We start from the raw sequence: 288358 nt of genomic DNA on the forward strand, positions 1-288358 counted from the left end.
ACTGGATAGCCACTCTTCCTCCTTAATTTGCTTGCTTTTCATAACACACTTAAAACACTCTTTCTCCTTCTGTTAACTCACTTTTTCTGCTTCTCTTTGGAAGGACAGCCTGTATCATCTTCCCATGGGAATGATGGAATTACCAATGGGATAATAAACAATGGAGAATATTTGAAAGAGGCTTCTTTCTAGAAAACAAAACGTTATATGGAGAAAGGACAGATCTACAGGCCCTGCTGCAAGTTTTCTGTTTGGATTCTACCAGTGAGTATGGATGATCAAGGCTATTGATTTTTGTACAAGTTTTAACGTGAGTAGATATGCTCTACAATGTGATGAGGTGACTATTACTTGTAGATCAGTTCTACTTTTCTTTTCATAATTGTAATGCATCCAGATTATGTAACATTTGGAAGATTTGGTAAGGTATACAGATGGAAATTTAAATCCTACATAACCCTACATCCTGGAATAACTTCAGTTAACATTTCTTCTATACCCTACCAGCTTTTCCTTTCTATACTTACAGACATGTATGCACAGAGAGTGAATGAGTGGTGGTATATGCAGTTTTGAATCTTACACTAGGCTTTCTAATAGTGTACAAGTTCTTGATATACAAACTATGGAAACACATGATACCTTATATTTTTTAATACAACTCACTCATTTTATGAATGCAACAATAAAAAAAGTTGAAAACAAGTGGCTTTCCAGGGTGCCCCAGCTGAGAAGTGAGGCTATCACCTCCCTCCAAGTCCAATGCTTTCCCAACTGTGTGAATGTTTGGGCCAAGTGTCTCATGTGTCAAATTTAAACTCAGAGATATGACTCATTGTTAAAAAGCATCAAGCTGCTTAAGGGTTCTGTAAGCAGACCCATGGCTTAAGGCACCCTGCACCTAGTTAGCCACTTCATAATACAGACCTGCAAGTTAAAAAAATAAGGACAAGGGCAAAATGATTTGATGCAAAGAATGAGTGTTCCTCCTCTCAGTTATTTCTCTGGGGAGATCTATTTGATAGGTGGAGAAATAATGTTCAACTTCAAGGTAGGAGTTTCAGCAGCCATACCTGAACTGTGTTTGCTGGAAAACAGTGGTATATGGCATCCAGACCACTAGGTGTCATCTATCTCAGAAGTCTTAGAGATTGGCAAAGGGAGAGATTAAGCTGCTTTGAATATATAAAATGCTCTTATTAGAGTTCCAAGGTAAATGTTTTCATGGTTTTTTTTTCCTTTCTTGTTTCTTCCATCCACACCTCCCTTGCATTCCTTCTTGGGTTAGGGATGACATCTAGGTCCTTGTGCATGCTAAGCATGCAGCCCACCATTGAGATGTAGCCCCAGCCACTTCCCTTTTTAAGAGTTATAACTTATCTCCTTGAATGTCCCCCTCTTTTGTAATTCCATTGTGTATTTAACACAGACACCCTATCATATGTGTGACCAGGTAAGAGTTCCTGTCAGTGCATCATGAGAGGAAATAAGACACTGCTCCAGTTATCAATTTATTATTTCTCAGTTCTGAATTCATCTTTAATTGCCTGTTTCATGAAAATAGATCTGGGCCCTATAAACATATTTTCTTTGCCAATGGCAGTAAGTTTTGTCAGGAGAGACAAAGGAAATTGGCCTGTGCAGGCAGGTCCCTGCAGCATGACTGGTTTCTCTAGTTCCCAGTTCCTGTAGCATGGCAATGTCTTTAGTGCCCAGCTCTTTGCAATGGACATGGCTTCTCCATCTCCAGACTCATTCAGCACAAATGGTTTTCCTCAGTTTTTGACTTCTGCTGTGTAGTTGGCTCCCTTACTTCTTATACCCTATAGTTCATTGCAATCAGTAGCACCTAGTGACAAGCAGTCCCCCCCATCACCTTCCTTGGGTGGTTTTCTAGTGGAGTGACTTCCCAGTGAAACATCTCCATTTCCCCAGCAGCTTGGATGGCAGATGTCTGGTGAATTCCATGGGTGCAGCACCACAGGGCCCCCTCTCTGTCATCCACTGAGCTACAGTGATGACCTCTCCAACAATGTCTGGAACTCAACCCTGGGAGTCTTTTCCTTCAGGATCTGTCTCCTTATATTTGCTCCTTTTACCTACAATTCCTCTAGTTCTTTTCTCTCTTTACATCTTACTAGAAGGTACTGCTTTACTCCAATCTCCTATTACAGTTAGCCATTCTCTATTAAATGTTCATGTGCTGTACAGTTTCTCTCTCCTGATCTGACCCTGATAGATACAGGCATAAAGTTGTTAAAGTTCTGTGATTGCAAGCAAGAAACTGTCAATCCTAAGTAACTAAGAACAGAAAAGAGATTATCAGAGGAATTTGGTCTTTTACAGAATGAAGGGGAAAGCCAGGCTTCCAAAGGAGAGACAATTGGCAGATGGAGGGTTCCAGGTATTAAAGATGACAAGTGATCTCTACCTGGTACCAAACTCCCTAAAAGTAGGCCTGAGAAAGGGGGTCTCAGGAGAGTCAAGAGCAGAAAAGTAGGATGAGGGATATAGGGTGGGAGCAAGAATGTGACCCTAGCTCGAGGTAATCTGGGTGTTCTAAAGGTACATGAGACCATAGAATTCTCCATCTACGGCAAAGTGGCAGCCTTTTGCCCACTTACCAGCCCAACCCTGACTGTCGACCACCCTGGGAGGGTAGTACTAAACCTCTCAGGTCTGTTGGCTTCATGTTCTCTGGAGAGGGGCAGCAGTGAGCTCTTTGCAGACAACACAGCTGCAGCTTCCTATAAAATACACTACAAGAGTAATGAGATGGATCCAGGTATGGTGGTGCATACCTGTAATCCCAACTGCAAGGGAGGCTGATGCAGGAAGATGGAGAGTTCAAAGCCAGCCTCAGCAAAAGGAAGACGCTAAGCAACTCAGTGAGACCCTGTCTCTAAATAAAACACAAAATAGGCCTGCGGATGTGGCTTGGTGGTCAGGTTCCTCTGAGTTTAATCACTGGTATGCTCCCCACAAAAAAAAAAAAAAGAGTAACAGAATGGAAATAAGGTGCCTCAATGGGACACAGAGGATGGAAGGCATAACCCTGCCATCGTCAGCTATAAAGTGAACACAGACATGACTTTGAAACAAATGCTCATGGTTGAAATCCTTCTTACCCTTCTTGGTTGGTTTTATCTGGTTGAATCAAGGTCTCTTTGACTTTAGGGGGCACTGAGTCTTTAATAAGCCTTGGATCCTCTCATTGGGTGGACTATACAGCAGTGCTCCTTTGGCAGGAAAGATGGAGTTACAGGAGGAAGATTACTGAGGTTGTATTATGTTCTGATGTGTTTATGTTATTTAAAAGTCCAGACATATTTAATTCATGTATCTATCAACGTTTTCCTTATTTGTGGCGAGAAAGAAACTAGCATTCAAATGAGTCCTCAGGTTCCTTGAAGTCAGTTTCATGTTGAAGTTATCTGTGTGTTTGTTACTGGTTTTGGATTTTGTCTAGCTCACCCTTGACATGCTAGGTGTCAACCTTTCAACAAATACCATGATTATACCTGTGTGATATTTTAAATAAATATAAATGTATTCACTCCTAGAACTTGAACTGGAGAATTTGGCAGAATAAAATCAGGAAAGGAATGATTCTTGAAATATGCAAATTAAGGTGATGCCCTTTGGGGAGATAAAATGGAGTGGGTATCCAGGAAAAGTGACTCATGTGTGGCGCCTGGATTCTGATTGGGCCCACGCCTCTCTTCCAGCTAACACTGCCTCTCCTCTGATGTTGTTTTCCTTATATCTTGTTTTCCTTATATCTTTGTGATCCTGGAATGTAGATCATAATAAGTTGGCCCTCAAAGACCTGTATTTGCTGCTGTTCATGCCCTGGGTGACACCCATCCCATGGGTATGACTGAAATTCCTCATCTCTACTAAATGCACTATAGCAAAAGCATTGGTGTGTAATTTCTGCAATTAAGTTACAAAGCATACATTGGCTTATATCTTTTTGCCTTCCTTTTTTTTCTGCCTGCTGAGGGAAGCCAGCAATTGTATTATGGGTATAGGTATGATTCCATGGAAAATAATTTCCCCAGACAACAGTCAGTAAATATATGTTAACAACCATTATGAATGCATTTGTGAACTAATAGTCCAGATGAAAATCAAAATGTCTGTAGCCAGATGTAATGCCTTGATCTCAGCCTATCGGGGGTTCCTGAGAGAGAAGCACCCTTAGAAATGATATAATAAGAAATAGTTATTGTTATAGTGAATAAATTTTATAATAATTTGTTATGTTGCCCCAGATAACCATTACCACTAAAATCCTTTTAAAATACTTTCTGTGTGCTTTTCTGCAGATGATAGGAAACTGTATAAGGCAGAGAAGTTAAAGCAACAGTTCAGTAGGTACCTGGAACAGTGTCACATTAATGCAAACTGTATTTGAATTGTGTGAAACAAACATCTTCAAATTTATATGTAATGGAGGATAGTGAATTAAACTGGAATTAGAGTAGAATGTGACAGAACTAAATGAAATAAAATGCAAGAAAATAAAATAATAGATAATAGTACAAACTATCTACTTGTTTTTGCAATTATTAGCTGTGTGTGTATGTGTGGGAGTGTGTGTGTGTGTTGTGTGAGGGTGTGTCCTAAGAGCATGTACATACTCAGTGATCTGCTTAGTACCTGCCATAGTTGTACTCACAGCTGTAACCTATTAATGCAATAAGCTGAGTTTCAAGGGACCCAGGAAGAAACATCTTATGTTCTGCTCCAACCTTTCCCTAATACTTATACACACATGGGCACACAGTGTCCTCCACCTGCAACCTACACTATGTGTGCAATTGTTGTACCCAGGAAAGCCTACTTGAGACTCACAGTCCAAGGTTATATTGGGGGTTGGTCATATAAGAGTAACAAGTAGCTACACTTTTGAAATTCCATATTTTAAGAAGTAGAGCAGGTATTCAGCATTCAGGTTAGGAGAAAAGACATGTTCCATGATACCAGCTAAGGGCCAGTTCCAAATGGGTTATTTTGAAAATAGAAACATGAGGCTGCTGTGTTAACTCTTTGGTATAGAATGTGTATTATTTGTGTGATGCAAAATGGAAGATTTTCTCTTCAGGTAAAGCCTGAAAGACCTTATAATATATTTCAATCTTTCAGGAACAATACATATAATTTCTGAACTTTTTCATAATTTCTTCTTCTAAACTTGTATAGGATAGTACTTGAGCCTTGCAACTAGTGCAATCATGAAGACATTTTGTTGATAAAGATACATTCATCTGCCACAATAACCTAGTCCTCTGGGAGAATAGGCATTATACATTGTCATATCTTCCTAATGACCCTTGAAAATGCACAAGTAATCATATTTTCTTTCCCTGCTGAGTAGTTATTAACAAACTGTGATTTGTGGACTAAATTGAAAATATGGAATACTTTTGAAATGAAGTATACATAAAACACAAACACAAATATTTGTTTATGTAGCACCCAAAACTGTTTTCACAAGACAATCACATGGAGTTAAATAGTTACAGAAGAGATTTCATAGCACACACAGCCAAAAATATTTACCATCTGGTCTTTTATAGAAAAAAATGGCTAACATTCTGTATTATTAAAAAAATGGAATTCTTTTCACAAATGTTGAGTAAATTATTCAATACCTTCAGAAAATAAAATATAGTTGACTATATATATATATATATATATATATATATATATATGTAAATCTCATGCATTTTTCTCAATTAAAATTTTTTATATATGCATAACATATATTAAGCAATTATTTTATTATAAGACTCTTGTTTTGCTCAAAGCTACCTCAGAAATATTAATGACTGATTTTCATGGTATGGTTTAAGCCTTCTCCAAATATAATATCCTGTTATCAACAAAATGTATACTCTTATCAAGAGAAAATAAGTAATAATATATTGAGAATATTTTCTCTGAGATTCTGTTAATCAAAAATTTTAGAAAAATATTTCTTCATTTGACCAGAAATGGTAGAAAATAGTCGACTTTACAGAGTGAATTTCAATAGTAGTGGTCTAGATGAGAATCAAGAATGTGCATAGCCTGTCATCAACATCTCCTATAAATACAAAATTCAAAAGATGAATTGAACTCCTTTGAATTATGACAACCACGGACTGACTCTTGAGAATTAAATGATTTTCCAAAGAGATAGAAAATAAATTTAAGAAGAATGAGCCATCCTGAAGCAATAATGAGAAACTCCTCCATCAAGTGTTCTTACAGTGGGTAAACATGAGAAGGATAAAAGGAGCAGAATCAGTGTGCCTGTCTGGGCATATGTGTGTGAAAGGGATGCGAAAGTGAGAAGGGGCATGGAAACCCATGTATTTTATTTGTCATTGGAAGTGCAGAAAAGACAAATATCAAAATTAATTTCTATTGTACAACAATAGGAAATTTTTCTAATACGTCAGTTTTTCACATAATGTACACTAATCTTTATTTACTTAAACCACTTTAAAATTTACTTTAAGGAAAACTTTTAGAACTAACTTTAGAACAATACTGTGAATATAAACTGAATATGTTTTAACATATAAAAAAAGTCGTACTTCCAATAAACACATTGGAATTTTATTTTAAATTTTAAATTGGTCATTGCTGCCTGCCAAGATTCTGAAACTGAAAATGTGCTTTTTGGTATAGCACCAACATGTCTGTAGTCTCATGTTTATTGCAGAACTATTCACAATAGCCAAGTGTCCGTCAATATATGAACAGAAAAAAAAATGTGACTATGTACGCAACAGAATTTTAAGCAGTCATAAAACAAATAGAATCACATAATTTTTGGAAACATCAATGAGCCTTAAATACATTATATTAAGTGAAAAAGCCAAAAATAAGCACATAAAGATTACTACCAAATGTTCTCATCCATTTGTGAAAGCTAAATAAATTGATCTTCTACAAGTACAAAGCACTCAGTAGAATAGTGATTACCAGAGAGGTGGAAGGGTGTTAGGAAAAGGGAGATAAAAGTTGTTGAATGAATACACAAGTACACTTTAATACAGAACAATAGAGTGACTATAGTTATATTGATGAGTGTGACTATATCCACATATGTGTATATAATGTTTCTGTATATGAAGTTTTTTTTTGGGGGGGTGGGTGGGTATTAGGATCAAAGCCAGATCATTCTCTCTCTCTGACCTATACCCCTAACTCATTTATTTTTCCATATAGGGTCTGCCTAAGTTGTCCAGGTGGCCCTCTAATTTATGTTCCTCCTCCCTCAGCTTCCTGAGCAGCTGTGATTACAGGCATGTGCCATAATGCCTGGCAAGAATATTTTATCATATATTCTGAAATAAATTGAAAAAATTAATTTTCAATGTTCCCAAACATATTATTAATGTTTGCCTTAAATTTATCATTAAATATTTTATGTACCTCTATTAAAATGTCATACTGTATTCCAAAAATATGTACATATACTGTCAACCAAAATAATTGTAAATAAAACAAATGGTAAGTTGAATATATTTAGATGAGTGGAACTAAATGAAAATATAACTTTAGTAAATATAAAATATGTTTTTATTCATTTTTAATTGCATAGTGAATTTACTGTATTCAACACCCTAGTGCAGAAATACAATACAATTACCAAAACAACTTTATGTTCGTGCTCCATCTCCAGTCACTATACCTTTCCCAAATATGACCACAACTTTCCTCATGATACTATGCATTAGTTGTTATACTTTTTAAAACTTATATAAATTGCATTATAAAGTATACAATAGTTTGTCTCTTGATGCAAATATCTTAAGAAAAATAATCAGGGATTCTTTATAAAAATACACAATAGGAGGAACCCTTACAGTAAGAGACACTTAAGTACATAATGCTTACATTAAAATCTTTGAAAGCAAATTATCACTAAAGAACCTGTCTCATTCTGCTGGGCAAATGTTAAGTAAAGAGTGCGAACACAGTAGATGATTTAGGTCTCATTGTAGGCTCATATCTTCCTTATTCAAATGATACTTGAGACCCAACTCATTGTCTAGTCATGGTATGAAAGAAGTCACTTGCTTCACATTCTTTCATAAATTGTCTGAAAATGTCTTTCATTTGGATTAGCGCTGTTTACCATGGATGCTTATTTCCTTTGTTTTATTTATTTTAGCTTATCTTTCCTTTATTAATTGTGCACATTTGTATAAATTTCTAACCTTAAATTAATAATAATGAAAGTAACAACAAGTTCACATTGCATGTTTTCCAAGATAATTTCTAGAATGAAATCATCTACCTTTACTCATTAGAGGTATGAGTTGATAGTTTTACAACGATAGAAATGTTATACTGATATTATGAATTTTTGCTCATTTACCTGAGAAAACCCATTTTCTGTGAATCATAGAATTTTACTGAATTTAGATAGTCAGCAAAATTCTTTTTTTAAAGTATTTTCCTAGTTGTTGATAGATTCTTTATTTTATTTATTTATATGTGGTGCTAAGAATCGAACCCATTGTTTCACACATGCCAGACAAGTGCTCTACCACTACCCCAGCCCTCAGCAAAGTTCTGATGTGCTGAATTAATTTCCATTAATCTCTATTTATGCACAGCTTTGCCTCAATTTTTGAATAGAATTCACTTAGATAATGCCCCATGTATTTATAAATAGAATAGAAATTATATATATATAATTTCTATTATATATATATAAATATACATATACATATATATATATATATATATATATATATATATATATAATTTAAGAAGTTCAAAATATGTCTAATTTTGAACTTAGAATCTTAAAAAACTAGCCCCTAGCCATTTTTTCTATGACATTGAAATTACCAATATTTAATTTAATTTTTGGACTATATTACACATTAGCCAAATGTGTGTGTATGTGTATATATATTTCTGAGGCACAATAAAATGGTATTTATATCTACAGCAATTTGTTTTTCTTTCATTTCTGAAAATTGAAATGATTTACTTACATTTTCTTATTAAGATAAGTTAATATTGGAGATAAACACACAGAATTAGTGACTAGAAGCTAGTACTCAATTTTTTGAACTATTATTCCAAAATTGACTTTTTTACTTCACTGTGAAAACTTAAAATGTGACCTCTAATATTTAATTGACACACAATGCTCCATCAAATCCTATTTATGATTTTCACATTTATGTAATTGAGTATAGGGTACAAAGAGACAAGCAAGGACAATTCCTAAATTTTTAATTTTATTGGAGGCTGTTATCCAGTAATATTCAAAATTTATGTCCTCAGTGAATAAGTCAACTAGATCATGTATAAGAATGTCAAGTTACAAAAACCCCAACATTTTTAAAATACAATCTTTTAAAGAAGCCATCCTCATTTCCCCCAATGTCTGCTCTTCAAGACTATTGATAGAAGCCAGACACTCTTGCCTCACCAGTCTTCCCCAGAAAATGCATTCTGGCCTAAGAAGTGGGAAAATTAATAGGTTCAATTACTCTGGCCTAAAGAGTGCAGAGTCTATTAATGGGCAATTGCAGTCACTTATTTCCAAAGGAAAACTGCCCATTGCTGCTGAGAATAATAGCTAACAAAGCTTTCCAATTATGGGTTGGAGTTTAAAATGAAGGAAAATAGGTCAGTACAAGGGATGAAATGAGAAAGGGAGAGTCCAGTGGTAGTAGGAAACTTGGGGAGTGTCGAGTTGGTAACAGCAGAGCCAAAGAGGGAAAGAGAGACCAGAAAGAGAAAGAAGATGCATTGAAAAACCTCATTATATAAATTACACTAACTCTGTGCCTTACTCATTTTCCAGCCTCAATTCCTGCTGCTGAAACAGAAAATTTGTATTGATTCCAGGCCATGTAAATATAGTTAATCTTTAGAATGATTAATGAGATTGAAACCCACCATGCTTCCGATTACAGTTCTAAGCAACAAAGATTTGCTAAGAAAAATCAAGATTTTCATGTTCTCTTTTTCTTTTCTTTTTTTTTGAGAAATACTTTGTATAATATTATTCAGAATTGGAATACATACTTTATATTATAGAGACCCCAAAATAAAATTTTAAAATGTAATAAATCATGGATTTGAAAAATCAGCTGACTGATCCTGATCATGCATAGTTTATACAAATACTCATTCTTTTCATATTTTGTTACATTTATAGTGAAGAAAGACGATTTTGGGGAATAAAGAAATTTACACTGTTTGCTTTTGCCCACAAAGTCCTATTGTGTCAATAGTGATTGTGTTTAAGTTCCCAGTAAGCTATTCCCATTACTGTTCTAATTATGACTTACAAATTATGAAAACAAATATTCCTACCAAAATTATACAGGATGTCTTTTTATAAAAATTATAAGCATGCATTTCTCCACAGATCACACATTGTAAAAGCTAAAAAACAGTATTATCAATAAGAAGATTGGCTCATTTAATAAATTTGAAAAACAGAGAGCAACAACTGTTGATAACATGTCACACAGCAGATGAATTTTCAGTATTTAAGTATAATAATTTATTGAAAATGTATTAATTATTTACTAGCAACAAGGACCCAAATTCTGTATGAATCATGGAAGTTATAAAGATGAAAAGATTGCCATCTTCAATTATAGGATTAATAATTACATTAAGTTTTAATAATGTTTTTTAATGTTTAATTTATTTGTCTTATCAAATGGGTGACTCAGAATTTTTAAAATTATTATTTTGCATGTTTTCTCTTAGTTTATGCAACAAGATACACATGAGTTAAATTTCCACTTAAGTACTTGTCAAACATAAGAAATATTCCTTGTGAAAAGTACTTGTTTATAGTGAAAATATTTTCTCCCATATGTCTGAAACATATTTAAATATAAATAGTTAGGAGACAGCCATTTCTGAATTTCTACTTAGTGTTTCTGAAGTATAAGTCTTTGAAAAACATCAAAGTGGTGTTCCAGAAAGAGCAACTACATTTAGATCCCAAGGTAGAGAGAAATTTAATTGGATAAACTTCCTTGAGGATTGAAGCAAACAGAAATCATTGAAAAACATAAATCCACTGAATGTGGTGACACATGCCTATAATCCCAGCAAATAAGGAGACTGATGCAGGAGGATTGTAAATTCAAGGCCAGCCACAAAAATTAGCAAGACTATTACAAAATGGAAAAAAAAATCTCTGGGAATGGCTATCAATGGTAAAACTCCTGGGGTTCAATTTCCAGTACAAAAAAAAAAAAAAGGAAAAATCAGAAACAACAAGACAAAACTCAAAATTCCATAACAGGGTTTTAGCATCCACACAATAAGTTTTCTATATTATTTTAATGATGGAAAAGCTGCTATGGCATCCTGACTCAGTTTATAAACACATTCTTGTTTCACAATATATTGTTGGTTCTAATAAAAATTGTATTTTAATGACCACTCTTAACATTTGAAAGATATATTATTAATTAAGAAAATTTTATAAAAAATAGAACAGTATAAAGGTATCTTCTGAAGTACTTTATTTTTACACTTTAATTTTCTTGGGAAGATGACATCCAACTAAATTATTTGAATTCAACAAAATCTGATGAAATGTAAGGTCTCTAGAGAATGATTAAAATCACTTAATCTTTGAAATTGAATTAGTGGTAGAGATTGTTGTTTACATGCTGATTAAAAGTAGCCTAACTTCACCAATAAAAATAGAAATAGAGACATTTGAAGGAGATAAATATTGCCTCTTAGAAATATATTTCCCTTGATCAGTGATAAACACATTATGTTTATATAATTTAATTCACTTATTGCTCCCATAATCTGTTAAATTGTTTGAGAAGGTATGCTGGTCAACTATTTCATGGAGCTGAAATAATTCAAAGGTAAAGTAGAATGACTTGAGAAGCGAGAGGACTGAGGAGTGACAGCTCTTTTTTCATTTCCTTTTAGAGATGCATGTACTTATAATGACTGCAAATTCTCTCTTCCTTACTGGAAGGGCAGGTTCCCGTGGGAAAGGCCTCCATAGTATGGAATCTAACTCTATATTACTGTAAAAATGTTGAGGTAACAGCAAGCTTGAAAATGTTGCAAGCCCTAAGCAACATTAATAATCATAGCCAACAAAATCAAAAACAGAAAACTAAATAAAATGCACATTTGTCTTTAAATGTTGGAGTTGTGACTTGTTTTCTAAATATGTAATGAGACTCATAAAAGAACATAGTTAATATATCATTGCAAATCAACATAAACACGGGGAAAACAACTAGTTGAGAAAATATCTGTGAAGCTCATAAAAATAATGGTTTTTTTAAATTCAAGAATTTCTTCAAAATTGAGAAAGAAAAACACCTTTCTTTCTTGAATTTCTAGTACTGGGGAAAGGGCAAAAATCAAATAAACAGGCATTTCACAGAAAAAAAACTCATACATAGACACTCACAGAGAGACAACAAATAAATGTTCTATCATAGTCATTGGAAAATTAAAATAAGTCATTCAAATAATATAAATAAAGTTAAGCTCAACTAACTCTCATATCTAACTCTTCATTACAATTTACTTGTCCCTCAAATCCTGATCCTAAATGAGAAGTACCAAAATAAAATAACATCTCAACAATTCTAATGAGAAAAATGACAATCAAAAAAATCTAAACTGGTGCCACAGAAAATAGGTTAAGTGAACAACAGTTTATAAATAAACATATATTATATATTGGTATAACACAAGGGAGGTGTTACATCTTTTCTCCTTCTCTTAAGGAGGAAAATGTCTGGGCAGTAGTTGGTAAGAGAGAGTGGAGGAGAATCATTCTTCGGAAGATTTTTGCTCTTTTGCACTATTTCTTCACCATTCTTTTCTTCTTCTTCTTCTTTTTTTTTTTTTTTTTTTTTGGATAATGGGATGTACCAAGTCTAATGAGTTGAGCACTGAGAATTCCCCTAAATGAAAACTGCACTAAACTCCTTTGAAACTAGTAAACTTGGAAATGTGGAAATCAAGTATTGACATGGTTGACTAAGTACAGTAGAAGCTGCCACCTCTTCAGTCTCCTCTCTTGGTGAACACACTCACAGTAAAGTATTTAGGATTATTTGAACAGAGTGGTACATAATTCACGTTTTTATGTGACATTTTTAACTTGAAACTCTTAATTTGTAGCTATACCTTTTTCTGAACCCATGGTGTTCAAATATCACTATTTCTTATTTGGTGTATTTTGCGTACAAATATTGGAAATAAGAAAAAAAAAACATTCTTGCAGAAACATATAAACTCTAAGTTTATTATATATATATATATATATATATATATATATATATATATATACACACACACACACACACACACTTATATATATTTACATATATATACACACACAGAATGGGCACAAATTACTTACCTAATTTTAAATCTGCTTGTCTTTTTCACAGCTCTAAAATTCTCAAAACTCCCATGGAATTCCTACTTTTTTCCTAGAAAAATTCTGTTAATCCAACCAAATTTAGAATGTACTCTCTGAACATCCTTCCTCATCTCTGAAGGAGGTTAGAATTGATTCCCATATTTTCCTAGAAAAACTCCTGCTCCTCTAAGTAAATTTAGAATAGATTTCTCTCCGAAAATCCTTTCCATCTAAGAATGTGGCTAGATAAATTTCCTTCTGTCCCTACAGAGTTATATATCTGAAATTATTTTAGACATTAACATATTGTAGTCTTATTGTCCAGCCCTAGCCTTCCTCAATCCACACATGCATGCATGCATGCCTGTGCACAAAGTCTCTGAGCTCCTTGAGGGATGGATATGGCATATTTATGTACTACTGTGCGGCTTATAGGTTCTAAAGCAGAAGATGCTAAGGATTGATTAGTCTGAAGCAATTATCAAATGATAAAAAGGTATAATAATGGAAGTGGTAGAGCAGCCAGAGGTTTGTCATCATCATCATCATTATTATTACTATATATATTCTTTTGTGGTGTGTGTACTGATTTATTGGTTAGTTTTGTTGTTGTTTTTATATAGTCCAACATCTCAATAAATTTTCCAGCTCTTCCATGTACTTGCTGAATACCCATTAACTTACTAAGCCTATCTAATGATAATAAACACTCAGGTAATTAGAATAATTTAAATATAAAAGAAAGTATATATATAGAATAAATAAATATTTATACTTATTTGTATGTTTACAAATATATAAAGAAATATATATGTATACATATGTGTAGATAGATATATAGTATATGTAAAATATTCTACTTACATCTTATTTCACCCTCACTTTCTTTTTCACATTTACCAAATCTCATGAAGTTATCTTACACCATGTGTTTTAATCCACCAAAAAGAAAACATTTCAGTATATACTACAGTATAAATATTCTCCGGTTTCTAATGCACAATTAAATTTTCCTTATTATATAATTACTCCTCTAAATCTTTTGATATTCTGAATCTCCAAAGAAAAGCAAAATTAAAATATTTACTGAAGTAGGTAAAAGACACTTTTCAACTTGAGTCAGTGGCACAACATATTTCATTCTATGAATAAGAATTTTAAGTATGGCACTGTGAATCACCTTGACCCAAGGTAATGTTATGGACTATGATTTTTGGGTCAATGATACATTGATTTCAGAAATGACACAAGTCTAGTTTGATTACAACATCTTTTAACCTGTACCTTGTATGCAACAATGACACATTTTAAGTTTAAGGTGTACCTCCTGCTGTCAAGACTGATCTTTCCAACAATAGCAAGTGAGGATTTCTCTTACCTTGGGGGGAAAAATGTGCTTTTTCAATTCAATGTATTGAAGAAAAATTTTTTCCCATGGATTTTCTCTCAATGTAGGTATACACACAGACACACACATACATACATATATTCATATAATAGAGACATGTGTGTTCAGATGTTATATATTTATGGATGGAATACATGATTGAAATAATATAATTAGTCATAATTAGTTTTAAGCATTTTTATTATCTACAGATTTTTAAGACTAAGTTTCTATTTTGATTTCAAAACAGCATTTTAAATGTAATTAGGATTTTTGGAGTACCAGCATTTTCAGTTTCCATCACACATCATTCTTCATACCACATGAGGTATTTTCAGATTTAGCTAGGCAGTATGTCTGAATAAAAAAAAATGTGTAGATAACACTGTCTGCAGACTCTGTGCATTAATCAGGCATGGTTTCTTCCCACCTTACACAGTACCTTTTGTCACATACTTTTCCCTCTCAGTAAAGCTAAAATTCAGGTTAAATGGAAATATTTGCAATTTGTTCAAGACCTAGAACTTTGAGACACAAGCATAAATCCCTTTCATTTTTCCTCTTCAGCCATCTTGAATGTTGATTCTTGTACTCTTGAGTTCACCTCTCCACTTCTGTGGTTATCTGTTTAACTGGTTGATCGATCATTGAGAAAAGGATAAGTATCAGAGTTTCCAGCTCTTGTTCCTTTCACAGAACTGTGTAACAAGAACTGACATCTAATTTTACCTTCTGCATGGATAATTGCCAACAGCCACATACTTAAGATGGGGTATGTTATTATAAAGCCCTTGGCTGCTTTCCTCTCTGAACCTATTTTCTCAATTTTATGTAGTATCTTTTTGTTAATTCACAGTGGCCCTTTGCCATTCCTCAATATACCTTACAAGGGACTTTCTAGTTTTATTTCTCTAACCTGAAAATGCTTTCTCCAAACCTCCTATGAATCTCACCATCAAATACATTCACAAGATGCTAATTAAAAACAAACAAAAATCAACTATAAACATCAGAAAGATAACAAGAGTAGAGGGAAGGAACAGGGGAGGGAGAAGGAAAGGAAAGCAGACTACTGGGGACTAAATTAGAGCAAATCATATTCTATGCTTTTTACAATTATGTCAAAATAAATTCTAACATTATGCATGACTAAAATAAACCAAGTAAAATGAATAAAAAAACTTTCCATGACTAACTCCATTATGTATTTCAGATCTTTACAAAAACAGCACATCTTCAAGTTGATTTTTTCTAATTGTCCTCTTCTTGTAGCACTCCTTCCATAACATAGAATACAACCCCTAAACCAGAAGGTGGGATATGTAGGGAAGATTTAATGCTGCAGATTGAATCTAAAGGTCATTAAAAAAGAGACTAATCTTTGGTAAGTTCATAAATACATTGTGTAAGGGACAATTCTATTCTGAGAAATTAAAAAAATTATAAGTTAAAATTTTTCATGAAAAATTTATTTTACTATCATTAAATTGAAGTTTTTTCAGTCATAATCACTGATATTATGTTACATTTGTTGTGACATCAGAATTTTTATTACAATAAGTAGAATTATAATTAAGAGAAAATACTTTATATTCCAATTTTAATATTAATAATATCTGTACAACAATCAAGTCATTTATCCCTCTCCTTTATCAGTTGTCTCATCTATTAATTGATTAGGTTAACTAGATTATTTAACATATTTCTTGAAGATCTAACATTAATGAGCTCTTTTATAAGCATAAAATTCTCTCTTAAATTTGCTTTCCTTTTTCTATAAAATGTGAATATGAATTGTTGTCAATGTTCATCAGCCAAAGACCACCAGAAATACATTTAGCACAGTTAGACTTATTACTTCTTATAAGACTGCAATCTCAGGAAACCTTCAGTTTCTTCAAAAATAGGAACTTTTAGGGTACACTATTTATATGGTCAAAGCAAAGAACTGTATTAACAGAATAAATATGGAGAATTGAAAGAGTAATTTATCATTAAATCTAATGGGTTCATTTGGTATTACTTTTAGATTCTTGTCTAAAAGTAAGTGAAATCATGAATTAAATTATGCTATCAGTTTGTGTGTTATGTAAAGAGTAAGATACTCTTGGATATAATTCTATCAGTAGGATATGTTCTTTGTGCCTTACAGCTATAATGCAGATCTATTTGAAAAGTTTCCCTTTATAAAATCTCTACCATAAAAGACGCTTATTAATTTGTTTTTGTAAAACTTTATCTAGATTTGTATGAAATACTTAATGATAAAATATGAGTTTGACATATGGTCCAAATACAGCATTTGACTCATGGTGGCTACATCATAAATATCCATAAGAAACATAGGTATTAATAATTATGTAAAACATTGTCATAGAAACAAAATAGGATCACAGAGATAAACTGGATTGTGATACTAAAATAGAATGGAAGATGTATTCTAAAACATAAAAAACTACTGGTACAGTATTATGAATTACAAAACTCTTATGTATGTTTTAGAGGTCCTTTTTCCATCTTTAAATGAAAACATATAGTAAATGTGGAGAGACATTCCTGAAATTCCAGGGACTTGGAAAGCTGAAGCGGAAGAATCACAAGTTTGAGCCCAGCCTGGAAAAGTTAATGAGATACTCTCTCAAAATAGAAAGAAAAGAAAAGAAAGAAAGAAAAGAAAAGAAAGAAAGAAAAAAAGAAGAAAACAAGGAAAAGAAAGAAAGAAAGAAAGGAAGGAAGGAGGGAGGGAGGGAGGGAGGGAGGAAGGAAGACTGAGAATGTAGCGTTTTATGTATCTACTATAGAACATGAGAGGGTTTAAAACCCAGTACTGGAAAAAGAGAAAAAAATGAATAAATAACAACATGTAATTTGAAGAAACAAACATGATTTTTATTATTTAATTTTGTATAATGATATATTAGAATTAACATCATCAATATTGTATACCAATGTATATATTACTCTGCTTTATTCATTGATTTGAGTATGTATATGATTGCAAAGGACAAAAAATCAGTTTTAACCAGCACTAACCTAAAATAAATATATAGAGCCCAAATATGCAAAATCTGCTGGTTCCTGAGGGAATCAAAGGAAAGTTTAATAAAATGGGGGATCTGAGAGTTCAGGAGTCTTCTTTCTTAATATGCCAACTCTGTTTTTGTTCCTATTTACCCATAGGCATTTACCCTATATGCCTATGAGAAAAAGATGTTTTAGGATTGATTTCTCTTGATAGTTTGTCGCTATGATGGCAGGACTCTTTGAGGATCGGCCTGTGATAGACATACTGAAACTATTTCTCATTTCCCCATTACAAATATATTTAGCTATCTTTGAATTGGACATCTCTGTCTTCCTTTTACAAGATTATTTGCTAATTATAAACATAATACAAATTTATTGTATTGAAAAATTCATGAAATAATTCACATTTAAATTATTATCCCTAAAATTATGGATAATAATTTAAATGTTATTAGAATATTTGCCTATATTATTTATTTTTATGTAAATAAAGATATGTTTATAAAAATAAACTGTCTTCTCTCTTTCACATTACTGAAATGTTGGTGTTTACATTTCAACCAACTTTCAATTCACATACAATAAAACTTCTCTTACTCTAGAAATAAGATAATCAATTAATAACTACCTTATGGAAAATATTATAGAATTCATATCCATTTACATTACAAATGCTTTAAGGATGTTTTCATCATTTCAAAATTGGGTCCCTGTATCTTGCCTCCATTCCTGGAATATGAGAAAAGCTTGATCACTGAATGCTTTTTAATGCATTATTTTAATTCAAAGTTATATTTATTTTTGAATACATCATAATACATATTCAACTACCATATGATAGAAATATATAACTTTATTTTGTTCAGAATCAAATTCCTTACTTTTTGTGGTCTTGACTAAAGATTATTTTTGAAAAATAAACCTTGTGAATCTTGTAGTTTATGAGAACAACAGGCAAATATTAAGCAGTAATAATGAGTATAAAACAAGTTTATTTATTTTCTAGAAATACTAAGCATAGTTTGATAGTAATTCCAAATACTACAATCAATTTCATTGACTTTATAACTACAATACCTGATAATGATGTTAAATTATATGTGATCATCCTATAAAAATAATTTCCTCTTTTTAATCATAGACCATAGCCAAAATGCTCATTATATATGAAGATGAAAATGTGAGATCACAGATAAATTCTTTCTCAAAAATTACAATGTTCTTTAGCCCCCAAGTAAAACATCATTTTTACATAAAACTTAATATAAGGCAAAATATGATTTTGTTTAACTACAGTAAATTATAACTCTACATCCTTCAAAAATATATTTTTAAAGTGCATGTATAATTTTATTTAATGATACATTTGCAGGTGTTTCATATAATTAGGGTTATTAATTTTGGTTAACAGCTCCTTGCAATAAACAGGATAGTTACATTAAAAATCCATAAATAAATATTCTACAGTGGCTCTAATCCCCATTTATGGAGGTGATTATAACATAATAAGATGTTCCTTCTTTAAAAATACCTAATATTAATTGAATGAATTGGTTTAAATCTATGGTAACGCTCAATAAATTTAACAATCTCTTGACAATTGAATCTTGTTTGAATTAATTTTATTAAATTTACTTGAAATTTCAGTTTAGATCTGCAGTAGAGATTACTTAAGGGTCCAAATTAATAAGGTCTTCATAATCTGTATACACATAACTTCAGTGTTATTGATGGCCTATAGTTTTAATTGTTAAAGATATTATTAATTTCATCTATTATGTAAATGGTTTCCAAGGAAATGCTATTAGTTCAAAAATAATATATCTGTATTGAAATATTCAAGAATGATGCATACTTGAAGGCCATAAAATATATTATGTTTAACTAATTTTAAAAGGTTTGAAAATTTACTTTTATATAGTAGGTGTTTCTACATTGAAGTTTATATGTTTTCTCTGATAGGTGGAAGCTAACCCACAATTAGGGGGTAGTAAAGGAAGAATAGGAGTGCAGTAGATTTGACAATGGGGAATTTTGTTATGGGAAGGGGAATAAGAGAAGTAAAGACATTGGAATTAATCTGACATAGGTTTCCACGTACATATATGAAAACAACACAGTGAATTTCACCACCAAATACCTAATAATGGAACTCTAATTAGACTATGATATACTCCATGCTTGTATAATTGTATCAAAATGGATTCTGCTGTCATATACAAGTAAAAAGAAACAATAAAAAATAAACCATAAAATTGGGAAGTTCTTTACTTACCATTTTATTAAAGAGGGTAACTTAAAAACATTTTCACTTATACCCTGTGCCAACTGTGTCTCCTAGAATGGTGGGATTGAAGTAAGTATGCCTACCATCTAACACAGTTTGATATGTATCTTGGGTCTATGACTTGATATCAGAATTTCACAAGTGTTTTAAACAATCCTGTAATACGATCCCAACCTTTATCAGTCTGACCTTTTCTCCCCATACTCCAGTATAAATCCAGACCTAAGTCAGCCCAACTTCCCAGAAGTCAGCTTTTTGCTCCTGTCCAAACTTTGGATTCATTCTCTTTATCTTGCACTTTTTCTCCAGCAATCCACTACCATCAAGGTATAATTAATCCTTTATCTCTTTTGTGAAATATCATTTAAATGCATTGCTCTCTTCTGCCTCTACATTCCTTATCTGGGTATTTTCTAGATCATTCATTGTGCCACTTTTGTGCATGTGTCCATTATTTTCCCTCTTTTAGAATGTCAGAAGTTTAAGAAAAAAATGCATTACCTATGATTGATTTACATGATGATACTAAGTAGATGTTGAAATTAACTGAATTTTTTCATTGTTATGCACAAGCAGATAAGTACATGATATTTGAAGTATTTTCTAATATTACTGTTTTACTCTCCCTTATGTTTTCATACCCTATTCATGATCTTAAAGTCTACTCATAAGTTTAATAAAATATCTAATAATAGAGTGTTCCATGAAAAATAAAGAAATGGAACTGTCTTGAAAATTTTTAAAAATTGAAGTCACTGGTAAGTATTCACATATCAGGAGGCTGAGCAATGACCCTCTCATAGTAATCAGAGTTCCTTACTAGTGGTTACCACACTCTGGCATGCCACACTACATTGACAGGGCAGGGGCCAAGGGTAATGGGCAGGTATGACACCTCACCAAACTTCCTTGAGGAATGAGTACTCAGTGTCAAACTGCTGCAGTGACAAGATCACAAGTTTCAGGGCCAAGCCCTTCACTTCTACCCATAGGGCCTAGCAGTCATGGCTCATCAGCAGTCTGGAGAAGGCCAGCCCAGGAGGTGTCTTTTAAAGAGAACCAACTATGATCCATGCCCCCACATGGCTGCGCAGCTTTCACCTATGACACTAAGGACATCTGAACATGGGCATGCAACATGGGAACACAAGTCATCAGCTGAAATTCAAGTAAGGGCACAGAGCACCAGGTCAGAACCAAGGGCCAGTGGGCACTCAGACAGGAAGAAGCCCAACCCAGAGCAGTTTTTATATACAAGGAGTGACTGAGGCAAGCAGGACCTCCAGGGCCAATAGATGGCAGAAAGAAGACTTGCCCTAAATAAAAGAAGCCTTTATCTCCTTCTGAGATTCCAATGTCTCTCTTCCAGCTTTGGACCCTACCTGAGAGCCTTCTGACCCTTTAGGGCCCAGAGCAATGCCATTACATCTTGTAATCTGACTTCATGCTATCAAATGGAGTTAGCCACTGGCAACTCTCCTTCCCCTCAGTAGTTTTTCATTCTCTGCCATGGACCATATCCCATGGTGAAAACCCAGACATTCCCAGGCACATAGGACCTCAGCTATCCAGACCCCATTTTTTTTGGTACCAGGTAACAATGCAGGGGTTAAACCACTGAGCAATAACCCAGCCCTTCCTTTTAATTTTTATTTTGAGACAGGGTCTTGCTAAGTTACTTAGGGCCTCCATAAGTTGTGAGGATGGATTTGAACTCTCAATCCTCTTGCATCAACCTCTCAATCCACTGGGATTACAGGTATGTGCCACTCTGCCTGGCTCCAGACCCCTTCTCTGGACCTGGCCTTACTGACAAGCTTCCCATTCCTACATCCAACCACACAGCAGACATCCAAACCTATCCAAAACAGATGTTACCACTGTCTCCCAAACACATTGCTCCTTCTTGGGGTCTCCATGATGATTGCACAAAGCTGCAATGAGCTCAGGAAGGCTGTCCTCCACCTCCTGCCACCCCTCCATGGAATTGATGATTAGCCCAGCCACACTGCCTTCTAACCATTTGCAGTTTGCACCATGCCAGAAGCTTCCTGACAGATCCCTCCTCTCAATGTCACTCTCTTACGCCACTGTCTTTTCATCACCAGCCATTAGGGCATGTCTACATACACTTTCCTTCATAGCTCCTCTCTGTGCAGTCAAGATCAAGCTCAAGGCTGTCCACAAGCCCCTCCACATGTCTCTCCACCTGTCCCATCTCCACAACCCAGCACTCACAGCCTGAATTTCAAGCTCTGTCAGCGGCCCCTTCCTAGACTCCTGCACAGATGCAGATTCAGACTCAACACCTGTGCATCAAGGAGGCCTCTGCCTCTGACATCTACCCAGCCAGCCCTCATGGCAAGCCCAGGAGATGTCTTTTAAGGAGAACCGACTATGATGTATTCCCCCACCTGGCTACACAGCTTTCACCTATGAGACTAAGGGCATCTGAATGGGAGGCATACTCATCCTTTACTCTTAGGCTGTCCAAGGATGAGAAGCAGGCCAATCACTTATATCCCAGGTGGGCCCAGTATTCTGGGAACTGAACGTTGTGCTCTGTGCTGCTCTCAGAATAGAGCTCTGCTCACAAACATGTGAGAGAGGCCAAAATGGACTTATCCTCATTGTGCCTAACATGGAAGGACATATGGGTTTCCCAAACTGAACAGTGCCTTAAACAGAGTTGAGACCTTCTGGCACTGGAGATAGAGGGCTCATGGGTGAAAGAGAAAAAGAAAAGGCTGTAGGGTAGTCACCTCTGTGAAGATGGCATGGTGCTCCAGGTCCACATTGTGAAGATGGGCCTGGAGGAAATCTGCAAAAGAGTGGTGCTGCTGCTTGTTTCAGTATTTGTGTGACAGTGCCTGCACCACAAATGAGCCCAGAGTGGAGGTGCTAAGCTGCACCACAGCATCTGGTGTGGCACAGTAAAGTAGAATCAGCTTGGTCTCCTCAGACACCCTGTGGTACATCTCCTCCATCAGGTCCCCATGGCCCTGCCTCTTCACAGCCTGCAGTACCATGGAGGCATAGGCATCGGAATGGAAGCTGATAAAGACATCAGCAGGGCTGTACTTGTGCCCAGCAAGGAATTGATGGGCCTTCACATCAGCAAAGTGCTCTGCCTACTGCATGAGCTCCTGCATGATGTTCTTTTGCCACCCCTGCAGCACTGAGCTGAGGTCCAGGTAGTGCCGGTTCATGAGGGGCATGGGGAACTGATCGTACACCATATTTTTCTCCTCAATGACAAGCAGGTGGAAGTCAGGGTGGACCTGACACTTGACATGATGGGTGGCAAGCCCAAGGTCCACATACTTCTGATCCCCGAGGTAGATGTAGTACTGGTTGAGCGCATCGTACAGGCTCTCATAGAGGTGCTGCAGGTTCAGCAGCACCACCATCTTTCCTGTCTTCATGCAGATCTTCACCTGGTTGATGTTTCTTCAGATCTGGGTGTACTCCTGATCCCAGGGAAAACTGGAACCAAAGATGATCTCAGGCTACTGGTCCTCACTGAAGAATGACATCTGCAGGATCTGCAGGGCCATGTAGTTTTTGGTCAGTATGAGCAAGTAGCGGGATTCAGCTTCTTCCAGTTCCCCAACTCTGTTTGATGAGTTCCAGGGTGCTGACTGACCTCTCCAACGCACCCGGCCGCAGGTAAATTGGCCATGAAGATGTCCAAAGCAGGGATGTCACCTTTGCCCCTGAAGTTCTGAAGGACTGCCTGTGCTATATCCTGTGGATAAGGCTTCTTGTTAGATGCTCTGGCAGTGGAAAAGACCATCTTGATGAGGCTATAATAGTTGTGAAGCCCAAAGAATTCCTTGTTATGCCTGCTGCACACTGTTTCATAGGCTTTGGCAAAAGGAGCAAAGTACTCTTGGACCCTGTCCTGCACCAAGCTGTCTGAAGAGCAGATCCCTCTGGCACTCTCTATGAGCTCCTTCTCACTGGGGCTGCCGTGGGACACAAACTACCCTGGTTCATCTTGGCAGGGTCAAGGGCCCAGTTGGAAATACCTATGAAGCCAACTTTTTGGTGGGGGTTAGGGTCACCTTCAATGCACCCATCTTCCAGCAGTGGGTGCACAGCCTTCAGGGGAATTTTTGGGGAATCTTCTGCCAAGCCAACCTCATCCAACACCACCACAGACACATACTGCTGCAGGTCCTTCCCCTGCTGAAAGTGAGCACACTGCTTGAAGGTGTTCATGATGCCCTGTGGGGTGCAGTGGGGGCTACACTGGAATGACACCAGGTGGACCTGCTTCAGGCTGTGGAATAGAGTGGAGTGTGAGGCCTGGCCCTGTATGGTATCTGCCATGATGGTCTTGGCAAGAGATTTGGAGCTGCCAGGCGTTCCCACCAGGAAGAGGGGTATCTTTAGCTCAGTGCAGATGATCATCATGAAGAAGTTCTCCTTCAGAACCAGGTTCCTGGCTATGGTTTTTCACAGAGGCATCTCACTCAGGAAAAGATCCTGTGCATGCCTGATCTCATCCAGGATGACCCTTCTGTCATCATATGGTTGTGGAAAATACCTGCAAATGGCTCTGCAGTAGGATTCCTTCTCCTTTATGGATTCATGGAAACAGACCCCCACATCCAGCACCAGAGACCAGAAGATGGGGTCTCTCCTGAAGTTGTTTTTGCTGTCACTGATCTCACAGATAAAGGTGTTCAGCTTCACCAATAGCATTTCGCTGCAGCCATGAAACCAAGTGAACACCTTCACACAGCACTCCACATCCCAGAGGCTGACAAAACTGCACTTACTTTCAGTGTTGCTCATGAACCTCTGAGAGGCAGAGAGCATTTCTGTGATCACATGAGTCTCATCCTCACTGATCCTGATGTAGTCCAACAGTCTCTGCACCATCTGCTGGATGTAGAGCTTTTCAGCAGTGTTATTTAGCTGCCCGAAATTTCACACTAGAGGAATCATCCTCAGGGGCAGGGCGTGGACATGGTACACCAGCTGTCTGAGGGGAATAGAGCACAGCCTGTCTGCTGTCTTCTCTGAACTGACCCTGTATCCCAAACCACCTGACTCCAAATGGCAGATGGTCTACTGGGAATGCTTCCTGTAAGAATTGCAGGCAGCTATGATGTATGTGCAAGCCTGAGTCCTCCTCCAGGGACTGGCCATCCACAGTCTAGTCACACAAGACTTCCTTAATACAGCTTATGGCTTCTGTTGTGTTGGCTTTGTCAATAAACAAGATGGAGTCTAACTGCTGTTGGTTCTTTTTGGATAAGGAAGTTTTCTCAGCCTCTAAGTCTTTGGAGTGAATCAAAGCTGCAGTTGTTCCTCCATGGACCTTGACCCGTTTTATGGTCTTAGCCCAGGCATCAGCATGCTGCAGATCATTAAGGAGTTTAATGAGCCTGGTTTTCCCACAGCCGGTTTCTCCCATGATGATAACTGGGATCCCACACCAGAACCGCATTAAAGTGGCCAGAATCTTGAGCCTGTTGTCCATTGTAAGATCATATGCTTCATCAGGGATAAGGGTCTGAGGAATTCCTAGTAGCTGGCAGGAGTCTCAAGAGTTTCTCATGTCTGAGTAGGTTATCAAAGTCAACATTGAAGGAAACCCCCTGAAGTAACAACCCCCTGTACAGTTCTTCTGTCATGGCATCTTTCCTGATTATCTCCCCATTGAGATGGTTGATGGCATCAATGTTGCCATTCTCATTGGGCCAGAGATGGTACCTATGAATGTCATGGTCTCATGGTCACCATTGAAGAACACATACGGGTGAGGCTCTGACTCCCACCTCCTCCAGAGAGTGAATGGGGCAAGTTCTTCTTCATCAACCCCATCCATGGTGATTGTGTGCTTCCCTTGGCTTTGGTCAGAAGTATGAAGTGTTGGTGTAGCAAAGTCTCTTGCCATGACAATCATAAAGGGAACCACAAAGTTCTTGAAGCCCTGTAGTATATCTCCAGTAAAGTCTGCATTGCAGAACACAGAGGCCTCACAGTCCTTGAGCTGAGAGTTGAGGAACCAAACAAAGTTCTGGAGCTCAGACCAGGAGGGGTTTATGACCCCACAATATATTAGAAGGTGCTGGAGGCACTCCGCTGAGTCTTCTTGATATTGAAATGTGTCTAGGTTTTGTTTTGATGGAATCTTTTTAAATATTGGAAAGGTCTTTGGGAAGTAGCACTGCAGAACTTTCTCTCATCTATTCCAGGCTCTATGAAGCTCCTTTCCAGGCTCAGCTCCATAGCTGTCACTTCTTTGGAGGTTTGCAGGTAACTCTGGGGAAGATGTCAAAAAAACTGAACTGAGGGACATGTGGATTCTGCAAAGAAGAGACATAAATAGAAGTTACAATTTGTTTTCCTGAAAGACGCCCATATGTGTTAACCCTCCATGTGGTCTCCTGTGGATAGGCCTTTATGAAAACAGTCACTTGAATACATGTGGCTTTCTGCAGCCTCTTGTTCACAGAGGCTGGCATCTGCATGTTAGAGCATTACAGAAGCTCAACTATGGCAGCTGCATTATGAACCAGAAAGCTATTTCCCATCCTGTGGCTTCATCTCTCCACCATGCATGAACACATGTGCAACAAAAGGCACATTTTCACAGTTGAACTATATTTTTCAAGTTTTCATGCAGTCTCAGCTAACAGATTTCCATAAATGAAGTCTCAATGCCATCTTCACTAGCAGTAAGAGAGACAGTGGCCATCAACAGAGGAATTTCCCACACTCAGAATGCCTGGGATTCAACCCAGACATAGGACCAATCTGACAAATCCAGACAAATCCAAGATGCTATCAATCAACACGAGAGTATCATCATTATAGATATCATTAAGATTTAAGTCCAAGCATGCATTTTCCCTTACATGTACTCATAGCTCCCCTAAGGTGAAAGTGGAAAACAATCAAGATGTGTCAACCCAGGCTACAGGCCACAGAATCAAATGCCTTGTGTAAATACCAGCTTTGTAGACCTTTTTGGCAGTACTGAGTTTCCTTCTGGAATTTCAATGATATATAAATGGAATGGGTTCTGAAGCCACATTTTTTCACTTATATCCATTAGGTATTGCAAAATGAGGATTTTGAAAAGCAAGACCCAAGTTCCAGTCTGTTCCTAAAGACATAGAAGCATGGGTTTGAAAATACACAATTGCCAACCATTCTTCCCAAACCCCAGCACCCTCCTGTCTTCTTCCTTGAGAGAAGGGTACTGACTACAGGCAAGTGAAGAAGGAAGGGACACTTCATACAAGGAGAAGCAGATGGGGCCTTGGGAATGTGAGACTTCTGATGTAGCCATTCAGTTGCAATGTGGGCACTTACCAAAGAAGTCACATCAAAGTGGAATATCATGGGTGTTTTCCAATACTGAGCATCCCAGAAAGAAAGCAGGGAGACCAGGACCTGGCCCTCATCCACCTGAGAGTCAGTCAACTGAACAATCTTTAAAGGCACCTTTTCACTGATGAATTTCTTTTTCAGTTTTTCATGCAGTCTCTTCACATAGAGAGATTTCCATGTAATGTTAAAACAAGGAAATTAGATCCTAAGCCTCTGGATCCAAGAAGAATAGATTCAGATATATTAGAACTTACTTCTCTGCCAAGAGCAGTGGCACATGCGTATAATCCCAGGAGCTTGGGATGCCAAGATAGGATCATTATAAGTTCAAGGCCAGCCTCAGTAACCTAGTAAGGCCGCAAACAACTTAGTGAGACCATATCTCAAAATATAAAATAAAAAAGGCTGGGGTAGAGCACCTCTGGGGTTAATCCCCAGTTAAAAATTTTTTAAAAAGTTACTTCTCTGTATAAAATTTAAAACTGATGCAACAGAACATCATATTAGAGAACAACTCCACCATGAAGCCAGAGTCCCGAGCTGTCACCCACCCAGCATCCTCACATTCTCCATGATGACAGTGATGGAAGTGTAATAAAGTAAAAGCATAGGCATGTTCCTTGGGGGACGAGAGATCAGGTTGTGTATGGAAAGGGCACAGTGATGCTCACAGGTTGAAGTCAACAGAACGGAAGTCACCATGTCTTTCCAAGGAAACATAACAGTGACTAAAGGGAAGGTACAAAGGCACTCTTCTCCTGGAGCCAGAGCAGCTGTGCCTCTTCTGCTCACACCAACACTGTTATGCTCGAATTTAGGACCCCCCAAAAACCACCAGAGACCAAGATCGATATAAACAGCAAAGAGGTGTTTATTGCGAGCTAGCTCGGTCCTCTGCATGTACACAGCAACTGGTGACACTGAAAGGCCCAAGCCCAGGGTTTGCAGCAGTTTTATACATTCTTTGGAGAAGGCAGGGACCCCCACATACATCATAGCATCTCTTAGCAAATCATCACACACCGTGGGAAAATCAAATAACAACTCTAAAACATGATTAGCACATTCACTGGCAGAAACAAGTTGGGTAGGGGTGATTGGTAACTACAAAAGGGGGATTCATTTGAACTGATTGGTTTAAGCCAAGAGGGGTGTTCATGCTGAATTTCATGGTTTCTCAACACCATAAACTACTGGGAGGGTCATCTGGCACCCCAGGTATTTCCCTGTTTCATGCTGATTGGTGGCTGCTAGGAGGTTACTATGGGTCTCCACCTGGAGGTTACTATGGGTCTCAGCCTGACTGAGTCAGGGAAACCTGGCACAGCAGATCTCTCCTGTTATTTGTAGATAAACCACTTAGCAGGGTGGGAATGTGCCTAGGAGCGCTCTGTGGGTCTTTCCAAGGACAAAGGTCATGTCCCTTCCTTGGACAGGCTTTGCTCTGAGATAGAGGCTGGTTTTTCAACACAACCTGGAAAAGGTCAAAGGAGGTTATGCAGAGAAAAAGTGTAGAGAAGTCCACACAAGGAGAGGAGCAGGGCACCCAGGAATTGCAACCTGGGTGGAGAAAAAATCTAGTTGATGCACTGATTGCAGGGAGTCAGACCCTCCTGAGACTTACTTTCCCACCTGCAGAGGGGTGTCATCTGAGGTGCCCACTGCTACAGAAGCAGGGGTCACTTGGAAGCCCTGAGAAACTGCCTGCCCACCCCAGGGCTCTCATTATTCCTGCTCTCTCCAAGGCCACAATCCCCACACACATCTGGTCTCTGAACACAGCTGCCACTAACAAGGTCTGTACTGGGACCTGGTAGTGATGTGCCAAGTAGGCCTGGATGGCACAGAAGGGTGCTTGGGGGATGAGGTGGACTTTGTGCTGGCTGAAAGCTGAGGGCAGGGAACAGCACTCCTGTGATGTCACATACCATCACCAGCTGGTAGTCCTCCCAGGGACACTGTGTGCACAGGCTATGGAATAGGGCCTTTGCCTGGCAGGCCATTTTGTAGCCCAACTAGTCTGTGAATAACAGGCTACAGATCTTTTGCCCTCAGGAAACTGGAGCCAGGCCATGGTGCAAGAGCAGGGCCACCTCCTCAAACATGGTCCCTGGGGTACAGAGTAGCACCTCATTGAAGGTGGGACAGGTGATGGACTGGGGCCTGCATGTAGATGGCCAGGGCAGCCAACAGCACCTCAGAGGGGCCACACATGACAAGGTTGGGCTGGCCAGCCTGAAGGCCCTCAGGGAGAGACCGCTCCATGGGAGGCCCACCCATCCTGGCCAGGTGAGCCAGACAATAGCCCAGGGCCTCCAGGTCCAGGTAGCCAGGCAGAAAGACTCTCATGCTTTCCAGGAACTGTTCCATGATAGCCCTCAGCTTGGTCACCAGGCTGATCTTAGAGGATTGCAATGGTGGTAATTCTTCCATCACTGTCCTCACACAGTGTCTGGTGGCCTCCTTGAACCCCTCAATGTTCCTTATGATGTCAGCTGGGGTGCAGTTGTCTTTGATGAAGGACAGAATCATGAGGGCAGCTTTGCTGGGACTCTGCTTCCTGAGCTCCGTGCTCAGGTGGACCAGCCGCTCAGCCATGTAGAAGTTGAGGTAGAAGTGCTCCCTGTAATTCCTGCTCACTAGCTCCTTCCAGTCATCCAGGAAGTGCTCCATCTGCCTACAGAGGGCTTCCAGCAGCTGGGTGACATCCCCACTCTCTGTCAGCTGGCTTACCAATTCCAAGTGGAAGTCCATGCAGATGGAGATGCCATTCCTGGGGCAGCAGTAGACCTCGGCAGTCCAGGTTTGGAACAGCAAGTTTCTCAGAGAATATAGGTTCAGGAAGGCTTGCACAAGCCACTGCACATGGCAGAATAACTGGGGGGAACAGAGGCATAAGGCAGATGTCACAGTGAGCTACTGCAGGGGGACATACCAATCTAGACACACAGGAGTTCTACTTCAAGCGGCTTGGGTTCACTCCTCCCATAGGGTCACTGGGAAACATGATGAGCCTAGGGAGAGGGCAGCCACCTTCAGGAAGAGATCAGGTAGCAGATAAGAATGTAGTCTGTGGGCTGGGCTATGCTCAGTGTTAGAGCACTTGCTTAGTATGTGCTAGGCCCTGGCTTTCTATCCAGCACTGGGGAAAAAATGTCAATTGTAAAGTGCAAATAAACTGTAAGAAAAGAACCATTACATGAGATAGAGACTATTATATAAATCAATAACCTGTGTCAACATTTACTTCAGTTTTTTAGTACTGGAGATTGAATCCAGGGTAGTCTACCACTGAGCTATGTTTCCAGCCCTTTTTATTTTGAGACAAGATCTCACTAAGTTGCTGAGGCTGGCCTTTAACTTGCAATCCTCCTGTGTCAACCTCCTGAGTTGCTGGAGTTACAGGAATGTGCCATGACACCTGGCTTGGTTACTTTAGTTTTGATGAAGAGTGCCCATTAGAATCTTGAGATGTTTGATTTTACAAATTTACAGAGTAAATGAAGCCATTCATACTTTTTCTTAAGGAGTATCTACCTGATCACCTCCTGTTAAATGCAGTGGATTGACCAACAGTAGTGAGATCTTTCTGATGCTGTTAAGGAGGAGCTGATGCCTCCAAGGTCTGTCCCACCTCAGATATGGCTCCAGGCAAGGTGCACCCTGCAGACCCATGAGCTACACTCTCTGGAGCCACCCTGTCCACCAGAGGCCAACCCCTGCCTGTTTCCTTTTGCAGGCAGTGGGGCAGTGAGCATGCCCAGCCTGAGGCAACAGGGGCACCTGCTCACCTCAGAAAACCTCTTCACTTCCATTCCCTTGTGGTCTTTCTTTCCAGACATCAGCATCAGCTTATTTAAAAAATCCTTCAGGTCTTCCAATGTATAGGAGCGATCTGGCTCCAGGCCACTGTGACCCCGAGGGAGGATCAGGTGCAGGATGGCATCTGGGGAGATCTAGGATGCAGAACATGTTTAGAAGCAATTTTCTGGTGGCTGAAACCCTGACTCTGCAACAGGCCAGTGCGCGCCACCAACACCATACCTAGAATCTGGGAGGGCTCACCTTCTGGTTGCCTGTGGATGCCCTGATCTCATTGATGCCTCTTCTGTTGATTGCTGTGGCCAGGGACAGGGAAGAGAGCTTGATGGACCCATGGCTTTCCTTCACTGTCTTCAGCCAATCCAAGTTTCTGGCAGAATCTCACTCTTGGGACAAAAGCAGAGAACATGGACCAAAGTTTGAATGACTGTCTTCCTTCCTGTCCTCCTCATGCCTCTGCTGGGCAAACTCCAGCCACCCTCTTCCAGGACTCTAGGCATAACTTCTTGCCCATTTCCTGAGGTTGCCTCAGGTACCCCTTTCTGGTACCCCAGGACACTGACCACTCATTGTGACTGAAATGGTGCCAGGTTCCTAGCTGACACTGGAGTGCACATGGCCTGTACTTATGGATGATTGGTTAGATGACTACAGGCTATGCCCTCTGGTGGCAGGCCACCATCCTCCTGGGTTCCCAGAACAAAAACCCTCTGAGGAGAAATGCCTGACTGAACAGGATCCCTAAGTTCTTAATGTCCTGCCATGGTCCCTGAGTATGACCAAAAAACTTAGAAAAATTTTAAGAGAATATGAGCTTCTAGCAGGCAAACTGCAAACTGCTCTCTCTGTCCATCTCCCTACCCTTCAACCACATGCAGGACCAGCTGTCTCAAGGCCAGTGCAGGTCTCTGGACATCTTTGCTCATTGGGTGAGTTACGGAGTGAAGGTTAACTCAGACTCTGGTATAGACAATTTATTTAAATGTTCATATTTTTCTGATAAAAAATTAGTCAATATCAATTGTTAAAAATACCCAAAAGTAATAAAATAAAAGACAATTACTACCATTCAGAGAACCACTGTAACCCTCTTTTAAACTTCCTATTGTGCTGTTTTCACACTTGTATTGTAGGGTGGAGACTGCTCTTGATATGCAGTTCCATAGCTCTCTTCCAACCCAAGACAAAGAAAGCATTTCCATTCATGAAGAAAAGCTGGTTTTCAACATCAGTTTAAATGGCTGCCTGTGTGGCCTCAAAGCACAGAAGTTCCCCAGGGTTGCAAGATCACCATGTATTGGAACAAGGAACAAGACTCACCAGCTTACTGGGAAGGTGAGGATCATTTTGCAGAGCCTTCCAGAGTTCTTTCAGCAGTTCCATGAACTCGCCGAAGCTTGCCTTCTTGTCCAGCTTATACAGCAGGAACGTATAGCCCTTCACAGCATCATGGAAGCAGACCACCCAGTCCACATCAATGTCATTTTCTTCAGCCAAGATGAAGGCAAGGTCCACAAACACCTGGAGCTCAATGATGCCTGGGACAGAAAGGGGACTTGCAGAGGACCACTCCAGGATGTTGCACAACTCATACCTGGGGCATGATCTTTAGTGAGGCAAGGCCATCAATAGACACTAAGTAAACATCTAGGGCCTACTCCCACTTCCTTCCTTCAGTTAGGACTCCAGGATACCTTGTCTTTTGCAGGATATGATGACACCACTGATCAACATCTAACCTCTACCAAATAATTCCCAGGCACTGTACTAGGCTTGTGTGCACCTTATTTTCTTTAATTCACAAACATCATCACTTAAACAAAAACAGGTTCAGTTGGTAAATAATATGTGTATAATTAGTTATTTTTTTAGAAATTGAGATAATTCTTCTGAGTTAATTACCAAAGATTATACATCAAAGCAGACTCAGGAGTACAAGCAGCACAGATCTGGATGAGAGCTGGAGCCAGCACAGCCTCAGTGCTAGCAGAAGGTATCCTGCCAGGCCTCTGTGGTGCATCAGTGCTGCTCCTGCTCCATCTGTTTGGCCTTTCTTACCTCCCCTCCACCACCCTCTATCTAATCTATACAACCACATAGGCTGTCCAGCCCTGGACTGGGAGAGAAATGCACAGATTCTGCAAGCTTGCTGCAGCAACATTCCCCTGTGTGCAAGAGCTTGCCTTGTCCTCTAGAAGAATGAGTTGTAAAGCAGAAAAGGAGTCAAGATACTGAAGAAAATGATGCCAGCATCAAAAGATGGAGAGAGCAGTAAAGAAAAGAGTTTTAATGAGAACTCTGAAAAGCTGTCCTGATGCAAACTACTGGAAGCAGACACTGCCCTCCAACTAACACACTCATGTGTTTGAGGGGAGATGTCCTCAAGTTCAGGAACAAAACTTGGCAAACACCTGAAGATTAGCTACCCCTGTACCTCCCAGAATCTCATGCAGCCAGCTGACCAGCTCCTTCTGCAGGGCCAGCTTCTCCAGACACTGGCAGTGGGGCTCACCGATGTCTTGTAGCAGCTTCTTGGCCTAGATGAGCTGCAAGCTGATCTGATCCAGTCTCTCATGGCAGGTGGCCTCAAAGACATCAGTCTGCAAGATGAAGCTCTGCTGAGGGCTATTGCAGAGATCACCCATGCCTGCCTTCCCACAAGCCTGGACAAGAAGATGCTAGAGCAAGAGTGTGACACACTCTTGCACCAAAAATAGTATGACCTCCATGGCCCTCTTTGCTATGCTATGGAAGCTACTGTCCACAGTACCTAAGTGCCATGATGAAGCCTTCAAGGACTTTGAAACCTGTTCTGCACAGCAGCCCTGCCAGATCCAGGTTTCTCTGTTTATGAGAGTTACAGACTTGCTGAAAGTTTCAAGATTAGGTATGGACTATTCCACACTCTGCTAAATTTTAAACACTATCGTGCCTGTCTCTACTAAACATAGGCCACACACACCTTAAAAATGTGAGGCTAAGAAACAGGAGGGAGAAACTCAGGCCTGACCTATGAAGGGAGCAGTGTACCATTTGGTACTTCCTGTTGGAACTAGGAAAGGTACCTGGACAATTGACAACATATTTTCTTCTGTGCTTTTATAACCTAATGAAATAAGATTCCTCTGGAAAGAGGATGGTTTCTCTCTCCTGAATTTTTGGTTCTCATATCGACCCAAGAAAACTCACTAGTTAAGGAACAGTCACACTATCTCAAACAAAGGTAAAAATGCAGGCCATGGAATGTTCTAGCCTCAGTGCAGCCCAAACAGAGCCTTTCAAGGGGTTGCCACACTGCCGATCCCAGAATCCCTGGGGCTTCCAAGGAGTCTGAGGTTGGCCCCCACCTCAGAGGAGTCCCCAGCAAATAACTAAAAAAGCTTATTAAAGTGTAAAGAACACTGAAGTCACCAGTCAAACCAAAATCCTTTTTGACCTTGCAGATAACCTTGGCTGAGCTGATTGCCTGGTGAATGCTATGGTACTCCTTGATCTGCTCAACATGCTCTGATATCCAGCCCCTTGGGGCCTGAGGTTGTACTTCACACATGATCTGGCGATCCAAAGTCAGGTCATTATATTTATCTACAAAGTCTTTGAAGATGACATCAATTTCTGCCAAGGTGACATCTCTTAACTTCAGATCCTAATATAGTTTCATGAACCTTTGATAACAAGGTGAGTATAAATACTCATAGGCCTCTGTAAGTGCAAGAGGTCACCTTTCACATTCCCTTTTGGGATCATTCAATAACTCTGCAGCTTCTTCCCAGAAGATCTGGAAGATGTTGCTGTCTGTCAGTGAGTCTATCCTTTCAGCCATTTCCTGGACCTCAGGGCCTAGGTTGTAGTGTGTCATCTGTTTACAGGATGAGGACTCCAGCTGGCTCACACTCATGGTTTCATTCAGTCTTTTGCAATTCAGGTCTTCTAGGTGTCTTGCTTCAATCTCTCCAAAATCCACTTTGGAAACCACAAGGAAGCACGGAAGTTAAACTGCTAGTCATGATAGCTTCTTATTTTACTTTATGAGTACTTCTAATCACTGCCTTAAGAAAACTAAGTGAACACCATTGCTGGGATTTTTGTCACAGGAAGAATTCATTCTTTCTTCCCTCTACCCTGCTGTGGGCTCATTCATCAGTTTTCATGATAAATAACAGACTGTAAGCTCTTTTGTGAAAAGGACAGTTGGAAACACATATCCATCTCCTTTCCTCCCAAACCCAACTCCAGTGACAGACTAGAAATTGCTTTTTAAAAGATCATAACCAGCAGAAATGAGGAGAGTAGAAAAGGAGCCCAATAGGAACACACACTGGGAAGTAGAAAGATGACCACGCCAGTGGCAAGTGATACTCCAGGGGCCTAAAAACACAGACCCTGAGGCCACAGTACACATAAGCTCAGCCAGGCCAAGCACAAGCACCTGGTAATAAAGGACACTAGTTTCTAAGGTCACCCTAGACTGAGGGAGGCAGAAAGTGAACAGGAAGTGTGTTCAAAGTCTGTTAAAGAAGCAGTTGGTGAGAGTTCACTCCACCATGGAGGCTGCCCTCTGTCTGTCAAGGGACAGGAAGGACCACCTGAAGGGCTCTCAAGCCTGGAGGCCACTTCTAGACATATACCTGTCTTGGGTAGTTACAAAGGACAGGGTGTATTCAATTTAAGGATGAAGAGGACCACACAGCCACCAGGGCAAGAAACTGGAGTAGAGGAGCTCACCCTCCTACTCTCCCTCTTAGATCCAGAAACCTGGCAGCAGGCAGGGGGCTGCAAAAGTGACCAGCCTTAAAGAGAAGCCCTCGAGAGCCAGATCAATTCAAGGGTAGCCACAGAGCCTCAGGGGCCAGGGACCAGAAGCCCTTAGCCTATCAATCCATTTGTGGTGACTGTCTTTATAGACACAAACAAAAATCTCCCACCAGAATAGAAAAAGCTTTAGCATAGGGAACATACCAAAAACCCAAAATAGGGCTTATGTAGCTCAGTGGTAGAATGTTTGCCTACCATGTGTGAGTCATGGGGTTTGATGCTCAGTGCATCATAAAAAAGAAAAAGCCTAGATTTCATCCTCAGTGTGCAGTAAAGAAAAGAAAGGAGGAAAAGCCAATGGAAAGAAGCAAATTGGATGAAGTGGAAAACTATGCAAGGAAAAGAAAAATCTTTAAAAATACCAATAATCCTCAAAATATAAGCTACTTCACACATGATCCATGACAACAACATAGTATATAAATGGATCTTTAAAGCAAAAAGGGAGGGGATGCAGTTGTGGCTCAATGGTAGAAAGCTCACCTAGAAAGTGAGGCACTTGATTTGAAGCTCAGAAATACATAAAGATAAATAAATAAAGGTATTGTGTTCATTTAAAACTAAAAAAAAAATAGAAAAAAGGTGCTGGTGTGGTGGCATATGCCTGTAATTACAGTAGTTTGAGAGGCTGAGGCAGGAGAATCACAAGTATAAACTCAGCTTCAACAAAAGTGAGATGCTAAGCAACTCAGTGAGATTCTGTCTCTAAATAAAATACAAGGAGCAGATGACAGTGACTTCAGCCTTCCTGCCACACAGAAGGAGGTGGAGCAGACAACAGCGATTCCAGCCCACTCCACGGTAGGAGGAGAGTGACCATGCTATGGCCCCATCTACTGATGCATGGGGTGGCTTTCCCCTGGCTTCCATTTAGTGACAACAGGCAGGACCAACAAGACCATCTTCCAGGTTCCTACAGGCAAGGTATTGGTAATATGCAGAGTCACTACATGATTATAAGTTGGAAACAATAATACCTCAAATCCACACTGCCAGAGAGGAAGACACATGGATGACATGAAGAAACAAGGGAGGAAAGTGCTTGAAACACACCAAGCTGATACAATAATAGATTCCATTGACATTCCATTCCAAACGTACATAATTAAAATGATCTGCAGATCAAAGAATAAATTAAAAGAGCAAATACAGGCAACAATTGACTGTTCCACCAAAGAGATATGAGAGGAAATACAGGTAACAAAAGGTTACTTCAAGAAAAACATAGAGACTGTGGAAAAAAAAAAAGAAATCCTTGAAATTAAGGAAACAATAAACCAAATACAGAAATTAATAGGGAATCACCAACAGTAGACTAGATACTTGGAAAACAGAACCTTAGGCAATGAAGACAAAATATATAATCTTGAAAATAAAGTTGACCACACAATGAAGATGGTGAGAAACTATAAACAGAACCTTCACGAATTATGGGAAAACATGAAAAGACCAAATATAAGAATTACTGGGATAGGGGAACACACTGAGATACAAACCAAATGAATGCACAATCTCTTCAATGAAGTAATAATAGGAAATCTCCCAAGCATGAAGAATGAATTGGAAAATTAAAAACAAAAGGCTTTTAGGAAAGCAAATATACAAAATTACAACAAATCCACAACAAAGCACATTATAATGAAAATGCCTAGCATATAGAAAAAGGATAGAATTTTAAAAACCACAAGATTAAATTTTCAGATTACATGTAGGGATAGACCATTTTGGATCTTAGTAGATTTCTCAGCTGAGACCTTCAAAGCTAAGAGATCCTGGAACAACATATATCAAGCTCTGAAAGAAAATGGATGCCAACCAAGAATCTTGTACGCATCAAAATTAAGCCTCAGATTTGATGACAGAATAAAAATCTTCCATGATAAAAATTAAAAGAATTTACAATGAAAAAAATCTGCACCACAGAATATTCTTGACAAAATGTTACATGAGGAGGAAATAAAAAAATAACAATGAAAATCAGTAAAAGGAGGAACTACACTAAAAGAAAATCCACTCAAAGGAGAAACCAAGTCAAGTTAAAAACCAAAAATAAACCAAAATGACTGGGAATACAAACAATGTCTCAATAATAATCCTGAGTGTGAATGGTCTAAACTCATTATTCAAAAGATATAGATTTACAGATTGGATTTTTAAAAAATCCCAAAATATGCTGCTTTCAAGAGACTCATCTCATAGCAAAAGACATTCACATACTGAAGGTGAAAGTGAAAGGATGGAGGAACAAACATACCACTCACATAGGCCATGTAAACAAGCAGGAGTTTCAATCTACTAATGGATAAAATGGACATCAAACCAAAGTTAGTAAGAAGAGGTAAAGAAGGACATTTGATACAACTTAAGGGAACCATACATCAACAAAACATAACAATCATAAATATGTATGCTCCAAACATTGGAGGTTCTATGAATATCAAAAAAAAACCCTTCTCAATTTCAAGAAGAAATTGATCATAACACAATCATACTGCATGACTTTAACACACCTGTCTCACCAACAAAAACTAAACAAAGAAACTACAGAACTCATTAATATAATTAATGATTTATATGTAAGACATATATCGAGTATTTCACCTATCATCGAGTAAATACATCTTCTTCTCAGGAATAGATGGATCCTTCTCTAAAATAGACCATATATTAGGCCACAAAGCAACTATCAGCAAATTCAAAAATAGAGATACTACCCTGTATTCTATCATAGCATAAGGAAATGAAAGTAGAAATCAATGATAAAATAAAAAATAAAAGCTTCTCCAATACCTGGAGACTAAATAATATGATATTAAAAGAGAAATGAGTAGCAGAAGACATCAAGGAGCATTTAAAAGAATTCTTAGAGGTAAATGAGAATATCAACACATCATATCAAAATCTCTGGGACACTATAAAGGCAGTGCTAAGAGGAAAGTTGATTGCAGTAAGCTCATTCGTTAAAAGAATAAAAAGTCAAATAAATGACCTCACATTACATCACAAGCCATTAAAAAGAAGAACAAATCAAGACCAAAAGTAGTAGAAGACATGAAATAATTAAAATCAGATCAGAAAACAATAAAATTAAAACAAAAGAGACAATTCAGAAAGTTGACAAAATAAAATGTTGTTTTTTTGAAAATATAAATAAAATTAATAAACCATTAGCCAGGCTAAGAAAGAGAAGGAGTGAGAAAATTCAAATTACTAAAATTCATGATGAAAAAGGAAATATCATGATGGATATTACTAAAATACAGAAGATTATTAGAAACTGTTTTGAAATTTATACTCCAATAAAATAGAAGATCTCGATGACATCAACAAATTTCTAGAAACATATGATCTATTCTATCTGAATCAGGAGGAGTTACACAATTTAAATCAATTTCAATCAAGGAAATAGAAGACATCATCAACAGCCTACCAACAAAGAAAAGCCCAGGACCAGATAAATTTTCAGTTGAGTTCTACAATACTTTCTAAGAAGAACTAATACTAGTACTCTTCAAATTATTCAGAAAGGGAGGAATCCCTTCCAAACTCATTCTAGGAGGCTATCATCACCCTAATACCAAAACCAGACAAAGACACATTAAGGAAAGAAATCTTCAGACCAATATCTCTAATGAACAGACACAAAAATTCTCAATAAAATCCTGGCCAATCACATACAAAAACATATTAAAAAGAGTACACCACGATCAAATAGGGTTCACCCCAGGGATGTAAGGTTGTTTCAACATTATGGAATCAGTAAATGTAATACATCACATCAATAGACTTAAAGACAAGATTTATATGGTCATCTCAATAGATGCAGAAAAAGCATTTGACAAAATACAGCACACCTTCATGTTCAAAACACTAGAAAAACTGGGAATATTAGTATCAGACCTCAACATTGTAAAAGCTATGTATGTTAATCTCAAGGCCAGCATCATTTTAAATGAAAAAAAAAATTCAAAGCATTACCTCTAAAAACTGGAACAGGACAGGGATGCCCTCTTTTACCACATCTATTAAACATAGTCCTCAAAATTCTAGCCAGAACAATCAGAAAAACAGGAAATTAAAGGGATATGCACAAGAAAAGAAGAACGTAAACTATCACAATTTGCTGACAACATGATATATATAGAAGATCCAAAAATTCCACCAGAAAACTTCTAGAGCTAATAAATTAATTCAGCAAAGTTTCAGAATATAAAATCAATACCCATACATCAAATGCATTTCTATACATAAGTGATTAATCCATTTAAAGAGAAATTAGAAAAACTACCTCATTCAAAATAGCCTCAAAAATATAAAATACTTGGGAATTGACCTAACAAAAGAGGTGAAAGACCTGAAAACTACAGAACACTAAAGAAGGAAATTGTAAAAGACCTTAGAAGATGGATAGATCTCCCATGCTCTTGGATAGGCAGAGTTAATATAATCAAAAGGGCATACTACTCAAATTGATACACAGTTTTAGTGAACTTTCTATTAAAATCCCAATAAAATTCTTCATAGAACTAAAAAAAAAAAAATCATAAAATTCATTTGAAAAAATAAGAGACCCAGAATAGCCAAAGCAATCCTTAGCAAGAAAAGTGAAACAGGGGGCAACACTATACCAGACCTTAAACTATACTGCAGAACAATAATAACAAAACAGTTTAGTATTGGCACCAAAATAGATATGTAGACCAATGGTACAGAATAGAAGATACAGAGACCAACCCACACAAATACAGGTTTTTCATACTAGACAAAGGTGCCAAACACATACACTGGAGAAAGGATAGCCTCTTCAACAAATGGTGCTGGGAATGCTGGAAATCCTCTGTAGCAAATGAAATTAAACTTCTATTTCTTACCATGCACAAAACTCAACTCATAGTGGATAAAGGACCTAGAAATTATACCAGAGACACTGTACCTAACAGAATAAAAAGTAGATCCAAATCTTCATCAGGTCAGACTAGGCCCCGAATTTCTTAACAAGACCCTTAAGGTATGAGAAATGAAATAAAGAATCGATGAATGAAATGGATTCAAACTCAAAAGCTTGTTCTCAGCAAAAGAAACAATCAGTGAGGTATGGGAGCAAAATTTTCCCACACATGTCAGATAGAGTGCTAATTTTCAGGATATAGAAAGAATTAAAAAACCTCAACACCAAAAAAAGAAAAAAAAAACAAAACTAAACAACCCAGTCAATAAATGGGATAAGGAACTGAACAGACACTTCTCAGAAGAAGATATACAATAAATCAACAAATATATATATATATATATATATATATATATATATATATATATATATATATATATATATACTGTTCAACATCTTTAGTAATTAGAAAAATGCAAATCAAAACTACTCTAAGATTTCATCTTACCACAATCAGAATGACAGTTATCAAGAATACAAGCAATAATGAGTATTGGTGAGGAGGTGGGGAAAAAGGTACACTCATACATTGCTGGTGGGACTGCAAATTGGTGTGTCAACTTTGGAAAGCAGTAAGGAGATTTCTTTGAAAATTTGGAATGTAACCACCATTTGACCCAGCTATTCTATTCCTCAATCTATACCAAAGGACTTAGAATCAGCATAGTATAGTGACATAGGCACACAGATGTTTACAGCAGCTGAAGTCACAATAGCTAAACTGTGGAACCAACCTAGAGGTCCATCAAAAGATGAGTGAAAAAAGAAGCTGTGGTATACATATATACACAAACACACACACACAAACGCACACATACACACACACACAATGGAATATTACTCAGCATTAAAAGAGAGTAAAATTGTAACATTTGTAGGTAAATGGATGGAGTTTAAGAATATAATGCTAAGCAAAGTAAGCCAATCCCCAAAAACTAAAGGTGGAATGTTTTCTCCCTTAAGGGGATTCTGATCTATGATGGGGGGAGGATGGGAAGAATGAAAGATCTTTGGATTGGGCAAAGGGGAGGTTGGGTAGGGGTTATGAGGGTAGAAAACATGGTGGAATGAGATGGACATCATTACCCTAGGTACATATATGATTGCACAAATGATGCGTCTCTACACAATGTACAACCAGAGAATTGAAATGTTGTGTTCTAGTTGTGTATGATAAATTGAAATAAATTCTGCTATCATGTACAACTAAGTAGAATAAATAAAAAATAAATATAATAATAAAAAAGAAATTACTCAGTCCACCAAAAAAAGATATAATCCATGCTTATACAATTACATCAAAGTGAATTCTACTGCCATTTGTAACTAAAAAGAACCAACAAAATGCAATCCCCAAAAATTCAGCATACTACAGTGATTCAACCACATCAATGTTTATAGCAGCTCAATTCACAATAGATAAGCAATGGAGCCAACCTCAGTGCCCTTGGACAAAGGAATAAAGAAAATGTGGTAATTGTACAGAATGGACTGTTACAATTACTTTGTTATTATGAAAAATTATTTTATGTTTTTTTTTTGGTTAATGGATGGAAATGGAGATTATCATAAGTTAAATAAGCCACAGCCCAAAAGTTAAAGGTTGAATATTATGTCTGACATGTGGATACTACTTCAAAATAAGGGGGGGCATTAAAAATAATCAAAGTAAGATCAGAAGAGTAGATGAAAGTGAATGAATATGGGGGGGGGAGGAGAGGGATAGGAAAAGTCAGTGTAATGAATGCAACTTAACTTTCCTATATACCTGTGTGAATATACCATGAATGTACACACTGAATCTCACCATCCTGTATATCCACATGATACTAATTTTAAAAGACGCTTATGTAAATAGCAAAATGATCAGTAGAGGGAAAGAAACAGGGAGTGGAAGGAAATTAAGGTAAAGAAAAATACTGGGGACTGAATTAGAACAAATTATTTTCCATGCTTTTATAATTATGCCAGCATATTCTATTTCTATGTATAACTAAAAAGAAACAATAAAAAAGAAATATTTTATTACTTTTATTTTTTTATTTCTTTATTTCTAAATAAATAAAATATAAAATAGGGCTGGGGATGTGGCTCGGTGTTTAAGTGCACTTGAGTTCAGAGTTCAGAGGGTTTTGGTATCAATACCTGTTACAAAAAAGAAGGAGAAGGAGAAGGAAAAGGAAAAAAAAAGAAAAAAGGAGCACCTTCAAATTAAATATATGTGAGAGCTGATATGAAGAGTTCAATGCCCAGGCTGCACAAGAAATTTGAGGAGAAGGCTCAGAAAGCATAGCCTAAACAGGAGAGATGTTATGAGAATCAGACAACCATTTCAGGAGGTCCAGCAGCTGCTGATGTGAACCCAGCAAGAAGAAAACCACAATAAACCAATTCATGAGAACTCCCTAGAGCTCAAAGACTAGATCTCCAGCTGACAGAGATCTGCCATGCCCAGTCCTGGAGATGGAAAACAGATCAACAGCCAAGTACAGTTGAGAAGAATGGGCCCATGAGCAGAGACCTTCCAGAGAACCCTGAGCCAGGGTGCCATGCAAACTCCTGGCACCTTCTCCTCAGGGATATGGCCTGAAGGCCAGCCAGTCCTCTTCCCTTGGCAACTCTGTGCAGACAGCCACTTTCTCTACTCCTCTCCTCCACCACCACACAAACAAACCACCCCCTTTGGGGGCTCAAGGCCTCTGACCCTCCCTCAGCCCCTCTTTGTACTCCAGAGGTATATGCCAGTGACCATATGTAACACTAGTTCAGGCCCCTCTTTAGAGAGGCCTCTCCTGAGCCCCTGAGGGCTGCACAACTTGTTCTTTCACAGAACCCACAAAACCTGGGTCTGTCAATTCCTGCCCCCCTTGAGGCTCAAAGAACCACCCTGGGGCCTCCATATGGGCAAACTGATGAGGTGACCAAGCAGATGCCATTTCTGCAGTAAGGAACCAACCAGAGTGGAAGACCCATTCAGACAGCAGGAAGAGCATGGTCATCAGCCACAGTAAGCATCAAGATGGAGAAACACAAGGAGCTGGGGAGACATACCAACAACAAGGCTCCAGGCAGGGTAACTAGAACACAGGTCACAGGGGAGAGCAGGGCAGGAGAGCACTGAGGGGTCTCAAGAGAAACTGAAACAAAGGCCCTTGCACAATTTCATTGAACAGCACAGCACCTTTCAGGACAATCTGGATGCCTCAGCAGGGCATGCATTTCCCTTGTGCTAGGCCTCAGGCATTCCACCAACTCCAAAAGTGGCCCTAGTCCCATACTGACCCATCCTGGTGTCATCCAGGGCTGTACAGAGGTGGTCAATAAATGAACTGCAGGAACAACCCTGAGGCTGAACAAGCAGCAGAGCCCTGAACTGTGCTCTGATCCTCATGGCAGCTGCCCAGATGACCACCTGACCTGACAAGAGGCTCGCACATGCCCTAGCATGTTTCTGTTTTGGTCAATTTTAGTACTGCAAATTTTGTTTTTATAGCCCAAGGAGAGCATTTGAGACCACAGATCTGGGACCCAAAAAAAACAAATGAGGATATTTCCTTCTGCAGAAAAGTAAATCCTAAATAATTGACAAACTTCCAAAGCACCATCTATTGGAAACTGGCACCAACCTGGGATGGATAAAATAGTACCACCTGGAGAAAGCAGACACCTTATCAACAATCATTCTTGGTGCCTATAATCCCAGTCACTCAGAAGGCCAAGGCAGGAGGATCGTAAGTTCAAAGCCAGCCTCAGAAACTTAGTATGGCTCTAAGCAACTCAGTAAGACCTTGTCTCTAAATCAAATAAAAAAAATGGCTGGGAATGTGGCCGGTGGTTAAGCACCCCAGGGTTCAACCCTGGCATAAAAAAATAGAGTTAATGGGTGGTATTTTAAAGAATAAAGGCTGAAAGGAATAAGGTGAAAACATAGACTTAACCATCTCCATTCCTATGTCACAGTTCTGAAGTGTAAAAAGTTTAAAAAGAGAGTCACCCCAAGATGTCACTCTGCATCACTCACAGCAGAAACTCAGTACCCACAGTGGAGAAGCTCCAGAGCAACATGGAGCTCTCCACTCAGCAGCAGGAATGCTGCCCTAGACACAGCTGAGAGAAATGAGTGTGAAGGCCAAGGGCAATGCATCTTCAGAGGCATAAATCAAGTCAGGTTCCCTCTGGGGCACGAGGGCGAGGATGACTGCAGGCTGAGGGGCACAGGGACCTGAGCAGTGCGGCAGGACTCGGGCTCCGCTGCCATGTTGTGTTGCGACATGAAGAGAAAGGTTCTGGTGGGGAAGATGAGGCATAGACATGTGCTTTTTTAGGGGGAAACAGGCCCTAGTTTTCTGTGAACAATAGAATTAAGGACAAGGAATGGGTCATGTTTTTCATGAGGCTAAGAGTGAAGTGTGTAGTCTGCACAAAACAGAACCCAGCATCTAGGAGGTGCCAAATAAATACATGACAGCTGACTTGACCACTCTGTCTCATCCAGGCTTCCCCAAATACCCCAAGTTCCCTTCCAAATCAGGCTGCGTGGAATCTCAGACCTCTCCTGGGTATAACATTTGGTCCATAAATCCCACTCACCACTGGAGGTCTAAGTCCAACAATTCTGCAAATGAACTCAGAAGATGAGGCAGGGATCTCATAAAACCTCAGGTGTTTGGTGATCCTGCAGACAGCCTTCCACAGTCAAGAGGATTCTCATGAGGTCTTCTGAAGAATACTACCACCACCAGGAGTCCAGAGAGATCATTGAAGTCATTGGGAAATGAGAAAACAATACCAATTATCAATTACCAGTCCCTTCTCCTTTTTGAGATGTACAAGTATACCTGTACTCACAGCTCCTCAGGAGGCTGAGGCAGGAGAATGGCCCAATTCAAGGTTAGCCTCAGCAAATTAGCAAGACCTTATCTCAAAATAAGAAACAAAAAGGGCTGGAGTGTGGCTCAGTGGTGAGAGCCTCTGGGTTCAATCCCCAGTACTGCAAATAAATTAATTATTTAAAATAAAATAAATGACCACAAGTAAGGCATTTACTTGATCTCCTCCAGGCTACCATTACAATGAGCCTTAAAGCTGTGACTGTGATAATAAGGGAACACAGTCCTTTTGACTTAACTTAGCAGTTGGAACTCTATAAAAACCAAGTTAAAATATTTTCAAATACATTCCCTTCTTCGAAAAAATAGCAAAGAGTGACTCTTTCTAATAATTTAAACATAACTTAAGAAAAAAATCAGAGAGATATAGGAGGGAGGGAGGGAGGGTGCTAGAAGAAGAGTGTGCACTGTGTATGGAATTTTTTCCACCTGGTGTGAACGGGTATTACATTTACTAACTGACAGGCTGGTGATACAAGAAAGAACCCTGCAAAGTCCCAAAGACTTGTCATGCAGGGAGACCATGTGCTGTGCCCCACGTCCAGACATCCCAGGGGCTCAGAGGAGGGAAACCAGCAGTGCTGAGAGGCTCCATGAACACCTGGGCCCCTGGTGAACATTCCTGTTCTGTGTTTCCTGTGCTGTTTCTCCAGGTGGCAAAGGTCATGCACAGGTGCGGGAGTAAATGATTCTGCAAGGCAACCTTTGATTTTTGTTTTTAACTCATGCAACTTACAAAAACCATAGAAGCAAACATTTAAAAAAATGCAGGACACATACATTTTCATTCTGAAAATGATCATTTAAAAATAAAGAAAACACAAAGGCCAAAATGTTGGATGGGAATTAAGCAAAATCTCAGCACCCAAGAGCTATGATTGGCTTTTTTGTTTGTTTGTTTTTAGTCCTGGAGACTGCACCCAGGCCTTTCACATGCTAGGCAAGCGCTCAACCCCTGAGCTGCATCCAAAGCCCAATTCATTTCCTTTAAGAAAAAGAAGAAATTAAAACCTGGATGGCTGGATTCACAACTGCAGAGTACACTAGGGCACTTGGTGGTGTGCCACCTTCCCCCTTTGACAGGAGGTGGCTCACACAACATAGGAGCCTTGCAGTAATTGGCTGATCTACTTACATGACATTATAGATGTTCACAAGGTAAATGAGCATTTTGAAAACCTACCCAACATGCTAAGGCAAGGAAGAAAAAAGGAAATATGAAACTATCAACCAGAAAACAGGTGTTCATGCTTAGAAGAGAGTAGGGCATGGGGACTTGTCTTTTTCTCCCTGCACATTAGACTTCAAGGGCTCAAGAGCCAATCTTCATTTTCCACTGGTAAAATTTGTACCATTTTCATTTTTTTTGGTTGGTGTTATTTTTATTGTCTTTTGTTTTTTGGGGGCTGGAGATAAATCCCAGGGCTTTCATCCCAGCCCTTATACCTATTTATACCATTTTCGTTACCTCATTTTCTTTACCCCAAAAAGCATCAAGGGAAAAACAGCAACTATGACACATGTGATGTTCACAGAGCCTTCTAAGACTCATAATTAACAAGCGGCTATGTTCCTTTGTGCTCTGTATACTAGACCAGAATCAACTCTGGGAAGTCAAACTTTAACCCTAAGAAATAATGACTTCTTATTTCAGCAATTCTTAGCACTTCCCCCAATCTGCACTTCAGGACAGAAGACCCACAAGCATTCAATATTCAGCGTGTTACCTGCTTTTGCTAAGCAAGGACCTGACAATCTACTTCCAACCACAAACCTCCAAGACATCTTCTGAATCTTAGAGATCTTCTGAAGCCATTGCAGCCTGTTGTGAGCCCCTAGAAAACAGTCCAGGACCCAAGCAGTCATGAGACTCAAGTATTATGTGGAGTTTTCCATATATGGAACGAGGCTTCCCAGAGATAGCAGACTTAACCAGGATTGAAAGACATACTCATCCACACACAGCAACTGCTTCCTGCTCTCTGTGAAGTCAAGAAACTGGTTCTTGAAGGAAGAAACTGGGACAGAGACCAGGGCAGCAGTGAGAGCACTGAACAGACTCAAGACAAGGAAAAGCAAGACTGGGAAGGTCCAGAATTCTAAGATTTTAAAGTAGATATCAATGCATCATGGAAACAGACATATGGAGTGAATCAAATGAAAACTGAACAAAATAGCCAAATGCATGGCACACCTGTGATCCCAGCAACTCAGAAGGCTGAGACAGGGGGATCAAAAGTTCAAGGCCACACTCAGCAATTTAGTGAGGCCCTGTCTCAAAAGAAAATAAAACATTAAAAATGGACTAAGGATGTGGCTCCATGTTTGAGCACCCCTCATTTCAATCCCTGACACTAAAAAAATGAATTAAAAAAAAACATTTCCATTTTGAAACCTTCATTTCAAAAGGTTCCAAAACTAGATGAGAGATGGGAACAATTGAGCTAACTACCTTTCTTCCTAATGATGGCACTGAATCCCAGTGGATGGAGTGGGCAAGGAGACAGGTTATTCCACACATGAAAATTATCTGTGTGTGAATACAGTGATGTTTTCATGTTTAATTCAGGATTATTTTAAGTTTTATACTTAAATCGGATTTTAAAAAGTTTTTTTATGGTGTTGGGGAGACAACCCAGGGCCTCGCCCATGCCAGGCAGACCTTTGTCACTGAGCACAGCCCAGCTCCCTTTGATTTTTTTTTTATGTAGTTGTGCTTTCCAAGTCTTCTCTGAAGAATCTTTCCTCACTCCAAGATGACCTTATTTAGAAGCATGCTGTTAACACATCAAGGCATGTAAGGATTTTTCAGAGAGCCTTCTGCTCAGCTGTGGTTAGGGACATGCACTCTTGAACAGCAGCACCTTCAGGGTACTGAGAGTGGTTCAGCTCAGAATGCAGCCTGTCTTGTTGCATGTGCTCACAGGCATACCTGAGAAGGGTATGTGTCCTGGCATGCAGGGTGCCAGAGCCCCTGGGTGCCATCTGGGCCTCTAGCTTTCTTCCCAACATCTGTACCATATTCATTCTCCTGTCAATTGTTTTACAGTCACTGAAGAGGAGGCACAGGGCTCCACAGAGCTATAGATATGGATCTGCTGGCTCCTTCTCTCAGGCTCCTGTGTGGGATTGGATTGGATTCTCTACCCTGAGGTTTAGTCCTACATGGTCCCTTTGTTCTCTAGTCCTCTGTGACTCTTGCTCTGACTTTTATCTTTTTGGTGGTGCTGGGGATGGAACCCATTGCCTCGGCCAAGCTAGATAAGTGCTCTGTCACTAAGCCCCAGCCCCAGCCCTGGCCTTATTCTGGCTTTTTAAATTGATGGAATGCATATTGCTTAGTATTTAGTTTGGAGTTTTGCATCTAGGAGTCCCATTTCTCCTGCTGAAGCACAGTTCTCAGTGGGGGCAGTGGTGTTCAAGCCCACCTTCTATCCCACCCAGGGGTGCCTAGAAATACCTGGATACACTTGTGCCTTAAAGACCTGGGGTGGGGGCAAGACATTGTCTCTGTACCCTTGCCCACCCAAGACTTCCATTCCAGGAGGCCTGAGCCTCCCACCCATGGGTCACTGCAATGCCTTCACAATCAGAGAGCAGAGAGTGTGGAAGTCCTCTGCTTTTTCTGGCCAGTTCTATGGCCTGAGCTTTATGGCTAGCAGAAGGAGAAGCTTGCTCCAGCCCTACCAAATGCACTCATCACCCACCACTTCAGCTAAAAGGCAATGTCAGAGATCAGAAACTGTGATTTGTGATACTCAGGGCTGAGTCTTGGGATATACAGAGTTGCTAAGTGTCTGTCACACAAATGAGTAAACACACATTAATATAGTCATAAGAGGAAGACTGCATAGCACTTTGGCCATGCCAGTGATCCCAGTTGTTTCAGAGACAGGAAGATCATGAGTTAAGCCCAGACCTGGCAACTTAGCAAGACTCATGTCAAAAATTAAATATTTTTTTCTTGGTGGGGAGTGGTTCTGGGGATTGAACTCATGGGCACTCATCTACTGAGCCCCATTCTCAGCCCTATTTTTTATTATATTATAGACAGGATCTCACTGAGTTGCCTAGTGCCTTGTTTTTGCTGAGGCTGGCTTTGAACTCTGGCCTCAACCTCTGAGTACCTGGGATTACAGGCATGTGCAAACATGCCCAGCTTCAAAAATTAAAAATTTAAAGTCACTGAAGTAGCTTCGTGACAAAGTGCTGACATATCATTCCAATATGCATTTACATTAATGCAGCTTTACAACTTACTCATTTAGCAATTCTTCCTGAAACTGAGAGAAGGAGGTTCCCTTGAGGGCAGCTTAGATGTTCTCAGACTGGCTCACAGAGTCCTTTCTTGGAGGGACCAGCTGCATATAGTAATTCAGGGAGGATGCCAAGCCAGCCAAAGACCCTTGCAACAATCCATCTGGAAGGGAACAAAGACCTACTGTGAGCTGTGGATTGCTATGTCCAAACTGCCTTGTGGTCTGATGTCTCAGGAGGGAAGGGACAGCCACTTGCACCTAGCAGAGGGAGCATAATACACACCTGGACTGAGTACCAGACCAGAAGGCACAAGGTGGCAAGGGGGACAAGTTCCTGGCCCCCGACCCAGTGCACCAGGATACCACAAATGCCAACAGACACCCACTAGAGTCATTTCTACCCACACCATACAGCTGAGGTATTGAGGTGCTTGGTTTCTGACTAAGGAATTCACATAGGGCCTAGGGTTTGAACCAGGCAGTCTGACAATGGTGGACCTAAACACAAAACAAATGTTTTTGTTTTTAAACTGGAATTAAACCCAGAAACCTTCTACCACTAAGCTATATCTCCAATCTTTTTTTTTTTAATTTTGAGATAGGGCCTCCCTAAGTTGCTGAAGCTCAAACTTATAATCTTCCCACCTCAGTCTCCTGAGTCGCTGGAATTACAGGCATGTGTCACCATGCCCAGCTACAAAGTCACTTTTTAAAAGGAATGGCACATGATGTGTGTTCCATGGGCACAGAAATTGATGCTTCTTCCTTCTCTCACACCCATACACAGCTGTTGGTAGATATCCTTACCACTGTCTCTCTTTCATACAGGGCACAGCAACTGCCTGGGTCTTTAAAGCTTAGAAAACCCACAGGTGCTAAGAGTTCAGGAGAGGCCACCTGATGTTACCCAAGCTCAAACCAAACAGAAGCAGAAGAGACCATGATCCTCCAAGCACAGCAGCTCAGAAGAGGACTCCCCTACCACATAAAAGGCCACGGCTGACACAGCAGGGGCAGTGTGCTTCCACCAGCACAGGTGGGCCAGCAAGAACAGCATGCCTGTGGGTTCTGCAGCTGACCTAGGTGACACCTGCAGGCAGGCCTGGGCCCCAGTGCTAAGGCATGCTGAGTGTGAAGAGGAAGTTCCTCCCAGGAGCACTTCTATCATGTACTTTATATTATTCATTTATTTTTCCAGATGGGGTTCCACTAAATTGCTCAGGCTGGCCTTAAGCTCTTGGGCTCAAGCAACTCTCCTGCCTCAGCCTCCCAAGTAGCTGGGATGACAGTGCTGCCATGGTGCCTGGTCCTGTGAAGCTTTTTGAAGTCAGGGTATTCAGGAGAACACAGAATTTAACAACACTAGCAATGACATACATGCCAGCAAAGTGACAGGAGCAAGTGGTGACATGACTGTGGTTTTATTTTTCCCCAGTGTGCACTCAGCCTTTCTCTATCACTTATCTCTATAATAAGATAGAAATCATGATAAATGCCTACAAAATCTCTGACCAAAAAAAAAAAAAAAACATGGGATACCTCTCAGATGTTACCAGGATGTGGTGGAGGTCACCGTGCAGGGCATCTGGTGAGCAGGGACTGTGGCAGAGAATGGAGCACTGTGAGGTCAGGTCACACTCCGATAAGCAGAGTTTGGTATCTTCCCCAAGGAAGAGACTGATCAGTCCCATTCTCAGTCTGCTCCACACAGGGCAGCCTTCATGCAGGACATCCCCACTTTTTTCTTCTAGAAATGAACTAATCTGCTTTTTAAAATACTCCCAAAAGTGTTTCTTCACCTGACACAGGGGGAAAAGAAGAGGCATGACCATGGAGTGCATGCCCTGGCTGGAAGGCCCCTTGGGCAGGGGATCAATGTCCTGAGGACAGAGAGCTCTGGGGAAGGCCCCATCTGCCCTACCTCGCCACCTTCTCAGAATATTAGCTTTTGAAGCAGCAGGAGCACATTGATGCTCAGTCCCAAACCGTGTAGTGAGGGGGTCTGGGAGGCCCCAGGATGCTCATGATAGCTCAATGTCAAACTGAGAGAGAGTGCCAGCTCTGTCTCCAAGTCACAGTGTGGCTGAAGGGGAAAGGATGGGCTCCACCTTTTCTTTCAACTCTGCTTAAGCCCAGAAAGAATGCAAAATTGGTGCTGGGAATGAGGCTCATGGGTGCAATCAGGAGGAGAGATAAGGAGAGAATTTCCAAGAGGTGGTGCAGAAATGAAGGGATGGAAAGGCCCTCCTGACCCCTCTACACCTGCCCTACTTAGTCACAGGGTCTCTATATGCCTCTAATAGGTCAGGGGACCCTGACCACCCACACCAGAGCTACTGATGATTGGGGGAAAACTGATACCTCTTCCTCTCTGAGGCCCAGGCTATGCCAGGGCTGAGCTTTCCCTTCATAAATCATAGGCACCTGGAACTGGGCAAAGAAATTCCTCAGGTTGATGGAGTTCCAGGTCTGGGGATGTTGAAGATGTGGCTCAGCATGATGTTGGCTGCCATCTTCTTCCCCTTCACCACCTCCTTCTTTATCTTATTAGTGAAGAGGTTGTGGAATTTTTTCAGTGTTCCAGGAGGCCTCATGCAAATTATGTCATCATATTGATGCCAGTCTATGGGTGATAGCAAGAAAAATGTCACACTTAAGATTAGGCCTCTGCAGAAGGCTGATTCAGATACTAAAATAAAATACTGTTTCAAGTGTGGCAGCTTAGTGTGCATTTGCAAACACTCCCTAAAATGTCATTATGTTGTAGTAGGATTTAAAATATTGAACCATGCAGTGATCTTTCCTTAGAAGGAAGAGGTTTAACCCTGAAGCAAAATTATTGAGAGTTGCCTATATCAATTTAGAGCTTTTTGTACTCCAGCAAATGTAGAATTATTTTTTTCAGATTATGTGGCTCCTAAATTAATGACATCAGGGTAATTTAAAATTGCACATTCTTCCTCCATATTATATTGGTTAAGCCTGGATTTCTGCTTCTGTGTCTTCCTTTCACACAGAGCCATTCAAGGCTCAGTACCCCCAATACAATTCTGTGGCAAGGCTTTGAGCTCAGTGAAGCTAGGTACAGAGGACTCAGAACAAATGGACAGGCAAATTAATATTTAAAAGACAGTAAGCTCATCTAACTGCAGGCTCCCTGTTGACTTACAAGTTGATCAGCAAGTCCCAGAAATTAGAGGCTAACTGAGCTCATGCAGAAAGGCTGTGCTTCTTTGCTTTTCCAAGCCTGTGCACAGAGCTGAGATTCAGATGTGGCTGGAGTGAAAACAAATTCAAATTTCCAAAAGGAGAAAGAGAATTAAAAACAGCGACAACAGAAGCTCCTCAAACAATGACCTTGGTGGTGACAGCAACTCTGCCTTAGCAGCCTGGAGTGCTTAATATATTTAAATGGTTCATCTTCCTACAGTGGACTTTTAATAACTCTGCCAAGTGAGAAGCTGTGCTTCATATTTATTCATGTTCTTGTTCCCCATCAATGTATCTACACATCCTGATGTGCTTGTCTGGTAAACTTTATGGCCTCGGTGCATGCAGCCCCAAGAGCCTTGTTATTATCTTCATCAATAACCTGGTGCTCCTACTCCCGCTAATCCCTCATGCCTTCCTGTGCCCTGCCACAGCTAATAAGTGCTTTGCCATGATCACTGATTCATACACATGGGCACCTGTTCCATTCAATCAATTTGCCCTGCTAAAGTAACATGACAAAGAGACAAATATGATTTTGACTGGATCTTGTCAAGTAACAAGGAAACCAATCTGGAAAATTCCCCTTAGGGGCCAATTTATACAGACAACCAATTTTTACAACTGGGATTAATCTCTTCTTTCTTCCTTCCTTAGCCATAATACATGGAAATAAATACAAATCATATTGAGTATTATGTTAACACATTATTGCTTTAAAATGGTCTAATATTCATGCAAATATCTATAATTTGAGTCAGTTGTGAGAAACTGCCAGTGTTATATATTTCCAAAAGTTTAAAAATACACATTTATCCCCAATACTAACCTTTATTGCCTAAGTTTGATTATGCAATATTAACCTTTTATATTAGGATAATATATATTTTAATTCTGCAATTATTTTAATACTTAGATTTCAAATGTAATTATGTCATTGGTGTCATTGTGTGCACCAACATATGTACAAGTAGCCTGCCTGTCCCAGTACTTAGACCTGAAGGACTTAAGGACTCTGTTCTCCTAGGTACAGGCATTGAGTGAGCCCATTAGAAACCCTTCAGTCCAAATCTTAACACTGAAAGCCTGCTATTTTTAAAGGAAATGCTGTAGTGTAATATATTAGCATTTCTTCATAAAATCATTACATGAAACATACACAAAGTGGGATGTCAGAATCAAACTTAATAACTTAGTGACTGTAGCAGTTTTAGGTTGGGACTGTATTTCAAAATTCATGAAAAACCTCAAGCAATGCTACTTCAGTACCATGGTCCCATTCTCCTGTGTTTGGGGCTGTGTGTGTCCATGCAATACAGAGATACCTAGGTACCACCCTGCCACTGGCATTGTGAAAGTTTGCCCACATTCCAATGTTGAACTAATATTTGTAACTGTTGCAATATAAAATAAATTAATCAAAATGCAGGATGTATAATCTAGATATGACAACATTCCTGGTTATAACTTTTAAAATTATGTACTAAATATTTATTATTTCTCCCAAGAAATTACAGCCATCTTTTCAGAAAGCATAGAAAGTAATACTTTTCTAAACTAAGTATTTTTTCTATTAGTTTCCTTTTTTTGATGGAGTTTTTAGTAGCACATGGCATTTCCAGCTTTAATGAGGATTCAGCATATTTAAAATAAAATTTTATTTTTAACTATTTTACAAAACTCTCTTTACAGATCACATAGTGTTTGAAGTTTCAAGCATATCCAAATATCTATCATATATAATTTAGGCTGTTAGCTGTGTTTATTATACATGAACTCTGTCTCCAGACTTTGCATTAACTGTACTCCCTGCCTCAAATACTTTTTTGGTTTCTGAGACTTTCTTATCTCCTCTCCTCAAGAAACTGGGTTAAATATCCTTTATGAGAATTACACTGCTCTGTGACTATATTTCAGGCTTTCTTTTTCACTATAACTAGTCTCTTTGAGGACAAGACATTAGTATGTTCATGATTATTATCTTTGCTACTTAGCATGAAGCTTGGCACATCATAGGTATTAAATAAGTATTTGTGGAAGAAATGGATAAAATTACCAGAAAAAATGTTACTTAGTTTCATATTTCTTCCAAATTTAAAAGCCATTATAAATCCTATATGTAAAAATATCCACTTGTTATCTTGATGAACGCTATACTTCTCTATATAAGTGAAAAGTTTCTATTATTTGGTTATATTTTGAATTTGGGACTAACAAAATTGGTTCTTTAGTGAGAGATCTCTAGTTTCCCTTGAAGAAAATAATTGTAGATCATCTATTCAGACAACATGTAATTAGTATCCCATGTTACTCATTAATATAAATTCCTGAAATAGCTGAACTTAGTTTTTTAATGATTTAGAGTTTTGTGTACACTAGTTGTAGAGCTTTGAACATGAGTGGGAAGTATGGTCCTGTGCTCCCTGCCCATGTAAGTAAACATACAATGTAAAGATTACATTAGTTAAATGTTTTTTCTGTTGTACTGCTATTTACCACCCACCACAAACTCTGGTTATTTTGGAACCCAATAAGTATATGTTCAATAAATTCCTGGGAGAAGCAATACTAGAGTGCAGATCCTTAATCAGCATGTGCCCTGTGAGTGAGTGGTTAAACACATTCACAAACAATTTAATAGATGGAAGTTACTGTCTACATGTCATATGCTTTCTGAAAATTAGTAAAAATGTCCTAATGGGGGTTAGTTTTACATAATGTGTCAATCTTTTAGTTAAAGATATGTCTAAGATTAATCCATATACATTCAGTAAATTTTTCAAATTTAATCTAGCAAAAGGAATTGAGAAATATAGTGTTTGTGTGGCCTCTAAGAAGATCTTGATTCTAGAAGACATAAGGTAAAACCTCTAAAGGTCAATAATCATGAGGCTTAGTTCAGAGAATTATATTTTAGAATTTTACAGTAGTTCCTCTCCTGCCAGACTTCAGCCCCAAACTGAGAGAACAACCTCTTTTGTTCTCTCCACAGTTCCTTCTTTTAATGCCTCTAGCAAAAACATTTCCTACTAACACAAAACATATTTTCCTCCATTAGCAAGGAGCTAAACCAAGGAACCATGTCATCCACTACTGCCACTAGATTGACTGAGCGTTAGATGGTGAGTGCAGTATTCACCTGGCACCTGAGCTCCAGGTGGCCTTTGCACACTGGTCCTCCGTGCTGCTCCGTTCCTTTAAAGATAGTTTGCTGCTTGCTATTCTTTAGCTAGAGGGGTATGTAAACAAAAGGTCTGCACTGAGCTACTGCAAAATAAATAAATAAGAGAAGAATTTTTTATTTGTGAACCTATAGATCAACAAAATGACATTGAACTGTAAAATTGCAAAGAATACAGTGCTTTAAATGTTGAACTTATTTTTTTTCTGAAAGACAGTAATATACTTCATGCCCCTGACTAGTTTTGTGTCCTTTTAATTAAAATTAAAGTTTCATAAAATTAGGATTGTTTTAATATTCACCATTAGGCAAAACATGCTAGTTTATTTTTAATTTTGCGCTAGTTATTGTGAGGTGTGATGCGAGTATTTACAACAATTGCCTAGTCCTCTTTATAGTTAGTGTGATACATCGTATCATTATTCAAAATATATTCTGTCCATCCATTTTAAGAATTACTGACCAGGACTTAGTTTTGGCTCCCATTCTGCCAGCTTGGAACCCAGTGTATACTTGAGGGCTGCTGATTTTGCACATGGTTTGAGTGTGTTTCCCAAGAGTTCCTGTGTGGAAATTCCATTCCCACTGTGAGATTTTAAAAGGGTGGGAACCTGACCAAGGGGTTTAGAAGTGAGGGCTTTAGAGCTGATTGGATCAAGAGGGTCATTAAGGTAGAGTGAGTGAATACTGATGACTTCATAAGAAAAGAAGGGGGGGGACCAGAAAAGTATTCCCTGCTACCAGCCCTATGATGACCCATGCTGCTTGATGACTCTGAAAACAGGGAAGACCGTTAGCACCAGATATTCTCCCTCATCATCACACCAGAACTAGGAGCTAGAATTAACCTCTTTTCTTTGAAATGTTACTGCACTTCAGGCAGTTAGTTTGAGTAATAAAAAACAGACTAACTTTTGACCATTGACTGGTGGTAAATAAATCATTTTGGGTAAACAGATTGTTAGGGTCATTAGTCACCACTGTTCAATTTAGCCAGAGCTAAATAATACTGAAAAAAAAAATTGAAGATCCTATATAAATTTTTTATTCTTATGTTTCTTTGGTATAGAGTTAAATAATAAATGCATGTATACTCAGTAAGTGCCATGAATTTAATTCCTAGGGTTTTGCTTGAACTTGTCTATTTGAATGCCACATAGGTATGCTCTGTTTTAAAATATATGTGATAATTTTCCTCTATAAATAGCAAGTAAGGACCTTTACTCTATGAAATTCTCTATTGAATTCTTAAATAGAAAAGTCACTCAATTTCTAAAATGATTGATGTGTGTGTGTATATATATATATATATATATATTATATATATATATATATATTATGTATAAGTATATATATTTTATATGACATTGAATAAATATATAGATATAGGTATAATCTATTGAATATACTAGAATATGCTTTTGCAATTTTTCTCACGCAGGGTAATTAAATAAATTCATGCTAATAGGAAACATCTTTTAATTGTTTTTAGAATATGTACTAATTTTAAATTATTCCCTATGTGAAACCTATCACCTATAATCAATTTTGCTTTTATCAATTTATATTGTCTAGTTTCTTTTCAGGTACTGGCTGATTCTGTTTGATGTACATGTTTCTCATTTTTTCATTGTAACACTTTTTTTGGTTAAAATAAGGGCAGACCCAAGTGGGTTTAATTCCTGAAGAGCTTATTTAGCTGAGGTCTGTAGCCTCGAGAATTTGGACTCAAAAAAATCTCCTATTGCTCAATAGATAAAAGTATCAGGAAGTCTCAATCTCTCCTTCTCCTCTATTACCTCCCCATGTCCCCTTTCCTTCTCCTTTTTTCTCCTCCCTCCAGCCCTGTAACTACCCCTGCTTCTCTCATAAACCCTCACAGTAACCAAATGAAGAAAGTGATGGTTTATTAAGTTGGTTAATATCCAGTTATTGCAATTGTAAAAGAAAAATAAACTGAAAAATTAAAAAACATAGTTTGTGAAACTGATTACCATTTGTGTAATTAAGGTCATTATTTTGTTTCCTTATTCCTATTTATCATTGTAATGTTGGTTATAACAGTGCTGGTCAACAGGCCTCTGTGAAATCAACTATATTCCATAAACCAACTTTATCATTCGCTGTAGGAAAAAACCTAAATTTCTGTATTATATTGCTACTATCTATGTAAAGTAAGCTGCCTTTATCCCTCCTTTTCCCACATAGGACATTCATCTTAAAGTATTTGAGAAGCCCTGTTGTTCCATTCCTGAGGAAAAAATAAGATTGGTTGACACCCTGCTTTCCAGTGAACCCTTAGCTTCACTGTACTTTACCGATCTTTTCTGTTTCTAGAGTATCACTGATGATTCTAATTCTATTCTAATTCATATAATTAGAGCACACATCTATTTTACATTTCCTTTATTTAACTCAGTCTTGAATTAGCATCTCTAACATAGTTTCTGATTTGCTTTAAATCTAAAATTCTAAGTAGTTCTGATGATTCTGCGTCATTGCTACATAATGCAGATTGCGTATAAGAAAAATTTCATTTTCCATTGAAAACTGAGATTGTGTGGAATCATTTTACACAATATATTCATAAGTAATATACTGAAGTATATTAAGTACATAAGTAACATACTTTCAAGGCTTTTTAAATTTATTTTTTCCAAAACAAAATACACACACACAGTGTATAAAATCATTATTGCCCTACTAGATATGTACTTTGAATTATTGGTTCACACAATGTTTCAATAATCAAAATAGTCTCATCTATTGAGAAATATGATTTCACATATAAATATACAAACACATGTTTGTACAGACAGGACAGACTAAGGATTCCTTCCAAAATGTAGTTTCCAAGGTCAGCACTGAGAGGCCCCAAGAAGAAATCTACCCTCAGCAAAGATCAGCTCTGGAGGAGCTACTGATGTTCTGAGAACTAGGAGGGCATTGGCTTTAGATAAAACATGACACCTGTCACTTGGATTGCCTCAATCCAGGTACATTAAACTTTTGTGAGCATTCTTTGGGGAAAGAATCATTACACTTTTGAGGCCATGCAATCTTCAACTGGAACTTTGATGAATGATACTCATATAGGTGTAAGGAAGCTTCCCTACACATTTTACATGGAGATAATGAATTTTGATTCCAAGCTGACAGTTTAATTGCAGGGGTGCACATATGATACTCAGTGGTAGGTAAGCAAAGGCAGTTTGCTAATCATTGTAAGAGGCAGAGTTAGGAGTTCGTGATATCAGAGGCTGCTCAAAAAAGGCAAATTGACCAAGTTTATTAGTGCTGTGTTATATCTCTGCAGACTCTGAAACAGCAGCAACAAAGCTGTAGTTAGTAACAAGAATTCATTTGTTCCCACTGGTTAATGAATCTCAGACACATGAGGATCACTTTCTAAAGTGATTTGATTTGACACTTCACTTGGCATATAGGAATTACTCCACTGATTGTTTCCAAAATGAAGACTATTTCAGTTCTTTAATTTCCTCAAAGACACTGAAACCATTCTTTCCTATTAAGTGTTCCAAACTTTGTAAATTAAGATGGAAGAAATAAGAACTTGGAAAGGCAGGATTGGAAAATGCAACCTTCTCCTTAGTTGCCTGAATGATTATTGGACTTAATATTCTAAACACTGTGGTTTAGTTGTAGGAGAAACACATTGATTAAAAGTGAGTTTTTGAGGGGGGAGGGAAGATGGCCGTGAAGGGAGTGCGGTAACTCCGTGTACTGTGTCACTGTGAGGGAAAATGACAAGTTAGAATGGCTAAAAGCTATCTTGTTAGGAATTTCCAGCAAAATTGGGGTGCTCCAAAACCTAGTGGAAGGATTTTCATCGCACGAGGATCAGCTTCAGGGGCTCAAACGAGAGCGATCTGTCCGTACGGAGCGCTGCTTGTTCGGCAGATCGCCCCGCGGCTGGAGTCTGTGGTGCGCACTGGGAAACGACGGGCTGGTGGCGCAGAGATACAGCGATGCTGATTCTGCGGGCTCCTGCCAGCTAGGCATTTGCTGAGCTCGGAGCTGAATTCTGGGTTGGAGACGGGGGAAGGAAACGGTCCAGTTCGGTTCTCCACACTGGTCAGACCACAGAGGAAGCCAGCGGCCACCATCGTGGAGAGCTGACGTCACCATCCTTGTTTTCAACTGATTGCAGCTCTTTCAGCTATAGAACAGGTAATTTCAGGCTGACAATTGTCTGCGTCCCGCAGACAAATTGCTCAGACTTAGTGCTAAATAACACGCGGAAACTGCTTCTTGGAGCCTGCTCCTGTCGGAGCATGCACCAAGTCCGGAGAGGCCGAATTCTGACTCCCAGAACTGCTCTGGCCCAGGGATAAAGAACCCGCGGAAACTGTTTCTCGGTCCGGGTCCTGCTGAATACTGTGGAGGCCAGAGGGGCGGAGCAGAGCCACCGCCGGAGCCCAGAACAGGCCCAGCGACCCGCCGGTGTGGTATCGAGTCGCCCAGGCTAGAGCAGGGGCCGAACAGAGCCGCCGCCCGCGCCCAGAACAGGCCCAGCGACCTGCCGGCGTGGTTGTCAAGAAACCCCAATTGGAGTAGGGGGAAAGCAGATCCTCCATTCGCGTCCGCAAGGTAGGCAGGCCTGTGACAGACTGGCAGAACAGCCCCAGCGGCCTGCCGGCGTGGTAGACACGTCACACCACTTGGGGGAGGGGCAGAGCAGAGCAGCTCCCCGAGCCCGGATCAGGCCCAGCAGCCCGCCAGCGTGGCAGTCACATCACTCCATTTGGAGTAGGGGCAGAGCAGAGCCGCCGCCCGAGCCTGCAAGGTAGACAGACTTGCGACCGACCGGCGAAACAGGCCCAGCGGTCTACTGGTGTGGTAGACACGTCACACAAATTGGAGGAGGGGCAGAGCAGAGCTGCCTCCCGAGTCTGCAAGGTAGGCAGACCCGCGTCCGACCGGCGGATCAGGCCCAGCGGCCTGCTGGTGTGGTAGACACATCACCCGTCATCCCAATTGGAGTAGGGGCAGAGCAGAGCCTTCGCCCGTGGTCGGAGCAGACCCAGCGGCCTGACAGCGTCGTAGTCACGTCAACCCAATTGGAGCAGGAATAGAGCAGAGCCGCCACCCGCACCCAGAACAGGTCCAGCGACCTGCCGGTGTAGTAGTCAAGACACCCCAATTGGAGTAGGGGCAAAGCAGATCCTCCACCCGCGCCCGCAAGGTAGGCAGGCCTGTGACAGACTGGCGGAACAGGCCCAGCAGCCTGCCGGCGTGGTAGACACGTCACACCACTTGGGGGAGGGGCAGAGCAGAGCAGAGCTGCTCCCCGAGCCTGCATCAGGCCCAGCGGCCCGCCGGCGTGGCAGCCACATCACCCCATTTGGAGTAGGGGCAGAGCAGAGCCGCCGCCCGAGCCTGCAAGGTAGACAGACTTGCGATCGACCGGCGGAACAGGCCCAGCGGTCTATTGGTGTGGTAGACACGTCACACCAATTGGAGGAGGGGCAGAGCAGAGCCACCTCCTGAGCCCGCTAGGTAGGCAGACCTGCGACCTACCGGCGGATCAGGCCCAGCGGCCTGCTGGTGTGGTAGACATGCCACTCGTCACCCCAATTGGAGTAGGGGAAGAGCAGAGCCTTCACCCGCAGTCGGAGCAGGCCCAGCAGCCCGACAGCGTTGTAGTCACGTCAACCCAATTGGAGCAGGGACAGAGCAGAGCCGCCACCCGCGCCCAGAAGAGGTCCAGCAACCTGCCGGCATAGTAGTCACGACACCCCAATTGGAGTAGGGGCAGAGCAGATCCTCCACCCGAGCCCGCATGATAGGCAGGCCTGTGACAGACTGGCGGAACAGGCCCAGCGGCCCGCCAGCGTGGTAGACAGATCACCCCAATTGGAGGAGGAGCAGAGCTGCCGCCCGCCCCTGCAAGGGAGACTTTTCAACTATACAAGAGCAATATAAATATATAGGGGGAAAATTTCAAAAACACAACAGTTTCACCAAGCAGAAAGAAACACGAGCAATATGAAAAGAGAAGGAAAGAAAGGACCACAAGCAATGCAGGTCAACTCAACTTTAGAAGAGGTAATAGCTGCAGCAGATGGAATGTCAGATAAAGAATTCAGGATATACATGCTGCAGATGATCTGGAGTCTCAAGGAAGACATTAGACAGCAAAATCAGACAATGAAAGATCACTTCGACCACTTCGACAATGTATTACATAAACAAATCCAAGAAGCAAAAGATCAACTATACAGGGAGATAGAGGTAATAAAAAACAAACAAACAGAAATCCTAGAAATGCAGGAAGCAATAAACCAACTTAAAAACTCAATTGAGAATACTACCAGCAGAGTAGAACACTTAGAAGATAGAACATCAGACAATGAAGACAAAGTATTTCAACTTGAAAAGAACATAGACAGCTCAGCAAAACTGTTAAGAAACCATGAGCAGAACATCCAAGAAATATGGGATAATATAAAGAGACCAAACTTAAGAGTCATTGGGATACGGGAAGGTATAGAGGTCCAAACCAAAGGAATGAGCCACCTATTCAATGAAATAATATGAGAAAACTTCCCAGACTTGAAGAATGAGACAGAATCCCAAATCCTAGAAGCATACAGGACGCCGAATGTGCAAAATCATAAGAGATCCACACCTAGACACATTATAATGAAGATGCCCAACATACAGAATAAGGAGAGAATTTTAAAAGCTACAAGAGAAAGGAAGCAGATTACATTTAGGGGTAAACCAATCAGGATAACAGCTGATCTTTCAACACAGACTCTGAAAGCTAGAAGATCCTGGAATAACATATTTCAAAAACTGAAAGAAAATGGGCTCCAACCAAGAATCATGTATCCAGCGAAATTAAGCTTCAGGATGGAAGATGAAATTAAAACCTTCCACGATAAACAAAAGTTAAAAGAATTTGCAGCTAGAAAACCAAGTCTTCAAAACATCCTCGGCAAAACATTACAGGAAGAGGAAATGGAAAATAACAATGAAAACCAACAGTGGGAGGTAGGACAGTAAAGGGGGGAAAAATAATCAAAAAGGAAAACAAACCATGTTTAGTAACATAAATAAACAAATATGGCTGGAAGAACAACCCATATCTCAATAATAACCCTAAATGTTAATGGCTTAAACTCACCAATCAAGAGACACAGGCTAGTAGAATGGATCACAAAACAAGACCCAACAATATGCTGCCTACAGGAGACGCATTTGATAGGAAAAGACATACATAGACTGAAGGTGAAAGGTTGGGAAAAATCATATCACTCATATGGACTTCGGAAACAAGCAGGAATGTCCATACTCATATCAAATAAAATAGATTTCAAGCCAAAGTTAATCAAAAGGGATAAAGAGGGACACTACATACTGCTCAAGGGAACTATACACCAACAAGACATAACTATCATAAATATATATGCCCCAAACAATGGTGCAGCTATGTTCATCAAACAAACTCTTCTCAAGTTTAAGAGTCTAATAGACCAACATACAATAATCATGGGAGACTTCAACACACCTCTCTCACCACTAGACAGATCTTCCAAACAAAAGTTGAATAAGGAAACTATAGAACTCAATAACACAATTAATAACCTAGACTTAATTGATATATATAGAATATACCACCCAACATCAAGCAGTTACACTTTTTTCTCAGCAGCACATGGATCCTTCTCAAAAATAGATCATATATTATGTCACAGGGCAACTCTTAGACAATATAAAGGAGTGGAGATAATACCATGCATCTTATCTGATCATAATGGAATGAAACTGAAAATCAATGATAAAAGAAGGAAGGAAAAAAACATGCATCACTTGGAGAATGAACAATTGGTTACTAAATGATCAATGGGTTATAGAAGACATCAAGGAGGAAATTAAAAAATTCTTAGAGATAAATGAAAGCACAGACACAACATATCGGAATCTATGGGACACATTAAAAGCAGTTCTAAGAGGAAAATTCATTGCTTGGAGTTCATTCCTTAAAAAAAGAAAAAACCAACAAATAAATGATCTCATACTCCATCTCAAAATCCTAGAAAAAGAAGAGCAAAACAACAGCAAAAGAAGTAGAAGGCAAGAAATTATTAAAATCAGAGCTGAAATTAATGAAATTGAAGCAAAAGAAACAATTGAAAAGATTGACAAAACTAAAAGTTGGTTCTTTGAAAAAATAAATAAAATCGACAGACCCTTAGCCATGCTAACGAAGAGAAGAAGAGAGAGAAATCAAATTACTAGCATACAGGATGAAAAAGGCAATATCACAACAGACACTTCAGAAATACAGAAGATAATCAGAAACTATTTTGAATCCTTATACTTCAATAAAATAGAAGATAGTGAAGGCATCGATAAATTTCTTAAGTCATATGACCTGCCCAGATTAAGGCAGGAGGATATAGACAACCTAAACAGACCAATATCAATTGAGGAAATAGAAGAAACCATCAAAAGACTACCAACTAAGAAAAGCCCAGGACCGGATGGGTATACAGCAGAGTTTTACAAAACCTTTAAAGAGGAACTAATACCAATACTTTTCAAGCTATTTCAGGAAATAGAAAAAGAGGGAGAACATCCAAATTCATTCTACGAGGCCAACATCACCCTGATTCCTAAACCAGACAAAGACACTTCAAAGAAAGAAAACTACAGACCAATATCTCTAATGAACATAGATGCAAAAATCCTCAATAAAATTCTGGCAAATCGGATTCAAAAACATATCAAAAAAATTGTGCACCATGATCAAGTAGGATTCATCCCTGGGATGCAAGGCTGGTTCAATATACGGAAATCAATTAATGTTATTCACCACATCAATAGACTTAAAAATAAGAACCATATGATCATCTTGATAGATGCAGAAAAAGCATTCAACAAAGTACAGCATCCCTTTATGTTCAAAACGCTAGAAAAACTAGGGATAACAGGAACTTACCTCAACATTGTAAAAGCAATCTATGCTAAGCCTCAGGCTAGCATCATTCTGAATGGAGAAAAATTGAAGGCATTCCCTCTAAAATCTGGAACAAGACAGGGATGCCCTCTCTCACCACTTCTGTTCAACATAGTTCTCGAAACACTGGCCAGAGCAATTAGACAGATGAAAGAAATTAAAGGCATAAAAATAGGAAAAGAAGAACTTAAATTATCACTATTTGCAGATGATATGATTCTACACCTAGCAGACCCAAAAGGGTCTACAAAGAAACTATTAGAGCTAATAAATGAATTCAGCAAAGTGGCAGGATATAAAATCAACATGTATAAATCAAAGGCATTCCTGTATGTCAGCGAGAAATCCTCTGAAATGGAAATCAGGACAACCACTCCATTCACAATATCCCCCCAAAAAATAAAATACTTAGGAATCAACCTAACAAAAGAGGTGAAAGACTTATACAATGAAAACTACAAAACCCTAAAGAGAGAAATAGAAGAAGATCTTAGAAGATGGAAAAATATACCCTGTTCATGGATAAGCAGAACTAACATCATCAAAATGACGATATTACCAAAAGTTCTCTATAGGTTTAATGCAATGCCAATCAAAATCCCAATGGCATTTCTTATAGAAATAGAGAAAGTAATCATGAAATTCATATGGAAAAATAAAAGACCCAGAATAGCAAAAACAATGCTAAGCAGGAAGGGTGAATCAGGTGGTATAGCGATACCAGACTTCAAACTATACTACAGAGCAATAGTAACAAAAACAGCGTGGTACTGGTACCAAAACAGGCGGGTGGACCAATGGTACAGAATAGAGGACACAGAAACCAATCCACAAAACTACAACTATCTTATATTTGATAAAGGGGCTAAAAGCATGCAATGGAGGAAGGATAGCATCTTCAACAAATGGTGCTGGGAAAACTGGAAATCCATATGCAACAAAATGAAACTGAATCCCTTTCTCTCGCCATGCACAAAAGTTAACTCAAAATGGATCAAGGAGCTTGATATCAAATCAGAGACACAGCGTCTGATAGAAGAAAAAGTCGGCTACGATCTACATACTGTGGGGTCGGGCTCCAAATTCCTCAATAGGACACCCATAGCACAACAGTTAATAACTAGAATCAACAAATGGGACTTACTCAAACTAAAAAGTTTTTTCTCAGCAAAAGAAACAATAAGAGAGGTAAATAGGGAGCCTACATGCTGGGAACAAATCTTTACTCCTCACACTTCAGATAGAGCCCTAATATCCAGAGTATACAAAGAACTCAAAGAATTAGACAACAAGATAACAAATAACCCAATCAACAAATGGGCCAAAGACATGAACAGACACTTCTCAGAGGAGGACATACAATCAATCAACAAGTACATGAAAAAATGCTCACCATCCCTAGCAGTCAGAGAAATGCAAATCAAAACCACCCTAAGATACCATCTCACTCCAGTAAGATTGGCAGCCATTATGAAGTCAAACAACAACAAGTGCTGGCGAGGATGTGGGGAAAAGGGTACACTTGTTCATTGTTGGTGGGACTGCAAATTGGTGCAGCCAATCTGGAAAGCAGTATGGAGATTTCTTGGAAAGCTGGGAATGGAACCACCATTTGACCCAGCTATTCCCCTTCTCGGTCTATTCCCTAAAGACCTAAATAGAGCATGCTACAGGGACACTGCTACATCGATGTTCATAGCAGCACAATTCACAATAGCAAGACTGTGGAACCAACCTAGATGCCCTTCAATAGACGAATGGATAAAAAAAATGTGGCATTTATACACAATGGAGTATTACTATGCATTAAGAAATGACAAAATCATAGAATTTGGAGGGAAATGGATGGCATTAGAGCAGATTATGCTAAGTGAAGCCAGCCAATCCCTAAAATACAAATGCCAAATGTCTTCTTTGATATAAGGAGAGTAACTAAGAACAGAGTAGGGACGAAGACCATGAGAAGAAGATTAACATTAAAAAGGGACGAGAGGTGGGAGGTAAAGGGAGGGAGAAGGGAAATTGCATGGAAATGGAAGGAGACCCTCAGGGTTATACAAAATTACATACAAGAGGTAGTGAGGGAAAAGGGAAAAATAATACAAGGGGGAGATATGAACTGCAGTAGAGGGGGTAGAGAGAGAAGAGGGGAGGGGAGGGGAGGGGAGGGGGATAGTAAAGGATAGGAAAGGCAGCAGAATACAACAGACACTAGTATGGCAATATATAAATCAATGGAAGTGTAACTGATGTGATTCTGCAATTTGTATACGGGGTAAAAATGGGAGTTCATAACCCACTTGAATCAAAGTGTGAAATATGATATATCAAGAACTATGTAATGTTTTGAACAACCAACAATAAAAATAAATAAATAAATAAATAAATAAAATAAATAAATAAATAAAAAAGTGAGTTTCTCTGTATGTCTAAACAACAATGCTGGTTAAAAGTTGCTGTTATTACTCCCTGTGATTTGCTTAGAAACAAAAAATAAGTGTATGCCACATTATTTCTAAACAGATTATTATTTTATTAATTTTTGTTTTAAATTGTATGATAAGTGTTTCATTGGCCCAAAATAAAGATTACCATTGCTCACGTACTTATGCTTTGAGTACTTTCTGCAGCTACAAAGTAGCTATTTTAATATGTAAAAATAATCTCTCATCATATAACTTTTTAGTATTCATTTTGTAGTTATACTTGGACACAATACTTTTATTTTATTTATTTTTATGTGGGGCTGAAGATGGAACCCAGGGCCTTACATGTGCTACACAAGCACTATACCTCTGAGCCACAACCCTAGTCTTGATCATATAGCTTTTTAAAAGTTAAAACAACTAAAATTATAGACCATATGCAACTAAATTGCAGGATTTTACAAACTGCAGTTTACTAAAAAACTGAAACTGTATAAAATTCTATCATTTTGTCTTTCTAGTGTTTATGACTATATTATAATTTCTTTAAATATTTATGTGTGTATATATATATATGTGTGTGTATATAAAATTATGCATACATAAATATATACAAAATATATTTATAGATAAATTTTACAGTTAGAATTTGCAAGTATCATTTGTAATATAATATTTTAGGCTTTCTTTTAATAGTTAATATTCTTAGTGATATAGACCAATTAAGACTTTTAAAATGCCACATTAATTTTCTAGTAGTTTAGCACTAGGTTTTTTGCCATTCTGACACATAGAATGTTTCAGTACTAGTACATTCAAATGAAGAAAAGTAAGACCAAATATTACCCAAAATAAGAAAAGTAATAAATTATGAAACCATTGTTATATTCAGCTTTCTACCTCTGTGTCAAAAACACCTTTGACAATCAATTTGTAAGTGTGGAAGACTCATTCTGGCTCACAGTTTCAGAGGTCTCAGCCCACAGCTGCCTGGATCCATTACCCTGGGCCTGTGCTGAGGCAGAAAATCATGGTGAGTGTTTGTGTATTTCATGGTTACTGGGAAGCAAAGGAAGAGAGAGAAAGGAGATGGAGTCCCAATATACTCTTCAAAGGCCAACCCCTAATGTCCTCCTTCATCCAAATAGGTTCCACATCCTAAAGGTTCTACCATTTTGCAATAGTGTTCAAGCCTTCAACATTATTGAACGTTTTAGGGACATTTAAAATCCAAAGCATTTTATCTACCCATAGTTCAATCATATTGTTTATATATATATTTTTCTTCTTGTACTGATTTATATGTCATATTAGTAAATGAACTAAATATAGGATTTTCAATATTTTTGCAGCAGTACATATCACATCCATTTTAATCTAAATTTGTTTTAATTGATAAATTAAAAAATTAAAATTGAGAATATTTATGTATTTATCAAAATAGTAATGTTTGATACCTGCATACTAAAACCAGATAAAATGCATCTATCTTCTCAAACACTTATCCTTTGTGGTGAAAACTTTCAAAATTCCCTCTTCTATCCTTTGGAAGGGTACCATGCATTACTGTTATGTATCATCATTATATTATACATTAATAAGCCAAAATGTTTTACTCCTAATTTTAACTTAGTACCTACTATACGTGGGATCTGAATTGTCCTCCAAAGACCCATGTGTTGAAGGTTGATCCCCAGCCTGTGGTGACATAAGGAGATGGTACTCTTTAGTAGGTGTGACTCAGTAGAAGGATGTTGGATAAATGGGAATATGCTGTATTAGAAGATAATGTGGCCTTAGCCTCTCCCATCCTGACTACCATAGGTGAACTAACCTCTTCCCGCTATGATATATTCTGCCACTACAAGCTTAGAGCAACAGGCCCAAGATTTAAACTCTGAAATGATAAACCAAGATAAACCTTTCCTTTTTAAAAGTTGATTATCTCAGAAATTTTATCACACTGATGGAAAGCTAACATAGTATCTATAGATCAACCTCTTCCTATTTCTTCTTCCAAACTATTGTCCCAGCTTTTGGTAATAGTGATTCTTTCCTCAACCTGTATGAGATCAACTTTTCAAAAATTCAAAATATGTTGGAGATCATGGAGTATTAGTCTTCCATGCCATTATTTTACTTAATGGAATGATTTTCATTTCCATCCATATTGTCTTGAATGACAGAATTTCTTTCTTTCAGGGATGCACTATATTCCATTGGATATATTTGCCACATTTTCTTTATCCACCCATCAAATGATGAACACTCCCATTTTTTGGCTGTTGTGATAGTGCTACAGTGAATATGGCAATAAGAGGTCTTTTTGACATGATGATTTTGTTTCTTTTGGATATGTATGCAGTAGTAGGATTTGTACATCATATAGTAATTATATTTTTAAATTTTTGAAGAATATCCATAGTGCTTTTCACAATGGCTGTATTAATTTACACTCCTATCAACAGCTTGTAAGCATTTCCTTTTCTCCATGCCCTTACAAGTATTGTTATGTTTAGAAATTATGAAAACATAATAGCCATTGTCACTGGGACAAGGTGATATCTCATATAATTTTGATTTGTATTTCCCTGATTAATGATGTTGGGCAGTTTTACATACTGAGTATTTCTGTTTTCTTTTAAAAAGCATAATTTAGTTTCCCCTCTTTAAATGTGTTAATTTGTTTATTTGTTGGCCATTGAGAGTTTTCTGAGTTCCTTTTTATTGTAGATATTGATTCTTGTCAGTTATATAGATCATAAATATTTTCTCTTACCTTGAAAACTGTCACTTCACTCTGGTGATTGTTTCCCTTTCTGTGTAGAATCTTTTTTTAGCTTGATATAATCCTATATGTCTCTTTTTGCTATTTTTCTCCTGTATATAACTTCTTTCTTCTCTTTTTAATATTTTTAAATGATTAAATAGTACTAGGGTTAGGACCATAGGGAATTATAGAAACAGATATAATTTTGGACTCTCAAAAATATGAAGTACATCTTTAAACCAGTTGCTCAATTCAAAAGCAACTAAAGAAAATCAGTCACATAATGAACTGTGTTGGTATCAAGGCCTTAAATAATCCTTTAATTTAGCAGTAAAACCCTCTAGATGTTTAGAAAAACCATCCTCTCTCTTAAGCAGACAAAATTAAATAACATTGCCATTCAATGAAACTAAAATATTTCCTTAGAGCAAGTGATCTTAATTAAATTAATTTAAAATATTTTCATAAAATTTTAATGCAAAAAAGACAAATGAATCATTTTGCAAATTTTCTGTTTTTAACAGATTATTGTGTGTTTTGAGTATATATATATATATATATATATATATATATATATATATATATATATATATAGACTCACTTTGAAATAGAACAATGTCTTTCCATATCTGAACCTCTTATCCATAATTCTATGGGATATGTAAAAACAATATAAATCAGATTTTTTGTAACATTCTCTTTTACTATTTCATTGCTATTTATTGAAAATAGTATAATAGTGTTGGCATCCTCCATTCATGCCATTCATTTCAGGGTGAGGCCATTGTGGTTACGGAGCCCAATTCTTTAGGAACAAGGTCTATAGGTAGCACATTGTCTCTTGTCAGGAATTTGTCCCATTTTCACTCCAGGTTAGAAGAGAAGTTAAAAATGCTATCTTAGCTGAATGCTTCTGAGACTAGTTTACCCCTAATTTTATATGGTAAGACTGTTATTAGCAATCTTCCATAAAATTTGAAAAAAAAGAATTCTAAGTTTTATTTCAAAACTTTACGAATGATGTTTTCAAAAGGAATTTGATGAGGTAGCCACCAGTTCCTTAAACACAAAACCTAAAAGCCATCCTTTATAACTATCCCACATCCTTTCCCACTTCTCTTCTATCTCCCAACATTCCAATAAAATGTATTACAATTTTTTTTCTCAAAATACCCCAAATTATTGTGCCAAACTTTCCTCCAAGCTCCAAACATGTAATTATTTATTTAATCACAATAGAATTCATAGTCTACATTTCTAATTACTTACTTTCACTAGTAACCCCCTTTTTTTCTATTTCTTTTTTTTTTATACCTTTATTTATTTATTTACTTTATGTGGTGCTTGGTATCAAACCCAGTGCCTCATGCTGCTAGGCAAGCTCTCTACCACTGAATACTGTAAAACCTCACAGCCCTGTAAACCCTTTCTAAACCTTTCTAATTAGTATCAACTCATTTTACAATTTCTTTGTGAACAAAAGTAGGGCTCTCCATTCTTCCATATTATTTCATTATTTTTATTATTACTTTCACATATGAAATAAAATTCAGGCAAAATATAATATTTTTTAAACTGATAATACCCAAATTTATATCCATTTTTTAGCTTCATATTTGCACCAAATATCTATTAACATTTCAAGTTTGCCATGTAATATATGTCTCAAACTCAGTGTCTCCAAAATTGAATGAAATGGTACAAAGAAGGAACCTTTCATCCCTTGAATAGATTATGACTATAATATTCTGAATATCTTCCACCTGTGATTAATTTCTGCCCTATCATATGTACTTAGGGTGACCACAATGATCATTTAAATTATATTAAAATAATATTTACCTATTATGTTAAATAACTGTGGTCTAGCTATGGCTGAGAGTTCACAAAAAGAGCACTTTTAGGGTGAAGAACATGGAAAATTCCCAGGCAAACCAGGATGGAATGAATACAACCTTACTCCTGTGCTCATAAAGGATCCAGAGGGCACTCATCCAACTAGTCATAGTCAGAATTCCTCTAAAGTTCTAGACCTCCGTTTCTGACTTTAATTTCTTTCTCTTCATTTGGCCTTAGACAATTAATTTTGATCATTTCACCTTCTCTCTTCATATAGGTTAGCTTCACAACAGATTGCCTCGATAGGAAGGTTTAATACCCAACTGAGGTCCCTGTAACAAGCCCTTCAAGAGTACCTGAGCACTACTTTGCAACCATAGTTCCTCTTGATCGTTTGTCCAGGGGACATTTGGCAAGGCCTGGAAGCTCTGGTTTTCACAACCCTGAAAGTGGATGCTCCTGGCATGTGATGGGTAGAAGCCTGACATATTGATAACATGCACAGTGTAGCTCCCCAAACCAGATTGACATCCAGATCCATATAACAGAAGTCATGATGAACCTTGTCCTAAGAGGTAAACTGCACAAATAAAGAATATTTTGTTGTAATTTTTCTTTATGAAACCCATTCACTTCCCTTATATTTTTTAAATGGAGTATCTTCTTTTTGCAATTTTTTTTATTGCTGTAGAATTGTACGTAATAGTGGGATTCATTGTGTCATATTCATAATATGTTATGTGCATAATATGTGCATAATATTCTGTCATATTATGCACATAACATAATCTAATCAATCTCATTCTTTAGGATTTTCACTTTCCCTCCCTCTGATCCACTTGCTCAATTTTACTGATTTCCCCTCTATCATCATCATCATCATCATCATCATCATCATCATTATTATTATTATTTCAATTATTGCATTACATGTATATATGTATATCTATCTGTCTACCTACCTACCTATCAATATATGATTCACTATGGTATGTTCTTACATGGATATCACATAAATTGGTAGATTTTGTCCCTTAGTACTTCCTGTGACCCTCCTCTTTCTCCCTCCCTCTCTATTTCCTTGAATGTTCAAGGCGAAAGTAGACAGCATCTCTTAGAAATTTGGAAAGATATTCATGTTTCCCTTGTACCCACCCAATTGAATGTAAGGGGAAGAGACTATAATTCCCTAGAATTGTTAGTCTCAGGAACAACATTTGCTACAGAATATGCATTTCATATTTATTGGATGAAAAGAAAAAAAATATGTTAGTGTTTGGTAGAAAGTAACTGATTTATGAAGAAGAATACATCAACTTTTTTACAGGAGATCATATGTAAGTCCATCATAATTACCATTTTCAGTTACTTGAAGCAATAAAGTATGGTGAATAAGATGAGTCAAATAAAAAAAAATCTCAAAATATCCTTTTTAAATGTATACTTCCATAAGTAGAGTGAAAATAAATTTCAAAATTCTGAGAACAAATGAATGACTCAAAAAAAATGAATGAATACATTAATCAGTAACTAGTATATTATAAAAGAAAACAAAAAATATGAAGCTACTATTTTTAATCTCACTTCCTAGAGTTATCTTTTAATTAATGTTTTTAATTGATATCATTTTAGTTTCATATTTGGTAAAAGAAATTATATATTCTGGGCTCCCTAACTCAGGTTCACCGATGGTATCATTTTAGGAAACTACAATGAATGTAGTAACCATTTTGATGTGAAACAAGATAGATATGGTATTGAACATTTTAGGAAAATGGTATCAGTTTAGGAAACTACAATGAATGTAGTAACCAAAATATTTTGATGTGAAACAAGATAGACATGGTATTGAACATTTTCACCACCTTGAGGATCCCTCAAGATACCCTTTTATAACTACACTCACTTTCCACCTGAGCTGGTAATCCACCTCTAAATTTGATAATCTCTAATCTGTATTCTATTTCAATAATTTAACATCATTGTAAGGTTAAAGAACATTACATAAATGAAATCTAAAAAATGTAAATTTTTGAAATTAAAAAATTATTTTCTGTATTTCTCTGGAGATCCGTCAAGGTTTTATGTATTAATGATTTATCACTTTTATTTTACTGTATAGTTACATGATGTGGATATATTATATTGTGTTAATGATTCATCTGTTGCAGGACAGCTGGGTTTTTTGTAGTTTCAACCTGTTACAAGTAGGCTACTAAGAATATTAACTTACAGGTTTTTGTGTAACCTTACATTTTTCTTTTTCTGGCATAAATGTCTAGGGATGTAATATCTAGGCCACATCATAACTACAATTTTTATCAGTTTTTATTATTTTTAAAAGAAACTGATGAAATATTTTGCACAAACAATGTAGGAATGGTCATGTTTCTTGGGATTCCTGACAACATTTTGTGTAGTCAGCGTACTTATTTTAGTTTCTCTGATAGTTGCACAGTGATCTAGTATTCATAATTTTGAATTTATACTTCTAAGCAGATTGTATAGAATTTGGAGGTTTTTAAATTTTTGTTAGATTTATCCACTGAATCTGTCTGGTTCTTGAGATTTCTTTTAGTAGAATTTTTTAAATTATACAATCCCCTTAGTATTTAGAGGGTTATTCCAATATTTGTATCATATTGGATAAAATGTGGTATAGTGTGTTGTTCAAAGATGTAACCCATTTCATAACGAATTTTCAAATATATTTTTCTGAAGTTATTTATATATTTCATTAAAATAACTTTGATGTTTACCAGTTCTCTTGTGATAACTCATTTAATTCATGATATTGATAATTTGTGGTTCTCTTTTTCAGTAAATATTGCTAGAGGTTTTTTAACAATATTGATTTTTTAAAAAAAATTCTTTTTTCTATATATTTTTTCCACAATCAATTTAAATGATTTCTGTCCTCAATTTAAATTATATTGTTCCTTCCACTAACATTGGGTTTATCTACTTTTTCTAGTATTTTGAGGTAAGAATGTAGATAATTGGATATGTCTCAACATTTAAAAAAATGTATTCATTAAGTGCTATAAATCTCCCTCCCAATGCTGCTTTAGCTATTTCAAATCAGTTACAAATGCAGTAATTTCATATTATTTCAGATGAAGTACTTTTTAATTAACTTTTTTTAACATTAAATTAGCTGCAGGACTGTTGTTTAGCATCTGTTTGCTTAGAGGTGTTTTTCTTGGGAGGCTGAACCAGGAGGATCATCAGTTGGAGGCCAGCCAGAGCAACTTAGTGAGATACTGTCTCAAAAATAATAATAACAATAAAAAGGGCTGGGATGTAGCTCAGTGGTAGAGTATTTCTGGGCTCAATCCCTAGTACCACAAGCAAACAAATAAATAACAACAACAAAAACCAGAATGCATTTAAAAATGCTGTGCAGGCCAATGTTGTCTTCCACATCTATATCTTGTCATAAGATGCTCTCATCTGATGGTGGTGTTGTGCTGTATTTCCTTGATGGTCTTTCATCTAGATATTCTCCTGGTGGCCAAGGAGAGTATGTGACATTTTTTAATGTGAACTGGTGATTTTTCTGGTTCTTCATTAGTTCTATCAGATTTGTCTTCTCACATTTTGCTTTTCCTTCATTTCTTGTATACAAATTCAGATAGCAATATAGTCTCCTTAGGCAAATCAATCAATAAGAATTTAATGTCCCTTTTTCCCTTTTGTACATTTCTTTTGCTCCATAATCTTCTTTGTTTGATAGTATTACAGATATTTCTCTTTTCATTTGATAACAATTTGTAAGTTTTAGGTTTTTCCATGCTTTTAATTTTAACCAATCTATATTATCATATGTGAAGTGAAATTATTAACAACAAAAAAATTATTCACAACAACAAAACCATATCATTTTTAAAAACCATCCTTTAATTTAGATGACACATTTTTTTGGTATCATTAATATATTATGGCTGCCATTTTATTTTTGTGTTCTGCTGTGCAATCATTGGTTTTTTTGTTTGTTTCTTTACTTCTGATGTAATACTCAAATATAGTTTGTAATTTCATTTTGATATATGTGCAATATCTTTAAGTGGTTCTCTTGATACAGCTTTATATTTCTTACTCTAAGCCTTATATTATATATACACATAACTTATTACACTCAAGTGGTATGACATCTTACCACTTCAAATGACAAAAATCTTACCTTCCTTTATGTTCCCCTCACTTACCCTGTTAGTGACATATTTTAATTAATCCCTATATAATTAATAATACATCAAGGCTGGGATTGTGGTTCAGTGGTAGAGTATTTGCCTATCATGTGTGAGGCACTGGGTTTGATTCTCAGCACCACATATAAGTAAATGAATAAAATAAAGTCCATGAATGTCTAAAAAAGACAGAATACATCAGATAGTATTGTTATTTTTATTTCAATGATCGAAGACAATCTAGAAAACTAATTAGGAAAAGGTAATATGATGTCTTTATACATACATCTGCTTTTCTCTTGTTTGTTCTTAATGTCCTGAAATTATTACTGTCTTTTCTAGTTTGAGTTCTGCCTTCAGCTATTCTTAAAGAGTAGGTTTATTGCTTATGATTTTATTATAATTATAATTATTTAGTTTTTATTCAACTAAATTGACCTTGACATTTCTTTAATTCCTGGGATATATTTTATTATAAATAGAAATCTGGGCTAATTGTTCTTCTCTCTTATCCCTTGAAAAATATTGTTAAACTTTCCTTTTTAGTTTCTGATGGGAAATCCACTGACATTCATATTGATTTTCCCACATGCATGAAATGCCATTTTTCTCTTTCTATATTGAGATGTTTTTCTTTGTCTGTAGTTTTTAGAAGCTTGACTATGATGTCTTTTCTTGTGGATTTGAGTTGATACAGCTAGAAATTCATGCAGTTTAGTGAGTCAGTAGTGGATTTATGTTCTTTATCAATTTAGAAAGTTTTTAGCTATTATTCTTCTGAGTGCTTTCTCCTTTCTTTCTGAGTCTCTTATGACATGAATTTTAGATCTTTTATTAGAGCCCCATAGGACCTTGAGGCCCTGTTCATTATTTTTTCAATCTATTTTCTCCTTGTTTCTCAGATTGTATAATTGCTCTTCTGTGTTCCAATTCTGTCCTCTCAATTCTGTTACCTCTATTTGGTTTTACTTTATACTTTTTTTTTTTTTCTTGAGGACAGTTACTTTGTTGAATATCCCTTTTTACGTGTTTCAAATGTATTCATAATTGCTTGCTGTAAAATTTTATAATGGATAAATTGAATTTTTTTTTCAGATAATTCTCTCATCATCTTTTAGATTTGATGTGAGCACCTATTTTTTTCTTTTTTCATTCAAGTGGAGATTTCTCTGCTTTTGAGTGTTACAGATAATTTTAGTTGATTTTCCTTGGCCATTGAATAATGCAAGAAGAGAGAATTACCCCAGTGACACAGGAGGAAGGATTGCCTCTATTGTTTTCAGACACACTTGTGAGTTACAGCTTGCCACCAGAGCTTTCCTGATATCACCTTGTTGAGGAGGTCATAGAATACTTTATCCCTGCCCAGAAATGGGAGGGGGGTGGGACTGATTAGATCCTGGAGGACAAAGGTCAAAGGTAGTCAAAATCCAGACTTTTCCTTAGGCTTCCCCTGACCTCACCCAACAGAGATGGGGACTATTATATCATTGCTCTTAGAGAAGTGGATACCCTGGTTCCCCTGTGGTCTCCATAACACTGTGGTTAGAATGGCCTTCCTGCTCTTTCCTTGACTATCTCTGCTGCAACCTTGACAAGGTGGTAGGACACTTTGTTAAGTCTGATAAGTATAGAAGTCCAGGGCCCCAATCACTCTTTCCTATTGTTGGGGGGACAAAGTAACAGCTTGGTTTTACTGTGTGTAATGTTTTCTTGGAGTCTCACAGTTATTATCATAAAAACTTGTTCTGCTACACTGAGCTTTTCCTGGTCTTTTGCATAAAGCATACAGAATTTAACTAGGGCTACTTTCCTGTACTCATTGGCCTTTCCAGGATTCAATTAGGGCTACTTTTCTATACCCATTGGCCTTTCTTCATCTCCATGTCCAGAACACATAAAGCAAAAAGAAAACTTATTGAGTGTTTCATTGGAGTCTGATAATAAAATAAAAGAGGCTTATCTGACTCTTTTGTCTCCAATTTTCACAGTCTTCTAACATTATATTGTATATAAAGCCCAGGGTTATTTAGAAAGAATAAGGAAATTCACATCTACTATATCTTTCTGGAATCAGACATTTGCTTGAATCATTTAATTATATAAAATTTAAATAAACTAAAGAGTTTAATGTGAAAAAAGCCACAGTTATTTCATCATTCGTATTTTATCAAACCCAAAACAGTGAAGTTGATTATCTTCCCAACATCTCAGGAGAACTTAATAACAGAGAGACTAAAAAGTAGACAAGATTATTTTTTCCCTGTAACTACCCAACCTCTTTATCATTTAAGATAAAGAGCCCTACAGAGTATTGTGGAATTCTTTTAAAGACAGTTATCATTGCCCAGATTCCAATGCAAAACATGAAATTCTTTGTTGTTTTTGACCTTTATGTTCTTCTCTCATTCTTGATATTATAGAATATGAATACCTGATGGATTAACACTTTTAAGAAATCTATTTATCCTGTAATTCTGGGTCCTGATAGCAGGGCATATAAAATTCACTTCTAGTGTCTCTTACTCTATAAGAAATGGGTGTTCACAAATGGAGGCATTTATGTTTATTTGGTAAACTTCTACCCATGCGGTTTATTTGTTCAGGTTCTGGAAGCACAGAAATCAGTGTAATGTTGTCAGAACAGGGTTTTAGTTCTCTGTAGTTTAATCAGTGTTGTTATGCAGACTCCCCTAGTTTACAAGTTGCCAGAAAATGAACATATTTAAGATTATTAAAGTAATAAATAAAAGGATGTCTATTTGGCCCCATAACAAGTTACAGACTCAATTAATAGCAGATATTAGATATTATAAACCTTTTCCAAGATTTTTAAATTGGGACACTGAGTAATTGTGTGTGTGTCTGAAGAGTTGCCCACTGAAAAGAAATAACTTTAGAATGTAAAAATCTATAATATCCATTCTTTCACGGGATGCCAACACAATAATTCAAATAATTCAGTCAACATGTTTGCAGAGTGCATTAATTGAATAATATATTCATTCAAAATAATTCTTTTGGTTAGTAAACTTCTATACACATAAATTTTATATGAAGTATATGATTTTGGCTAATGATTTATTTCCAAATGAACCCTTATTTTGGGGGGGTGGGGATTAATATCTAATTCTAAAGCCAGTGTAGTTAATTAATATAAGTATTGTTATTAATTTTAACTTCTACCTTATAAGATGGCCCTACATGATCACAAAAGGTGTGAAGACATGTTTAAATGTACCAATACCACTTAGAAATATTGTGGATTAAAAAAAAATAGATGATGTATTTCATTGTATACAGTGTCTACTTTGCAGCAGAAAGAATTTCAGGTATATTTATTAAATTCTAAAAATATGCAAAACATCATAAACAATTTTAAATATTATGTTTATAAAGCAAAACTAAAAGAAACTGGCAATAAGTAAAAGGGCTTTCTAGCTATAAAATATGCAAATAATCAAAGAATTACATCCACATAATTAACCAGAAAATTGTCTGAGTTGCCAAGGAAAGTCATTTTCATTTTCATTACTGAATGGGAAGGAACATCTGAGACTTCAGATGGTGAGTAAGGGTGACTTTGTCCTAATTCATGAAAATCAGGACAGCACATTTCAATATGATCAAATTAAAAACATCCCAGGGAGCATCCATGATGATAAAAGATGACTGTGATTAAAACTTGTGTTACTTAGACATTGTTATTGACTCCATAAGTGTCACCATGTGCTCTGCAAGCTGCAGTGTGCCCTCAAGGTGGTCATATGGATAACAAGATCAATTTTTTCCTTTATTACATAGAGGCTATGGGGCAGAATAACTTGAAATAAAAAGGGAATTTCAAAAATGCCAAAAGAGAAAAATGTCAAACTATGGCATTATTAAATTAGATAGAAAAATTTTAAGCTCCTTTATGTGATTAATGGTATTTAGCTTTTGTTTATCCAGGGTTTGTTGTTGTTTATTAGTTCTCAAATCTCGATATTTATTTGTTTGCTTTTTATTAATGGTTGCACTTGGGAGCGAGGGGCTTTAAAATAGAATTTTCAATTGGTCCCCTCTCCCTAAATAAAAAAGAAGCTAAATAAAAAAAAAGCTTGGTGTGTATTTTGGAAGAACACTGACTGGCAGAAACTTTGGATCAAGGTTCTCATTTGGAAAGAGAATTCTCTAATGACCTCCTTCAAGCTTAAAACATTCTAAATCTAATGCTATGGTTTGGAGGATGAAGAAGACTAGAGAGATCTACGGTCCAGCATAAGGACTATAGTTAATAATATTGTGTAGAACACTGGACATTTGCTAAGGGAATAGAATTTAGGTGAATTTACAACAAGGAAGGGAAAAAAAGAAAGAAGAAAAGAAAGAAGAAAAGCTTACCATGTGAAATGATCCTATCTTATTTTACTGGACTATTGTCATTTCTTCATCATGTATGTATATCATAATATTGTAGTTCACAATTTAATTTTATACAACAAAACATTAAAGGATCATCAGTTTGACCTGGGAGATCACTCATACTTGCATTCTAAACACTCACAACTACCATACTTTTCATCCAGTATTTTGCATTTAGTTCTTATTCACTTTTACTCTGAATGTGTCTGTAGATCCTTAACACATGTGTTTTTATGGTTCTTCTAGTTCTTTGGGTTCTTAGGACTTTTTAGAAACACAGGCATTCTTTTTTTCTTTACTATCCTGATAAGCTTGCACAACTTTACAGAACAATGAATGTTTTCTGAATACTCCATCACTGGTTCCATATTTTAATTCCATCCTCAATATGTTAGCTAAGCCTGCCTTTATATTGCATGTGAATTATGGTGTAAAACTAAATATTTTGTTTCTTAAGTGGCTTGCCTCTCTTCCATTATTGAATATGTCTATACCTTATTGCATAATCAAGTTCCTTTCTCAATTTAGAAAGTGACTTTTATGTTATGAATATATGCACTTAAGGGCATTGTTATGGGCTGAATAATGGTCTTTACAAAATGTCCATATCCTAGTTCTTGGAACCTGTGAATATAGCCTTAAATAGAAAAGTAATGTTTTTATCGCTTCTCGGCCTTTTGGCTAAGATCAAGTGTGTGAAAAATAAACTTTGTAGATATGATCACGTTAAGGATCTTGAAACAGGCATATTTTTCTGAATCATGGGTAGAACCTGAGCAGGAATTTTTAGCATAATTTGTATTACATGTGTACATTAGGTGTAGAATTACATGATTTTAGTTCCTTTATACAGATGTACAACCATGATAATAATTTTAGACTAATTATATTACTCTCAGAGATATATCCTGCCCATTCTTAATGAGTTAAAAATAACAGTAATGCTGTTCAGTACACTATAGGTGGCAGTGTCCCAGTAGTACCTTGTCAAACTAATTTAGCCATCCTTTCATTACAAGTGGGTAGGGGAGGTAGGGAGGGTGAGGTGGGTGAGGATAAAACACCTGTGGTCCTGTGATTCATAGTGATACTCTTCAATCTAAAATTTCTAATAAAGTGACAGTCTCAGAATATAAATTTAGAAACATCATTTTCATTTTATTCTTCAAAAGAATATGAAATAAAAACAAGAAAGTATGTGGAAATTTAAATTTAACTACTAAGTATAGCTGTGAATTGAGATGACACTGCATGCTGTGGAATCCATATTAGTGCCAATGTGTACAGCAGAGATCTGCTTTCAAGATTCAAAAATTATCGTAAAAGGTGACCTTTTTATGACCATTTAAATGGAATTGTTGTACAAATCAAGTAATAGTGTAAGAAAACAGGGTACTTCTTTGTGCTAGAAATAATAATTAAATAATTAAATAATAATTAAATCTTTGTGATGTCATAAAATACATTTTACTTATTAAAAAACTCAGAAAGGTAAAATAACATCTTTGATGTCACACAGCAAGTTATATAAATATCTCTTTGTGTCTAAATCACCTCATTTTTTAAATAACTGATATTTGGGTATCCATTCTATCTCCTCTTTCTCTTCACCCTCCTTCTTCTTGCTTCTATTTTCCTCTTTTTTTTCCCTTCCCCACCCCCACCTCCACTCTGTTCTTAGTTCACAGGGCAAATCAAACCTCAGGGTCCACATGTGCCAGGTACTTCACTTAGTGAAGAATTGTACATGCCATCATTGCATGAAGGTGAATAAAGATACAAATTGGCATGTGCTGAAGTTTTTGCTATTTGTGATGATGATTCAAAGAACTTTATACATTGGCTGATGGGCAGAAGGATTCTTACAGGAAACTGAACATTTGCCAGGCTGACATGATGGGTTGTATGTTTGTGTCAGAAACAGGAGTCCAAACAAAGGCACAAAGATGTTAAAGAGCATAGCTCACTGAAAATTATAGCAGTCCAAGTTGTAGGAAGACAGAGGAACAGGTGTTTAAGAAGGCAGGTGTGGACCTTGTCTAGAAGGAAAGCAGAAACTTCTGTGCAATTGAGCACTGCAAGAAAGAAGACCATTCAGGCTCCCTGACATGGCAACAGGAAAGGAAGTGGGCACAAATGTGCAAAGAAAGAAAAAAAAGAAAATGAAAAGGAAGATGAAGAAAAAGCATTAAGACAGCCATAGCTAAGATGTAAAGGACCCAACAAATAGAAAAACCATTTATAGTTAATATTTATTGGACATACTGAGTGAGCATGTGGGGGATGTGACGTGTGAGGGGAGATGCAGAGTGTGATGGAGATGCCTCCTTGGAGGACTTGATGCAACAGCAAGCAGGGCCGGTAGATCACCTTCAAGGTGGGCTCCTTCTTGGTTGAGAACTTGTCCGAAGGTCACACCTTCCCATGGCAGCCAGCATCCAAAGACAGGAAAGAAAGAGAAAAGCAGCTGAGGAATATTTGATGTCCCACACCAGCCAAGGCTTCCTGTGAGTCTTCATCCAGCCATCATGGGACTTTGAATTTTACCTTTTCTTAATCCTTCTCTTCCTTTACTTTGACAGATGACAATTAAAACAAAAAAATCCTGCACCCAAAACACCATCTCAGCATCTAGTTTTTCAGTGACCCCAACTGGAACAATGGTGCCTAGCTACCTAAAGTGGAACTTCATTATCAAACATGAATTCAAGAAAGGGGAAATGTTGAAAAGCAATATATTCAATTTAAAAATACTCTATTAGAGGGGGCTTGACAAAGGTCTCCTGCAGATAGGATATTAAGGACTATATAGCTTAAAAATAAAAATTAAGTAGAAACTTATAGTTGGAAATTTTCGAATAATAAATCCAAAATATCTTTCATGTTTCTCATATGTTGTAGATATATTTTGGAGCCCATTAATTCAGATTCCGATTAAAAACTAAAACAAGTGATATTTTTTAACAGCATGAGCAGACTTTTTGCAATCTTCTATTTAGCTATTGAAACATTTATACATGCATCAACTCTGCTGTGTGATGTAGGGCCTTGTGATGCTGAAGACATACAACAGACATCCTCAAATTAAAGTCAAGATACCTTCACCTCTGCAGCCCTTCCAAGATGAAGCATTCCTATGTCAAGCTATTTTCTTTATTGCCCAATTCATATATAAATGACAAGGCATCCCAATTGCCTGCTTATGATATCCTTGCTCCTTCTCTGATGGGAAAGTGATTATGTTTTAAGCACTTTCTACATGCACAATTATCAGCTTTTAGCTATTACTTATGACTTCAACTAGGTTATAATTGATGCCCAAGGGTAACTTGTACATTTAAATCAGAATGGGTAGTGGTTATTCTCATTCTATCTTTTATAAACATAGAAAATTTATGTCTCCACCTTCACATTCCTGTGTAGGAGTTTGAATGCTGAAAGCCAGTGTCAGTCTTCTTCCCTTTCAATTTAGCCCCTTTATGCTATTTTGATTTCACATTTTATTAGTTAAGAGTATTGGATTTATGCCAAGTAAATAATATATACACATATGACTTTGAAGTTGCTTCTGAGTGTGCATAACAAGGGAACTCTCTCATGCCAATAACCAAATAAAAAAGGGTGTGTATGCATACACACACACACACACACACACACACACACACATGAACTATACATTTCTCTCCTAAAAAGGAGAAATGAAAACATTGTTTCTCCAAAGAACTTTCATTAGCTCTTCTTATTCCTTTTAGGATTTCATGTATTCAAACATAAACATAAACATCCATGTAAATACTTTTTTTTAACTGGGGAATGAACCCAGAAACACTTAACCACTGGGTCATATCCCCCCCACCTTTTAAATATTTTTACTTAGAGACAGGGTCACACTAATTTGATAAGTTGCTTAGTACATCATCAAGTTGCTGAGGCTGGTTTTGAATCCTTAATCTCCATACCTCAGGCTCTGAAGCCTCTGGCATGCCCCACTTCACCTGAAGAATCTTTATGTGTTCCAAGATGTTACAGAGCTATAAGATGTCCACTTATGAACTGACTTCTGTAACAATACCCCTGGTTTGGATAATAAGGATATTAGTGATGATACATTTAATTGCTTTTATGAACTAACAGCAACTTATGTCTTTGTTACTTTTTTATATTTTATTGTAGAAATCCAGTTTTAAGCCATGCATGTTGGTGCACACCTATAGTCCCAGTAGCTGGGAAGGAAGAGGCAGAAAGATCACAAGTTCAAAGCCAGTCTCAGCAATTTAGCAAGGCCCTAGGCAACTCAGTGAGTACTTTGTCTCTAAATAAAATATAAAAAATAGTTTCATCCTTGGTATAAAAGAAAAGAAAAGGAAAGAAAGAAAGAAACAAACATACAAAGAAAGAAATAAAGAAAGAAGGAAATCCTGTTTTGAGTAATTAAGAGTTTATCTTTATGGTACATTTATAGTCACAATTTCTTTCCTTAATTCTAAAATTATAATTCCCTATATAGAAATATGTACTACATCCAGTGAGTATTTTTATTACAATTTTCAGGATTAAAAAAACCTATTAAAATCATAAATATTCTCAAGGGTTTTATTGCTGTAGCCTTATCATGTTATCAAAATAATATAAATAAAAGTTATTTAATTTAGACATAACCAGCCAACTAATATGACATGTTTTTAGTAAACCACATTTTAATATTGAAAAAGTAATGTTTTTCAGAGGTTAGATAAAGCTGAAATTTTTAAATATATTTTCTTTTACTATAGATGTCAGCAAATGTGATTTATTATGCTTGTCTTGTCTAAGAGCACCATTGGTTTTGGACAGGACCTTGTTATCTGTCCCACCTACATAGCATGTCTTTGAGCTTCATTTGGTGAATAAATGGATAAATGATTATTTTTTCATCTTGTTTGAAAGTATTTTAATGACAGTAACAACACTTTATATGTCATGGCATCCCATATTCCAGCATCTGCATAAGAGATAAACAATAAGCTTGAGCAAAATTAAACATTTCTTAATAGAAAAATCTTGTTCAACAAAGCTATCTTGTTGGATTTAGTCTCTGATATCAAAGGAAAGATTTATGAAATTAAAACAATTCCAAGTTTCTTAATTGCTATTGGGAATGTGATACTTTATCATTTTATAGCCAATGTCAACAATATCAAACATAATATTTTAATGCTTGGTTCCCATAAAGAATTTTATATAACTATTATTTAATTGGCCATATTTATGTTCAAACCTTAATTATATGACTTTGAAAAATACTTTCATATTTTGATGGAAAATTGATAAAAAGTAAAAAATGCTATTGGTTTTCAGCTTTAGCATTATTTGCCAGCACAAAACTAAATCTTGTTATGAGATGAATGGTCTTTGGACATGACCATAATGGATTTTGTATGGAAATATTACGCATACTAAGTATAAAACCAGTTTCCTACCTAAGGAATGCATTCCTGTATCTGAGAAAGGTTTTAGAACACTTCACAAAGTTATTGTGAAAAACACTATATTGGGAATTGATCACTATTGCTGGAGATTAAAAATGAATGGCTTTAAAACTATTGTCATTCATGTTTTTCAATTGAAAACTGGAATAAGCCAGGGTTGGTAATCAGTTTTTTGAAAGTGACAGCTTTAATAACCTGGTAAGAAATTCTCAGCATAGTTCATGATTATGACCTTGGAAAGTATTGATTTAATGTGAAATTTAATTTGGAGCCACAGATGGAAGAAGTATTCATTTTCATTGGCTAATATTAAAGAGTCACTTAAAAAATCAAGTGGAACCAGCTGAAAGCTTAATACAGAGAAGAAGAACCAGTGTTACTCCCCACTTTCCTTTATGTTTTGTTGCCTGCAAATCAGAAAATACAAGCATGTTTTTTTCTTTTCTTTTATTCAGGGAAGATACACAATATCCCCCATATCAATGCTCTGATTTAGCAATTCACTATGGTCTTTTCCCTGTGTATCTATTTATTTTGCAATAAATATCAAATAAATACATAGAATAAGGTTCATTGCAAAAGCCTTTTACATTCTTCCCAATTCATCTTCATGTCACTTTAAAGCTTAATTCCGAGACAGAAATGTCTATGCTATATTTTAATCAATCTTTATCATGTCATGGAAGAAGAAAATATTTTCAAAGACAGAAGGGAATTAGGTTATTTTCTTCCCTCCAAGTCCTAGAGATTTAGAATAACATTGTAGTTTGGGTTTGGGAGATGAACAACAAATGAATCCCATCATTCTCCATTCACTGAGTAATCTACCCCCCAAAAGTCCCCAAGGCCACCAATATGTTCTCATTAGAGCAGCTATAATGGTGAGTTTCCAAAGATCTTCTCTCTGAAGTCTTCAGAAACTGCAGGACTCTCAAAGTTTTCACAAAATCCCCACCTTCCCACTGAGCTCTCTGATTGTCTCCCCTTAACACCCTTCCTGACTCACTGCAGGTCTCTACCTTCTCTTCTTGCCTCCTGCAAACGTTATCCCATCGTAGGTTCATGAAAATTTTCTCAACTTCCTTCAGATTTTTTTTCTCAAAGTTATCTTTTAAAACATTCTTGGTCATTTGATCCAAACTCTCATGCTAAATTTGTTTCCTATTGCTTCTGTCACCAATTACCATAAATATAATGGGTTGATACCATATCAATTCTAGAGGGTCTTGTTAGCCTCAAGTCCAGCTGTCAGCAGTGCTGTGTTCCTTTCTAAACATTTTCATCTTCTGGAGGATGCCTAACTGCCTGTATCCTCATCCCCATTCACCAGCTTCTGAGGCAGCAACAGAAGCAGCATCTTTAATTTTTTTTGACTCCTCTGATTCATTAAGAAAGACCCTTGGGATTACTTGGGTCCACTGAAAGGAAACAGGATGATCCCCATCTCCATAGCAGATTATCTGATGGATAAATTATACCTGCTACTTAGCTCTTCTTTGCATGTAGTATAACACATCTGCAAGTTCAAGCCATTAACAACTTTTAATACTCGGGTTGGGTCATTATTCTATGAGAGATACTACTCCTCAGCATTTCATGACCTTTGTCATTTTCTCTTTAGTTCTTATTGCTATTCAAAACCCTGTTTATTTTTCTTAATTATTCTCTTTGGTTTGTGGTCCCCAACAAAATATCAGTTGCTGAAAGCAAGCTTTTTTCTCTGTATTTTTGGAGAATACTTACTTAGAATAATGTCAAGGATACAGTAGCCATTTAATAAATAATATTTTAAAAAGTAGATTTTAATAAAGTAACAGTTAATTTACCATATGGAAAAAAAAGCATACATACTTTTTTTTTCAAGAGAGATTATTATTTAATGTGTTTTTAAAAATTCTGGTCACTATTTGCAGAAAAGAATTTCTGATATAATTTTGAATGGGATGAAGGATTTAGTTTGGACTTAGCTGTATTATAATTGCTCTATCATGAGAAACATCTTGAATAAACATTATTTTTGACCAGAGAGTGATCTCTTTAAGTAAACCATAGGCTCCAGGATTGACCAAGTAATAATCAACCTTTACACAAGTAATAATGTGGAGAAAGCAGTATAAAATATATTTTATATATAAGCCTGTTAAAGATAGATGGCAGGATAGGAACAATAATAATAGTGTAAGAACTAAGAACTTTAGCAGCATAATATATATTTCCATTTTCAATTTCACAGCTAAGTAATTAAAAACACTATATAAGAGATCTGGTTTTTGTTATCAGTTGATATGAAAAGTTACTGAGTTTCATTTCCTTATAGACTTAATTGGCCAAAAATGATGCATTTTTAAACCATATTGTTTTGATTTTATCTCTCTGACAGAACTTATCAACAAGAACAAATAAGAAGAAGAACTGTTTATTAGCGGCTCACAATTTCAGAGGTCTAGTCCATCGCAGACTGACTCCATTGCCCTCGGCCCAAAATGAGGCAACACATTATGGGGGAACATGTTCGGTGAAGGAAAGCTTCTCTCCTGTGGCTGGGTGAGGAAGTAGAGAAAGAGAAAGGATGTGGCGAGGAAGGGCCACAGGGAAGATACACTTTCAGGCCACATCCTTTAGTGATCTATCTCCTCCAGCCACATCCCACCTGCCTGTAGTTATTACCCAGTGATTTAAACTAAGATGGACAGATAAGTTTATAGGTCTCATGGCCAAATAAGTTTACCTCTAAATATTCCTGCATAAACAGGAATTTTCAGGAAACACCTCATATCCATGCCATTATAGATATTAGTAAAAATTCTGCATCCATCACTGCATACATGAAGTTTATATGAACTTCATGTATGCAGTGATGGATGCAGATGTAAATGTTGTCAACAATGTATTTAGATAATAAGAAGAATTAACAAGTTTTTTTTTTTAAACAGGGAACTCCCACTATAATAGGCCTTAACAGTTCCATAGGACTTAGGAGTCATTTTCCCCAGGAGATGTTCCTCAAGAAATTTCACCCCTCTAATCAGTCTATATCTGTAGTGTCCATTAGTAGCATTATTCATCATAGAAAATTGTGTCTTACAAAATTCAAATATAACCTTCTGAGGACTTGATGGGCTCCACCCAGTAGATGGGAATCTACTTGATTCATCTCAGTATCACAGTGGCCAAGAACCTGCCAGGCCATAGGTTATAAATAAATGTACATTAAAAAATTATTAATTAAACACATTACCGGTCATGGTATTGATCTATGATACCAAATCCAGTGATGTCAAGCTCATAAGATTATGACACATCCCCTTTTTACACACACAAACAGTGTATTTAGATGAGAAAGCCATTGAGAGAGCTTCTCCTCGAAAGCAACACAGAATGAAACTAATTCCTACCAGCATATTTTACATCCCTCTGGAGTATTGTCTTTTCAAGGCCAAACATTCTTAGATCTTTCTGCTTATTCTAAAACAAGGCTAGTGGAACTCAATTACACTTCTCTTAAAGAGGGACAATGCCCAATACAAGGGGATCTTTTTCTATGATGCATTCGTGGCCAGCTAATATTGCTACACATATGCAAAACATTGCAGAATAGCTAAACATGTGTGCTTTTTTATCTTAATAATGGTGTGTTTCCTTGACACATTTTTCTTCTTAATATGTACTGCATCTATTGATTTTCTTGCCCTTGCTGTGTCCATAACGAATCTTTGTTTTAATGTTTCCTGGCAATTCATTCACTCTGGCCAACACATATTGAAGGAATGGCTACTTTGTGTGAGCACTCTTATCCTTGAAGGATGAAGATATTAGAAATTTAAGTTTGACAAAATTATATTATGAATTAATATGAAAATAATTTTCAAGACACAAGATATCACAGGCATTTGCATGGTGTTATAAAGTATTGGTTCAAAACATATGGTATGGTCCATGCTGCAATATTAGTATGAAGTTTAGAATACCAAAACACTTTAAAACCTAAAAATAAAAAAGCTTTAGTCAAAACATAAGAACACATAGGATATAGACTTGAAGATTATTATATCTGAATGAACAATGATAGACTCAAGAACAAAAATCTTGGTAAGGTCACTGAACTAAGGAGGGTCACACAGCCTGGAATATCAGAACAACAACAACAAAAAAAAACCAAAGTAGCTCATGCAACTGCATTTTCCCTTAACTGTTTTGGTATAAATTATATAAATGATGTATACATACACAAATTCTAAAAGAATTTAGAAAGGACACATGTTTCAAATTTAATGTAAATAAATTGGCCAAAAATTTCTGGATATAGACTACTAGTTTTATATCTATACAATGTTATTTATACAATATATCTGTCCATTGATGCTTGCATAACAATGTAAATATACATAATACTTCAAAAATTTGCATTTAAAAAGTTAAAATGTTGATTTTTTTATATCTTGTATACAGACAAAATTAAAGTTTATGGAATAACAAATATATTGAAATTGATATCAATAAGCTTCCTCAAGTAGGGCTCAGATATTTTAGAAAAGTACAAAATATCATCACCATATGATATACAATGTAGATATACAATGTGGAAATCACTAGTTAATTAATCCAGACTAGTTACTTGGAATCATTTGGAAAAAAACTAAATGCATTAAAAAATGTTAAACGTTAATTAATGCATTAGATTCAGTTATTAAGAGTAATATTTTTTGTTCTAACTTGAATATCTCTATTATTAAGGTTACTGTGTTCAGCAGTATTCTGATGCCATGCATTAGATAAAATACTACATTATTTTGCTTTTTAAAAAATATTTTATAACTTATAAAGGCTTTTCATTGCTCTTTAAACATTAAGTGTAATTAAGCATTATGATTTACATAATTAGCTGATAAAAGCTTATGATATAATAATATATCATTATATGATATAATAAGTAATTCAATGTCTTATAAACATTAAATATAATAAAATAATGCATGTTTTATAGATGCATTTACATTTGGATTTTTACGAATATTATTGATTTATAACTTAAGGCATATATATGAACATGCCTATAGCAAAGTATTTCTTGGTTAAGACAAAAAATTATCAAATAAATAAATTTTAAAAAGTACCCTTTCTTGATTTATTTTATTCAATAAATTAATTTATACTAATGTCATGTGTTTATATTTAGAAAAAAATCTTGCCATATCTACTCAGATATGTTATGTTAGGAAGGCTTATCAAAGTGAAATATTAGTACAAACATCAATTTTATTTTCTCATGTCTAATAAATAAAATATAGAAATATTTATCTCTTCCTAAGTATTTATGCACCAGAAGTTTTGATGAGACTCTTCCTTTAAGAATTGTTTTAAACTGTTCTTTACACTCAAATGTGGAAAATTTTAGATAATATTGGCTTTTCATGCATTTTATTTAATAACAGCAAGAGGAATCATAAAAAGAAGCTATATGGCTGGAACAAATGGAAAGTATTTCTGAGAAATTGCAATTATCCTTGATTTTTGATTTATTCTTATCTACCACAAGGTGATAAATTCGACAAAAAGTCTTCTTAATGGTTTTTGTGCATGAAGAACTAGTTTTCATTCTCTTAATGAAGTGTCTCATCATCCACTCTTTTCCTATCTAGTGGTCTGAGGCATGGCTACTACGAAGACTTCTGTCTCCAGTGAAAATCAATGCTTCAAAAATCTATTATGTACTTTGTGCCAGAATTGTTTCACATTTAGTTCTATATAATAAGCATTATGCAAAAATATAAACATGAAATTATAAAGTCATAATGTGTATTCATATATTATGGTGTAGTGTAATACTTTTGAAATGAATTAGAATTTATTTAAAGTTAACACTGCCCAAGTAGACTCAAAAGGAGAGCATTTGTCTTGACTCACATACTTGATATCTGTATGGCATTAATTTGACTATAGCTAGTATATTCTTAACACAAGTATTTAGTTTATCTCTGTATATTTTTTTTTTCTTATTTTCAGTTAGGTTTTAATTATATCCACATCACCTACAGTTTTTCTTAACAGCATGAAGTCATTCATCTTTCATTGGCCACCCTGCTTAGTATATAAACACATGCAGTCTACAGAGTACATAATTGCAAACCCATGAAAGTATTCTAAAACTGACCCTCTTTCTTCACAAGTTGCTATATACTTTTTTTTTCTTTCTTTTGTCTCTCAGGAGTGCTCCTCAGAGACTGAAGTAATTCATATTTTCATTTCTTATCAGATTTTCAATAAAAGTAAATTTGGATATGATTTAAAACTCTTTAAGAAAAAAATAGCCCAAAGGCTGGGGTTGTAGCTCAGTGGTAGAGTACTCACATAGTACATGTGAGGCACTGGATTTGAGCCTTATCACCACATTAAAAAATAATTAAATATAGGTATTTTGTCCACCTACAACTAAGAAAATCACATTTATATGTATATATGAAGAAAAACTAATGACCCAATCTAATGAAAGGATACATTTTAGATGATGTCCCTTCATCAATCCTTTATATATTCTGCCCATTTTCCAAAACTCTGTAATTTCTTGGAAACTTTGTGTCAACATAAACTTCATTGAACAACATCCTCAACTTTTCCCATAGTTAACAATAATCAAAAATCTTGTTTAATAATGTTATTGACATATATCTTCCTACATTCACTGCCATATTTACTGTAAAATACCTTCTAAAGGTTACTTCCCCATTACACACTCACTGGTAGCATTTCATGGTCTGAGTTTTAATCTACAATACTCTGTCTAAACCAGAGGAGGTTTTCACCTTCTGGATTCTCTTCCCCTTATAATTGCTTCTTGTTTTAGTTAGCCTTTTATCTCTGTCCCACAAATACTCAACAAGAACACCTTAAAGAAAGAAAAATTTATTTGAGGTTCACAGTTTCAGAGGTCTCAGTCCATAGATGGCCAATTCCTTGCTCTGGGCCCAAGGTGAGGCAGCATATCATGGGGGGAAGGGTATGGTAAAAGAATCTTGCTCTTCTCCTTGAACTAAGGAGGCAGAAGGTGGGAAAAGGAAGTTGTACCCTTGCAGGGCACATTCCCAGTCATATGTCTCCTCCAGCCATGCCCAACCAGCTTACAGTTACCATCTAGTCCTTTCAAACTAAGATGAACTTTAGGTTTCAGATCTCCCAATCCAATTACTGTACCTCTGGACATTGCTTCATTAACAGAGGAGTTTTGTAGCAATACCTCATATCCAAACTATAACACTTCTCAAAGGAATTCTTAAAGGAAAGATGTGTTCTCTTTACTCTCAACTCTTTTTTTGGGTCTAGACAAAGAAAAAATTTACTATCTTACTCTCAGCTTCAAAATTTCTGTTTCCCCCATTGACTTCATCACAAGGGAAAAAAGTGAGCATTGATGGTAAGTTCGTAGGTCCTGCATTTGTTTCCTATTTAGTATAAAAACAATATGCTTTGTTTCTAGGCAACATTAGTAGATGGCTAATTATTAATAACATATCTCATTGGCATACCAGATTTCAGCACATACCTCTTTTAGGAAATATATTTGGATTATATCAATAAATTGTATACAAATATATATACATAGATATAATGTGTCTTAAAATTTATAAATTTAATATTTTTCATCAAGAGTAATTGATCTGCAAATTTTAAAGATAGTTTATTTTAGTATATGTTGACAATTCCCATTATCTTAAGCTAACATAAATAATAGTGCCCGATTTATTTTGCAACTTATTTAGTTGCACTATATAAGAGGGGATAGAATGGCTATCACCTGGAGTTCCTGCTTTAACTCTGATGTGACATGGAATACCTTCTTTATTCACTGGTTAGAGTGGATGACTCTCCATAACAATGTATTTAGTGTTCAAAAACAGACTGCTTAGAAGAACAGAGATCTCATGTTATATATCAGGGAAAATAGGGGTGAGGGTTTTCTCAGTGGTAGATCACTTGCCTAACATGCATGAGATCTTGGGTTTAATCCCCTGCACCACAAAAAAAGCAGGAGGGATATAAGATCTTTCAGGTGCATATATTCCTGCCCTTTCTACATCATCCATATTATATTTGGCCTTTAAATCTGCAATTTAGGTTAGGTTGTTGTTGTTGTTGTTTTTGTTTTTTTTTTTTTTTAGAAGTGTGATGGCTTTGAAGACACAGACTACAGAATCAATGGTCTTCATGTTTGTCACGCTCTCCTTTGCTTTATTACAAACGTGTCTCTTGGCTTTAGCCAGCCACTTATGACACTTATACAGACAGCAAAAATGATCTAGGATTTCTCCATGCACTGATAAGCCTAAAAATGGAATGTAATTTAATTCAGCTAAGAAACCTGGAATGAAAAGTTATTTAGCCAGATATTAAAAAAGTAGACTTTTGAAAATTTAAAATAAGACAACCAGAGAAGTTGTAAGTATATGTGAAAATGTTTAGATTTACACAAGTCACTATCTATAGCAGATAGGTGAGATGCTAGTTTCTTTGCTCAGTATGAAGCTCACAGAATCTTTTTTGCTGTATTAGAATAGGTGATTTCCATGCCAAGAATTAATTAAAGTTTAAATATTTGAAGGAGTGGTGATTAGGTTTTCTCTAATAAAAAATTTACCTGTCTTGGGATCAATAGAAAAATAAGGTTTTCCCTGAAGAATGCTGTAAACAACTCTGGCACTGTTTCCATAGGTCGGGTCATCTGCATTCGTGGCCTTGACCTGGAGCACATATGCACCTGGAAAATAAGAGAGTGTGATTCTTGCTTTCTTCCTGTACAGAGTTGAAAGCCATTTCTATAATTTGCTGCACTCTGTTTTCCTTTGGAATTTGGCATTTCTCATGGATGTCATGAGATATTATGCCACTGAAGAAAATTTAACTGTTACCATCAAAACATCATATAACAATACATCAGAACCACAGTGAGATATCACATCACCCTATTACAAATGGCTAGTATCAAAAAGACTTAGAGGCTAACAAGAGCTGGTGAAGATGGGAAAAAACAGAACTCTTGCTCAATGCTTGATGGAATGCACATTAGTACATCCATTTGGGAAATTAGTGTGAAAGATCCTCAAAAATCTTATAACAAAACAACTTTTTGAACCAGTGGTTCTAAGAGAAATATATCTAAAGAAAATGAAATCAGAGTGTGGAAGTCCATCTGCATTCCTCTGCTCATTGTGGCACTATTCACAATAGCCAAGAAATGGAAACAACCCAAGTGTTGCTCAACTGATGAGGAGATTAAAAAAAAATGTTACAAAGAGGATAATAATCTGCCCCAGAAATTAAACCCTGTCCCTTGTGGCAGCATGGATGGAACTATAGATCATTATGTTAAATGAAATAAGCCAGGCACAGAAAGACAAGTATTGCATGATCTCACCTATGTATGGAATCTAAACATTTGATATTATAAAGGTGGAGAGTGATATGGTGGTTCACAAAGGCTGGGGAAGTCAGAGTGGTGGAGAATAGGGGAAATGTTGATGAATATTCTGAGTAACAAGAGGAAGAGCAAGATGCTCTGGTGTGGTACTGCATCTAGGGGACTATAGATAACAATAACGCATCATCTAAAAGCAAGAAAAAAGTATTTTTAAGGTTTTCATCATAAATAAATAATAAATATTTGAGGAGATTCATTAATTTGATTTAAACATTTCACAATTTTTACATGTGTCAAAGGATAACACAACATATCCTTAATATATATAATTGCTATATTTTCACATATGAGTTAAAATAAATTTAACAATGTGGGATCATAGAGCTGTTCTTCAAATAGCACATATTTTAGACATCTATTTTAAAAGTTAAGTCCATTTCCAGTAGATAGATCATTGAACTGAAAGTTGTCAAGATAGTATTATTGATTTCTACACTAAAGAAAACATGGACACCACTTACATTAGCTCATCTGCTTACTGTGGATGCTTTAATTTCATGATTAGAATATCAATAGCTAAGCTAAAAGGTTTAGAGGCTTACTGAACTTTAGAGGTTAAGTGATTTGCAATTTCAGGTTATAAATCAGCAACTGCATACACGCATTAGGAAGCCTTTAATTAGAAAAGAATACTTGAAAAATTGAAAAAACATATTTAATTGCAGTGTCAAATAGCTACAGAACACCTCTTGGTCTCAAGACTAAATTAAACTGAGGGTTCATTGGCATTGAAAAACACTGAAGACAGTCCAAATTATCTGCAGCTTTACTCCTTTTTTTTGTTTTTTTTTTTTGAAATTGAGAATATTATTTAAGTCCTAAAGGGAAGTTGGAGAGAATTTTTCTGTATTTTTCTCTTATCTACTTAAGCACATTCATAAATCAGTTTTCAAGAACTTTTTAAGTACTGCTTCCCAATGTCTTCTTTGACATTGTTATTCTTAAATGAGTAAAGAAAAAATCAAAGATATCATACATAGCTTATAAAAAATTATATTTTGCTTTTAATTAGAAATCTCTGCTAAGCATACACACACACATATGTATATGCTGAGCAGGGATATATATATATATATATATATATATATATATATATATATATATATATATATATATAGTGTGTGTGTGTGTGTGTGTGTGTGTGTGTGTGTGTGTGTGTATGTGTGCATCCTAAGTTTTACTGTGCACTCTATCCCTTGGAGGCATTCAGAGTAGTTGCTGTATTTGGGGAAAGCACAGTTGGCCCTTTCCATTCAGTTATTTATTTAGCCTTTTCTCTCAAGTTGGTACCAATTTGAACTTTGAATAAACTAAGTCTTATAAAGTCTAAAGGAATGAATCCACTCTTCACCATTACTTTTTTAAAAAAGTAAAGTATTAGAGATTAGAGTAAGAAATGCTAACTTTCCCTGGGCACAGTGGAGTGTACTTCAAATCCCAGCTCAGTAAGAAGCTGAGGCAGGTGGATTCCAAGTTCAAAACCAATCTCTGCCTCTTAGCAAGACTTTGTCTCAAAATACAAAATAGAAGAGCTGAGGGTATTGTACCACAAAACAATAAATCAATAATAAACAAATAAATAAAAATTATAAAATAAATGACAACTTTTTGTACATATTCAATATCAAATGCTTTTGCTTAATATGCTTTGGTATATTCTATCAACAAATGAAAAACATGTTATAACAGCCTTTCCCAGGGCAAGAAACTTCTAGAAGGAAAGGAGGAATATATTGCTAAGTAGATAAGAGTGATGAGTAGTATTTTCCATCACCAGCACCAACATTTCCATGCCATCAATAGTTGCATTAATCATACCACTAATCATAATGAAACCATAATTACACACATACACACACACACACACACACACACAAGAAATTTCATTATTGATTAGTGTTTGATTCTGTGAATCACTATGTTCCTTTCTTAAGGAGTCATCAAAACTGGTCTTTGCTCAATGTTGTAGATATGAACATTTTATCAAGAATAAATTTTCCTCTCCTCAACAGTGATTTTTACCCTCAGATTCATTACCTATATTTCTTTACCATACATGTGTTTTATAGAAAAGCCTATCAATTTTAAATATTACCCCAATCCTAAATATGAAATTGCAGTTTGAGAGGTGTGAATTGTTCTACTGTATAGGTACATTTGAACTTAAAACATTTTTTAATAAGTAGCAAATAAAAATATTTAACAAAATAGATATATGTAGTAATAAATTTAATAAAAGTTTGCCAAACCTATACCACATGCAATATCAAAGAGGAATACAAATATAATCTTGTCTTCCTTTTTAGGTGTCTGTTTTTAATGTTAATATGAACTTTCAATAAACATGTTGAAGAATTTTTTTTCTTGAAATCTAATATTAAAATCTTGTGTGAATCATTTATAAAGTTTGTCACTTAAAAGAGTGAGAGTACTTCATTAATACATATAAGTAGCAGAGATTTTTTATTCAATCCTATTAGTCATATGATAGCAAGAATACATGTTTCTCTACTTGAAGCACATTATTAAAAAGAGTTGTCTGTTCAATTTCAGAATAGGTGAGTCCTGGCTTGCTATGTCAACTTTCCCATGCTTTTCTCTATACTAACACAAAAAACAAAACTTTCATGTTGTTTCATGTTTCATGTTGTTAAGAATTCTCAGTTAGAGGGCTGGGGCTGTAGCTCAGTGGCAGAGTGCTTGCCTAGAGTGTGTGAGGCACTGAGTTCGATCATTATCAGCCCCCCAAAATAAAATAAAATAAAGTCATTCTGTTCATCTAAAACCATAAAAAATTTAAAAAATAATTCTCAGTTAAATTTAAGGAATATTTATGCTTCTAAGCAAGACTACCTTCTTCAGTGGTAAACTCGCACACCAGTTGTTCTTAACATTATTAATTACTAAATGCCCAGGAAGTAGAAACAGATTGTGGATTTGAGGCGAAGGCATTTAGTGTGCAATAGGGAAATAATATACTAATCAATGATTTGCACTGAAAATGGAGGGGTCTTATATGTTGACAACAGCCTGGAATTTATTTCCTATGCCTCAAATTCAAATACAATAATACAACATTCTAACTGCAGTGCGGAGAGAATGTAGTTCACAGACAAAACATTACTTTATAAATGGTTGCAGATAGTGTGCAAAATGTTTGAGGCAGAGTATCAAATCACTTCAAGTTCACTTTACACTGCCCTAATCATTACAAATTTAATAGTGTATTTTTAGTAATAGTTAAGCCAACCCTAACATATACATATAAAACTAAGAGCAACAGAAAAATTGAACATGGAGTTGTATTATACAATAATGAAGAAAGAAAATGCATCAGGGAACCCAACTGAGAGTAACTGAACTAAGTAAGTGTTCCCTAACATCTAAATGATCATATTTAGAATTCATATGAGATCCAATTTGGATGTGGCATTAGTAAGACTATGATAAACAATAACAACAACAAAATACTAAAGGCTGGGGTGGCTTAAACAACAGAAAGCAAAGTTCTCACATTTCTGGAGGGAAGAAGTCTAAGACCAAACTGTGAATTTTTTTTTCTGGTAAGACTTTAGTTTATTACATGGTTTAACCATTATAAGGGCATAGTGTACATTCTTACAGATACAAATGAATGCATATTAGAGAATCAATTTACTTTTAAGCAGGAACTAAGAATTTAAAATAGAAAAGTATATCTTATTATATATTTATGAGAGAAAAATTATTGTATCTTAGATACTACTTTACATACTTAAGAAAATATAAAATCGACATGCCTCGTGTACATGATATTTTTGTATTTTTATCTCAGAAACAGATTTTCAATAAAAGATAGAAAAAATGTCTCAAAAATTTTTTAAAAAATAAAATTGGCTCATTAAAACTATTTACTGACTTAATTTCTGAACTACACAATGTGTAAGGGCTATTTTTCCTTTAATTATTATCACAATTTAGCAAAACAACATGGGAAGAAGGGAGACTTGGTTTCTGGCTCACTGCAGGGGTACACTGCAACTCAGGTTAGGAGGCCCCCTGGTCTGTGAACAAGTTCCCTGCCTGTCACCACCTCACAGCTTTTGCAAAGCTCTACTTGCTTGTACCTATAAAGTGAGAAGCTGGCATTGCCTTTTTAGCCTTTGCCTTCTATTAAAAAAAATAGCCAATTAAACATTTTGAAGCCAGACTCCAGAAGTTGCTTATACAGAAAGAGTGTGAAACAAAATATTTCACCGAAGGAAGCCTCTTTCCAGTCTATGTACTCACATGTGTGAGACCTTGATAACACAGAATTCCTATGGCTTCAGTATCTTCAATGCTAAGAAATCTGAAAGGCATATTCTGTTCTAGTTGTCTTGAAAAGACTGATTAATTTTTTTCTCCTGCTTTGTTCTCTGTTGCCTTTGGAAATTTCTTAGTACAGATGATAAAGAATGGCTGCCTTTGCGTAAATCTCTTTCAGTGTTAGCACCAGAGGCCATACTCAGCTCTTTCCTTAGTCTGTAAATTACCACACACTGGCATTGTCTGATTTGCCTATTTTAATAATCTGTTAAAACGTCAGTTATAGTGTCAGAAACTTTCTCTTACAGCTATGACCAAGAAAATAAAAATCTCAAAACTTCATTATTTGTATCATGAAATAGGGGCAGGAAGTTTAAATAACTGACAATTAAATGAATCAAATAAAAAAAAAATCTTGATTTTTCCCCTTGTAAAATATAGTAAACACACATACACATGTGTGTATATGTGTGGGGGATATGTGCTGCAAGCATGTAATTAATTTGTTTTCAGGACTTAAATATCTACTTTACTTTACTGGCATTCATTTTCCCCACTCATCTCCTCTTCCCCACTACCAAGCACAGCATCACAAACTTTTGATGAATGGCTACTTAAAGACTGAATAATTCACAAGAATTTGTGAATTAAGTTTTGAATCTCTCTCTCTCTCTCTCTCTCTCTTTTTTTTACCCAAGAAGCATTAAATCAGTTGTTTGTTATAATAGTTAATAGAAATCAAGAAGAAATAGAACTGTGGCCTTACTTTCAGCTAGTTATTTGGCTAAGAAATGATTTCACTTAGTGTATTTCTCATGTGATTTTAATATTTTTCCTTCTACAAGGCCTCAAACTCAATGGAGGAGAATAAAAATTATTATGTGTGTCATATTTAATTGAATTTGCATATTACTAAACATGGATACACCCCACTCTCCTTAAAACATACTTTTAGAAACAGAGTGGTTTTTCATCTGTAGGTTTTTTAGCAAAAATGTACATAAAATACATGAATGTTTGTGATTCTGGATGTATTTGAAAGCAGAGTTCTTCAATAAAGCTGATTTTATAAGACTGCAGTAAAACACCAGAACAGTGTCAAGTATATCTTATTATAGTAAATGTAAATGGTTTTACCTATAGTAAAAACAAAAAGTGAAAAATAAAAATCTAAAGAAATATCAAAGTAAGAAAACAAGTTTAGAGACAAAATTGTTACTTTTTTCCATTTGAACACTGTTTTCAATATTATCCAAATTATCCAAACACCATTATAATTTGACAGAATATATAAGTATTGTCAGAATTCCAATAAATGTTGATGTTAAGTACCCCAATTTTTATGGGTCAGTATTTATAGATTTCCTTCTCAAAAGAAACAACAATCAGTCATATCCTGTTTTTTTGTATCAAAATTACAATTTATATTTCTCTATTAAACAAAAGATTTTCATCACTTTTGCAGCAGCATAACATTTGAGATAAAGAAGGATTGAGAAGTTTAGAGTTCAGGAAACAATGTCCTTAGATATTTGATAAAACATTCCAATCATTTTCTTCATACAGAACAAAGTAAATTTACTAATGTGAAACATTTAGACTTAGACTGATTTTGGGAAAATTCAGCAAAGGAATATTAACTTTGATTTCTTCTTAAGCTCACAATGTTTGAGTAACACATTACTTAAAATTCAATTGCTAGCCCAGTGTGGTGGCTCATGCCCATATTTCCAGCCTCTCAGGATGCTGAGGCAAGAGGATCATGAGTTCAAAGCCAGCCTCAACAAAAGCAAGGAACTAAACAACTCAGTGAGACCCTGTTTCTAAATAATATACAAAAAATAGAACTGGGGATATGGCTCAGTAGTGGAGTGCCCTTTAATCCAATTCTGGATACCCCCTCCACAAAAAAAGAATTGCTTTTTAATCTTCATTTTATATGTGAGGAAAACAGCCATAGAATGTTAATTGATTACATATTGCATAGCCTATACTGTACCACCAGGTATAAGAAAATGAGCCCCTTTGAGCTTCAGCCCAAATTCTTTTCTCTGCCCAAATTTAAAGAAAATCTTGATTTCTTCATCCTTCTTATAGCAGAAAACACGGGGGCCCTTGAGTGACTTGGAAAATGATGCAAGCACAATCACAATTAACAAATTTTATCTCATTTTCTATGGTTTCATTTTCATAGGGAATACTACTTTACAAAACTCATCAGCAGACTAAAGAAGGATCAAAAGTCAATCTCTGGATTAAGTCATCTCTATGTGGATGTGGCCAAAGCAGCTGAATTTATCTCTGTGAGTTAGTACAAGCAAATCAATATTCCATGGTTACAGTTTCTATTTTTACTTAATTCTCCTTACTAAATATACCTTATTAATTATTTTGAAACAAGGGAATGAATGTGTGGCTGGGTCAAATCAGAACTTTTAAGAAAGGGAGGAAGGAAGAAAGGTAGGAAGGAAGGAATGGAAGACAGAGAGGGGTTGTGGAAACTAGGAAAGATTTCTATTCCTTTTTAAATCGATGGCTACTAATATGAGTTCTATTGAAATTTTTCTAAATCTGAACTGATAAATTTAAAAGTCCATGAAAGTTATGTCAAATTGATATAACACATACAGAGTACAATTTCTTTGACTTTAGAAAATTAAAATCATAGTTAATTTCTCATAATTTATTTCAATAAATAAGAATGATCCCAAAGATTAATTCAGCTAAGGAATAAAAAATGAATACCACTTTTTTTAAAAGATTTTTTAAAAATATGGACACAATGTCTTTACTTGATTTATTTTATTTATTTTTATGTGGTGTTGAGGATCAAACCTAGTGCCTCATGTGTGTGAGGCAAGTGCTGTACTGCTGAGCTATAACCCCAACCCCATGTGCATACCACTTTTAAATGACAACATTGATAATGTTAGCAATGCCACAGATGTGTTTAATAATAGAAAACCAATGGTTAATAAACAGCTGGGTATAATAAAGATATTGGCAAGGCTCAGAGTAATGTGGCTGTCAATCACAGTACTGAGCTGTCTCGGTGTGTATTATTCTTCCTGGAATGAAACAAATTGCCCCTTGAGGAATCCTTAAGATTTGGAGTGGATAGTGATTTCTAGGATAGCAATGGGAATAAGTAGAAGCTTTTACTTTTGTCACTTTACTCAATTTTCTCAATCACATGGAGTTACTTATTTAGAACAAAGATTAATTTGGATAATAAAAAATCAACTTTGCTTTTCCAGTCTGATTTTATTCACTCAAGCATCAAAAGACATAATTTCTTCCTGTTACCAAACATCATAACATATGTTAAAAATGCTTATTTTTGCTCAAATTCATGCAATTAAATATTAATGTATATACAATGTTTGTGTCAGAATAAATTGATCTATAATGGTAAAACTTTTGGAAAATAATGGAAAGTGGTTGGCAAGGATTTGATCTATGATGCCTTTGATCCTTGAACCTGATTTGGATTTAGAAAAAGCAAAATCATGTTATCCATCTTTGGTTGCACCCTCACAAAATCTGCTTTATTTATTAACTTAATAAGTTTTCTAAAATGATAATTAAGATATTTCGGGTACCCTTGATCTACAAATGTGGTATAATAGAGTAACAAAAAAAATCTGCGATACTGCACAGGTATTGTTCTTGATAAAAGGGTTATGTAGATCAATTTTTCCCATCCCTGTTCCTTCCTCTCTGCTGTGGCACCTACAGTAACAGCATTTCCTGCATCTTGTCCTTGTTCCTATCTTTTAGACATCAACATCTGTTAGCAGATACCTCATTTGCACTGCACTACAAATGACTCAGAACAGGTTTGATCATTGCCTTTCAAGTTAATTGTGAAATTTCAAGCATGGATGGATCATTTTAATGGGTAATTGCAAGAACTATTTAGTCTAAGCTATAGTTGAGGGTTGAAGATAGGATTCGGGAATTACATTAATAGGAACTCAGCAAAAAGTGTCCACAATAAATGGAAAATTGAAGGGAATGAGAACAAAGAACATCAGCAGGTCCAGAATTGCATAATGAATTTAAAAATGATTATATAAGAGAAGAATGGAGCAAATCCAGCCACAACCCCTTATGAAGATACACATACCTAGAGACATATTATTTGTGTATCTTCTCTTTTGATAAATAGTGCTGGTTACATTTAGTGATACAAACTGAACCTCACAGTCTTGAATTCTCAGTAAAATAATGTAAAGTTAGCATTTTTGAGCTATTCAACTTCTTAGAAATAGGAATTCCAAATATTCTTGTCATCTTGACATTTTCTGTAAAACTTAGAGTTGAGTGTCACCATGGCCTTAAGATTATCGTAAAGTGATGCTGTATGTTTTCTTATCTACTGGCATTAAAACATAGAAGCAAGTGTGATATTTAGAATTATTTATATGACCTTTCTTTACCATTGGTTTTGAATCCCCCAGGGAGTTTAAAGTAAAGAATTCCTAAAAGGAGTGTACCAACTGAATTTCATCCTTAAACACATAGTTATCCACGAGTAAAAATTTTCTCTGTGTTGTTTATTATAGTTAGAGAATGAATTTTTTTTCAATTCTTTATACCATAGACTAAGAATTCAAGATTTTTTTCTCTAATCAATTATTCACTTAAAAAAAAACTGCAGCTGATAAGAAACTGGAGCCTGATTCCACCACCCTAGAGAGATTCAGGTCCTGCCAAAGTGGTTAGGTATGACCAGTCCTCATGTTGGTAGACATGTTTCCTGTAAATAATTGTGCATGAGGGTACAGATAAAAAGATCACCCATATCCAGGAGCCAATAGAGCATGGCAGCACCACTCAGAGATCACCTCAATAAAATCTGTTTGTTTGTTATAAACTGAGTGGCAGGATAACTATGAACCAGTCTGAACACCTTCACTTGTCAATCTTGAATTGGAGAATAAATAAAAGGTACATTGGCTCCCTTGACTTGACATAGTGTGGGGTTTTCATGTTGAACTTTGGATGTAAATGATTCCCAATATTTTCCCTGGCAGGAGGAAACACTGCTCAAACCATTTAATTTTGAAAAAAGAAAAGTAATTTATAGAGTGTGAATATATATATATATATATATATATATATATATATATATATACACACATATATGTAACATTGGAGAATTTTAAAACTTAACAATTGTTGTAGACAGTCAATGTGTTTTAATATCAATGTCTTTCCAGACTACTCTCTTTATAGTACACAATTTAGAGATAGCAAAAAATAATTTTTCTTTCTTAAAAATCTAAAAGATGTCACATTTTTTTGAGTATATGAGCTATTTCACAAACCTGGATATACACATTATGCAATACAGGTTTTGATAATTCTGAAAATCCCTCCTTTCTCTTTCGGTGATCTATGAAATATCAGGTATCATAAGAACTTCTAATAACTGCACTCAGTGAATAAATGAGTATAGTGTCCAATGGCTAATTGAAGGCAATCCACAACCCAACTCATGTATAAACAAATATTGTCTAACTGGTGTGTGTGTGTGTGTGTGTGTGTGTGTGTGTGTGTGTATGTTTGTGTGTGTGTGGTGCTGAGTGATGAACCTAGTGTTTTGGACATGCTAAGTGCACATTTTACCACTTAGCTTCTACCCCAACCCCTAGCTTGTTATTTAAAATTTAAAAATGCCAAATATCTGATATTAACATTTAAATGAAAATGTATGAAACATATGCAAATATTGAATTTTAGACAAATAGCTATCTTGCTCATAGCCTGCATGATCCAATGCTACAGAAAATTATGCTATAGATTTATGAGATATTAAACTTGACCTAGCATACAGCTTTTGAGGTTTATTTGGTTTTTAAAATTGCAGTCAGTATAATTCTTCTAAAGCAAACTTATAGAATTTCAATTTACTGTATTCCTAGTTAAAAATGTAAACAAAAAAGGAAAGCTGTTTAATTCTCTGCTCTTTATCCACAGAATATTTGGAAAATATAAGGTGACCAAAAATCATAATAACTACTGATGATTAAATTTGAAAAAAATATTGTTTGAATGGATCATCGTATGTTTTTGCAGTAGGACTTGCCAGAAGAATATGATCAATTGAAAAGCTTCTTAATATGAAAATAGAAAAATAATTATAAGTAGAACCATAGACAAGCATTATAATCTTTGATGACCCTGTGACTAATATTCATTCTGTTTTTTTCTCATTTTCTACCAATCTGATAAACTTTTATAATCAATTTAAGAATTAAAATTTATTGATCAAAAACATACGTTTTATGTGGCAGTGCACATCTAGGAAACATTGACATTATAGGCATTTGTAACATTGATCTTAGTTGTATTTTGCTTATCAAAAAAAATCTCTCAGGAGGTGACATCTTAATATTTTATGGGGAAAAATGATGTAACTGAGGGAAAATGAAGCACAGAATACATGTTGAATGAAAATTTATCAACATGGTCGATCCTAAGTTTTTAGAGAACATCATTACCCAGTCCCATAGGACACCAAGTTTCTGTGTTACCCCAAAATAAAACAAAGAGTGGGTCACAAAGTCATATATATGGGTAGCTTAGATTGAATTTTCCTCAGCTCTGAGGGAACCCTAGACACATGAATTTATTACATCCTTATTATGTACATAGATGTTTACAATAAATCTTTTTATAGTAAAATTTCACAAGTATTTCCCTCATATATAACATATATGACAAAAACTCAGGGTAACAAAAAATAGTTTACAGGGCCATTTTGAAAATGAAAATGGAAAAAACATTTAAATGAAATCTCAAATTTATCTTTTGCAGAATGCTTCAGGCTTTTTCATCATTTGGAATCTATCCAACTACTTCCAGGAGACTAAAATTATAAATGCTCACAGTTGATAATTACATGATAGAAAACATCATCATTAAAAATATAAAGAAAAATTGAGTAGGTAATATGTCACTTAATATTATAATGGTTCTGATATTTTTATTAAAGTCATCATAAAATTGGCATGTTCTTTCTTAATGACAGGCATGACCTTATGTAGTAAAAAGACTATTTTGAATATTCAACAACTGCTTAAATCATCAGAATAAATCAAAAGGTTGGCTTACCTTGGGAATAAATTATAGGAGGAATTCATACTTGGGGCCATTAAATGTCATTTAAAATTTCTTAAAGAAAAACTTTCAGGTGAGATAATTTAAATTGTGTTAAAGAAACTTGAAATACATGCACAATTAATTCAAGCTGAAAGTAGAGAAGAAATCATGAAGAACTGTGGGGAAAATGATACCCATGAAATGCAAGTTTCATTGTCAAATCACAAAAAAGATTCCATCTGAGAAATAAAAAGATGTTTATGGACTGGTGTTGTGGCTCAGATGTAGAGCACTTGCCTAGTATGTGTGTGGCACTCTGTTCCATCCTCAACATCACATAAAAATAAATAAATTAATTAAGCTCTCCATCTACAATGAAAAATATTTTTTAAAAAAGACATTTGTAATGGAAAAGGTAGTCATAGCTTACATTCCCTTTCCAGATTATCTATCACAATTTGTCTTATCTTTCAGGAAAACCTAACTTCTGTTTCCTAGTGTGGTCTTCATGGTGTGGTCTTTCTATGTGTATGATTTATTTCACACTTTTCTTCCCAACTGGGGCTCTGCAGTTCTTCCATCTTTCACATTGGCTGTGTGTCTACCTGTCCTTATGATCTAAATGTAAGTAACATAACCCCAAGTATTCATCAATAATCTTTCTGGCTAGAATTAACTTTCTTCTCTCCTGTGCATCTACAATGTTTCTGACTCACATTAAAGTACTACTGCATGTCCCCAGATGCTCATTTGCACAATTGGGTTCTTTCTGGTTCACAGACTTCCTGATTTGCCTTGTATCCCTCATAGCACTCCAAGAACATAACACAGCTCCACCTTAAAAATTAGCTGTCCAATTCAACACAAGGCGAGCAGGTCCAGTCCATAGTTATAGAGCTTGCTGTTGACTAGGTTAGAGTCTCAAGGTTTCAGGTTTACTCTGTTTAAAAAATTAAGTATGTAGACAGTTAAAAAGCAACAAACATACAGTTTAAGCCCATTTAAAATTTTAAAGATCTTAAATACTTGAAGACCTCTAATGCAAATCAGAAATTTAAAAGGCATGTGTGGCATGGCATTCCTCTAATTTAGGAAAACGAGCTTTGTAAGTAAACTTAATAGGATTCATTAAGAGCAAATGAGAATCTATCTAACAGTTTACTTACCAATAACCTTGATATCGATAACATGATGATTATAACTGTATAAACTACAAGTCAAAAGCCATTTTATATGCTCTGTGTTTATTACATAACTTAGTATTTGTGATATTATCCATTTTTGTTCTCAGGAAAGCCATTATCATGATCCCCATGATAAAAATGAAAAAAAAAGGTCAAGAGTATAGAATTTTTTGGCAACTTTATAATCCTCAAGCAATTATTTAACATTTTGTTTGTGTTACTATGATGTTTAAAGATACATAGTGAAATATTATTGATATATGATATAAGGCATTTAATGGAAAATATCTTACAAGTCTTAATAAAAGTTAGTTTATATTTTAATTGCATACATTATATTTTAATATATGCTACTTTTAGTTGCCGCTTTATTTGTTACCAGCTCTACGAAGTACATGTTCATGAATCCAATTGTGTATGTCTGTGCATTCCAGTATTTATTCTGGACAATACTGTTTGTTTCTTTACACCTCTTAAAAGAAGAAAGAAATGAAAGAAGGAAGAAAGGGAAAAGGAAGGAAAATGTGGGAGAAAGAAAGGAAGAAAAGAAGGAAAGGAAAAAGTGGTTGAAAGAAGGAAGAGAGGGAGGAAACAATAAACGCTTTTTAGGGTACGATCAAATGACAATGATATATAAGAAAGAATGTCTGATGGTAATTAACCAAACATTTACCAGCAAACAAGTTAGAATGCTATATAAAAGCCAGTTAGAGGGCTGGGGCTGTAGCTCAGTGGTAGAGTGCTTGCCTCACATGTGTGAGGTACTGGGTTCAATTCTCAGCAACATATCAGTAAATAAAACTATTGTGTCCATCTACAACTAAAATCATATCTTTTTTAAAAAGCCAGTAAGAAAGGACTCTCTTAGCAATAATTGCTAGTAACTCTGATATCAATAACATTACTATTATAACAGTATAAACTATATATAATCCTATACACTAGCATACACTAACAGTACCATAAATCTTAGAGCTTGTATGGGTCAGGTATACTGAACTATTTAATAGCTATTCTAAATATAAAAAGACTGAGGGCTATATCATGTTTTATGTAATGTTATGTGAGTTTTATCAATATGTTATTATAGTCACTATTCATTAGTCAAATCACATAAAATCACTGAAAGCTGGTAGTGACCTGGGTGCTACATCCCTGAAGGAAACAAATACACAGGAAGTGTCACAGTATTTATGTTTCTTTGCTGTGGGTGATCCAGTTCTAATTTGGACATTGAACAGAAAACACATTCTTTAAAAATTTCATTAGAAATTGGCCTCCTCAAAATCTCCATCATCATCACAACACTGGCAAAGACAGTACTAAGCAGTTAGCACAGTGAGAAAAGCAATCTTGATTTTAAAAATTCAGAGAGGCAAAGGGTTGCTGCATGGTGCAAATATCTATCTTTAAACCTAAATAGAGAAGAGAAATCCCCGAGAAAATAAGTGAGCATCACAGCACACATGGAATTGTCACATTGATCTAGATTCAGCCAGAGAAGAAATTGTTCATGCATCTGCACGGTTTTCTTCAAATGCTTACTGAAATGGTACATATTGAAGTACATGTTGCACATTATTCTTTGTAAAATGTAGATTTAGTCATTTTTTAAAGAACATTTTTGGGTTTTATAAAGTTCAACACTGAAAAAAAAATTTTTTTTCAAGAAAAGATACCTGGAATTGGGTCTGGTGCTATAGATTAGTGGTAGAGCACTTGCCTCAAACATGTGAGGCACTGGGTTCGATCCTCAACACCATGTAAAAATAAACAAAATAAATAAGTAAAGATATTGTGTTCATCTACAACTAAAAAAAAAATTAAAGAAAAGATGCCTGGAATTTAGGAATTATATTACCTAGTAGAATTAAGAATCCAGTTCTGAAAGTGGGCAAAAGAGGATAAAGTACGCCATTTATAAGTATGTCAAAATATGATTTCTACCACATGTAAATTCATGTTAAACATAAGAGCTCATGTAAATCTTTAACTCTTCAAATCTAGATAAATTGCCTCAGAATAGAAATTTTCAAATGTTCTTATTTTTCAGAAACTCGTTGACCTTAGTGCTATGACATATTTTCCCAGCTGACCATAAAATGATATCTCAATTTCCTTTGATCTGTATCTCTGAACCTTCTGCTTTAGTGCTTTCTGATTTCATACCTTCATAATAATGTTCCTGTTTTGTCCACAAACTTTTGGCAATCCCCCCAATCTCTCTATATACTATCTTCCTCAAGCCTCCAGCCTTATTTCAATCAACAATCTCTACAGGGAATTTTCAGTAATCTTAGTTCACAAACAACAAAGTGTTCTTCCTTATTTAGTCCATCTGCACTGGCAAATAGCATAAACATTCCCCAGTTTTATATACATTGTGAATTTTTCAAAACTTCAGTCATTCAATTATTTATCTAACAATTATGTTTTACCTATATATCACTATTATCATGATGATGTGATTATATAGCACATGATCCCTATGATAAAATTATTTTCATATATGCACAGAGGTTATAATTATATTTGACATGTAGTGAGTTCTCAGGATACATCAATTGAATAAGAAAGTGGACAGATTAAGGCATGAATTCACAGATGTAGTAAAATTCTGTGAAACAAACACAATGATAGTAGATCTTGTCACTATACTATTACCTTCTTCAGGATTCTTTTAAAAGGTGCACATCTTTTTAAAAAAAATTTAAATAATAAATACAAACATTTACTAAACCAAAATGAAGTCTTTCCTTTCTCTGTTTCTTGTTATTCAAAATGTGGTCCTTGGGAACAGCAGTTCAAGCATGGTACAGTGAGTCTTTTTTGAAATGAAGAAACTCAAACTCCCTTCTAGGTTTATTAACACACAATATTTGGTTTAAACACACGCCAAAGTGATTCATATGCATCTGCAAATCTGAGAGGTTCTGTCCTAAATGTAATCAGAAGGATAAGAAAAACTAAAGATACATAAAATAATTGAAAAAGAATATTTATTTCTTACTATATGACCCAATTTTACTTAATTCTATTTTTCTTATTCACTACTGGAAGTTGAACCCAGAGGCAATTTAAATCTGAACTACATTCCACACCTTTCTTTCTTTCCTTCTCTTTCTCTCTTTCTTTCCTTTCTATTTCTTTCTTTCTTATACAGGGTCTAAGTTGCTGGGGGTCTCTCTTAGGCTGGCCCTAAATTTACGATCCTCCTCCTTCAGCCTCTTATATTGCTAGGATTATAGGTATGCACCACCTCACAAGGCTAATGTTACTTAATTTTAAATTAATGTTACTAATAAAAGACTTTGCAATGACAAAAAAATGTTCTATATATACTTACCAATACTCTATCCACAAGGTATATGTGGCTACTGGTAATTTTAAGAAACCAAAATGAACTTTCGTTCAATTTTAGATTCATTTTTAATCAGCTACACATGTCCAATCGTTGCTATGTTGGAGAATATAAGTGTATTTAATCAAGGTAATAACAGCTAAACTTTGGGGAACATGTTTAGGCTCATCTAAGGACATTGTAAAATGGAGAATTACATAATAATAATGAGTTATATCTAAGAAAACTCAGGAATAAAAAACCCTGTTCATTCAAGTTATTATACTATGTATTTTATAAACAAGTTAATACACTTATGATAACATTTCTGAATAACAAATGAGACAGACCGAAATTTAACAGAAAACAAAAATGATTAGACTCTGTTGTCTTTTCCAAATCCCATCACAATACTAACAAACAAATAAATATGATATTCAGAAGAGACAAGAAAATATTTAAAAGTGACACACACACACACACACACACACACACAGAGAGAGAGAGAGAGAGAGAGAGAGAGAGAGAGAGAGAGAGAGAGAAATAACTAACAGAGTAGTCCCCAAATATTGACTTTTATGAAGTGGGAGTGATGAAATTCAGGAGTCATTGTAATCATACCATAGATGACATTAAAGAAAGAAAATTGGCATTATTTAATCTCCTTTGGAAAACAATGATAAATGAGAGGTTATAAGCAGGAAGTTCAAAAAATTATACACAAAACATAGATACCAATGTTTTCAAGCTCTCTCTATTGAGCCAGGTGACTCTTAACCTTATCCACCATCACCCATGGCCCAGTCTCAGGAGAAGCCTCAGTGTTTACTCCCTATAAGGGGTAAAATAGAGTCCTGAACACTAGACATAGCTGAGCACAGGCACAATTAGTGCATTCTGAAAAAAAAAGAAATTAAGAAAAAATTTACATTCTAAAACCTGAGCCTGCATATGTTTGGTCCAATAAGCTCACAGAACTGCCACTATTTAGCTTTAGACCCTGTAGTGAAGGAACAGAAAAGACTGTTTTGGTTAGTAGAAACAGCCAACATAAGTAAATAAAAATAAAATCACAAAGGAATAATTCACATTAAAAGACTTATGGAAATCTTCATGAAGGTAAAACAAAACAAAATAAAACAAAACAAAGAAAGCAAACAAACAAAAAATAAGAAGTAGAGGCCAAAAGACAAGAAAATGCAAATAAAAACAATCCTAATAATAGTAATTCCAGAAAGAGGACAAAAATAGAACCCAAAAAGACCATCAAGGACATAATTTTTTAGAAGCAAAGACATGCATATCCAGATGAAGAAAAGTTCCCATTAAGCTTCCTGCACAGTGGAAACATAGACCAGCACCATGAAGACTAGGAATTTTCAACACCAGTGTGGGTTCTCCTATGTGTTGTCTTTAAAGAAGCATTCATCTCAGCAAGTCTCAGCCTTCTCTGCCAGACAATTATAACTACTTTCTGCTTTGTTGACTTCCTTCTTTAAATTCTGCCAATAATCTTATTAAATATTTTTGCCATGTTTCTAGTGAGAATTGGATCCTTTCCAGTCAAATGACACAGGAGCTCAGTAATTTTGCCTAATATAGGTCTTGTCTTAGAAGTGTCTGGAGAGATGTGGAGGAAGCAAACTAGGCAGAAGAAGATCAGAAGTTCTGAGAAATAGGTGAATGAACAAAGTGACAGGTGGAAGTAATAAAAAGAGGATGATTATTTGCCACAGTCTGGCTGGGCACAAGTCACGAGCCACTGAAGCAGGAACAAACTTTATTTCTGAACTCCACCAGCACACTCCACACATGCTCCCGGGGAAAAAATGCTGAACCACACCACTTGGCTCCTCCTGGGACACACTACTCCAACAGGAAATCTCTCCTCTGGAATTCCCTCCTACCGCACTTCCCCAACGAATGGGAACTCTCCTGGAGTCCCACAAGAGCTTCAAAGTAGCAGGCCTAGGCAGACAGCAGGGGTCTAATCTCCAACTGAATGCTAATCTTAACATAATTATTATCATCTCAATGGCTTGCTGGGATCACCTTTCAACCAAAAATGCCATGCTTCCTTCCTACTTGGCTATGGCTCTCAGCAATTATTAAAACACTGCCACTTGGTGCTAGAATTCTCCAAAATAATCAAACTAGATTAGTGTGGTTCAGAAGGCCCAAGGAGAACTTCATTAAGACTATACAATTTTTAAAAATAGAAGATATATTGAGATGCAACTTACACTAGAGGGGAGACTGAGGCTGTATCAACAATAAATAACAGCATGTCTCCAAATAACCTCAAAATTCATGATTTTTATTCAATTGAGGAAAACCAAGGTAGTATGAAGAAAAGTAATCTCATGGCTCAGTAATGAAAGCATTGTTACAGCCTGATGATGTATGTTCTGAATGTTGGCTCCTCTCTGCTTTTTATAAATGGAAGAAAAGTACTCAAGAAGATTTTTAAGTGGATGCAGGTTGATCTTTTCTAATCTCAAAATGTGAACTTCAAAATCTCATACTTTTTGAATGCCAATGAGATGCCACCAGCAGGATATTTCACACCTGACCTCATGACAATTCACAGTCAAAATGCAGGTGTGCAAAAGACACTTTAAAAAATTATCCTCAAGTCACTGCATAAAATGTATATGAAACAATTAAGCTTTGTGTTCAGATTGAGTCCCATAACAAAGATATTTCATTCTGTATGTGCAATGACTTCAAAATATATACATGTTTTAAATCCAAATCTTGTAACACTTCTGATCCCAAAAATTTGGATAAGGGATACTCAGCCTGTACCAGTGAGTAGAGAAAAGGGGTGACATGAAGAAGAATAGCAGACAAGTTGGGTGGAGGATCCCTTTGTCTCTCAGTCTTATAGAACCTCTTGACTGGATGAATTCACATTTAAATGGGCAACTCATGCAAATGACAAATTGACAAAACAAGTGAAAAGCTAAGTATTAAACAGATAAAGATATGGTAAAATACTTCCATATCAATTTGAAAATACCCTAATTTTAATTTAGGACTTTCTTTTGGTTTCCCACTAGGCAATGTCCTAGGCACTAGACACAATTTTAAATAAAACATCCCAAATCACTGACTTTGCAGTTTGTCTTCTCTGCACAGATTGGAAAATATAAAACCAAATCAGCCTTCTGATTTCTAAGTCCAGATTTTAGAATTTTCAGAAGATTCAAGCCATTTGTGTGATTTCTTACCCTGTGACTTTCCCTCGGATGCCACCCCCAATCTACTTCGATACTGTCTTTCACAATTCATATTTTCTGTTTCTAATGCTAGAAACAGTCAAAACAGGTATTCCAAGAGGCTTATTTGTTTCAATCTGGGGGAAAATGCCATCTAAGCAGAGATCTCCTCCATCACTGTCTTTAAGTCCTCACCCCAAACCTGGTCATTCTCTCTTCTTTCACTATTTTTTCTTCCTGGAAATTCTAATGACAACTTAATAGGATATGCACTTATTTATCCTTATGTTTATTGTCAATGTTTCCTAAACTAAGATGTATGGGAGCAGGAAGTGAAATGTGCTCTGGCTGCTTCTAATTTCATGGTGCCTACAAAACTACCAACTTAATCCAGAGGCTCAGTAGTACTTATACCTGGAGGAAAGAAGAAAAATCACATAGGAGAAAGTAAGATGATGGATTGCAAAAAATAAGCTTTTATTTTATCATGTCTGCACTGTGTGTGTGTTTGTACATGTTTGTGTTTCAGTGGGGATTTAATGTAGGGATGTTCTACTATGTGCTATACCCCTGGTCCTGCTTTATTAAAAAAAAAAGTAACTAAAAAACCAAAAACGTTATTTTAACTTCTAATTATTAATCAATACTTAGACCATTTTTTACAGACTGCTAATTTAGTTGAATGCTTCAATGCAATTACACTTAAAATACCAGTGACTCAGGAGGTTAAAGCAGAAGAATTCCAAGTTCAAGGCCAGCCTCAGAAACTTAAGGTGACCCTGTCTCAAGATAAAACAAAGTGCTGGGGATGTAGCTCAGCTGTAGAGCTTCACTTGGATCAATCATCTGTACAATAAAAGAATCAAAGACTGGTATTTTACATAGCTTTAGAAACAAAAATTAGTGCTCAAAATTGATTATTGAACTAGAATATTATCCAGATAGGAAAACAGATACATAAACCTGAGAGGTCAGAGTTTTTCATAGCCTTGGCCATTCTTTTCAAGGTTCTTGACATATTTATTTATTGAGCAGACTTTTTTATATACATTTATTAAAAAATAAATAAATAAATAAAATTTTCAATGCTCCCTGTACCTCATAATGAGCTTTTGACACATACTTTAAAATACAGCAACACCTTATTAGCTACAGTGTAACAAAGTGGTATAGAAAAAAGATCTAGACAACACTGAAATCCTTCTTTCCACATTACTCTTTGGGGAAGAAAAAGGTGTTAAGAGGTGATGAATAATAATCACCAGATGAGTCACTTCCTGACATTGTTGTCTTGCATGATTTACTTGAATATAACCTTTCAGGTGACCTTTGCTTTTTTTCTTTTTCCTTCCTAACTCCCCAAAGGAGAGGATACTTTCTACTGTGGTTGTTATATTTTATGTATCAGAGTTTAGGCAAATTGACCAGAACTTTGCCTTCCACCATTTGCAAGGCTACAGGTAAGTCAGATGCCCTTCAGTATCTGATGTAACACTTTGAGCTATAAACAGATACCTCTGAGCACCCATTCTTCTCAGATGCACCCTGCCATTACTTAAATATGAAGTAAGAGATGTAGTTTTTCTCTTGATAGAGCCTAGTTCCCGTGAAAATCAGCAGTGAACGTGATAAACTGGCTATTACAAAATACAGGCTCCATCTTAACAGAAATACAAGCTACTTCTATACTGTTATTTATTGGGCAGACCAAGCGTATAAACTCTAGCACATCCCAAAATGTGCTTAGGAAACTTGCAGTGCTGCTACAGCATAGCAGACAGCTGAAAGATGCTAACAGGATTAAAGGGTTAAAAAAAAGGCCAAATAGATAAGAGTTAAATTGAAAACCTTTCTGCCAAAGATATCTTGGGTATGCATAGGGGGTGGGCAGCTGCACAAAGCCAGTGACCCAGATAGAAAGGAAAGGAGAACAGGGGGATGATTTCTCACTAATCTTAAGAGCACTGGGTGGGATTTAAGTGATGAGTATATATGAAACTGCAAAGCAAGCAAATAAAATATAATTTGTTTCTATGCTAGGAAAGGGAGGGGACTGCAGGTGGGCACTGTGAAAATCTGTATCATGCAATGTAAGCCTGATGGAAAACATTTCAGAAAAGCGTATGATTGCTGCAACCAATTTGAAGTTGGAAGTAAAATATGATTAATCTGTGTCTGGGATTTCCTGCCCTAGCTCCATCCCAGGTGGCATGCTTTCTTTTCCCAGCCTGAGAGTCATGCAGAGCCTTTAGGGCAATATGTTGATAGAAATAGCATTCCAGAGCAAGATGTTGATAAAAATTACTATTTTCAGAAATTCGTAGCAGTTTTTAGAGTTGTTCCCTTGTAGAAAATGAAAGGTTATTTGCCTAGGACATTCTTGTCTGCTACCTTGAACACCCAGGATGACATTACCCCCTCACTGAGTCTCAGTCTTCACAGTTACTTCCTTATTTCTCTTTATTCTGAGGCTGAAGTTGATGATAAATGTTTCCACTGTATGGAAGAAGTTCTATGGCAATTGTAGAAGCAAAAAAGTAAACATTTCAAGGCTACATAGACATATACAGTTCTAGCCTCTGCTGGGTCATGTCTCTTTATACCACAGACCCAAATCGTATTATCAAGTCCCAAATCAAGGAGATAAATACCTTATGATGTAATAGGAGGCCTGGCAAAGTCACACAACCAAGTGAATAAATATATGAGGAGTGCTAGTCTTCAATACATCTGAAAAGATTGGGAGGTCCTTCCCTTCTTTGCCAGTGCATCTCCAGAAAGGGCTTTTCTTGTTTTTCATTGCATTTGGAAGCATAATGTAACTACCCCTGTGATCTTTATCAAGTAGAAGCAAGGCATACATGAGGGTGTCAAAAAAAAGGGGGAGGGTATTTATTTAGGTTTTCTCCACTTAATAGTTTTCTGGATCTTAGTATTTAAGAATCATCTTTTGTCTTCTGCTTGTGCCTCCATTTAAATAGAACAAATTTGTCATTAGAATAAATAGACCAGTAAAAACAATCAAGAAAAACTCCCCTTCCATTGTTTAATAATTTAAACTGCAGCTGTCTGAACATCACCAAAGCTCAGGTTTCTAAGGAAGCCCTCATGCTACCACCCTCCAGCATCCTCCTTTCCTGTGTCTATCTTTGGGGTTTGGGATTTATGGCATCACTAGTGATGATTATTTGCAATGTTAGGGATCCATGCACACCTATGGGATAGTATCACATTTTGTATGTGTTTCATCTACTTGTTTAATGCTCCCAAAGACACATACCATACCAGAGGCTGCCTCAAACCTCCCACAGCAGCCAATTGTAAGAGCAATACAGGTAAATCTGAACTATTTCTAAAAGAAACAGATAAGACATTTTTTGGTAAACTTGGCCTTCAAATTTTTTTCCATAGGTTAGAATGTAATGAATAATACCATGTTATAATCAGAATAAAGCAGAGAATAATTAGTACAATAAAGTCTTGGTTCACCTGCTGAGAGTCATAGCCAAGTAGGAATGACACATGGTATTTTGGGTTAAAAGGTGACCCTGCTCAGGGATTAGGATGGCTCTGGGTTTAGGGTGGATCCTGCTGGGAATAGGGTGGCTCCAGATTTAGGATGGATCCTTCTGGGAATAGGGGGACTCCAGGATTAGGGCGGATCCTGTTGGGATTAGGGCATATCCTGCTGCCTCAGGCACCCGCTCCTTTGGAGTTCCCATTGAGTTCTCCAGGAGTTCTGAGAGAATTGGTACGCAGAGCCTGCAGAGCCCAGTGGAGGGAGTGTATTCCCAGGTAGTGTGTGTAGAGTGTTGGTGAGAGTTCAGGAATAAAGAGTTGCTATTTGAATCTGCAAGGTTTTGTGGTGGCTCTGTTATTTTGTGCCCAGCCAGACTGCAGCATTCAACCACTTTGGATTGCTCAAAACGATTGCATTTTATCATGTTGATAACAGAATCATGTGCAAACCCCCTCATTGATAAGACAGTTTACTTTCATGGGAAAAAAATGCATGTCTTTTTCTTGATATTTTCTCATTCTTTCACTCCTAGATGATAACATCTTCACAGACTGGAACTTAGGAATCAAAGTGCCTTATGTATTTATCCTTGACCCACCTATATCAAGATTCATCTGACTGGTACAGAACTGCAAATGCCATGGGGGTCAAATGGAAATTTCTTTTGGTCACAGAGAGAAAATAGCTGTTATCTGACACAGAACTAGATTGTCCCAGTTTAGAAAAATCTGTGCTTCTCAGCTATTTTTACTATTGACAGGGTATGGTTAGCAGTCATTCCCCATTTAACACCTAAGCCACTACTTATCTAAATGAGTCACCATGTGGAAAAATGACAGAGCATTCCAGATGCATTATTCAGAACTCTCCCAGCTGCAAGTGATAGAAAATCAACTTAAAAGTATCTTAAGGGAGAAATGGCCTTTATCGACTCACAAAACAAAAAGTAAAGCCAGATCTGACTTCAAGCACGTTGGATGCAGAGGTTCCAAGGATCTCATCAGGAAGTATGCTTTTTATCTCATGGGTCTGTTTTTATCTGTGGTGCCTTATTCCTCAGCCACAGCAAAGCGAAAAGGTACCTGCCATCAGGTTCCTGTTTGCTCATTTTTTATCATCAGCCACTTTAGGAGAAAGAAAATGTTTCTTTCTTGTGAGATAGATTATAGATTCAACTTAAGCCCTAGAAATGGAACCTGTTGGTGAGGATCAGTTTGCCATGAGTTGTAGGGCATCTTTGAACTTAAAGTGAATTGGCCAAATATATTTCACCTCTTTACAGGATGTTGCTGTGACCCACAGCAAAAGGAACAGAGAAAGTGAGAAAACATACTTCTCAAGAGAAAAAACAGTTTTTTTTTAAAAAAAAAAAACATAGAGTATTCCACCAAATCTAAACCAATGGCAACAAACTATAACAAGCCCACTTTCGGCAGGTTTATCTACAATAAAGTTCAACCCATTTTCTGCACTAGGAAAAAGTGATTGATAGTTCCCTCATTTTATGAACTTGCACAGGCTTCAGTAACTAATATTCCAAAGGTCAAGAGTGTTAAAGGATTCAACAAAACCAGTCCAATTAGCAAATTTGTCTGTGACACCAATAGGTTGATTAGAGATATTTTTCAATGGTTTTAGGCATGTTAAGTGAATAGCCTAATAGGAAGCCATGCAATGTTTCAAATAAATTATTTGAAAAGTTAAGTTCCAAAATATAAAAAATAGCATATGTATTTTTTTTTAAAGAGAGAGTGAGAGAGTGAGAGAGAGAATTTTAATATTTTATTCAGTTATCGGCGGACACAACATCTTTGTTTGTATGTGGTGCTGAGAATCGAACCCGGGCCGCACGCATGCCAGGCAAGCGCGCTACCGCTTGAGCCACATCCCCAGCCCAAGCATACGTATTTTTACTTGCACCTGAAAATGTATTAAATTTATTTTCCTTAACAGCTTTGTACAAAGACAGAGATAGCAATTGTTTCCCTTTCCTGATGCCTATTACAATATATATCTTTTGAAAGTAGTTTTTAGAGACATGTTGACATGTTGAGTTTCATTAAAATCAGAACCTAATTCTAGTAAGTAAAATAAATATAAAAATCCCAATATATCATATTAAAATAAAACCATTCTACAAGTAAAAATTGAAGGTTGTACTTATTGCTGATTTTAAGGTACTTATTAGAATTTTCATCATTATTAATCACCAGTGACTTTTGCTTAGGTTTTACACAGATGAAATGCCACTAAATTAAATGATAGTACAATCCTATTGATAAAATTTTATATATAGTACTTATGTTCAATCTACAAAAAACAAATGATAGGAGATATAGAACAATTATTTAAAATGGTTAAATTAATCAAAGTTCAAACACTCAGATTTATTTATGAAAAACAATAAAGAATTCTTGAAAAATATAAACTAAGACTATGCAACATTTTAACCTTGACATAGTTTATTGTATCTACATTTAAAAAAAATTTCATTTGTGCTTCTTGAAGGGAAACATATCTGTACTTGTTCTTTTGATCACAATTACTCTTTAGCTTGAAAAATATAAGTCAAATTATTTTATATAATGCTATATAATTCATCAAATATCAAATCTCATGTGACACACATTCTTGTTTAATTTAAAGATCAATTAAGTTTCACAATATTTTTTTACATTTTCACATGGAAGATTTTGTAACTTCTGTGATTATGCTAAATTTTGGCCCATGATGACTATATTATATCAACTATTTTAAAAATTTCAATTAAAAATCTTGAAAAAAGATTGCCTAAGGAAACTCTAAGTCTTATAAAGATAAATCAGTTTGGGCACTTTTGTACTGTTTTTAGCATGAAGGTCAAGGGAGAATAAGACAGAAAATATCAACTCCAAATATATATATTACAACACATCTTAGGAACCATATAAAAATGTTTTAAATACAGGTATTCATCATTGTTCTACAAAGGATTTCATTTAAATGTACTTACAAAATTGTAGAATACATATGTACGTATACATGTGTGTACATGCATTTGTATGTACATATTCCACGAGAAAACTAAGAAACTGTGTGATTTCTGAGACTATTAGGTTTGACACATTTGAACAAATATTATATTTACCTTGTTTTGTGTCAAACAAGGTAAATATAATATACAAAACCAAGGACACAGTATGCTCTTTGAGTGAAAACAAAATTATACATACAAAAGGAATGGACTGGAAAATTGATAAGCAACATTCCCCTCCTCCCCCGGGGTCGGGTAGGCAAAGGCTTATGAAACTCTTGATCCTACCCATCAGCCCTATATTCAGTCAGATCACTTCAATAAACCCTTCCACAACAAGGTATCAAATGAAACTCCTACTTTCTTAGTGTTTAGACTAAATCCCAAAAATGAGAATAAAAAGTGTCAATTGCCTCACATTCATAAAAGAAGCTAAAGCAAAGACAGTTCCAAAGCCCAACTGCTGGAAGTGGTCCATTAGCTACTAGCAGGTTGTCTTGAGACAGATTGTTCTTGGAGATGGATCTCAGTAGGTAGAACATATTTAGAGAAGCTACTGTTGATCTCGAGTCATAAAAGATACCCAGGTTACACCTGAAATGCCAAGTTAAGGTTAGTGGGATTCAACAAGCCCCTGGCAGCCTTAAAGGCTCATAGATGATTCCAGAATGCAGCTAAGTCAGAGACACTACCAGTGCTTCACTCTTGCTTTCTCAAGTAAAAACAAACAAACAAACAAAAAGGCTTAGGGAAGATTGAGAAAGACCACTAGTGTGTTAGAGTTCAGGGTTAAGAGGAATTAGTACTGAAGAACCCTTGAAAAATGTTCAAAGGAGGGAGTGCGGGAGTGCAACCCATAAAAAATCCGCCTTTTTTCCTTAACCTGTCACTACAGGTCCAACTACAGAAAGACAAAAAAAAGTCTTTTTTTTGGTTAGTAGAAGTTGGGTGTTAGGTGGGATGAAAAAGAAGAAATGAACTATGCTCTTCTTCCTAATTAGCTTTCAATAAGGCCGTACCTTTGAAGAAAGAGAAGATTGGAATCAAAAGAAAAGTATTGACAATGGACCTCCTTGGAATACCACAAATGGGACTCACTTGATCTGCTGAAGTTTTGACATAAAGGCTAGATGCTTTCAATGGAGCTTGTAGGAAAAGAGTGCAATAGAAACAAGTTAAACTTTTCTTGTATAAAAATAGTTTATTGGTGCATCATAATTATACAAAATGATGGGGTTCATTGTGCCACATTCCATGTGTAATGGACTAAAACCATTACCTTTGAGAATTTCATTTCAAATGAGAATTCAATCACTGTTGTTTCCCAGGATTAAGTTTTGACCTTCCTTTCAATAATTATGACACTTAAATCTTAAATTCCTATGTATCAGACAACTGTAAGACTAAATGCTAAATTTATAGGAGACAAATTTGATTACATTTACGTGTGTACATGGCTTGTCTACCATTGTGATATGAATTCCTTGCATATAAAAGAATTATAAGGTCATAATTATTACTACTGATTTTTTGTTGTAGTGTTCATTATTACAAATTATTATTATTTGTCTCATATCACTCATGCATGGCACTCATAAGTGTTCCAAAAAATTTATTAAGTGGTTAGATAAATAAAGAAAAATGTAAGTATTAATTAAGGTTAGATTCACTGGCACTGTGGAAATAACCACATATTTATTACTAAATAGTAGAGCTTATACTTTGTAGTCTTTGTATTTTTGCTAATCAAAAGTACCAAGGCCTAATTTCTATTTCTTCACTCTAGTGAAGAATGGCTTTTTTATGTTTCTTATACTAATCAATTTTTTCCCCAATCTTTAAACTACGAACAGTCACACATACTCTCAAACATATATTCTTACACATTATAGACTGCAAGGAGAGGTAAAACTAAAAGACAAAATGAACAAACAAAAACTTCACCTAGGAGGAGCCTGATGAAATAACTCAAGCTGTGAGAAACTTTGGCAAGCTGTGCAGAAGGACTGTGAGGTATCTTTTCTTCCTCTGTACTTTTCTTGAGAACTGACCTTCCTCCACATTTCTCCCTTTGACTTAACCTCCTCAGGAAGTGAAGCAAGGGTGACTTTCCTGCTCCTCTGTGAACAGCTTGGTATGCTAGGGAGAAGGAATTAGGATGTGGCCTTTCCATAGTCCACACTGCTAATGGGTAAATCTGTCTAATCCTAGCTGCTGATAGAACCTATGTTTTCATAAACAAATCATATTAGAAATGGATGTGGTAATTTGGTTCCAATTTCTTACTCTTGAATCTATTCTTAGTCAAGTCATGAGAGAGGTTATTTGTTGTGTTTCTTTCAAAAATCTCAATAATAATCTTTGTTTTACTCCTCAGTGATTAGGTCAGATCTTGAAAGTACATTTCTGAACATTTTTGTTTGTTTTCTCATATTTACCTTCTCTCAGCATTACTTTTACCATTAATTATTATTAACATGTTATTTATTACAATGAAAATAAAGCCCTTGATCCCAATCTCTTCTAATATCTAGGCTTTTGTTCAATTTGTGCTCTAAAACAATAAAATCAAATTTATCTTTCCAAAAGACAAATCTTTTTATCTTACATTTTGATGAAAAATCTATTGGTATTAGTTGCCTTTAGGGAAAAAAAAACAAAAACAAACAAACAAAGCAAAAACTGGCTTTTCAGATCCTTCCAAGCTGAATTCACCCAGCTTCCCAGAGTTTCGCCCTTCCTCATCCTCTCTGCATTGACCAAATGTGCCTGTCAAAGTACAATGTGCCCACTTTATCTCCCACAATTTTTCTACATTTTCATCTTTTGTTATATTAATCATACACTTCAAAAACTTCCTGTTCTTTAAACAAATGCTCATTTGTATTAATCGGCTTTCCATCAATGGGACAAATACCTAAGACAAATAACATAAAGGTATAAAAATGTATTGTGGCTCATAGTTTCAGATATTTCCATCTTTCAGTTCATGGTTGACTGGCTCCATTGATTTTGGCTTGTGGTGAGGCAGAACAGTGTGGTGCAAGTGTGTGGTGAAAGAGAGCTGCTCATCTGTAAGGAGAGAGGGAGGGTGTTGGGGTGGGGGAGAGAGAGAGAGAGAGAGAGAGAGAGAGAGAGAGAGAGAGAGAGAGAGATGCCAGAGATAAGAAATACCAAGGCCATTGCAGGGTATGCCCACAGTGATCAATTTCCCAAAACTAGGTCCCATCTCCTGAGTTTTCTGCCAGGTCACATTATTGTCATTAAATTATTAATCCATCAAACAATGAATCCATTGATGAGGCTAGTTTCCATGATCCAATCAATTTACAAAAGCTGCACCTGTGAACATTGCTGCAGGGAACCAAGCCTTCTACACACAAAGTTTGGAGAAAATTCCAGATTTAAAACATAACACCACTCTAAAAAGCTCACCCAAATTGGAATAAGTTGTTGTGATGGTTAATTTTATGTCTCCACTTTGGAAGTGTGAAGTTCCTGGTTATTTAATCAGACACTAATCTATGTATTGCTCTGAAGAGGTTTTTTTTTAGATATGTTTCTCATCTATAATCCATTGACTTTAAGGGAAAGAGATTCTCCTCCATGATTTTAGTGTTGAAGTTAAGAGCAAAAATGTAGATTGCCTGGAGAAGAAGAAATTTTACCTGAAACTATAGAATCAACTCCTGCTGGAGTTTCTAGTTCCCTGAAGTCCTATTTATTTCAGGTTCACTAGGTCCCATTATCACATAAAGCAATCCTTTATTCCCCTCTGCATCACTATCTGTCCCTCTCTTAGTCATTCTCTGTGTATATATGGATACTTCAAGACACCTGCATGAAAGTATACAGTCATGTGATGTGTAACAATGATTCAGTCAATGATGGAAAACATGCATGGCCAAAGTCCCATAAGATCACATCATCTAATGACACTGTAGCCATGTTAGTTTGTGCTAGCAGACCTTGTGTGGTTTGTACAATAACAAAATCACTACCAGGATGTTTCTCATAACATATTCCTTTCCTTAAGTGACTCATTCCTCTTTCTCTCTCCACATACACATCCTGTTGGTGTGTTTCTGTGGAAACTCTTACGAATATAACTGGTTCTTCTCTATGTTTCCCTAAAATGTTTCCTGCTCCTCAGGTGCAACAGCCTTATTCCTGCCCAAATGTTGATATCCTCTTGTTCTTTAATCTTATTATGTATGGCAATTTGGTATACTCTGACAATGTTTTAAATCTAGAAGATGAGCAATGAGTACTGCATTGAAGAAAAAGGCAAAAAGCATTCAGAGATTTCATCTCAGTTTTTCACATTAGTTCATTTCCATGTATTAGTGTATTGTATATTTCAGAAATTTAGGATTTTTTTTTCATTAACATTACTCTTTACAAAGGGGAATAATGGTGTCTCTGTCATCTGTCAGTGAGAGCAACAAAGGCTTCCTGTTTGGTCATGAATGATAGTCCACATGCACCTTCATGATATAGGACCCAGTTTACCCAATGGTGAGAAATTACACTTTCAAAATGTGGACCAGTGTCACTCATCCTCTAGTTAATGTGCATGAAACAGTTTATATACATATGTGATTAATGCTAAGATTAATTAATTTCTTAAAAAATGGCTATTATAACAAAAGTGAGATTTTGATTCTGCGCAAAATTTATAGTTACTTCAACAAACAGTGAATTGGGTTCCAGACAGGGTACCAAAGAGAATCTTTGTTTTTCTACATATTATGAAACTCCCTTGGATTTTTCTTTTATCAGAAGAGGGTTGAGCATTTCCACAGAAATAAATTCCATCACATTTTGCTTGAAAAAGAAGGATAAAGTTTTGAAAACTACAGTTGTTTAAATGTATGAATTTTTATCATTTTCACACAATTCAATTTTAGATATTCTGTAAAAGTCATGTTTTCGTTTACTCCTTTACAAACAATATTTTCTTAGCCATTGTAACAAGATAAGAATCTACTCAAGTATGAGGATCTGACAAATAGAGGGTGATCTCCTGAGCTTTTCCTAATATTAATTAAAAAAAATTGTCTCAACTTTTGGAAAGTATCTTAATGCTCATTCCAATGCAGTTAGAGAAAGAAACTGTCAAAAGTAGATTTCCTGAGTCAATATCAAATGAAAGACAAATTATTTAGATTTTTTCTTTCTTTTATAAAAGTATCTTATGCATGCAAAACTACTTCATTCATCTTAAAGTGTTTTTTCCCTTAAAGAAATAATGATCATCTTAATAATATTATTAATATTAAATTAAAAGTAGACACTGAAATAGAACAGTATTTAATGGGATTGTAGTCAGCATTCCCTTATTATCTCCTCCCACTCTGATCTTTGACTTGTGTTTAATATATGTTTCCATTAGAGAAAAGAAAAACCTTAAGCACATGGGTGAGCCAATACAAAGGTAAAACTGTGCTTCTTATTTAGACTTTTCTGTTGAATAATAATGCTTGAAATGCTTAACAAGGCAGGGATTTGTGTCTTAAAATGAAAGTAATATTTTATATTAGACAAGTTCTCATCCTTCTTATTTATTTTCTGTCCCTGAACATTCTCAGGGATGGCTGCTTCTTCTTTCATGACCACATAACAACATTGACCATTTAGCTCTCCTGGTGGAACAGCCAAACCTTGAACATAAGGACAATCCAATCAGTCCAGGAAGTCTCTGACTTTATTTGCCCCCTCTTTTTGACAAAACATCCCAGTTTTCTAATTATGTGAGCACAGAATTCATTGTCTCTTCCTCTAAAAAGCCATTTGTTTTCAGCCTCAAGACGATCTTATTCTCTTGGGGGAAAGCAGCCATTAGTATTAGAGAAAACAGTTTGTAGAAATGTGTGATATCCAGCTTTGGATACCATAAGAAAATACCTGAGATAATGAAACTATAAAGAGATAAGGTTCACATTGGAGGTTTCAGGCCAAGATCCATTGGCACTGTTGCGCTGTCCCTGTGGCAAGAAAGACTGTCTTGGCAGAGGAGTGTAAAAATGGTGGAGGAAAAACTCCTCACTTCATGGCTTGGGAACCAAAGAGAAAGAGGAGGAGGCAGGGGTCCCTCTGTCCTCTTCAAACTCACACCCTCAGTGACCTAAGACCTCATAGTAGACCCTAGGACTTACGGGCCGGACCACCTCCCAATAGTACCACACTGAGGACCAAGCCTTCACCACATGGACATTTGGAGTCACTTAACTTCCAAACTATAGCATAGTTCATCTGTTATAACCCATATTCTCACAATATCAAATATAAAATAAAAATTGTTCATTTAATATTTGCTTTGAAAATTATTGAGGAATTTATTTGTGAGAGATCAAGAAATGCCATTCCAAACTATGGAAGGTTACTGAGCTGAAGACCAGAAGCAGCACATACAGAGACTCTTTCTGGCCTCCCTTGGTTTTCCTAAAAGCAGGAACTGTATAGACAACAGGTATGATGACCTCTCTCTACCAGGAAGGACAAATATTAGAGGCTCATGAAGACAATGTTAGAGGCTCATGAAGACAATGTTAGAGGTTCATGGCCTGGCAATGACACCAAAGACATGTTTACTATCCAGGATTTTATAGCCCATTCATTGCTTTCCCTCCAGTTGCAGTCTCTCTTGTGACTATTCTAAAAAAATATACTGCTCTTTATTGAAGATAATATGTAAATGGAAATTAAATTCACCACTGAGGACTATTCATTCTCTCTCCTGTATATGTATATGTGAAATATACATGTTTATAAGCTTTTCTTTATTTTCTCTTGTTATTCTATATTCTTAATGAAACAGATTCCAAGGATTATACTTAGACCATATATATTCAATGAATTTAAACCCCTATCATGTCCAGTAGGATGACAAGCTTTGCAGAAAAGAAATATTTTCATCTACTATTTAAAACCATTGTGAACGCATAAAAATATTCTCTCACTGATTATGTAAAAGCTATTGCTTTTATTAATTTATTTATTTTAGTTGTAGGTGGACACAAAATGCCTTTATTTTGTTTATTTATTTTTATGTGGTGCTGAGGATTGAACCCAGCACTTCACACATGCTAAGCAAGTGCTATACCACTGAACAACCTCAGCCCTAAAATACTATTATTTACAATTATGTTATCGACATTCTAAATATGAAGACTGAGGTTGGAAGAGATTATGTGGTTTTCCCAAGGTTATGGAAGTAATAAAAGCCAAAACAATTCTGTAATGCAAGTTCATATAATTACAAAACACCCACACGTTGCCTTCCAACAATGCCAAATTACCTTAAAAAGCTTGTGTGTTTGTACTGGAGAACATATAACACGAGGTGAGGAGTATGTTCTGAGAGAGACAGAATGTAATCATTACTGCAATGTTTATATAATAGCCAAGTTATTATTTTTAATTAAGAGGGTCAAGATTCTGGCAGCATATTTGGCATATGTATTTTCATCCTAACACGTAAATTTTCTGCTCAGCCCCTCTGTCAGTCCACAAAGTAAGATAAGATAAACTAGCCAAGTAAAATCTATAATCAATGACAATATACCTATGTGATTTATGCCACAAGATTTTAAAACTTTATGTGGCTCCAAAACTTTAGATCTTCATTGACTGAAAAAAATAAACCAAAAGCATAATTTAAAAACAAAAATTTCAAAAGTAATTATCAATGTCAACCTTCTTTTTTCAACAGTAATGAAAAAGGAAAGGGCTTCTTGATGTTCTACATTTGTTTGTGCCTGGAGATTAATTTTAGAAAAAAAGAGGCTGTCGTATTTCAAATGTTAGCAGATAATGAGAAAGCGATAGCTTATACAAATACTGCTGTATGATTTTTAATTTGATTATGCATTCTATTGCAGGTACTCATTGATCATGGTAGGTTTTCATTATTGTTATTTAATGCAATGAGCTTCACATTAGAAAAGCAGAGGACTCATTTGAATTTCACTGTTAAATCAGAGAAACAAACAAAAAAATGATTTGGAAAAGTTTTATTTGCCATCTATTGAAGGTCTAAACCAGTCATTATGTAAATCTGACTCCTTAAAATTAACCTTTTTAAGATAGGTTAAACTGGTTTGTTATATTCTTAGATCTTCATGGAGTTCCTATTTATGGTTCCAATTCACTTCTAGACACCAAGGACAAACTACCTTACCTCGTGCGTGTGTTTATATATATATTGCATGATGAGCCTAACAAATATATATTGAAAGGAAGAAAAAAAAACAAAAATAGAGTTTGTAATAGGCAATATAGTTTACCGAATGCCCTTTCAATGAAATACTCAAGTCCTCAAGGCTTATCTAATCTTATGGGGAGTGTGACTGTCACTGGCTAGCCTATTATAAACATTTATAGAAATACAAGCTAATTTTTAGAAAAATGATAGCAATGCAAATATCTCTGTTCCATAGATATGCAATTTGATTTTGGCTATCTAAATGCAATAGATCCTTGTTCCATGGAAATACTGAAACTGCTGTTGACCGGTGACGAGTTCTTGCTTCCCCAATGTTGAAGAATAACACCAAAGAAGAGTTCTTGCTTCCCCAATGTTGAAGAATAACACCAAAGAAGCATGCCGAGGCAAGGTCAGAGTAGAAATTAGAAGTTTATTAAAGGACAGCAGAAAAGACTTCTCCCTGAGGAAGAAGGGGACCCAAAAGGTGGGAATCGAAGTGCGGTTGTTTCCCCTTTTTATAGTTTTGATGATGGAATGTAGGTTGAAGGGTTTAGGACACACGTGGGCCCAATTATCACCTTTTGGGATGGGCTTATCATTTCTCTAGGATGGGCTATCTCCAAATCTGTTGGGGGCTGTTTCCTGAGCTCCATTAACATTTCTTTGAGGTGGACTTTGGCCTAGGGCCTTTTAAGGACTTCATTAACATTCCATGAGTTGTCCTGCGTTTTCCCTGAGTCATTCCCAGCATGGCCTCCATTTTAGATTTCACTCGATATTAGACCCGATTTACCTAACTACACTGACTACCTAACTTTAATCTGGCTTCAATACCATATTTTCTAAATAATTTTAATATTAGTTTACTATATATAAATTCTTTTTTTGATTTCTCCTTTATTGCTGGGAGCCATCAGCCAAGTAGGTATGACAATTTCCTTGCCAGCTACTCCCATGCTGTCTAGTGGAAGGACTCCTGAAAGGTAACCTTGCTCAAGGACCAGGGCAGATCCGTGTTTAGGGTGTCCCCGGTTTAGCATAATAGGAGATTAGGGTGTTCCCCCTTTAGAATAGGGCATATCCTGCTGCCTGAGTTCCTCTTGAGTTTTTAGGGTCAGACAATATATTTGGGAGACAGAAGCCCAGGAGTGATTTTGGGCAGAGAACGTGAATTTCCCCAGAACGTGTTTGTAGAAGGCCGGTGTGAGTTCAGGAATAAAGAATTGCTCTTTGAATCTACAAGCTGTGTGGAGGCTCGTGATTTGTGCCCAGCCGGAGACTGCGGCACTTTATGATGTAAGGGTCCAGCGAAATGTCAGAGGGAGAGACCACTAGAGACCATGCAATTGGCAGAAGGGGTTTTATTGATTCAGCATGCTGAGGCTCCAGGCTCACTCAGGAAGATAGAGCAGCCCAGAGCCCCGAGCAGATGTCAGGGAGAGCTTAAGTACACTTTTTTTGGAGAGGGCAGGGGGCTTTGCATACATCAGATCAAATCATCATGAGGCGCGGGAAAATTGAACAACAACTCTGAGACCTGGTTAGCACATTTGTTGGCGGGAACAGATTGGACAGGGGTGATTGGTTACTTCTAAGTGGGGTGCACATTCAAACTGATTGGTTTTGGGACTTGTAATGTCTACGTGCCATTTTACACAGAGTCCCAGGTTATTAGACAACCAGAGGAGCCAGTGAGAATGTTTACTGGGCAGCTCGGGTATTGTCCTAACAGCTACAGGGATTACAGGTTTCCGTGGGTAGCAGAGGAATTGTAACAATTCTTAATCTTTTACTCTTTAACCCAAGCCCTGCAGTTAGAATCTTCACAATGTCCGGTCCTTTACACTTTAACTCTGGCTCTGCGGCTTAGAATCAGCTTAGAAATTTTACCTTTACAATGACAGTTATAACATCTTACTGGCTCCCTCAATCAATGAGATAAATAAGTTCTTGAACACATTAGTTTGAGTTCAGCAGAAAAGTAAATATTTGGCCTGAGTTTGTGACCCAGTGGTAGAACTCTTCCCTGGTATGCACAAGGCCCTGGGTTCAATCCCCAACACTGCAACAAAATAAATTGAAAAACTTTCTCACACACATGATAGGCAAGCACTCTACCATTGAACTATATTCCTAGCCTGACTTTAGGTTTGTATTAAGTATTTAATATTTTTAGGTTGTATTTACAAGTAAGAATAAAGATTGATATAAAACTGGTATACAATATATTACAAAAAGATTTTCAACGTACACTGGGTGAGTTTAAAAAATGTTATGTCATTTTATTTTAGTTGAGTTTCTTGCTTACATATAATTGTGTACTGGCATTAAAGAAACTTCATTTCTCTGTAATATAAATTATATCTAAAAATAATAATTAATTTATATGTGTGTCTTTGTTGGAAAACCCATCTTTTTCAATTAAAGTAACTGAAAACATTTTTGGTATAAATTATACTATCATATTGCAATTTATTTTAATTCACAGGGGATTACATAATTATTTAAATTAAAATATTTCTTAAATTCTAGTTTGTTGTTTCTTCATTATTGATATTTTAGTATATATACTACCAACTAAATTATATGTTTGAAAAATAAAAAAATTCACTTTACTTCATAGTACTAAGAGAAGTCTGATTGTTCCTTTTACATTCCGAAGTCCACTAAAACACCATTAAAACAACATAATTATTATAAACCCTGACAGAGTAATAAGAGCACTGAAATAACTTTAAAATTAAAATGTTCTATTCTGTTGAAAGAACAAATCCTAAATATTTAAAAAATCTAAAGTAAGTATGTTGTTGTCTGGCCAAAGTTCATTTATTTTTAAATGTGGGGATGATAGCAACCTTTGACAGATCTGAACCACTTTCCTCAATCATGTTCTCTTGATATAATTTGTGCTAAAGTTTTTTGTCACAATTACCTAAATAACTGACTGAATTACAAAATATTCTTTACCAAAATACAAACATTCAAATGTGTGATTCAGTTATATATAGCCTATTCTATATTTTTGTTGTCTTGATTGCTTGACAATTTAAACTTTCTCATATTCCACACAGAAACTAACATGTAAATACCTCAATTTCATTTAAAATACCTTTATTTTATAAGCTTATTATTTGCTTTCCCTCTTTCATAGAAATTCTCTTTTTAATTTTTTTTGTTTTAATTAGTTACACACCGACTTTGATATATCATACATTTGAATCATATAGGATATAATTTCTCATTTTTCTTAGTGTACAGATTGCAGAATCATATTGGTCATGCAGTCACATATATACACACAGTAATAATAATGTCTGTTTCATTGTACTATTCTACAAGGGACCCTCAAGTTTCCATGTTCTCTGCCTTTACCCAGTTGAATTATTAATTGTGACCACCTGATGTCACCACTCTCTTTGAAAGAGCAACTAGCTAGAGGATAAAAGGAGAAACATACTGATAAATACATAATTTATTAAATCTAAAGCCAACACTTTCTGTGAGGAATCATTTAGATGCATTAAAATTTAATTAATAATGCATTTACTGCTTAAAGATGATTATACACCTCACACATGAGGATCAAGCTTTGATAAACATTTTCCTTGTCAAAGAGTTTTATGTTAGGATTTCTGAATGACTTCCCTTCAAATATTTAAGGAAAGAAAGATTTCTACAGCTACCACTGTGTTGTTTCTCCTAATGACAATATTAAAATTAACAATCTCATGTTCATTTCCTAAAAAGTACATGGAAAGTACTGAACAGTTTATTTTATATCCTTATTGCCCTTAAAGTTTATTAACATTAGAACACATTTTTAATTGCTATAATATTATTTGTTAAATATAATTATGAAAGCACCCATCATACACTGACTTAAAAACATTGACATTATAAAATATATGTATTTATTTATTCATCCGTTTATATAACACATATTTATTGAGACTAACAATGAAAAGTACTGTATCAGATACTTAAGCTACATCCGTGAATAAAGTAAAAGCAGACAAATTCCCCAGCATTGGTAGAACATCATGCTAGTAGACATGTAAAAAAATTATCATTAACAATAAACAAGGCACTGACTGAAAACAAGTGGCTTATTTCTAAAATCAAATATTTTGACTCCATCAGAAGCTTTAGGGAATTATACGTTACTTTTAATACCTCTGGAACTCCAAATCAACCAATATTCTCCATAGTGGAAGTAGCCTTTTTTAAAACTTTGCCTATGAAACCATTCAGATGAATAACATGGTGTATTAGCATGCTACAGTTACCAGTTCCAGATTCTGTGGTGTACTTTCACTCCTATAATTTTATCTCATTTTCCTGAGCCTTCAACAATCCAAAAGTATTTAAGAAAGAAACTAGATCAAACAGAAATAGTAGGAAGGCAAAGAGAGAAGAATCATGAATGTTTAGTCAGATCTGCTTCCCTGAAGCAGCTGCTAGCACAGTACAGAGGTTTGCTAATTTTACATCTGCTGCTCACATTTTAGAATCCTCTTTTACATAGAAAGCCTTACCCCCTGCAGCATCAAAATTGTCATCCCTCTTCTCTATTGTGTCCTTGAGGGACACAAAGTTGATCAATGTATTTGTTGAGAATTTCACGCTTATGAAATGTGAGAAAAATAAACAGAAATAAAAAAGGCACAGGTCATGATACCCTGTTTTTGTGCAGCACTATCCTAAATTTAAGACTTAAACTCAGAAATGAGTTTTATATATATATATATATATATATATATATATATATATATTTATATATTTATATATCATATATTAAAAACTCATATGTTTACTTACTTTATTCCCAGAGAAGTAGGTTTCTTTCTTTCTTTTTTTCTTTATTCAGATTTAATCTTGTTTCTTTCTTTAAGAAAAATTTGTCTTACATCTGTTCTTTGCTACTGATAGACTCTCTTTTTTCCAACCCCAATCGTGGGGTTAGAATGGAGTGTGAGAGATCATTACCATGCCATCCACTAAGTGTTTTTTGAGTTAAAGCAGCTACTCTGAGACACAGACAGGTTGACTGGGGTTATTTCCAATCACCTAATGAAAAAGAAAGCCCGTTCTTTCTTTTTTTTTCCGTGCCTCAGTGATGCCACCGCATTTTTCCATTTTAGATATGACTGGGGAAGGGAAGAAATGCCACTATGAATTTTCCTCCAAACCAAATCAAATAATGTCCTGTCAATTTTTGCGTTCTACTGACTTCAGAATGCACAACATCCATGTGAGATATACGTGGGCCATCAAAGAAACACATGGAAGGCCACTCCAAACCCTTTGCTGTGTAAAAAGTGCTAGCTTTCCTTCCTTCGTCATCTGCTAATTTTAGCATGTCCATTTTTCTGCATTGCTCACACTGACTGAATGTCCAAATCTCAAATTGTAACAGAAATGAAGGAGAAAAACACATATTTTAATGCAATGTGCATGTGCCAGATTGTTGGTAGCAATCTTGAACCTGACAGCTCCCTAACATTGGCATAATGAAGTTGATAAAATAGAGAGAAAAGTCTCTATGATTTTGACTCTCTGAGTAATTAATGAATTATCACCTTCACCTTTGATACCAATTATTATAGTTCTGAAATGGCTTATGGAAGCTCCAATGCAAATATTTTTTAGAAAACTGAGACCTATTTAGAAATGTTTATTTGTACATGTCACTTTTATTCAAAATAAAATATTCATAGATTATCATAGAATTTCAGAGTCTAGGCTCTGTACCAGGCATCCAAGAACCAATTATTGATGACTTTTAGGAAAGATGAAAAATCTGGCTTAACATGTTTTTTAAGTGAACATTACTTCTTAAAGTCTGCAATTATATTTTCTTTTCTGGAAATGCTAAATGATGGGTCAACAAAATCTATATCTGCATACCAAGAAGGCTGTTGAACATGAAGATGAATATGCTTATCTCTAAACTTTCTCAGAATACATAGTGGAGAGTTTTGTAATAATGAGTGAGTTTAACTTTCTCTGGGAAGAAACACTCTACCCAGGTAAAAGCAGAAGATAAGATGTTGTTATGCAACATAGTTCAAGTTGAGAGATCTCACTTATAAAGTCAATGCAAACTTATGTGAATAGACACATTGCTTTACTAGAAAAAAATAAATATTTAGATGCTGTTGCTATATCCTTTCTTTGGATGACTAAAAAAAACCCTACCTATACACCACCCTATCACTTCTTTTCTCTTTCAAATCCATTTATATTCTTTCAAAGAACACAAAGGAAAGGAAAAAAAATTGTTTAGAATCCTCTGTAAAAATAACAATCTAAGTCTAAACATTAATAATCCCTCCAAAATCTTGTGTATATCATATTCTTCCCTATATATTAAATAGGCTATAGTAAAAAAGGCATTAAAACAGAAATACACACACACATACACACACACACACACACACACACACACATTACTTGACAGGTTAACGCAAACAAAACATTTAAGCAAAGATTGAATTTTGTAATTTCAACATTGTTTTTTTAATATTCTTTCTTATTGTTTTAATGCAATAAATTCCATACTAAAGGTGAGAAATTTTAAGGCACAATATTATAACATGTTTTGATCACAGTGAAGTGACAAAATCTTGTCAAATATGTTGAAAACTACAGCTAAATTATGATAGGTGTATTGAAGAATTGTGAGATTTGAAGGGACATTCTGAGCACTGTAATTCAAATTGCACCCATTGCAAGAATCCTTTAAGGTTTTCAAGAAGCATTTTCAGTGTCTACATGAATACTTGAACAGGTGAGACTCTCTTTTGAACTTTTTTCAGTGTTAGGTATTATTAGTTACATTAAACTGAGATTCCCCACCCCTTAACAACTTTCAACCCTAGTCCCACCCAGTTGCAGCTAGCAGCATCCTCTAAGTCCTGCCAGTAGCTCTAGTTTTGTCTCTCAGAACAAAACTACAGGGCATGAGCTTCCTCCCAACTCCTCAGTGCCCAAAGACAACTGTTCTCTTTCTGTGTGCTGCTGTCCTTTGTGAGCTAGATTGTGTTTGCTTTCTTTAGTGAATCCACAGATGCAGCTGCCATTCCAGCATATCCATGCCTGAAAAGCTTTTTTTTTGTTAAAAGTTGATAATTCCATTGCCATCCTACTTAATAACTTTGAGCAGCTCTTAAAAGAGAGAACTTGTAAGTCCTATAAATATTTTGGTGGAATGTTTGGGAATTACGATGTTCCTTGTTTTCTCTGAATGTATTTCTCACAGTGTTGGGTAATATTTTAGATGACTTTTTGTCATAGTTGCTTTTATTGTGGTTTGATCATGATTGACAGGAATGCATCTAAGTTTCCACATTATGATCATGATTGACAGGAATGCATCTAAGTTTTCACAAATCTAAGTTTCCACATTTCCTATGGCTAAATGTTGGAATCTGAAGGTGCATTGCTGATGGGAAGATAACATAGATTTACAATGTCTGCATACTGAAGTCAAGGGCTACGGATTTTAAGAGAAGATTCAGTTGACTATCTTCTTCCTTTCAGTACTAATCTAATTTTTCTGCTTAAAAGAGTGAACATTCAGACTGTAGTAATGCCAATCATTCTGTAGGTGAGGAAAACTTTGAAAAAGGAAAACCCTAAGTTAAGATTATAGCTACCAAATGCTTTTCTTCAATGAAGTGTGAAAGACACAATAAGGTAGTGAGAATGAGTGGGAGTGAGGATGATGAGCTGAACTGTCAGTACCTCATTTACTGCCAGCAGTACTGTCTAGCCTCCAGAAAGCCTCAAAACAAACTTGTAGGCAGCTTGATTGTAGAGCACTTACCTGCAAGGCCTCAGGTTCAATCCCCAGCTCAGCAAAGGAAAAACACCAGTTGGCAGGAATGACTTTGATCTTTTATTTCCACCATTGTCATTAATCCCTATCCTATTTTTGCTTGTGTGTTTATTTCAGAAAGTTGAAGGACAGCTTCATCGATGTCAATTGGCTGCTTGACAGTGTAAGGATTTCATAACTTTTCCTCATATGTCTTTAGTTTGAAACCAGTGTGAACATTTTGCTTTGAATACTTATTAAACAGAATTAGTCAAAGGCATCCCCCTTTTATGTAGAATATCTGTTTTCAGAGTTTTACATTGACAAAAGAAATAACTATATTATTTAGAAACTCATCATCACAGAGACTGAAGCCTTTTCCTTGTTGAGATAATTGATTAGATCAATAATGTACAATAATCCAGGCCAATGTATTTCTTTCACAGGAATACAACAGGCTTAAATTAATCAGGAATTCAGCACCTTTTGCCCTGTATGACAAAACTGAAAATAAAGAACAAATAAATAAAACAAGATTTTTAAAAATAAATGAGAAGAAAGAAAGGTTATAACACGACTGCAGAAGCAAAGATTGGAGAAGCACATCCCGAATGTTTTTAAGTCCAGCTCCACACTGCACTAATACATGCAGAATCTTTCTGCAAATCAAAATGTGTTTTGTAGTTGTTTCCCTTATTAAAAAATTGAAGACAGTTTTAAAAAATCATATACACAAGATTAGCTCTAAAGTAATCTGCTTTGCAAGTTCTCTCTAAATTATTGTATTACTGAAACCTTTGACTAAACAGAACAATCATCATTTTAGTGAAAAAATAAAAAATAAGATAAAATTCTAATTACAGTTGACAAAAATATATTGCTATGATGTGACTTGTTCTTATCCCATGACTCAATGTACTTAGACTATTAATCTTTTTTTCATCAAATCAAAAGTATTTTTTTCAAAGCCAAAAAAAAAAAACCTTTTGGATCAAAATATTTTAATAGAGGCTACTGCCATCACATAAAGGAAAACTATCAGTTATAATAAATATTTCCAAATGTTTACTCACTGTAACAAACTTGGTTCTTTTTTATTTAACATTCTATGTTCATATTTTTATGTTCTTTCAGCTAATTTAGATATAAGAACTGTTTCATAAGTTCAATTGTAATACTTTTAATATCATTGGACATTGTTCCCTCAAATTCAATATTTAATTAACAAGAGTGAATCTGTGCCCCCCTTTGTGCCCCACAACTGGCAGCAGCAGACCAGAAGATGAGTGTAGGACACTTGAAAGCTTACTGTTATATCCTACTGACTTTCTATTTCATTTCTTTGGAAGTGAATTATGACTCCAATAATATGCTTTTGTTAAAAAAAAATGATTTCTGGCATCTTGTGGGGGAGGATCTGAAGAGGTTTTAAATTATATTTTGTCATGAAAATACACATCTTGTCATCTTTCTTTAGATGTTAGAATCTTTCATCTTGCTTGAAAGTTCAGATTGATCTGTAACCTTTTTTTGAAAAAAAAATCATATGTCAGACATTTTGATGTGTTGTGCATATTTTTGCTCAGGAAGCTATAGGGCTTCTGGCAGACCATAACTGAGAAATGCAATTGAATTTTATACACTATCTGCTGACCTTGGGATGGTATCGGATGCCCTGGGAATCAGACTGTCCTACTTTCAGCTTCTCTGGGCAATTCAATGACATATTGACTTGGCTTATGTTCTGCAGACAAAGTTTACACAAGCAAGATGAACTTCTTCATTTCCTAAACTCTGATGGATGTTCTGAGAAGAAACCTTGGCTCATTGACTAGAACCAATGAATATTTTAATTTCCAAAGACTGTCATGCTCTTTTGGTCTCTCCCTTTCTCAACTTACCCTGTGCAAAAGTATCTCGTAGTCAATGTCATTTCAACAACTAATTTAACCAGCATTTACAAGTGTACCAGCTTTATTGGTTAAATACTGGGATGAATAAAACTCTTGAGGGCAGGACTATAGAGACAACATTTTGCGAATCCCCCAAATTAAATGATTTCTGTGATGTCTTAAGGCAAAATCTTATGACTTTTGTTTCATCCATTTTGGAAGAAAAAAAAATGGTTTTCTTGAAGGATGTCCTTGACTGAGCAAAAATGATAGCAAGTACTGTAGAATATAGGAGATAGCCTCAAGAGAAATCCCAAGGGAACAGTTGAAGGTTTGAGGAAGAAGTGTAAGATACGGGGAAGATTGTAGGCTTGAAACTGACTCAGTGAATGAGTGCCGTAGTCTGGCTGCAGAAAAATAACCAGGGGGTGATGAACAACTTGTGTACATTGATACAGCAGGAATGGGAGCCATTTATTGTAGGACAACAGAGGTATTTATACATTCCACACTGCTTTCTAATTAACATACACTAGATACAGCAGTCAACCAATAAGAAATCTCCACACTTAATGGCTCGCTGGAGTTACTTCACAAACCACTCCCTCTGGCAAAATGCCAGGTGCCATCCAGACTTGTTTACAGACTCTAACAAATGAGGGAGGGCAATGTTATGGGGCAGCTGAGGAGAACATAAGGCCATTGCAGACAACAGCATGGCTGCATATTTCTTCCAGCCACATTTCACCATCTAGTTTATAGGTAGGGAGTAAGGAGAGAAGAGGATGTTACCAGGGTTGGGGTATATTCAAGTGATTAAGAAGCAAGGAATATAAAACTGTTATAAAAATAATTACCCATAAAATTTAACATACGTTAGGAAGGATGTAAAGCCACTGACTGGGGAGGTTAAAATGGAAAAAATAATAGAATCAATCTATGATATTCCTATTTGTGTGAGAGAGTTTGTGTGTATATGTGTGTGTATTGTTAGAATAGTAGAATGGGGGTACCAAAAAGAAACAACAGAATATATTGTGGTTAGGTTTATTCAGTTACTTAAAATTCATAATATGAAATCTACAGCTATTGGTGATGATGAAGAAGAGAATGATGATGAACAAGAACATATGTATGTACAACATGATCATGTATCATTTATGTTTTCGAAGGAATCTACGTACTACTTTCCAGATTGGCTGCACCAATTAGCAGTCTCACCAACAATTTATGAGTATGCCTTTTCCTCTCAAATCTTTGCCAACTCGTATTGTTCTTTGTATTCTTCATAACTGCCATTCTGACTGGAGTGAGATAAAGTCTTAGAGTAGTTTTGATTTGTATTTCTCTAATTACTAGAGATGATAAACATTTTTAAAATATATTTGTGGATTGATTGTATATCTTCTTCTGAGAAGTGTCTGCTAAGTTCTTTTGTCCATTTATTGGTTGGGTTGTTTGTTTTTTTGGTATTAAGTTTTTTGTGTTCTTTATATTTCCTGGAGATGAGTGCTCTATCTGATGTGCATGTGGTAAAAATTTGCTCCCATATTATCAGCTCTCTCATGACCTCATTGATTTGTTTTGCTGAGAAAAAGGATTTTAGTTTCCATTCCCTTTATTGATTCTTAATTTTATTTCTTTCACTTTAGGGGTCTTTTTAAGTAAGTAGGGGCCTAATCCAGCATAAAAAAGATTTGGGACTACGTTTTCTTCTATTAGGGCATAGAATCTGGTTTAATTCTTAGGTCCTTGATCCATTTTGAGTTAGAGAGGAGGGGGCCATGAGAATGGAAAAAAAGGTAGAATGAGATGGACATCATTACTCTACATACATGTATGATTGCATGAATGACATGACCCTACTTTGTTTACAACCATGAAGTAAAAAAAAATGTGCTCTATTTGTGTACAATGAGTCAAAGAGCATTCTGCTGTCATTATAACTGATTACAACAAATACATTTAAAAAAATTAAAAAAAGAAAAAGAGAAGACATTGCAGAGGCTTCTACCCCCAAACAGAGAGGGTTTTATTTAGAAACTATCCCACTGTTTCCACATAATTTCTTGACTTTTAGAATGATCAACCCCAGAGAAGATGGATGGGTATATATTGAGCTTAAAACAGGAAAAGAACATTATAACAAAGGTTTATAGCAGTTCAAATATTCTAGAAGGAAAGTCAGTGCAAATAGACAAGAAACAGGGGCATATTCCTTGTGGGTTTTTGAACAAGACAGCAAAAATATGAGAGCAAAAATCCAACCATTGATTGAATTGAGTATGCATTCCCAAAATACAGGATTTAATGACCTAAGAGAGACTTCAAGATATTGGGAAAACTTTCTACTACAATGTCCCCTAGAAGCTAGGAAACACAACTTGCTACTTCAATGACCACTTAAAAGTGAGAAACAAACAAACAAACAAACAAACAAGCAAACAAACAAAACCAGCCAGAAACAAGTGAGGGGAGAATATCAGAATTGCCCTAGGAGAAAGAAGTAAAAAAAAGGTTTGAAATATGGGCTCTCTGGAATGGACTTATTATATAAGGTAAGAAGATCCCTCTAAGTTGTATGCTTGGTGGGAGAGATTGGTGAGTCACTATTCATTAAGATCATGAAGTAAGGATCATTGGTATCACCAGGCTCTCCTTTGTAGAGAATGGATAATGTAAGAGAGACAGCAACACAGCTGGATGAGGGTGCCCAAAATGACAGAAGTCAGGCATTAATTATTGTTATGACTGGTCAATCAAAGAGGTCTAACCAACAAAGATTTGTAAAGATGTTTAATAGATTATAGGCTTCCTAGGGACAAAACAGAAAGATAGTTGGGAAGTATGCTATTTAGTTTTCCCCAAGTGGCATGCTGGTCACTGTGAGCATTACGCATGCAGCATTCAGAGCTTAACATCTATCTGTGTCAAACAGGTTGAATTTTCACAGGCACAATAACTAGCCCAGTCTTGATACTGGGGAGTTCATACTATGAGCTTATGTTTATCTTAGATATCATGGGTGCTTTAGTTCATGTGTTAGTAATGTCATTTTGCCATACAGAGTTAGGAAAATGCATTTAAAAATTAATGAACTCATAGTAAGGTTTTGAATGTATATCTAATATTAGAGCATTCTTACAAAATTTTCACAATTTTTATTTGAGTTCTGTATTGTCCTAACACTGAAATCTAATGTTAGAATAGTTACTTGTCTGTTATAGCTATATCTACTTATTCATATATATCTAATATATATATATATATATATATATATATATATATATATATATATATATACTTATATCTACTTCCTCACATTCATACACACATACACCACACACATATATATACACACACACACACACACACACACACACACACACATATATATATATATATATATATATATATATATATATATATATCTAATGTCAAAGTAATGATAACAATGTTTCTTTGAACAATAAGATAGCAGAATAAAATTTAAAATATGTATGTAGGCATATTTGACTATAAAATATATTCAGCTAAGAATTAACTAAAAATAAAGTCTTTTAAAGTCTCTTGGAGTAATTCCTTATCTAATTTGATTGTGTAAACAACTTGATAAAAAATTATATTCATTCATTTTATCTTCCTTTTTGTTTTTAGGTATTATCTTGTTTTTGTTTATTTTTGTTATTTTGTTTATTTATTCCTGAGTGGATTCACAAACTACATTATTACCACTGTGTTCTATTACCCCAAACTGTTCAAATCTGTTGACTTTTTAAAATTGTCTTATTGAATTGTAATCAAATATTTTAGAAAAATACATGTTCCTGTATATTTTCCACAGGTTCATTTATAAATAATTTGAAAAAAGAAATTTAACACTATAGAAGAACAGAATCTCTTAATAAACACTCAGGCTACAAAATAAAATATTATGATTAGCCACTTCCTGCTTCTCCCAAACACTTCTGTCTCCTGCCTAAAGTTTAACACTATAATTTTTGGGTGGTTTTATTTAGAGACAGGGTCTCACTGAATTGCTAGTGCCTCAAAGGTCCTGAAGCTGGCTTTGAACTCACAGTCCTCCTGCCTCAGCCTTCAGAACTGCTGAGATTACAAGCATGCACCACCACACCTGGCTACCACTATCTTTGCTTCTTTGAATACTATATAACAATATTATTTTCATCTATTTTTATGTTATGTTGTTCAATAAGAATTTTGAACATGGTAATAGTCCTCATATTGATCTAAGCCATTTTTAATTTTCTTTGCTGTGTAGTGCTATATTTTATAAATATATCATTAGTCTTGAATTCATTCTATTGTTGAACCACATTGAGTTTTTCAAGAAGAGTATTTCAAATTTGGTAGATAAATGTCAAATTATCAAATACTGTATGCCAATTTACACTGCCTCAAAACCTTATAAGAGTTCTTTTTCCTTCACAATACTTGTTATTGACAGTCTTTTTCAATTTTAGTCTGTCTGCTTCACTTGTAGTGTTATACAACTGAAGTTTTAAATTGACATTGATGACTAATGTAATTGAGATATTTCATGACCTTGTACATCCTCTCTTTTGAAGTGCCTGTTCAAACCTATTCTGTATTGCATTTTGTACCCTTTACTAATTAATATAAATATGATTACAAAATCTTATAGATAGGAGACTTTTGTGGCTTAGATGTGCTACATTTGCCATCTCTGATCCATGGTAGAACCAAAGAGTACAGAAGTCCAGAAAGACTGCACTGGTCATTTGACTTTTTAGGAAGAACATTGAAAATAGGAATTACTTGTCGAAGAATACTGCGGAGTGGTTTGGATTAGATTAAGAGAAAATGAGGAATGAAGAAAATCAGCCAGGCAAGAAGAGAGAAGGAAAGAACATGGAGACAGGCAGGCAATCTTTTTATCAACACATATACAGAAACTATATCCTGGCATAACAGTTAAAATAATAATTCTTAAAAAAAAATAAAATGGAATACAACCAGCCTGTCATTGAAGTAGCAATAGGTTCCTTAAAACAAAAACAAAAACAAAAAACCGCTATCATAAAGGAAAAGATTGATACAAATGGCTATATTAAAATTAAGAGTGTTTCTTATATTAAAAGAATAAAGAGCCATAACTTCTTAAGATTAATATTCCTATAAACACATTTTACTTTTATTCATAAAGTATATCTTTATTTTCTAAAATATGCTACTTAAGTTTAATAGTTTTTCCCTATTATTCATTGTTCTTTTCTCATTTATTTCAACAAATAAAATAGACATTTTATTTTATTTTACATTTCTACATTATTTTATGTGTTGGGGCAAAGATTGAATTATTTCTTTAAAGACAAATAAGATCAATAGACTATGATAGCTGCAATTGTCATTCATAACCACATTCAAGCAAAAAAAAATATTATCTTTCTGTGCCTAGATTATGGGAAATATTTCTACAAGAAATATGTTAATTTTCTTTAGGCTGCCAAGATTTTGATGTTTTTTTTTTGCTTATAACTTTCAATTTGATTCTTGCCCTCTACTTTGGAAAAATACATTTGAATTTCATACTCTTATGCTACAGAGCTTGGGAGTTCTTTTCTTCCTGGGAGATTCCCCCAACCAAAGCAAAGTTGCACTTTAACCACTATTAGTCTTCTAGGACTGTCCTCACAAAATGCCATGTACAGGGTGACTTAAACATCAGAATTATATTATCTTATTATTCTGGAGGCTAAAAGTCTACATCAAGGTATGTATAGGGTTGCTTTCTTCTGAGTACTTCCAACTTGGCTCGTAGATAGCCATTTTCATGTTTTCATGACATTTTCCTGTTCTATATGTCTATTTCTAAATTTACTTTTCTTATGAGAACACCAGTAATATTGCATGAAAATGCACTCTGATGTCTTCATTTTGTTTAATTACCTCTTTAATGACTACATCTTCAAATATAGTCACACTACAGGATATTAGGAGACTGAGACTTCGGTGTGTGAGTTTTGGAGGAAATAACTCAGCTTGTAAAAGATAGAATGTTTTATTAATTTAAACATAACTTTTATTGTCACACATATGTAGGAGTTCTGATTACTTGTAACTCCCTCACATAAACCTACTAGCTCATCTCCATTTGTCACAAATTAAAATAATAGCCTTAAATTTTAAGGTATATATTTCTATGTGACAAATAGGAACTACTCAAAACTTAAGATTTTTTTTAAGTTCACATGACTTTTCATTTTACTTCTCTTTGGAAATTTTTATTCTTTGTCTAAGAATTCTGTACTCTATTTCTTTCTTTCTTTCTTTTTATATATGACAGTGGAATGCATTACAATTTTTATTACACATATAGAGCCTAATTTTTCATATCTCTGGTTGTATACAAAGTATATTCACACCAATTTGTGTTTTCATACATGTACTTTAGATAATAATGCTTTGATAAGCATGCACACAAACACAATTTGTATCCATGAAGCATGTTAATACAGTCAAAAGAGAACTTTATAATTATATATATGTAGGTAATTCACCTTTTCAGATGTATTAAAATATTATTTTATGCTTGGAGTCCAGGCCAGAACCCCATGCAACCTGCCTCCCCTAGAGTCAGAAACTGAGGAACACCGCACCTGGTGTGGAGAAGATCACCAAACTGCAGTTCCCCACCCACAAAGTGTGGCTGAATCCAGACCACTTCCATCTTGGGACACTGCAGTCACTGCCATAGTCCATGTGGTACTCTCCAATGTGGGACAATGGACAGGGCCATGTGGCAGCTGCCTGTTGCTGTACTGTACACCAATGTGTGCCATCACTGAAGAGGTTGTCTAACACCACTGCAGAGCCCATTCTCCCAACCTCATCTCTCAAAGCAGTTGCATTCATCTTGGGACACCTCCACTGCCATCTTGGGTTACCTCCCTTGCCATCTCCACCACCTTCAATAGGGGCAGATTACACCTTGGGACATGGACTGAGGCTTGGAAGACCAATAGCAAGATATCTACAGACTTGATGCTACATACCACTACCAACTAGGGATGTGGCTACAGCCATATAGAGACAACAATGAGGACCTGAAAGATTATCACCAAAGTCCCTGTGGGCCAGTAGCACCAGAGGTATGCCTACTAGTTGTGCTTACAGTCACTATCCTGTTGAAGAAGCAACAGGGAGCATTGCATGGGATCATCTCTTTTTTTATTCTTTTTCCTCACCACTACAAACTGTAACATCTTTTGCAAACCTACTGGATATAAGGAAGAAGACAATTTATATCTGATACAACATATCAAAAATCCCTGCAATACTATGAAGACAGTGCTAAGAGGAAAGTTCATTGGGTTGAGCTCACTCATTAAAAGAAGAAAAAGTCAACAAATAACCTGACTTACATCTCAAAGCCCTGGGGGTGGGGAGCAAATCAACACCAAAAGCAGTAGAAGACAAGAAATTATTAGAAAATATTTGGAAATTTGATAGTTCAATAAAATAGAAAACCTCAAAGACACCCACAAATTTATCAAGGTATACAGCCTAACCAAATTGAACCAGGAAGATATACACAATTTAAACGGATCAATTTTAAACACTAGTAGAACAGGCCATAAGAAGCCTATCAAATAAGAAAAGCCCAGGACTAGACAAATTCACGATCAAGTTCTACAAGACCTACAAAAAAGAATTAATACAAATACTCCTCAAATTATTTCATGAAATAGAAAAGGAGAAAATCCTTCCAAACTCATTCTATGAGGTCATCATCATCCTCATTCCAAAACCAGTCAGAGAAACATCAAGGAAAGAAAATTTCACACCAATATCCCCGATGAACATAGATGCAAAAATTCTCAACAAAATTCTGGCAAATCACATACAAAAACACATTTAAAAAATTGTGCACCATGATCAACTGGGATTCATTTCAGGGATATAAGATTTGTTCAACTTACAGAAATAAATAAATGTGATTCATCATATTAACAGACTTAAAGGTAAGAAGCATATGATTATATCAATTGATGCAGAGAAAGCATTTGACCAAATACAGCAACTTTCATGTTCAAAACACTAGAGAAACTAGGAATAGTAGGAATATACCTCAACATTGTAAAAGATATCTATGCAAAATCCAAGGCCAGCATCATTCTAAATGGAAAAAAAAATAATGGAAGCTTCCCCTCTAAGAACTGGAACAAGACAGGGATGCCCTCTTTCACTACTTCTATTAAACATAGTTCTAGCTATGAACCTCTAGCTAGAGCAATTAGAAAGATAAAAAAAATGAAAGGGATACAAATAGAAAAAGTACTCAGATTATCAGTATTTGCTGATGACATGATTTTATACTTATAGGATCCAAAAAATTCCACCACAAAATTTCTAGAATTAATAAATGAATTCAGCAAAGTAGCAGGATACAATATCAAATGCATTTCTATATATACACATCAGTGATAAATCCTCTGAAAGACAAATTAGGAAAACTACTCCATTCACAACAGCCTCAAAAAAAAATCTTGGGGAATAAATTTAACAAAACAGGTGAAAGACCTTTAAAATGAAAACTACAGAACACTAAAGAAAGAAATTGAAGAAAACCTTAGAAGACGGGAAGATCTCCCGTGCTCCTGGATAAGCAGAACTAATATTGTTAAAATGGCCTTAGTACACAAAGTGCTATACAGATTCAATGTGATTCCAATTAAAATCCCTATGTCATTCCTTATAGGTATAGAAAAAGTAACCATGAAATTCATGTGAAAAAATAAGAGACCCAGAATACTCAAAACAATCCTTAGCAAGAAGAGTGAAGAAGGAACATCATAATTACCAGAACTTAAACTATATCACAAAGCTATAGTTACAAAAATGTCACGGTACTGGCACCAAAATAAAAAGGTAGCCCGGGACACAGAGACTAACCCACAAATATACAAATATATTAGATAAAGGTGCCAAAAGCATGCACTGGAGAAAAGATAGCATCTTCAACATATGGTGCTGGGAAAACTGGAAATCCATATGTAACAAAATAAAATTGAATCCCCATCTCTCACCATGCACAAAAGTTAACTCAAAATGAATCAAGGATCTAGGGATGAAACCAGAGACTCTGTGTCTAATAGAAGAAAAAGTAGGCCTTAATCACCATCATGTGGGGCTAGGCTCCAACTTCCTTAATAAGACATCTATAAGACAAGAATTAAAACCAAGAATCAACAAATGGGATGGATTCAAACTAAAAAGTTTTTTCTCAGCAAAAGAAATAATATGTGAGGTGAATAGGGAGCCTACATCCTGGGAACAGATTTTCACCCCTCACACATCAGATAGAGCTCTAATCTTTAGGACATATAAAGAGCTCAACAAGATAAGCACCAAAAAACCCCCCAAATAATCCAATCAATAAATGGGCCAAGGACCTGAACAGACACTTCTCAGTAGAGGATATACAATCAATCAACAATATATGAAAAATACTCATCATCTCTAGCAATCAGAGAAATTCAAATTAACACTACTCTAAGATACCATCTCACTCTAGTAAGAGTGGCAGCCATTATGAATACAAACAACAACAAGTGCTGGCAACGATGCGGGGGGAAAAAGGTACACTCATACACTGTTGGTGGAACTGCAAATCGGTGCAGTCAATTTGGAAAGCATTATGGAGATTCCTTGGAAAACTGGGAATGGAACCACCATTTGACCTAGCTATTCCTCTTCTCAGACTACACCCAAAGGACCTAAAAACAGCATATTATAGGGACACAGCCACATCAATGTTTATAGCAGCACAATTCACAGTAGCTAAACTGTGGAGCCAAACTAGATGTCCTTCAGTGGGTGAATGAATAAAAAAATGTGGCATTTATACACAATGGAATATTACTCAGCAATAAGAGAGAATAAGATCATGGCATTTGCAGGGAAATGGATCGCATAAGAGAAGATTATGCTAAGTGAAGTTAGCCAATCCCCCCAAAATAAATGCAAATGTCTTCTCTGCTATGAGGGGGGGGTGACTCAAAATGGAGTTGGGAAGGAGAGCAAGGGAGGAAGATTACCTCTAGATAGGTAATAGGGGTGGGAGGAAAAGGAAGGGAGAAGGGGTATAGCATGGATGGTGAAAGGAGACCCTCATCACAATACAAAATACATGTATGAAGATGAGAATTTGGTGTCAACATACCTTATATATAATCACAGATATGATAAATTGTGATATAATGGTGTATTAAGAATTGTAATGCAAAAATAAATAAATAAATATTAAAAAGAATAGAAAACAGAAACAAACCCACATGAATACAGTTATTTCATACTAGACTAACGCACCAAAACACACAAAGCCTTTTCAACAAATGTTGCTGGAAAACTGGAAATCCATGTGCAGCAAAATGAAATTAAGTCTCTATCTCTCAGCATACACAAAACTCAACTCTAAGTGTATCAAGGACCTGGGAATTAGACCAGAGACCCTGCACCTAAAAGAAGAAAAATTAAGCCCAAATCTTCAGTATGTCAAATTAGTCCCTGACTACATTAGTAAGATTCCTAAAGGACAGGAAATAAAATCAAGAATTAATAAATTGATGGATTCAAACTACAAACCTCAGCAAGAGAAACAATCAATGAGGTGAAGAGAGAGCTTGCATTTTGCAAGCAAATTTTTGCCACATGAGCATCAGATAGAACACTAATCTCTAGGATATATAAAGAACTCAAAAAACTTAACACAAAAAGTGATTAAATCAGTAAATGGACTAAGGCGCTAACAGACTTCTCAGAAGAATATATACAATCCATCAACAAATATATGAAAAAAAAATGTTCAATATCCTTAGTAATTAGAGAAATGCAAATCAAAACTACTCAAAGATTTCATCTCACTTCAATTGGAATGGCAGTTATAAAAAATACAAACAACAATACATGTTGGCAAGGATGTGAGGGAAAAGGTACACTCATACATTGTTAGTGAGATTGCAAATTAGTGCAGCTAATCTGGAAAATAGTATGGAGATTCCTTAGAAAACTTCGAGTGGAACCACCAGTCAATCCAACTATCCCTCTCCTATAAACATCAGTGTTTATAGGAGCACAATTTACAATAGCCAATCTCTGGAACCAACCTAGATGTCCTTCAATAGATGAATGGATAAAGAAACTATAGTTTATATACACAATGGAATTTTACTCAACAATAAAAGAGAATGAAAACATGGCATTTTCAGGCAAATGGATGGAGTTAGAGAATATCATGCTAAACAAAATAAGTCAATCCCCCAAAACCAAAGGTCAGATGTATTCTCTAAGTTGATGCTTATCAATAATGGAGACAGGGGCATAGGATGAGTGAAGAAACTTTGAATGGGGCAAAGGGGAGGATGGGAGGGTGCATGGGGATAGAAAATATTTGGAGTGAGGTGGTCATCATTACCATTGGTACATGTATGACTGCATGAATGGTGTGACTGTAATTTGGGTGCAACCAGAGAAATGAAGAATTGTAATCCATTTGTGTACAATGAATTAATGAGCATTCTACTGTTATGTATAACTGATTACAATGAATAAATAAAGTTGCTTTAAATTTATTAGAGTATATCATGTTACATATCAAAGATCAATTAATTCACTACAATATATATTTTATTTGCAGACTAATACATAAAAATCATAAACATTACTTTTGGTAATAATTTTGTATTTATTTTCTAAACTCTTAAAATTTTTAGTAGCAGATGTCGTGTGCAATTTGATACAGATTTTTTTTAATTTAAAGTAAAATAGACCAAATATATATGTTTTTTCATATAACAGATAAATTACAAACAGGTCTATATTTATGTCAGCCTTTTTGATAGAACTTATTGAATGTCTACTATTTTAAACAAAGTTTATTACCATTTACATAAATAGGCAAAAGTAAGCTAGAGAAACAGGACTGACTAAGCAGAGCAGAGATAAAGTGCATGATGATAATTATCAGTTCAAATAGAAGTTTTCTCTATTGGCAACAATGACTCCATTTACTGTTGGTATTTATTGTTAACTGAAAAAATAGTGATTAGGGCATCCAAATAACTGTCAATGGACTAGAAGTCTTACTATTCTATTTTTACAATCCTAAGGGTAAAGAAATTCTGAGCAGAATATGCAGTGAAAAAAGAAAAGATCATGGAGCAGAGAAAACTGTGATGCCTAGCTGCTGGGGCTTTGTCTGCCTCTTGAAATTTGTTAGTCTCTTCTCTCCAACTGCATCATTCAGCAGAGAAGCCAGCGGTTTTCTGAGTTTGTTTAATGGTATTCTAAAATAACTCTTTTTCTAGGAATTCAAAATGCCCCTGACAGCAAGAGGTAACCAAATACATTCAGTCAGCTAAGATTCAAATTTAGATCTTCATGGAACACTATGGTATATTATTTTTTAAAAATCCTTTGTACTGGGCTGATATTCAGTCAGCAAGTGGAAGCTTACCTATACCAGTTTTGAAAATATTGAAATACTTTCTTCCCTATGGGAAATAGTTAGCTCCTCATATTTCTGAGTCCACATATCCTATCTCTGACAGTAAGAGTTTTGAACCCTTTTTTTATTTCTTCAGTAGCATTCCAGAGTTCAACAATCAACTCATTAATTTTAGGCACCATAAGATCCTCTTGACCTGTACTCCAAAGTCCAGATGGATGTTTATACTATTATTAAGGACATGTGATGATGATTATTGAATGATTTTAATTGAAGCCTTTTTTAAAAAAAAATATATGTAAATAAGTAATAATATGTAATTTGTTATGTCTACTTTGGGGTTACATAATATGGCTTCTTTTCAAATTGATTTATTTAAAAACATCTTTCACTGACTTCATGCATCTTTAAGTATTATATGGCACAAGAGGTTTTCACTTTCAACTTTTACCCACTATGAGTTCCTCTTTTATGTGTGTGTATGTCTGTGTGTGTGTGTGTGTGTGTGTGTGTGTGTGTGTACTGGGATTGAAAATAGAAGTACTTAGGCATTGAAGTAGACACCCAGTTCTTTTTATTTTTAAATTTTGAAATAGGTTCTCACTAAATTGCTTAGGATATCATTAAGCTGCTGATGTCCCTCAAATTTGAGATCCCCCTGCCTAGATCTCCTGAGTAGCTGGAATTACATGTGTTCACTGCCAAGCCTGGATATGAGTTCCTCTTATGAATGCCTATAGTGAGATATGTGCAATCCTGGCATAATTCAAATGTCTGTAATCTCTAAGCTGTTACAACATGCTTGGTGCAAAAAGAAGTTTTGTACCAAGATATTCTTCACCTTGGAAGAATATCAGTTGGTCACTACAGTTAGAAACATATTGTATTATAATTCACTAAGAGCTGAGATAGCTGCCTGTTTTTTTAAGTAGACAGAATTTTATATACAACAACACTTGGACTTTCCTGCTTTTATAGTGATGTGTGTCCCTTTCACTTATCAGTTTAGAGAACACATGAACTGAGGTCAAGTGAATCACAAAATTGAGCAATCTCCATCCTGTTCTGTATATACCTATTTTAGGTCTGCTTTATTAGCTGGAACAAAGAAAACTACTTTCCATTTGTGTTTCATATTTCTGTGTATTTTGTGTTCCATATTTCTACGCCCTTAAAAATTTTATATTTAGAAAACTTTCATTGATTTAAGAGTAAACAGTATTGATAGTATTTATGAATGGTTATTTAGTTGCTCAGCAATACAACATATTTTAAGTCTCCACATAAAGAAGCATGAATAAGCATAACTTGGATATTATTTGTAAATTTTAGGCCTTCTTCATCTACTTGAAAAATTCAGATTATCTGAGAAGAAAAGAACATAGAACTACATAATTACAATGTGCTTTAAATGAATAACTTAATGAAGCACAGGATATCTGTACCCATGATGGATGCTAAAAGTGGTATAACTCTAAAATATATCATTGACAACTCTAATAGATTTTGATTAATGATTTGAATTAAAGCTTTTCAATTTTTTTCTTCCAGTAGTATTATATATTTATTTTTAAAATGAATATTATTTTAGGCATCTTTTTTGCTGCATTGACTGAAATACCAAAGCAGAATAATTGTAGAGGATCAAAGTTTATTTGAGGGATCACAATTTCAGAGGTCTTAATCCATAAGGCAGTTCCATTCTGCAGGGCTCAAAGTGAGGAAGAACATAATGGTGGAAGTGTGTGGCAGTGGGAAGTATCTCCTATGATGATGAGAAGCAGAGAGAGAGAGACTCCACTCACCAGATACAAAGTATGTACCCCAGAGTCACAACCTTACACATCCTTAATGCCCATCTCCTCCAGCCACAGCCCACTTTCCTTGAGTCACCACTTGGTTAATCCCATCAGATTAATTTACTAATTGGATTAAGGCACTCACAACCCAGTCATTTCCCCTCTAAAGACTCTTGCATTGTGTCAAATGTGAGCTTTTTTGGGGCACCCCACATTCAAACCATAACAAGTATCCAAATAAAGATTTACACACACACACACACACACACACACACACACACACACACGACATATCTTTCTCTAAAGCCAAAGCTTAGATAACAGGAAAAAAAATCTTCCTGATTAAGGATTAATGAGGAACTCCCTATTGTTATAAGTCAGTGAGTCAGTCAAACTTTTGAGAATATTCACTAATTTGAAGATGGTCTTGTATAAATCCTTTTTTATGATTTATATATTTGTAACTCTTATGAAAGAAAGCAATAAAACTATAGCTATTGATGAAAAAGGGAAAAGTCTGTGAAGAATGTATATATTTAAGAAAAGAGTTGATGTCAACACTGAAAATATCTGATCCAAAGAGAATGTATTCCTGTCATGGTAGTCTTTTGTTTTTATATTAAGTTTCTCATCATAACACTGTGTTACTATGCAGCTACTTATAAATATACTATACACAAAATGTTTGAAGATCAATTCAATGGTTTGGTATAGGAAAGACTGGATACCTACAGAAATGTAATTAGATAAAGTGTGATTGGAACCTGATATCAACATGGTATACAATGAGCTTTTGGCTTACTGATATACCTGTATTAAGTTTTGTAGGTATATATACATATGGGGACCAAAAACAAGATATCATTGATCCCAGAAAATGTTTATCATTCATTAAAAATTAATTTCAAAATTCTAGTGTACAAATATGGCTGATTCAACTGGGAAAAGATAATGGGAGTTAAAGAAATGTTTTGTTATAGCCAAGAACCAAAAATTTGTAAAAGAGTAACTTCTATTTTTTTTCATCTACCTTTTTGTGTCACTTAATAACCTGAGTGTCAAGTGCACTTCCAAAACTAATTTAATATGTATCTCCATATTTCAGGTAGAACTTGTCTAGATACATGTCCTGTCTTGTGTATTTGGGCAAAGAGCTACTAGTTTCAGCAATTACTGAGACTATGCTGAATAGATAAGCAATAGATGGTCCTAGAATATAGACAAAGAATATGAACCCTGTGAGATGACTTAGCAGGAGTAGGGAGTGGTGTTCTGCTGAGAGCCATGGCCGAGTCTGTATGGCCCCTGGCATTTGGCCAACAGTATTGATTGACAGGCGAGGCATTACTATCCGCCTTGGCTGCTACTTTTGAGTTCTCGTGGGGATTGCCTGGGAGTTCCCATTGGTTGGAGAAGTGCAGGAGGAGGGATTTCCGCAGGAGATATTTCCGGTGGCTGTTTCCTGGACGAGCTGTGCGGCGTTTGGGAGGAGTTGCTGGTGGAGTTCAAAAATAAAGTTTGTTCCTGCTTCAGTGGCTCTGTGCCCAGCCAGACTGTGGCAGTGTTCTACTGCCATATGCTAGAACAGTTTCTGATCAGTTGATTGGAATAGTGATTAAAACTAGAGACACAGGTTGAAGCCAGGTAGTCCAGAGTCATGCAGTATAGAATGTGCAATGAGATTTCAGCCTTCAAGTGATAAGAAATTTACTGACTGACTTTGATAAGAGAAAAATAATATAAGGGAAACTGACAGCTGGGTACAATGGCACACAGCTGTAATTTCAGATTCTGGAGGCTGAAGAAGTAGAATCACAAGTTCAAGGCCAGCCTTAGCAACTTAGCCAGAATCAAAGCAATTTAGCCAGGCTAAATTGTGTTATCCTACTTTATGTTACTCACCAAATAGGAAGTATTGTAAATAGTTTATAAGTATCTGTTGGAAAACTGCATGTTTGGCTTTAGACAAGGGAGCATCTGCCAATAGGTAACATTATCATAACTACTGTACTAGGGTTCAGGCATAGGACATCAGATCCTTAGAGACTGGTGTATAAGTCTTTCAAATACAACTGACACTTTTAGTTGTTTTCATATATAACCTTTCTATGTAATTTTATAGCACTGACTTTTCACTTAACAATCTTTCCTACCTTGGCTTCTCAAATTTACTACTTGTAATTTTCCTCTGGGATTTTCATCTTGGCAGGGCCTCTTTTTATTAATATAATTATAAATGATTGCTATATATTAGAGATGTTTATTAGAATTTAAAATGTACATGAGTAAATTTTTTTGCAAAATATATTTTTTGTAAAGTGTATATATTATTCCTCATGTACATACATCTACCTTTTGTTATTGATGTCAGATGATAAAAAAATTGGGTTTCCAGGAAGTGCTTTTCATAGAGTCTAATAAGATTATATACCAATTAGTCAGGTTATATAATACACATTAAAAAAGAGCCATGCCTATTATATTATTTACAGAATTAAAGAATTGTCTAACTCATACTCATTTGTCATTAGACCTATATGAATTTCAATTTCATGTGGTGAGCCTATATTTGGATGTGAGTTTTAAATATTTTTTTAATTCTTGGAGTCAAATTTGAGATGAAATTGAAAAAAGATATCTACTTCTGTACTTGCTTATGTAATAAGCCAAGATTTATATATAATTATTTGAATTAATTTAAATCCATTAATAAAAAATGAACATGTTTAATAACATATGCCTTTGCAAATCTTCATAAATTGTCTATATATATATATATATATATATATATATATATATATATATATATATATTCAACTGTATCAGTATTAAGGAAAAGTAACATATTAAGAATGAAACCCTAGGATCAATTTTCTACCTAATCCCCTTTATAATGGGTTCATTAATTATTTTAAAGAAAAAAGGGAATTACATACATCATCTAATCTAGAATATATCTATTAAAATTATCAGAAGAAAACAAATTTATCAGGGTCATCTTTCTGATGATTGAATAGACAAAGAGTAACTCTTGTATTTATAAGGCAGAAACATTCCTTAAAGTAAAAAGAAATGGAAATTTTCTATTTTTTTAGGTTCTATCAAATAAAAAATGTCATATGTTTCTAAACACATCATTAAAAATAAGTAGTGAGATTATTAAAATTAGTAAGAACTGGTCATTGATTGGTTCCAAAGACCCAGTATCAGGGCACTGAACTCATAGTAAAGAAAAAAAGTAATAGTTATATGGCACCTTAAAATTGATAAAAAATTCAATTAAGCTTGGTGCATTGCTACATACATGTAATTCCAACCTCTGAGGCAGGAGGACAGCAAGTTCGAATCCAGGTTAAGCAACTTAGCTAGGCTGTAAGAAACTTAATAAGACCCTATCTGAAAATAAAAAATAAAAAAGGAATATGGTTCAGTGGTTAAGCAACCCTGGATTCAATCCCTAATATCAAAACATAGAAATGGACAAAAACTTCAGGTAAGCTTTCATTCAAGACTATAACAACATGGGTAAAGACTATATTTTAAATGGCAGGTGTGCCAGATTTGGTGGTCATAGGGTTTATCAACATAATTAGCCTATCTGTGTGTGTAGTAACACTTTACAGATTTAGGTTCCTGTCCTTCCATAGAAACCTGGACACAGACAGGGTCTTATATTTTTTAATAATTAATTGTCAAAGGATTTGCCCCAAAACTGTGAGAGAAAATTTCTCTAGGTCGTAGAAGATTTACATCTCAAAAGATCAGGTGAAGAACAAAAACTTTCATGTTTCTAAAGTAAGTGCCCTAAGAAAAAGGAGGTTAGAGACTTTAGGCAAGGAAGAAAACCTTCTAAACTTTGCTTGAGCTGAAGGGAACTTAAGGCCATCTATATAAATTAATGGAATTCGATATGATATCATAGTTTCATTTTTGTTATGCAACTTTTAACACTCAAACATATAAAGAGATAAATACTTGAATTATATATTCTGTAGAATTATAGATAAGATCATGATGAATGAAGCCCTGCTTGGAAACTGCAGCTTTGTCGTCTTGTGTTTAAGACACCAATTAATCACCAAATATGACTACCCAGGATGCTTGTGGCAATGTCTCATGGAGATAGGTATACATATATATTATTGATCACAAGTGCTCTCAAATTTGAAAAATACTGGAGTAGATCGGAAAAAAATAATTACTTCTAAACTTTAAAACCCCACGTTTGTCCTGTTTTGTAGCTAGCCATGACCAGGAAATTTTACACTGGTGCATTTTGACACTGAATTTTCTGAGAAATGAATCCTGTTACGAAACCGGTGCTCTTTTCAGGAATGTTATAAACACAAACTAAACACAGTACCTTTACACAATATGATATGGGCTGCTGCCACAGCCAGTTATATAATCAGACAGGAAGCTGACAAAATAATTAGCATGAAGGAAAAACATTGCATTGTTGTATACTTTTATTTACCCCTTATTATTAATGGTTCTATTAAAAGAACAAAAAAGAAAGGTTATAATATTTGTTCTCATGGTGACTCTCTTTAAATATATAAAGAACGGCAATGATTAGTAATTTTTATTCATTTAATATTCAGTGTGTTCACTTGCCAAAGCACAAAGGCCAGAAAAGAAATTAACCTTTGCTTTTGGTTTGATAGGATTGAAACTAAAATAAGAACCAGCTGGCATTAATATTGTTAAATTGAAGCTGCTGGGAAGACAGATGAAGGCTTTAAAATAACCCCAGATGGTTACTGGTATATCCTCTCAAAACAAAAATTCCAGCCTGTTTAGTTCAAAGATTGCTGCAGTCTCTGGCTGGGCACAAATCACGAGCCACCACACAGCTTGTAGATTCAAACAGCAATTCTTTATTCCCGATCTCACACCGGCCTTCTACAAACATGCTCTGGGGAAATCCACGTTCTCTGCCCAAATCCACACTCCACTGGGCTTCTGTCTCCCAAAATACACTGTCTGACCCTAAGAACTCAAGAGGAACTCAGGCAGCAGGATACGCCCTATTCTAAATGGGGAACACCCTAATCTCCTATTATGCTAAACCGGGGACACCCTAAACATGGATCCGCCCTGGTCCTTGAGCAAGGTCACCTTTCAGGAGTCCTTCCAATAGACAGCATGGGAGTATGCTGGCAAGGAAATTGTCATTCCTACTTGGCTGATGGCTCCCAGCAAAAGATCATTAGTTCCCTTATTCCACAATTTGGAATTTTACATCTTATAATGTGAGAAATGCACTGTGTTATCTAAGAGAGTGTGTGACCCTGGGCTAATTAAAAGGCACACATGAGCAGGGTAAGGTGAAGCAACGGTTATTCCCTGGAGGCAGAAACATCAAAGGATCCTTGGAAGTGGTCCAAGGTATCAGTCAAAAGCACCTTGCTTCCAACATAGCAAGGCTACTGAGTGGGATTGCAGCATTGGGAGCTGTGTGATCTGCGTGTGGCTTTTTATTTGTTTGTCAGATTGATAAAATAGAGGATCTCAGAGGGAATTGAACATGTAGACTGAAACTGAATGTGACCTTTGCTGCTCGAGGCTAAGACCTGGGTGGGAAGAGGGGGCAGTTTAGAAATAATATGTCTAGTACTCTTATATGCAGAGAGTGATTGATGAGTTGGAAATTGGAAGGGGAGAATGTGTAGGCTCCCCTAATCTTGTGGTTCCCATTCCCCGATCCCTTCACTTCCTGGCTATATTTCTACCCTTATAGAATATGGTAACTTGAAGCCACTGGTGAAGGAGAATCAATATCATGTACTGGATAAAAATGGGGCTATAAAAAATCATACAGGCATCTTGAAAATCCCGACAATAATTCCAATGCTAGGAATATCCAAAACAGAAGTAATCCAACCTGGGGAAAAGCACAAGTATGACAGAATTGTTCATAAAGGTGAAAAATGGCACCTATAAACTTATCAGTAAGAAAGTGAAAGTTACATATGTAATATTACATGTTTATAAAGTAACATATAAAAATATTTAATATAAAATTTGTATAATAAAAAACCTAAGCATCATCAATGAAATTATAATTTACATGAGTGTTTTTATATATAGTGGTAAAACAATGTATAAATTGTATTCCTATAATACATATAATATGATATAAAGAAATACATAATGCATTTTATAAGTTTATATGTTATAAATATAACCTTCTGTGCATCTATCTATGAAAGTGTCTATACAGACATGAACATAAATACACAACATTTTACACTGATATGCATATTCATGCTATTAAGAAAGAAGGTGACAGGTGAGATAGGCAAACTTTGTGTATTTGTGTTTATGTGGTTAAATACTGAACAATGGTCTGTAGAGATAAACACATATGGTAATGGAGTCATAAAAACTGTTTGATTTTTTTTCATACAAACTTTTCTGTATATTTTGTTTTTCAAAAATAAAGATAATACCAAAGAAAAGAAAGCACAAACAAAGTTGTGATTTTGCCTTTTCTGAGAGCAAAAGTTTATAAAGTATTTGTTTTTGTTAATTTTCCAAGGTAAAATATGATTTTCTTAACCTATTCATGCTTTACACTTTGTTTCTTTTTCCAAGTCAAAAAATGTAAAGTTTTTCTTGAATTATAATTTTGATTGAGAATCAAAGTTAAATTCTTAATACAAAAAGATTAAATAAATTATTTTCAATGAAAAACTGTATATTTTATTTCACTTGAAAATGTGTACAAGCATACAATTTCTGTAATGATGATCAAAGCCTTAATTTGAGTATGGAGGTCCTTAGTTGATGGAATTGCATGCTGTCTTTATTATATACTCCAAACATATTTTTAGTAATCACTTTTATTTTACCAAGATAGGAGAGAATTTTAGCAGTTCTTTGGTCTTTAAGAAACTTGTAATCCCTTTAGTTCAATCACCTATTATACTTGACTCACACTGTCTTGACAATAATTATTCTGACTCATTTTTATACTTTCCAAAGCATTCAATTTTCTTAATAGAATTACATTTTTTTCTAATGATTTTATATGTATATTTGATTTAGTAATAAACATAATTTGAAAGTGTAGTAAAACTATTTTTACCAGGTTTAAGACAAAAAGTAGTTGACTTTTGATAAGTACATGAGAAGAGTGTGGCTAACTAGGGAAGAGGAATAAACATCATGAGTTAACAGGACTTTGTGTCTATATAGGATTTATTATGGAAGAGAAATCTTATTTTCTTTGATCTTTTGTAGTTCATAGAGAAATAAATTTTAGATTGTGTAAAGTGCTCAATAAATTCAATAATATAGATGCAGAATACAAAATCAATTTGCTAGGAGACAATGATAAATATTGTAATGAAAATTTTAAAAAATGGATCATATGAAAGCTGTATGAAACCTGAAAAGTGGCATGAGTCAAGAATATATATTAAAAATTGGCCGGGCACAATGGTGTATGCCTGTAATCCCAGCAGCTCAGGAGGTGGAGGCAAGAGGATCTCAAGTTCAAAGCCAGTCTCAGCAAAAGTGAGGCACTGAGCAACTTAGAGAGATCCTGTCTCTCAATAAAATACAAAATAGGGCTGGCGATGTAGTTCAGTGGTTGAGTCCTCCTTAGTTCAATCACCAGTAACCCTCACCCAAAAAAGAATATGTATTAAAAATGTCTTGCAAATATTTTTTTAAAAAAGAAACTTCTCTATTAACAAATGTTTAAAAACAATCTACAATATATTTTAATGAATTTTTCAAATAATAAGGAAGCAGACTTTGATTACATCCTTTTAGAAGTCTTTACGTATAGGGAATGCAGTATATAATTACATGTGACTAAACTGAAATGCTACTAAATTTAACCTTGTTTACACATCAAAGCAAGCTATGTTAAGCAAGGTGGATTTTTTTAATATTTGATTTTTAGAAGTAGTTGTACTTGATACTTGTATTTTATTTATTTTTATGAGGTGCTGAGGATTGAACCCAGGACCTGGCACATGCTTGGTGAGCGTTCTACAGCTGAGCCACATCCCCAGCCCCTGGTAATATTTTAAAAGAAAGTTGGATTATATGGAAATAATTGTAAACCTATATACATAAATAAAAACAGAATATTTATTACAAAAATTTCATATAATATCATGGCTCTCTATTTGGTAGGTGATTTTGCTTCCTCTAGGTAAGAAATATACTTTTAATTATACTCATTTGAATTTTTGAAAATCATTATGTTTGTTGGAACTCTAATATTCATAAGTTGAGAAAAAATATTAGCTACTTAATATTTTATCAATTTGTTAAAATTTGTACCTAATTCTGAAACTTGACACATAACTTTAAACAACCATTTGATCAAGGAAGAAATTAAAAGTAATGAATAAATGTCTTGAAACAAATAAAATTGTAGATGCATTAAACAAAGCCAAGAGATGCAGAAAAGGGATACATATATAAGGAAGTGGGTAGAAATCAATACTCATATCAAGAAGCAGAAAGATCTCAAATTAAAAATTGAAAAAAATACTTGTTTTTATATATCAAAATATTATAAATTGAAAAAAAATAAACAAAAATTTAGTAGAATAAATAACTAATGAACATCATAGTAGAAATAAATAAAATAGAGATCAAAAGATGAAGGACTGACTTTTCAAAAGATGAATTGTCAAATAGCTAGGCTAGTAGATTCCGACGGATATGCTAGAGATCATTAGAGACTGTTATGAACAACTGCCTGCCAACAACCAGATACAATAAAATAAATAGACAAGTTCTTGGACACATACATACTTTTCAAATATTAAATCACAATAAAATAGAAAACCCAGACTAATAATAGGTAAAGTTAAAAATAAGTATTAGTAAAAATAAATAAAAATGTATTCTTTATTACATTAAAGAAAAACCCAGGACAAGATGACTTCACTGCTTAATCATATGAAACACAAGAAGAAGAGATATAGCAATGCAAAACTCCTCAACAAAATATTACCAAACTGAAAATGATAGCACTTTACTAAGTTTATTCACCATGATCAAGTGGAATTTACTGCAGGGCTAAAACATTATTCAATACATGCAAATTAGCATACATTATGACATTTAATAAACATTTAAGAACCAAAAGCATATGATAATTTCAAGAGATGTCCAACATGATTTTGATGATATGCAACATCACTTCATGAAAAAATGTGGAACAAATTGGGTATAGAGGAAATTAATCTTAACATAATAAAGACCATATATTATAAGCATGCAACTAATATGATTCTGAATGTGGTAAAGCTGAAAAATTTTCTTCAAAGATCTGGAATAAGATGTGGATTCTCAATTCACAACTTTTTAAAATATACTCCTAGAAAATTTGGAAAAGAGGAGACCCAACTTGGAAAAAAAGTCAAATTTCAAATATTTGCACATGATATAATCTTATGCATAGAAAATCCCCCAAACTTCATCTCCCTAAATTAGCTATTAGAAAATAAATTATCTCAGAAGGATATACAATTTAAAAAAATCAATAGTGCTTCTAAACACCAATGGGAAATTATCTGAAATAGAAAGCAAAGAAGAAATTCCAATTGTAATAGTAATTAAAAATTAATAAACTCCCAAGGAATAAATTTCATAAAAGAGGTAAGTTATTTTTACAATAAAACCCATAAACCACCAATTAAAAGGTTGAAAAAGACACATACATATAAATAGAAAGGCATCTTGTGTTCATGAATAGGTAAAATCAATATTGTTGAAATGTTCATATTTATCAAAATAATGCATAGATTCTGTAAAAACCTATAAAAATACCAGTGACATTCTTCATATATCTAAAGGGAAAACATCCTAAAATTTCTATGGAACCACAAAAATTCCCAAATAGTGGAAAACACATTGAGAAAAATGAAGAAAGCAACAGGTATTCCACTACCTGACTTCAAATTGTACTATATATATAGGACAGAGAAAACAAAACAGCATAATATAGTGTAAGAACAGACATACAGACCAGTGAAATGGAAAAAAGAATCCAGACATAAAAGTATGCATCTATAGCCAACTGATTTTCAAAAAAGTTGCTAAAATATGCATTGTAAAAAAAACATTCTTTTCAACAGATGGTGGTGGGAAAAATGGATATTCCTATGCAGACAAATGATATTCAATGACTATCTTCCACCAGTTACAAAACCAACTCAAAACAAGTTAAATACTGAAAGTAAGACTTGGAACTTTGAAACTATTAGAAAAATCATTAGGTAAATGGTTCAGAACATTTATTTGGGAAAGGATTTATTTATTTATTTTTAGAAAAAAAACTCCCCAACTAAAATAATAAATAAATAAAAGCAAATGTGGACAATGGCATTATATCAACTGTAAACTGTACAGAAGAAAAGAATCATTGAAAGAGGAGACACCTCAGAATGCGAGAAAATATTTGCAAACTGCACTCTCCAAAAGAGATTAGTACTCAGAAAAGATAGGAATAATAAAAACTGTGTAATAGATATTATACAGTTTACAGGCTGGGGTTGTGAATCATTGGTAGAGTGCCTAGAACTTGTGAGGCATTGGGTTCAATCCTAAGCACCACACAAAAAAATAGATAAATAAGAAAAAAATAAAGGTATACAAAAAAAGAAGTTCTTTTTAAAAATTAGAAAAACAGTTTAAGCATTTCTCAAATTAAGATCTAAAACTGGTTAATAGTTATAATAAATGCTCAATGATACTAATATGAAGAAAACATGAAAAGCCACAATGAGAGATATGAACTCACTGTAACTATTATGGCAATTAAAACAAAAAAAAACTAATGATAAAAATTGTTGGTGAGAATATGGAGAAAAGGAATGCAAATTAGAATGTAAATAGGAATGTAAATTAGAACATCTGTATGCAAAATAGTATGGAGAGTGCAAAAAAAAAAGAAAGAAAGAAAAGAAAAGAAAATAGAACTGCCGTATTATCTAGCAGTCCCACTACTAAGATATTACCTAAAATAATTGGAATCAAAATTTAAGGAGATAGTGCACTCCCATTTTCACTGTAATACTGTTCACAATGAGAACTACCTAAGTGTCCATTTACTGAAGAATGGATGAAGAAAATGTGGTACATGTGCACAGTGGAATGTTATTCAGCCATTGAACAATAGAATCCTGTGGAATGACATGGATGAAAGTAGAGTAATATTTACGCTAATAGAAATGCCAGCCAGAGGAAGACAAGTACCACATGATGTTATTAATGTAGAATATTAAAAAAAATTTATCCTCATATAAATTCAAATAGAAGTGGTGGTTACTAGTTGCTGCGGAAGAGGTCATAGGATTGGATGGAGAATAGATTATCAATGGACACTGTTATGGTTTAGATAAAGTATCACCCAAAACTTCACATGAGACCAAGTAAGAAGGTTTGGAAGAGGAAATGATTGTGTTACAACCTTAAATAAATCAGTGGATTACTCCCTGATGGGGATAACTGGTGGTAACTGGAGGCAAGTAGGATGAGGCTGGAGGAAGTGGTTCATTTCAGGTGGGCCAGGGGCTATATATTTTGTATCTGGAAAATGGAATCTCTCTCTGCTATCTGATCATCCTGTGAGTTGCTTCCCTCTGCAATATTGTTCTGCCATGATGTTCAGCTTCAATTTGAGCCCCAAAGAATGTAGCCTGCTCTGGGTGGATTGTGCCTCTGGAACCATGAGCCCCCAAATAATTTTTTTCTCCTCTACAATTGTTCTGGTCAAATCTTTTACTCACAGCAGTGCAACAGCTGACTAAAACACTAAGTTACAGATAGATAGAAGTAAGAAGTTCTGATCATCTATTGCATATTTGGGTAACTATAGAAAAAATAATGCCCTGATCTTAAAAAAAAAAAGAAAACAACAAAAATAGACAAATAAATAAATAAGAAATAATCATGAATGATTTTATCATAAGGAGATCATAAATGATTGAAGATATAGATATATTTATCCTGATTTACACAATGGATCCATGTGTTCAAACATTGTATTTTATAACATTAATACATATAATTTTATGTTTTTATTGATTAGTTACTAAATTACATTTAATAAATAACATTAACAACCTTGATTTCTATGCATGTGCATATGAGATACTGAGAATTGACCCAGGGGTTTCTTACCACTAAGCGACAGTCTCAGTCACTTTGATTTTGAAACAGCATCTCCCAAAATTGCAGTGGCTGGCCTCAAACTTGGAATATTTTTGCCTCTGCCTCCTGATTTACTGGGATTACAGGTGTGTTCTGCACCTGACTTAAAAACCCTGATTTTGTTATTGTAAATAAGAGAGATATTGCCCCTAACATCACCATCACCATTTGACCATTGTTATGGACCTGATCTGGGAGGCAACAGTTGATGTTAATACATTAATACCTGATAGTGATCAAAAACAATGAATATTTTTACCATTTTAAATTGCATCATTGTCAGATTTTTCTAACATTAAGATTTTGCTGATGATGCAGGTCATTTTAAAAAACTATTAAACTATCATTACAGGAAATGCATAAGTGATACCACCATGATAATTATGTGCATGTTATTTTGTTTTGCTTCTTTCATTATATTATAAGCTATCTAATACTCAGTCTTATCTGAAAAGTCACAGGAATGATACTGATATTTGTCAGCTACAGGAAATTATACAATGAGTTATGCTATCCTAATATAAATCAGTGTGTGAGATTTCATTATATGTGCATGAAGCTGGTACATAGATTTATATTGGGTTTATTTTCATTTACAAATAAATGACATTACTGCCAAAATAATTTTTGAAGATACTTTGTCAAACATGTTCTTATTTATAGGTTTGAATCTTTTATTATTAAGTTAATCTTTTTTTCTTTTTTCTTTTGTAAAGGGGATTGAATCATTGAACCACATCCCTAGCCCCCCTTTTTTAAAAATTTTATTTTGATACAGAGTCTCACTAAGTAACTTAGGGCCTCCATAAATTGCTTATACTGGCCTCCTGCCTCAGCCTTTCAAGCCACTAGGATTGCAGGCATGCACGACTGTGCCTTTTCTATATGAATTGATATTTTTGTGACACACAAATACACACACACACACACACATACATATATATGTGTATATATATATATATATATATATATATTTCTATATCACTGGTGTCATGTATATAAAACATTATATATATATATATATATATATATATATATATATATATATATATATAAAGTATACATTTAAAGAAAGCAATGTATGTTTTGCTTTTTAATCTGTTGTGTGAATTTTAATGACTTCTAATGTGCCAAAATGTTTGCATCATTGCTAATATGTCTTAAACCACTTAAAAGCATAACAGGTTGAGATCATCCTAAGTGAAGTATTCACTTCATTAAAACCTATTATATGAGCATTCAAGTAAAATATTTATGATATAATATTTGAAGCATTTATTTTTCACATTAACATGTTTTTCTTCATTTTGCAAAGAGAAGCTCACTTATTTGTCTGCTTTCCAAAGACACATGATAATGAAATTCACACTTAAAAATATGTATGCTTCAAATGGATATAGGGTCATATATTATAGTTTCTTATACTATATTTCTATGATACAATGCAATCTTCTGATTGATGGAGTGGTAGATTGCTTAATACAAAGATGACTGAAGATATTTTTCTCAAGGTACACCCTTTACTTTACTGAAACTCAGAATAATTTTTCTTACTTGAGCATTCTTCGGAGTGTTCTATAAAAAGAGCTTCAAAAGATATAAATATTGAACCATATATAATGTGTAGGAGCTAGTTCCTCACAGTATTAAACTAAGAAACTTCATGGTACCACTTCTCAGAACAATTCCTTTGCTTTGTGCATAAGTATGCTATTGACTATTATGACTATTTTCCCAGATTCTTGCTTCTGAAAAATTTTGGGTTATATGTTGTTTAAAATTTTAATTTTCCAAATTTATGAAGTACTTTATTTATGATTACTCTTTTTTCATTTCACTGTATAACAGACAATAGTCACTCGGATCAGGCACTGTGTTTAGAAATAGAACTAAGAGTTATATAGTAAAGAATAGCAAGAGTAAAATGTCTTTTCTATTGCTGCAGTCCACAAATGGCTTTCCAAATTTTGAGTTTTGTGTGCAATTGAGCCAAATATTTCTTTTCATAGAGTAAGTAACTCTTATTATTAGATACAATAATGCAGGTTCATGAAAGAAAATTTAAAAGTATAGATATGAAAAAAGAAAAAGTAACATAAAATATGACTTATTATAATCTTTATCCATATATCTATGTATACCTATATATTCATTCTCAAGTATTATTCTAAGTATAAACACATGAAAACATACACACTACTTATTGGTAAGATGATTTGATATTATATATGTGGTTCGTAACTTTTCTATAACCATCTACTATGAATGAATTTTTACGAACATAAATGATTTCCTCATTTATTATTATCATTCATCTAACAAATCCTAGTTTTATATTGTGATTGTTCCTTTTAAAAACCTGTTGTACAAATCCTTGTATAATTAAAAAAAACTTATATGCACGAGTGTGTAATATACTTATGAATATATATTTTTCTAATTGTTTTTAAACTGGAACAGAAGTCCACCTGTTCTGACCCTCACCTTTTTCTTCTTCACCACCCCTAGTTTCTCATAAGCTAATACTTTTAAGGTTTAGAAGTATTATTGATGAATAATATCAGCAACACCTTACTAATTCCTTTACATGTATTCACTAAATATTTGCTTTGTATTTATTTACTCAGTCCTCAGGATTACCTTATGAGGTGTGTACTAAGGTTCTTACACATATACAAGACCACATTCAACCAAACTGAAATGATTATCAAGTGGAAGAAGCATCATTATTATGTAAACTTAAAAAACAGGAAAATACTGCCAATTAATTTATGAGAAATATTTAAATATAAATGTTAAAAACAATAAAGTATGGTCAAGAATGTTAAAAACAAATAAAATATTTAAATGAGGGAAGTATTACATTGACAGCAGTAATTTTAAGAGAAATTTCGTAGATTTGATCTTATAACTAAAAACACATTATAAACAAGCATAAAGAAGATGTAAAAAAATGGAAAATACCTTCAATGATGAAAAAATTGTAACCATCCTTAATATGGAAAGAGATAGAACAAATAACTTAAAATGCTAAATGATGAAGTAAAAATTATCAGTAAATGTTTAACAGAGCTATTTTCCTCATGAATTAAAAAACAGATGAAAGTAAATTTGTGTTTTTAACTTTTGTGCAGATAAAGAATATAAGTATAGCAACTGATATTGGCAAAGACATTCAGAAACAAGTTTAATTTTTTTTTTTTGCATTGTGCTTGGAAAGTGAAAACACTTCCAGTTTTTCTGGAGCTTAATCTGTTATTAAAATTATTAGAGATGTGAACACATTTTTGAAAGAGAATAAAGTGGATTAGACTTAAATTCTACCTCTTAACATAAAGACTATTGACTTAACACACATTTTGGTTGATAATTTATACTTACAGATAAAAGATGAAGGACTGTAGAATAATTCATAAAAATTCAGGGAAAATCGAGAATCAGTTTTGAAAACTGAATGGGAATCAAGAGGAATGTTGGGCAGGCAGATAGGCAAAAATCATTCTAAAGGAAACCTAGTATTTGGCAGTGGTACCGAGAAGTAGATGTGTGGGTTTTCATCAATAACTACAATAACTAGATTTTATTAGTAGTATTACTGCTGTGAGGATGCATTTTATACTAGATTGTACACATCAGAATTAAAATTCTGTTCAGGAAGGACTAATTGTTTAAAGGGAAATTCATACACACTAGTAAAATCAATTATTTTAATTTCAGTGATTTCATTGTTTATAGTTATAATGTATCAAGAATTCAAATTGTAATATTTAATATAAGTAAAAGGATAGTAAACGGATAGTAAAAGAATGTATAGCTGTCAACTTAAAAAAAGAATGTAAAACAGGGTAAAAAAAACACTGATTGATGAAAGAAGGCAAAAAAATTAAAAAGAAAGAAAAGTATATAAATAGATTCAATAGAAAGCCAAGAGTAATATACCAGATAAAAACAAATTATGTAACTAATCAAATTAAATATAAATTAATTAAATGCTTCAATTAAATGACTATGGCTGTCAGATTGAAGAATACTGTTAAAAATTCTTATTTGTGCTATTTAAGTATGAGGCTTGTAAAGAACACAATTCAAATATAAGGACAGGGATAGTTGGAAGTTTAATGATGGTGAAATAAAGGCTATGCAACATGAACCTGCTTAAAATATAACATTTTAGTTATATTAAAGTAGATGTTAATAAAGGAGGGATTATGAGAGATAAGCAAGAATAACTAAAATCGCTATAAAAATAGATCAATTGAACAGAAAAATAGAATAATTCAAAATCTGTGTGAATGCAATAACATGACTGCAATATATGTGAAGCAAAAATTGATAGTACTAGAAACAAAATGCATAAATTCACATTGGGAGATTTGAGTAAATATATCTAAATTACCAGTAGTAAAAACGAATGTCAGTGATAATGTATGATATAAAAACTGAACATGATTAAAACCTTAAACTGGATAATTAAAAATAATTAAAACTATTCCAAGCAGTGACAGAATCAGCACATTCTTTTCATGTGCACATGAATCATATCCCAAACATTTCAATGAAGTAAATTATATTTTCTTACCACAACTAAGATGAGAAAGAAATAACTCTTAATTTTTTTAACAAAAAAATTAAAGGATCTGCAAATATTTGGAAATAGTTAATATACTCTTAAGTATCTCATAGGTCAAATACAAAATCACAATGAAATTTTGAAAGACTTTTGAACTAATTATTGACAAACATATGACATATCAAAGCTTGTGTGATTTAGCTAAGGTAATGCTTAAGATTATATTAAATATATGTATTTAAAATTGAAGACTGAAAAATCAATGATTCAAGCTTTCATATCAAGAAACTGCAGGAAAAAATCTAACTGAAACCAAGTAAGAAGTGGAGTCATAATAATGAGTAGGAATCAATAAAACAGAAAAGATATATACAGAAAGGAAAAACTAACAGAATAATAGAGATTTATTTCTTAAGATCAAAAAAATAGGATTTAATAATTTTTTGATTAATAATTAGAAAACATACAAATAAAAATACGAATATTCTCTATGTATTAAATAGCTGTATTGTTACCCAAGTGTTTGTGCTCAATTCCCAAATTCATATATGGAAAACGTAATCATCAATGTCATCATCAATGTCATCATATTAGGAGGGGAGATGATTTGGTTATGAGGTCTCTACCCTATGAATGAGATTAGTGCTCTGGTAAAAAAAAAACCTTCCCAGAAAGCTGCACAGCCCCTTCTGCCATGCAAGACGCAGCTAGATGGGCTTTCTAGCAACCTGAAAACAAGCCCTCAGCAGACACAGAATTTGTTAGCACCTTTGTTCTAGACAACCCAGCCTCCAAAACCATGATAAACAAATTTCTGTTTTCTCTAAGGTGTCTTGTTATAGCAGCCTGAATGGATCAAGACAAGTCAAATCTATTATTAAAATTTTCCCACAAAGGAAACTCCAGGTCCAATTGACTTTTCCAGAGAATTCAAGCAAAACTTTTTGTCTAAAACAAATTCAAATCTTGGAAAATTAAGAGGGGATAAAAAGGTGTAATGTGTCTCAGTATTTAATATTTAATCATGTCATGATTAACAGAGGCTTCCTACAAGACAAAAATCACTGTCTATGAAATTTGTCTACCTCTTCCCTTCTGGTCATTACATCAATAATTTATAGTCACTAAGTTCTAGGAGGACATGACAAGGGAAGTGCTATACCTTCTAAATGAGAAAATAGATGATATGTCCAAGTGTCATGTTAGAATAGATCTACTGTATAAGAAGAGAAAAATCGCTGGTTACTTCTCTGGATGCCATGGAAGACACTTTAACAAAGCAAAACACTGGTGAAGTCTTCACCAAGGATAACCAGGAAAAAGTAGTGGATTGCCTCTGTAGTTTTGGGTATGTATCAGGGGAGATTTTTATATTTATTCATTTATTTATTTTTTCAGTTGTGGGGTCCCAGCAACAGTTGGGATGATAGATAATTCAATACCGAAGGCAGCACTTGACCATCAGAAATAAGGTGGACATAATTAATGAACAGTAACATTGGGCTAGTAATAGTCATGGGATGTACTATCTCTAGAAAAAGCTAATACACCATGGTGTTCTGGCAGCATGATATATAACTACCAGCAAGCCTATTGCTCAATAGCTATGATCAAAGAGTTAGAAGATGAATGAGCTGGTGTTAACTATTCCAACAGATATTCATGAATCCATGTCCGGTGTCCAAACCTCAGTCAATTTCTGGCCCACAGATAACACCTCTTTACTTAGGTATTCATATTATGATGGAGGGAGACATGCATGTGTCTTTCAAGTATTGTTAGATTTTGGTTCACATTTTCTTTGGTGGCTGGAGATTTCACTGCAGATCCCTGTTAGTGGAGGGGCACTTGTGAATCAAGTAATAATGAAGTTCTCAATCAGGTACAGCTCACAGTGAGAATTTGGTGGTCATTTCCAATTTCCCAAGTGTATCATTGTACTAGACATGTTTAGCAGTTAGTGAAATTCTCCAACTGGTTCCTTGACCTCTGATTGAAGCTATTATAGTAGAGTAAAAGCTATTATGGAAGGAAACTCCATTTAAAAGTACCTGACATTGTCCTTACCTTCTGAGCCAAATTGAAGACAGTATCAAACCCTGAGAGAAATGGTGGCTTAATGCTACTCCTCAAAAAACTTAAGGATGTGGGGTTGGTGGCCACCTTTATATTCTCATTTAATTTACTACTTTGTCTCCTGCAACCATAAGATGGAGCCATGCATATGACAGTGAACTATCATAAATTTAATGAGTGATAGCCCAGTTTCATCCACTGTGTTGGATTTTAGAACTTTATTAGCATAAATTGATGTATATTCTGATATATGGATATGTGACTAGCTAGCTGGTGAATGTATTCTTTTTTTTTAGTACCCAGAATTGAAATCAGGGTCACTCGGCCAGAGAGCCACATCCCCAGCTCTATTTTTGCATTTGTATTTAGAGACAGGTCTCACTGAGTTGCTTAACACCTCCGTAAGTTGCTGAGGCTGGCTTTGAACTCACACCTCAACCTCCTGAGCCACTGGAATTATAGGCATGCACCACCATGCCCAGTGAATGTATTCTTTTTAATATACTGAATTTGTCCGAAAAAGCATTTGTTCATGGTCTTATCCAATTTGATCTAATCTATATTTCAGTGTTCTACTGATCAGCACACTGGTGCCATCAATGACATTATGTTCATTGAAACAGAAGAGCAAAGAGTGACAAATACTCAAGATGCTGCATAACAACCCCACTCTGGGGAGGCAGGAGAGATGTAGTGATGTAAAATCTTACTGTATTAAACTTTCATCTACTTCACATGAAGGGAAAAGTGGCCACTGGTGAGCCAGTGGTCTCCTAGACAGTAATGAATAGCTTAGCTAGTCAAAATGGCATGTAGGTGAAATGTTGACCACCTTTTGTGTATCACGCCAGAGGGAACCCACATGGAAGAGACACCAAACAATCCCATGTTCAGTATGAAGTGGACAATTGATGTTAATTCCCCAGCCAGTTGCATCAATTACAAAAGTTCTGGATGAGGGAAGTGAAATCTCTCATGGGTGGCGGAAGAGAAATACAAGGAATGTCAGTCTGGACTCAAGACTAATTATAGCCATAAGCTCTGGAAGTTGTCCAATCAAACCACTTCTAATGTTTGTCTTCAAATTTAAACCAATCAGAAGTTATCATTGTTTCTTTCACTTTCCATTAATGCATACCAAAAAAAAACCCCTATGGCATATTATAAAGTACTATTATATATTCACTCAGATCATATACTAACTGTAATAAATATTTTTTTTTTACCTTCTTGAATTTTATAAGCATTTGAAGGGATAACTCATATACTTACCTGACTTTAAAATACAATATAAGGTGGCATTACAAATTAAGAATTATATGTGAAAGACATGTGAAATAAAGATAAAAGGAGAGCTTGGGAATGTTAAAGAATAATGAAAGTAGGTATGTTAGGTACTTGTACAGTCACTGTGATTAGCTACTGCATTTTGAAAGTGTTGCTTTCCTGTCAAGTAAGGGCTAAATACAAATAAAACAATGAGAGAATTCTATGTGACACCCCAAATCACACAGTTGTTTAAAATTTTAAGAGTGTATTTCTTTAGTCCTCTTATTTGGGAAGAATTCATTATAATAATAGTACAGTGGTATTTTCCCTTATTCTATATGCCTGTCTGCAAGGTCAGATAGGAAAACCAAGTGATTTATATAGAAACTTAATGACACTGTTCTAATTTACACTATTTATAACAATTCACCAAATTATAAATTTCCTAATTTCCCCCTCCTTTGACCCATAACTAGAATTCCATTCTTCTTGCCTGTTTCCCTTATGTGAGACTACTTAGAACAATCTTAGCAGCATGTCTAGTACTTTGACATCAGAGCAGATAATTTTTAACCCCCATTTCTATTATTTCACACCCAGAAGAGATTAACTGTGTAACCTTTCTATTATTTTTCATGACATTCAGAAAAAATAATAAAATGATAGGAATAAAATGAACAAGTAAAAATAATAGATTAACATTTCCAAATGAGTAAACTCTCTAAGGTTAAGAAAACAATTTCCACATAAAATGATTAAATTTCATAATGACTTTACCTTCATTGTTTATTTGAAATCTGAAAAACAATGCAAGAATATGGCTGCCACAAGGATTGAAGACACAAAAAGCATCAGAAGAGAGCCTGAATGACTCCAAGCAGTTGTAAAACTAGTCTCAAAATGAATGTGCTGCAAAGTCAGGGATGGTCTGTAAAACTGGACTTCCCTCAATCAGCTTCTACATATAATTATTCCTGATTAAAGAGTAAGTAATTGAATATTTCTCATTTAAATCTGACATATATATTATATTATGAAAGTTCCACAGGAACCTTACCATTATTTTGAATTTAGGCCTATTTAAGATATTTTTCAAAAAGCATTTTATTTTTGACATTATTTAGAACTGATAGAACATGATGTTAATAAAATAGAAGATCAAATTGTAGCCAATTTGTTATGGTTGGGACATTCTCTGTAGACAATGTGCCCTCTAGCTGTCTGTACTCACAGCAGATTGTACCCTCTGTTCCTGTATGACATGTCTGCATGAATTTACCTTTTAAATGTATTTATATATTATATTGCAACTTCTCAGAGCAAAAGTCTATTACCTACCTTATTGTCCCTTCATATTATGCCTTCTAGGTCCATTTTCATTTCAAATTTAATGATTATATTATTTCAACTTGACCCTGTTACAGAGTATTCAGATACATGTTCAATTTTTTTCTAGGTGCTTCTGTAAGGGTGTTTTTGAATGAGATTAGTATTTTAATTTTCAAGAAGATTTCCCTCCATAATGTGTGTGGACCTCATCCAATCAGTCAAAAGCCTGAACAGGACAGAAATACTGACCCTTGTCCAAGCAAGAAATAATTTCTGGAAAAATCATCTGCACCATCAACACTCATGGATCTTTAGCTCCCCAGCCAATATTGCAGATTTGGATAGCCGGTCTACATAATTACATGAGTCAGTCCCTTCTAATATCTTGAATATGTGTAAGTGAGACACACATACACTCATACAGACATATATGTGTGTGCACACATACACTGTCTATGGTATCTGTTTCTCTGCAGAACCTTGACTGATATAGCAGCCATTGCTGATACAACTAGCTTCATGTGGGTACAACCTGACAGAATTTGCCATAGTTGTTCCATACAGAACTCACTTCCTTGGGACTCTGTTAACTCTGCTGTTATCTGTCATATTATAGACTATGGGGAACTCTGTCTTGACATTTCACATAACACTTGACTAGTCTACAATATTGGTGATATCATGCTAATTGCACCTGCTGAGAAGGAGCTGGTAAATATTTTGAATATCCTAATGAGGCATGCAAATGACAGTGGAGGAGAGATAATACGATGAAGATTCAAAGGCTTGCCATTTGGATGAATTATTTTTAGATGTCTAATGTTCTGGATCATGCTAACATCCCATATAAAATTAAAAGGTCATTATGGAAAACAGTAAAGAAATTCTATAAAAAATTAAAAAATATGATGCAGCAATCACAGTACTGAATATATGTCCAAAGGTAACAAAATCAGTATGTTGAAAAGATATCTCTACTTCTGTGTTTATTATAGTTGTATTAATAATAGCCAAGATACAGAATTAAACTAGGTATCTATCAATGAGTAAATGGATACAGAAAGTTTGGAATATGTTGTATACAATGGTTACTATTCAATTTTAAAGAAGGAAAACACCATATTTGCAACAACATGGATGAATCTGGAGTACCTAATATTAAGTGAAATAAGGCAGGCACAGAAAGATAAATAAAAACTGATTTCCTTTGTATGTGAAGTTTTAAAAAGTTGGCACTCAGTCAGTTGTGGTGGTGCATACCTGTAAACCTAGCTACCTGGTAGCCAGAGGCAAGAGCATCACAAGTTCAAGCCCAACCTGGACAACTTAGCAAGAGCTTGTCTCAAAATTTGAAAAAAAATTAAAAAGTGTTCAGGATGTAGCTCAGAAGTTACAACAACAACAACAACAAAAAAAAAAAACAAAAACAAAAGAAAAAGTCAAAGAAGAAGAAAGAGGAGGAGGAGGGAGGAGGCAGGAGAAGGAAGAAGAAGAAGAAGGGGAAGAAAAAAACCCAAAAGGAAACAAAAACAAAACAAAAAATTGAACTCATAGGAGCTGGGGGATTTGGATTAAGTTCAAGAGTTCTACTATGCAACATGGTAACTATAATAAATAATAATGTGTTATATCTTGAAAATTTCTAAGAGAGATCTTCAGTGTTCTTGCTGAGAAATGGTAAGTATGTAAGATAATATTCTTATGTTAATTAGCTTAACAAGACCATTATACAATGAATACATACTTCAAAACATCAAGTTAGTATATGATAAGTACATACAATTTTGTCAGTTAAAAGACACGGAAGTTTTACTTTGCATTCCCTATAACTAAGAAAATGATGAATGCTTGATGGGACTAATTACATTTTGGAGGACACACTCCGTATTTGGGAATTCTGCTTTGGTCTGTACATCTGATGGCTTCAGATCAGTGTACTGGTGGGACCCAGAGCAAGAAAGGCAGGTCCAAGCTGAGGTTCAAGCTGCCTTGTCAATTGGATTGCATTATTCTACAAATTGGTTGGTGCTGGAGGTATCTGGAAAACTATGATATTCTGTGGAGGACCTGTCCTTCTCCAATAAGGATCACAGTGCAAACCACTGTGGTTCTGGAGAAAGGCAATGCCATTCAAAGAAAGGGTCTACTTGCCATTTGGTTTACCTTCTGTCATGTCATTGGTTTTCCAAAAGAGACTGAACGCTCAACCATGGGACAACAGTATTTTGTCCATCATGAACATAATATTAGCACATTCTCTGAGTCATAAACTCAGTTTATCTTTTAGGCCATGTTTTCTGGCATAGTCCATTTTATATGGCCAAGCATAATCCCACAAGCACTCCAACCACCATTCTGCTTTTATCATTCTTCCCCTGGAAATGAAAAAAGCCTAGTGTCTGAGCATTTGAAAAATGATTCTTTATCTAGAGAAGCGGGTCATTTCCTGTGCAGTACTATTTTCTGTTAATAATAAGCATCAAATAATTCTATCATAACCCTTAAGATAGAGACAGTGACTTTGCTAAAAAATAATAATACAAACAACAATTAAAAACTTCATAAGATATATTTTTTAAAAATTCAAAGTCCGAACACTGCAGCAGAATTCTTCCTTTCCTCGATTTTCTTTTTTTTTAAAGAGAGAGTGAGAGGGGGAGAGAGAGAGAGAGAGAGAGAGAGAGAGAGAGAGAGAGAGAGAGAGAATTTTTAATATTTATTTCTTAGTTTTCGACGGACACACCATCTTTGTTTGTATGTGGTGTTGAGGATCGAACCAGGGCCACACGCATGCCAGGCGAGTGCGCTACCATTTGAGCCACATCCCCAGCCCCCTTTCCTCAATTTTCAAATTGTGCAATAGGCACTTCACATTCCAAGCAATCACTGGCCCCCATAGAAAACAATACTGACCTGGAAGATGAGTTGTCCCTCTTGGGAAGATCCCCTAAGAGCAGTGAAATTCTCATTACAGGCAACTTGAGAATTCTCATTATGTTCTACATCAGAGGCTGTCAGCTATTACATTAATTAAAGTGACAAAGAATAAGCTTACCTAATTAGGTTAACTGTATTCTGAGATAAACTTTCAATGAAGGGAGAGTTTCACCTGGGATATTCACAAAGTTATTAAATTCCCCTCTTGTTTATTTAGGTATGAGATACAAAGAAGACCAGACAAGTGATGGCATTTGTATTTTTTTTTAAGAAACAAAAGATTTGGGCTTCCTTTTTTTTTCTATTAGATGCAGAGTTTCTGGTCTAATCCCTAGGTCCTCCATCCACTTTGAGTTGAGTTTTGTGCATGGTGAGAGATAGGGGTTTAGTTTCATTTTGCTGCATGATGGCTTTCAGCACTGTTAGTTGAAGAAGCTATCTTTTCTCCACTGTATATTTTTGGAACCTTTGTCTAGTTTGAGATAACTATTTATGTGGGTTTATATCTATGTCTTTTATTCTGTATCATTGGTCTACATGTCTATTTTGGTGCGAACACCATGTTACTATAGCTTTGTAGTATAGATTAAGGTCTGGTATTGTGATGCCTCCTGCTTCACTCTTCTTGCTAAGGACTGCTTTGTCTATTCTGTGTCTCTTATTTTTTCAAATGAATTTCATGATTGCTTTTTCTATTTCTATGAGAAATGATATTGGGATTTTAATTGGAATCACATTGAATCTGTACAGTGCTTTGAGTAGTATGTCCATTTTGACAATGTTAATTTTGCCTGTCTAAGAATATGGGAAATCTTTCCATCTTCTAGGATCTTCTTCAAATTCTTTCTTTAGTGTTCTATAGCTTTTATTGTAGAGGTCTTTCACTTCTTTTCTTAAATTGATTCCCAAGTATTTTATTTTTTTAAAGCTATTGTGAATGGGGTGGTTTTCCTAATTTCTCTTTCAGAAGATTCATCACTGATGTTTAGAAATGCATTTAACTTATGGGTGTTGATTTTATATCCTGCTAATTTGCTGGATTCATTTATTAATTCTAGAAGTTTTCTGGTGGAGTTTTTTGGACCCTCTAAGTATAGAATCATGTCATCAGCAAATAATGATAGTTTGAGTTCTTCTTTTCCTGTTCATATTTCTTTAATTTCTTTTGTCTGCCTAATTGCTCTGGCTAGAGTTTTAAGTAAGTAAGTAAGTAAGTAAGTTTTAAGTAAGTAAGTTTAAAGGAAGCCCAAATCTTAATTACATCAGATTAGGCCCAGACTTCTTTAACAAGATTCCTAAATTCCAAGAAATAAAATCAGGAATCAATAAATAGGATGGAGTCAAACTAAAAAGCTTTTTCTCAACAAAATAAATAACCAAGAGGTGAAAAGAGAGCCTACATTTTGGGAACAAATTTTTGCCACTCACATGTCAGATAGAGCACTAATCTCCAGGATATATAAAGAACTAAACAAAACAAAACAAAACAAACAAACAAACAAACAACCCACTCAATAAATGGGCTAAGGAGCTGAACAGACACTTCTCAGAAGAAGATATACAATTGATCAACAAATATATGAAAAAATGTTCAACATCTCCAGTAATTAGAGAAGTCCAAATCAAAACTTCTCTAAGATTTCATCTCACACCAGTCAGAATGGCAGCTATCAAGAATACAAACAATAAATTGGTAAGGATGTGGGGGAAAAGGGACACTCATATATTGTAGGTGGAACTGCAAATTGGTACAACCAATCTGGAAAGCAGAATGGAGATTCCTTGGAAAACTTGGAATAGAACTACCATTTGACCCAGCTATTCCATTCTTTGATCTATATCCAAATGACTTAAAATCAGCATACTACAGCAATACAACCACATCAATTAAAAATAGCTAAATTGTGGAAGCAACCTAATGCCCTTCAATAGATGAATGGATAAAGAAACTGTGGTATATAGACACAATGATATATTACTCAGCATTAAAAGAGAATAAAATAATGTCATTTGCAAGTAAATGTATGGAGTTGGAGAATACCATGCTAAGCAAAGTAAGCCAATTACAAAAAAAGCAAAGCCCTAATGTTCTGATAAGTGGATGCTGATCCATAATGGGCGGGGGGAGATGGGAAAAATGGAGGAACTTTGATTGGGCAACGGAGAGGGTGGAGAGGAGAGGACGCATGGGGACAGGAAAGATGGTGGAATGAGACAGACATTAATACCCTAGGTACATGTATGACTGCACATATGGTGTGATGCTACATCATGTATTACCAGAGAAATGAAAAGCTGTGCTGCAATTGTGTACAATGAATCAAAAATGCAATCTGCTGTCATAGATACCTAATTATAATAAATAAATTTTAATTTTAAAAAAAAGAAACAAAAGAATTTATTGAACATAGATTTTGAATAGATTTTGTAACACAGGTATGTGCACTGATTATCATTCTCATTGCTTACATTCAGATGTAGGATGGTTAGTAGTAATGTTATTTAAAAATGACTCATGTTTTTTATGTTCTTCATAGTTTCTAATGCAAACTTGATAGGTTAAAGAAAGAATTTTTGGATGTGCACTATAAAATTTGAGTCCTTATTTGCAAGAAAAGTGTAAAGTTGAAAAAATTATTTGAACTCATTTAGTTTATTTTAACTGGTACATTAAAAACAAAAATTGTACATTTTAGGGGGTACAACATGATATTTCAATATATGTATGTATTGTAGAATGTTTAAATTAGATTAAACATATTTGTCTCCTCAAACATGTATCATTTCTCTATGGTGAAAACATTCAAAAGAATTTCTTCCAGCTTTTTGAAATATAAAGTGTATTATCATTATTTCCAGTCATCCTGTTTTTGAATAGCACACCAGAAATTCTGACTCCTCCCTAACTATAACTTGGTACCCATTGTTCAAACCTCCTGCATCCTTCCCCTCTCCATCCTCTCCTCAGCCTCTAGAAACCACCATTCTACTCTCAATTTCTACAAGATCATAAAATTGAAAATATTAAGATGTCAAAATCATCTTTCTTTTCATTGAAAGCTAATGGAATTGAAATTATAATGTCAGAATGCCTTTTTGACTCCATAAATGAAGGAAAATGAAAGTAATCTCAATTAAAATTGAGGAAATGAGCTTTCAATGCAGCACAATCAATGTGAGATATAAAGACTGATATTATATCCCTATACATTAAAAATACATATTCTTCATACCTGTATGTATTGATCATCTAATGGTTACAGTTATACAAAGAAATATAAGATGTGGTTTTGCCCAGAAGCAATTTATATTTTTAAATAGGAGTAAGAAACTTGGCAAATAACTGTTATGATTATTAAGAGAAGAACACATAATGTATTAAGGTTGTCAAGAAAAAAAATGTTCCCTAAGACTAAGACTCATGTTTCTTGTAATGCTGTAAACTCATTATTTTCAAAATGGTTGGGTCACAGTAAATTTTTAATTGATATTTATTGTGACAATGAATGAAGGAACCAACTAAAGATTTCTTATGGAAAAGAGTGTATATAGTTATCTGGGTCACTGTTAATACCTCCTCAGGATTTTAGGTAGTTAATAAGAGTAACATTTTATTTGTTCAATAAAAAGTAATTTAGTATTACTAGTACTAGCTTTAGAAATATCAAAATGAGGGAAATGAAAAATTTAGTGGAAACCTTCTTTTTTTTTTCTTAGCACATTTCCTCTATTTCCTCAAACCCATACTTTTTCTAATTGCCAATATCTCAAAAACGTCTCCTTCATAAATAATTTAGGAAAAGGCTATGACCATTTTATTTCTACCAGTTTCTATCCCAGATCAAAAATGAAGTAGGCTTTTTTTTTTCTCCTAAACAGCCAACTTCTAAGTAGATTGAAACTAGGTGAAGGGTACACACATATTTATATTCTATTTGTGATAGTTCTGCAAATTTAAAAATATATTTTATGAGTAAAATTAGGGTGAGGAGAGGAGACTACTTGCCTAAATAGTAGGCACATAATATATTAATTCCAAATGTTGAAAGTGATAGCTGAGTTCATTCTTTCTGCTATTTTGCAGATACGTCTCCATATATTAATGGATTAAGACCATGGTAGACTTGTGATAAGCACTGTAAAATAATATGATATTATTCTATGTCCACTTTCATTTAATATTTTTTACTTATCTTTGGAGGAGTTTCTTATAAAACATTTCTAAGTAGAAGTTATAAATATACTCTTGCTGGTACTTAAGAATAATAAATACAAGAGCAAATCCTTTAAAAACACATAGTTATTAAAAATACCAAAGAATTATAGAATTTAAAAAACATATTTTTCTAACTTAATGTAACTTACATTTTAGATTTACCTAATATGTATCAGGTTTGGAAGAGGAGATATTTATATTCTTATTTTGGGAGTATATTATTAATATTAATTCTGTTTTATTTAATTTGGACTAACTTGTGTTCCCCCCTCCAAATTTTTATATTGAAACCCTAATCTTAATGTGTTGTTATTTGCAGACAGGCTTCTGGGAGGTCATTAGCTTTAGATGAGGTCATAAGGGTAGAATCCTAATGATGGGATAGTGTCCTCTTAAGAGCAGAGAGCTTGCATTTTGTCTTTCTATACTGTGAGGACACAAGAAGGCTATTGCCTCTCAAATGAAAACATTTACCTTCCTCTTTGCCCACAGCCTAATCCAGGCTACCATTAGCTCTCATTTGTCCATGGCTTAGGTCCATCTTCATTCCTCTCTGTGTATTCTTAATCGAGAAATATGGTCTAACCTTCTAAAAATACTAATCAGTGTATATTATTCCTATGTTTAAAACTCTTCTATAGATGCTCACTGCTTGAAGAATAAACAAAAATATTCTTCACATATGTACATGATTTTACTCTGTTCAGCTGTATAACTTCATCTCAGTTAACCTGTTGGAAAAATGCATTAGCAACTTTCACCATGCCCCAAATGCACTAGGTTCCTTGGGACACTAGCATCCATCCCTTTCTAGTCCATATAGAGGCTGTTCCTTCTCTAGCTTTTACTCATTTCTATTGTTTTACTGCTTGGTTCACTTCTTTAAGTAGGTCTTTCCAAATTCTCAATCCTTATTAGTTATTCCTGTGTATTGCCTCTACCTTTTCTTTTGTAACACTTACAAATGGGAATTTTCAATTACTTATGTGATTAATTAGTTATTGTTTGGTAAATCCAGGCTCACTTGCCACTTCATCCCTACTCCAATGAGATAACTCAAAACTATGAATTGGTTGTATCCATTTTGTCCCTAGACCTTGTGCAGTACTTAACATGGTTAATGTTTAGGAGTGTTTGCAATAAACTGGGTCAAAATATGTTTTAAGGTGGTCAGTCAGGGTATTGTGTGTCTATTGAGTGGAAGTAGATAGTATAAGAGAAAAGAGAGGTTAATATATGCAGTGATGAGGAGTCTACAAGCATTAGTTGGGATGGTGCATATGGGAAAATACTTGATGCAAAGCTGACTTCCAAGCACACCAACAGGTGACCTGTCTCAGAAGTCAAGGAATAGAAAGACCCAGAGTAGAAATAAAAAAAATCAACAACAAAACACTTGAATGACAATTTTATTAAGTCAACTTTAAACCATAAAGAAAGAAGTATGGTGGGGCTGGGGATGTGGCTCAAGTGGTAGCGCGCTCACCTGGCATGCATGTGGCCCAGGTTCGATCCTCAGCACCACATACAAACAAAGATGTTGTACCCGCTAAAAACTAAAAAAAAAAAAAAATAATAAATATAAAAAAAAAAATTCTCTCTCTGTCTCTCTCTCACTCTCTCTTTAAAAAAAAACAACAAAAAAAGAAAGAAGTATGGTGAAAATTGTGGGATAGGGAGCAAGCACAGTAGAGGACCACTTACATGAATTTGGGGGGTGGAGGTGAAATATTTATCACTCTTTTGCTGATGGTGAATCCACATGCAGAAGGTTTCCTGGGCCAATGGCACACATTTCCTCTATCAAAGAAACTAAAGGACAATTACATGTGGTTATAATTTACCTGGAAGTTTGATACATTTCCATGCATTTATGTGATTTTTTTTTTTTAGTTTAAGGTCACATGGAATGATAGGTTTCATTAATATATATTTAGAATACCTTGACTATTTTGGCACCTATTGTGAATTGAGAATCAGGTGCCTTAGAAATATTGAGTATCTTCTGGTATTTTTTTTCCTGTCATACATAATTTATTTTCCATCTACTTACTTTATGCTTTATTCACACTTACCTTGTACTTAACACATCCAATGTATTCTGCCAATAACTTGTGATCTTTTGGCCTACTGTTTTTTTATTTATACTTAAAATATCTGAAAACATTTTGTTTATGATTTTTATATATAATGATTATTTATCTAATTGAATTGAACATTGTCAAAAGAGAAAATACATTATGAGAGGAGTGAGAGTCTAATGCATGTAGATTAAGCTGTCAAGTGAGTAAGGCATGCTAACAAACAGATTTGGGAGTCACAATGAAGGTCACAAATGAGTCCAAAGTGATACTTAGGTTTTCAACTTGGACATTCAAGTAATGAAATTTACTGAGATGATATAGAGATAAAAATAACAAGGGATGAAACCATAGTTGTAGATGAGAACTCCCAGGGAATATTGTGAGTGGAATTGGGGGGAAACCAAAAGTAAAGGATTGAATAGGGATGTATTTTATATAAATAAGATGGAGAAGAAAAAGTCAGAATGGAAAATAGAAAATTGTCCTTAAACTGAACCCAAGTCCCTTTAAGAATGATCCAACATCTTCAATATAAAAAACTAGGTTGAGGGGCCAAAGGCTTTAATAGATATCCCATCAAAAATGCCAATGAGCATATGAAAAAAATGCTCCATATCATATACCATCAGAAAATGCAAATTCAACTAATAATGAAATGCCACTATACACCTGTTAAAATGACCAAAACCCAGAATATTGACAGCAAAATGTGTTGGTAAGAAAGTGAAACAACAGGAGTTCCCATCCAGTGTTGGTGGGAGTGGAAGGTGATTCAGCCCCTGTAGAAGGCAGTTTTGCAGTGTCTTACAGAACTAAACAGACTCTTGCCATGCAATCCAGTATTGGCTATGTTAGTCAGATTTTTTTTTTTTTTTGGTCAGTGTGACAACATATCCAAGAAAAGCAACTTAGAGGAAGAAAGATTATTTTGGCAAATGGTTTCAGGGGATCTACTCCAAGATCAGCCAGTTTGGTTTCATTAGGCCTAAGGTGAGGCAGAACATCATGGTGAGAAGGATGTGGCAGAGCAGACGTGTTACCTCATGGTGGCTGGAAAGCAGAGAGAGAGTGAGGAAGGAAAGGGTGCCAGGGTACCCCTTATAAGGCATACCTTTCGTGATCTACTTTTTGCAGTTCAGCCCCACTTCCTGCATTTTCCACCACTTCCCAGTGATCCATTCCACTAGGAATCCCTCCATGAGTGAATCCATGGATGATCTCAGAGCTCTAATGATCCAATCGCTTCTCAAAAATCCCATCTTTCAACATTGATGCATTTGGGACAAAGTCTTCCACACAGGAGCTTTTGAGGGAACATTCCAAATGCAAACCATAACAGTGGTACTCCTTGGTATTTACCCAAAGGAACTGAAAACTTATGTTCTCTCAAAAACCAACACATGGACATAATATAGCAGCTTTTTTCATAATTGCCAACATTGAGAAACTATGAACATGTCCTTTGAATGCATAAACTGCATGCAGATTATTCCAGACAATGGAATACTATTTAGCACTAAAAAGAAATGAGCCATCAAGTCACGAAGAGACATGAGAAAAACTTAATTGCATATTACTTAGTAAAAGAATTCTATTTCAAAAAGCTACATTCTCTATGATTCCAACTATATAACTTCTGAAAAAAAGCAAAACTATGCAGACAGTAAAAACACAAACGGTTTCCAGAAGATGGAGTGAAGCAGATATAAATAGGTTGAAGACTGAGGAATTTTTCAGGGAGTAAAACTGTTCTGTGTGATACCATAACATTGTTGATGTCATTTACCTTTGTCAAAACCCATAGGATATAAACCCACAACAGTAAACCCTAATATAAACTCTAGCCTTTGGGTGATTCTTAAAAAATCAACAGTGCCTGGGGAAAAACATTCTCAATATTTTGTGTAATAGGAATTTTAATTGTGGCATTAATCAACTTTTTATTCTTATAGCATTTTTTTTCTTCTTCCATATGCCAAGGTTCTGTGATGTCCCTAATCTAAGCAAGTTTTCAGAGAGAAAGAAGAGCCACTTAAAGTAAGATTTATAACAGATTCTGTAAAAGCCTAGGTCCTGGTAGACATCTTAGAGCCGGCAGAAGAGAGGAGTTTTCTGAGGGCAAATAGAGAATGAGACATGCTCAAAATAGAAGGGGCGAAGTGGTCAAGTTCTTTGGAGATGGACTCTCTTCCTGCTCTGTTCAATGTTCTGTGGAGATTTTACTCTTCAGAGTGGATAACCCAGTGGTGCACTCAGAAATGCTAAATTCTAAGGTGGAGTTCTCATTCTGAAACAAAGATGTTGTGTCCCCAGGAGTGATTGACCTAAAAGCATCAGAGAGTGCCAGGTTGGATATGGAATTGCTTCTTTGTGACAAGTGTTACGGAAGACATCAAGGGTCTTGCCACTGCAAGGTTTTGAGGATCTTGAAAAAATGAGATTAATTACTCAAGAGCTGGTTGAGATCTGGCTTATAACTAGAATTAAACTGAATTAAATAACATGATTACATTATAAAGTTTCTTGTACATCTGAGTCTATAAATCAAGATTTCTACTTCCTAAAATTAGGAAATAGGCAATTAGGGCCAGTAGTATAGTGGTAGTACATCACGAGACATTTTTTTTTGAAAAAAATATGTAAATACACACACATAATAATCTGTTTAATTTACCATGTTTAATCAGAACTACTTATTATGATTTAAACTATTTAGGCTGCTGATTATTAGGATTAAATGAGAATATTTCAATAATGATTTATATCATCACAGTTATAAAAATATAAGATGCCATATAATTTTTATTCCTGATGTATATCATTAGAAGCCAATGAACTGATTTCCATTCTTCAGAGATGGAAATCTCTGATCCTTAGCACATTCAACATTCTCATCTGAGATGCAATTTTCTTTCCTCAACATATATTTTTAGTTTTTTTTTTCTAATTAGTTATACATGACAGCAGAATGCATTTTAACGCATCATACATAAATGGAGTATAACTTCTCATTCTTCTGGTTGTACATGGTGTAGAATTACATTGGTTATGTAATCAAATATGCACATAGAGTAATAATGTCCACTTTATTCTACTATCTATTATATCCCCATACCCCTATCCCCTCCGTGTGACCCCTCTGTCTAGTCCATAGTACCCCTATTCTTCTTAGCTTCCTCTTTCGTGGATTAGCATTCACATACCAGAGAAAACATTTGGCCTTTGATTATTTGGGATTGCATTATTTTGCTTAGCATGATATCCTCCAGCTTCATCCATTTACTGACAAATGCCATAATGTCGTTCTTCTTTAAGGCTGCGTAATATCCTATCTGTGGAAGGGCACCTAGGTTGGTTCCATAGTTTAGCCATTGTAAATTTAGCTGCTTATAAACAATGATGTGGCTGTGTCACGGTAGTTCTCTGATTTTTAAGTCCTCTGGGTATAAACTGAGTAGTGGGATAACTTGGTCAAATGGTGGTTCCATTCCAAGTTTTCTGAGAAGTTTCCATATTGCTTTCCATAGCAGTTGAACCAATTAGTTGTCTCACCAGCAATGTATGAGTGTACCTTTTTCCTAATATCCTCACCAACATTTATTGTTGCTTGTATTCTTGATAATTGCCACTTCACTGCAGTGAAATGTAATCTCAGTGAAGTTTTGATTTGCATTTCTCTAATTGCTAGAGTTATCAAACATTTTTTCAAATAATTGTTGATGGATTGTATTTATTCTTCTGTGAAGTGTATGTTCAGTTCCTTAGTCCATTTATTCTTTGAATTATCTGTGGTTTTGATGTTAAGAGTTTAGGGTTATATCTATCTATCTATCTATCTATCTATCATCTGTCTATCTATCTATCTATCTATCTATCTATCTATCTATCTATCTATCTATCATCTATCTATGTATCTATCTATAATCTATCTATCTCCTGGAGATTAATGCTCTAAGATCTGAGGTGCATGTGGTGAAGATTTTCTCCATCCAATTCTGTAAACTCTATCTTCATGTTATTGATTGTTTCCTTTGCTGTGAAGAAGCTTTTTAGTTTGATTCCATCCCGTTTATTAATACTTGATTTTACTTCTTGCGCCTTAGGAGTCTTGTTAAGGAAGTCAGTTCCTAAAACTACATTGTGGAGATTTGGGCCTGCCTTTTCTTCTATTAGGTGCAGGGTCTTCATTCTAGTGCCTAAGTACTTGGTCCACTTTGACTTCGTTTTGTGCAGGGTGAAAAATAGGGGTTTAATTCTATTTTGCTATATATGGATTTCCAGTTTTCCCAGCACCATTTGTTGAAGAAGCTATTTTTTTCTCCAATGTATGTTTTTGGTATTTTTGTCCAGTATGAGATAACTGTATTATATGGGTTTGTCTCTGTGCTTCTATTCTGTACCATTTGTCTACATGTCTATTTTGGTGCCAATACCATGCCATTTTTATTACTATTGCTCTGTAGGATAGTTTAAGGTCTGGTATTGTGATGTCTCCTGCTTCACTCTTCTTGCTAAGAATTACTTTGGCTATTCTGGGTCTCTTATTTTTTCCAAATGAATTTCATGATTGCTTTTTCTATTTCCACAAATAATGCCATTGATATTTTAATAAGAATCACATTAAATCTGTATAATAATTTTGATAGTATGGCAATTTTGACAATATTAATTCTGTTTATCCAAAAGCATAGGAGATCATTATATCTTCTAAGATCTTCTTCAATTTATCTCTTGAGTATTCTGTAGTTTTCATTGTAGAGGTCTTTAACCTTTTTTGTTAGATTGATCCCCAAATAATTTGTTTTTTAGGCTATTGTGAATAGTGTAGTTTTCCTAATTTCACTTTCAGTGGAATGCATTTGATTTATTGGTGTTAATTTTATATCCTGCTACTTTGTTGAATTCATTTACTAGTTCTAGAAGTTTCTGGTGGAATTTTTTTGACCTTCTAAAAAATACTGTCCTTGGCAAATAGTGATATTTTGAGTTCTTATTTTCCTATTCATATTCCTTTAATTTCTTTCACCTGTCTAATTACTCTGGGTAGAGTTTCATGGACAATGTTTGTTAAAAGTGAAGAAAGAGGGCATCCTTGCCTTGTTCCAGTTCTTAGAGAGAATGCTTTCAATTTTTCTGCATTTAGAATGATGTTGTCCGTGAGTTTAGCATATGTAACTTTCACAATGCTAAGATATGCTCTTCCTATCCCTAGTTTTTCTACTGTTTTGAACATGAAGGGGTGCTGTATTTTGTCAAATGCTTTTTCTGCATTTATTGAGATGATCATATGATCCTTTTTATAATATTTATTTTTTAAATTGTAGTTGGACATAATACCTTTATTTCACTTGTTTATTTTTTTAAGTGGTGCTGAGATCGAACCCAGGGTCTCACATGTGCAAGAGGATGTGAGCACTCTACCACTAAGCCCCAAACCCAGCCCCCAATCACATGATTCTTGTCTCTGAGTCTATTGATGTGATGAATTATATTTATTGATTTCCATATGTCGAACCAACCTAACATTCCTGGGATGAATGCCCTTGATTGTGGTGCACTATCTTTTCAATGTTTTTGCATGTGATTTTACAGACTTTTATTGAGAATTTTTGCATCTATGTTCATCAGGGACTTTGTTCTGAAATTTTCTTTCCTTTATGTATCTTTTTCTGGTTTTAGTATCAGGGTGACACTAGCTTCATAGAATGAGTGTGGAAATATTCCCTCCTTTTCTATTTCATAAAATAACTTGAGGAGTATTGGTGTTAATTCTTCTTTGAAGGTGTTGGAGATCTCAGCTGAGAATCCATCTGGTCCTGGGCTTTTCTTATTTGGCAGGTTGTTGATGATGTCTTCTATTTCATTGCTTGTAACTGATCTGTTTAAATTGTATATGTCCTACTGATTCGGTTTGGGTAGGTTGCATGTCTCTAAAAATTTGTTGATTTCTTCAAGGTTTTCTATTTTATTGGAGTATAAATTTTCAAAATAGTTCCTGATTGTCTTCTGTATTTCAGTAGTGTCTGTCATGATATTTCCTTTTTCATCATGAATTTTGGTCATTTGATTTTTTTTCTCTCTTTATTTGGCTAATGGTTCATCAATTTTATGTATTTTTTCAAAGAACCAACTTTTTGTTTTGTTGAATTTTTGGATTTTTTATTGTTGTTGTTGTTATTTTGATTTCAGCTCTGGTTTTAATTATTTCCTATCTTCTCTTGCTTTTGACTTCAATTTGTTCCTCTTTTGTTAGGCTTTTGAGATGTAATGTTAGGTCTTTATTCATTGACTTTCTGTCCTTTTAATGAATGAGGTCAATGCAATGAACTTTCATCTTACTACCTTCATAGTGTCTCAGAGATTTTGATGTTTTGTTATTATTCTCTTTTACCTCTAAGTATTTTTTAAATTTCTTCTCCTAACCATTCATTATTCAGTAGCATATTGTTTAGGCTCCAGGTGTTAGAGTAGCTTCTACTTTAAATTTTATCATTGATTTCTTATTTCATTCCATTATGATCTGATAGAATGTAAGGTATTTATCTCTCTCTCTCTCTCTCTCTCTCTCTCTCTCTCTCTCTCTCTCCTTGTGAAGAGTTTGCTTTGTAGCATAAGATATGGTCTTTTTTAGAGCCTCTGTGCTGCTGAGAAGAAAGAGTATTTGCTAGTTGATGGATGGAATACTCTCTATATATGTTAAGTCTAAATGATTGATTGCATTATTTAGTTCTATAGTTTCTTTGTTCAACTTTTGTTTGGAAATTCTATCCAGTAGCAATGGAGGTGTGTTACAGACATCCAATATTATTGTTTTGTGGATTATTTGATTCTTGAAATTAAGAAGAGTTTGTCTGATGTAAGTAGATGCTCCATTGTTTGGGGCATAAATTTTTACGATTGTTATGTCTTGTTGATGATGTATAATTCCCTGAAGCAGTACGAAATGTCCATTCTTTGTCTCTCCCGATTAACTTTGGTTTGAGGTCCACTTTATTTGATATGAGGATAGAAACTCCTGTTTGTTTACATGATCCATGTGAGTGGTATGTTTTTTCCAATCCTTTCATCTACAGTCTGTGAATGTCTTTGCCCATGAGGTCTCTTGGAGATAGCATATTGTTGGGTCTTGTATTTTAATCCAATCTGCCAGTCTATGTCTTTTGATTGATGAGTTTTGGCCATTAATATTCAAGGTTATTATTACAATATGATTTGTATTTCCATTAATTTTGTTTATTTCTAGTTTTTTAAAATTTGAATTAGTTCTCCTTGGATTGCTATTTCTTTTTTTCTTTTTTTTTTTAAAGAGAGAGTGAGAGAGGAGAGAGAGAGAGAGAGAATTTTTAATATTTATTTTTTAGTTATCGGCGGATACAACATCTTTGTTTGTATGTGGTACTGAGGATCGAACCTGGGCCGCACGCATGCCAGGCGAGCGCGCTACCGCCTGAGCCACATCCCCAGCCCGGATTGCTATTTCTTTAGCATAGTTCCTCCCTTTGCTGGTGTAGTCTCTCTCTCTCTCTCTCTCTCTCTCTCTCTCTCTCTCTCTCTCTCTGTCTCTCTCTCTCTCTCTCATTCCATCTTCATGGAATATTTTGTTGAGAATATTCTGTAGTGCAGGCTTTCTTTGTAGTTGTGAATTCTTTCAACTTTTCTTTATCATGGAAAGTTTTTATTTCATATTCAAATTTAAAGCTTAATTTCACTGATTATAGAGTTCTTTTTTGGCATCCATTTTCTTTTAGAGCTTGACATAGTTTACTCCAGGACCTCCTAGCTTTGAGGAGGTTTGGGTTGAGAAATCAGCTAAATTCCAAGTTGGTTTCCCCTATACATAATCTTATAATGTTCTCTCACTGCCTTTAAAATTATATCTTTATTCTGTATGTTAGGCATTTTCATCATAATGTGCATTAGTGTGGGTCTGCTATAATTTTGTACATTTGGGGTCCTGTAAGTCTTTTGTATTTGATTTTACACTTCATTTTTTAGGCTTTGGAAATTTTCTGATATTATTTCACTGAAAAGACTGTGCATTCCTTTGGTTTGTATCTCCAAACCTTCATCTATTCCAATAAGTCTTAAATTTGGTCTTTTCATATTATCCCATAATCTTGGAAGTTATGTTTATGTTTTTTACCATCTTCTCTGTGTGGTCAACTTTATTTTCAAGATTATATATTATGTCTTCTTTGCCTGAAGTTTTGTCTCCCAAGTGGTCTAGTCTGTTGGTGATGCTATACATTGAATTTTTAAATTAGTTTATTGATTTTTAATTCTGAGATTTTTGCTTGATTTATTTTCAGAATTTCTATCTCTTTATTTAAGTGATATTTTACCTCATGAAATTTATCTCTGATTTCACTTCTCATATCATCCTATGTCACAGATCAGTTTAACTATGTACCTTCTAAGCTTCTTTTCTGATATTTCTTCTAGTGTGTTGTCAATTGATTCTATTATTAGAGCATCTTGGTTTGTTTGAGGGAGCTTTGTCCCCTTGTTTTTTCATGTTTTTTGTGTGTCTGCCCATCTAGCAGTATGGATCTGAGGCAGTATAGTTTTTACCATGTAGACTTACAATGTTCCTGAAAGTTCCTAGTAACTTACCTTTAAGGGAAAGACAAAAATAATAACAGCAAACAATATACTGCCTTAAATCAAATAGCTCCTAGTAAGGTATCTACAATTTTGTTGTATTAAAGTGAAATGTTTTCAAAATTATTTTCTACAATATAAACAGTAAGTTTGCAAAAGAGCTTACAATTTCAAATGGTGAGAAAAGAGAGAACAGAAGTGGTGCAGGATGTGATGTTTATGACTAAGGAGGAGAAAAGAGAGAAGTTAAATATTCTAGGATGAGTGAAAGAGGAATTAATGTAGGTTGGCTATTATCAGGAGGAAAGAGAAAGAGAATCCAGGGAAACAGATAAGTGAAAGAAAAACCATTAAAAGTTAAAAAAAGTGTGTGTGTGTGTGTGTATACACACACACACACACACACATATATATATATATATATATATATATATGTAAAGTATAAAGTAAGCAAAGTATAAAGTATCAGTACTACTTATATATCATAATAAATTATATATAAATACATACATATGTACATATATAAAGTATATATAAAGTAAAAGTGAAAGAATATATGACAAAACTGTGATATACTATTCAGACATTCCAGTCCTCAATGAACTGATACATGAAAAATACTTGGTTTCAAAAATGGTAGAAATGTGAGAGAAGAAAACAAAAAGAAGAAGAAAATGATGGAAAGTTCTCAATAAAACAATTGAACAATTGTTTCCATTGGAGTTCAAAAATTTCTCAGCTTTCCTTCTTAGCAGTTAGATGGTGTTGTCTGGTATAATGTTAGCTCCACCCTCAGGATGGGTGGGGTTGATAGGGTGACAAGGTTAGTCCTGGAGGAGGTTCTCCTGGAGGTGGGGTGTAGGATTAGGTATTCTCCAATCTCTTCATTGGGTGCCAATTGATATGGAGATTATGTCAGTGCATCTCCAAGGCCCAGCAATTGCTGGTCCATGTTGGAAGAATGCACCCAGGTATCTCCTTTGGTTTCCACTGGTATATTGTAAGAGCCTGTTCTTAGCCCACTACTTTTGCCTGTAGATCCCACAATTCCTGTTCTCTGATTCAGTCTCCAAACCTGATCTCTCCTGCCCCCACCTTTCAAATCACCTGTCAGGAGCTTCTCTCCCAGCTGATCCTGTAAGCAACCAGATTGAAGCGGGGCAGGGAAGCCAGGTGGGTTTCTGCGACCAGTATTCCCTTGTGTAAACTTCTCTCCAAGCTTGATTTTCTTCTGGTTATCCAGGAACACTATCTGTCACACAGCAGGCACACACTCTGTTATGCAGCACATGTCTGCCCAGCTCATTTTTCAGACCAGACTAAGGTTTGCCAGTAATTGGCTTCCCCAGCTGCCGTCCCTGTAACTTGCAGCAAAATGGTTCCTTCTGCTGTTCTTCATGCATGCAGTAGAGAGAGATGGGGATTTCCCTCCCATACACAGATACTGTGATCTGTGATACTGTGTAGCACAGCTTACTGTTTTTTTAAGCAGTGTCTCTGCTATTTAAACTCTCCATACCCCAATATGCCTAAGTCTTCCTGAAAATGGGGATTCCTTTAATTCCTTTATTGCTTCACCGAGTTCACGTAGGACCTGTTCTGGTTTGTGCTTCCAGTTGCTCTCCTGGCTGTGGGTCTGAGGATCTTTCCCCCTTATTTTATTATACAAGATTTCCTGAGTCCTCTATCTGTTTTGAGTGTCTAGTATCAAATTCCAGTAAAGTCCCCCCTAATTCTTGACCATTCACCCAACTTACTGAAAATCTGCCTGTCTGCTTTTCTTGGTTTATGCCACAGATCCACCAGGGAAAAGACCCTCTATTCTGCCATCTTCTCAATCTCTACTGAAATATATTGTTTCAATCAGATTTTTGTTTTATCACTGTGACCAAAAGACCAGAAAAAGAAAGTTTTGAGGAAAAAAAGTTTATTATGGCTCATGTGTCAGAAGTTCAGTCCATGGTCATCCAACTTCATAGCTCTGGACACAAGATGAGGTAGAATATCATGGCAGAAGAGTATGGTAGAGGAAAAGCATCTTAGGACATGGCAGCAGAAAGTAGACAGTGAGCTCTATTCACTAGGGACAAAATATAAACCTCAAAGCCACACTCCCAGTAGCCTACTTCCTCCAGCCAAACCTACCTGCCTAGGGTTACCACCCATTCAAGAAATAAATTCATTGGTTAAAGTTCTCACAATCTAATTCTTTCACCTCTGAACAGGTTTTTGGGGACATCTCATATTTAAACCCTAAGACAAGAGAGTAAGAAGAAAGACAATTTGAAAAAGGAGATAATAAAATTCAACAACAGTGACAGTGACTCGCCTATGTTTATCACCTGAGAAAAGTAGCCAAAAGTGAAAGGGAAGCTGAGAAATAGGGAAAAAGAGTACATACAGATCTCTCCATACGAGCAATTATTAGACTTGTTTAGACAATACTGCTTTTTCTTTCTGTTTGAAGCCTCGTCCTATGGAGGATGCTCACATTTCAAACCAGGATTTAATAAACTATAATCTAAAACTCTTCAAATCCCAAACTTTTTCAGTTGTTACAAGAGCAGTCAACCCTGACCTGCTTTCTTTTTCTCTGTTCTTAGGCTTTTCTCCCAAGATATAAGGTCAATTTAATTCAATTCAACTGATTTGACCTATTTGTGTTTATTGATTGCTCAGCCACTGATTAAGCACTTCACTATCCTACCTGCTCAACTTCCTAATCATCTGCCATTTTTTTATTCGAAGTTGGACAAATCACTCCTAGGCTGATAGAGTCTTCTGGTCAGGAGGAGATCCCATTCCCTCCTTTGATGGAATGGGGGATAAACCATTACTCATTAACTTGCTTTTCTGGAGGAAGTCTCACCTTACTATTTTCCTGTGTGAATTTTGTAGATAAAGGCACGATGCTGATGGTATGAAATCAGAATTGGGTGCAGTTTCTTATTTGTTTTCTAATGAAAAACAAAGATTGTCTTAAATGTAGTAAATCACAGCCTTAATTTTATTTCAGGGAGGGGAAGAGAAAAGAGCTATGTATCTTGCTGAAACATAAGCTTATTTTCATGCTTTTAATTTAGATGAGGACGATTGACCATTTTCTACTAGAGATAATACACATTTATCAAAACTCAGTGACATTGGCTCTGACTTTCTATTACATTTGTTGAGGGGTAATGCATGTTTCATCTTTAACACCTTGTTGAGAAAAAAATAGAGATCCCTCTCTGTGGCATGAGAAAAAAAGAAGTTGACTCAGTGGGATAATCAGCCCTTGCTTAGTCCCTAACTGTGACCTGGGTATGTCACTGAACTGCAATTTCTTCACTAAATGTAAAGTGGAGTGATCAATACCTATTCGGAATTGTTGTTAATATATGCAAAACACTGAATCCAGGGCTTGTGTACTGAAGAAGTAACTAGTCTTATTCATGGTAATTTCCAGAGTGTTATTGAATGGTGTCTCTGCAGACGCTTCAGAGAAAGAGGGGTAGGGTTGGAATATTTCCATCATCTCAATGATTTACCATGAACACTGATTTCTACTGTGTTTATTCAATTTATTAAAAAAAAAAAACTTTCTACTTGCCACACAAATTCAATGTAAACCCAATTAATTCATTTATTTCTTTTGCACATTGAACAAACACAAATTGTTTTCATATGTTTTTGGCTAACTAAGCACAGAGAAGTTTGGAAGGGTTTTCAGGGGTCAGGGAGCATTGTACACATTGGTTGAACACTGGATTTATTTTGAACACTCAGCTTAAAAGTTTCCAACTCTTTAATAAAGATTTTCAAGACTCTCCACCCCAAAACCTCATGATCATTGTTTCTTCTTCATTGTTGCTGCTACATGTTTTTCTTGCACTGTCCCACTGTGTTACCTTAATTGTTTAGATGACTGTCTGTCCACTTACATAATGAGATTCTCAGACCCTGTCCTTGACCCTTAGCACTGGGAAGATGCTCAATAAATGCATGGATGAACTCATAAATAAGTAGCTTCCTGAATAAATTAACTAATGACAATAGGCACATACTTGGAATAAAACTGTAGCCTAGTTCAATTAGGTCAGTGAACCTGACATCTTCTCCTTCACAAGGACAATTTGAAGGCAAGCCCCAGGTTATGCACTGTTTAGGTGTTGTGTGAGTGGCTTTTCATCACTATAAAGAAATACCTGAGATGCTTTTACAGAGAACAATGTTTATTTTTGGCTCACAGTTTTGGATATTTTTGTCCATGATTTGTTGGCTCCAATGTTTTTGGTGTGTGGTGAGTGGGAGTATAGAGTAGAGCAGAACCTCTCAGCTCCTGGCCAGGAAACAAAAGAGAAAGAGAAAAGATGGGATGGGAGTCCCCCAGTCCCCTCAGGGACGCATCCCCAATGATCCAAGGAACTTCCACTAGGCTCCATCTCTGAAAGTTCTACCATCTCTTAAAAGCACCACCCTGGGGACCAAACCTTTATCACACAGTTCCTTTGGACACTTTCAAGATTGCCAAATACACCAGTTGTCATTAGGAGCAGCAATTATATTGGCCACTAAGAACAAAATGATGGACCTTGAGGGCTGCTTTAGAACTTATTCTTCTTCCTGGGATTCACTTTCCTACCCTCTCTATTCTTATTTGCCCAACATTTATCCTGTTTCAATGAAGATAGTGAAACTCAGAACATTCTCTTGCAATGTGATGGTGATTGATATGGGAGCTATACTAGAGGCAGGGAAGAAAATCCTGAAGGGGCGGCAAACCAATGACAGATCAAGTTGGTGGGGTTGTGTGCAATTCTAGCCCATGTAAACCATTCCTGGGGGTACCAATGGCAAGAAAGAGAAAGATTAGCTTTCAGAATCTTTGACGATGAATTAGTAGTAATAAAAATGGTTGCATTTTATTGAGAATTTACTATGTTCCAAACTCTCAGTTAAGAGGTGTATGTGCTGTATCACTCATAAATTCTAACTAAACATTGTGATTGTTTTTTTTTTTTTTTTTTGGTCAGTTTTGCAAGAGGAAAATGGAATCTCTCAGGAGTCAGATAGCCTTTCCCCATGTGATGCAGGAAGATCAGAGCTGCAGATCACTTCAAGACTGAATCTTCATATATGAACGTGGTGCTATTTTAAGAGCTTTGGTAAGATAACTAGGAAACATCTTGGAAAAAATATTTTGCATAATGAATTTAATTTTTGATTTGTGCACATTTTAATCTGGATCTCCAGTATATATTATCAGTAGACTTTTGGAAACCTGTGTAGACCAAATATCTTTGAGAGTTGTGACAATGGTGTACTTGTTTTTTTTTTTTGTTGTTGTTGTTTGTTTGTTTTGGCATTGTTTTTCCTTTAGCATTTACCATTTTGCAAAATGCTGAGATAATGATATATAGCCAATACAGATCTTTATGTTATTGGTAGGGATATTTTTGAAACACAACCCTAAATTTGAAGTTTTTGTGTAGTTTTTCACATTATAATTTTAAGCCACATGGGAGGTAACTAGCGTTTGAAGATCTCCCAGATGTCAGCACAGTAGGACTCTCATGACTGTATTATTTCTCTTCTTTTATTAAGAACAATACAGGGGCTGTGATAACGGACAAAGTCCTGGGCTATAACACAGGTCCTATGGAGTCTTATTCTTAAAGGAGGCAACTGAAACATACATATGGCTTAGTAACAACATAGGCTCTAGAATCCCATACCATGCTCCCCATGTTCCAACAGGGTTACTTTGGGAAAATTGCTTAAGTTCTCTAATCTTTACTTCACTCACTGCCTAATGGAAATATTTGTACTATGTTTCTGTGAGGTGGTTGTGAGGATGAAGTCTGGTATACCTTAAAAACTCAATAAATGCTGTTTCTATCTTTACTATTAATGGGTATTTGGTTTAAAAAACAATAATGTGTTTACTCTTTTAACATATTTTTATGTGTATGTGCATACATATATATGTATATATTTAAGTATTATAATAAATTTTCTGTATTTGATTTGGAATAATTTTCCTCTATCCTTAAAAAGAAAATATATTGATTTGGGGGAATATAGCTCAATTGGTAGAGTGCGTGTCTCACATGCACAAGGTCCCTGGGTTCACTACCCAGCACCACCAAAAAAAGAAAAGGAGAAATATAAAATATATTAATGATAATAATATAAATTACACTTATTTAAATGCTATATGTAAACTCTGTATAAACATCTTAAATTGATTGTTTCATAGATTTCTATAAATGCATATAAGTCTCTAAAGGGCTGGAGGCAGATTAGGAAACTTTTTTTTTTCACTAAAGTGTAGTTAATCAATGATTTTCAGAAAAGGATAAACTAATGTGTAGGTGAATGTGTATTTCATCAGTTTCTCAATGTTATGACTCATTCCCTTCCCCCAAATTATTAAATTACTGTTCTCAAAGTACTTATTCAAGTCCTGTGTATAATTAAGCAAGATTCATCAAGTACACTAAAACAAAACAATTCTGTAGTGTGTCAGCTGAATGCAAATTTCTAGCTAGTTCACCAGGCTTTTTGAACAATAGCAACTAGATTCTTTTTCCATATTGAACCTGAGTCTAAGTCATTAATACTTTCTCACTGGGAAGTTAATAGCACATGTTCATTCATGGTAGGATGCAAAAGTTAATTTTGGGACTGGAAGGGTTTTATTATTTTTCCAAATTCCAAACCAAAATTTTTGGTGTTTCAACTCAAGAAGCATGTACAATCCTTTGAGGCTGTGATTTAAATATTAAGCTGTGGTTCATGACCCCTTTCTGTCATTTGTCTGTATTTTTAAAACCAATTCTGTAATAGTTTTCTTTAAAACTAAGGCTAGGCTTAAATTTAGGAGTTAGAATTTGTGAAAGATGTCCAAAGGGAAGGAGAATGATATCATTTGCTGCTTGTTGTAGCTTCTAGGTAAAAACTGGAAAGAGTTGGATAAAGGACATCAAACACTTCTTTAAGATACTTCCTAAGACTAGTAGTACATAGGAGTTCTGTGCTTCTGTCTACATTAAAAATACCAACTGTGGTTTGTGGGAGGCCAACCTTAAGGGTGACTGAGTTACACTCCGCAGCTGGGTGCTGAGGTTCTCAGTCACAGAAATGGGTGTGTCTTGCTACAGCCCCATGGGTGAAGCTATGCTCACCTGTTCCTTTGTAATATAACACCTTGCCCTGTTTAGGATAGAATTTTCCATGGAAGTGCCTTGTGTGTGTCCCCTCCTCTTACTGTGCCCTTGGGTGTGGCCAACCCAGGTGTCAGTCAACTTGATGACAGTGGACATCATGAAAATAGACTCAGGCCCCTGAAACCTGACCCCTTGCCTCCTTTGAATAGCTTCTCCTCAATAAAAGGGATCAGTGCATGGTGCTCTCTCTCTCTCTCTCTCTCTCTCTCTCTCTCTCTCGACAGTTAAGGTCAGAGGAGCCGTCACAGCGACCCCAAAGAAAAAGGGGTCTCTTGTGTGGTTATTTCATGCAGCCCAGTTATCCCAGTTTAACTAGAGTGACCCCCGAGCCTTTTAGTCTCGAGAACAGAAACCCGGCAGTGGTTTCTACCCTCATCAGTATTTTCATATCACATAGAACAATGTATTTTTTTAAAAACAATGTTGAATCATTTGTCTGATTCTGTGACCCATTTAATCTAGTGTGAGAGAGACCGAGTTCTGTATTATCTGCTGGTCATGGTGATGGCCCCATTAGGTCTCCTGAACTTTTCGTCTGGACATTTCAGTTAAATGTTAAAGGTTTTGTTATGGTTTATATATTAGGTGTCTCCCAAAATCTCATGTGTGATATAGGTTTAGAGGTGTAATGATTGGGTTATAAGAGCCCTCACATGATTAGTGTATTAATTCCCTGATTGGGATTAACTGGGCCATATTGCAAGCAGGTATGTGTGGCTAGGAAAGGTGGGTCTCGGGGGGTATGCCTTTAGGGCATATATTTTGTCCTTGTTTAGCACAGTTTTTCCTCCCTGTGCTTCTTGGGGGTCTTGTTTTGAGCCACTTTCCTCCACCACACTCCTCTACCATGATGTTCTGCTTTCCATTGGGCCCCTAAGAATGGACTTGGCCATCTATGGACTGAGGCTCTGAACCATGAACCCCAAATAAACTTTTCCTCCTCTAAAATTTTTCTTTTTAGCTTTTTTGGTCATTGTGATGAAAGTGCTGACTAAAACAGGGTTTAAAACAGGGTTTAAAAGTGTGCCTGAATGATGTGGCCTTGGGCTTAGCTTTTACAATGTTGAGATATGTTTCTAGTTTTGTTTTTTTTTTTTAACACGAAGAGGTTCTGTATTTTGTCACATGCTTTTTCTGCATCTATTTAAATGATCATTTGATTCTTGTCTTTAAGTCTATTAATATGATGAATTATGTTTATTGATTTCCATATGTCGAATCTACCTTGCATCCCTGGGATGAACGTATCTGATCATGGTGCACTATCCCACTCTTCGGTTTATACCCAAAGGACTTAAAATCAGCATACTGCAGTGACACAGCCAACAAAAGTGTTTACAGCAGCTCAATTCACAATAGCTAAACAATGGAACCAACCTAGATGCCCTTCAACAGATGAATGGATAAAGAAAACCTGGTAAATATACACAATGGACTATTACTCAGCATTAAAGAAGAATAAAATTATGGTATTGCAGGAAAATAGGTGGAGCTGGGGAATATCATGCTAAATGAAATAAGCCAATCCCAAAAAACCAAAGGCCAAATGTTTTCTTTGATAAGCACATGGTGATCCATAATGGGCAGGGGGAGAATGAAGGAACTTTGGATTGTGCAGAGGGGATCAATGGGTGGGGAGGTGGTGTGAGGATAGGAAGGATGTTGGAATGAGATGGACATTATTACCCACATACATGGATGATTACACTACCAGTGTGACTCTGCACCATATTCAGCCAGAGGAAGGAGAAGTTGTGCTCCATCTGTGTACAATGTGTCAAAATGCATTCTACTGTCAAGTATAACAAATTAGAACATTTTTTTTTTTTGGTTCCTTTGAGCTATGACAATCCATGATTCCTTAAGTACTGACTATTGGATAAGATCAGAGTTTTAGAGCTTGCAGTTATTTTAGAATCACCCACTCTATAAGCATCGGAAGTTGACTTCTTGTCCAGGATCATGGGATTAGTAGGATGGCTGTCTGCACCTCAGATCTCAAAGTCAAATCAGGTGCTACTCCCTGACATGGGAGAACAGGATTTTGTCATGCGACTCATGTAGAATCTACCCTCAATTCCATCAGGGCGCCCCAACAAGGGTCCTGTCTGAATTGTGTCTTGGTTATGTGCAAAAACACCTCTGATCAGCTCTGGGAGAAACAAAAATTGGCTTATGGTTTTGGAAGGGCTAAGAAGAAAAATATTGAAATATTGAAGCCTAAGAAGTAAAAGAAAGGACACAGGGGATCCCGATAACAGTGAGCATTTGACATCCTTTTTGTCTACCTGTAGGGCTTCTGTATCCTGGCTTCATGTTATTTCTTTGAAAATTCTTTTTATTTCTATTTGCGCCATGTAACTTGTTTTCCTGAGTTACGCTTTAAATAGGATCATCCATTCTTTTTAGCATGGATCTTCACATCTAACTTTATAGTAATCACCTTTCTGTAGCAATCGTGGAGCATTAATTTGAGAGTAGGGCAGCATAAGAAGAGAAGGGAATGGTATTGGGGAGGTGGTTGCTAAGAAAGAGAAACATAGGAATGTGAAATATAAAGTTACAAAAGTAAATAGCTTCTTAAGGAAATTTCCATAAGAAATCCTATCTTGGGCATCTCAAGGTTAAGCATTAAATTCACACATACAAATGCACACAAACCCACACACGTACCTGCATAGTTTTTGGGGGGCGGAGGATGGGGTTGAACTCAGGAGTACTCGACCACTGAGCCACATCCTCAGCCCTATTTTGTATTTCATTTAGAGATAGGGTTTCATTGTCTCTAAATAAAGTACAAAATAGTGCCTTGCTTTTATGAGGCTGGCTTTGAACTGGTCATCCTTCTGCCTCAGCCGTCAAGCTGTTGGGATAACAGGTATGCTCTGGCAGGTTTTTTTTAAGAAAACACTGTGACTTAGAGATGGAAAGATTTTAACTTTGAAATACCTTAAAAATTCAAAATCATTTGTTAGAGGATCTTTTTGTTTACTTAGTGATCTCACATTATTTAATTTAAATTGTTTCAGAATATTTCCCCAATTCATCATTCATCATCTTTGAAGTATGTGACACAAAATGTTTAATTTGTGAGAGAACTTCTGTAAAATGAAGAAAGAAATAAATAACCTCACAGAAAAGGCAGGGGGAGAGATGCTCTAGGGCGAGGGCAAATCCACTAGAACTATTTCTGACACTTGTGGAAAAATCATCCTAATTATTTGTTTTTATACAAATGGAGGTATTATGCTTGATAGTACACTTAAAAATAGAACAAAACCTTGTCTTTTTAAGGGCTCCATATGAAAAGGGAGATTCATAGAACTTACCTCTCAAACATAGGGTTTAAAATATTTCCATTCAAAAAATTCTTATAGATCTTATATATGTATATGTGTGTGTAGACATGTCAAAGGGATTATATATATATATATATATATATATATATATATATGTGTGTGTGTGTGTGTGTGTGTGTGTGTGTGTGTGTGTGTCATACAAACAATGCATTTGGAAATCATTTACCAAAGTTTGTAAATGATGCTACTAATAGAAAATACAGCAACATGCTTGAAAGACAATGATGAAACAGGAAGCTCACATTTGGATATTGGAAATATTGAAGCCTAAGGAGCAATGGCAGAGCCGAGTGCTTATGAAACTGGGGACCCTGCATTGGGCACTTCCAGTTGTTCCATTCTCCTATTAACAACTCCACTCTAATGACAAAGATTTAGCTGATTTTATTTTCAGAAGATAAAAGCTGTGAAATCATCCTCTGCACTGGCACCTTTGCTGAGCTGGGGTTATTTTACCTCTTAGCTTACATGTGAAAATCAATAGATAAGCTCACCCTTTAGCTTTCAGTCAAGTCTGCACACATTGGGAGTAGGGATGCAAAGTTTATTTGTGGTCCCATCACATACAATAAAAATCCTGTAGTGGTTATTTTTCATCACCTTTGCTTGACCTGAAAAATTTTAATAGGATCTAAAATATCTCATGCTTGACCTTCTGCTGTCAAATAGCAATCAAGATGCTGTGTTTGAAAACTGACTTTAAAGCAGAAAACACATTTGCTAAGCAATATAGGATGAAATGCAGATTTCTCAATTGTTGCTAGTAAAATAGTTGTTAAGTCATGCAAATACGAGCTTAAAATATGGACAAGGAGCATAATAAGAAGAATGGTTGAGTCTGTACTTTTTAGGGCAAATAATTCAAATCTTTGATATTTGGTTATATTTAGACATGTATTTTTAAAGCAAATAAATATATGGGCATTTAAAGTATTAATTTAAAGTTGCAAAGTTCACAAATTTCATGTATCTCATACCCAGTAAATTCTGAATTATTTTATGCTGCCAAGTTGTTGCTTATACATTGTATACAGAACTATTAAACAGTATATTGATGAAGTACATAAATAAGGAAAGTACTAATTAAAATATAAATGATATAATCAGAAGGTAGTATTGATACGTTTTTAAATAAATTTGAGAATTTATGTTATGACATATTTCCTAGGGAGGCAGGACCTAGAGATTTTTAAGAGCTTAAATATTTTATATTTTATTGTTCAAACACTATCTAAATGGTATATAATGCATGTATTTTCAAGTGTTTTCAGCTTCTTTCTTGTAGTTTCATAGAGGTTATATGATATCTGGTACTTGCATTGCTTACTTTATTGGAGACTATGGTCAGCCATTGGTTAATAGAAATAGTGTAGCATACAGTAAGTCTGAATGTGCTTATAAAGACATGTAAAAGTGCACCCTGCTAGGAACTCCACTATTCATGCTGAGGTTTAAACACTGGATTTGGGTTCCCAGTGGATTTTCACTTTCACAAGTACTTAATGCAGCTTTAGGTGTCTCAGGGGCAATCTGAACTGGCCACGGAATAGCCTTTTTAAGGGGAGTTAACAATGGCTTTGTTCCACCTCTCTTGAAATACAGGATTCATGTTTTTCTCTCTTAAAATTTAGTGTTCCTAGAGGCAGTCGGGAACATTAGAGAATGAGACTGTATTTATTCATCCCAAGCTAGGTACAATGCAGGTGAGGGCAATCCAATGTCCCCCGCTGTGCTTTGTCAAAGCTTTTTAACCCTACGCTGAAAAGATAACCACTTCAGAGTGTGGTTACAATTGAAACTCCACATCTATTAAAAACCTGGGCCTTTACATCATTGTAAGCTCTTGATTATAAAAAAAATTCTATGTACTTTTGATGATGTATACCTCTGAACTGGAGGTTATTTTGTTAGCCCTGGACTTATTTCAGGTGAAACCAATTCTAGGATTAGAACTCAGACCTTAGATCCTTTCCTTTTTGAAAAATGTTGACTGTATTTGGGCTAGAAGAGTTACAGTGCAAACCGACTCAAGTTAAACTCATAAAGTACAGACATAGGTGATGGTATTTCAGAGAATGTAGAAAAAAAACTATAGACAGGATTTAAAATATTTCATGCTAACATAATTATATATAAATATATTCATGTAAGAATTGGTCACACAAAAGAAGTCATGGTAACATTGCCTTTGAGGGACTTAAAAATTTGAAGAAACACACAGAATTCATTAGTCAGGATAAGCAAGGTTATGCTGTAGTAACAAACAACTCCAAAATCCAAGTGTATTTGAACATTATTATTTTTCTTCTTCACAAAAGACTTGGTGACCTTGTAGACACCTGTCTTACATTTTTAATGATGCAAGTCTCCCAAAATCTCAACACACAGTTTTCTCCCTTATATTCACGGCAAGGGAAGAAGCAGTTTGATGTCTTATATAAATCAATATAAATATTTATCTGAAAATGACATACCGCTTTCACACATTTTATCAGCCAAAGGATATCATGGAGGTGTAGAAGTTCAATGACCACCCTTACCACACCCACCACAATTCAAAAGAGAACTGGAAACTTAGGTAAGCAACCTGAATACCTTCCACAAAGAGCTGACCGGATTGTAGTTGGGAGAACCATTAATTCTTCAACAATCTCAGGCATGTTAAAAATAATACTAATTTTGAGTAACAGAAAATTTCTGGAATTACTCTCAATTCCCTTTTAAATATCAATGAATATGCTTTTATAAACACAAATACAGACATTTCTATAAAGTTCTGTATTTCATTAAATATTTAAGTGGCATTTCAATATTTTTTAAAAATCCATAGACTAATTTCATTATTGTCACAGGCAGAATATTATATTACTTGAAAAGTGCTCAATAAGATTGATTTGTGTTCTCTGTAAAATGTAGTCTCCACTGACAACTTGCCAGGTTGGGTTACAAGAGCCTTTCAAACCACAAACTGTGCTGCGGTCTTAACAATGCAATGCCTGGAATGCTTACATGAAGCTTTGAAACACTACAAAATATCAATGGGCAGTTCACAGCCAATACCTACCCAGGTGGAGGCACTTTGCTGCAAATCGTTTGAAGTACCTATTAGTGTAAATCAAAGGTTTAGCAGGGTCTAATTTTTTCCTTTGCCCTTCTAGAATATTCATGAACAAATTGTATATCTCTGCATTCACTGAAAAAAATATCACCACTTGATAAACCTTTAGCTACCATAATTTAACCCCCTACCCCTTTTTAAATAAACCCCATCAATACCATTCATTATTAATGAAAGGTAGGAGGATTCCTGGTTGAAGTTTTAGTTCAGGCTGGGAATCGATACTTCTGACCATGTTTGTTTCATTATTGACAATGTCTACCCACATTTACTCTTATAATTAAGTTTTAGCTCAACTTCTAACTTTTCTCAAGTGTTTGAAATGGCTATATGGTGTTCTTAATTTCAACTGCTGTTTCATCTTTCTCAGTAGGTGCCTATTTTATTGTTAAAGGTCACACTCATTTGTCTGCTCCAACAAAGGCAGCCCTTAAAGTTGGCTGTGGTTTTGACAGACAGTGGTCCCTATAAGTGATGGCCTTAAGGACAGAGCTGGCACCAGGAGACAGTCACCACAGCAAGGGGAATAACAGATAACAAATCATGCCACTATTTTTCCTCCTGGCATGATTGACAGCACAGCGGGTGTAACTTTTCAATGTCTTCAGATTAAAAACCCCTCAAACAAATGAGTTCTGAAAATACTGTCCAGAGGCATTAAAGGGAGCTATTGGACTCAAAATACTTTTAAAAACAGGTTTTCTTTTTTTTTAAATGTGCAATTTACAGCCACTCACTGCATTTCTCTAATTTTCAATGATCCTTACAATTTGATACACAAAAAGCTCAGCTATAGATTTTAGGGGCTGTTACATAACTGATGTAATGCTTTTCAGAGAGAAGTATGAAGGGCTTGGTGAGGCTTATCCAACAGCATTTTAAAGAGGAAAATGGGTTGGTTGAAACATAACATGTATACATTTCAGTATATTATGATTATTCTCAGAAGTATTGCTGTATGATGTTTTAATTATATTCTAACTGAACGGTAGACATAAGGACACTCAAATGATAAACTCTGGCTACATATTACATTACCTTCACCTTTTTCTGGCCCATTGTTAGGGTGCCCAGAGTAGTGCAAAATAAGATACAAATATTGCTACTTAAAGTATTAATCCCACTTTTCCTGACATATTGTATTTTTGAATAATATTTTGATTTGTTGAGAAATAGGGAATGTACAAGTTCTATACTTCTGCTTTAAATAATGCAATTAGTGTATCTTTTCTATACCTGTTATCATAATTATGATATACAGGTAAAAATATAACAGTTATAACTGTGTGCATATAAAATGTTCATGGTGTATATGTATGGGCATGTGTATATAACTTATGTATAAAAGCCATGATAAATGTGTAATATTCATATGAAAGTTTGAGTCACTTTAATAGTTTATGCTTGGCAGCTTAGCTTGCTATAAAAAGTGATTATGGGCCTTTCATTGATCTAGCAGCTTTGAAGTGAGCTTTGGAATTAAAATACATTCTAGGTGATCTCGATAGAATATGTTCTAGGTGTAATTTGGGAACCAGTGAAGGCATGTTAAAAGCTGGATTAACAATGTTGGATCACCTGTGACTGAACTTTGAAACAGTGAAATTGAACCTGGGCCTTATACTTTCTAAGCACATACTAAAATACACCCACAGTCCCTGTTTCCAATTTAACAAAAAAGACATAATTGTATATAATGCTTCACTTTATTTTTCTTTTATTTCTTTATGCTCTTATGTTTATATTTTCTTAGAATAAATTTCTGAATATGGGATTGCTAGGTCATAGAGTATGTCAAATTTCTGTCTAAAAACCTGCCAAAAATATTATAGGAACATGTCTATTTTCCATACCTTTCATAACATTTGAACAATATAGACTTAGAAGTACACATTTTTTTCTTTCTTTTTTTTTTGGTACTAGAGATTGAACTCAGGGTGCTTTACCACTGAGACACATCTCCAGCTGTTTTATTTTTTATTTTGAGGCAGGGTCTCACTTAATTTTCTCAGGACCTAACTAAATTGCTGAGACTGGTCTCCAACTTGTTACTCTCCTGCCATAGCCACCTGAGTGGGATTGCTGGGATAGCAGATGTGAGCCATTATGCCTGAAGTAAGTACAGATCTTGTTTTTTCTATTAGAGCCACTTATTTTTATTCACTCCGAGCAGCACCGAAACTTGAATGTCTTATAGTCAATGACATGTACTATTTTAACTGACAATGGTTTTGCCTTCTCCATGATGCATAATATTATAATTGTGTCTGGTAATTGATGGTACCTTAGTTTCAATTAAATATGGCATTTACCAATCTAATGCCTTGTTAAAATTAGACACTTAAGGGTATTTGTATTTTATTTTATTAATTTCTGGTGAATTTATGCATTGCTTCATATTTATATTTTCTATAGATAATTTTCTTTTTATAAAGGATTTAAATAATTTTTATAATCAAAAGCATAAAGAAATTTTGCGAAGGATACAGACTGTACAGGGACACTTGGTGCTGGACAATCCTTGTAAAATTAGTTACAGCAAACACTGTGACCTAGTGCCTTGTTATGACAAGTCTGTCAGCAAAGAGAGCATCTGTTTTCATACAAAAGGCTACATACAACTTTCCAATACCCATTTGGTTGGGAAAAAGGATTTTAAATCTTTTCATTTTTAATTGACAAGAGCATGTTCTTCAGGAAAATGTTGGCACTCCTCTCTTTTCTGTAGAGAGTATTTTTATGTTCCAGAAATAACATCTTTCTCTCAAAGATCCAGTAAAACACAGAGTAACCATGGTGGCTTGTTTTTCTCTAGTACTGACAAAAACACACTGAGACTTGGTTAAAAAAAATTAAAAAAAAACAACCCAATAACACAATATGGCATCCCAATTTTTATCTTGCATTCCAATTATGACAAATGTGTATTTCATTAAGACATCTCTTACATGATTCAAATTAATACTCCTCATTTCTTTATGTCCCACATAACTGTGGCATAGTGGTTCTTAGCAGAAGGTGATCTTTACCTGGCTCCTGCGTCATCCTATTTAGGACATTGGCAGTTGTTGGAGACATTTCTTATCATCTTGACCTAGTGGCAGTGAGTGTACCTATTATCATCTAGCAGGTAGAAGAAGACTGAGACACTACAAATATCTTACAATACATAGGTCAGCCCCCTACAACCAACAATTATTCAATCTAAGTACCAGTAGTGCTAGGTTAAAAACACCGCCTTGGAATCTAAGGTTTAGGATGACCTTAACCCACAAATTACAGTCTTTGGAATTGCAATGTGATCCACTGGGGTTTCTTAACACGGATACTCCTGCCCTCGAACACCTGAGCAACGAGTGACATACTTTTATTAATAATAATTTCCTACAGGAATGATGTGGGAGGGTGTAGACAATGACGACGGAATGCCTATAATTTGAGAAGAGAGACCAGGTGATTTTGATATTGCCTCTTCCTCCCAACAGTTGAGCCTCCACCATAATTTAGGAGTTTTGAAGACATCAATTGTCAAAGTACTTTGATTTACATCCTACCCCGTTTCTCCTCATCCTGAAGGTTTACTTTCTCTGTTTCTTTTGAAAGATAAAAAATGTCTCAAGTTAGAATTTTCTATTTGAATAACAGAATTTCTTTCAAAGTGTATTGATTTTGGACAAAAAAGGGATGTAAATTTTGTGAGACATTCCATATATTATATATTGTTATATCTATCCATCTAATTATATGCTATTACTGCAGGAACTTTGGACAAATAATCCTTTCCTTGGTACATACAGATGACTCTCAGAAAGCCAGTTTTATTTGATATTAATCACTTAAACATTTACTTGGAGATCTTTAATCTATGTTTATATGGCACAAATTATATTTATTAATTCCTAAAATTTGGATCTTTATTCATTTGGCATTTTTTATTCCAATAAGTCATATACATATATATTTTTTCTCTATGTCCCTGTACCCTTGCACTGCTGCATCAAAACAGTAAGCTAATGTAGTCACCTCTCCAAGGAACTCTGCTGCTGTCTTGGAGGCAGTGTGGACATCTGTAGTAGCTACAATCCCCATTGCAGTGAGCATAGCTGCTGCCCAAAGCCAAGCCACCTGTGTCCCCTGTGGTCTGCTAGCATTATTATTGCTTTAGGTTTCCAATATGGCAAGGAAGGAGGAGAAGGAAGAGCAGGATTGGAGGGTGACAGATCTCAGCTCTGGTTACTCCTAATCTCTACACCTCTTGGAATTCTTTCTTCCTACTCTCACAGCTACAGTGCTCCATTTGGTTCTCCCACTGTTCATTTTGGAGTTCATTCTATCTATATCTGTGTAATGGGGACAACACCTTCAACTCAGTTATAATAAATATTCTTATTTTAAAAATCTCTCAATTCATTTAAAAAATCTCTAACCTCTCAGACTCACATCATATAAAAATGTCAATCTCCTTTTTAATAATTATATTTATGTAGATTTTTCTCTTGGTATCTAATCACTAAGACAACAATAAAAAATGATGTTAAAGAAAACAAAATGAGAAAAAATCCAAGATTTTTGGTAATATATTGCAATGAACACTGAAGTATTTTACAAAATGATTTTCAGAAAAGGGAAAGCAGTATCTCAATGTGGCTTTTCAAACATGGATGAGCCCACCTGGCTCTAGCTTGACTTCATCACAAAATAACTGGTATGATTTTTGCTAAACAAGAAGAGAAAATATAAGTCCTAAAGGTATATACCCTTGTTTTTACTTCTTTGTTCCCCTTTTCATAATCAATTACGATTGGATTCTTCTGTAACTTACTTTAAACATAAGTAAATAAATGATATTTTACATTTATATTTTTGACCAGAATCAAGATGAAAATATAAGGACCCTTCTGATTTACAGTGTTTGCTTTTATAATTCTCAAGCATGAAAACTGTCAGAATTGGGATAGGGAGGGAAAGGCAACAACCCAACGATTGAAATAATTGTTTTTGCTTATCTGGTTTCCAAAGTACATGGTTATTGATTGCCCATGCTTATATTTGGGTCTCTGTATCAAAATGCAGAGCATAAATTGTAAAATTTTAACTATGCAGGGGATAATTTATGTATGAGTACTAAAAATATGTAGTATAAAGCAAATTTTTACTTCCAAATATTGACAGTGTTAGTGTAATTAGAAATGTTGAATTGTATGCTTACAATAGTTTTTAAAAAGTTGTTCTTTGGTAAAGATATCACTGAAGCTATTATGAAATCTCTAAGTTCCCTTTGAATCACAAGTAAGATTAAGTTGAACTGTATTTGGTATAATTGAATGAATAATTTGATATATTCTGAAATTGGCAATCCAGGCATGGTATAAAAATTAACTGTGACCTTTAGGTTGAAGAACATGAAAGTGTCAGTTTTTTTCCAGGTAAAAAGTGATTGAATCTTGACTATTTCATAGGTATCAAACTAATTTAATTAATAATGAAGTTTCCTCTTACTGGTTCACTTAAAGAACTGATTTTATATTTTATTACTGTATGATGCTTATTATGTACTAATGTTATGCACCATTCTAGGGAACAAAGTACAATTTATTAACTTTCTTAATATAATTATTATCACAGGGTTCACAATACTCCAGCCTAATGTGTTTGAGGTATTAAGGCAGAACCTTAAGTGCTTACAGAAAAATGGCAGCATGAACACACACACACACACACACACACACACACACACACAGAGAATTGGTGTAGCCAAAATGCAAGTAGATATAATCATATTTTCACTTTTTGTTACAATAGTTGTTGCATCTATACAGTCAAATTATTAATTAATTTTGCAAGCAAGGGTGGAATCCTATGTGGTTGAATTTCAACAGACAACCATGAGCATTTACTTTTTTTCTCTTTTTGAAATTAAAGCATGGGAAAAAATCTGTTTTAAATACATGTGTAAATAGTAGGCATTGGTGAGCCAGTTCAGGTGAGCAAATATTGATTGTCTACTCTTTCCCATGAAACGTTGTGGGTACTAGAGTTACATACATGAATGAGACAAACTCACAACTTACAACTTCAGGAGTGACAACTGCACATGCTGCAGTGTAATATGATAGGCATCATTCTTAAGAGCACAGATTTGAGCAGGATGTCAGTTCATTGCCACTTACAAGCTTTGTGATTTGGGAAAGTTGCCTAAATAAATCTTGCCTTAGTTTTACCCTCTGTACAATGGGGGCATGATAGTAACTATCACAGAGCATTCCTATGGAATTCAGAAAGTGGATGCTGGTAAAACATGACTTGCCCACTGCAATCACTCTTTAAATGTCAGCTGGTATTATTACTAAGGATCAAGTAGAGGAAGTATAGAGGATATTTGCCTTTCCCATGTGTAAAACATTTCTGTAGGAAGTAACATGTTTTGGGGCCCAGCTGATTTAATGTGGAAATCTATTGACACTGAAGCCAGCCTATTTTGAGTTCAAGTTTTTATTATTTCCTAGCCTTGTGAGTTTTAATTTTCTTGCATATAGAAATAGTAATAATACTACCACATTTTTATGGTTATCCTGAGAATTTAATGAGATGATGTTTATAAAGGCAGTCAATAAATAGCAGCTATTAATATTTACTAGATGAAAACCCATTCTCTCATCTATATCCTCGCAGAAAACAAGAGATACTATAAAACTATGAGGTTACTTAAATAATATATTCTACTTTTATAAATAACAAAATTTAGAGATTGACTAATTCTCAATATACATTAAATTTTATTCAATTTTGGCTCCTACCAAGTTCCTTTTTTAGTCTTTGAAGAAATAGATATTTCCCCCTTATTTTCATAGTACTGTATGAAGATTCTTACAAATGGAAGATATTATCTTATTTTTGCATTATAGAATGGAATCTGTCTACACAAATTTGTAATGTGATAGAGTTTATGCTAATTTTGCTGTAAGTTTCATGGATATAGTGCAGGCTTGTTAATAATTAAAAAATTTTACTTCTTCAAGTTACAAATAAGTATTACAGTAAATACTTTCCAATCTTTATCTGACATGACATCTTACCAATACAGGCATCACAAAATAAATAATATATGAAAAATATTTTTTAAAGAACTGTAATTTACCTTGCATTTACCATATGCCATTCATCCAAGTAGCAATATAAAATATTCATTAGAGAAACTCATTAAAACAAACTTCTATACAATGAGGTGACGGGCCAACAAAAAACATCAATCATAGCAGGGCTTTAAGTTTTCATTAGTGCATATGGGCACACTAATATTTCAAAGTAGAAAATTATGAATATTTTGCTCTGGCTCTGGAATGACCAAGCTGCTACAAAGATAAATTTGATAAGAGTATAACAAAGACAGGAACTGTTTTTTCTTCATTTGTTTTCATTTTAGTCAAGAAATCAGTGACAGTTCACTGAGATTTATTTTATTAATGATGAATCAACCTGATGTTATAATTAATGGGAAATCTATAGCTAATCTTAGAGGAAAAATAACTAGGCATATAATGATGCTTAAGCCTGGCATAACAGAACTCGGCACTGCTGTCTTGATTGTGCGTGGCAGGCAGAGCAATCACTGTGGACATCAGTAACACCCTAACGCACTTGGAGGCCCATGAGAGAATAGCAATCACACTCATGCCTAAGGAGCCATGTTTACAAAACAACACAAACGTGGGACTTGAGAAAAAAAAAATTCTACATGTGCTAAGTGGTGGTGTAATTATTGCATTGCCAGTTTTAAACACACATACACATACAGCTTTAAAATTCCTGCAAAACTCTTAAATATGAATAGTATCAGAATTCAGGAAAAATAACAAGCTCGAATCAATACATTTATGAGATTCACATAAGCAGCATTGCATGCCTCTGGATCTCCCTATATAAACTAATTCACAATTCATTAGGAAGTTCTGTTAAATTTCTGCTTCACATTCACTGCCCTCTATTACACTGTTGATCTGTGATTAAATGCTCTAATAAATTTAACTGGCTTTGCTGCCAACAGAACATCTGGAGCTATTTTTAATTTCATGTCAAACATACACAGGAAACACCTGTCTAGGTGAAGTAATTTTTTTAAAAAATGACATTAATCCATCTGTTTTGGAAAATGGTGTCATGGTTGTCACATTAAACGGTAATATCAACAAACACAGAAACCCTGAATTGCTCTGGAGAGCGAGTTTTCTAAAATTAACAAAAAATTGCTTATCCAAATGTTATTGTGTCACTCTTATTTTCTGTTGAATAATAAGAGGCCTTCTTCTCAACTCGTCAACTTTCAATTCCTGCCCTGTAAAACTTCCAGATGTTCATTCAGTCAGTCTCTGTACTTGAAGGATTAAATCCACTGGTGTGATTCTTTATCTGTTTCTGTGCCCAAATCCAACTGACACTGTCTACTGATTTCTTCATGATAGGTGGGCATTACATGTATAGTTAAGTATACAGAAGTGTACACAAATGATTTTATATGATGCCAATGATACAGAAGTACATTTAAAAAATAAATTAGATTTTCACAAGTGCACATAGTTTCACAGTGCCTTCTGACAGAAACATAGGAGTACCCAAAGGAAATCTGATGAAGTTGCCTGGATGTTATTTACAATCTTTTAACCTTTCATTTGGTCTGATTAAAAAATTTCAGCTGAATGGTTTCCAAAAATATTTTTCCTAATTCTTGCTTCCAATTTCTATTTCTTTGTGAAGGGCATGTAGGCTGCTAAGACAATAGATTTTAGTGATTTTCTTATTTTGTGAAAATTATTGTTTTCTCCTTTAAAAAACGAGGTCACTGATGAATAGACAAGCTAAGTGGTCTTAACAAGATCCCCCAATGCACATGGATGTGCAGAATATGTTATGCTATTATTTACCTACTGTCTTCAGTATAGTTGTATTCTGCAAACATTTCCATTAAAGTGCATCCAAAGGCAAGGCAGGGATATTTAGTGGTACTTAGAAGGGGTTGAGAGAAAGATGAGGAAAAGTCTAAGTCTAGCTTATCTAACATATGTGTTCTTAAAATTTAACATTGGTTTGTCATTCTATTCCCAAATACTGTTATACAAAGAGGGCTTTGTTTTGTGTTGTCTTTCTTTAAAACATTTTTAAGTAAATTTAATAATTCAGGGGGATGTTCCTTGATATCTCCCTCTCCTATGCCATGGCATAAGCTTTTGAAATACTTCGTTTTGGGTCCCAAGGGTGTAGACTACTGATGGAAATTTGAAAAACATTTTTGAAGAACATATACCAGCCCAGAGTGATCTGGAAAGTGACCAAAGCTTTTTAGTTTAAAAATATGGCCAGTAGGATGAAATAATGCAGATTTGTTAACTAGAGCTAAGATTCGATTTGTCTCAGAATACAGTCTTGTAAAAAGTTGAAATTGAGACTTTAAGGTTGAACTTTTTCTTAGTAAATTATTGGTGTTACAAATTGTCATAGTTCTAAGTGACATCTATTTTAATCATGTTTAATTTTGCAATGGCAGAGAGGTGAAGGTTTGGACCTACTGGAATGAATTCAAAATACAAGTACTTTCTGTCTTGAAAAAGCGAGATTGAGCACATCTGTTATTCCTAAATGCGTGCTCTTATGGGGGCAGACTGGAGGTACAAAGGTAGGGATGGTGTGAGCAGGAGAGGAGGTTAAGGGAGAGGTGCTGTAGAGAATGACATTCTAGTTAAGTCTATTCCTGGCTCTCTGATGGCAAGCCCTGCTAGGACCAGATGGATGGTAAACCCCATGTGGAAACTTGGTGCTTGTGTTATGCTGTAGCTTCTGGAGTCCTGAGCTTTACTTCTGTATTTCAAAACTTGTCTTGGAAGAGGAAAGGAAGGTTTGCATTTGGTTCTTGGATCTTCAACTCCACGTGTTTATGAGTTTATAAGAGTAGTTTTCTTTCTCTTTTCTCTGTTTCTGTGTGTGTGTGTGTGTGTGTATATTATATATATATATATATTATATATATATATTATATATAATATATATATATATAATATAGTTTTTTTTAAAAAAATGGATTTATTTATGAGCATCTTTTTCATAAGTGTTGCTGTTATATGTATATTTTTTGTTTTAACTACTGATTTACCCAAACATTTCTTTTTTTAATAGCTACATGAATTGTTTTCAATTCTCAATTGCAACAACTCTAACTCTATGAAAGGTAATGCGTTTTCTGATCACTTACCAAAATATCTGTCACCACCACTCAACTCTGCTATTGTAGCAAGAAAACAACATAGATAAAACAAACAAAAAATGGCAATGGATGGGTTCCAATAAAATTATATTTCCAAAGAGGTAGTGGGATAAATTTGTCAGGTGATAGTTTGCAGACATTTGAATTACATTATAGAAGTATACCATCAAACATCAGTGATCATAAGAATACAAACATATGTATCTTGATGTAATTCCAACTGTGTGCATGGGATATTGTTCTTAATCCATGAAAATATTATTTTAAATATTCACAGCTAATTGAGTTTGGCTTCTTCAGAAGGTGCTTCAATTTCTAAATCTAAATGTAAAATTACACTAAATTAAGTCTTTTAGAATGAATTGTTGGAGTAATACACATAAAATATAAATGAATATAAAATATCATAAATAACTATAATAAACTAAAAAAAATAAACACAATCCAGTGCAAATCAGAAATTTCTTCAACAAAAGAATGGTTTGCCTGTTATAAAAGCAGAAACCATCACAATAAATGTTGAATTTCCTAAAGGGGAATATTACTTAGTTATTACTTCAAATTTTGAGAATACATAAATAAACTGCATAATTAGAGAAAAAATAAAATCTTCATGTTGCAAATGGTCACAGATGAATCAAGCATGATGGCGACTTCTCCATCCCTAGGTAACCTTTCTTTTACAAGCTGAAGGTGATCTTGGTGTTTGTGGTAATGTGATGTCCCTTTCCTCTCTCAATTTTCATGATTTGGTTGTGTTTTATTAATTCCAGAAGAGTAAATCCAAGCAAAGCTTTCCAGAATAACACAAACAAATTAACTTTGGTGCTGGGAGCCATCAGCCAAGTAGGTATGACAATCTCCTTGCCAGCTTACTCCCATGCTGTCTAGTGGAAGGACTCATGGAAATAGGACATTTTGCAGGACATTGCATGTAAGGTGACCTTGCTCAAGGACCAGGGCAGGATCCGTGTTTAGGGTGTTCCCTCTTTAGAATAGGGCGGTTTAGCATAATAGGAGATTAGGGTGTTCCCCCTTTAGAATAGGGCAGTTTAGCATAATAGGAGATTAGGGTGTTTCCCCTTTAGAATAGGGCGTATCCTGCTGCTGAGTTCCTCTTGAGTTCTTAGGGTCAGACAGTATATTTTGGGAGACAGAAGTCCATGTGGAGTGATTTTGGGAGAAGTGGATTTGGGCAGAGAACGTGGATTTCCCCAGAGCGTGTTTGTAGACGGCCGGTGTGAATTCGGGAATAAAGAATTGCTGTTTGAATCTACAAGCTGTGTGGAGACTCATGATTCGTGCCCAGCCAGAGACTGCGGCACTTTGGAACTAAAATAAATGAAAATTGATTTCTGAAGTCAATATGATCTTTAAATTTAGGCAAAATTCTTTAATGACATAATATCAAGGCTTTTATTCTACCAATTGTGGAGCTCTTTCACATCTACTCAGAAACACTAGACTACATCATTCCATCTCTCTGCTCATTTTTCACTCTGCTCCTTCTGCTTTGAGATGTTATATACACAGCCTGTGCAGACTCCAGTACTCCTTAAACATAATATTCTTATTCAAACATCTGTGAAGATTTTCTCCCTTTTTAATGCTGATCAGTCTCTCCTCTTTGAATCATTCATGTAATATACTGATGGGTTTTTTTTTACATATGGGGAAACTGAAGCCTGTGTACATGTGTGTGTATTTGTGTGTGTGTGCAGCATGCTCAGGGCCACAGAGCTACCGAGCAGTGGAGCTGGTATTCCAGGTCAGGCCTATCTGACCCTATAGCTTATCAATTTCCACTTGTGAGGAATAATGTACGGTACAGTAAGCAAAAAGGGATAAGGACAAAAAGTGGGTCAATAACCTCTTATCCAATTATGAAAACAGTACATGCTAATCCAAAAAATATTTTGGCATACAGAAAAATCTAAAGAAAAGTAAAACTACATATTTGTACCAACTGTTTTTCTATCCTCTCTAGATAATAGTTATATTGTATGTATGTACAACTATGTAACAATTGTGATACTTTGTATGATTTAAATATACCAATGAAAAAATAAGAATTTTTCTTTTTCTTTTAGTGATATAATTAATATAATTTTGTTTCTTGTTTTAATAACCAACATAACATACTATACATATTTGGCATATTATAAAATATTTCACATAAAATAATTTTCAGTGACTGCATAATTATGTGATCAAAGTAATATAACAAAATTAAATAATTTTGAACACTACAGTTCTTAATTTTTTCCTAAGTAATGAATATCTCTCTCATATTATTTTAGGTTTTCTTTTCTTTTTTTCTTTTTTTTTTTTGAGGGGGGTGGGGGGTTACTGAGGATTGAACTCAGGGGCACTTGACCACTGAGTCAGATCCCCAGCCCTATTATGTATTTCATTTAGAGACAGAGTCTCATTGAGTTGCTTAGCACCTTGCTTTTGCTGAGGCTGACTTTGAACTTGTGATCCTCCTGCTTCAGAATCTGAAGCCACCGGGATTACAGGTGTGAGCCAGCATACCAGCTTATTTTAGGTTTTCTTAAAATCTATTCTTAAAATTAAAACTAGTTAATAATAGGCTATGCACAATATTATGGCTTGGTAGAAACCGAAAAAATAATTTAGTTCAACAAATAAATTCACAGTTCAAATCCTGGGACATAGTAAGCACTTGAGAAATGGCATTTACAGTTTCAAACTTTCGAGAAAGGTAATGGTGTTTTGTAATTCTACCCATGTTAAATGACACTCACTTTCCAATAAAGTGGCTACTAGTAACTATTTAAATGTTAACAAATATTTAAAATGCTTTACTTAATGGGTACATTGAAAAAAAAAATTTCACTGTTACAAATAAATCAAACTGGCCAGGCATGGTGGTGCACCTCTATAATCCTGGAGACTAGGGAGGTTGAGAAGATTGCAAGTTTGAGGCCAGCCTCAGCAATTTAGTGAAGCCCTAAACAACTTAACAAGACCTTGTCTCTAAAGAGAAAATAAAAATAACAAGGGATATAGTTCAGTGTTAAATCCCCCTGGGTTCAATCCTCGTACCAGAAAAATAAAATAGAAATAAATATATAATTTTTAAAAAATTATATTGCCCAGAGATGATATCAGACTCCTGAATTTTTAGTAGTTTTCTTTCCAATGGCTATTGGTCATTTTTGACTAGAGAAGAAAATAGTGCATTAAATTATCCATTATCCATTCTTATAATTTTCCTTCTAAAATGTTCCACTTCTCTGATTATAGATACACTCCTATTTAGAATATTCTGAGAGTACTTTTTTTAAACATTTCTGTATTTAGTTAGCAATTTTTAAAGAAACTTTAAAGAACTTTTATAGATTTAGTTTTGTAATACTTTAAAGAAAGACAAAAAATAGTTGTACTACCTTCCTTATTGTTTGAATTATATACACAATTCACAAAAATTTTTGGACTGATAAGAGTAGATGATGAACTGGAACCAGGTTGCTCAAAATTATACTCTGAAATTAATTCAAGAATCTTAATTTCAATGTTCCATTGTTAAATCTGCAAAATCATCAATATTCAGCAGTTAATTATAAATAGCCTCATGTCTTTGATGATCAATGTGTTACTCAAATTTGCATATGTGTAAGGTGTTTTGCAGTGTTTATTACCCTTTTATTATTTTAAATGAATTTTTTTTCTGCAGTTTAGAAATCTTTATGATTGATTTGTAAGAGTTCTCTCCAACAAGTCATCATTCATTTAAAATAAATGTGGAATAGTTATAGTCTGATTGCTTTTCTCAGGTGCAGATGTCACTCTATCCACACTGAGTCATTCTGTGATCAATACATGATCAATTTACCTGAACCAAAAACTATGTTCTGAAGTTTTGTTTACATAATTTAGCCTTATGCATTTGAATTTACAAATTTATATTCCAAAAAATTTGATTCCATACTAAACCATGGCATATTTTGATCATTCCTATGTAATAAAGCTCTTCCTTTTTATGTGGGAGAAAAAAAATCTGCTGTCTAATACAAACAACATTATCTTTAAAACTGTGATACATCATCATACATGCAAAATCAAAGCTGTGGTAGGCTAGACTGGCAGATTAGATGAACCACTTCAATTTTCCATCAATCAAATTATAGTTTATTGTTCAGCTGAACTACCTCAGGCAACACAAATCTAAAAAACTGTCATTTTAGAAACATTACATTTTTTTTGTCGCATTATAACCCAACCTATAATCATAAAAAGAATATCATACCATTACTGACTCATAATAGTCCTTAATTTAGGAACAGCTAATTCATCTGTAGATTTGTGCTCAATGCCTAACTTTAAAGATAACATTAGTGTTGGTATATCATATTATCTAAACACAGTGCTACATTATTTCCAAGATGATGTTTCAAAACATGTTGAATTAAGCACAGGAAGTTCACCTAAAATACTAGCTTAGTGACCAGAGAAAAGAGAAAAATTACAATATTGATCCACCTGATATTTCACTTGCTTTGTGTGCAAAATAAACTGTGCAATGTTTAATTAAAGATATAATCATTGAAAATTGAATAACAACATAAATTTCTGTATTTTTTAAGTAGACTAAAAGTGATTCATCAGTAGGTTAAAATTTTAATAAAAACAACAACAGAACAAAACTTTAACATATAAAACATTAAAAATCTGATTACATTCTATCACCAGCAAATATATCAATATATTTTCTGACATTTATTCTCTGAAGTTCCTCGTTGGTTAAGGAATTATCATAGATGCTGTTGCATTTTCAAAGCTTTCTCTCAGTTCATTTTAGATGTATGAAATAAGCTGATGGCATTTCTATACCTAGAAATATTTAGTTGAATGCATGCGAGAGTGATGATTGCTTTCTTTGTAGTATAGGTATTACAATTTGGAAAGTGAGGAGGGAAAATGACAAAATAAATTTTGTTCTCAAAATACAATTCCCTGAAAATTGAATGAGATATTTGTGCAAGAATGAACCTTGTTAAAACCATGGTGGTTTCCAGTTGCTGTAGACTCATATTTATACTTAAAATGTGTTCATGATTACTTGATGAAGGCATAAACCTGCTCAAGAAATAACACTCATAAATAATACATGCTAAAGCCCAAAGATAATCAGACAAGTTATAAGAATATACCTCCCTCCACAAATGTATGTCATTGCTACATTTCATAAAAGGCCACTTAATTGACTACCAGATAAAGGAATAAACCTGCTAAAAGAACAGATTTACTGTGCACTGAGGCAATGCATTTAAGAGGTCTCCACTGAATAAAAAACTATTTCCATTGGCTGAGCTAAGATATGTTCTTGAACGAGTTGGGACTTATTAACTGAAGTTTTATGTGCCTTTTATGCATCATTTATTTTTGAAAAATCCGGAATTTTCATGATACCAATTAATTATGCACTAAAGTCATGCGAAATTCCTGTGGTTGGTGCCACAAAATCCACCCCAAGGAAGGACCTTACCCTCTTTTTAACACCTCTGGAGTTTAGGAGAGTAAAAGAGGAAGTGGAATAACACCAAAGGAGGTATATATGGCTCTAGTGAATGCTGTGGATTTTCCTTTAAAAAGTAGCTTTAAAGCATTACATTAACCCTTCGGTAGATTTTACTGGCATGGAAGCAAAAAAAGAAAAAAATGTTTTTGGATTTTTTTTTTTTTTTGCAAAAATGAAGATGATAATAACATCTAACACTTATTGAGAACTTACTATTTGCCTGAGCAAATTTGTAATGTTTATTTGTACCATTTTTTCCCCCGCAAATACATCTGTGTTTGACCTGAGCATAGACATCTTCATTCCATTTTATTTAGCCAAGATTTGTATTTACCTGTTCTAAAGTTCATTCCTCAGGATGGAAGTACAAAACCTATTGGCAATAAAGAGTTCAGCTTTGCTATAACGTTCAGAGTGTTTCTCAATACTGTATAATTAAATGCAAATGCTAAGCTGTAATTATATTATGGGTGTGACTAAAAGAGACTAAGGGAAGGAAAGTCTTACTTAAATGTGCTTCTACCTTGTTGTTTCTACATTTTCTGTGGTTTCTCTCCACAACTTTTAAACTGTACTTGATCCAAAAATTCCAACTTAACTTTTTAAGACTTTGTTAAGGCTTAACTGGATGTGCAGACTTCCAGTCTCACTTCTACTGTCCCCTGGACAATAGGGATACAAGAATATTCATTTGTTGATACCCTATATTGTTCTGCTCTTATCCCTTGCTTATAGTTTTCATTTATGGACAAGTAAGGGTTGAGGGTACCAGCAGTGACTGGGACAAGCTACCCTTTGTAAAGAGTCATTTCTGACATGGATTACTTTTAAATAGAACTCAAACTATGAGACTTGTCTTTCATTTACCTTGTTTCATATACCTCAGTGTCTGTTCCCGACACTCTGGTCTTTTCTTCTTCTGTTGCTTTTTTCCTTTGAAGATAGTTATGTAGCAATATGACATCAAAAAGTAATAGTTGCCATAAAAAACAGAGTGGTTCAGAATTAAAAAATAAACAGTGCAGGTCAGCCTGACATTTTCTTTCATGAAAAGTGATTTAAAAGCTATTGGTGAACTCAGGTAAAGCACTCAATGCCAGGTTCATCAGCCATTATCCTCACCTGCCAGCACTTTCTCCTAAGGTTGAGGAGAACAAGACCTGGGAATGAGCTTTTCAAAGGCACAGTGCTCCTAAGAGCATCTGCAACATGGGTCTGATTCAGACATTTAACTCTTCTTAACATGCTAGACCTTCAAAGCCAGCTGGAAGCTCTCATTTGATAATTGGGCTAGTCTGAGATCCAGAATTGAGGAGCTACCTGACCCAGGATGGACAGTTTTTGACTGATAGAGACTAAATCCTGGTCTCTGACCCTCCATTTAGGGCTTATTCATACATTCTGGTAGTTTTGAAATATTGGCCAGCAGCCCAGGGCTAGACCATGATGAAGTATAGCTATTAATCCTCAGCTAAATGAAGAAAAGCCACAATAAGATGAATTTTTCATGAAGCAGACTTTATTCCATAATAAGGGTGTTCCAGATTTTTGCATAGCAGTGACTGTGTTTGTGTGGAATGGTGGTGAAAGTCATCTATACTTGTTTTGTCTTTGTTTATTTTAAATGTCTTTTCTTGGCAAAATTAAAATGTTGGCAACTCCATGATTGAACTTATATATTTATTTGAAATATTTCTGCTCCATGAAATCTAAAAGTCTGGGAAGCATTGCAGTAGATGTCCTCCTTCCAATTTCCAGTCCCAGATGGGCACTGTGGTGAATCCCTCCTCCTTTCAGTTTCTCTGTTGGCAGAATATACCCTATGATTCTTGGCCACAGGCTGTGGAAACCTCCTTGGATGGAAAGTCAGCAAGCTCAGGGTTTAGACTCAGTTCTACCACCAATTAGGGTGCTGTTAACTGCTAGTATTTCTGGAATTTGTTTTTCTTAATTTAAAAATGAAAAGAGTGGTCAAGTTAATTTATGAGTCCTTTTTAGTACTTGCTCATACCTTCCCTCTCTGTCTCTCTTTGTCCTGTCTCTGCCTTCTCTTTCTCTGTGTTTTTACAAGTTTCTGGTTCTGTTGGTGAGGTCTTGCTCTTCAGAGTAATGTTTCATCAATTTGAATTACTGAAAGGAAGTGGGTATTTTTGTTTTGTTTTGGTACTGGGGATTGAACTCAGGGGCACATAACCACTGAACCACATCCCCAGCCCTTTCTAGTTTTTATTTAGAGAAAGTGTCTCATTGAGTTGCTTAGGACCTTGCTAAGTTGCTGAGGCTAGCTTTGAATTTGCAATCCTCCTGCCTCTGCCTCCCTAGATGACGGGATTACAGATGTGTGCCACCATGCCTGGAGGAAGAGGATTTTTGAGAGAAGCAAAGGGAAAGAAGAATCTGTTAAGCAAGTCCTATCAAACAATGTATTGCCGCAGTCCGGCTGCAGCAAAATAACCAGGGGTGACGAACTACTTGAGTAGATTGATGCAGCAGGAGTAGGAGCCGTTTATTGTAGGACAGGAGCGGTATTTATACATTTTACACAGCTTATCTAATTAGCATAAAATAGATACAGCAGTCAACCAATAAGGAATATCCACACTTAATGGCTTGCTTTTGTTACTTCACAAACCACTCCCTCTGGCATTTTGCCAGGCACCATGCAGACTTGTTTACAGACTCTAATATTTCTCTGGCAAAATAACAGGTGCCATCCTGACTTGTTTACAGACCTTAACAATGTATAGAACTCATAATCATTTTCTCTCTTCATTAAAGTACTCCTGCCTCTTTTTGGTTCTTTCTTTACTCCTATTTTGGTATTCACATTCTGACATTTGCTTACATAAACCAGATCCGAATTTATGCACATCTCTGATTCCCTCTAATGTATTTTTAAAATATTATATATAGTTTTTCTTTGATAGAAAGAACACTGATGTGGGGCTAAGAGCTGCACTCTGAATCCAGCTCCATCATTTGGATGTTAGGTGAATCCCGATGAGTTCTCTAACTTTTATTCCTACTGGGAGAAACTGCCTTTCTTGGCAGAGAGTCTAACAAATGAGGTTATAAACATAATGTAAACTATAAAGAATTATATAAATATTAGGCATTAACATGATCTAAGTTGTTTACAGTATACACTTAAGTATACACATATAAGTATACCTTATATTCTAAAATATTATTTAACAGCCGTATGGCCTTGGGATTATTTCTGTCCTTTCTTTCCCTCCTTCTTCCTTTCTCCTCCCCGGCTTTCTGCCAATTCCCTTCTCTTTCCTTCCCTTTCTTCCCCCTCCTACCCTATTTTTTTTTTCCCTTCTTCATCTTTCCCTCCCTGTCCCTCTTACCTTTCTCTATAGCCCCTGAAGGATTTTATTTTTTATTGGTTTCATATCTCTTGTCTTAATTGCCTATACACAGGAGCAACTGAATAACCCTAATTCATTTGAGCTGCTATGGACCACCTTGCTGTCTGCAAGATAAAATCCAAGTCTCAAGGAGGCTTTTGAAGTCTAAAATATGTCTCCATTCTTCTCCTTTTCCCTCTGTTGTCTGATGCACATTCAAAACTCTGCCCTTGTTACTCTGAAAACTTTACTATAGGCTGGACTTTCTACTTTCTATCTTCATTTGACCAACTCCTACTCATTTTCACAAATCTATTTCAACTCTTCTAAGGCACATTCTCTCTCTGTGAATATGTTGCAATCCAAATACATAATACTGGGGATTCCAAGATGGCGGGCCAGAGGGAGGCAGCATTCTGTTTTTCTCTGTGACCCAGATCTCACCTAGTCAGAATATTGCACCTCAGGTGTGTAAGAAGACCCCTATACAGCTGATTTCCACAGAAATCACCAGTGCTGTGACCCTGGCACAGGGCTCAGAGGCTCAGCATTTGAGTAGGATTCTGGTCTCCTGATGCCTGAAACCCTAAGCCTGCAGTTGTAGCCCATGATAGGTGATTAGCAGAATCACCTATCAGCACCTCTGCAGAACTCCAGACTGCACTCTGCTCCCACTCAGAACACTCAGCTACTAACTACCCCCAGCATAATGCCATCGCATGGATCGCCCCACCTCACCAGACACCCCGGTGCTGGAAGCAGACCAACTCCATCTTGGATAACCTTTCTTGCCATATTGGTGGGGACAGCTCTCAGATTGTATCTCCATCTGGCCAGGTACCAGGTATCCAACTCACCCCCTGCTCCCCGCTCCCCAGCAGTGATAACTTCGCACAGTGATCACCCAATACAAAAACAGCTCTTAGTTGGGCAGGTGTGCAGTGAGACAAGGGTATCGCTCACCTGGTGTGAGCCTTGGTGTGAGAGGCCCTGAAGTTGAAAACTACTAAGTGAGAGGGAGATGGGGCTAATGTTTGGAGCCTAACAGAGAGACCAGGATCAGGGAAATCTCCAGGCAAGTGAGGGAGACAATACTTGGCACTTAAGTCAGATGAGCGGTCCCAAAGAGAGACCTGTGAAGTGCAATCTCTCTGCAGGGACTGGTGGGTGGTACTCCCCACTTCCAGATGCCCTAAACAAGGACCAGTCTTCCCATTCTGGTTGTCTACACCATCCTGAGGGCAGAGACACCAGCTTGTATGAAAAACAGAAAAGATATGGATCTCTAAAACTAACAGCAACCCTGGTTTCTTCTTTTGAGCATTTTTCCCCCTCTTTCTCTTCTTCCCTTCTATCCTCTGGCCCTCACATATATGAAACCAAGAATTTTGCAACAAATATGATTTTGAGGACTGAGCCATATGAATAATATAATGTAGAGGTGTTGTCTATGGCCTTTTTTCCTCTTCTTTCTTTTTTCTTTCCCCTTCCACATTTTACTATTTTAACATCCTGTATTTTTCTTAATACATATTTGTGTTTGTTTTATGCACTTTACTGTCTTTCTACATATTTGTCTACCCTAAACTACTTCCTGTCTATTCTCTTGCTACTAACCCTCTTCATTAGATTTCTCTTTCACATTTCCTAGGATATATTAACTCTATATCCTCACATTCTTCCTGCTCAGCATATCGTTCTATGCCCCATCCCCAGTTCATTGTCCACTGTCAGAAACTGTAAACTTTTTTACAACGTTATTGATTATATTTTAGATAATACTTGAATCTAACATCTCTATACATTGAGATTAAACTGTAAACATCTTAATAACAACAAATGTTCAGAGGTGGTATATTGTTGATATTTGGATTTGTTAACATTGTCCTTCCCTGCAAAGGAGAGGTCTTGGAACCCTACAAGAGCACTACAAACTTACAGGGTAAAAACAATAATACCCCAGACTCAGAGCTGGAAAGGAAGACACACTTACAACATGAAAAGACAAGGGAACAAAGTACCACAAACAAGTCAAGACACTACATCAATAGAATCATTGGCAGCCACATGAGAAAGAATTACAGAGAAAGAGTTTAAGATATACATGGTTAAAATGTTTTGTGAAAGGAAGATACAAGAGAGCAAATACAAGCAGTGTACAATCACTTTGACAAGAAGCTACATAAACAAATCCAGGAAGCAAAAGATGACATCGACAGGGAGATAAAGGTTCTAAAAAACAGACAAACAAACAAGCAAACAAAAAACCCAAACAGAAATCCTTGAAATGAAAGAAACAATAAACCAAATTAAAAGCTCAATGAAAGCATCACCAACAGAGTAGACTACTTGGAATATAGGACATCAGACAATGAAGATAAAATATATAATCTTAAAAAAACAAGACCACACAGTGATAATGGGAAGAAACCATGAGCAGAACATTCAAGAAATATGGGATAGCATAAAAAGGCCAAATTTAAGAATTATTGGAATAGAGGAAGGCATAGAGGTCCAAACCAAAGGCATGAACAATCTATTCAATAAAATAATATCAGAAAACTTTCCAAACATGAAGAATGAATTGGAAATCCAAATTCAAGAAGCCTGCAGGATGCTGAATGTAAGAAATCACAACAGATTCACACCAAGGCACATTATAATAAAAATGCCCAATATACAGAATAAGGACAGAATTTTAAAAGCCACAAGAGAAAGAAATCAGATTACATATAGGGGAAAATCAATTAGGATAATGGCAGATATTTCACCAAAGACCCTGAAATCTAGAAGATCCTGGAAAAAAATATATCAAGCTCTAACAGAAAATTGGTGCCAACCAAGAATCTAGTATCCAGCAAAATCAAGCTGTAGACTTAAAAATAAAGTGAAAACCTTCCATGATTAACAAAAGTTAAAAGAATATATAGTTAGAAAACCAGCACTACAAAACATACTTGGCCAAATATTACATGAAGAGAAAACAAACAAAAAAAAAAACTGAAAATCAGCAGAAAGAGATAGTACCCTAAAGAAAAAAACTAATCAAAGAAGAAAAACACGTCAAGTTAAACAACAAAAATAAACAAATATGGCTGGGAATATAAACCATGTCTCAATAATAACCCTGAATATTAATGGCCTAAACTGACAAATCAAAAGACATAGGCTAGCAGACTGGACTTAATAAAAACCCACCCAATAATATGTTGCCTATAGGAGACTCATATGATAAGAAAAGACACACATAGACTAAAGGTGAAAGGTTGGGAAAAATTATATCACTCACATGGACTGCGGAAGCAAGCAGGGGTTTCCATCCTCATATCAAATAAAATAGACTTGAAGCCAAAGTTAAACAAAAGGGATAAAGATGGACATTACATGCTACTAAAGGGAACCATACACTAACAAGACACAACAATTATAAATATAAATGCCCCCCAAAATGGTGCAGCTATGCTCATCAAACAAATTCTTCTCAAGTTCAAGAGTCAAACTGACCACAACACAATAATCTTGAGTGACTTTAACACACATCTTTCACCACTGGATAGATCTGTTAATAAAAAGTTGAGTAAAGAAACTTAGAACTCAATAATACACTCAATAACTTAGACTTAACTGACATCGTTAGAATATTTCAACCTGCATCAAGCAGATACACATTCTTTTCAGCAGCACATGGATCCTTCTCTAAAACAAACAAACCATATGATATGCCACAAAGCAACTCTTAGCAAATACAAAAAAGTAGAGATACTACTATGCATTTTATCAGATTATTATGGAATAAAATTGGAAATCAATGACAAAAATAAAAAATAAACATTTGGGGCTGCTGCTGTAGCTCAATGATAGAGCACCCACCTCCCACATGTAAGGCACTGGGTTCGATCCTCATCACCACATAAAAATAAATAAAGACATTGTGTCCAACTACAACTAATTTATAAATAAATAAATAAATAAAAATTTCTTCAACACCTGGAGATGAAACAATATGATACTGAATGAACAATGGGTTGCAGAAGATGTCAAGGAGGAGATTAAAAAATTCTTAGAAGTAAATGAAAAGATAGAGAAAACATATTGAAATCTCTGGGACCCTCTGAAAGCAGTACTAAGAGTAAAGTTCATTGCATGGAGTTTATTCCTTAAAAGAAGAAAAAGTCAACAAATGAGGGATCTTATATTACATCTCAAAGCCCTAGGAAAAAAACAACAAATCAGCAGCAAAAGCAGAAGGCAAGAAATAATCAAATTAGAGCTGAAATCAATGAGATCAAAACAAAAGAAACAATTGAAAAAATTGACCAAACAAAAAGTTGGTTCTTTGAAAAAATAAAATCCTTGACAGACCTGTAGCTACCCTAATGAAGAGAAGGAGAGAGAAAACTCAAATTACCAGCATATACGATGAAAAAAATAATATCATAATTAATACCACAGAAATATAGAGGATAATTAGAAATTATTTTGAAAACTTATACTCCAATAAAATAGAAGTTATTGAAGGCAACAACAAATTTCTAAGATATCAACTTAACAAAAGAGGTGAAAGATCTATACAATGAAAACTATAGAACCCTAAAGAAAGAAAGAAATCAAAGAAGACCTTAGATGATGGAAAGATCTACCTTGCTCTTTGATAGGCAGAATTAATATTATCAAAATGACCATACTACTAAAAGCATTATACAGATTTAATGCAATTCCAATCAAAATCCCAATGGCATTCCTCATAGAAATAGAAAAAGCAATTATGAAATTCATCTGAAAAAATAAGAGACCCACAATAGCTAAAGCAATCCTTAGCAGGAAGAGTGAAGCAGGTGGCATCACTATACCAGACCTTAAACTATACTACAGAGGAATAGTAACAAAACCAGCATGGTATTGGCACCAAAACAGACTGGTAGGACCAATGATACTGAATAGAGTACACAGAGACTAACCCACAGAATTACAATTATCTTATATTAGACAAAGTTTCCAAGAACATGCACCGAAGAAAAGATAGCCTCTTTAACAAATGGTGCTGGGAACTGGAAATCCATATGCTACAAAATGAAAGTAAATCCCTTTCTCTCATCATGCACAAAACTCAACTCAACGTGCATCAAGGACTAGACTCTGTGTCTAATACAAGAAAAAGTAGGCCCTAAGCTTCATTATATGGGATTAGGCCCCACCTTCCTTAATAAGACTCCTATAGCACAAGAATTAAAACCAAGAATCAGTAATGGGATGAATTCAAAAAAGTTTCTTCTCACCAAAAGTAACAATCTGTGAGGTAAACAGAGAGCCTACTTCCTGGGACCAAATTTTTACCCCTCACACATCAGATAAAGCACTAATCTCTAGGGTACATAAAGAACTCAAAAAGCTAAGCACCAAAAACAAACAACAACAAAAAAACAAATAAACCAATCAACAAATGGGCCAAGGAACTGAACAGACACTTCTCAGAAGAGGAAGAGGATATACAATCATGTTCATCATCTCTAGCAACTAGAGAAATGCAAATCAAAACTAGTCTAAGATTTCATCTCACTCCAGTCAGAATGGCAGCTATTATGGAGACAAACAACAATAAGTGTTATCGAGGATGTGGGGACAAAGATACACTCATACATTGCTGGTAGGACTGGAAACTGGTGCAGTCATTATAGAAAGGAGTATGGAGATTCCTTGGAAATCTGGGAATGGAACCACCATTTGACCCAGCTATCCCTCTCCTCGGTCTATACCCAAAGGACTTAAAAACAGCATACTACAGGGACACAGCCACATCAATGTTTATAGTAGCACAATTCACAGTAGCTAAACTGTGGAGCCAACCTAGTTGCCCTTCAGTAGATGAGTGGATAAAAAAATGTGGCATATATACACAATGGAATTTTACTCAGCAATAAAAGAGAATAAAATCATGGCATTTTCAGGTAAATGAATGGTGTTGGAGAAGTAATGCTAAGTGAAGTTAGCCAATCCCCAAAAGACAAATGCTGAATGTTTTCTCTGATAATAAGGAGGCTGATTCATAGTGGGGTAGTGAGGTGGAGCATGGGAGGAATAGAGGAACTCTAGATAGGGCAGAGGGGTGGGAGGGTAAGGGAGGGGGCAGGGGATTAGCAAGGATGGTGGAATGTGAGACATCATTGTCCAAAGTACATGTATGAAGACACGAATTGGTTTCAACATACTTTATACAAAACCAGAGTTATGAAAAATTGTGCTGTATACATGTAATAAGAATTGTAATGCATTCCACTGTCATTTATTTTTTTAAAAAAATCAATTAAAAAATAAAAAATATGTAATATTGTACAGTTTTTATAGCATCACTCTTTATAAGATAGAAATTGTATCTGATGAGACTTTTAGTTTCTTAATACCTAATTTAAAAGTTGGCAGATAGCAGGTACTTAGTAAATATTTATGGGTAAACCAGTACAACAACATTAGTAAAAGTACAGATATTTTGTCAGTTAGCTTTGCCTAGCAACCTTATGGTCAAGATTTTATTCATGGGGTTTGTTTCTATTTATTTGCCTTTTATTCCTGTCAACCCCAATCAACAAAATTGATAAATTCTGAACAATTATTTATAGTGATTTTATTTTGTTACTAGATCACTGAAATATGAGTTTGTTTGAAAGCATCTTATTCACCTTGGCCAACTGGGTAGCAATACAAGTGTATTGACTGCATGGTGAGCAATTTTCAAAAGTTGATTTAGACTGCCCATTATAAGGTCATCTTCTTTGTATCCCTTAAAACTTCCCCTTGGTTATTATCTGGTATGTAGTAAAATACATTATCCTAGTAGCTATGCTAGTAATTTCTATGAAATTTTATGAAAAGTTTAAAAGGGGAGGCCACAAAAAAACTGCTTCAATATTTTAAGGATTGCATTTGCAGAATTCTAAAGATAAATTTATGTTATTGAAATTCAGATACTCAAATTAATTTTAGGAAAACAAAATTTATTCACCCACCAGCAAGTTTTGTCATGCTGAAGAACTCCAACATAATCTAATTAAAAAGCAGAAGGGAGAATGACAATATTGATGTAACAAAAATATAAGCACACTGCACAATTATTCATATCATCCCTACTTATTGAGTTAAATTTGGGTCCATACAAGACCATAATTTTCAAATTTCTGTTTTATAAAGTGAATTTGGAATTCATTTGGCTAGTGACTTGCAAATATTCAAAGATATTCTCTGGCTCAATTTCCTATTAAATCAATTGCTCAACATAAAGACTTATAACTGAGTGAAGAGCAAAGTCAGAAAGAAAGTTGTACCTTTGACCTAATTCATACTTTTGTATTTTTTTAACCAGCTTGATTTCTGGCTGTTGCAAATGGTATGACTGTGTGGAAGTGTGTGTACATGTGTGTGTGTATGCTGGGGCTTGGGAGAGGGCAGTGATCTGGGTCTCTTTAATAGTTTCCAAAACTTAAATCAATGTCTTATTTATTTATTTAGTTTAATTTTTTAAAAAATTAATTAGGTATATATGACAGCAAAATGCATTTTTACTCATTGTACACAATTGCAGCACAACTTTTCATTTCTCTGGCTGTACACGATGTAGCGTCATACCCTATGCGCAGTCATACATGTCTCAGGTAAGCTTGTTAATACAATAATAGGAAATGAATGCAAGTAATTTTCTCTATTTGAAAGTATGCACTGAATGTTTCTGTGCCTTTATAACTATGTGAGTGCACCAGTAATTTCTTATAATATTTTTCAAGGCCCAAATAAAAAGACATTATTCAATCAATCTGTTTGGAAAGCTGCATCATAGAAGAAAATATGGAAAAGCCAGAGGCCCTTTTTGTTTTGATAGCCTATGTACTTGGTCTTTTTAAAATCATAAGGTTTCACTCATAAATCTGACTTTCCTTAAAGAAAATCAGTTTCTGGATTCCTGTAAAGAACCAAAAGTTAACACTGGATCTGGATTTCCAGATGGCACCCTCTTTTAAGAGCTGATTGCTATGGTGGAATGGACTATCTAAGTGGCCGCTCCCTCCACCCATTCACAGAGGTATGTTTTACACTGATACCTAGACAACTGTAGGCAGCGTGGCTTGGTCAACATGGTTGATCTTCCTTTTATACTATTAATACACCGAGTTATATGGGGCACCATCTTGATTTAGCGTTGTTGAGAAGTTTTAAAAATTCTCGGTATAAATATATAAATTATTTTATGTTAAGTCCTGGTCATAACTAGTCTCCTTAATTCTCCTCTAGTTCTAGTTACATACCTTCTAATTCAAACAGTGTTATGGTTTAGATATGAGATGTCCCCCAGAAGCTCATCTGTGAGACAATGCAAGAAGGTTTGGAGGTAAAATGATTGAGTTCAGAGTCTTAAACATAATCAGTGCATTGATCCCATGATATGTTTTAACTGATAGGTTTTTTAAAAATATTTATTTAGTTGTAGATGAACACACAGTATCTGTTTTTCTTTGTTTTTTTTTTTTTTATGTGGTGCTGAGGATTGAACCCAAGGCCTCATACATGCAAGGCAAGCACTTTATCACTGAGCTACAGTGTACTCAGCCCATTAACCAATAGGTTTTAACTTTCTCTCTCCCTCTCTGTTTTCTTGTGTCAAGTTCCTAGCTGCTTTCCTTCACTGCACTCTTCTGCCATGATGTTCTGCCTCATCTGGAGCCCCAAGCAATGGAGCCAACTGTCGGTGGACAGAGACTTTTAAAATTATGAATAACAAATGAACTTTTCTTCCTCTAAAAATTTTTCTTCTCGGTTTTTTTGGTCACATCAATGAAAAAGCTAAGTAAAATAAACAGGACAGAGTTTTCTTATTACTTATTATGGATTTGTGCTTCTCACTGAAATGGTCAGTATAATGTCTCCATAATAAAGTTATTTGTTGAAGGAATGTACAACCAATATTTTTTTTAATATTTTTGTTATTTTAACAAGTTCCCCCTTGTTAACAACTTCTTTCTAAAATCTCCAATTAATAGAACCGAATTAACATCACATTCTCTGAATGTCTTAGGATATGTTTTCATCTTAGTGATAAAGGTCATATAAAATGATTCTAAGGTACCATCCCCAACATGATGTTTATAGTGATTTTGGTTTTTACTTGAGAAAGAATTCATGAAAGTGTTCACTCCTCATAAGAATGACCCTCTTTCAAGAATGGGATAACATGTCAATATGGTTTTTATTTCTGATCTCATATAGGAAGTGGTAGCTGGACTTGATTTGTGATATAGCAAATTATGTGGTACAGAATTAGGCAAAAATAGATTTTCAAGTGAAAACTAAGACTAATTTATTCATTACCCCCAAACACTGCTCTTAACATATTATACATGATACACAGTAAATTCCAAAGTACTGTAATAGTCCTAAAATATTCCTTAATTATAAAATACCTAGATAAATCATGGAGAAACTCACCAATATAAATTTTGTGCACTTTTCCCCAAAGAATGGAGTGTAGTTTGTGTTGTTTTCCTGAAGAATTTTGAAAGGGAAAGCTAACAATAATTCACAAAGTTTTAAATATTTTAATGCAATAATAAGCTAGTTCTACTTCTGTTTTTGTACCACTCTTCCTTCTAAAATTGAGTAGGATTTTGTAACAAAAATGAATAGAAGAGAAAATTTGAAATTGAATTCCATACTGACAGGTAATATGTGAATTAATTTCAAACCATGGATGCTTTTTGAGCAAAAAAAGTATAAGAAATGTCTGCTTCTATATGAATTGTTCCTTATTGAAATCTGGAGGCATCCAGAGTATCTAGAAAACCAAAATTGGGACTACCATTTACAGACAGGAAGTGGAGAAGTGTCAAAGTTGAGATTTTTCTGTAATATTTTTGAACAATAAATCCACCAAGAACTTTTTCTGAAAGCTTATTTGCTGAAAACCTCCATGTCTGATTTTGAGAGACAGCTCAGTAAAGAGCATGAATTTTAAAGTCAGCCTAAGTCCAAGATCTAATACTAAACGGTTGTGTGTCCTTGCTCAAATTATTTGATCTTTCTGTCCTTCTATTTTCTCATCTGCAGATAGAGTTAATAAAACCAGTCTCATTATGGAAGTATTAGATCAGCTGATACATATAGAACATTTAGAAAATGTTTGGCATACAGAAAATGTTTCCACAGCACTGACTAATATCATTTACTAGCCTCTAAATTGCCACAAGATATTCATTTCATATCTTGCCCTTCCTGGATTCAAACCAGCTTTCCGTCCAACAACCAAAAGTCAATTTACTACTAAATGTGGCAGTTTACTCGTCTAAAAATTTAAGTCCACGTTTGATGCAAAAAAAAAAAATAAACAAGTGATAAGTTCAAGTTTAGGAGGGTTTGATGACAGACTGGGTAAGTCCAGGGACATAGAGGCAGGATACCAACTGCTATTCTTAGGGCTGTATCACTCCTGTCCCTAGGTGAGATTTTGATATTACTTGGTCACCAAAAGCTCTGTTTAAATTTCCAGTTATTTTTCTGTACAGTAATGAGAGAATAATTTTTACAAAACAGGAAAAAGGTAATTCATAGAAAGTCTGATAAAGTACCTGTTTACATACATATGTGTGCATAAGTGCATGACAAGTGTATGTCCACCCACAGGTATTTATCAGCTAACCCTGTACCAAGTAGGATGAATGCATAATTTGTCCCATCTTTTCGATGGCAATTGGTAAAGCACAAAAAAGTTAAATATACCATGCTATCCTACAAAGTAGAAAGTAGATGAATTTTCCCACAAATTTCTCTCTATAAAATTTAAAAAATTACTACCAAACATATTGTTAATTTGGGTCAAATAAATTTAGATTTTCATATAAATAGAAGCTATAATTATTCTAGAAAGGCATGTGCCCATAATTATATTTTTAAGCTTTTTATTTTATAATTTCAGCTTCTGAGGATTTCCCCACAAAAATAAAAAAATAAGAAATTCATTACTTAGATTTAACCACACACCACAGATCCGCCACTTTCTTTTCTTTAATCTAGCAACCAATTTTTAGGCTCTTCTGACATGATGCTGTCAGGCCGTTGCAATAGAGAGACTTCAGTTTCTTTATTTGTTCTGTGATTTGCAATAACATGTCTAGAGTCAGGAGTAGGTTTATGTGGTAAGTACATCTGGGTTTTGTGTACTCTGGTTGGTGATTCTCTGAGCAGAGATTCACTTGGAGCACTGAAATATGAAAACTGGAGCAGAAGAGGGAAAAAGATGTTTGTATGTTTTCTTGGCCTCAAAACATTCACAGCCCACCAGACTGCTTAGGCAGTTACTCAGGATAACAGAATATCTCTTTTTCTTTCAGGTGTTTTGTAAACATAATAACTGAATTTCTACAGGCAGTTTTCAGTTAACAACTATTTTTAGAACTCTATTTTAGGTCTATATCATATGGCTGAGATAAAGCTACAATACATATCATTTTTCCTATTTTCAAATGGATGATTTTAGGCACATCAATGGATAATTTAAAGTAACTCCACATGATTTTTGGCTAAAGAATTTGGAAGAAGGCTTTATCTTTTAAGTGTTTCTTTTGTGTCTGTTATCTTCTGTATTTGAGAACTTTTATGTTTTATTAGGAACCCCAGCTTCATTTTATTTAACAAGTTGTAAACCTCTGTTAAAGGAAGATGTGCATAAAGATATCACTGTCCTTTCCTTTATTACCAGAACAAATATGAAAATTGTTATTTTCCATCCTATTTCTAGGAATATTACTAGTTCTTTCTGCCACAAATGGATTCTGGTTTTATTTTTTTTAAGTTTTCATATTTCCATTATTGATACCAAATTACATTTATAGAAGTGATTATACTTACCTTATAATTTGTACACATATACAAAAAGAAAGTAACATTTTCTAACACTGGTACAAAATAGACAGTCTTCTAATTTCTAGATCAGCTATTTAGAAATGGCAGGAGCCAGCAAGGATAAAGCAATAGACACTCTATTATGCATTGGAGACAGAAATGGTAGAGCAGAAAGACGTGATTTTCATAGTGCAGGAGTTCTAAATAATTTCTGTGTTTAAAAATATCTCATTTTTAAATTACCTTTTAGGAAGTAAGATTTTCATGATAATACCAGCATCAATGTACTTCTATATGTAATGAAATAACCTCAAAGAAGTTAAAGCACACGAGTGTCTTTAGCAACTACAAATTTTCAAAGGCTTTACCATGCTTTCTGGACTACCTTTAAAATACATATATGTTAACATTGAACTATTTTGGACAGTGTTCTCATAAGAAATAATGCCAGAGAGAGTTTTATTTACAATCCAATCTTAGTGACTCTATTAATGAACCAAAGAGAAAAACATGACTGTAAAAATGTTAAAACAACTTTTGGTCCTTGAACCAATTGTTTGAAAGAAAGATGGTACCAAAAAAAGGCTTGGCTTTCTGTGATTTATTTTCATTCACTCTTTACTAAAGTTTCTGTTAAAAATTCAAAACTGAAGCTGGCCTTGTAGAGACATGGTAGAAAGAAAATCAAGTGTTTAAAGCAACTAAAGAAAAGTGTTCAAATCAATTACAATTTAGAAACATCCTGGAAAATGTTTTGTCTGTGGAACCTGCCACTGGACTATCAATTTTGATGTAGCATCATGCATAATAGACTTTAAATAGAGTTGCATGCAAGCAACATGTATAAAGATACATAATGAAACATTATTGCTTAGGATAGTGAATAACAGAAAAAATACCCTATATTTTTCATAGAGTGAGGCCTTTGCCAGTGATGGTTACATCTCACTAAATGTGCAAGATGCTGGGTTTCATCTGAGGAGGGGGAAACGTTTTTAAATTCTATCTTTTCACTATGTGTTTATTGACATTCTGTTATTCTACTGGCACAGTGTTGTTTACAGGATGTTTCAAGGTGAAGATAACAGTGTATTGATACAAAGCAAGAATACAGAAGAGTGCATGGCTAGAGGTAACAAAAAGCCAAAAAAAGGTTCAATGACATATGGTATTAGCAAGTTGGAGGCATCAGAGTTTTTTATCAAAAGTGGAAAATTTAGGGGCTGGGGTTGTGGCTCAGCAGTAGAGTCTTCCCAGCATGTGCCGGTTGCTGGGTTCGATCCTTAGCTCCACATAAAAAACTAAACAAATAAAAATAAAGGTATTGTGTCCAACTACAACTAAAAACTATTTTTTTAAATGTGGGAAATTTACTCAAAGTATCGGAGTGAGTGTGTAGTTCAGAAATTACTATGGCATACAGTAATTGCATCACAGTAGAGATAAGGGTTATGAGGCTATTACAAAATACATATAACTGACAAATATAATAATTTTATTGACAGGCAGGGAAAGTTTGAAATGGACCAGAGATTTTATCAATGTTTATTATCTTAAATATTTAGAAGGGCCAGGCATAGTGGCATAAGCCTGTAATCCCTGTGACTTGGGAGACTGAGGCAGGAGTATTGCAAGTTTGAGGCCAGCCTAAGCAACTGAGTGAGGCCCTAAGCAACTTAGGGAGATCCTGTCTCAATACATATATTATAAATATGGACTGAGTTGTGCCTCAGTAGTTAGGCACCCCTGAGTTCAATCCCAGGTACTAAAAAACAGATTAAGAATATTGTCAGTGAATGAGTGATCATGTGATAGAGCTTATGCCTACAATATACAATGATAACACATTTTGAGGCTCTAAGGACTAGATCACCTTCTCAAATTATGATGCTGACAGAATAAGTAAGTATGTGATATCCCAAGGACTCTGTTGTTTAAAAGGATATCTCAGTGCTCTGAAGCTAAACACACTAAGGCAAATGTAAGAAGCATCTAATAGATTTTCCACTTAATGCACTTGAGTATTCCTGCTTTGAGCAGCTATAGCATGTTCTGGGTCCTCATACTACTGCCCAGGGAAATGGGAGGCACGTGGGGACAGACAGCAGCCTCTGGAGGTGCAGCATGTTCACTTCAAGGCAAATGGGTGTGATGCACCTACATGGTCAGCAACTTTGAGAAATGTGGTAGCCTTCAAACACTAAGTGCATTGGTTATTGGATCCCTGAAGCAAAATGCATGATACTTTCAGAGTCTGAGGAATGCAATTAGATATCACGTGTAGGTTACCTTTAGCCATGAAACTTTGTTTCTGTGATTCATTCAAGAAATATTTATTGAGCATGAACTACACATCTGGCATTAAGGATCCATCATGGAAAAACTTAGCAGTGTAAACAACACAGGCATTATGCCATTCCCATCCTTCAGGTCATTGTTCTATAGTTTAAGCTCTAGAAATTTAAAAAATTATCATCTTAACTGCTTTTTAGTCGGTGTTTATTTAGACCTGGGTTTTCCCCTCAGAATTGCTTCATGCATATTACCTCCTTGGTTCATTTTTTTCCCTTTAAGTTAATGAAGTAATATGTTAGTAATTTTACAGTGGCGATCTGTATAGAAGATCATGTACAAAATTTTCAATTTCGTGTGAAGATGACTTTGGTTTTGAATGGTCATTTGTTAGGATATAAATATCTCATCTGGTAGTCATTTGTTTTTGGCGGTTTAGAATTCTTATTTCTGTTACTTCCCTTTATTATTGGTGAGAATCAGCTGTCTGCATAATTGTTGTTTCTTTATAAATTCTGTCATCTTATTCTGTTTGACTTTAATATTTCTGCTCTTTGTTAATTATTGGTTTCACTCAACATATCTGAGTCGGATTTTTAAAATTTATCTAAAACATGAGTTAGTAAGATTCTTATGTCTGAGTATGTATTTCTTCAAATCTGTGAATTTTTAATCTTTATTTCTTTGAATACTTCCTCTTTCATCTTTTGCATTTTACTTCTTTCAACCATCTATTAAATATATATTAATTCTTCCTATTCTATCTGGTCACACACCACAAATACTTTCATATTTTTTAAGTCTCATCCTACATAAGTTTCTCAGATATAGATTCCACCACTAAGTTGCTCGTTAGCAATATTTAATCTGGTAAATCATTCATTGAACTTAAAATTTTAGCAATCATTTTTTTTCCAAAAATTTATTTTTTCTCTAGTGTACTTTATTTAATTAAGGTTTCCCTTTCTTTTTAAAAATCTTTTCCATTAATGTTTATAGAGTATTATCTGTTTGTTTTTTTATCTTAAGTTCTAAGATAAGTATAATAAGTTTTTATATGTATAGTTCATGATTTTTCAATGTGAATTCATTTTTTGGTCAAGTTGATTTGTCTACCTCTGCCATCCTAAACTCTTTGGGATGAGACCTTGATAATGAATAATTGCTAAAGGACCACAAGTTTCACATTTTAAGTTTAGTTTTTTGTTAAGTTTTCAGTTGGTATAGCTGTAGTTTGAGTTAGATAAATTCAGACTCCATATATTTGTATCTATTAGGACTCAGAAAACACCCCAAGATGAAGGCCTTAGATGTAGCCTCAGAAGCAAAGATTCTCTCTGACCTTCTCCAGCCCTTTTTTGTTTCACCCTGATGTAAGCCATAGAAACTAAAATTCCTCTTCCCCAAAGGGAATTAGAAAATAGGACCTCTTTTCCTTAAACTCAGCTATAAAACCTTAAATAATTTACTCTAAGTTTCTCCAACCTTTCTGTGTGAGAGCTGTCCAGAAGAAAATTCTTGGACCTACCTTGTGTGGTTATAAGTCATAAATAAGATGCCCATTTCAGACAGGATCCTGCTCTATAACCAAAAGGAAGTGATGTTGCAGGGAGAGACCAAGAAGAATCCAAGCAAGGCAGACTTTCACAGGGCTCCTTTCTTCAGTCTATTATTGTAAATTGTACCTGTTTTTGCCAGTCACATTTCTACACTCCTGTTCATGCTTCATTGAATGTCAGCATAAAAATGTATGGATTACCCTGAATCTCTGCATTTTCTTTATGAAGGCTCCCATGTCACATGAAACCATGACCAAATGTATTTTTTATGCTTTTGTCTCATTAACCTGTATTTTATAATAGGGGTGTTGCATATAACCCTTCATGATGGTCAGGGAAGTGAACCTTTTTTACCTGTTTCTGTCTGAACATTTTACATAGGCTTTAGAATTTAATTTACTTGAAAAAGAGGGTTGTTTTCTCATACATAATCCCAGATAGGTCCTTATCTACTTCTCTGAGCTGCTGAATTTTTCCAGAGCCTATTATCTTATCAACTCAGGACCACTAACTTATAGGTTTATGCTTCTTGCCTCAACCAAATTCAAGATTTTTCATCTGTGCCTGACCTTTAAAATACTGACTGATGGGTTGGGAATGTAGCTCAGTGATAGAGAGCTTCCCAGAGTTCAATCCCTAGTACTGCAAAAATAAATAAATAAATAAATAAATAAATAAATAAATAAATAAATACATAAATAAATACATAAATAAAACAAAACCAAAAAATTCTGTAAGGTCCTCTATCTAAGAAGATATTTCTCAATGCCAAGAATATGAACTTGGTTACTTAGTACTCTCTAAAATCAATTGTTTTCTTCTAGCTCACCTACATTTTTGTTTTCTTTCTTATATATTTGTATTTTGTGCTTATGTTGAAAATGGATCTATTCAGTTGTCTCTGATGGAGCACTATTGCTCCTATTTTAATTCATAGCCTTTGCTAATGACATGGTAACTTTTCAAAATCTTTATTTTAAAAATTTATTTGCTCCTTTAGCACCCACGGATAAATGTTTGGTTTGCTCCCATCTAGTTTTCAGTTCACTTTTTTTTTCCTTTGAGAAAACTCATGAAGGAATTATCTTAACAATCAACATGTAGTTAGTTGTAGCAAAAGAGAAGATTCTACATGACAACTGAAGGAATATATACATCAGAGATACTGGCAAAAATCTATTGTGACTTTACATACTACCTCATATGAAAAATTTTAAAAATATTTTTAAAAATGCAGAGAAACATCATTAGATGCTTCCATAATAGAATTGAAGGAATTTAACAGCTCAATTTTAATACCAGGACATCAAACATGGATTGAAATACAACATTCACTGAATTTCAGTGCAGTGGTTAGGAGTATAAGCTCTGGAGGATGTCTCCAGTGAACTCTAGCTCCTTTTTGCACAGATTTTGTGGCTTTGGATATCTTTTACCTACTTTTTTTTTTCAATTGCTTCATCACTACTATTTGAACAATAATAATCAGTTCCTCAGAGGTGTAACATTAACATCCACAGCTTTCTGCACAAAATAGGTAATAGTCCTTTGAACATAATAGGTAACTTCAATTATTATCTATTCTTACATTGCTACTTCTTCATATATTATCAATTTAGTGGTTCCCAAAGTTGATATTCCATGGACTCATAAAAAAAATGTAAAGAATAAAAGAAGGGGCCTGGCCTAAGTAGACTAGATGTTTAATGATTATTGAAAAACAATGGCTGTCATCTAGTATCAAGAGAGAGTGTCAATGAGATGCGAGAAATAGTTTAAGATATAAAAATGAACAAAAACTTTCTAAAGCCTAATTTTAAAAAACTCATTACAATATATCTATTATTCAACTACATATGGAACAGAGGGAATTTCATCATGAGACAGTACTTGCCAGGGATTTGAGAATCACTGTTTTAAACATAATTGATGGGAAGGCAGGAAGAATTGCACACCAAGGGTGTCATAAAATAGTATCAAGGTAATGGAGAAACTGTCCCTTGTAGTTTGGATTAGCAATCAAAATGGCTTTGCTTAAAAAAGAGTGTGTGCGTGTGGGCACTAAATTAATCTGCAAGGATCACTTCATAAGGATCTCTTAAAAGAGAATTAAATTGTTCAAATATAGTATAGGAAATGACTAGGTATAGGTCTAAAGAACAATTAATATGTTCTTTCATAAAAAATTATACTGAGAAGATTCAAAGCAGTTTAATGTGAAGAAGGAAATTATTCAGCATTGGTCTGATTCACTGGAATAGAAAGTCAGCTCTGCACTCCACAGCCCAAAGAACAATCGAAGAACTTGGGGGTTCATGCAAGCAGTGCATGACTGATTAAAGGATTAAAAAATAAAATGGAAATGTTAAGTAAAGGACATAGAATTTAGCTTTTTTTTAAGCTGGAAAGAATATGTCTGAAGATCAATTTAGGAACTATCTTCAATTATAAATAGGGATTATTATATGTTGAATTGAGGTAGTTATTTTTTATGAGAGTCTAAATTGACTGAAGTTTTAATCTTCAGAGGGGCTAACCCAATACTGCCATTCACCCACACATCTATTGGATTCCATTGGATATATCCTGTCTGAAGAGACTGGGCCAGACTGGTGGCACATAGGCAGTGATTAAAGATTGAAGATGTGGATGAAGTGGTTGCTTCCCACTTTTTTGTACTTCAATTTATCTATTAGGAACATTGACATGTACACAGGCTACAATAATAGATGACATTGTAAAACAAGTGCTATGCAAATGATTTTGGAGAATGAAAAGGACCTTTCAATTGAAGCAGTTAGAATAGGCCTCTTGAGGACATTTCAGATCCATGAACCAGCATGAACACAGAAAGAAAGGTAGAAGAGTCAGAACCCAGCGAGTAAATAAGGATAACTAAAATTTGCTGAATAAGAGATAGTATTAATGTGTTTGTAACATAGTGGAATGATATGAAAGTATTGAGATATAACAAAGATATTTATGAAAATGTAGATTAGAGCAGAAGTACAACCTGTACACTCAGAAAAATGAGAAATTATACCCCATTTGATTCAAAAGTATGATATGTCAAGATCATTGTACTGTTATGTGTAAAGCTATTGCATGAATAAAATAATAAAAAAATAAAAAAGAAAGCAAATAAAAAAATAACCTATTATATAAATTTTAAAAACAAACCATCTTTTATGTTTTGTCTAACTCTAAAAATATTATTTAAAAATCCAGTTAAAACAACAAGGTATTTTAGCTAAGTAGTGAGAGGAAATTGACCATCTGGAACAATCTCAATGTTTGATATTGAATATTTAAGAGAATCTTGAGAAATCATTTAGTTTTCAATAATTAGAGAGGAGAATGTTCTCATAATGCTTAAATGCCACTGTCATATATAAATAAAAAAATTAGTAAAAACACAGAATTTCATTCTACTGTCATATATAACAGAATAAATAAAATTTAAAAAAAGACTTGCTAAAAAAACTAATTTTATAGGATTTGTTCACTTTTTTAAATAATTTTTTAGGAAGCTGTAAAAGAATTACATTGAGGAGCTATGATTAAATGAGAACACTCGATTTCAGAAAAACCTAGATATAAATCTAGATCTTGTCATTTATTGGTCTTGTGACCTTGATAAACTTGTCATTTGTAGCTATAATTTTCTCTTTCATAAAAATAGTGAGAATTTATTGGATTTTGAAATATTAAACAAAAAAGATGTAGACATACTATTTGAATATATGTATCTATATTACACATGATATGTATAACATCATATATATCTATATAATGTTGTTTGTATACATAAAATGCTTTGCTTTAATTTACAAATGTTGTGTTATTATCATAGGTGGTAATGAGTTTCAGTTAAACTTTAGATAATACTGAAAATTAGATCAGAATTAGTGTATATTCACTATGGTTGTGTTTTAGGTTTTTCTAGGTTACTGATTCACAATGGATGACCTGACTTCTGCAGCACCCGGAATGAAGTATTTTCAGATAATCCTTAATGTCAAAATTTTTTTCGTAATAATAATGTTATTACAGATCTTTTTCAGTGGGTTCAAATTTGCATGCAGTGCTGAAGCTTTGGAAGTCTTGGCTTCTTAGCAGAATTAAGATTACAACAAACTATACTAGAAGTCATTATATTCTTTATTTTATGCAAGGGTGACAAACTTGTGTGCATGTGCACACCCCTGCATCTTTGATCTTTGATTAATCAGTTAATTAAGCAGTGAATTTCAGAATAGGAAGTGCCCATAAAATGTTGATTATTGAAGCATAAATTAGGATGGTCACTTCAAAGTAATGCACTTGTGACTGAATTTGAGCTAAAGTAGCTAGCCCTTTTTTGTAGACATCTATTTGAAAATTACAAAGTGAATCTGGCACATCAAAAAATCAGATTTCTAGTCTCTAATCATATTTCTGATGAGATTATGATGATTATATTAATATGATTATTTTTGATACTATACAATTAAACGATTTATCATCATTTGAAAAATCTGCATAACTCATTGAATTAACATTTTCTAAAGGACCAATTCATGATGTTATAAAATGAGGCATACATCCAAGATTCATTAAGAATGCCAGATATGCAATATATTTTATTATAAGGAAGAATGAAAAGTTCATAGATACAGTTTCATATATCATATTAAAATTAACTTTGAAAAGACTACTATTTGTTGACATTTGGTATATATTAAAGAAGGAGAGTCACCCTTAGCTAAAAATTATACTAAAATATTCTTACCTTTCTCAATTCTATATTTGCAGAAGATGGATTTTCTTCATCCCCTTAATTTAAACAAAAGACTGAATGCAGTTCAGAATCTTATGTTAAGCCGCACATTGAAGAGCTTCCAAAAAGTGTAGTGAGTACGAAGATATTTTCCTTTTTTATTTTGGAAAATAGAATTATTTTAGTTTAGTATACTATTGATGTTAACATACTTTTTTAGGACCATCTCAAATCGTAATTTGAATCTCAAATTATCTTTCATATATCCATAAAAATGGACAAAAATGCCTAACCTCGGGTTTATGTGCATCTTCCTGGCCAGATTTTTTTTTCCATTATTCACTATGGTAAGGTTTGTGTTCTCTGTCTACTTCACTTTTATAGACTTAGAGCATCTGCAGTAGTGCATGTCATAAAATAGGGGCTCAACGGGACTGTGTTGGAAGAATAACTGAATGAATATAGACATTCACACAAGGGGGTATTCTGATTAATATATACAAAAATCTCACAGCCACTATGATGATTTGAATAAATATATCATAAACATGAAGCTGATGGTTGATGCAAATTTAGCTGTTTGAAATGGTAATAGTTTTCTTTTCTAGCCCTCTGATTAGGAAAGCTTCATAAAATAAGGTTTTAAATGTAAGGGCAGGTACTTGTAAAGCACCAGTAATAGTAAAAAAACAGGAAACTAAAAAACAGCATGAAATATTCTGAATAATAAATATTTAAGTGGAGGAGGTAAGTTCATTTAAGAAAGAGGTAAGGTATGAAGAGCACAGACATTGGCTAAGAATGTAAAACTGACCCACCTGAGAGGTAGTTACTGTATGCACAGGGAAGAAGTCCATAGCACCCAGAGGAAGCTGTGGAGATGGTTGTGTGTACTTTAAAATCCCTGGCAGGATGCTCTTCCCACACATGTGAAATCAGAGCTGACTACCCTAGTACTTGAATGAAAATTAGAAAATTTGTTTTCCTGAGAAGAAATCAATCTCAAATTGGGTCCTGAAATTGAGCCATGCCTATTGATGTCAGAATGTTCAACAGGTGAGAAAGAAGCCAACCCATGATTATTATGTTGAAAGAAAAACTGGATTTGGCATGAGTGTTTATGTAGAAAGAGGGAGTGATGTTTGATCTTATGTCTACAATGGTTTGGGAAGCACGCCTGTGGTACAATTTGAAAAAGACAATAATTTTAAAATATAAACAGAAATTTTAGCTGATTTCTTATGGCTACCTAGGTGGAAGTTATTATGCCGAACAAATTTTAGTTCAGTCAGAAACAGACCTATTTTTAAAAAGACAATTTGAAATTTTGGGTAAAAATTTAAGAGCAACATTTGATAACATAAAGCAGATATCATTTGTATAAAATCTTACTCTGATTTACTTTTAAGAGACAATAGTATGAAAAGAAACTCTTCAGGTAAATCATTAAATACACATTAATTCACTTATGCCATTTTACTCATCACAAAATATCATATATTCTTTCATGATTTGAGCAAAATCCTTCAAACAATCTCAAAATGATAAGAAAAATTAGTCAAGTCTTTTACTCTTGGGATGACATCTGCCTGAATCATCTATAAAAAGAGCAGAGTAAATATTTAAATATAAATGCTAAACCTGGGCTTTTAATTGGAAATTGAGACCATCAAATGATACCATATGCCAGCATATTTTTTCTCTGATCCTACTGATTTGGGTTGATTTCTGTCTTCTGCCATCTACATCATGATATCTATATACACCAACCATTCACTCTTACTACTGAAACATATTTTGACCATGTATATGTAAAAAAGTGCTTATGCCATAGAGGTACCAGGTACACATACATTTTCTATTCTTTTTTTTTAAGAGAGAGAGAGAGAGAGAGAGAGAGAGAGAGAGAGAGAGAGAGAGAGAGAGAATTTTCTATTCTTAATTCAAAGCATTTGTAGTTAAGAATTGTTATTATTTCCCAAATCAAGAATTGTCTGTACGCCTGAAAATCAGAGAGAAAAGTAATGATATTGAAATCTATCTCCATATCTATCTATTCATATCCCCACAGAGTTGAGAAGTAATTATTACTTTATAAATATCTCCTAATTATTTACAGAAACTCAAGAAAATATAATCAAAACTGCGGTGTTTACTGGTTCCCCTCATTAGAAGTGGAAATCTTGCACTGACTTTCAAGATCAAGTCAAAAGTGTGCATGGAATCTAAGTGTCATGGCTTAGGTCTCTCGATTCCAAGTGCCTCCTGAGTTTGGCCAAGCCTTCAGCCTCCCATCCCACAAATGACCAATAGAATATGTTAATTCTAAATTCAGCAAAGCCCAGTTTCTCAGTATAACACATAGAGCTCTGCTGCTCTAATCCATGCAAGGACTGGCTTGCCCTGAGATGCCCAGCCATGTCCTTTGGGCATTGTTCCTGAGCCTTAACAACCTTTTTGTTAATTAGTTAATGGTGACTAACAAAGTTATGGTAGGGAAACCCCTTGGTAATGTGCATTTTGACCAGTTAGTACAAAGTACTCTGATACAAAGAAAAAAAAAAAAAAAACAAAGTGAAATTGCCCTGATCTCATGCTGCTAGGCGATTTTCCTATGCTCGCTAACTCTCAAACTTGGACAAGAAACTTCAATTTAAAAACCTTAATTTTACATCTGTCTTGGTTTTAGTTTTGCATTTATGGTTTAAATTATACATCCAATTGTATTTTTATACATAAAAAGAGTGACCATAGCTAATAAACACGAGTGCCTTACTTAAGAAACACTGAGAAGCAAGGCAAGAAATAAAACATGCTTTTCTGTGTGGATGCTAAAAAATATCACTAATACCATTTTGGATAGAATTCTCACTCCTGCTGTTCAGAAAGCAAATGAGCTAATGCTATAATTTCTCTTCTTGATAGAGATTCATCAGTGGTTGATTCCCAAAACTGCAGGGTAAGTACATGCACAATGTAATCAACCAAATCATTAGCACTTATTAAAGAAGGAAGTTTCAAATTGATGGGCAGTGTTGAAAGAAGGTATAAATGTGAATCTTTTACTTTCTGAATTCTATTTGAATATACAATCAAAATATATTCTTTGAATACAAGGTAGTTTACTCTTATTTATTCTACAATAAAGGGTAAACACTCAATCTCTACATTAGTAAAAATGGAATTTAGAAGTCTAGTAAGTTGAGTTTCAGATCCATTTGAAATAGCAAAAATAATTTTACAAAAGATATATTAAGGAATTTGCATGACTTCTATAAATTACGTTATCCCAAAGTAATATATTAGTCTCTATTGTTTGCATTTTGTTTTAAAATTGACTACATTATAAGGTGCTCTCATTAAGACTCCCAGAGAAGTCCATATAAATATTGTCTATTTCCATCTCTAACTATTCTACATCAAAGCAACTTTACATCAGTTATCATGCTTATAATTTTTTATATGAAAGAATAAATATGAAAGTAAATTTTTTCCTGGTAGTGGTAGTACTTTTTGTATTTCAGTATAGGTGATATTAGTATCAAATTATCTAATAATTTATTTTCCTTCTTAAAAATGGTCAGATTGTGGAATGTAAACATGGAAATCCCCCAAAGTCATAATTTGTATTTATCACTTCAGATCCTATAACCCAGTTATAATGAACAATATCTAAAACATACTTTAGAATCATTGCGACATATTAACATAAATCATATTAACATACATGATGACAAGATTCTTATAAATATTTTAACAAGTTTATGGAAGCTAATAAAATATTATCCTTTAGTCAAAATCTTTGTTGGTACATGTTTTTGAGAAAATAAAAAGTCTAGCATCTTTCATAAAACATTCTTCTATGTACTCACATATAATTAAATCTTACCTGAACCTAAAGTAAGAATTACTTTGAGTCAGTTGCTTGGAGGAGTTGCTACAAGTTCACCATTCCTTACATCTAAAGGGATGGCTGCATAATAAATCCAGACGACATCTCATAATTTGCATTGTTTAAAAAATAGAATTGCTATGTTTAAAAAATAGAATTAAAATGTCCATGATAAGTTTGTTACAAGGATGATATTTTAATACATTTTATTGTTCTCCACTTGTGAAGAGTTCTTGAGGGAGAGAAGCATGGCAAGAAGTGGGAGGTTGTTAGTAGAACATAGATTATGCTTTGTTAATGAGTCTGAAACAATGAGCGATGCATGAAAAATTAAGTCATGCACAAATGTTTCCAATTACTCACTTGTTTGGCATCATGTAGACTGGCCTGAGCATGGAAATTAAAGTCTACATTTTGCTGTGCTATAGAAATGACCTTCTAAGACAAATTTCTGAACTCATAAGTTTGCTTGAAGCAACTGTAACTATTCCTGTTTTACCATTTCAGAACAAAGCAAAACTAAGGATTAAATCAATCTATCCACAATGTCTTATTAAAATAAGGCATTTAAGATATTTTCAGATTGAGCATGAATACATCATTGAGGATAAGTCAGAATGGCACAATGGATTAATTGTGGAAGTAAAGAGCTACCTGGGTCCTTGATAACCTTTAGAAGTTTTAAAAACTGTGTGTGACCTTTTATGATATGAATGTATTTGGAACATGCCAGAAAAATCAGACTTGGTTCACATATAATAATTAATTTTCCCATGACCTCCATTGCTTAAAGATCCCTCTCTCCTGTTGCCGGGCCACTAGAGTTAATGCTCTGGTCACGTGTCATTTTATACCTTCGACCAGAATACCTGGTACTGGTTTTTCCCTCCTCTGCTGGGAACTGACATCATGCACTGAAAGATGAAGGGGCCAATGCTCTCCTTAAGAAGCCAGTAGTCATGGGACTTCACCTGCCACCACAGATAGAGGGGAAAAAAAGGAAAAAGAAAAAGAGGAGGGCGTACTTAGCAATTTCAAGAGCCACAATTTACCATGGAAGCCTCTACTTAATATTCCACTTGATCTGCCAAGTTTATAGCCTGGCAAATCTGAATACAAATGTCGATGCAAATGAGGATTCATTATTCTTACAAGGTCTTTGTGTTGAAGCTTAATGTAACTTGGTTCCTATGGTTGCTCAGGGAATGTAGATTGCAAGACAGAAATGATGAAAAGAAAAAAAAAATAGAAAGGAAAATAATAGAAATGGAAGGAAATGTTTAAAATGCACTTCAGCTTGAAATGTGAGGATGCATAGGAAGAAAGCATTGTCATTACATTCTCCCCTTCTTGCCAGCTATATTTACTTCTCCTCAGCAGCAGAGGAGTTAACCACTCAAGAACATTCTACCCAGACAAAAAAAAAAAAAAAAACATAACAATTCTCCTTTTACTGATTATAACACATTGTTCCCATTATAAAACCAATTCTTCAAATTGTCAAAAATTTTTACCATTCTTTTATAATTATAGAGCTCATGGGCTGGTGGGACCTACACATTCCGATCTCTAAGAAGACTGCAAATGCATAAAAATACCCCACCCAACAATTCCTTCCCTTTCATTATGGACTTATTGCCAAATAATCCAGAATCAACATGTTAAGAAAACTAAAATTAATAAACTACACATTGAAAAATCACAACAGTTTAGCATCATCCATTTATTGTTTACCATAACCCATTGCAGGCAAAGGTTGCAAAACCCCCAAGTGAGGGGAAATCCTGAGAGGCTGCAAAATTATGATTATATCTCATATACCATAGTATATTGTTCCGATGAATCTTTTGCATGGTTAGCTGTTGTTTACATATAAATACCTTCTCCAGAAATAGAAATTACTGAAGGTAACAGGAGCTGCAAAGCTTAGCAGATATGATGATCCCAAGATCATGCAGTAAGGCTTGCTTCTTCATCCATAAATAAAGCTCATTTGCATCCATTCAAATTAGCTTCATTAAAAGGTGGTTATAATTAGCTCCTTTTTCTGGTTCACGAGTAAAATTCTTGCATGCCTGCTGTTTTGATTAAATCCACCATTGTCTTCCAATAGCTAGTGCTAAATCTTCCAAGGAAATCTTCAGTTGAGGTGTTATTTTATTCTGCGCTTCCGTTAGTAGTCTAATTTACGCCAAGTCCCTGTAGTGTTTCCTTAAGCCATCCTCTTTGTCTTGCCTTTGAAATTTACCAAATCTTACAAGAAATCAATACTTAATTGATTATTCCCTTTTCTGCAGCTTCAAAAAAGCAAGCACTCATAAGATCCTGGAGTAGTCCCCCGATTTCCAATGCAGGAGGTTGCTTGGTGGCAGAGCTCTGCAAGTGTCCAACAGCAGGCATTCCATGAAGCCGAGCACTGGCGTGGAGTGCCAGCATCTGATAAAAAAAACGAAGGTACTCTAACGAAGCAGGAAAACTTCCTGGATGAGGCAGATCCATCTCAAGGCTTTGGATAAAAGACTGAAGCAGAAGTAATTGGATACCAAAACATTGTAATTTTTTTTTTGCATTAATCCTTTTGATTTTTGCTTACCCTTTTCTTCCCATGGCACTGAAGTGGAATATCCCAAGTGCCACTGAACTCAGAGAACTCCACGCCGGAATGGGGTTGAGACTGGTGTTGTACTTTTGGCATAGGATAAGGATGGCAGACACGTAACATTACGAAATGTAGGACAAATTCAAGTGAAAGAGAGGGAGAGGGAGAGAGTGAGAGAGGGAGAGCTAGAGACAGATGGCAGATCTGGCTAGGAGCCAAAGCCAGTGAAATGAATTACATTGCTAAATAACTGTACACCATTGATTCTGCCACATGTTGCTGCATGGTAGAAAAAAGGAGAATAAAAAAAGCCCCAGTGTATGCTGGAATCCCCTTATTTATCATGTGTGCAGCAGACAACATTCACACTTAACTCAATCCTGACAATGATGTGCTCTCGGTGTCTTGGGTAGGTGCATAGGTGTGTGTGAATGTGGTGGTGTGCATGTAAGGAAGTGTGCCCAAGAAAGCAAATGTGAGTATGTGTGCACATGTATGTGGGAGAAAGGAAAAACAATTCCTGCAATCCAGCCATTTTTGTTTAATGAAGAATGGAAGACTGGCATTCAGAGATGTGGTTATGTGCCACATATTAATGTGTGCTCACCAGACCTCCTCCCCCACTTTAAAAATGAGTGGCATAGGAGTGAAGCCCTCTATGGATCAACCACATGGGAGAAGCAACTCATGAGAGAATGCTTCATCTCCAAACCCACAAACATGGCACGAGAAATTGTGCAGAACAAGTTGCTCTCTGACAAGAAGAAAAGCTGGTCCCAGGGATATGATGTTTGGGTGTTTTTGAAAAGACATCCAGTCTCAGCAGATTGTTCAATAAATGCCTCATACCCAGGATGAAGGGAGACATTATGGGATGCCCAGGGAGCTTTGGAAATCAAATACAATGTTTGAGTAGCACAATTTGAGGTACATTATAAAAAAGCAATTTGAATTGCCAATGAGGCGACACATATCTGCATGCTAATTAGACCTGTGTCAAGCTTAGTCTGCAGGCTTCTGGTGATGGGGAGGAATGTGCATGTAGCTCTGCTGAGAGATTGTTTCTGCATAAATTATCAGCTTTGTCCTACTGATCATTTTCCCAAACAAACATGAAATGCAAGATCAAAAGGCGATTCTAAAATTAAAATTATTGATTGACAAAGCCTAGATTTCAGAATATAATTAGGGGAGGCACAAACAAAAGCTGATATTATTACTGACTATGCCTGAGCCAGCTGCCAGAGTGTGCAGGGCTTTTAATTTATCTTTGTTTATGCAGCCAGGATATTAAAAATGTAATTAAAATGGTAAAATGATCTGATCAGAAATAGCCACCTAGTGGCAAGTATATTATTTTAAATGGATTATAAAGGCATTGGTCTAATGTTAAGGTCTGTAAACAAGTCAGATTGGCACTTGTTATTTTGCCAGAGAAATGTTAGAGTCTGTAAACAAGTCTGGATGGCGCCTGGCCAAATGCCAGAGGGAGTGGTTTGTGAAGTAACAAAAGCGAGCCATTAAGTGTGGAGATTCCTTACTGGTTGACTGCTGTATCTAGTTAATGCTAATTAGATAGGCTGTGTAAAATGTTTAAATACTGCTCTTATTCTACAATAAATGGCTCTCATTCCTGCTGCATCAATCTACACAAATCATTCGTCACCCCCCGGTTATTTTGCCCAGCCAGCCGGGCTGCGGCAGTCTGTGCAAATAAAAAGCTTTTTTTTCTTCATGACAAACCTAGCATCTCATTGAGATTTTGCTAAGCAATTTATCTTTTGCTAATAAGTTGTCTTTGTGTTTTGTTCCATAGATAAGCAACATCATTTATAACCCTCATTTGTGCACTAATAAACATTGTTATTACAGGTGGCATCCTGTTATTACAGAAGCATCTTTCATAAATTACGGTATATTTTCATCACAAATGGAGGTACCACCATACCTATGCTCTATACACCTCATACACATTAAATAAAGTAATTGCATGTCTTTAATAACATGGGCAGGTAAGGTTGCTTTCCCTACTTTCACTGTCTCTCATTGAAATTGATCTGGATATCTCTGGAAATTGGCATTGATGATCATCTTGAGCCCTGAAAATAAGGTTGCAAAGCAAACCCATGTGTCTGAGAACCTTCTTTAACTTACCACTTCAGAACAGATTTAGAAACTTAAAAGCAACTAATAAGGTGATTCAAGTGATTTATAGCCTATATCTTCTCTCATTTAGCAACATTTTGGAAGTGCCAATGAATTATTTTAGGAGCAAATTGTCTAATATAAAATTTATTAACCAAAATGCATCTGCTATCATCTAATTGTGGATTTTGCAGCTAGCCGCCAGACTCAATCTTGTGATTCTCTAGTAAAACATCTAAAAATGCATGATAAATACTTCTAAGAAAAATGAGAGCCCTAGCTTGTGAGGTCTACAGAAGAAATGTGGAAACACATTTATTTTTCTTTTTCTTTTTTCATGAAATCACTATGGACCTGCTCAATTTCCTTTTTAAGAAATTCACAATTTAGGGTCCTGTCAGCAGCTCTAGGGTCTTTTGTTAGGTGCACTTAAAATGCAAGATTAAATATTAATATGTGGTTAGAATTGTGCTATTTTGCAAGCCCTGAAACCCTATTAGTAAATCATGATCTGGTGACTGATGCAAGAAATTTCAAGGCGCCAACAGTGCAGATTGCTTTATGCCTATCAATCTGATGGATCACCAATTTTTAGCAAATTGGGCCTTTGGACTCATAGCTGCAAGCAGGTGCATGTTTTTCATCAATAAAGAACATGGTCCACATAGTAAAGCATTTTCTACACAAAATGTGCACCTTGACAGGCAGACTTGTTTTGCATGATCAATAACAATCTGTGTGAGCAATGCTCTATTTCAAAATATATTTTTACTTGTGTTTCACAGTGCCCAAAGAGAGCAAGTTGTAGTTTTTCTAGGCTTCCAGTATTTATTTAAAAGTAAATAAAGAGGGGAGAGGTTATTAGACATATATATGAGTCTTATTTGAACCCTTCAAAAACCTGTAACTATGATATAACAATGTCATTCTTGAGTTTCAATGGTACCTCTAAAAGAATGATGAGTTTGTAGATGGAACAACACACAAAGACTAGTGTGAAGACTTTGGCAATTATTAAAGTCAATGATAAAGTTTTGCTTAAAATCATCTTCTCTATTATTTCTGAAAATATGCCTACAAAACCTGCAACTGCCCTTGAAAAGTGAAAGAATTTTCTATATATGGCTTGTTTCTGGAATGTGGTCTGAATCATTGTTTGAGCCTCTTATAACCCAAGTGGGAAAACATCTTTATTAGTCATATTTGCTACACCCAGATGGACCTTGACTTCTAAATCCTTGTAATGTGAATTAACCTATTTCATTATAGTATTTTCCATTTATAAAGCGTTTTCCTCTTGATAAGTACTATCCAAGCTTATGTTGGGTTCTGCCTTGCCATCTGTCCTTTTTTTCCCTTTTCATTTCTTTTGCAGAACATCTGACAGTAAAGATATGAGTTTAAAAGGGTGAGGATGAAGGACTACTTACTTCTTCTCCCTCCTTTATTAGAATTATTATTGTGGTGGTGGTTACTGCCTTAGCAATCATGAGTTTGAAATTTCAAATCAACACTTAGGTTTGATATATCTCTTCAGTCACATTCTCATTTAGTGTCTTCACAGTATTTTCTTGTCTAGAAATGTGAAACCCATTATTACACGTTATTTGCAATTATTGAGATCAAATGACAATCTACAAAATTAGTATTTCATATTAAAATGGATACATCTTTCATAAAATTCCTTCACACACACATATTTCATTTTTCCAATAACCCCGAAACTCAAAGTTATGAAAATCATACACTCAAAGAATGACATAATTATACTTATTTAGCCTACATACGGCCAGCTGGAAAACAGGCATTCTCTAGGTAGACTGCCAAAAATTTGCTTTTGCATGTTCTCCTGCTCCATTTCTGATTTTGACTAAATGATTTTTTTCTCCAGCTTGCTCCCCACAAAAAAGATAGATAAAATCTGATGCTGTTTTACTCCCTGGCTGCGATAATACCACACTGTGGAAGATGATGTCTTTACATTTCTCCCCAATGTCTTCAAAATTTTACTATTGGCCAAAATGAAAGGAAAAAGAATTAGAGAACTTTATGGCTACAATACATTGTATCAAAGCAAATTCAAAACAACAGACTTTACACTCTTATCAGGGAGCCACATTGGGTCCTCCTGTTTCATACTGCAATACAGCCTGTATTTCCCCTTAATACTGTTGACTAGACTTGCTCATTCAGTTTTTTTTTAATGACGGTTTTTTAAATAAGAATGAAGACAGGAACCCTTAGGGATGCCTATCTCTTTGACTAAGCACAGTTCCTTCTATGTAGCAAATATTTATTAACTATTTGTGATCCAGTGTTTTAATAAATGAATTGTTCTTGGAACTACAATTACATTGTGTTCATTTGGAAGAAAGGAAATACATATATGTTAGTTAGCTCTTCATCACTGAAACCAAAATACTCAACAAGAACATAGAGGAGGAAAGGTTCATTTTAGCCTATGTCTATGGTCAGCCAACTCTATTGCTCTGGGCCCAAGGAGAGGCAGAACAGCAGGTGGAAGAGCATAGGAGAGGAGTAGTAGTTAGTTCAAAGTGGCCAGGAAGCAGAGAGAGTTAGGGGAAGGGGCCAAAGGGAAAATAAACCCTTCCAGGCAAAATCCTAATGACCTACCTTTCTAGCCATGTCTCACTGTCCTACAGTTAATACCCAGTAAGTCCATTCAAACCAGAATGGACTGATTAGGTTATAGCTTTTATGATCTAATCATGTCACCTCTAAATATTCCTGCATTAGCTCCTGCATTAGCACAGGAGCCTTTGGAAGACACCTTATAAACAAACCACAACAGGCTGCATAGGGATGGTTGGTAGTGCTACAGCCTGAATGTCTAAGTGGCATATACAAATTGGTTGCTCTCATTGGCAGACATTTTTATACTGATGCTTAAATGGAGGAAGGCATGGTGAGTCAACTTTTAGATAATTTGTTGACAAAAGTCTTCCTAAAATTGTAGGATATACGCACTTAAGGAAAACTGCTTCATTTTTCATCTATCAACAAGCAGGTAAGTGATTGGGCAAACATTTTTTTGGTGGGGCGGGGGCAGGGGCGGGTATCAGGGATTTAACTCAGGGACACTTGACCACTAAGCCACATACCCAGCTCTATTTTGTATTTTATTTGGAGACAGGGTCTTACTGAGTTGCTTAGCACCCCGCCTTTCCTGAGGCTGACTTTGAATTTGTAATCCTCCTGCCTCAGCCTCCCAAGCTACTGGGATTACAGGTGTGTGCCACCATGCCCTGGTGGGCAAACCATTTTTAAGGTCCCATTAATCACTGAAATTCTATATTCTCTGTGCCCAGCTAGCTAGCCTGATAACTAAAGAAGGGTATTAGGTAAGCTGCAAAAACAAAAAGATTTACCATATAAAGGTGCAAATATTCAGAAAAATATGCCTTATGTAACTTCACATTTAAGGAAGCAATTGATGGTAAGCAGGCGGCTCTTTTCCATAAGTTCATAGGGGTTCCCTGTTTACATCTCTTTTGTTTCTCTAACATTTCCATTTAAATCAGCTCTGGATCACAACTGATGGAAATTCTTATAAAGAGGATGAGAAGCACAGCAATTTAATCACCTGGTCACACCTATTTTAAGAGAATGTATCCTGAAAAATGTCTCATGTAGGTGAGTGATCACACATAGCTAATAATAACAATAAAGAAAACAAAACAAAACAAAACAACAACAACAACAACAAAACCCAGAGAATGTAAATCCAGGGAAATAAAGACTTTCAATTTCAAAGACTTCTCTCACAGTCTTTTCTCTTCAGACCTGTGTTCCCCTTATAACTCTTCAAGTTCTGTTAGATTTTGTTTTGGCAAAATGAAAATTTGCACTACTACTGAAACTTTTTATTCTATTCCTAAAACTCTATGCTTTTTAGTTTTTAATTAAGAGAAGTAGAAAATTTATAAACTACACAATCACCAAATAATTTACACATACATGAAAATATTGCCATTTTAAAATATATTAAGCGACTATATAATGACCTATGGAAAGAAAAATTTATTCTCAAAATTTATCAAAATGTGAAAGTTCATCAATAATGCTCAATCTTTTCTATGACCTTTTACTGCTGTGATTCTTAATTTCTTAATATCAAGTTATTTTTGGAAATATTTTTAGTAACAGGAAACATGGATAAAATAGCTGTTCCTACTTCCTCTGTAAGTCAAGAGCCAAAAAGACAATTTCCACATAATTGTAAGACAGGGGTTAAAAATAGATGATAAAGGAATATAAGATTTATCTGTCAAATATTTGATACTTTCTTTGTATGAAATAATGTAAAAATTATAGTGAATGCCCCCCCAAAAAAAAACAAATGATACTTTTAATCATTCTATAGTCCCATGAGTTTATAAGAAATATTTACCAATTAATACATTGAACTTCATATTTTTATAAGAATGAAAGGAAGCACGTTTTAAGGTATTTTAGCAGCAGAAATATATCTTTAGATAAAGTAGACAAAGTAGAACTGAGACCTGATAATCAAATTCACCCTCTTATGGGAAACTCGTTCATTTTTGTGCCAAAAGTAAATTAGTGGATAAATGCACCTTGGGGTTTGCAATTTATGGCTATTCTTGGTCTTGATACACACAAATAGAAAGACATTTGCAGAGTGAGGTTGCAGAAATGCCAACCGGTAAAGAATCCATGTTGGCAGTTCAGTTTCCTTAGGAATTACACACACTTTAACTCACTGCTTTAGAGTCAGAGTCAAAGTTGTAATTACTGGAAAGAAGACTGGCAAAATGTAGGTAAGAGTTCTAGTGTAATGGGTACTGAAATGTTAAACAATGTTTACATGTTAATATCAGGAATTCAGGAATAAAAAGCAAGACAAATGGGAACATGGTTCAGAAGACGAGGTTAATTTTAGGAAAGATTTTGGAGAATAGACAGGTTGGGATCTTGTTCATGAAGTAATGTGAACCTTTGAAATATTCAGTTTTGCTTTTTAGCTGCAATATAATGCATTTTCAGACCTGTTTTTGACGGAAGAAAAATTTATTAAAAGTGGTTTGGAAACATATGAGGTTATGTATGAAAAATTCATTAATTTCAGACACTTCACTATTGAACAATTGTAGTCAGCTATAGACAAGGCATTGCACTACAGGTTCAGGGACATAACTAAGCATATGATTACATGAAGCCTCAGAGAGAATAAATTGTTGACCTGAACTAGATTGTTGGTAGCAAGAATGACTGACTCTAGGATTGCTGTATGTATACTCATGGATGTATAACGAATGTGATCCTGCAATTTGTACATGGGGAAAAATGAGAAGTCACACCTTATTTGAATCAAATGTATGATATGTCAAGATCATTGTATTGTCTTGAGCAACTAAAAAAAAAAGAATGAATATAAGAGGAAACACAGGACAGAATGAAAGCTGCATGTCCGAATGGAAAATGAGTAATTCAGAATAAAACTGAGATGAGCTTGAATAAACAAGAAGCTATTGATATTATTAATAAAAATAAATTTAGAATTTATTTGGGGTTTTAATGCTAGGAGGCATTTTGAATTTAATTTAATCTCTTAGTGATTAAATCATAGTGAACTAACTAACTTACTTTCTTTCTTTCTTTCTTCCTTCCTTTCTTTCTTTCTTTCTTTCTTCCACATTAGTTGTCAGAGGAGGAGAACTTAAAGTAGAAAAGGTAAACCAGGGGAGTTTAAGCACTTGCTCATTAAAAAAAGAATTACTACTGAGAGCCTGAGGAAGATAGAAGAGAATTTTAAGAAAATAGGATTACATGGAAAATTCCTAAAAGTTGCCAAGTAGAGTAAGAACTGGGAAAGATAATGCATTTTGCTAGGAAACTGGTCATTTTTAAGGTGGGCATTCTGCTCAATTGAAGGTGTAAAAGTTAATTTGCAATGAAATAAAAGAGGTAACCATTAAGAAAATGAAGGCAAGAGGGGAAGTTTTTTTTTCATAAGTTATTTGAATAATGAAAGACCTTTTGTTCCACCATTTAAAAATACTTATCATGGCTAAAGGAAAATGGAAAGGTTGCTTGAGAGGATCCATCAGGGTGGGTTAGTGTTTAGCCAGAGAAATCTCTCTTCTATGCCAGATACCTGTTCTGGCATTTAAATGTCAATTTTATGAAGCCTGTCTTTAGGAGCTTGGTGGTTACCTTTTTTTGTTCTAAGCAAAGCAACAAGGCAGATCCTTGGACCTGTTTGGGATGTTCACCAATTGAGTAGGTGCTTGTATGTTGAAAAGAGACATCTGGCCAATGGTCTTGCAGAAGCAGGGATTCTTGTCAAATTCTGTCACTGGTTCCCCGTGGAAAGCAAAATGTCTCCAATCAATTTTTGGGATAATAAGATTCATGCCTTAGCAGTAAAGACAATTATTATGAGTTCTATTAGGTAGCAACTAGTTTCTGCCTGATCTAAAAAGTCACCTTGCACCTAAGTAAAGAGGATTATTTATGTAATTACCTGCATATACGTCCCCATCAACCACTACATATAATCATTTTTGTGGCATTCAAATTCAGCACAAAAACATCAAGACCTAAGTACAAATATTATTACTATAATGGGTTTTCATTTCCAGAGGTCGTCAGGGGAAGGGATTAATTTTGCTTGCTTTATTGTACACACAATGCAGCACACAGAGTCATGTTACAATGCTTCTATCTTGAAAATTGCATTTTGATGTAATAAGAAAGGCACTTTTAAAAACAATTCTACAATTTTAGATACATTAACTGCATTTCACTCCATCTTGCTTGGCTAACAGACTTCGAGGCCTTTCATTTGGATACCATTGATTTTTGTCAACTTTAGAAAGAAAATGTTTCGAATGCCTTTATAAGAATCCTTTTTCCATCCTATCTTTGATAATTTTTAGATGGCCCTCCTAGGTCAGTCTGCAAGTGTTCTGTATCATGGCATTTCTGAGGAGCAATTTTTAATTTAAGGACTTGGAGAATTCATTATGAAGGAGACAGGATGTACTATTCTGAGTTGTAGCTTGTCATCATCAATGGATTTCTTAAACTTTGGTAAATTTCTTAAATTTTAGGTAAAGTTTAGTGGATTCTCTCACTAGTTTTGAAGTTTAGTGTTTTTAAGCATTATTTAATTAGAATGTCATATTGATCTTGCAACTCTAGGAAATGTCTATTTGACATATCTGAACAACAGCACTTATTCCATGAAACATTAATTTGGAAAGAGGTCTATCATACATAGATTGTCTACTTCTACAGAACAAAGTCAGGTTCTTATAAAGCTGCTTGTCTCTGAGTTAATATCTTATAGTAGTAAATCAACCTAAAAGTAGATAATTATTAACTATTATAGTTAATCAATCTTTGCAGCTATAAAATTATGTTAGTCAAAAATGTATGTACATATTTTATTTCCCTTTTTGAATTAATCTGGTTATTTTATGTCAAACTGAAAGCTTTGGCATTTTTTAATCTACTCATCATGGTATTAATTAGATCAGAAATAATGTCTTTAATAAATACTAAATTTACTGTCATAAAATAGGATGAAACCATGGAGATTTCTCAGCCCAGTCTACTCAGGTAAAAAACCTCAGTCCAAGGAATTACTTTTTTATAGGTAGAGTTGGAGCTGTTGAATATTGAATTCCTGATCCATGATTCTTTCCACGTTGCATATTGAGGCAATTAGGAGCAGTATTTAGATTGTCATTGATTTTTGGAAACTTTCATTACTGATATATTTGTGCATACACAAGGTTGGCATGTTTTTTTGAGAACAATAAATTCAGAAGTTTCAGTATTTACTAGAATATATTTAATTTTTAAAATTTAATGGAAATTTAGAAGCTTTTTCCTCCAAATGCAGAAGATAAAAGCAGTTCATTGCCAAAACTGTGAACTCTTGAATAGTTGGAAATTGTAAATCTGTATCAAAGGCTCTAAAACTATTTTTGCATCATCAAAAACAATACATAGTTACAAAGGAAGCCAATTATAAAAAGTCATTATTACTAAAAAATAATTTTTGTAATATATGTGCTTATTTATTAGCATTAAATAATATCTAGTAGTAAGTGTAAGTGCCAACATTTCAAGTAGTCATAAACACAAAAGACATTTTAGATAAGTACAACAATTATAATGTGATATAAAAATATCTGATTTTGTGACAAAGACACTGATACTCTTACTATTAATACTTTGTGTCTTGTTGCTGCTTTCATTAGCTTTATTTTTTTTTTTTTTTTTGTCAATGGGACCTAAAAGACCCAATGAGAACAATGTAGAGGAGGAATACTTAATTTTGGCTCACAGTTTCAGAGGTTCTATCCATGACCAGCCAACTCTAAGCTCTGGACAGACCATGGTAAAAGGGCATGTTTGAGGAAAGCAACTCAGGACATAGCAACCATGAAGCAGAGAGAGCTCTGGTCACCAGGGATAAAATATAAACCCCAAAGGCACACCCCTAGTGACCTACTTCCTCCACACCCTACCTGCCTACAGTTACCCCCCAGTTAATCCCTATCAATGGACAAATCTGCTGATTAGATTAAATCTCTTATAATCCAGTCATTTCACCTCTGAGCATTCTTGCATTGTCTCACACATGAGCTCTTGGGGGACACTGCATATCTAAATCATAAAAATTGCCTCCATTTACTTTGAATAAAATACTGAACTTCAGTTATACATTCATACAGATAAAGATTTTTTTTTCAAATTCCAAGACTCGATGTTCATAACCCTTGATCTGCACAAATTTCTTTTTTTGGTGCTTCATAATAAGGATCAAACTCCTTAAAAGTAGGAGTAAGAATTAGTGAGCCAAAGTTCTTTCAGAGAATTATAGAAGCACTAACTGCCTCAGCTCCAAACTGTACCTGTAGACATGTTGCAGTTGGAAGTTGGCTTCATTACCCTGATGCCAGTCTTTCATTCAGGGCCTTTGCACTCACTTCATGAAATCTCTTTGGGATTTCAAATGTTCACCTTTTCTAATTCTCTTTGACTTGAATTTTCCCTTTAACTCTGAGATACACTCTGCCCCTCTCTTAATTGTGGACTTTCCTAACTCAATCCTTCATTAGGGTTACTTGGCTGCCACCAGATCCTGGAGCCCTAATACACAAAATTTTCACTTTTCTGCTTATGAGTTAATTCTCTCTCACACACATACATACTCACCACACTGCCCCCGCAAACCCATACACATGTTTGCATTATAAATAAAAGATCAGTTATAAAAACACCTATCATGTAGACATATTTCTCATATGGGTGGTATTATTTGAATTCTTAATTTGATTAAAATACTTCCAGATTTAAAAAGAAGTCTGTCTACTTGGCACCATTTCAATGAGATATCTGACTACAATATAAGAAAAAATTGAGAATTGATTGTCTTTTGTGCCTATAAAGAATGTGTGGCTTTTATTTCCTTATTTGAATCATTTTATTTTAAAAGCAGTTATATATAATACCAAACGATTTTAGGAAGAGAAAAATATAATCCAAGTGAACATTATGTGAGAGGTTGAAGAAACATTCAGATTCCAAACATAACATGTAAAGTTTTTTCAACTTTTGGGTATAAGAAAATATTCTTTTATCAGAATGAATTAATCAGAACAAAATGTTTTTATTAATAGGAAAATTATCAGTTTTCAATGGGCCTTTCCATTTTGCTGGCATATGTTTCTTTTTGCATTTTTAAAAAATAAAAATGAACTCTTTCTACCTTTAAACATAAATAGGTAGTCAAAGTGTCTATACTTTGTGCTATCAAATACTTTCTTGGCCCATTTTGAAATTGTTTTCAGTGAAAATTCATTTTAAAATATCTGATAAATGCTACAAAAACTCTACCTAAAGAAAAATAAGTATTTGAATATACTCTTGCACAATTATTTTCCTAGGATTTCTGGAGATTTATGAAATTCCTAAATTTTATGTACATATCCCTATAAAGTCATCAGATCGAGATATAATATTTAAGATAGTGTAGATTATACCAGGGTTACAAATGACTTTCAAATTGCAGGGTATAGTAATAATAAGGGTTAAAGTGTCACACATATTACATATCTGTAGTTGTTTGATTATGTTGGGTGGCAATTTTCTACAAGGCATTTGGATTGTTGTATGTCTTGCAACTAGAAATGTCTGCTTTTGTCCTGAACTCCCTTTTCAATGATAGCATAGCTAAGAGGCTTAAAAGACAGAATATGAATATATATATATATATATATTTCTCCAGAGAAAAAAGAGAGTATGATAAAGTCTGTTCAGGGCAATGGTCATGCATTTCTACTTGTTAAAATGATTTGAGTGTCCTACGCTAGTTATTCCTCACTGATAAAGCAATCCACTCTCTATGTGGCATCTCTGGTCAACTTTATGTTACCCTGTGAGAAGTGAGACTCAGGGAACTTGGGCAAATGATACTTCACATATTGATGACAATATGTCATCACTATGAGTCATAATGCAACAATCCTTTTTTTGTTATTGTTTGTTTTATTGCCAGAACACCTGTGACACTGAGGTAGACTATTTTGTTAGCTTGCAAGTAGAAGAGAATTGTAGACACTTTGCAAGCTAAGCATTCCTCAAATTTCAGACTTGGTCTGATAGATCAGTTCTCAACTGGAACATTGTTGGTTCCCATGACAGAGGGTAAAAAGAGAACATGTTATCTCTCTCTCTCTCTCTTTCTCTCTCTCTCTCTCTCTCTCTCTCTCTCTCTGGTACTGGGAACTCAACTACTCATCCACGTCCCCGGCCCTATTTTGTATTTTATTTAGAGACAGGGTCTCACTGAGTTGCTTAGCGCCTTGCCATTGCTAATACTGGCTTTGAACTGGTGATCTTCCTGTCTCAGCCTCCCAAGCCACTGGGATTATAGGCATGTGCCACTGCTCCTGACTACAGCTTTTTCTAAACCCAAAACTGATGTTTACCTTTTATTTTTCAAAGAAACTCATTAAAAGCAAGTCACATGACTAAGCCTGACATAAATATAGTGGGAAATCTAATTCCTCCCCTGGGATGGGCAATGAAGTCTAGTGCATAATAAAATAATCTACCAAAGCAAGTTAATAACCATGTAGTAGCCTTTACCTACTTTATTCTTAGCTAAGTGGATTTACTATCTTGTCAAGTTTTTACTTTATTTTAGACGAATATTCACAAGTTTTAAAAATTCAAATTTTATTCTCACAATTTGCACATGACCAGTTTTCATCATTATTACAATTTATGTAATGTATAATCTATTATATAATTATATGAAATATAATTTATAACATAATACAGTTTTCTGTGTACATATTAAAATAAGAAAAAAAATAATAGTTATTCTTGTAACTCCTAGGATCATATCATACATCAAAGGTAGAGAACATTTTACCACATGGGCTACTCTAATGATACATGGTATATATAATATATAGTATATCATTGTATATGTAATTATAGTAGACATAATATTCATTCATTTCATAAATATTAAGTGCCTACTATGTGTAAGGTAATGCGGTATGTTTAGAGGTCTGAGGATGAGTTTACTGTGTTAAAAAATGAGACAATTGTGGTACTCATAAATTTGATAGTCCATTGCAATGCTATAAAATGAACTAAACAAAAGAAAGTGGATATGTAATAAATTACATATTCGATAGGCTTTTCAATGAAAAGTTTTTGAGAAAATTAATAAACTGAAAGAATGTGTTTTTAGATGGAATACATAAGGAGACGTCATTTAAACTGACAAAGATTGGGCTGGTGGGGTAGAAATATTCTGAGAGTTTGTAAAGACCATAAGCCGGGAAAGAGGGTTGAAGAAATGAATGAAAGCCAGTGTGGTTGGAGCAGAGTAAGCCTAAGGAGAATAGCAAAAATAAAGATGGAGGTAGATCATGAAGATTGGTGGTAGAACATGGCAGAACTAAAATTACCTGAAGGTATGTGTACGTTTGTATGGAAAGCCAGAAAAAATTCAGGATTTTATTATAAGTACAATGTAAAACTGTTATGCCAGCAACTATCATAACTCAAATTATATAACAGATACTCTTGTGAATAGACGCAAATTGGGATATTGATTAGACTAAGATGGAGGCAGACTATATGAAATGAAGTGGGTGGATTTAAGGCATATTTAGTAGGCAGAACTGAAGGTATTTTTGTTGGATATGTGAATTATAGGAAAGTGTGATGACTGGATTTCCAGGCTCAATAATTTATCAGATGACAGTGTTCATTATGCTCTAAGGTGGGGAAGATTTCTATGTGGATTGATTGTGGGACAGCTTTATGTATCAAGTGTTTCATTTTGTACAAGTTAGGTCTGAGCTATCTGGGAGACAGAAATGTGAAACTAGAAATGTTCAACAGCAAGGTAAATATATTCATCTGGAACTCAGAAGAAAGTTCTTTGGTGTAAATATAATTTATGAACTGTTACTATATAATAGCATTTAATATTAGAGAATTACATGAGATTATCAGGAGTAAGGTATAGGAATAAAAAATCAAAGGACACAGCTCTGTGTCCACAGGAATAACATCATTTATGATCTGACAGAGAAATAGAAATTAGGGACAGATACACAGAAATAACAAAGAGAAAGAAGACGAAAATATGGTATCACAGAAGCAGAGTCAGGATTGTTTTATAGAATAAGGGAATAGTTAGTTTATTAAACTGAAGATGGAAAAATTTCTTTTTTTTAATTGGTAGCACAAAGATAATTAATGTTCTGGAAAAAAACAGTTTAATAATGTTGTTTTAGTTTCGTTTTCTCTTATTATAACAGAATAATTGAGACTGGAAATTTATAAAGTAAAGAGATTTATTGAGCTCACAGTTTTAGAGGCTAGAAGTCCAAAGTTAGGTGTTAAAATCTGTTTGGTGTCTAGTAAGGGCTCAAGTAGAAATGGAAATGGCTGTGTACAGAAGAGGGCAAACACATAGGGTACCCTTAATTTATAACATCCTAGTCTTAATACAGATAACTTGCTCCACAAGACAAGTATTAATCTCTACCCACGTGGTGTCCTATGACCTAATTACTTTACAGTATTCTCCATCACTTATAGGTTCCATCACCTCCATACTGCACACCAATGACTATCCTTCCCACATATGAACCTTGGGGGACAATCAATATCCAAACCATAGGAAATGTGCTAGGGTGAAAATGAGATTTCACTGGGTCAGAGTAAATAGGAAGTGAAGAAATTAAATCAGTGAATTAAGAAAGTATCTTTAAGAAACCTTGCCTGGTCAGAGAGCTGAAAAATGACATAGTGTTTAAAAGGATATTAGGACTAAATGAAAAGTTTTCTTGTTATTTTATTAATGAACATGGTTCATTATAACTTGGCTGCATCCTTATAAGAGCAATGAGAACAAGTCAGAAGAAAGTGAGAGAATGATATTCAAGAGAATCCATGCTTTCAGGAAGAGAACTCCTTGAGTAGAATTGTGGTGAAATCCTTGAAAGGGATGGGAAGGGACTGTGTTGAGTACAGGAGAAGGAACTAAAATTGTTGCAAGAAAGATGGCTCTTGTCATTAGTGAAATAGGAAAGAAGAAACAAAAAATATTTGAATATGCAAGTAGATTTCTAAATTTGGTGTCAGGAATATGAAGAAATTCATTTTGGGGGTTGCAATGTTTTCAATTCATTATAAGATCAGAATTGGTTATAATTAACCATCAGTTGAAAGTGAGAGTAGGGAAGAGTGGGTCATATAAGAGAGGAAGAAGGATGTTAGGAATGTTTGGCTTTTGGGAAATTTACAAAGAGGGAGAAAAGTATTGAGTGCTCATTGTTGGTATGTCATCCTGGCACAAAAGAGCAGCTAGTGAACTGGTTGTATTACTTTTCTCCACCAACTCTGATGATTCTGAGAAGACAGCTAATAGGAATCATCTAAGGTTGGAGCTTTCTCCACTGAGAACAGTGGGAGTAAAAAGCAAGGAAATTGACAGTGTTTTTAAAAAGTAAAGATATTTATAGAGAATGAAATCTGTGTTAGATAAGAAGGTTAGTGATACCTGAAAAAAGTTGGGAGATAAAAAGAGTTGAGAAATTGATATGGTGGATGGATCAGAAATCTCCATAAGGTCTAAGACGGGATTAGTGAGCATAGAGTTAACTTCCTCATGTAGCCCATCACCTTCTATTTACCATACTCCAGGGAAGAGTGATTTCTCTGTATGATGCTTTTCAAAGACTTATTTAGGATATGTAAATATCATAATCACTGGGTATCAATATAAAGTATAATGAAGAGCTTGACCTAGACCCCGAAATGCAGATAGGCTAATTATAGGAAGGATTAGTGTGCCTAAACACAACATCTGTCATGTGCATGTTAAGCTGTGATTTTACTATTTTTCTTGCATCTTACACCACCACTATGAGAGAATTTGAGCCCCGTACCAGATGATTCAAAAAAAAAAAAAGCATATGCATGCTTAATAAATGCTTCAGTTGACATGATGATGTCTTGTTTTCTAAGTAAGTATTAAAGTAAATATTGGTTTTCTCTGAATGGAAGAAAACAAAGAGACCATTAATATTCATGTGCAAGGTTCAAAGTCATGAATGTAATGTGATATTTTTCTCTTGCTATACAAATTAGTGTGCCATAACATGACATGACTTTAGAAAGAATGCCGATATTTAAAACAATGCATTGTGTACTAATGGCCTTATAATTTAGAAATCCTTAGAATAAGTATTTGAAGAGATGTGTGAAGTGATTATTTTCATTAGTATTCATAATGCTAATATAAATTATCATTTTTAAATTGGTTTTATTATTTAGTTTTATGCTACATTTTGGGGGAGCTATCTAGAATATAGAACTGTATTCATAAGTGTCATTGATATTCTTTAACACTAAACATATTTTTGAGTATTAAACTTCCAAATATTGTTTAATTTTCATCATTGTCATTTCAGAGCAAGTATCTATCTCAATGGGTTAAAAATAAAATTGTATTAAGCTTCTTAGAAAAATGTAATAACAAGGATTCACACCAAAATTTACAATAAATTCCATTCTCTCTCTCTCTCTCTCTCTCTCTCTCTCTCTCTCTCTCTCTCTTTTGTTTTGGTACCGTCTAGGAGATATGATTTAGAGGAAAAATGTCATGCTTAATAATAGAATACTATAGTGCTGGGGTTAATTTATTTAACATTGTCTGCATGAATGAACTCTGAATTTAGGAACAAACACTCTTCAGATTATGAATCCTCAACATTATGAAGTTCAGAAGTGAGAAGGCGACCAGTCAGAGGTAAAAAGGTTATCTCAAGGACAGAACATTGTAAATATTCATCATTTATAAATATTGAGCAGAAAATACATCCTATAAAAAATCATGCTACTATGAAAATCAGCCCTCTAATTTTAAAAGAAAGTGAGGGCTGGGATTTATTGTAGCTATTGAGGCACTACCCACACCTACCCTTGAGGACTGAGGCGCCCGTCTCCCCAGCTGCCTGGAATTTTGGGTTTTGTCCTAGTCCAAATGTCTCATCTCCATGACTAATTAAATCAAGGATGTAAAGGCTCAGCTGCCTTACCTGTATTCCAGACAACTTTGAAGAGCTACATCATCTTCAGAGCTCCCTATGGGAAAGGCTGAGGCACTGAATAAGTGAGTCTGCATGGAAGTTCACCATTCCTGCCCAAGCCTGCTTCTCTTACTCCAAGAGCACTTCCTAATAATGCTCTCCAGTGGGCACCTGTTTGCTAGGGCAGGAGATCTCATCAGAGCCAATCCCTTCCACCTGAGTTCACATCAATCTGCTTGAGCTGCTGCTAATAATTCATTCTCTTGATTCTTGAGGAATCCTTATAAAATATTTAAAGTGAGACTGGGCGTTGTTCTCCCTATAAGCTCACCTGTCTCTTCTACCTCTACGTTCATGCACTGATGTCACACTAATCATTCTGAGAATGATTCTTGAATAAAAGTGACGTGTAAAATATGCATAGAAATTTGGCTGAAGTTGTGTTTATTATAATATTATTTATAATAGCAAAAGTACTTGGACAAAGTATCAAGGCAATGAATTAAAACAGGGAATAAACATGTGAACCAAAAATCAATAGGTGAGGAGAAAATTAAAAGAGTAAATACAGAAAAAAGTTATAAAATATTAGTATTGTTTGTGTAAGCATTATTGTTTTATTAGTGCATTTGACTCCTTCGTACAGTTCTCTGTTTAGATGCTGTACCCTGAAAATAGATAATATAATATATAGTTTAACATATAAATAAACTTTCCCACCACCCCGTTTTGGGGCCTTATTTTCTTGGAACATCAAAATAATTTCTTTGGTTCAGGAGATGTTTCCCTAAACACCTCTCCCCAAATATGCATGAACGTTTGAATTTTTGTTTCTTTCTTTCACTTTTGAGAGCCTTTTTTGGTATTTTTCAGTGTATGCTAGATTACTTCTTTCATATGAACCCTGTCAAACAGACTAATAAATAAATGAGTAGGTGTCTTCCTTTTCAACTATATTCCAAGTTTCTTCCTAGTGGTGGCATTAATATAAATGGCATTCAAACACTTCCAAATATGTCTGAAGTGTGGTTTTATTGTTCTAATTATTTTCTGTGAAAGCAGTTCTACTTTATTACCCAAATGAGAATTATTATTGTCTTTCTTTCTGATAATTGCATTTGTGGTATTTATTTCAGGGTTTTTAAGATCCTTTAAAACCTATTTGGATTTTTTTTTAATGAATTTAATGCTAATTAAAATAATGGATTAGTAGGCTTAGAAAATCAAATAATTATTCAGCCAGAACAATGGAGGGGCTTATTTAATTGACCACCCCGAATCATATTAAACCAATCTGGGAAAAATCATTGGAAAGATTCAAATGTTGCAGATACTGTCATACTTTCTATGGGAGACACTAAATATTTTTTCAGATGTTTTTAAGAAAGCAAATTTAAAGGATGATTGTAAGCAGTTAATGTTTGAATTTCTATAGAAAGCAGCTGGACACTTTTCAATTTACCCCTATCGTTATTCTTTTATTAATTTCCACAGACAGGGATTTCAACTAATGGTACCAATATAAGTAAAATTCAGAGTAGGACTTACTGATACCACTAAATCCTTGTTTGCCATCCTGGGAAGTTATACTGAAAATGAATCACAGTGACAATTCAGTTTTCAATCTTAATGGCAATTCGTTCTGTAGGATGAAGATTACAGTAGAGGGACATCCCTTTCTTTTATTAAATGGCAAATTATTTGCCATGGCTGATAAGAATTCATGTTTTACTTTTATAATTTCACAAATGTTTTCTTATCATTATATGAATTGCATATGCTGCAAATGGTCAAGAAATAATAAATTGGCTTTGTCTACTGAATTTTATTATCTGACAAAATGTTTTGGTGTTTAAAAGGCACAGATTTAGAGAGAACACAACAGACAAAATTGAGTTTAACAAATACTTGACTCTCCAAATTTGGTTTAGAACCCGGCTTCTGTCTCTTTCAACAGACAGACTTCCTGCGGGATGCCATAACCCAGGGGGGCTCCAAGAAATAGGCGTTCATGCTATGTGGATAGCATTCTCTAACACACCACTTTTGAAAGCTAAGGTAAACTATATTAAACACTCTAAAATGGGCTTTATCTATGTCCAGTAATTTTACTTGCAGAAATATAATTTATGGATGAATAATGTGTGAAAGATTTAATTATGGGAATGTTCATCACAATGTTATTTATATCAGAGAAAAATAGGAATAACACAAGCATCCTACTACTATGTAATTAATCAATTAAAATACATATCCACATGAAGAAACATATTGACAAGAAAAGAAGTCAAATTAGGAGTTAAGATCCGATAACAGAGGCTGGGGATGTGGCTCAAGCAGTAATGTGCTCGCCTGGCATGTGTGGGGCGCTGGGTTCGATCCTCAGCACCACATAAAAATAAAATAAAGATGTTGTGTCCACCAAAAACTGAAAAATAAATATTAAGAAAAAATTCTCTCTCTCTTCTCTCTCTCTTTAAAAAAAAGATCTGATAACAAAACTATATTTTTGTATGTGTTAAACATTACTTATAGAAAGTCAGAGGGACAATACAGTGATAACTCTGAATGGAATTAGTGGCATTTTGATTTTCTTCTTTGCAGTTGACTTTAATTTTTAAAAGTCATCTTGCAATGATGATAGAAGTTTTTGTTGTAAGAAAGGAAAAACTAAAATACATAGTGTATAGTATGGACTGGTTAGTGAAGAGAGATAGGTCTATTTGTTCCAAACCTTCATATTTAGCAAATATATGAACAGAAAAATTCAATGGAATTTTTTTTTTTACTGAGGTATGATTGAATTTTAAAAAGCTGTACACATTTGATGTATACTGTTCAATGAGTTTGGAAATAAATATAGGGTTTGTTACATTTTATACTTAAAAATTAATGAGAGAGTGGATGTTAAGTGTTCTTATCACAAAAATAATAATATCATTATGTGGGGCTTTTAAAGCTATATTGTCTATTATGATAATGCATACTTTAGAATTTCATATTTGATTCTGATTTCCTTAGGCAACACAATGTTTTTGAAATTTTGCACTGTGATAACACTGAGCTTTTATTTCCATCATGGTATGCATTTGAACTCATATGAAAGTTATGACCATATATGTTCACCTTCTTCCCTTGATTAGAAATTACCACATGGCAAGAACTGCATCAAGATCATCAATATAATGGTAAATTGATTATTATAAAAATTGTATTTTAAAATAATAAATGCTTCTACCAATTGATCCCTTTTTAGATGGTATAGACTTTCCCCCCGCCCCCCCCTCAATATTTACATTTGAAGTCTTAATTCTCCATGTGATGGGTTTTGGATACGGGGCTTTTGGAAGGCAATTAGAACTAAATAAGGCTATAGCTTTAGTAGGATTAATATTCTTCCAAGAGGAAACACTGAAGAGTCCACTCTGTCTTTTTGCTTATATGCACAATTATGAGGTCATGTGAGCTTATACCAAGAAAAGTCAGAAAATACATTGATGGTTGGGATTTTTAGCATCCAGAAGTATGAAAAATAAATTCTGTTGTCTAAATCATGCAGTCTGTGGTATTTTTCTCTCAGCCAGCAGATTATATTTATCACAAATTATTTTCCTATCATTTTGTATGCAGGTTCTCAGTTTTCTAAAGCTTTAGATACATCTATGATATCAATAGGAAGTTAGTGAATAATATTTTATCCTGAGCACAGATTATGAAAATAATACAAAATGAAACATTGCTTTTATATATCCAGGGCCTTTGCCAATCATTATTTGTATATAATAAATGCATGATTTAGCATAGTTCTATAATTTATACGGATCATGTTATTTCAAAAACTTGCAAAAACTTGCCTTATATCCTCTTAAGTTACACATGGGATTTTATGATATAAATTTAAAATTTTATTCTTCTATATTAGTATTAGACCTGTTTTGCAATTATTTTCCTTTCTTACTCACTTTTGTTTGATGTGCTGGTGTAGCACCATATCTTAATTTAAATTATGTTGAGACTGCCAAGTTATTGGAATATTTATGGGTTTCATTTCATATGTCCCTTTATCTGATTTCTAGCCACAGCAATTACAACATAAGTGCTTCAATGAAATAAAAAGTAGAATTAAAAAATATTGTTTCTTGAATGCTCAGAATACTCCCTTACAGTATGTGGAAAATAAAAGTGCTGTACTATACTGCCTGTGTAGACATGCCAAATAGGTGTAATGCAAATCAGGAGCAAGTCATTGACAGATAAATTAAATAGTCATGATCTGAATATTGAGTTTAGGCAAGCATTGCAGTCTATTGGCGCCAAGCTAGATTTCTTGTCTTGTACAAAAATGTTATGTTGTTCTCGCTAAGCAGTCATCCATCTAAGTGACTTCAAGGCCCTTAAGACCCAGATAGGCAAAGCTCATCTATCAGCCTCTTGACTTTAGTCAGAGCCACAGCAGGTGCCATAATAAGCTGAGGCCATGCGTTCTGATTATTTTATTACAGGAGCACATTTAAAAACCTCAATTTTATTATAATTTTGTGGTGGGATGCTACAATAGCTGGTCTTTATTAAGAACTATTTTTGATGTGCTAACTCCTAACTGTGGACTATGATACAGAGATCAGCAGAATATGTTGACTTTTTGAAGAGATTTTCCATAATTTATGCTTGGTCTTTTGCTTGATTTCAGTGGGAATCTGGGAAAAAATGTTTTTCTAATAACTAAAGGCAATGATGCTTGTCATGCACCCTCAGAATGTTTCTAAAGCAGGCTCAAATGGCAGGATGTATAAAATTAACTATCACAGAAGCAATTTTAAATTCAAAACAAATGATTCAGCTTCACCTAATTAACCAGTATATTAAATCCAAACTAGTAGAGCAATTTTGAGTAAATGCTAAACAATAAGTTAAACCAGGCTGTTGGTATCATATTGACAAAAAATAATTACATGATTTAATTAGTTAATTTTTTCTGATAAAAGTAATTATAATGCTAATTGCAAACAACATATTTATAATGATAACCTTTCTTCAAAATAATTTCAAGTTTAATGCAATTTCAATTAAAATAGGCATCAATGAAAATAGTAAGGGTATCCTTTCAGTGGTGGTGAAAAATATATTAAAAAATAAAAACTGAAAAGCAACAAGAAAAAAATCTCAAGCAGAAATAGAAAACACATTTTTTTCAAATCAAGAATAATAAAGAAGCAGTTATAAGAAGTAAATTTAGAATTATAATGTTATATTTTTTAAATATTTGGAGTAATGGTGTAAAAATAAGCAAGTATTGTATAATCTAAAATACTAAAAAATAAAAGCAAATATTTAGTGAGCACTTACTAAGTGCTACATGTATTTCATGCAACATTCTTTTCTCCAAGTTTTACTGAGGAATGATGGACAAACAAAAATTATACATATTTAAGGTATAGAGATGATATTTTATTAGGATTATACTATGTACATGATGACCACAAAAATGGTGATCATGTGGTCAGTGACTGCTGGTATATAAGGCAATATCCAATCCCTTGCTGGATTCCTTTTTTCTTTTGCTACTGAGTATTGAATCCAGGGGCACTTTACTATTGAGTTACATCACCAGCCCTTTGTAATTTTTATTTTGAGAAAGGGTCTTGCTAAATTGCTGAGGCTGACCTTCAACTTGCAACCCTCCTACCTCAGCCTCCTGAGTTGCTGAAATTACAGACATGCACCACTGTGCCTGGCATTATGTGTGTATGATTGTGTGTGTGTGTGTGTGTGTGTGTGTGTGTGTGTGTGTATAATAATTCTTATGATCTTCTGTAATAGCAAATTTCAAATAATAGTACAATATTATTAAGTACAGTCACCAGGATATATATATATACACTAGGTCTACAGAATTCATTTATCTTATAAGTACAAGTTTGATCAACATATTCCCATTTGCCCTAACCTTTGACTTTTGGTAGTGACTATTCTATTCTCTGTTAATATTAAGTTTGGCTATTTAAAACTCCATACCTAACTCAAACCGGGCAGTATTTGTCCAGTTGGTTCTGGCTTATTTCATTTAGCATAACATTCTCTACGTTCATTCACATTGTAAATGACAAGATGTTCTCTTTTAAGGCTGAATAATATTCTGTTCTATGTAGATACCACACTTTCTTTGTCATTTATCTATCAGTAAACACTTAGGTTATTTCTATATCTTGGTTATTGTAAAAAATGCTATGCATTTTTTCTTTTGACCATAGTGACAGATCTGAAAGATAGAACGTATAATGGTGCCTGTTTTAAGTTAAAGAAGCAACTGAAGCTAAGAAATAAAAATGGAGGAATCTATTTTCACCACAACAGCTTAGTTGAAGTATAAGTGATATACAATAAGATGGCTGTATTTAAAATGTAAGATTTGATAAGCTTGGACACACACACACAAACACACATGCACACATCACACTCAAGGTAATGAACATACATCAACTACTAAAAGTTTAATTCATAAAAGAAAGGCTACTATATATAGAAATTATTTCAGCTTTAAGCAATTAAAGTCTCATTCAAAACCAAAGTATGGGAGAGGAGGCACAGTTATGTAGGAGACAAGGAAGGCGGAAGGGCTAGGGCCCCTCAGCACCATCTAACATCTTCTTGTGAGGGGAAACTGCACTATCTTGGTTAAAGGAAGGAAGCCAGACAACCATGAGGGGAATTCAAGAACCTGAAGAAAAAGCCCCAGTCTTGAGCATGTGCTATAGCACTAGGGAATGACCTAAAGTTAATTTGTTTCTAGTTAACATATTACTGTTTGCTTCCCCTCTGTGCATTTTCTAGGGAGGAAATGAAACTTACGCATGGGCAGAAGAGAAGAAATTTTGTCATATTCTGCTGTCAACCAAGGTGTCAGTCAACCCTCATATCCACCCAGAAGATAAAGGGAGGAGCTAGCACAGACCAATAAAAGAGAGTTCCACTGTGTAGATGGGACCTGGAGCTATTTGGTGGCTCTGCCCACTATGCTGTCTCAGAGAGTTTACTTTTGCTTTCAATAAATCTGCTTTGCCTGGCAGCCTCTGGCATCTCACTCAATTCAATGTTAGGGAGTCCTAGAACCCAGGACTCCCTCGGGAATATGAGAAAACTTTAAAAGCTTGTTATCTGGGGGCTCTATTGGAATGAATTTTCTTTCACATTTTTAAATACATATTGTAAACTCACAGAATTCAAATTCAAGTGTGAATTGGTTTGTCATATTTTTCTAGGACAAAAATATACTCTGAAACTTTCTAATGTTATAAATTGAGGATGCTCTTCCCTACAATAAATTGGCTTACTTATAGGATACAATTATTGACATTGTTGCATGTTAATGAGTATAGATCATCAGATTTAATTAAGAATGTATTAATTGATAATCTAAATTAAAGCACATTTTTTGAGAATAGCATTTTCTCTCATCAACCATCAGAAAGTATGTGAAAAGTTTTAAATAAACATATAGAAAGAAAATATCTGAGTTAACATAAGGACATCCAATGGGGCAAGCCTGTAATCCCAGTAGCTGGAGAGACTGAGGCAGGAGGATCCACAATTGGAAGCTAAGCAACTGAGTGAGACCCTGTCTCCAAATAAAATACAAAATAGGGCTGGGGATGTGGCTTATTGGTCGAGTGCCCCTGAGTTCAATCCCTGCCCCCCAGTTCACACAAGAAAAAAAAAAGAACATAGTTATAGGTTAAACAAGAATAATGACAAATCATTGATTTCAGAGAGGAATGTTGGATTGCACATCTTTTGGAATAATATGCTCTAGTTTAAATTGTTTCCATAGTAATTGTTTACTAAGGCAAATATTGAATTAGGACTCAATTATCTGTGGATTAAAAATGACATCTACATCATAGAGTTCTAAGAATTAAAAGTGTCAGTCCATGTAAAGCACTTAGCATGATGCCTGACATAGAGTAATTAATGCTAGCCATTATTGTCACATTTGAAAATAGAGCCCATTATTCCCACCATATAGACTAACCTTTGTGTCCACTTCTAGGACTCATCTTGTCTTTGGGCTTGAGAAATTATGTGAGGAAGGATGGGCATAAAATTGGGCTGTATGGTGTACATTGGGGCTTACAGATAAAATTTAATTATTAATGTTGTTAAAACATAGATCTAATTATGTTTTCTAGTTAAAATGAAATGTAGAAATTTCAAATCAACTATGGGAAACAAGTAAATACAAAAATTAGGAAAAGCAGTTTGCCTTTAAGATTGTGTATTTTTTACCTTTGTATGTAATAATTAACTACTTGACTCTGCATTTCTTGTTCTCTTATACTCTCTGTATAAGCATACCTTGAAGAACAAATTCCAAACTTTCAAAAGTGATTTTTATTCTTTGCATCTTTCTCTGTCTCATGCTGTATCAGATCTTTTCTCAGGAAGAGCACCAAGGGGAATACATAAAGCACTGGGCTCCTGACTGAGGTCACTATCATTTAAAAAAAAATTTTAAACAGTGATCGTGAATTACTTTTGTGCTATATTTTGGTATTTGTAATTTTTAAATTTCACTAGACTTTGTCTAGAAGTAGATTTATTTTCATTTGTTCTGACTGAAACTTTCTTATGTTTCATGAATCTGAGGATTTATGTCTTTCATTGAATCTGAAAATCTCTGTGCCATTTGAATGTTATTTTTCTCATATTCTTTCTATTTTTTATTTCCATGATTCTAAATAGTTTTCATTTAAAATTTCCAGGTATTCTCAAATGTGATAACTTTAATTTCTAACTTGTCATTTTTCCTGAATGGGAAGAAAGCTTTACTTGCTTAATTAAAGTTCTAAAAATATCACACTTAAATAAATTTCTTAGAGAATCAAACTAATGTTAGTTCTGTTTTCCTCTTGAAAAGTTAAATTCTTATAATATTTCAGTTTCTTGTCACTTTGTCTTGTTCTTCTTTTTTATTTTTTTTACTGGTCCTTTTCAGTTAACTATAACAATAGGATTCACTTTGACATAAAAGCGTGGAATATAATTTGTTCTAATTCAGTCCCCAGTACTTCCCTTTCCCTCCTGCCGCCCACCTTCCCTTCCCTCACTCTACTGATCTATCTGCTATTAATTTATAGTTCTTTTTTTAAAATTAGTGTCTGTGGATGTGCACAATGGTGAGATTCACTGTGGTACATTCATATATGTACATAGAACAGTTAGGTCAGATTCAGTTTCTGGTGTTGTCTTCTTCTTTTTAAATAATTATTTTATTTCCTGAGACGCCAGAATTTCTGTTCCAAAATAACAAAATTTGCTTGTTTCAGTTGCTATACAAATTGCTGGTTTCTTTGATGCCCTCTACTAGATGCCATTATTACCTTTATTAGGCTCTCTGCCACCCCCTCAAAAAAGAAAGAAAATTCCATACTATCACATGATGCGAAATCTCCCTCATTTGGAATCTTAAGTCTTCCCACGCCCCTCTTATTTTGAGGAGTTAAGACTCATTTCTCATTTTCCTGGCCTGCTAAGGTCCTGTTTTAGGAAATTTCTTTGTACTCCTATCTTTGTGCTCCACCCTTGATCTGCATGTCCTTAATCATATTCCAGTGGGTGGAGACTGGCTTTCTTACCCTGGACTCCTGGTCTTTGTTCTGTCTCTTGCACCTCTCACACTGTCCCTATCTTCACTTGTCAATAGACGTTTTCACCAGTGATTAAGTTCTCTAATGTTCTGCAGGTTGCAAGAAGGAAACATTGCCGCGTCTGGCTACAGGAGCCGAGTCCGGCGGCGAGGGACAGCGAGGTTAAGAAATACACAGGACACCAAGGTTCTTCATCCAGGAGGAAGCGTGCACTTGCTTTATTGCCAAATTTGTTCCCCTTATATATCTTTTGAAACAGCTGGGGAAATGATTCAAAACAAGGAGGGAAGAGTAATAACTGAGTCCTTGGGTTAGCGTCATTTTCCCCTATCAGGAGGCTCCGAACAGGTCAAGATGTTCCGAGAGACACATGTGCTCAAGGCAGATAAACAGGAAACTGCAAACCTGCGTCGTGACCCTGTGAGCTGGCCACTTTGACATGCAGAACAAGGAACTGGGGGCTGGGCCCCGGGGGCCAGGAGGGGCCTGCTACCAGCAAAACATGATCTCATTTTTCTTTATTCCAAAATGGTCTTTTCTATTGTTTTGAAATTATTAAATAATATAACTTAATTTCAAAAGATCTCCAAAAGCAGTAGAAAATTGTAAAAGAAGAAAGTTAATACCCCTATAATTTCACATGCCAGACAAAATCACCACTATTTGATAATTTATATAAATTTATGGATCCCAACTATAAACATAATGCAAATATTATCATGCCTTATATAAGTTGCCTCCTGACTTTTTCACATCAAAACATCATGAACAGGTTTTCTACATGAGTGCATAAACAACTTCCATTTTATTTTTAATTACTGAAATGTATCTAGTTGTATGATATATGAAATATTTAAATATATGTTTATTTATATGTGTTGCCTTTATACATGTTTATATATAAACATGCATATGAATAAATATGTATATAAATAAGTATATAAGTATAAATTTAATATATATAATGTAATAAGTATATGTGTTTAATATATTTATTTATATGAGCACACATTAATTTATTAACATAATTATGCATATGCATATAAACATATATAAGGATATTTCTTTATTTTATACATATATACATATTAATAATTGCAGACTAAAGAAAATGTAAATTTTTTCCTAATTAAAAAATTTTGCTGCAATGTACTTTAAAGATACAGTGAACTATGTGATTTATTTCCATTGAATAGTTGTGAAATCCCTGAAGAAAAATTTTTGTCCTTTTAAAACATAGATACATATGGTCAGGTTAACCTTTAAATTGATTTATACATTTCAGTGCTGGGCATTGTCAATCTTATGAAACTTTTGAATGTATAATTGATAAGTTATGATACTTAATTGTTGTTTGATTTTGTTAGAAAGACTCAGCAGCCTTTCAAGTTTTGAAATCTAAATGAAATATTGGCGTTTTCAAAGATTGCAATATAAGGTATAGGTAGATAAAGTCAATGTATATGTAGACAACTTGCTAATAGTTAAATGGTGCTTTATTCTCCTTTTTCTTGCTGAATAATTAAAATAAAGAAGTATGTTTACAAAAACATGGTGAAAACTATTTCCCACATTTCTTCCACCTTTCCTCCTGTTTACAATTTCCAGACTTAAAGGCTATCAATATTTTATTGTGTATACTCAAACTTTTATTTTAATAAATAAATTATATACATATTCTGCTACCTCTTGATTTTATTCTTCTAACATAACCATTTGTTTTTGAGAAGTACTGATAATACTAGATGCTTATGGTAACTATAATTTTTAATACTCTGAAAGTCTGATTATAAATTTTAATATTCTTTTTTTTTAATTTTAATATTTATTTTTTAGTTTTCAGCGGACACAACATCTTTGTTTGTATGTGGTGCTGAGGATTGAACCTGGGCCTCACGCATGCCAGGCGAGCGCGCTACCGCTTGAGCCACATCCCCAGCCCTTTAATATTCTTTTATAATGGATTTGTTGATGTCTCAAGTTTTTCACTCAAAGTATTGGGTTATCACTGTCTCCATCATCCCAATATTAGTGCCACTTCCTGATGATGGTTCCTTCTTCCCTCTTTTTCTTTTCCATGGCTCTTTCTCTTCTTACCACAACCAAGATCAGAGGAGTTGTTAACTTACTGAAACAGACCCAGGTGGTAAGGGTGTGGGTGCACTTGAATGCACACCCATATGACAAATCTAGCTATCTTCCCCTACGAACTATATCTTTAGCCACGGTGTACAATAGAAAGTATCATTTTAAATTCCCCAACTCAGAAATTAACAGATTATTGGTAGCCACTGTAAGAACACTTCATTCTTTATTCACACTTTTTTCTTTTAGCTATTCTTCAATACCAAGATGACTGTGGTGCTTCCCTTGTATTTTATGTGTTTGAAAGTTGCCCAGTTCCTACCAAGCTCAACACACTTTATTTACTTATATTCAATCTTTAGCTATTCTTTCTTCATGGTGTTTCTTGCTTCATTCTCTCTGTGCTTCATTCTTCCTTATCCTCCCTTGCAGAATTCTCCTAGATCAAAGCAGCAGATAGCATTCTGGTCTTAGATTAGCTTTCTAAAGTCAGCAGTTTTTTTTTACTGAGGCAATTAGAAAAGGGCATCCTTCATAAAATATACTTGTTTTGCATAATTATATGTCATAATTTTCTCACATGCATTAACTGACTATGACAAACTGACAAGATCAACAAAATAATAATAGCTAATAAATAACAATGAATTTAACTTACTTGCCTGCCAAGGCCAGATTCTTCACCTGCACATTCTCACTTAATACTTCCAATTTCTTCCTGAGGTATTATTGAATCCATTTTAAAGATAAGATACTGGAGTTTAGAGAGGTTCAGGAACTTGTCAAAGGATATTTATTAATAAGAGAGGAAACAGTGATTTTAGTAGTGTTTATCCAGCTCACGAGTTAAACTACACTGAAATTCCTTCTTAAGGTGAATGATGTGAATGATTCCTATTACACTGAGGGACAAATTATCTTACCATCAATGCAATATCTGAAATATTAATGGAAACAAATATGGAAAGAGATTTTTAATGCACATATTCATCTGACATAACTTTTCAGGATTGAATCCAATACAGAACAGAAAAGAATCTATGAAAAAATAATTGTTTTCTTGATTTGTTTTTTGTGTTATGTCATTAGTTGACTTCTGGAATCAACGAGAAAACTAGTGCCAATTTACAACTTTGTATCCTTTAGAATATTTTTAATTTAATTACAATAAATAAATATTCAGGAACCATAGATCAAGGGTAAAATATTTGGACCATATTGAGATAGAATAAAAAGATTCTTTCAGAGGGGGAGTTTAATAAGGGAGGTAAAGTTAGTGTAGGAAAGCTGAAGTCTGCATCAGCTACAGATGAGGCTGCTTCTCATAACAATCATTAATAAGAAAGTCTTACCTGTAGGTCAAGTTATTCTTGTATGGATGTGGTCCATGTGACACAGCTTAGGAGAGCAATCTTTCAGCATTTGACGCTGCCTTTGATAAAAGTATCATTATTGCCTTAATAATATTTTATCAGTCTAATAGTCATTGCCTTTACTTATGTTCACTGTATTAATTTTATTTATTTATTTTTTTTAAATTAATTTTTATTGTAGGTTGTTCAAAACATTACATAGTTCTTGATATATCATATTTCACACTTTGATTCAAGTGGGATATGAGCTCCCATTTTTACCCCATATACAGATTGCAGAATCACATCAGTTGCACAACCATTGATTTACATATTGCCATTCTGGTGTCTGTTGTATTAATTTTATTCAACAAATTATGAAACTATATTCTGATTTTCAATAAACAATATAAAAGTCTGAAAAACAGAGAAAACACCATCACCATCAATAGAAAAACAGGCAAAATATGGTGGGATCTGAGAAGGCATAATTGCATGCTTTGATATTTATGATGAAAGACTAGAGCTGAAAGAAAAATGACAAAAATGCTATCTTAGCTATTTATGAAACAAAGAAACCTGAAGGTCATGCAATAGTAATTTTCATCATTCCTTCCAAAGCTTTGGCAAGCTTTGAAAATTCATATGTGATAGCAGCTAGCTTTCCTAAGTGAAAATACTTTAAAATCATCTTGGAATACATAGTCTATTAAAAGAAAAACTTCATTTTCCCACCATAAAAAAAATAAAATTATGTTTCAGAACATTATATTAAGTCTATTTAAATAAGTGTAATTTTTAGTGTACACATGAGGGTAATTTTAATGTATTTTTTATTGCATAGTGTGCAGTTATTTCTTTTTTCCTCTCCCATTCCTTCATTTTTTCAACATGAATACTTATTTGAAAATCGAAAAATTGCATATGAAATGTATTCAACAATCTCTTGAAAATTATTTTATTTAGAAATAAACTTTATGGACAAACCTCAGGTTGAGAAATCTAAAATACTGTTGTATTTATATTTTCATTCTGCAATGGATAATATGCAAGCATATATATACAAATTTCCTAGATGATTTGAAGTAAAATATTGTAAATATATTAAAGTTATAAATAAAACTTTTTTACATCAGTTGAAGATGTTATAAGGCAGGCAGTAGTTTTGTCTTATTTGTGTACATTCATGTATTCACATGACTAAAGTATTTTGTTGTTTCACAGGAAATATTTTTAAATGATTCTAAAACTTGTGTTCTCCTATCGAGGCATACAGAAATGAACATATTTTATAGAATAATTAACTGAGCTAGCCTAGTTCCATATTATGTCCAAAGTAATAACTTGAGAAAGTAAAATATTTCTTTCCTTTCATGTTATATTATTTTCAGTAATGCTTTTGAAATATTTATTCCCAAAGTATGAATATTTACATTCTCTCTTGAATTTGCCACATAATCATAGAAAACTGTAAGGAACAGTAAATTAATGTTGTTTTTCTTTTTCCATTTCTGCTTTCTCTTACCAACAGTACTTATTTTTTAAAAATTTTAATTAGGGGAAGCGTAATGATTATTGGAAAAAAGAAAATATGACTCTCACTTGTACAATTAATATGTGAATGTCTCAAACATCTGGGCTTTATATTGCTTTTGTTGAAACATCTGTTACCTTTAGCTCTTTCATGTCTGTCATTCTTATGAAATTTCCCAGTAAAGCCTTGGTGATTCTTTTTCCATCTTTTCATTAAGACATGCTTTAGCTAAATAGTCCTACACAGAGTATATTTCAGAACCTTCATTATTGAAAAGCAAAAAACAAAAACAAAATCAAAGTAGAATTCTGAATTCACTGAATACTTCTATCTGAATGAAAAATCAAGAAGTGACTATTACTCAAATAAGGTAGAAAGAAAGGCATGTATAAAGTCAAAAGCATAGGTGAATGCAGTTATCTCTAATGTAGTAAACATACAGATAATATATAGAGATACATAAGTGTCTTCATCTTTCAAAAATGTCTTGGCTTGCCATCCAGGAATCAAGAATGATGCCAAGTTGCTCATTTCATTTCAATTAGAATGCAATCAGAGGCTCATATAAATTTTGTTGAGGTAATTCCATCATACTAAACAGAAATTTTACTTATATAATTTGCTAAGTTACAAAGTTGTCCATTGAGTTTTTCCAATTAAAATGTCTACCTGTATATTTTACCTTTGTGCTTTTATGCATATAATTCTAACATGAATAAAAGTCATATCTGCAATACATATTTAATCTTTTTTAGCATCCACAGGCTAACCAGTTTTTCTGCTTGCCCACTGATGGCAGGTGCTGAGGTGTAAATGATATTTTGTGTTTTTGCCTATGCTGGTTTTGTGTCATTGATAATGTTTTGTTTTTGAGTAATAGGATAGAAGAAGTTTTTATTAACAAGTAGATTGTTTTTTCAAGTAATATAAACATTTTATATCTCACTTTTAGTGGATTTGTTAATGACTTTAACTACAGTGTCTTAAGTAATTATTCTTTCCATAGTTAAAGTGTGACCACAAATATAACATCAAAGACTGTAAAATATGAATTATAAACATCAAACACATCCTTGGCCCGTGTATTCCTTTATGATTTGGATGTGAGGTGCCCTTCAAAATCTCATGTGTGAGACAATGCAAGAAGATTCAGAGGAGAAATGATTGGGCTGTGAGGGTCTTAACCCAATCAGTGGATTAATTCCCTGAGACAGATTAACTTAATGGCAACTGAAGTGATAGGGTGTGGCTGGAGAAAGTGGGTCATTGGGGATGTGCCTTTGGGGTATATATATATTTGTATCTGGCCAGTGAAGTCTCTCTGTTTCCTGATCATCATGTGGGCTTCCCCCATGATGTTCTGTCTCACCTTGAGCCCCAAGGAATGGAGTCAGCTGTCTATGGCAAGACCTCTGAAACTGTGAGCCCTTAAATAATCTTTCCTCCTCGAATTGTTCTTGTCAGGACTTTTAGTCACAGCATTAAAAAAGCTGACTAAAGCATATCCTAAGAGGTAGATAGAGACATCATGACTTTTAGTAGGCTACAGAGGTTCATGTATTTTTACTTACACATTAGAATTTATAGAAGAGTTGGAGAAGGCTCAAAAAGTTATTTTTAACACTATGCCTTGAATGTGTATAACTGGCAAATTTAAGAGTAATCATAAGCCATTATTTTGAAGACATCTTTTTTTCTTTCTACAAGTGTTTGTAATCATGAAATCCATACATTGATTGGCACTCATAGGAATCACATAAATAAAAAATAGTTTATTTACAGTCAAAAATACTACACTGAAAGAATTTCAGAAAGTATTCCAAAAAGTGAGTTAGAATATAATTCCTTCTTTTTTGCATGTGCATTTACTAATAATCCCAGATAATTATCATAAACAATATTTTTGTTGTTATATTTACTAAGAACTTACTGTTATGGAATATGTGCCGCAGATACTTAGCAGAGCAGAAACTACTGAATATTTTAAAATGTAGCAAGAATATACTGTAAAAGCTAAGTACCATGGTGAGAATATGGTCAATAAGTACCATAAAGGAAATTTGCAAAATATTTTGAAGAAAAGATTTGAAAAAAATCTTATTTCTCTAGAAAGAAAGAAAATGAAAAAAAAAAAGAAAAAAAAAACCAGAAAGGTAATTTTTTTTTTTTTTGAGGATGTAGTTACTATTTCTAAATTCTCTGAACCAGGAAAAGCAGGTGACTGGTTTATACTCCCAAGGGTTCCAGAGTGCCATCTTGTGGCAGTCTGGGTGAAGTGAAGGTACCTGACCCCGTGATGTAAAGAACAGAGGAAACATTATTTGAACAAGTCTTTTGTAAACATAGTTCACATCAGACCATCAATAATGTTAGGTATGGAGAACACCTAAGTGAATATAAATTTTTACCATATAAATTTTTTACCACATGTCTGTTTCCATCATCATGGAATACAAATTTTCTTGAACTTGCTCATATCCTCAATTCCGTGATATTTGTACAAATGTCAAATACATTGATGCTGTTTATACACTTATTGTTTTTTGTTTCTTCCAAACTTATTCACATTTTTCATATAAGAGTTACATATATTGCCTTATCTCTTCACTTAATGACGTTCTCTAAATCTTAATATAGGCAAAATAATCTAATGAACGGTTTATGAAAGCTCTTGCAATCGTAAAAAAAACTGATACATAATTTTCAAATGCATGAAAACCATCCAATACCTTGAGCTTTTTCTTATATATACATAAACATGAGCCTCTGCTTAAAAATATAGCAGCCATGGGTTCTTTCAAAATAGATTTAAAACATTGTTAATTTTAATTGACAACAGTTTCAATTTGATTTC

General features: G+C 35.0%; 1 pseudogene; it reads right to left on the bottom strand.

Annotated features, from left to right (window-relative positions):
• Positions 1-21008: 21008 nt before the first annotated feature.
• On the bottom strand, positions 21009-146636 carry LOC143410593 (E3 ubiquitin-protein ligase RNF213-like; annotated as a pseudogene).
• Between the last annotated feature and the right edge of the window lie 141722 nt (positions 146637-288358).

This window comes from Callospermophilus lateralis, chromosome 11 (assembly GCF_048772815.1).
Source record: "Callospermophilus lateralis isolate mCalLat2 chromosome 11, mCalLat2.hap1, whole genome shotgun sequence".
Taxonomy (NCBI): Eukaryota; Metazoa; Chordata; class Mammalia; order Rodentia; family Sciuridae; genus Callospermophilus; species Callospermophilus lateralis.